This window comes from Bos javanicus, chromosome X (genome assembly GCF_032452875.1).
Source record: "Bos javanicus breed banteng chromosome X, ARS-OSU_banteng_1.0, whole genome shotgun sequence".
Taxonomy (NCBI): domain Eukaryota; kingdom Metazoa; phylum Chordata; class Mammalia; order Artiodactyla; family Bovidae; genus Bos; species Bos javanicus.
In genome coordinates, this window is record NC_083897.1 from 4,314,552 (window position 1) to 4,602,909 (window position 288,358).

The 288,358-nt window shown below is 42.4% G+C and overlaps 4 protein-coding genes across 6 annotated transcripts; 1 reads left to right on the forward strand and 3 right to left on the reverse strand.

The window, feature by feature from the left end:
- The first annotated feature begins 5,301 nt into the window (after window positions 1-5,301).
- Window positions 5,302-9,233, forward strand: LOC133242247 (RNA-binding motif protein, X-linked 2-like). The gene is made up of 4 exons (XM_061408354.1): window positions 5,302-5,321; window positions 6,739-6,868; window positions 8,472-8,649; window positions 9,104-9,233. The coding sequence occupies exons 1-4, from the start codon at window positions 5,302-5,304 to the stop codon at window positions 9,166-9,168; spliced, it is 393 nt and encodes a 130-aa protein (XP_061264338.1). The 3' UTR covers window positions 9,169-9,233.
- A 12,096-nt stretch (window positions 9,234-21,329) lies between these two features.
- On the reverse strand, window positions 21,330-54,108 carry LOC133242429 (fibrous sheath-interacting protein 2-like). The gene is made up of 9 exons (XM_061408587.1): window positions 54,052-54,108; window positions 49,501-49,537; window positions 44,779-44,812; window positions 32,083-32,574; window positions 29,555-29,652; window positions 28,098-28,144; window positions 25,985-26,028; window positions 23,862-23,928; window positions 21,330-21,542 (listed from the first exon to the last, which is right to left on the reverse strand). The coding sequence occupies exons 4-9, from the start codon at window positions 32,326-32,328 to the stop codon at window positions 21,397-21,399; spliced, it is 648 nt and encodes a 215-aa protein (XP_061264571.1). The 5' UTR covers window positions 32,329-32,574; window positions 44,779-44,812; window positions 49,501-49,537; window positions 54,052-54,108; the 3' UTR covers window positions 21,330-21,396.
- A 1,001-nt stretch (window positions 54,109-55,109) lies between these two features.
- Window positions 55,110-160,754, reverse strand: LOC133242428 (fibrous sheath-interacting protein 2-like). Of its 3 annotated transcripts, none has more exons than XM_061408583.1 (12): window positions 160,456-160,753; window positions 89,524-89,649; window positions 87,530-87,691; window positions 86,720-86,809; window positions 86,374-86,513; window positions 85,156-85,297; window positions 84,423-84,533; window positions 83,861-84,008; window positions 63,811-63,879; window positions 59,740-59,840; window positions 57,874-57,919; window positions 55,112-56,779 (listed from the first exon to the last, which is right to left on the reverse strand). In XM_061408583.1, the coding sequence occupies exons 1-12, from the start codon at window positions 160,720-160,722 to the stop codon at window positions 56,643-56,645; spliced, it is 1,539 nt and encodes a 512-aa protein (XP_061264567.1). In that variant the 5' UTR covers window positions 160,723-160,753; the 3' UTR covers window positions 55,112-56,642. The 3 variants fall into 3 exon arrangements, with proteins under 3 accessions (XP_061264569.1, XP_061264567.1, XP_061264570.1); XM_061408586.1 differs by lacking the exon at window positions 160,456-160,753 and adding an exon at window positions 90,030-90,943; XM_061408585.1 differs by lacking the exon at window positions 87,530-87,691 and having other exon boundaries at window positions 55,110-56,779; window positions 160,456-160,754.
- Window positions 160,755-173,161: 12,407 nt separating this feature from the next.
- LOC133242430 (rhox homeobox family member 2-like) lies at window positions 173,162-201,488 on the reverse strand. Its single transcript, XM_061408588.1, has 4 exons — window positions 201,148-201,488; window positions 200,593-200,983; window positions 176,949-176,994; window positions 173,162-173,702 (listed from the first exon to the last, which is right to left on the reverse strand). The coding sequence occupies exons 1-4, from the start codon at window positions 201,251-201,253 to the stop codon at window positions 173,331-173,333; spliced, it is 915 nt and encodes a 304-aa protein (XP_061264572.1). The 5' UTR covers window positions 201,254-201,488; the 3' UTR covers window positions 173,162-173,330.
- Window positions 201,489-288,358: the final 86,870 nt, after the last annotated feature.

Genomic DNA, 288,358 nt, shown 5'->3' on the forward strand with positions numbered 1-288,358 from the left:
TCCATTTATTTCTGCCCTAATTTTTAATATTTCTTTCCTTCTACTAACCCTGGGGTTTTTTCATTTCTTCCTTTTCTAGTTGCTTTAGGTGTAGAGTTAGGTTATTTATTTGACTTTTTTCTTCTTTCTTGAGGTATGCCTGTATTGCTATGAACTTTCCTCTTAGGACTGCTTTTACCGTGTCCCACAGGTTTTGGGTTGTTGTGTTTTCATTTTCATTCGTTTCTATGCAAATTTTGATTTCTTTTTTGATTTCTTCTGTGATTTGTTGGTTATTCAGCAGCGTGTTGTTCAGCCTCCATATGTTGGAATTTTTAATAGTTTTCCTCCTGTAATTGAGATCTAATCTTACTGCCTTGTGGTCAGAAAAGATGCTTGGAATGATTTCAATTTTTGTGAATTTGCCAAGGCTAGATTTATGGCCCAGGATGTGATCTATCCTGGAGAAGGTTCCGTGTGCACTTGAGAAAAAGGTGAAATTCATTGTTTTGGGGTGAAATGTCCTATAGATATCAATTAGGTCTAACTGGTCTATTGTATCGTTTAAAGTTTGTGTTTCCTTGTTAATTTTCTGTTTAGTTGATCTATCCATAGGTGTGAGTGGGGTATTAAAGATTCCCACTATTATTGTGTTATTGTTAATTTCTCCTTTCATACTTGTTAGCATTTGTCTTACATACTGCCGTGCTCCCGTGTTGGGTGCATATATATTTATAATTGTTATATCTTCTTCTTGGATTGATCCTTTGATCATTATGTAGTGACCGTCTTTGTCTCTTTTCACAGCCTTTGTTTTAAAGCCTATTTTATCTGATATGAGTATTGCTCCTCCTGCTTTCTTTTGGTCCCTATTTGCATGGAAAATCTTTTTCCAGCCCTTCACTTTCAGTCTGTATGTGTCCCCTGTTTTGAGGTGGGTCTCTTGTAGACAACATATGTAGGGGTCTTGTTTTTGTATCCATTCAGCCAGTCTTTGTCTTTTGGTTGGGGCATTCAACCCATTTACGTTTAAGGTAATCATTGATAAGTATGGTCCCGTTGCCATTTACTTTATTGTTTTGGGTTCGAATTTATACACCCTTTTTGTGTTTCCTGTCTAGACAATATCCTTTAGTATTTGTTGGAGAGCTGGTTTGGTGGTGCTGAATTCTCTCAGCTTTTGCTTGTCTGTAAAGCTTTTGATTTCTCCTTCATATTTGAATGAGATCCTTGCTGGGTACAATAATCTGGGCTGTAGGTTATTTTCTTTCATCACTTTAAGTATGTCTTGCCATTCCCTCCTGGCTTGGAGAGTTTCTATTGAAAGATCAGCTGTTATCCTTATGGGAATTCCCTTGTGTGTTATTTGTTGTTTTTCCCTTGCTGCTTTTAATATTTGTTCTTTGTGTTTGATCTTTGTTAATTTGATTAATATGTGTCTTGGGGTGTTTCTCCTTGGGTTTATCCTGTTTGGGACTCTCTGGGTTTCTTGGACTTGAGTGATTATTTCCTTCCCCATTTTAGGGAAGTTTTCAACTATTATCTCCTCAAGTATTTTCTCATGGTCTTTCTTTTTGTCTTCTTCTTCTGGAACCCCTATGATTCCAATGTTGGAGCGTTTAACACTGTCCCGGAGGTCTCTGAGATTGTCCTCATTTCTTTTAATTCGTTTTTCTTTTTTCCTCTCTGATTCATGTATTTCTACCATTCTATCTTCTAATTCACTAATCCTATCTTCTGCCTCTGTTATTCTACTATTTGTTGCCTCCAGAGTGTTTTTGATCTCATTTATTGCATTATTCATTATATATTGACTCTTTTTTATTTCTTCTAGGTCCTTGTTAAACCTTTCTTGCATCTTCTCAATCCTTGTCTCCAGGCTATTTATCTGTGATTCCATTTTGATTTCAAGATTTTGGATCAATTTCACTATCATTATTCAGAATTCTTAGTCAGGTAGATTCCCTATCTCTTCGTCTTTTGTTTGGTTTGGTGGGCATTTATCCTGTTCCTTTACCTGCTGGGTATTCCTCTGTCTCTTCATCTTGTTTAAATTGCTGAGTTTGGGGTGTCCTTTCTGTATTCTGGCAGTTTGTGGAGTTCTCTTTATTGTGACGTTTCCTCACTGTGTGTGGGTTTGTACAGGTGGCTTCTCAAGGTTTCTTGGTTAGGGAAGCTTGTGCTGGTGTTCTGGTGGGTGGAGCTGGATTTCTTCTCTCTCCTTTCGAAGACAATGGGCTGCTTTTCTGGGTGCCTGATGTCCTCTGCCGGCATTCAGAAGTTGTTTTGTGGAATTTTCTCAGCGTTTAAATGTTCTTTGGATGAATTTGTGGGGGAGAAAGTGTTCTCCCCGTCCTATCCCTCCGATATCTTAGCCTCCAGTTTCTTAAACACACAGATGAGCTCTTCGTCTTCCCTGAGCTCCAGTCCTCTTCATAGGTAGCCTGTAGTCTGGCTCCAGTAGCTGCTAAAAGTTCTCTTCTGGCAGGCCTACCCCCCTGTCCACAATCAGCTCTTAGTTTTGTTGAAATTCTGGGTACTCTCAGAGTAGAGTCAGTCCCTGTCACAACCTCAGCCCCTTTGAACCCTCACCCACTGGGAAAGTGCCACCTCCCCCACCAGAGGCACATTTACCCACAAAACAAGAACTCTGATCTCATCTTTCAGTTATTCAGGGCTCTACCATGCCCGGAGAATATTTATATACATAGTGCAGGAAGGCAGAGTGGATCTTATCCCCATTTCACAGATGAGGAACATTACCTCAAAAAGATCATGCGCACTAGTGCGGTCACATCAGTTCATTTAATGCTGAACTAATTCTAAGCCAAGTAGTACATAGCCATTGCCCCAAGACTCCTAGGTCTATTGTCTTCTTTTCAATGTTGGGCATTATTTCCAATATTTTGCTGTTATGAATTATACTGCAGTGTACATTGTGATATATACATCTTTGTATGCCTCCCTGATGGTTTCCTTCATGACATTAATTTATAAACATTGTCAAATTACTCTCTGAAAAGGTTGTATCAGTTTTCACTCTGACTGGAATGCTCATTTTCCTGAATCCTAATCAGTAACGGTTATTTTAAGAAAATATTGCCATATGATTTCTCATTATTATTTTACTTTGCCTTTATTTCATCATCCGGGAGGTAGAACATCTCTTCGTAGATTTATAGGCCCTTATTCCTTTTCTTTGTAAGTTGTCTATTAAGATCATTTGCCTATTTTTTCCCTGTTAGTGTGTTCCTCATTTTCTTACTGATTTTACAAGAGCCCTTCATGTATTAAGGATATTAACTTATTGTTTTTAACACTTTATCATGTATTGTATTGCTGTGGACTTATTTTTTTAATTTGATGTGTTATCCTACATTGCCATTATTATTATTTCTTGATGCTCAAACTGTCCCAGTTTGGTCTGTAGTTATCCTGTCAAGCCAGCTCCTGTATTCTTTTTTCTTTTACTTTTTCTTTTGAAATACTTGAAATAATTTCTGGGTTAAAACGGGAAAGTTATGAAATAGAATGAAGAATACCTATATCCCCTTTACTCAGAGTCCCCATATGTTAGCATTTTATCACATTTGCTTTATTATTTCTCTTCACCTATATGCATATTATTTTTTTTTTCTGAACCATTTGGGGGTCAATTGCAGACATGATGCACATTTACCCCTAAATTCTTCAGTGTGTATTTCCCAAAATACCTGGACATTTAACTTCAGGATAGTGATCAAATTCAGGAAATCAACACTGTTATGCTGTTATCTAATCTATAGACTTTATTTGACTTCCAGTTGTCCTGATAATGTCCTTTATAGCAAAAGGAAAAAGAAAAATGGCTTTCTAGCCTTAATCTGTGATGTAAATTGCAGACGTTTTCTCCTAGTTTGTCATTTGACTTTGTTTATTGTGATTTTTTTTTCTTTGCAAACTTATTATTTTTAAATTTTTATGTGTTCATTTATTCATGTGTTTAAATGATCTTATGGTAACATTGACTTTTTAGGGGATGTACAGTCCTATGAGATTTTTCTTTTTAATACTTGAATAGATTTGTGTAATCACCCTCACAATTAGGATGAAGGACAATTCCATCATCCCCCAAACTCCCTCATGCTGTCCCTGTATAGTCTGTCCTCTAATTGCTGGAGAAGGCAATGGCACCCCACTCCAGTACTCTTGCCCAGAGAATCCCATGGATGGAGGAGCCTGGTAGGCTGCAGTCCATGGGGTCGCTGAGAGCCAGACACGACTGAGCCACTTCACTTTCACGTTTCACTTTCATGCATTGGAGAAGGAAATGGCAACCCACTCCAGTGTTCTTGCCTGGAGAATCCCAGGGATGGTGGAGCCTGGTGGGCTGCCGTCTATGGGGTCGCTCAGAGTCGGACACGACTGAAGCACCTCAGCAGCAGCAGCAGCAGCAGTGGTCAAATTTATCAGTCTTTTATTGCTTCTGGATTTGAGTCATAATTAGAAAGTATTTCTTCCCACCCATTCACGTTCTCTTCTAATACTTGTATGGTTTCAATTTTATGCATTGAAATCTCTGATCCATTTAGAGTTATTCTGATGTGTAGTGTGAGATATGGACCCAATTTCATATTTTTTCAAATGGCTATCTAGTTGTCCCAACAGCATTTATTTAAAACTCCATATTTTCCCCCAGCAAATTGGAGTGTCACCCTTATACATAAGTATTAACTTGGGAGGTGATTTTGATATCTTTATAATGTTGAGTCATCTTATGCAAGAAAAAGAGGTGTCTTTATATTTATTGAAAACTGTGTTTGTGTCTTTCAGCAGTTTTTAAGAGTTTTCTCTGCATAGACCTTGTAGATTCCTTGTTGTTAGATTTATTTCTAAGTAGTTTATCTTTTTGCTGTTGCTGTTACAAATGGGGCTCCTCTTTCCTTATATCTTATGATTATTGTTTGTAAGAGGGTGGTTTATTTTTGTCGTCTTTATATCCTGTTATCCTACAGATTTGTTATATTGTTTGTTTTTAACATTGTTTATCATTGCTTCTCTTGGGTTTTCTATATATATCGTCATATATAATCTTCATACAGAGATAGCTTTACTTTTTCATTTTTAAATTAGTTTTTAAAATTAGAGTATAGTTGATTTACAGTGTTGTACTAGTTTCTGCTGTGCAGCAAAGTGTGTCAGTTATACATACACATATATTTACTCTTTTTTTATATCTGTTTTCTCCTGTCTAATTGCATGGGCCAATACCTACAATATTAAATAGTGTTAAATAGCTGAATACCATAGTTGAATCGTTTCTAGTGTTTTCTTTTAAGTAAGATGCTAGATCTGGGGCTGAGGTATAACATTTCCATCAGTTACTATTGTATTTTTATGACTGTAGTTTTAAGTTTATGAAGCTTTAACTTTTCTGGAATTAATTTTTATATAATGAGTAAGGCAGAATTTTTTCTATTTTTTTTCATTAAATTATGTCTTTATTAACTTCCACCTACCTTCCTAAGATTTACTATCCCCCGCTCCCCTGTGGCTTGTGGGATCTTAGTTCCCTGACCAGGGTTTGAACCTGAACCCTGGCAGTGAAACACCAAGTCCTGACCACTGTGACTGCCAGGGAATTCCCCTTTCCTTTTTAACAATAAAATTCTTTAATGTCACAGATTTTCCTGAGTGTGGTTTTAGCCACATCCTGTAAGTTTTGGTGGGCTCAGACGGTAAAGGTAAAGGTAAAGGTAAAGGTAGCTCAGACGGTAAAGCATCTGCCTGCAATGCAGGAGACCTGGTTCCGGAAGATCCCCTGGAGAAGGAGATGGCAACCCACTCCAGTGTTCTTGTCTGGAGAATTCCATGGACAGAGGAGCCTGGCGGACTATAGTGCTTGGGGTCGCAAAGAGTCGGACAAGACTGAGCGACTTAACACACACAGACACTAAGTTTTGGTATATATTCCCATTTTTGTTGTTTTCTAAATAGTCTACCATGATTTCTTTATTTTATTTCACTTTCTCTTTCATCCAGTAGTTAGCCTGGAGAACAGGTTTCAAGTTCTAGTTAGGGCATTTTTTGTTTTGAAATTACTGTTCCCAGCTGTTTCACATTATGATTGGAGAACATGGTCTGTGCTGTTTTTGGAGATGATTGAGGTTTACTTTGAGATCTAGTCTACAGTCAGTTTTAATATGTGTTTCATGGATTCTTGAGAAGAAACTCTTTGTACAGTCGAATATATCTGTATATCTACTAGTCTGATGTTAATATTTTTAACAATGTAATTGTTATATTATTAAGTATATGTTTATTTGTAGTTATATAATTTTATATTAATTCCTCGGACTTATTTTTCTCAATTTTATGTGTTGTGAACTCAAAGTGGTGTGTTAAAATCTCTAATAACTTTCACTCTTAGTTGCTCTTTGTATTTTTAATTAAAATTTTGGATGTGTTAATTTATGTATAAAATTTCATGACTTATGTATTAGGACGTTTTTCTGTGTAAAAGAGCCCTCTTAGTCACATTTAAATGCTTCTTTTGGTTGGCCTTGAATTCATCTTTGATCTTAATACTACCACCCATTTTTAAAATTAGGTGTTCTTGATATATCTTTTTCTAACTTTTAATTTTTAACCTTTCTTTGTCATCTTGTTCTCAGTGTGTCTCCTGTGCAGATTATATTATTTGAATTTTGTTTTGTCATCCAATCTGCAAGTTTTTACATTTTAAATCAGTAGTGTCTCACTCTTTTATAAATTAAATAGATACAGGGAGATTGTTAACATTAATCTGGTACCGGACAAGAAGACTGGGAAATCCAAAGGATTCTGTTTCCTCTGCTATGAAGACCAGAGGAGCACAATTCTGGCTGTTGACAGTTTTAATGGGATCAAGGTGAGTATGCTTACTGAGCAGAACTTTTCCATTGTGTACGGTTTCAGTTTCATTTCCCAGCTGATGACTGCAGGCTCAAGGGCAGTACTGGTCAGCTGGGTTGCAGAGGTGTGTGGGGACATACTGACTGGGAAATGACCCCAGGAAATAATTCCGCTGGCTCATGACCCTGTGAACACGCGTTTCTTTTCCCCACCACTTAGCAAGCTATGTCCTCAGGAGCATAGGTACCATGACCCCCCACTCCCCTTCATCTTGCACCCAACCAGGCATCTGTTTTTCACCTTTTCTTCCTCACACTCCACTCTCATTTCTGCTGTATTGGAGGGCAAAGAGACTAGCAAACACTGCTGTTTTATGCTGTCCTGTATCAGAGAATTTGGGGTTCTATCATGGTTTTGTGGCTGAGGACCTAGCCATGTATGTCTCTCATATGTCTCCATTGACTTAGCAGTACTGGGCCCTGAAAATTCTCTAGTTAAAATCTCATGACAAAGTCTATGAAAGTAACTCATTCTGAAGTTTTCTGCCCTCTATTCTCTCTCCTCCACCCTTGTAAGTGCGACGGTGAGTGATGACATGAGAGTGAGACATAAAAAGGGGACGGGGCAAGTCAGGGTTATCTATGCTCCACATGCTCCCAAACCACTGCCATTGAATGAGCATTGTCACGGGTTGGAGGGGTGACTCTTGACTTGGAGACTTTGTCACTGATTGCACCAGCAGTGATAGGAAGTCACCATAAAAGGTGACTTTATTCCACCTTTTATGGTGGAATGGGATAGGTGAAAGTACTCAGGCTTAGGGGTAAGAGTAAAAACTTGCTCTTGAATGGAACAGTAAAAGCCAGACATTTCACATTTCTGATGGCATTGCGTATAGAATAAGTCTGTATCTGCCCGAATGTTTTTGTTTTAAGTGAAGGTTTAATTTTTTGTTGTTCACCTGGAGAGTTGGGATTCGCAGTGATAGTATCAGCATGAGCCAGTGGTTCCAGTATGGTGGGGGTGGAGCAAGCAGTGAGGGCTTAAGAGAAAAGAAAGTAGTCCTTTCTAGATTCCTTACCCCCTCCCAGCTATTGTTCTGCTTTGGCCTCATCCATTTGTGTTGAGAAAGCAGCTGTAGCATTGAGCTGAATTTTAGGAATTCCTTTTGGCTTCCAGGCTTCTTAACAGTGTGTTTCACCGTAAATTAATGTTACAGATGGAAGGTAATTCATGTTTGTGCATCTAAACTCTTGCAGTTTTCCATGCTGCTTATGCTTTGGGGCAGTACTTCCCAGGCTCTTTTCACTTCATGGCACACTTATAACATGGAGATATTTATATAGAACTCTGGGATAAACTGATGAGGCTCCCAGGATCTCCAGCTGCCCCAGGCTCTACCTGACTGCCCCCAGGGTTGAGCAAATGTGTAGGGATGTGTGCTGTGACACATCACGTGAGCAGGTCTGCTTTTGAGATTTTCTGAGAAACAGAATTAGCAAGAGGATAATGGGAATGGTTCAAACCATGGATTTCTGCAGCTGGGTTCAAATAGATAGAAGGCTGTGTTTGGTAGCAAATAGTTAGCTATCTGCTAAAGCAGTGCCTGTCTGTCCTAGATCAAAGGAAGAACTATCCGAGTGGATCATGTATCTAACTATCGACTTCCTGAGGACTCAGAAGAAATGGATGAGGTGACCAGAGAGCTGCAGGAGAGGGGCTGTGGGACTCATACTCCTCCGCCAAGTTCATCTGAGGGCTCTGAAGATGACAAACCCACCAAAAAACACAAAAAAGGTAAATGGTTAAGGCGTATGAGAAGATTCTGGGTAGGCTTAATGTTTGCTCTTCTTAGCCTTCACTGAGAGTTGGTAGTCAGTTCTCAAGTGTGAAGGGGGCAGGTGTGGGGAACCTTACTTTAACTGGGAAAGAAGAAGTATCAGCAGAAGACTAATGCTGTGGGCTAAATTCTGGCCACCAAAATGTGTACATTGAAGTCCTAACCCTCTGGTACCTAACGTGACTGTTTGGAGGTAGGGTCTTTAGAGAGAGACTTAAGAGCTGGAGTTGCCTTATACAGCAACCTGACATATTAAGGGTGACAGACATCCAGATTGGATTCTTGGAGGCACTTTTCTAGAAGTAGAGACCGTGAGTGTTTCATGCTGCTGCCAAGCATGCTTTTCTTTTGTATATCCTCCATCTTTTCCATCTTCTTTTTCTTACTGATTGTGCCCCTCTTTTCCTCCAGACAAAAAGGAAGAAAAGAAAAAAAAAGAAAGACAGAAGACTGGCCGGGAGGTACAGGCAGAGTAGCCAGCCTCCTCTTCATTGCCCAGAAGCAAGATGATAAAGGAAAAGGATGACCCTGGCTCTAAAAAGCACAGTGGCAAGCACTCAGAGAAGGCAGAGAAGGGTCAGAAGTCAGAGTCCAGGGAGGTGCGGAAGTCCCACCCCAGTTCCGCTGAGGTCAGGACGACCTGCCGTGGTAGAATGGAGGACCGAGAGAGGGAGCCAAGAAAGGAGAAGTCCAAGCACGAACACAAGTCATCAAGCAGAAGGGAAGAGAGAGAAGACCGGCACAGGGAGAGAGACAGGGGTCGAAGCTCAGACATACATTCCCGATGGCATGACAGGCGCTCTGAGGGGCGGCATGACAGGTGCTCTGAGGGGCGTAGTCACAGGAGTAGAAGATAAATCCCAAGATAAATCCCACCGGCATAAAAGGTCCCGGCACTCCCGGGACCCAGAGTCCTCTAATCCCAGGGAGCTCAGGCATCACTGATGCCGCAGCCTGTTCAGCTATTCAGCACGGTAGAATTAAAAATGAACTGTATTTTTCAAATGCAATGAAATTCAGTTATTCTTTTACTATATTTACATGTAAAGTCTCTGAGAATGAATTCTTTTGATCCCTTGAGTATACTAATCATCAAGAGAGCTGTAGTTTTTAACAGCTAAATGTCCTGGATTTTTGAGCAGAATCCACTGTCCCTGGGAATATACTTGGTACTTTTGGTACTTACCAGAGCATGTACCTAACTCTGGGTTTATCAATATGGCCATTGAATTCATGACCCCAATTTATGATGAAATGGCCAGGAAGGAGAAATACCAGACAGTTCTAGAATTCCAGTCTTGGTGCTACACGTTAAGAACCTTTCCAGTTGGCAGCTATAACCACTTAGCAGAGAAGTGTGGCTTAACTAGGTTCAGACAGGTTGCTATGCATGTGATAAGGATTCTTAACATCAGCCTGCCCCTTCCTTATTTTTGCCTACCTGCCCCCTGTTTTTTGAAACTGTAGACATCTTTTTTTCAATTTTGCTGTTTTTGTTTTGGTTGATATGTCTACATTTTTTCCCTTATAACTTATTTATTTATTTGATTGAGAAGAAATTCACATGAAATTAGCCATTAAAAAAATTTTTTATTTATTTTTTTAAATTAATTTATTATTATTTTTTTTTACATTTCTTTCATTTTACTTATTTTTTTTAGTTAATTTTATTTTTTAACTTTACAATATTGTATTGGTTTTGCCATACATCAACATGAATCCGCCACAGGTATACCCGTGTTCCCCATCTGGAACCCTCCTCCCTCCTCCCTCCCCGTACCCTCCCTCTGGGTCGTCCCAAACTGGAGTTTATTTTTTAACTTAAGGATAATTGCTTTACAGAATTCTGTTTTCTGTCAAACATCAGCATGAATCAGCCATAGGTGTACATATGTCCCCTCCCTCTTGAGCCTCCCATCTCCCTCTCCATCCCAACCCTCTAGGTTGGTACAGAGCCCCTGTTTGAGTTCCCTGAGACATAACAATAAATTCCCATTGGCTGTCTATTTTACATATGTTATGGAAAGTTTCCATGTTACTCTCCGTACATCTCACCCTCTCCTCCCCTCTCGCTGTGTCCATAAGTCTGTTTTCTATGTTTCTCCATGTCTGCCTTGCAAATTCATCAGTACCATCTTTCGTATATCTGTGTTAGTATACGATATTTATCTTGAGATTAACCATTTTAAAGGGAATATTCAGTGCAGTTTGGTACATTGACAGTGTTATAAAACCACCAACCGTATCTAGTTCCAAAATATTTTCATCACCCCAAAATGAAACCCTGTATACCCATTAAGCAGCTCCTCCCCATCCCCTCCTCCTCCTCGTCCCTGGCAACTACCAGTCTGCTTTCAGTTCCTGTAGATTTACCTATTCTGGACATTTCATGTAAGTGGAATTGTACATGTGGCCTTTTGTGTTTGGGGCCTTTCACTTAGTATACTATTTTTGAGGTGCATCCGTATTGTATCAGTGAAAATGTTACTCAGTCGTGTCCACCTCTTTGTGATCCCATGGACTGTAGCCTTCCAGGCTCTTCTGTCCATGGAATTGTCCAGGCAAGAATATTGGAGTGGGTAGCCATTCCCTTCTCCAGACACCTCATTCGTTTTTATGGATAATGTCCCATTGTATAGATATTCCATGTTTTGTTTGCCACTCCTGAATGGATAGACATGTGGGTTGTTTCCACCTTTTGGCTAGCCAGGTATACCAACCTGCTTCTGTGCTTAGTCTGCTTTTTGAGTAGCTGCTCTTGGTGAGGTGGGAACACTTTGTCAGCTCCATTGCATATCTGTGTGGTCTGCTGGGTAGTTCTTTCTCATTTTGAGATTTCTTTTTATTTATTTATTTTATTCTACTTATTTATTTAATCAATCCTTTATGAATTTGATAGGAACAGTCCACAAAACCTTAATACCTCTGCTGAATTATTAAATGGAATTTCTGACACTGTAAAGCGGAGGACTAGAGCTTTAATAGTGAATGCGCTAAATCAACTGGCGTGTTTGTATGGGTCCTAGATGAGATGTGCACCTAGATTGGTGGTTGGGATGTCCATGAAGGAGAGTGGGGAGGGAGCTGGCGGAGACTGGGAAAGCTGTCAGACTATGATGTATGTCTAACTTCTGGAGAAGAAAGGGAGGGAGAGAAGGAAGTTACATAGGAAAAGTCTTAAGACTGCAGTGGAGTTCTAAGACTATTTCAGCAAGACCAGTGGTGAGCCCTTGAGCAAGAGTCACCTGTCAGAGGAGTCCCGGGAGATGAGCCTTGGTAAACAGGCGTCCTTGCTGCTGGACCTCCGTCAGCCATCGTGACCACTCTGCTCGTGTCCATCATGCCAGTTGTGTAGTAACTAACGAAGGCCCCTGCACCTGGCTGAGTCGTTGTGTCCGCCTGGTGGTTCAGTGCCTCTTCCATAACAGATGTTTTCTGGTGGTGGTGAACATACGATGCAGAAATCTGCACACTTTGCATGCTCCCATGTGTCAGTCCACGGCCTTTGCATCAGATCGCCTTGTCTCTGATCTTCCAGCCCTTTTCCTTTCAGGCTTCCAATTGGATGGTCAAGCCATTGGCCACTTCCAGGAGTCTTATGTATTCAATAAATGGTCTCACTTTGGGCCACTTTTTCCACACCAAGTCAAGTGCCCTGCTTTGTTGTTCCATCCACTGGAAAAATGTTCCTTCTCCCCCGTGAACGTATCTGCTGTTACATAGATACCACCCATCTTCGTTTTGTACTTAGATATTGAGTGCTGACCCATCTGTAAACCAGGCTCAAGCTGTTTCCTCCTTCAGCTGGTCATACAGGCATCCCCATATGGCCACAGGTGCAGAGTTACCATAGAGCCTACCACTGTCTGCATCATTCAGGTGTTTAACAGCAGCGCTGATCTACTGCATCTCCATGGAATATGTATTTGATTTATGTATCAATTAGGTTTTTTTCAGAGAAACAGGGTATAACATATATGAATGTGTATATAATATGTATGTATGTATATATATATATATATATCTACATACACCATATATATCTTGCATCCAGTATTCAGATGTCTGGCTATTCTTGCCCCAGTGTACATACACCGCTAGTGCTGGGAGAAGCATTACATGGCATTGTCCTTCCTTCTAGGGGCCCAGCTACCTCTTCTAGATCTGAGGATGGGCTGATGTCTGGAAATTGAGCAGGTAATTTGGACTTTTTATTGGGGAGAACCTCCCTCGGCCCCCTGTTTCCCCACTTTTGCCTTTTTCAGCTTGTAGATCTTGAGTGATAACCCTTGGTGGCTCTCTGTATTGCTTCTAGGGACTCTATGGTCCATTTGCGCTATTTCCATGAGTCCATGTGGGTGAAGCCCGCTTGGTTGCCCTTCTGACCTTGAGGTTCGCTTTAGTATTTGTGTCTTCCTGGCTTCTGGTGGATAAGCACCACTCAGTTCAGTTCAGTTCAGTTACTCAGTCATGTCCGACTCTTTGCAACCCCGTGGACTGAAGCACACCAGGCTTCCCTGTCTATCACCAACCGGAGCTTGCTCAAACTCATGTCCATCGAGTCAGTGATGCCATCCAACCATCTCATCCTCTGTTGCCCCCTTCTCCTCCCGCCGTCAATCCTTCCCAGCATCAAGGGGCTTTTCTGATGAGTCAGCTCTTTGCATCAGGTGGCCACAGTATTGGAGCCTCAGCTTCAGCATCAGTTCTTCCAATACTATTCAGAATTGATTTCCTTTAGGATTGACTGGTTTGATCTCCTTACAGTGCAGGGGACTCTCAAGAGTCTTCACCACCACAGTTCAAAAGTATCAATTCTTCGGCACTTCCTAGGTTTTTATTACTGTGGGGCCCCAGCTCTGTGATGATCTCTTACTGCCATCCCTGGCCTGCAGAGGAGGCCACCTCTGAACCTAATGAGCCTCTGTGAGTGGGATATCCTCTGGACCCTGCTATGGAATACTACCCTCTGGTGAGGTTTCTTAACCTCATGTAATCTCTCCAGGATACCTACTCCCCTTGGCCTCTTCATTCGTTCCTTGGTCCTTTGCCAGGACAGCTCAGGTGTTCCTGCTTTGCCTAGTGGTGGCCAGCACTTTCTCCAGTCCTCTGTGAGCCACCTCAGTGGAAGCTGCTCACCCCCTGCAGTTCTTGCCTGGGGGTTAAATTTTGTATGTATGTGTGTGCGTGTGCTCAGTCGCTACAGTCGTGTCTGAGTCTGCAGCCCTATAGACTGTAGCCCACCAGGCTCCTCTGACAGTGGACTTCTCCAGGCAAGAATACTGGAGTGGGTTGCTGTGCCCTCCTCCAGGGGATCTTCCCCACCCAGGGATTGAACCTGCATCTCCCATGTCTCCTGCATTGTAGCCGGATTCTTTTACCACTGAGCCACTTGGGAAGCCCTCTAAATCCTATATGCTGAGTTCTAAGTCTGAATTCCTGCTTTTCTGATTCTTGATACAGCACCCTTGAAAACCAAACCCAGTGTTCCCATGGCTCCTGTCAGTAGCTGCCAGTTAATTCTTGCAGCTTTTTGGTAGGCCCAGCACTTCCCTAGCCAGGTAATGCTGGAATTTAATCCTAGATAGCAGTTTGGTAACCAGGAAAGAGGCTGGACACAGCTCCTGGCTCGGGGCGGGGGGCACTGCGTGTCTGGTGAGGGGAGCAGCCTCTAGCATCTTCCAGCACAGGGTGTGCAAGCCCTTGTTTGGAAAGAATGGCCCCCTTGGCATATTGAGAGCTGGGTGGGGGTGTCTCCTAGCCACCGCCTTCAGGAGAGTCTAACCAGATGTTCCTACCCCACGTTTCAGGGTCCCAAGGATTTTCCAACCATATGAAGTCATGTGGCCCTGACTGCAGCAAAGCCGACCTGCCATATGTTAGATGTTGAGTATTTAATCTCCCTGGAGTTCTGCAACTCTTATGGCTTCTTTGTTGCTCTGCTGCATCCACTCCTCCACTGCAGGAACTGAGGGGCTCTTGGGAAGCTCGCTGGAGGCCCTCTGGCTCTCACACATACTCTTTACTTAACGGTCATCCATTTCTCATTGCCCTGCTGCAGGGCATCAGTACACTTAACAGTACCCAGCCATTTCCACTGTCTTTGTAGGCCTTCCTTATTCCTCCATTTTCAAAAGTCTGAATCACCACATCCGGCAGCCTGTTTTCTCAGTTTTCCCACATCATCTCCAGAGAAATCTGTAGCAGTTGGGTCCTCAAGGCCTGGGACTATCTGTGCCCCACATCCCCTCAGGACAGTGTCCATCCTGCCCACCAGGCAGTGACTGAAGCAGTCCCAGGCCCCACCTTACACAGCCTGTTCTCTTGGACCACTGCTGGCACCATCTGTGGTAATTCGGGTTCTCTGAGAAGCAGGGGCCAAGATGGGATTACACGCATAAGAGGTTTATCAGGGTAAGGGCCTATGAGGGAGAGTGGGGAGGGAGTCAGGGGAGAGCTGTGGGGCTAGATGCAGGTCTCTAACGCCGGTGGGGAGAGGGAGGGAAGGAAGGGTGGAGAGGAGAATTCTTAACCAGGTGGTGCGATTCTAAGGACATCTTGCGAAGCAAATGCGTCTTTCAGGACAGGCAGTCCACCATGGGCCCTGAGCATCTGCACATTCTTGCTGAGGTTCTTGAAAGCACAGTTTACCTGCTTCTTGATGCTGAACCATTTCTGTAGGGCAAAGTGACCATAGTATGACTACTGTTTAACCACTCGCTTCCCAGGGGAAGGAGCACTGCTTTGTTTGTTCTTTGCTCAGAAGGTCCTGGGCCCTTGACCCTGGGTTCCTCGGCAGTGATGCAACCCGCCACATAGGTAGCATGTCTCTGAGCCCATTGCATTGCCCTTGGGGGACTGGCAGAACTCTGCTGATACCCATGCTGTTTGCTGATAAAGTATTACTATCTTGTTCTGCCCCATGAAGTCTTTCTACTTTGCATCTGTAATGTGGGCTCAGGTCGACCTGCCATCCTTTGTGAGGATGGGCTGCTTCCCTGACAGCATCCCTGCCCAGTCACCTGTGGGGGAATGCTGGGAGCCGGCATATCGCATAGTGAGTGCATATTGCATATTGCATATTGAGTGCAGCACTTTCCACAGCATCATCTTTCAGGATCTGGAATAGCTCAACTGGAATTCTATCACTGCCGGGAGCCAGCGTGAGGAACTCCGCCCATGACAAAGGTCATGAGGAAGGAGGCTCGGCATACGCAAAGGTGGGATCGAGCCTCAGGAGTCTCCCTGGAAATTCTCGAGCATATACCCCCAAAACCAGAGTCTGCCTACTTTCTGCTTTGTGCTTTCACCTACACCTCTGGCTTTACGGGGGGCTGTCCCCCACTACCTCTCTCTGAAAAAAGAGTCAGCTTACAGCTCCAGTTAATAATTCCTGGGTGTGACAGTGTTTCAACCTACAAACTCCTTTGGAAATCCTCTAGCCTGCCTGAATAGGTTTTTCCGGCCACATGTGATTGCTCAGAGCCTCCCAACTGTGAGAGGCAGGAGATGTTCTAAACTGTCTAAATACAGATTCCTTTGAGCAGTTAAAAGATTGATTAGAAATTGTATTGGTGAAGGGATTTTCACTTGTTGGGCCAATGTTTGCTGCTAAGTCTCCATATCCCTTACCTGCTGTGTCCCTGGCAGTGTATTGATTAATATAATTGGTGTAAATAGTAGCTTTAATGTTTGTAACCTGGGACCCTTGAGTTAATTCTTTTTCTTGTTATAGCCCACCACACCTTTGCTCTGTAGGAATGCAACTTTATCTAATGCTTTTGGAGGGTGGCTCCTGACCAATCACCTTTAGAGAAAAATAAGTTTTCTGAAGAAAGGGTCTTAAAATGTTAACAGGCCTCCGGGCCAGAAGATGATGCAAATCACCTAAGCTTTTGCATATGATAAGTTTGCAGGAAGAAAGCCTGGCTTGCTGCATGACTCTACCCCTTCCCCCATTATCCTCTATGCATAACTTAAGGTATAAAAACTACTTTGGAAAATAAAGTGCGGGCCTTGTTCACCGAAACTTGGTCTCCCCATGTCGTTCTTTCTCTTACCTTCTGGCTGAATTATTCAGCCTCTTTTCTCCACTGAATTTTCCTACTGAGCTATCCTTATTTCAGCCTCTTTTCTCCACTGAATTTCCTCACTGAGCTATCCTCATTCTATTACTCTTTATATCCTTAATTAACGTTTAATTAAGCAGTTGTTTCCTGATCCTCGCCGACGCCGTCCCCGCTTCGAGTTCCCTGGATCCACCGGGGCTGGACCCCGGCAGGGGAAGTCCTGTGTCTTGAAGGAATAACCAATCTTAGCATCTCTGCTACACTCTGCCATTGGCTGAGAGCAGCCCATGAGAAATGTGGCCTTGGTGAAAATGCAGTGATGATGGAAAGTGCAGCAGCACTGCATTTCAGAGCTCAGTAGCTGTGGCAGTCAGTCACTTATGCTCCCTGGAGTCAGAGATCTGAGAGGGACAAATACACCCTGCACTATGCCCAGCTGAGAACAACCAGCTAGCTATTGGTTTTACTTGATCTTTGGCAACAACGAATGTTTACTGGTTCCTTTCATGGGTTCACTTCACAGAAGAGTTGCAATTCATTGGTGGACAAACTCGCAGTGACCTCAAAGCTGAACAGCCAGTGAATAAAGTGCTCATTAAGAACAATTTTTACTTCTTGGCATATCATTATTTCTTTCATGTGGCCTAATTAACACCCTAGTCTGTCTCTTTCCTTCCTCTAACCTACTGGAATGTGTACCTCCTAAGTATCTATCTTGGCAGCTAATGGACTCAGTGAACCCTAAGTTGGAAGTGATCCTTATCTAGTACAGATGTTCTGTAAACATGCTTCGAAGCTTTTTGAAAGGAATAGCCTGGTCATTGTCTAAATGGTAGTCTAGTGAAGTATAAAGTGCTGTGCACTATGCTGTTGAGACCAAACAATAAAGTCAAACATTTGCTGATATCTTTCATCTGAAAAGGTAAGCTTAGAAGACGTGTTTGGGTGTGACTATTTGTACTGAAAGGATTTAACCTAGTATCTTTCCTTTACTAAATAGGTGGCCCGTGATTTCTGCAAGTGTTACTGGGAACTCCATCATAAAATGAATGATAAGAGCACATCATTTTTTCCAGTTGGAAATAATAATTATATCTGTGATAAGCATTTGTTATTCTTTAAGTATGGGCTTCCCTGGTGGCTCAGTGGTACAGAGTCCGCCTGCAATGTACGAGGGGCAAGTTTGATCCCTGTATCAGGAAGATCCCCTGGATGAGGGCATGGAAACCCACTCCTGTATTCTTGCCTAGAGAATTCCATGGACAGAGGAGCCTAGCAGGCTACAGTCCATTGGGTTGTACAGAGTTGGACACAAATGAAGCAACTTAGCATGCATGCAAACTAAGTATGACCAATAGCGTGTCATCAAAGACACATTGGTCCCTAGATGAATCATTAAGAATACTGAAATTATGTGCTGGGTCCTAAAAAGGGGCAAAACCATATGACACAAGTTACTCTAAAATATATGCTTGTCACCTAGCTATATAGCTATTGTATATTTAATGCCAATATACTTTCTATAATGAACATCAGTCAAAAATTTGGTTACCTTTTGTCAGCTTAGAATTTAGAAGAGCACCTTGGGGTTGACTGAAGATGACCTACTATCTTTACAGAAGTTGTTCGAAAAAATCTGAACTAATGCTTGGTTTTTCTACGCCTCATAAGAAACTGAGGCATTTGGTATTATCCACCTTAGGCTAGGTTTAGAATTGGCGTAAGAATTGATGTTGGAGATGGTGGTGATGATGTTTCCTCAAGAGAAAGGCATTTGTTAGCAAGCAGCTAAAAAAAAGAAAAAAAAAAAAAGTCCTTCATGATTGTTTAGATCTCTTAAGTTCCTTGAATTTTTATTAGTATATCATATGGTTGCCAAATCATAAAGTATACTGTGTAATTGTTATCTGTGTGACATCTTGTTTTCTCCTCTAGCCTTCCCTGGTGGTTGTAGGAAACCCTGGGGTCTCCTTGGGTCTGTGGCCACATTCTGGCCCTTCCGGTTCATGTCCTGCTTGCTTGGCAGGCCCGGTTGGGCCCCTTGGAACACATCCACAGCACGAGGGGAACGGAGGGGCACTGACGCCTCCCCTCCCAGCGCCCCTGTGTGGGGAGGCCCGAACAGGGCCTTATTCTGTGCTCACATCTTATTTGTGTGCTGGTTTTACTTATTTCATATCTGCATTCCTTTGTGTATATATTTTCACTAGCGTTCTTTCCTGATAATACAGCACACCAGTGTCCCACTAGGATTGTTTTAATTTTTCTTCATAATTAATAGTAATGCTATGTACGTTTTTATATAGCCTTTAACATTTTTTTTCGCTTTATATTATTCCCTTGGACCAAATTTACCTAAATGTAGTTACCAGGTCCAAAAGTACAGCTGGAACCATAACTCATCTTATTGTTAGACTGCTTTTCAGAAAGATCAAATTTGTAGGATTGTCACCACTGTAGAGTTCAAATGTAATTCCCTACATCTGGGCAACACTGGATTTTTATCATTTCATTCCTGTTTTCTTCTCTAAAAGGTATATTGTGATACATTTGGGTTATTCTAATTTGCATTTTAGTTATTCTAATTTGCATTTTATTTCACTGCATTGTTACTTTTATTTTTTTTTATTTTTAAACTTTACAAATTGTATTAGTTTTGCCAAATATCAAAATGAATCCGCCACAGGTAAATATCTAAATGGTTCTGTCTCTAAGGACTGTAGTTACCAGCTCATACACTCTTAATGTATTTTGGCCAGCAGACTTTGAAGAGCTATGGTAAGCACCTTTCCTCCCATTCTGGTGCTCACCTTTTGACATTTAATTCATTAGACAAAAGAGCATTTGAAAAAATGACTGACTTTATTTGAGACTACGAATGCAGTGATATTAGGACATAGCAGCTGTCAGATAGCGTGCACGCATTCTCTCCTTCCATTCTCACCTCCCTCTTCCTCTCTGTTTTCTGCCTTGTTTGAGGGAGGAGACTAGACTTCTTGCTCAAGTCATATGACAATACACTTGTTATCCAAAGCCTAACTCTGAGAAGGATACTGCTCCCATTGGTAATAGAGATTGCTTTGGGAGAGGTGAACCAGGCCGACAGCTGGGAGAGGAGAGGGAAACTTTTCACTGTAGCTTTTATAACTTTTGATTTCCTAACTGGATTGCTATTACTTTAAAACAGTTTTATTTTTTGGCATTACTTTTTAATAAAAACAAAGGCTTATGTAAGATCAGTGCTCGTCATTATTGTAGATCTTTAAAAGCTAACTTTAAACTTATGCTGCCGCGTGCGATGAACTTCAGTGTGTAAGGGCAGAAATGAGATGAAGGCAGTGCAATTTAGGTATATGTGGTATTTGGGCAGAACTGCCTGCCATTCTATTTACTAAGCTTCACTTAACATTTCTGGACTATAGATACAGCATAAAGGAAATTTACTTTCATAGAAATATTTCCCTTGGGCATTAGTATAAGGCTGAGACCTTCCACTGACCTAAATTCCTGGATAAAGCTGGGGTATGAGAATGACTAGTGAGTGATCATCTTCATGTGTTTCTGTCTCATGGAAGCCGTTTCTAGCCAAGCACTGCTTGAGGCCAGCTGGCAGATGCAGGTTCCAATGTTCTATTTGTGATTCCCTGACTTTGGTGTTCTCCATGGGGCTTATCCTTTCTCCATCAATTGAGTTTTGACAAGTGCAGCGGCACAAATATGGCTGGAAACCACGAGCTCCTCTCTGGCCACACTGGTGGTTCATGTCTCTTAAAGGGACCAAGAGGATGCCTGGAGGCTTCAAAGCCCCCTGAGGAGTTAGATGTCTACACGTCTTTGTTTGAGGACAGACTTTGGAAATGACCTTTCAGGGACTCCTTCAACCTAATTGGAACTGGCTGCTGTCCCTGAGGCCTTGTACCGATTAGACTAGTGCTGTCTGATAAGGGAACCACTAGCTACATGTGGCTATTTAAACTGAAATAAAATGGAAAGACTGGGTTCCTCAGTCACGCCAGTGACAATAGCCACGTGGGGCTGGTGCCTCCTGTACCAAACTGAGCAGATACAGACCCTTTCCTTTATCGTGGAATGTCCTGTGGGCCAGAGCTAAATTGTTCAGGCGTGGCAGCAGTGTATGCAGGGGTGTGACCTGAGGGGATGGCCTTCCTGGTGCCGTCAAGGCCTCCCTAATCCTAACGGTCCTTTGAGGGTTCTCTGAATTCCAGTTCCTGCAGCAAATGTATCCTAACGACTCCAGCCCACAGCGATGACTCCCTTCTTTGAACACCCAGGGTGCCTGAAAGATGTGATGACACGTTGCTTTACTGGTATGACACGTTTGCTTTGGAGTTAGTTCTCATCTTCCCAGCAAGGCTGCAGGGCCCTCAAGAGCAGAGCTTCAACCCCACACTGCCTGCTAGATGGATCTATATGTGACACAGAGCTGCTCTTTTCATCCCAAAATGCTTGTCAGAAGCATTTATCAAAACCCTTCTTTTCTCCAACTGCCTCTTTATGCTTTCTTTGCTCTTATTTTCAATATAAGAATCAGTGTGTAGGACACAATGTCAGCTTTAACAACCGTTTATTTTTTGAGGAAGGTCAGCATGCTTACTGTTATTGGGTATTACAGTCTCAGTTTCTGTTCTGGTGAGGGGGTGAGGGTGAGGAAGGTTTCGGAACACTGGTGTTAGATCTTGAAAACACTTTGGAGAAAGTTGATGATATCGTCCTCATCATTTCAGACCCCCGTCTAGAGGAAGTATGGGGCTTTTCAAAGTCTGTGAACAACCAAAAGAGAAATGTGATCAGTTACCAGGCTTTCCAATTGCTGTCAGGGCCCGGGGAGTGATCATTTAGGATTCAGAAATAAGTAGTTATCTCGTAGCTTTTGTTTTTAAAAGTGCTTTCACAAAGAGTAGTTTGCTCCTTCTGACAGCCTTGGGAAGAAAGCAGGAGAAACCCAGTGAAGTCAGATGCCTTGTCTAAGGTCACATGGGTAGCCTGATGAGCTAATTCCACACAAGAAGGTAACTTTCAACTCTCAACAGTACTGGTGTCCATTTCAAAATGTCCAGGCAAAAGCAGCTGTGCACTACAAGAGGCTAGCATTTCTCACTCGGTTTGGGAACATTTTCAGTTGTCTGACCCAAGTGATCTGTTTGTTGTGTGAGCCATACAGGACTTGAGTGGCCAATAAAAGGCTCCATTTGGACTCATTGTTCTATACCACTTGTCTTGTGCAAAGGGCTCTTAGAGCATCTAATAGTTTATGTTAACAAAATGATTGTTGTATCTGTAAGGACAGAAATGCGCATTTACCTTTGTTGCTGATGAATTGTGACAAGATGTCATAAAAAGACACAGGGCAATAAAGAACATACCTTCTTATTTCTAGTAAAAGACAGGGTTCTCCTAGACCTCTTGCAAATCCTCAGTTTTTCTCTTTAGCAATATAACCTTAGGAACCCCAAGGATCTATGATTAAAACTAAGGTAGCAGATAGCAAATTTAACTGCAAATAAAGTGGGGGGTGGGAATAGTTTAGCTCTTCAGATCAATAATGCAGTACTGGAATGTGCTGATAAATTAAACTAAATAAGAACAACCAAGAAATTCAGAAGGAAAAAGCCAAAATGTGCAAAGGCAAAGCTAAAGGCTTGAATGGAGAGATCTCTTCTGAAAGAGTAAGACAAAGAGTTACCGAATTCAAGCATATACTGCAAGGCCACATTCTGAAAATCTTGAGGGGAAAAATAAAGCTTTGTTTTTGCAATTTGCGGGTCTTGTTAAAAATGTAGATGCCTGGCCACCATTTCCAGGTCTCCTTCAAGACACCCTGCTGCTGCTTTGATCTGCTTTGTGGGCAGCACCATGGACTTCACTTGGTTGGTACTGGTCACTCTGAAGAGAGAAATGTACCTGGGTGTTTATGGCCATGACACATGCCAAGGGCTAGGGAATGACACATCGTACCATGAACTGATTTTGATTCCCCCAAAATCCTATTCGTGAAAAATAAGCTGTAATGAGCCTGTGTTGGTCCAGAAGTCCCCTCTTTTTTGGGGGGGGGTTTCCTAAGCAGGTATCATTGTAATTTCAAATTCAATGTAAACTCTCCTCTGGGGGGAGCTTTTCTACTTTGAGCACCTTAGCACAGGGTGAGCCATTTCTGCATTCCTTCCTCCAAAAGCCCTTATCAGAGCAAAAATAGGTTATCTGAACTGCTTCTCAGTGAATTCCTCTAATGTGTAGAATGTAGGGGTTGGGAGGAGGTGTCCCCATCAAACTGAAGTCGCAGAAGAATGCGATTTTACTCTTTGACTGGACATGCTACTTGGAAACCTAGATGGGATCTTTTCGACTTATCACTGAACTCTGCAGGAAGTTCCTGGTCACCGCTTAGTTCTGAGATGTGACCCCTGTTTGGCAGGAAAAAGAGTATGGGATAGAGCCTCAAGACCTGTGATGTTTGAGCCCTGGCTCAGCCACCTGCTGGCTGTGCCACCTCAGGCAGGTCATTTGCCTCCATTTTCTCCTCTCTCAGAGAGAGCTTCAAGACTTTCAAGGAAGCATGGTGTGATAAGCTTTAGTGACTGTTACCTTGTCGATATAATGGAAATGATGCTTCACGGGGTGGATGTGAGAAAAGCACTTAGCAGAATGCCTGGTACATGGCCGGTCCCTAATAAATGTTACTCCCATGACCAGGAACTGCCTGCAGGTTTAAGTCAGAGAACTGCATAATAACCTGCAAACTGCAATCTACATACATACTAAGGGAGAAGGAAATGGCCACCCACTCCAGTATCCTTGCCTGGAGAATCCCATGGACATAGGAGCCTGGAGGGCTACAATCCACGGAGTCGCAAAGAGTCAGACACGACTGAGTGACTCACATACACACACACACACACACACACACACACACACATACATACTAAGTCATATTATCTCATCCTCGTACTGGTGGTGGGTGGGTGTGCTGCAAGGCAAGACCCATTCAATGTGATGGGCAAGGAGGGTGAATGATCAAAACTCCTCTATGTTCAAAATGACATAATTGAGAGCTTCATTCTAAAATGATACATTTGTTGTACCTGAAGTGCCATCGTTTGAGGAATATGGGCTGGTCCGGTCTCTTCTGCGTTGATAGAGGGTGAGAAACTGCCAAGACAAAGGTGAAATACCAGCTTAAGCCTCTGCCCTTTGATGGACAGCGAACACTAGAAACCCTGAAGGGAGCACAACCATGGTGGCATCATACACAGTAATCTCAGGGCCCCTCAGTCTCAAAGAATTATCTTCTGGGACTTTGGTTATTCCTAGGCATGACTTCTCATAATTCTTGCTAATTAGGACACCCAGGATTGGCGCCAGACTCAGACAAGGGCTGCCCCTGGCGGATAATTTCAAGGGCTCACCTGTCCCAGGTCACAGAACAATGTCAGCCATGCTGCCCCTCCCCTCCTGGAGCTTGGAACAAATAAAACCTTTTCGATCCTTCTCTGAGCAAAGCTTATGATAGTGGAGGTCTTAAGGGAAGGAGGAGGCAAGGGGAGGTCCATTTTACTACCCCAATCTTCTTTGAAATAATTCTTAACCATTGTGAGGTCTGGAGCAAGAAAGTGGCAGTGTGAGGTTGCAGCAGCCTGGAGGGGGCAGGGCGGAGATGGTGGCTCAGGCGCTGGCTCTGCTCTGTGGACCTTCCTCACCCCCTGGAATGCAGAAGCAGCAGGGTCCCAGAAGGGCCTGCAACAGGCTGGGGGAGGTGGCTGGGCTAGGTGTGCCATGGTGAGGGCGGTTAAAAAGGATGGGGCAAATCAATGAAGGCAAGATGAGAGAAGCATGAGAGATGAGAGAAGCTCTCCACACCAACACCTGTCGTTGGTATGGAGAGCAGAGTATTATGGTGAAATTTTGGATTTGAGGCAGTTTATGGATTAAGATACTGAGGATAGGATATATAAAGGGATAAACTGGGACAGAACAATCTAAGGGACTGGGTCTCAACGTTGGCTGCACAACACAACCATCTGGAGAAATATTACAAATAGGCATGCTTGGACCCCGCCCCAAACGAACAGGAATCCCTGAGGCTGGGGCAAGCATTGTTCTCTTTTCTAAGTTGCCTGGGTGACTCTAGCATGAAGTCAGGTTGAGAATGCCTTATCCAAAGGAAGGAGGGGAAGGGGCAGATGCTACTAAATGGCCAGACACAAGTCCGCTAACTCAGTGGTTCTCAACACTGCCTGTTCATCAGCATCACCCAGGGCCCAGGCTGCAACCCAGACCAACTGAATCCGAATCTCTGGGGATGGAACGCTGGGCGTCAGTTGTTACAGTTGATTCCAGGCTGCAGCCAGGGTTGAGAACCTCTGCTCTGTGTAACAGTTCCCACACAGGGCTGTCCATCAGCGTCATGGGGGCAGGAGTTGAGGCACTCCTGACTTAGTTGAAATTTGACTCTGATGGTGCTAAGGCAGTTATTCTGACAAGACAAGCCCTTGCTGTCATGAAGCTTATACTCAAGTGAATCCTGTGCCAGAGGATGAGGGCAGGAATATTTGACAGCTTTGTTTACTTCTGAATCTCTAGCCCTCGGCACATAGTAGGCACTTGATAAATGGTGAATAAATGACTAAATGGTGACCTAAGAGGTGTGAAGAGAATAACGCAGGATAAGGGGGATGACTTGTGTTTATGTGTGTGTACACGCGTGCTGGGGGATGGTTAAAGTGAACCAAGAGTAAAGCAAAAGTAATACAAAACAGAGAGGAGGATCTAGGAGGATCTGTAGTTTCAGTCTCCTCAGAGACTTCCTAAGAGGGCTTTAGGTGGAGGGAATTTCTTGGGATCACACTAAGGAGTGGGCCAGGTTTTTGGAAAGCTGCCTAGGAAGGGCACCCTGCAAAGCAGATGGAGCCAGCGTTCATTTCCCTCAGCCAGCGCCCCTTCCTCTTCGAAGCATCTGTTCCCTCGCTGCCCACACCGGGCCCTCCAGTTCCAGGGCCTCACTCCTTGCGTGCCATTGTTCTCAGGTGCTAAGGGGCTTACTCTGTGCACTTACTCGGGGACAATACCTTCAACCAGGGGTTGGCCCCAACTGGGAGTGCTTCCTGAGGCCCCTCAAGGCACGCCACACCCTTACTTTAAGGCACTCCCTCATTTCTGTCAGGGTTCCACTGGCTCACCATGAGGGGAACCAGTGAAAAATATTTACCTTAAGATTGCTCAAATTCTCCAGACATGGACATTCAAGACTTTCTGTGATCAAAACACAATATTGGAAAACAGTTATTTCTGAGACATATACACATTTTAGCACAAAAATAACCTCAGTAATTTCATCAGAGAATCGCAGAAACTAGGCAAGCAGAAGAAACCAAAAGAGGTGAGATCCTCAAATTCTGGGCACAGGTCGTGGGGAAGATGCCTCTAACATGCCAAACTCATCCCATCTAGGGTCCCTTGCACTTACTGAACTCTGTGTGTGGGACCCTCTGCTTCCAGATCTTCTTGTGGTCACTTCCTTCCCGTTATTAAGATCTGATGTTTCTAGACTTCTTGGACCAAACTAATCTAGCCAGTCAGTCTGTATCACTTGGGCTCTTCTTTATGTGTTTTTCATATTCATTCATGAATGTCACAAATATGTACTGAGTATCTACTCTGTGCTTCTTTTGTAGACATGTGGGGATACAGTGAACAGAGAAAAATCCCTGCCCTCATGGAACTAACATTCTAGGGAAGGGGGAGAGTCAATAAACAATTTTTTAAAAAAGCTTTCAGATGGTACAAATGCTAGGGATAAAATTAAAGCAGGGAGTGCTGGGGTGGCATTGGGGTTTCAGTTTTAAAGAAAAGTGTTCAGGGAATTTTTGACTTCAAATATAATACTTCAGCAAAGATCTGAAGAAGATAAATGTTCATGTGGCTGGAGTGGAGTGATTAAGAGGGATCATAAAGAGAGGTGGTCAGACAGGTTACCAGGAGGGGTGAGTGGAATCCAGACCATATGTGGCCTTGTAAGCCATTGTAAAGACCCTGGCCTTTATCTGGGTGAAATGGGAAGTACTTATTCCTATCTAGAATTATTGTGTTTATGTGCTGTACTCAGTCGCTCAGTCCTGGCCAACTCTTCACCACCCCAGATGAAGCCCTACTGTGTTTATATCCCCTTCCCAATTAGAAGGAGGTGAAGACTTTGTCTCTCATTCGCAGCTGTATCTCCACAACTTAGAACAGCGTCCAGCCCGAAGAAAGTGCTCAGTGACTCTGTTGAATGTGAATGAATGCATGAACTGGACAGGTGCAATATTAAATATTACCACAGGACACCTATATCTAAGTGTGACTCACTGCAGTGAAGTTGAAGAAAACAATGACATTGAGTTCAGATTTAGGAGACTTGGGATCCATATTCTGACTGACAGTATGACCTTGGACAAGTCACTTCCCTACCCTGAACCTCAGTCTCTTCAGCTGTAAAATAAGGTTATACTAGCTACTTTCTGGCTCTGACAGCCTATGATTCCATAATACAGGAAACACGCCAGTGACGTATCATCCTCTGACGATGACCTATTTATGGGATTCTGGCAACTTACCTCCATTCTATGATTCATCTTTTAATGAATGTTATTCCCACTCTCAAATGGAGAGGATATATTTCTTGAGTAGCTTCTTGAGTGGGTGCAGGCTTGAAACAACCAAGGCCAACTCCAGCTCTGTAGCTGGAGTTTTCAGGCCATCTTTACAGTAAACATGATACCCCTACCTCAGTGCTGTCCCACTGTTAGAGCCACATTGATCCTTTGAGCTTTAAAAGAATGGAGGACCAAACCCAACTCATAAATAAGGAGTCAGTTTTAACAGAGACAGAATTAAAGTGGGGTGCACCCTAGCCAAGATTTAATGCAAGCAAATAAATGTAGGTTTCATTTTTAGCTTTAAAAGCTTTTAAATATATTTTACTAGGGCTGACCTAGTTACATAAAGCAAGCATTCCTACTTAAAGAGATGATTAAATCCTAGCAGCATGGGCTGTAGTCTACATATAGATGTGATAAACCTTTATTTCCTGGATATTTCCCACAGGATCATGGTAACTGTAAACTTATAGTCACACTACACACTTTTCACCACAATTATTAATGGAATCTTACTAGCGTTTCAGAAAAAGCAAACTAGTTCATCACACTAGCTGGTTAACTGACTCAGTATTCCTCCAATTTAGATCAGCCTACTGGAAAACTCAGTATTCATCAACACGGTGAACAAACTCTCTGTTTAAATACAATCTAATTTAAAGTAAGAAAAGTAATCAATCCAACCTTCTGCAACCTTGGCACTTGGATCGGTGGAACTCTCATCATCAGAACTAAAGAAAAGATATAAGACATTTCATTTTCTTTGTATTTTATATGAAGGAATGAATAATTATTAATGAATAATAATGACTGTTAAAGAACCATCTGTTCAAGTCTTTATTTATACAGATGCAAACCTGGCATGGTATGTCTGTGAGTTCTCAAGATAAAAATGACAGCTACATTGACTTTGGTTTTATATATTCCCACTCGTGTTGTGCAATGATACCAACAGTTGAGATTTGCCTGCCATACTAATTATGTATGTTAAGACAAGCGTGAGTGGAGATAAAGCCAGTGGTGGGCCAGGAGTGGATGTCCTAAAATGGCATCGGGTCAAAAAGAAACCTTAATTTCATGGTGCCAGGTGGAAAAGGATATAGTTGGGACAGGGTGGATTTTCTTCCTTATGCCCTATTTCTCCCATGATACAAAGTGCTACTGTTCCGAGCTTATGGTTACCAGCGGGGAGGGTGGGGTGAAGGGGTGGTTAGGGAGTTTGGGATGGACATGTACACACTGCTGTATTTAAAACGGATAACCAACAAGGAAGCACTGTGTAGCACAGGGAACTCTGCTCAATGTTATGTGGCAGCCTGGATGGGAAGGGAGTTTGGGGGAGAATGGATACATGTATGTGTATGGCTGAATCCCTTTGCTGTCTACCTGAAACTATTACAACATTGTTCATCGGTGATACCCCAATATACAATAAAAAGTTTTAAAAAACAAAAACAGAGTGCTACCGTTCCCAGTTTGTGAATATTCTTATGAACACAGGGGCACTTTTAGACATGTTTTGGCTACTCTAGAAAAACTATTAAGACTTCAGTGTACTTTGTTCCTCCCTGTCCCTATAGATACCACATGGTCCAGCCTTTCTCTTATAGTCTTTTCCAACCTGGATGGCCTTATCTAAATCTTATCCATCATTTAAAGCCCAATTCCAACTCTAACACTTGTGAGAATTCTTCCCTGAGTGCTCTAATTTACATTGCCCCCTGTCTCCTTGGGGTTCTTCTGACAGTGCCACCCTGCTGAGCATTTAGGTACACACATGAACTAAGTGGGACTCCTTTAGGTGAGCCGTTAGGGTGGGGACTGCTGGCTCAGAGCCTGTCTCCCAGATTCAAGAACCTAACACATTAAAGACTCAAAGTAACTATACTATAGACCACTATACTAGAAAGCAGATCCCAGGAGAAGAAAGTAGAGACCAGATAAATAGGAATAGGAGAAAAGATGTGGAGGGAAGGCCCAGGAAGTAAACACAGAGGGGAGTTAGGGGAAGGAGTGAGGGGAGATTGACGGGCTAAACTGGCTTCCTCACAGGTTTACTTGAGGGGCCCATTCTTCCCATCAACGTAATCTTCATTTCAGATTTCTATTTCCTTAGCCAACTAGTATTACTTTGACTGTACCTAGAAAAGGAGGCCAGATCTGCATCATGTAAAGATACACTCATCATTCTATGGATGAAGTGATGTGTTGGTTCGGTGCTAGGTCTCATTTCTGTTTCCTGGAAAAATACAAGTAAGACACAAAAGAGTGTTTATAATAAATAAAATATACCACAACATTTCCTTAGTTATCTATATAGCCAGCATTTCTGACCAGGCACACTTTGTTTGCTCATGAGATTTCACATGGCTTTCCAGTAAATAAACAGATCCCAATACATAGAGTTTGTGCAAGGCTATTGACCTGATGAGCTCCTGAAGTGGCCAGAGTCATATTCCTGTGTTTTGTTTTCTCTGGTTCATTGCTGCTTCTGAGTTAATTGGAAAGAAGTGAAAGTCGCTCAGTCATGTATGACTCTTTGCAACTCCATAGACTGTAGTCCATGGAATTCTCCAGGCCAGAATACTGGAGTGGGTAGCCTTTCCCTTCTCCAGAGGATCTTCCCAACCCAAGGACTGAACCCAGGTTTCCTGCAAATGGATAATCCATGGGATTGTTTTACTAGGAAATTCTAAATCATGTGTAATCCCCACACATATGACTAAGGTACGATTTTTGGGGTAGGACTAACCCAAGAGGTCAGTGAGGCCCAGATCACCACTAGAAGGGTACAGAACCAGGGATAAGAGCTAGAGTTTATGGGCTGTTTACAGGGGGAATATTCAACACATTCAACTAACAAGCTGGATAAGTAATTTTTAAGAAGATAGTTGGTTAAATAACTTTCCCCAATGTCACATAGCTACTAAGTGACAAAGCCAGAATTCAAACCCAGATAGGCTGAATTTGCATGAATGTTTTTACTCCCCTTCAAGTCCATCTTCTGGTCCTGCCCACTGGAAAGGAGCTGGTACACACAAAACTTCCAATGAGTATTTACAGGGCAGTAAAGTGTACCAAAAACCCACACAACCTAGCATTTTAAATAATTAGCTTGTATTTCTCCTAACCAGTTTCTATTTTCTGTTTTTCTTGTCCTTCTAAATAGCCTAGGACTCTTTCCATGATCTGTTTTTCTTCAATCGAGGCTCCTGGCTGCCGGCAGCCAGCGTGAGGAACTCCGCCCGTGGCAGAGGTCACGAGGAAGGAGGCTCGGCATACACAAAGGCAGGATCGAGCCTCAGGGGTCCCCCTGGAAATTCTCGAGCATCTACCCCCATAACCAGAGTCTGCCCACTTTACTGCTTCGTGCTCTCACCTACACCTCTGACTTTACGGGGGGCTGTCCCCCACCACCACCTCTCTCTGAAAAAGAGTTAACTTACAGCTCCAGTCAATAAAGTTCCTGGGCGTGGCAAGAGTGTTTCAACCTACAAACTCCTTTGGAAGTCCTCTAGCCTGCCTGAACAGATTCTTCCGGCCACATGTGATTGTTCATAGCCTCCCAACTGTGAGAGGCAGGAGATGTTCTAAACTGTCTAAATACAGATTCCTTTGAGCAGTTAAAAGATTGATTAGAAATTGTATTGGTGAAGGGTTTTTCACTTGTTGGGCCAAGGTTTGCTGCTAAGTTTCCATATCCCTTACCTACTCTGTCCCTGGGAGTGTATTGCTGAATATAATTGGTGTATAGGAATGTAAGTAATAGCTTTAATGTTTGTAACCTTGGACCCTTGAGTTAATTCTTTTCTTGTTATAGCCCACCACACCTTTGCCCTATAGGAATGCAACTTTATCTAATGCTTTTGGAGGGTGGCGCCTGACTTTAGAATAATCACCTTTAGAGAAAAATAAGTTTCTGAAGAAAGGATCTTAAAATGTTAACAGGCCTCCTGGCCAGAAGATGATGTAAATCACCTAAACTTTTGCATATGATAAGTTTGCAGGAAGAAAGCCTGGCTTACTGCATGCCTCTACCCCTTCCCCCACTATCCTCTATGCACAACTTGAGGTATAAAAACTACTTTGGAAAATAAAGTGCGGGCCTTGTTCACCAAAGCTTGGTCTCCCCATGTCGTTCTTTCTCTCACCTTCTGGCTGAATTCCCATCTGTAGCGTGGAGGCTCGTCAAGCCTACTAATTTTGCCTGGGCTTCTAAGATCTGACCGGGGAGGCCTCAGTGTCTCCTCTCCTTCTGGAGAACGGGAGGACGCCTGCGGCCTACGTAGGTGATGCAAATTCCTTGTCCTGGAATTTTATTAGCTTTCCACGTAAACCAAGTTATTCAGCCTCTTTTCTTCACTGAATTTTCTCACTGAGCTATCCTTATTTAACCACTCTTTGTATCTTTGATTCTATTGTATCCTGATCACCGAAGCCGTCTCCCCTTCGAATTCTCTGGATCCACCAGGGCTGGACCCCGGCACCTGGCTTCATCTGTTAATCATTTCCCTTTTGTTGTAAATATCATCAGAACTGGGAGAGACTACTTGGGATCCAGTTGATGCCCTTATCTTCCTACCCAATGTGTATCACTTGGACTAAGTTTGTGAAACTCTCTACCCTTTCTATAGAAACCTGGTCACTGATAGTTACATTTCTCACTTACGCTTAGTTGTGTCTTCTTCTCCCAAGACGAGTTTGTGACAGTCACACATTCTGAGGTAGTTACATCAATGTTAGAATCAGTTCTTATTAGTGTCTGTTCAGATTCCGTCTGTTTTGCTGGTGACACTTCAGTCATTATAGTCACACTGGATTTGGGCTGACATTTTCCTACTGACAAAAATTTTTTCAGACTGCGATTGCTCATTGGTGGCTTAGGGTGAGCCACTGTGCTGGTAGTGAGCTTCATGTCTTCTTTTACTTGATCTTCAAGTGGGCTTTCTGGAAATTCTTCTTCTTCTTTTACAACCTCTTGTAAAACAACTTCATCTTCATCAGAAGCTAAGCTTTCTTCTTTATTTTCTAAATTTTCTTGACGAATATCATGAGTTAGCAACCAAATGATAAGATCTTTTTTGCTTTGAACATCTTTTAAAAGCTCCACTTCGGTGATGTCGGGCTTTATTAAACTCTGAAATGAATTTCTACTAGAAGTCTGGAATTAAAGAGACAATGAATGTTAAAAAACAATCAATTCAGTCATTTTTGCTGTGGCTCTACTGTATTGAATGGTAAGGCAACTTTCACATGGTTTCTATTTCAATTTAGTAAAATTACTTATCTTTAAGTGCCTTTCACTTACATATTAGTCATATGTTTAAAAGAAAAAATACATGAAAATCACAAGCAATATTTCCTCTTTTCGATAATTCTTTTTTGCATTCAAGATTAACAGTCCAGTTCAAAGAAGAGACCCTAAGGTTCCTCCTTTTGCTTCAAAGTTTACATTTTACTCATCAAGAAATGCAAAATGCATACATTAAGTACACTGTTTTCATCATTTGCTTTGAAAGTCTTATAACAGATTTAGACACGATAACTTGTTTTTCTCAACTTCTTACTAGGGAACTAATACACCACTCTAAATAAAGAAATTTTCATGGAAAAGACAAAGTGTTGGCTGACCGGGATTTTTAAAACTGATGAATAATGGCAACATTGTGAAGGACTTTGAATGTTCACTCCTCACCCCTCCAACACCCTAATCCTTGGAACATATTTTCCAAAGGAAGCTTCAAAGAGTAAATTTTCATTCTCCTCACTTCCCTAGTCAAATGTTACTTTCCATTTTGCAATGTTAAAGCCAGATTAAGGAAGAGACCATTACAGTTAAACAAATAACTTTTCCCATTTCTGTAGCCTTTTGATGATGCCACAGAACTTTTAAGTTAATTTGAGTTACCAATCTTAGATCCCTCTGTAACACTGCAAACCAGATTTTCAGATAAATGCTGCCTTAAAGGAATATCCTTTGTGCAAAACAAAATCTGGGTTAACAACTGGTTTGAGGGGCTCATAGTGAAGCACTCTTTGATTTTCACCCTCTTCCGTTTCTTTGAAAGACATGGGTGCTCTGGTGCTGCCTGTGCAGAGTCACTGGATTTCTGAGATGAAATTTGTAAGACAGTGCCTTCTGGGAGAGAGTAGTCTCCTTTCACAGCTTGATCAAAATGGCTGAAGGCTTGGGCTTCACTTGTAGAAGATGATGGTTTAAACTCTGATTCGAGCCCTTCCATTGGCTCTATGGTTTTAGTTGAATCTCCTGTAGAGTATCTGACATATGAAGGTACATCTAAGGAAGTCTTGTCCTTTATTTTCATATCTTCCTCTGAATAAGACAACAAGCTGGAGACTTGTGGAGGATCATCCCAGCAGCTAATTCCCTTTGACTTTGAAGTGGACATTTCTGGTCCAGTTGTAAATCAGGAGCAATTAACAGTGCAGGCATTTTTAGCTCCTTGGAGCAGATTTTCCTTTGGATGGCTTTTGATCATCAACTCATAGAAATAAGTGCACTGGTTTATCAGTGTGCTGATGATCTGACTTGCTACAATGTTTTCTTCAAATATGCTAGTTGAAGATGGTTCCTTGTGGCATTTTTCTTTGTCTAGTTTGTTCTTAATTATACTAAGCATGTCAGTAACAGTATTAACAGCATAAGTAAGCAATTCTGAATGGAAAAAATAAAGCTGTTGAAGGCATTGTTTATGTTTTCCTGGGAAATCATACTACTTGGTTTAGATTCATCAGGAAACGTAGTCAGTGTTTGTAACTTGGGAAATATTGTTTTCATTGGTGGTTTCTGTTGCACAGCAAAAACTTTTTCAGTAGGTGTTCTCACAACTTCAGAAAAAGCATATGTAGAGACATGTTTAAACTGTAGGTCTGCAAATGACTCTAAGGTGTTCAGAACCCCTTCCAAGATCTCTTGAGTGATTTGGTGGCCAGCGATCCCCAGTGTTTTGTCTTTCAACTTTGTGTTGTAAGTTGGTACATCGTTGAGATTGTTTGTTCATGAGGAACCACATTTTCTTCTAGCAGCAGTTTCTTTCTTGCTCTGTAGTGTTTCTTTACTATCCGTTGTGAACATCTGAGTCAAGAAGCACAGCTCTGATTTTTCAAACAGTTTTTTTAATGATTTCCTGGCCAAATATATTAATTTGTGCTTGAGAATCCTCAACTCTAGAAGCAGCTCTTTTAAAATGATGGTGACTGCTTTCACATGGCTCAAGAAGTGACAAACTTAAAAGTGAAACAGATTGTTTTAATTCTTTTGCTTTTGTTGAAATTTCATCCAAAACAGCCTCGCTATCATCGGTAGCTTATGCTTTTCGTTATCCAGGTTGCTTGATTCTGTTTGCCATTTGTCAAACATTTGTTTAAAAATATCTTCTTTGGGAAAGAGTTTGTCTAGTTGTGAAGAAACATTCTCCAAGGAGAAATGGGCTTCTGGATTTGCAGCAGAGGTTGTACTAAAATATCCCCCGTGGAAGTCTGAGATCATCTGAATGTGAGCCCTTTATTGGATTGGCCAAATTATTCTTCAGAGCACGTAGTCCTTGCAAAACTGCACTCACTATTCCACTTGCTCTCTCAGTCTGATCAGACAGTAAAGCGTTTACATTTGCCACTGCTCTATTTTGCCTCACCTCTTCAAATTCATTCACAGTTGTTTGCAGAATATTACGTAGTATATCCCGGGCATACATTTTTAGCTCTGCAGTGGGGAGTTTTGCTCTCGGTGAGGGACTTTTGGCCTCCCCTATTGACAGTAGGTGTGGGAGCCCAACGGAAGTCTTGGGCCAGCTACCTTTTAGGGTCTTCTCTCTAGGACCTAACTTGGTTTTGCTTTGGGCTTTAGCTCCACTAGGTCTGAGCTGTGTTTTTGTTCCAAATTTAGACAAAGAGGTAACTTTTGATTTTGTTTTAAAATTTGTCTTAACACTTGCCCTAGGGCTGCCCTTGGGACTAGCTTTAGAATTGCATGGCCTCAGAATTTCATCAGCTTGACCTTTAGGGGGTGAATTTTCTTCTAGATTCAGCAAAGCAAAATCTGTGATCTTTCTGAGAACCTTTTGAACCAAGTGTTTGCCCAGTCACAATGGAGAAAATTGCAATAAGGTGTTTTTCAATGAACTGACACTTCCAATGCCTGTGTAAGGATAAACTTGTGGTATCACAGGTTTAGGGGGAACACTGCCTTTTTCTGCTTGTTTCAGTTCTCTAAAGCATGATGAATTCATCAGTAATCCATCACTGCCAGAGGCTTCCATTTCTCCTCTGGTCTCACTGTTTTCATATAACGAGGTCAGAATTACTGAGAACATTTTTGTGTAAACACTTTCAATTATGTCTTTGCAACACTGCTTATATGTGACTGTAAGGCTTTTTTACATGCTGATGTTTTAATCTTAGAATCAGATGTAAAGTGGGGGAGTTCACTGAATGGAGAACAATATTCTGTGTTTTCCAATACCCTTTGATATGCCTTCTTTAAAATTTCCTTAACTACACTTAACAAAGAATTTGTTTTTTCCTGTCCAGATTCTCCATTTCTAAATATTTCTTCCAATGTCCTTCTCTGGTTTTCCACTTCTGGTGTTTTTTGGTTTTCACCTGAGTATTTTGAAAAGAGAGACAGTTTGGTGTTGTCTTCCATTTTTCTTTGACCTGGCACTATTTCATTTTGTACAGCTAGTTGGGTAAAAAGATCTGGGTCCTGCTTTGAGTAAAAGCCACTTGCCTTCAAAGATATTTTATTACATAAACTCTTGAAGATGTTGTTGACAGTTTCACTTGCAATGATGTTTTCTTGAAATGAAGTATTGTTTTGATATGTATACATCTTTTGGATTTCTAGGTCTATGTCATTTTTTATAAGCGTCAAAATGGTGTTGGCGATTAGGTCAGCATATTCCTTAAGACTAGCTTGTGATATATGAATTGCAGGTCTATGGTTTTCTCTGTAATTAGCTAATGTGTAATTTGTGACTTCTTGATTGAGAATGGTTCCAGCTGTTGACATTTTCGGGACAGTCACATCTAATGGCGTTTGGTTTGATTCAAGAAACACACTGTCATTTTGTTTACAATTTGTAAACTCTGAGCCAACATCCGGTTTTTCTCTAGTCTCAAGAATAAGTAGCAAATCTATTCTTTCTGTGGCGAAAGATTTTAATCTATTCAAAATAGTTTTAGTAATAAAGTAACAGTAAGCATTTTCCTTACATGGATCAGGAGTAGATTTCTTGGCATCTTGTTTCTTAAGTACAGTTGTCTGATTATCATCAGGAAGAGCTGATTTCAGCTGAATATCTCCTCCCTTTCTTGCAAAAGGAAATCTCTCCCTTTTCCTTTCATTCACTGAATCTATAACAGGAGGTTGCTTACGCTTTGCCCTTTCATTCACTGAGTCTGTAACAAGAGGTTGTTGACGCTCTGCCCTTCCATTCACTGAGCCTTTAATAGGAGATTGTTGATGCTCTGCTTTGGAAAATGCATCAGAAAATGCTGCAGACAATCTTGGAGAAATGGAATCATTTGCACTGATGTGCACCATGATAGCAGAAGTGAGATTTTGAAGAACAATATCCACCATATCATTGGAAATCATAGCAACGCACTCCTTAGGAACTAAAAGTGTAAGAATAGCCTTATTTGTATACCTAGGGTCCCTTTCAGAGTTTGTTTCTAAATGTCTCCCACTTACATTACATTTAAGAGTGGATACAGCAAGTGGGAGATTATTCTCATCTATTGTTTCCGCACAGATATCAATTAAGATACCTTCAATGGTATCTAGTATTTGAAATTGAAGTTTTTTACGATAATCACTTTTATTGAATAGCTTTTCAATAATATCTTCTGGTGCAACTGGATCAGTCTCTCTGTCAATTACATTTTTTTCATATTTGCCTTTAGTAGACACAATATCTAACACTGTGCTAACAACCTGACTTGGAATACTTTCAAAAGCCACAACACTCTGAGTTAAGAATGGACTTCTTATGTCTTGATCTAATTTATGTTTGATTCCTTGTAAAATTTGCCTAGCCACTTCTGTTGCATACATATTTAATTTAGAGGCACTCAGTTGACATATTGAGGTGGTCTTTCCTGATTTACTGTGATCCATTGAGCAACAAGAAAATTGGTCTTCAGAATATGAATCTTTGGTGGATAACCATGGTTGTTGTAAAGCAATCTCATCCTGCTGTGAAGGTAAAGCCACAGGAACTGGGAAACCACTGTGAGGACAAAAGAGCGCCTTTACTTTGGAAGTAGCAGATGCTTCTAAATTTGTTAATATTGACTGTATAGTATCTTCAACTACATTTATTTTGGTCAGTTTACCAATATTGAAAGTGGACTGAAATGTGCATGGATTTCTGTCCAGTATGGTAGAATAAACAGGGGACTTTCCTCCATGGGTAGGTTTAGGAAAAGAGATTATCTGCTGGAAAGGTGATAGTATTATACCTATTTTCACTTTCATCCCTATCTGTCATGGCAGCAGAATAAAGCTTTTGAAATATGGCTCTAACGACATCATCTGCAACAATGGTTACATCTGCTTTAGCTTCAGATACTAAAGGGCCCACTGTTTTATCCAGGGACTGAACAGATGTTTGAGCAAATGGTTCATCATCAGCATGAGGAATGTCACATAAATGGGACTGGGGAAGAGTAAACACCTTTAACTGACCAATTAAATCATTCTGAAAAATTTCATTCAAAATATTTCTTACAATGGGCACAACTGGGGACTTTTTTGGCTCTTTGAGTTCTACTTCAAAAGTTTTTAGTGTTTTTTTCTAGTTCCTGTTGCTTAAGAGAATCTGATTTAGTTTCATCTTCTGCTGGTCTTTCCTCCCCAGCACTTTCTTTCTCCGTATCTGCAGGATCTTCTAGATATGAATCTGGGTTAGCTCCTCCGGGAAGAAAATTTCCATAGATTGGCCTATATCTGTAATTTTCAATGCCTCTCTCTTCCGGTTCAGGTTCATTAAACATATCTGGAGAAACTGCATCTAAAATGAAATTGACTAAACTCTTAAGTATTTGTTTCTCTTGTAGTGGCTTACTTATACATGTTTCCAAATCTGGCAAGTTCATGTTTAATTCAGTTTGAAGCGCTTTCAAAATAGTACTTGACACTTTCTTTGCATGCCTGTATAAAGTCGACTGCAATCGTTTTTCATGTGTGTTACCACAAAGGTTGGTATTTTCACTTTCACGGTATGTCTTGTTCTTTTTATATCCACAGTTTATAGCACCAAGATTTTCTAAATTTCTATTGGCAAACCCTTCCAACTTAGCAAAAACCATTTCAAAGATGTCTGAGGCCAAGGTTTTCAGTTTATTCAGATGCTTTTCTTTTGTGGTTCCTATTTTGGGGGCACTAGTTTTCCCCTTGTTAGTTACCTCTGGGCTACCTGGCCAGGTCACATTGGATGCTATGCTTGAGATTATGTCATAGCATCTGCTCATTTCCTCAAGAAGCAAAGCAAGTGACAGGCTGTCAGTGTCAATACATAGCTTTAACTTCTGAATTTTTGAAAATGCCATTTGCCTCAACACCACATAGTTTTGAAACAATACCTTCTAGAATTGTACGAGAAATGAGCTTAATACTGGACTGCAGTGCACTGGTTGTTCTCAAATTCTTATTGATCCCCTCTGTATTTTGCTCATCAGATAAGGGAGAATGTGGGTGGTCTCCAGTGAGCTTGCATAACATATCATACAAGGCATCTCCAACTCTGTCTAACACTTGAAATCTAGTACATTGGTGAACTTCCTCCTGCATGTGAGGGCAACGAGAAGGCAAAAGTTTTTGTTGATCAATGCCATCAGTCCCATGTGAGATTTTAGACCTTAGCTTATCTGAAGGGAGTAAAATATTACTTTTGTGTTTCCACTTAACACCTCACAAATGCAAGTAGCTAATGAACTTGTCATAATGTCAATATTTAGCTTTGTGACAACAGAGTCTAATTCATTTTCAGCGTCAGCAAAAAATCCTGTATCTCTAAAGTTCTTGGGAGGGCTATTCTTCCTAACATTTAGATTTTTCTTATTGTGTCGTAGTTCTTTCTGGATAGCATCCAAAACAATTTTTACCACTTCAGTTGTGAAAGTACTAAGGTGAGATCGAAATGAAGATTTCTTGTCAGGAGCAGGCTTTGAATGGGCAGCATGGCTTTCTGGTTTGAAGCAGGTTTGTAATTTTGGACAAATAAATGAGTTCAAATTCTTAAAAATTGCACTAAAGATTTTATCATTAAAGTTATCTACAGATTCTGATGTTGAGCCACTTGTTCCAGATTCTACCCAGGAAAGTTTTGTAGGGTCCACGCTAAGTGCAGATAAAAATTTCATCTTCCTTTTACTGTCAAACCATATTTGTAATAACTCTTTGTTTGGTACATCAGCATTATCTAGAGGAGTTTGATGTACTGATGAAGAATGTTCGATAATATGACAAGAAGTTACGTGAAGTATTTTTAATATAGCATCTATAATATCTTGAGATACCGTATGGATTTCTGACACAGAGAACATCTGGTCCATCCATTCTTGATGTGATGGATCTTGTGGTTTTCTTGAGGTAAGAAGTGAAGCCTCTCTACCATCTTCATAATCTGAGTGATCAGACGGCCCAGAAGATAGATCTTTGAGCATCTTTGCTAAAATACTCCTAATTATATCTTCTGAGGCTTTTTGTATTTGATATGTCTCATCTTGACTGAAAAGCAAAATGTCTTTATTCCAACTTGGCTTGTCCTTTAAAGGGTCCTTATTAAAAGTTGGAAGGTCAGTATTTAATCCCTGATCATGAAATGCTACTTTGCGTCCATAAGCAGGCTTTGTAGGTACGTTCGTATTTCTTGTGCGTTTAAAATCATTGTTTTCCCCAGTTAACCAGTAGTCAGGAACCTGTTCTTGTAATTTTGCTTTTTCGTCTTTGATAGGTGAAATCAATACATTTTCTACAATTCTGTCTATTTCTTCATTTTTGTCTTCAGAATAAAGGGCCACACCAGGAACATTAACAGGTGGAAACAGGCTCCCACACCTAGGAGCACTAGCTACTCCAGTCCTGGTGAGTCTGTTCCTTTCTTCAGTGCCGGAGGGACTGCTCAGTCTGGAGTGTCTGCTCTTTCGGACATCTGTTTTCACTGGTTTCTGATGCAGCTGAGCCAAGAGAGCATCAAGTAGCTGTAGGATGATCACTGTTTCTTCAGTTGCAACTAGCCTTTCATTATGAAGTCCAACTTGTATATAACCTAGTATAGTGCTGACTGCTTCCTTTATATAACCAACCAGAGAGGGCTTGGAACAAATAGTTGACACTAAATTTTGTATTTCTTCTTTGCAATCAAACTGGCAGCATCAGTCTTAGCACCGGATTTCCCTTTGCTGGCTCTTTGAAGGAACGTATACGCTGGATCTTCTCTGTGTTGCTGATAAGCTGGGTCAGTAGTGATTTTAAGATGAGCCAATTCACTTTGCTTAGCAGATGCAAGGACCGTCAGCTTTTCTAAAATCACACGAACCATGTCCTCTGCAACATCATTCATGTTCTCCAAAGCATAAGGCAGTGAAACTTCTGAAGTTTTTTCTTGTGGAGAAATAAAATGTTCTCCACTGACTTAATCTGATTTAAAGTGAACTGATATACTTCCTGGTGAAAATTCCTCAGTACATGTTTTCTTAACTGCAGACTGTAACTTCTCAAGCACATTTTCCATAATTTCAGCAGCTGCTGAGGAAATATCAACATTGGAGAGCAAGTCTCCTTTGTCAGTGTCAGTTTGGGCAGGCAAAGGTTTGGTCGTAACAGAGGAAAGGGTGGGGATGGTCTGGGTTAGTTCAGACACCATTTCCTGAAAAATGTTTTTAAAATCAACTCAGCTTCCTCTTTTAGATGATGTTTAAAGTTAACAAAAACATTATTTAACTCCTGCATCTCACTGATAGCTTTTGCTTTTTCATCTGAAGACAGTGGGCATTCTAGGCTATCTGTTTCATCTTTACATTTCCTAGTGCCTGTTTCAATCCGTACAACAAGGTGACTATCGGATTTACAGGTTTTAAGGTTGGCGGATTCAGATGTCTCATTATATTCAGGTTTGGGGGCTTTAGATTTGTTTTCCAAGTGTTCTTTCCTGTGATGTGTTGTTTCTACATCTGTTCTTTCTTTACAGGCAAGAGATGATTTTGATGGTGCCACTGGCTGCTCTATTGACCTGTCAGCCGCCTCTGTACAGGGCTCTGCCTGAACCATCTTACTTGTTTCATATAGAAATGTCTCATAGCATGTGCTGCAGCAACTCTCACTATCAGAAGAGAGGGTGGAGTTATCAGGCATTGGGCATGTAATATTTTGCCATCTTTCTTCATATTTTGTGATGGCTGGGTATAATACACTGGTCACTGCAGCCACGACCCAGGTCATGACATTTTGAATTACACTGTTCAGTTCTTCAGAAGTTACCTGGAAAGGAAGTGAGTGGGGATAGAAGGGAAATCATGGATAAATTACTCGTTTTAGGGACAGCAACTAACTTTTAATTCCTTGTATCAAACAATGCATAGTTAGAATCCAGCCATGGTGTATAAAGAGAACATAGGAAATCTATTTAGAACACCAGATTAATTTCAAGTTGGTTTATTCTCTATGGCTGTGATCTATTTTTTGAATAAGATTTCCTTTGATTCAAAATCTCTTGGACGCTATACTTGTGCTCCTAAATGTATACTTATGTCATCCCCTGGATTGTCTAATTGTTGGATGTTTATTGTGCAGTGTAGCGCCCTTAAAGCTGTCTGTCCATTTTATCTTTATTTCAAAAATCTGAACATATGCCTAGCATATACTTGAGCTCACTGTTGGTGAAATTTAAATGTTAATAAAGTAGTACACCCATTGAAAAATAAAGCAGAAAAAAAACAAAACAAAAAAATCCCTTGGAACTATATAATAGTTTATTACTGAGGGTAAATGGCTTCTTGGTTAGAACAACATAGCAAGCTCGTAGAAAACAAATTCTCTAGCAAGAGGTAAGACTATATTATGATCCAAGCGATACTTAAAAAAAACCAGATTGCCGCTAACAAACTATTTCATGAAACAAATTTGCAGTTCAAACATGTATGTGCCTTTGTGGACAGAGTCTCCTTTTACTTAGGCATCTGTTTAGCTAGGAGATGAGGGTGAAAAGTAAAGCCTCACTGTGGAGAGGTCAGCCTGTGGGCTCCCTGGCTGGTCTGTTGCTGTCTTTCTCAGTCAACTGACTATGTTATATGCAAATCACTACAGCTACTTGTTTAAGTTTAATCAATGGGCAACAATTAGCACTGATGATTTAAGGGAAATGAACAGGCTTAGGTCCAATAAAAGATTATCACTGCAAACTGTCTTAGATTGGGAGGCAGAGGTCAGCTCAAGAAACAAATACATTAATCTCAGAAGGAAAAAAGGCTGAGCCCGAACTTGGCTCAAACAGCCAGAAGGTGGAGCACTTGAGGGAAGTCGGGGCCTCTTTCCGTAAGTGCTGAAGTTAGAAACCCAGGGCCTGGACTTGAACAGCCATTTCCTCATGTTTAATTGTGTTTATTGTTACAGCTTAGACAGGGGACCAGGGGCAGATGACAAGTGCACCTGCCAGACTCTATAACTGTTTGTGTACGTTTACTTATTGCAGATATATTTGGGGGTCATAAAAATCCTTTTGCCTATAATACAATAGCATTCTTTTTAAAGTTGTTACTATCCTCAAGACAGCCAGACCAAGCATGCGTACCTTCCACGGGAACTGTTTCTCAACGCTATGGCTACAAGCCAGTGGCAGCAAAGGCTGGATGCCTGGCATTTTAGCTGTGCATTGTTTGATATCCTGGCATTTGGGCACCGGATTCCCTATCATGTGGTTGTTAATTCACAATTATCTCTGAAGTTAGCCTCAGATTGTTCAAGGTTAGGCCAACATTCAGAGAAAAGTTAACACCTTGCTGAATGTAGCATATTCTCTCCTGGCCAGTTAGAGAAGGTTTGAAGGACACCTCCAGGAAAAGTCATGTTATTAGAATCCTTCCCAAATCTCTTAATGTATGTTTTATTGTGATAAAATGCACATAACATAAAATTGACCATTTTAAATTCTACAGTTGAGCAGCATTAAGCACACTCACAGTGTTATGCAAACATTACTACTATCTAGTTCTTGTAATGCACTTTTTGTCACCTACCGTGCAGACCAGAAAATGGCTACTGAGTTTGAAGAACATAGTAATAATTTGAAATGACAGCATACGGTTGAAAAACACTTGTTTTACATAAGCATGACCTAAATCAGACACTTCTAAGAATCACATTTAAACATTAATAAAAAAGTTACTCACCTTCTTGGTCTAAATTGATTGAAATCTGTTTCAATACATATGAGATAAGCATTTCAATACGTATTATTTTATTATTACCAGAGATAATGTACAGTAAGTAGATCTACATTATTACTCTTAGGGTAGCTGAGAAGAAGCATGTCCAACTTTGACATATAAAATTGGGACATTTGTCAAGTTTTTAATGAAGTGAAATGTGATAAGTAGGAATCTGATTTTTAGCTCATTTTTACTATACTAGTAAACCAAGAAATACCTTCCTGGTGCCAGTATGTCTCAGCCTCTGTGTTGGTTGGACGGTCTATGAAACTCTCACGTACGTGTGAAAAAGTATGTGAATGTGCTACTCCCCTGAACCCCTTTCTAGTTCATGTTTCCTCCGTCTAGCCCCAAAGTTGGGGCTTATCAGACTTACCTTATGCTCTCTGCCTGGTCCAAGTTGCAGCTCTCTTGAGACCCCCTTCTTTTGATGCAGTAGCCATCCTAAGATTCTTCTTACTCCCAGGAGAATTACAAGGTAGATCTAGGCATCTTGGTTCACTTACCTGAGGGGCAGGGTGCTCAGCCCTTCAGCCAGATCTGCAAGGGTCTGCAAAGGCATTTCCTGTAATGCCTTCCCATTATGGAGTGAGTGTGTGGTATTGGATGTTTTCTTTGTGATGATTAAACCTCCCAAAGCTCCCCCAGTCTACCCTCCTGAGGACCCGGGGCAAAATGGCGATAACAGTAACTTTGTACCCCCCATAACAATAAGTCTTTGAACAATAATTTTCGGACCTTGGCAAAATTCAAGATTAACAGAGAGTGAAAGTCAAGGAAGAGAAAAAGGCAAAGAGGAAAACTGACTAAAATCAATAGATGATTTTGCTGGTAGTCTGATTCACAGATTTTTCTCTAATGACATATCAGAAAATATCCTTAATTGCTCTATAGTGAATTTCATCATACATACTTTCTCTTGACAGCGATTTGGATGGTAGTCTTGTCTGAAAAAGTAAAAAGAGATTGATTTTATTACTTATGGTTAATCATTTATGTAAGTTTCCTCCAAATTCCTAATCATTGAATCAGATTACCTGTTTTGTGCTTGGGAGTTTTGTTTTCTCCCCAGCAAGTCACAAAGAAGAATAAGCTTTATTTTTTTTTACCTAATCCCCCCATTTATCCTCTTATTTAGATATTGGCCCCTGGGCATAGGACATGCTCTATTACCCAGAAGAATTATTATGCAGAATAATTGCGGCATAAACAGTAGAATAATAGGTGCTGTATAAACTAACACTTGATGTTGCCACTCTTGACCCACCTTAGCCACGCCTGTTCTGTAGTGAGTTGAGAAGAGCATGGGGTTGGAAAGACAGGGGATGGGCTAGTTCTTTCCACTTGCCCTGCTTGATCAGAGCTTTCTGATAATTCACTTTCTATTCACCCCCTCAAAATTCCTAACCTCCTCTCCTCACCCCACAGTAGAAGATCTATGTATGATTACTGACAATGACATTAAAACAGTGGGTTTCAGATGACATGCAAAGCCAAATTAGATGGAGCCCCTTTCTAGGTATCACAATATTCTCTTCTATGCTCTAATCAGGATTATTTATTCTGATCTACTACATGGAACCAAAATTATATTTTATTAAATTGTAGCAAGAGAACAACAAAATCATGTAGATTATAGGATAACACAAAGTTAAAAGAAAAAAACAAAGCCTAAGTCTGATTTACTTTCATATTTTACTGCCTCCATGGACCCCTTGCCATAACCTCTTGACCCTCTTAAAGGAAACATGGTGCTCTATTTTCATTTTTACTTGGCCTGCCCTTATGTTATCAAATTTACTTTTTTCTACCAAGGCCTAACAATCCAATATTGAGACATACAGTCAGACTGTGAAATGACAACTTTAACACTAGTAGGAAAAGGTCTCAGCTAGGGTTAGGCAGCAATAGCCCATCCTAGGATTAATACCTTTTTGCAATATGGAACCTAGAACATGAATGCTCACCATCAGTGACATAGTTCCTATCCTTGGCTTCATTAATTTTTCTGACACCCAGTTTCTCAGGCCATCTCCAGCACAATTTCCTCTCTGTAGATCCTCTGCAATCTAATGCACTCAGATTCTTTTTTTCCTGCTCTCCCTAACCTCATACCATAGGCAGCAAGTGGAGTCCTATGTATGTTTCTGTCTCCAGACTTTCTGTCCCAAAGGCATACTTTAAGATAAAAGGAAACAGCAAAGACCTAAGAACAAAACTAACCATATAGATTTAAAAAACCTTATATAAGACCACTAGAAACTAGTTGTAATATTGGATACAAATCTGCAGTTTGCCGCGAATGATCAGTTTCTCATTGGAGTCAATTGAGCAGAAACACGCAAATAAACTCATTGGTATGTGGGAAAGTTCCACCACATTCTAGGAGTGCCATGATATTACATCCACTTTTCTCTAGTCTGCAGTGGTTTTCCCTGATAGGTTGATACTACTAAAGTGTCAAAGGTTTAGGTTCGTTTGTACTGCCAACTCTACTTCTTAAAGAGGGCAGTGATATTAATGACAATTAGTTTAGAAGCCCCAAAGGCCCAGTTTTTCACAGTTTAATTTTCCATGTTATAAAACTATAAACATAACCTTTCTGTTCCTAACCTTTTCCTCCACACAACCTGACTTTAGTCCAGAAAATAACTGGCAAACCACCCCTTGAAGATTAATGTAACAAGACTAAATTTTAGTCTGTCTGCCTAATCCTTCTGAATATCTGTTTTAATCTAATTGTAATTGGTGAGCCTCTATTGGTACCTCAGGCCCCTAGCTTGGGATTATACCTGATACCTCCTGATCATACATACGTGTGGTCCATTCTATCACCAAATCTGTTTAATTATTACTACTGTTTACTCCCCATCACTATCTTATCACATTGGCATCCTCTTGTCCTGATTTTTTTGGTTCCTAATTCTATTTTATTAAGCTCACATGACTGCCTCTTGAGAAACCTGTATGCAGGTCAGGAAGCAACCGTTAGAACTGGACATGGAACAGCAGACTGGTTCCAAATAGGAAAAGGAATACATCAAGGCTGTATATTGTCACCCTGCTTATTTAACTTATATGCAGAGTACATCATGCAAAATGCTGGGCTGGATGAAGCACACGCTGGAATCAAGATTGCCGGGAGAAATATCAATAACCTCAGATATGCAGATGATACCACCCTTAGGGCAGAAAGTGAAGAAGAACTAAAGAGCCTCTTGATGAAAGTGAAAGAGGAGAGTGAAAAAATTGGGTTAAAGCTCAACATTCAGAAAACAAGGATCATGGCATCCAGTCCCATCACTTCATGGCAAATAGATGGGGAAAACAGTGGAAACAATGGCAGACTTTATTTTGGGGGGCTCCAAAATGACTGCAGATGGTGGCTGCAGCCATGAAATTAAAAGACACTTGCTCCTTGGAGGGAAAGTAATGACCAACCTAGACAGCATATTAAAAAGCAGAGATATTACTTTGCCAACAAAGGTCCGTCTAGTCAAGGCTATGGTTTTTCCAGTAGTCATGTATGGATGTGAGAGTTGGACTCTAAAGAAAGCTGAGTGCCGAAGAATTGATGCTTTTGAACTGTGGTGTTGGAGAAGACTCTTGAGAGTCCCTTGGACCGCAAGGAGATCCAACCAGTCCATCCTAAAGGAGATCAGTCCTGGGTGTTCATTGGAAGGACTGATGTTGAAGCTGAAACTCCAATACTTTGGCCACCTGATGCGAGGAGCTCACTCATTTGAAAAGACCCTGATGTTGGGAAAGATTGAGGGCAGGAGGAGAAGGGGATGACAGAGGATGAGATGGTTAGATGGCATCACCGACTCGATGGACATGGGTTGGGTGGACTTCGGGAGTTGGTGGTGGACAGGGAGGCCTGGCGTGCTGCGATTCATGGCGTCGCAAAGAGTCAGACACGACTGAGTGACTGAACTGAACTGAACTGAAGTTTACTGTGTATGTCTTTATGTTAGCATTAGAAAAAACAGAGAACTAAGGAGGTGGAGGAAGAGAAGAGAGATGAGGTATGTGATGGAATAGACATAATGCACCCACACTTGAGTCTCAGGGAGCAAGGAGCTGCAACAGATCAAGAGGACTAAGCCAGAGGCCTTGAACCTGTGTTCTTTCCTGTAAGGTAAAGAGGTGTGGCGTGGGTGGCAATGGGCAGAGCCATACCAGATGGTATTCTAGCTGTGTTTTCTTGTGTTCTGGCTTGGAATTGTCCTGCTGCTGCTGCTGCTGCTAAGTTGCTTCAGTCGTGTCCGACTCTGTGCGACCCTATAGACGGCAGGCCACCAGGCTCCCCCATCCCTGGGATTCTCCAGGCAAGAATACTGGAGTGGGTTGCCATTTCCTTCTCCAATGCATGAAAGTGAAAAGTGAAAGTGAAGTCGCTCAGTCGTGTCCGACTCTTCGAGACCCCATGGACTGCAGCCTACCAGGCCCCTCTGTCCATGGGATTTTCCAAGCAAGAGTACTGGAGTGGGGTGCCATTGCCTTCTCCATTGTGTTCTGGCTTGGAATTGTCCTAGGCTTAGCTAAAGGTATCTTAACTTGTGTATTTGTGAGGAATGAGATAGCAGCTCTGGGTCATGTGCATAGTTCTTCATCTTAGCTGATTTTTATAATAAAGGGCTATCCAGAACATTTGCTGTTGAAAAGACTCAAGTGATTCTGTAGTTCTGTAGTCTAGGATGATAGTGGGCACAGGAAGAAGAGGCAGGCAGGAATTTACACTCTATAATGCACACATTCTCTCACCTTTATTTCTTGAAACTACCTTGATACTGAACTAGTCAGTTTCTTTCCTTCAGCATCCTTGTACCCCACGAGCCCTCTGTAAATGAAACTGACTGCAATTACTCCTACCTCAAAATCCTTTTCTAAGAAGCCTGGTCTGAACATCAACACCATTTACCATCATACACTACTTCCCTTTACCTAACCAATTCATCAAAGTTTGGGATTTATAAAAATTATCCTGAACCTAATTTGGTTTGTTGAGGGTTTATAAAAGATGATAGGTATGTACGTTCCATCACGAGGTATTTTATATGCATGGATTATTATTCAAGTTTGAGGGGAACAGGACATCAGCAGAATGGATGGCCATCAATGTTTGAGAGCTGAAAGGCCCCAGGCCAAAAGAAAACTTCTCCACTGGCCTTTCTTTTAGATCATGAGAGATTGATTTACTTTGGATGAAAATGCAAATATCCTTAGGGAGTAACAGATTACATCATTAATACTATATGGTAAACTAATTTATCATCATTTGAAAACCAATAACCTCAAATGGTACAAGTAAAGCAGTTTTGAGGGGGGACAGGGGAAAAGAACAGATCTAGATCCTAGAAGGAGTAATGCTACGTGAAAGGGGAGTCAAAGTATTGCCTATGAGGAGAGCCCAGGACTAAAGTGAGATCAGAGGAGGAACTGGAAGAGCATGAATGATTAACTTTGCCTACTTTACAATTTTAGCTTAGTCCTGAGAGGTTGCAAAAGGTGAGACTTTTACTACAGACAAGTAAAACTACAAGAGTAGAGGATTCAAGCAGCACTCTAGTGTAATTATTTAAATATTAATTTAAAATAACACATTCCTTTATTAGCTTTCTTAGATACTTACCTAATGGGTGAGTCGGGAATGAAGGCGACTCCAGGACCTGCAGATGAATTTTTAGAGAGAAGAAGAAAATTACTATTTGTTGGTATCCTTCACAGGTACTTATAAAATTGTAATTAAGGCTGTGGTTTTTCCAGTGGTCATGTATGGATGTGAGAGTTGGACTGTGAAGAAAGCTGAGTGTAGAAGAATTGATGCTTTTGAACTGTGGTGTTGAAGAAGACTCTTGAGAGTCCCTTGGACTGCAAGGAGATCCAACCCGTCCATTCTGAAGGAGATCAGCCCTGGGATTTCTTTGGAAGGAATGATGCTAAAGCTGAAACTCCAGTACTTTGGCCACCTCATGTGAAGAGTTGACTCATTGGAAAAGACTCTGATGCTGGGAGGGATTGGGGGCAGGAGGAGCAGGGGACGACAGAGGATGAGATGGCTAGATGGCATCACTGACCCGATGGACGTGAGTCTGAGTGAACTCCGGGAGTTGGTGGTGGACAGGGAGGCCTGGCGTGCTGCGATTCATGGGGTCACAAAGAGTTGAACACGACTGAGAGACTGAACTGAACTGAACTGAATAGGTCTTTTTAAAAAAAAAAACTTTTATTTATTTATTTGGCTGTGCTGGGTCTTAGTTGCAGCCTCAGGATCTTCCATCTTCGTTGTGACATATGGGACTTTTTTACATCTTTTTTGGTTTTGTTTTTTTTTTTTACTTTTTTACTATGTTACAGCATGTGGGATCTCGTTCCCTGATCAGGGATTGAACCTGGACCTCCTGCATTAGGAGCTCAGAGTCTTACCCACTGGACCTCCATGGAAGTCCCTTAAGAGGTCTTTCATTCCCTGCTGTCAACACTCTTTTTAAATCCTCCAGGGACTACCAGACAGGCATCAAATACCTTAAGATTTGGGTGACTGCCTACCTCATCAGCCTCATCTATGGTCACCATTCTACATATATTCTCTGCTCCAGAAGTACTGAACAACACACAGTTCCTCTGCCTTCACTATTTCCCTTGTGACTCATGTCCCTTTTAAAAACTTCCCATCCTTTAGGAGTCATTCGGCTTGTGTCACCTCCTTCAGAGAGCCTTCCTTTATATCTGCCCAGATAGACAGGCGTTCTCTGTCAAGCTCCTGAAGCGCCCTATACATCCCTCTGTTATAGGACTTACTATGCTGTATTGTACTAGTTTACAGTGCCTGCCATATAGTAAGCACTCAAGAACATTTACTTGTTCAATTAATTCTTTAACATATGTGTTGGCTCACTGTTCATTCATTAGTCTTCCTGTCATTAATCTCTTCCCACTTAAATACTAACATGCTTTGTATGCCATCTAGCAAAGTTCCATAAGTGGATTTTAGTAACTATTTCTGGATAATGATACTAAAGCAAGTCTTCATGTAGAATATGTCCACAGGAATACTGGGATGGTGTATGTCAGTTATGCACGTGTGTGCGTGCTAAGTCGCTTCAGTCATGTCCAACTCTGTGCAACCCTAGGGACTGTAGCCCACCAGGCTCCTCTGTCCATGGGATTCTCCAGGCAAGAATACTGGAGTGGTTTGCCATGCCCTTCTCCAGGGGATCTTCCCAATTCAAGGATTGAACCTGTGTTCCCTGCATTGCAGGCTGATTCTTTACCTCTGAGCCACTGAGGAAGGCTGTCAGTTATGCACATACATGACTAAACAGTCTTAGACAATAAAAAGTAATGTTACCAATTAAAAGTCAGTTCAAAGTCAGGGTGAATAGCTATTGTTCTCCCAATAAATATAACGTGCATTTTGAATAATCAATGAATTCCAATGATCTGCATCAAAGTTAACTTCAATTCTGTGTACTTTCTTAAGTTTCTTTGTGTGTGAGTGTATGTTTGAGTGTGTACAGTTTTGAAAGGCAGGAGCTGGAATTAATAGTGCACATACATGAAAAAATAAGTGTGAAGATAATACTGTTGTCGTGTTGTTAAAATACGTCTACAAATTCTCTGATAATACTCTCTCCAAGTGGTGGAGGCTAATTCTTTTCCCCCTCGAGTGTGGGTTGTACTTAGAGACTTGCTTCCAATGAAGAGTGGAAGTGATGAGCGGAAGTCAGAGTGTGCTGACACTAGGCTATAAAATATGGTGTGGCTTCTGCCCCTCTCTCTTGGACCACCCACTCTGGGAGAAGCCAGATGCCATATCATGAGGATACTCAGAGATGTATGCAGATGCCCACATGGTGAGGAACTGAGACCTCCTGCCAACAGCCATGTGAGTAAGCCACCTTGGAAGTGACTTCTTCAGTCCCCATCAAGACTTTAGATGACTGAAGCAGCCCTGGGTGACATCTTGACTGTAACCTCATGAGAGCCCCTGAATCAGAGCCATCCAGCTAAGTCGTTTCTGTATTCCTAACCACAGAAACTGTGAGATGATGTTTTTTTATGCTGCCAGGTTTTAGGGTGATCTGTTATTCAGCAAATAGTAGACCAAAAAATCAGTAAAGACATATAACAGTTGAATAATATAATCAATAAATAGAATTTAAAATTCATTTAGAGCCTTACAGCCTTTAAATAGAGAATATATATTTTTTGTATATCTATGGAACACTTTCAAAATATCAATCACATATTTGGCCACAAATAAAATGTCAACAACTTCAATGTGTCGAATATTTACAGGCTACATTCTCTGAATCTAACTTTAAAAATGTGACTGAAAATATGAATTTCTTGATAATTAAGAGACATACTTAAGGATAACTCTTAGATCAAAGATGGAATAAAGAGGAGAAAGTATAACCTACCTTAAAAAGAACATTTATATCAAACCTATGGGAACGGCTTTCATTATTTCCCATAGGTTTTGACATAAGGCGTTCCTTTCATTTCTTCTCCCATGCATCTATAACTGCCCCCTTGACTGCTCCACTTAGATGTCCCACTTGGATGCCCTCAGGCACCTCAAACTCAATATATTCAAAGCTGAACTAAATATCTGTCTTCCAAACTTGTTCATCTTTCTGTATTGCCTATCTATTGAATGGCACCACAATCCATTAAGTTGCCTGTACTAGAAATACGGGCGTTGTCTTCAATTCATTCTTCTCCCTTATTCAATCAGTAGCCAGATCTCATCCATTTGCCTTTCTTAGTCTGAGTCAAATCTGTGCCCAGCTCTTCATCTTTACTGCCACTGACTTTGTTCAGGACTCATTTCTAGCTGTGACTATTATAATAGCCTCTTAATTGTAATAAGGGGCAGTGTGGTATTGTGGTTAGGATTGGTTGAGTAAGATAGACCTGGCTTTTAAAACCTTGGCTTTGCCACATGTTACGTGAAATCTTGGGCATGATAATTTACAACTCTGAGACTTAGTTTATTCATGTGTAAAATGGTAGGTAAAATAGTTTTGTTGTTCAGAGGGTTAAATGAAAGAATACGGTTTAGCATAGAACCTGGCACAAAGTGAGTGTTCAATATGCTATTATTTTTATTGTCTCATTGTCTCAAGTCTCCTCACCTCTAATTCTGCTTTCCTTTTTTAGAAAAGGCAAATTCTTTCTTTCTTTTTTGGGTCATTTTTTGAAGTATAATTAATTTACAATGTTGTGTTAGTCTCAGGTGTACAACAAAATAATTCAGTTATATATATATATATTATATATTTAATGCATATAATATATATACACATCCCTTTTCAGATTCTTTTCCATTATAGGTTATTACAAGATATTGAATATACTTCCCCCTGCTATGCAGTAGGTCCTTGTTGTATATCTACTTCATATATAGTAGTGTGTACCTGTTAATCCCAAACTCCTAATTTACTCATCCCCCCAACCCGCTTTCCCCTTTGGTAACCAGAAGTTCATTTTCTATCTCTGTGGGTAGAAAAGGCAAATTCTGACCATATTAGGTTCCTGTCAATATTCTTTGATAGTTGTACTTCGATAATAGGATAAAAGGTAGATCTCCTGGCACAGCTTACCAGAATCTTAACGATCAACTGATACCTACCAGTCAAGCTTCATCTTCTGTAATTCTCTGACTTGAACTTTTAGCTAAAACAATTCTGAAAAAAAATCTGCATTTCCACAAACCCACTAGGCTCTAATGTATATATCTTGGTAAATGTATCCTTTCTCCTGGAAGTTCTCTTTCCATTTGTCTGCTTAGAAAATTCTCTCTTTTTTTCCTTATAAATTTATTTATTTTAATTGGAGGCTAATTACTTTACAATATTGTATTGGTTTTGCCATACATCAACATCTCGTCCTTCATGTCTGAGCTCATGTGGCATCTTCTGTAGAAGCTTCCTTGTCTCCCCTATGCTTCCAGTGGACTTTGTATTTGCCTCCTTTATTGCACTTATTATATTGTGTTGTGATTACTGGCATGACTGTTTTATACTACACTGTAAAATCCAGGGTAGGAACCATGGCTTCTCTACTTTGTTCAATAATTAGTATAGTGCATGGTGTGTAGCAAAAGCTTAGTAAATGTTAGTTGAATGTATTAATGCATCGCAGGATTTCCTTAATAGCTGTTGATAATGTTTACCTGGCTCATAGTTTAAGCTTGATTTCTTGGCCTTTTCCCCATTCAAATCAGCACGTGTCACCTATACATGCCACAAGAAAAATGAAAACAAAAAAAAATCCTTAAAGGAGTTTTCAAAGAATCTGAACATCACCTATGTCTCACAGAAATTTAATATAGTGATTTTAGAAGTCTATTTATCATAAATATACATGTTTTATTTGGTTTCCATTACTTACATAATTCAAAGGCTTACAGAGTTCCTAGTATGCTAAAATTAATTAACTGAAGAGTGAACTGACCAGCATGGAAGGTAATCAGTTGAATAGCTTAAAAGAATATGTGTGGGTTTTAAAGAAAGTTAAGCACAGGGGGAATGCTGTGAGGGAGCTGGAAAGCAGAGAGCAGCTTTTCTGCATATGTGGGATGTGGCTCTGTCAGTTGGCCAAGAGCTCTACCTGCTTAGGTAATCATACAGGAAGAGAAATCCAACAGAGTAGACTTTGTTTTTTCCTAGGCCTGAGAACTGAACACAAGCCACCAGAAGTCCATTTCTTGACACTGATGGGATGGGTGAAATAAGCTGGAAAATAGTATTGGATTTTGTTGCGATAAAAGTGGTCATACTATTTCTCAAACCGAATTAGGTATTTGTGACAATTTGATTTACTCGTATTGTCCAATGTATTTTAAAGCCTTAAAAAACAGATGGTCTAAATTTGTGTATTGCTTATTTTTTGGGTAACATATGTATCGATAGTATTATGTTTGCCATCTATCAGTTCAGTTCAGTTCAGTCGCTCAGTCGTGTCCGACTCTTTGCGACCCCATGAATCGCAGCACGCCAGGCCTCCCTGTCCATCACCAACTCCCGGAGTTCACCCAGACTCACGTCCATCGAGTCGGTGATGCCATCCAGCTATCTCATCCTCTGTCGTCCCCTTCTCCTCCTGCCCCCAATCCCTCCCAGCATCAGAGTCTTTTCCAATGAGTCAACTCTTCGCATCAGGTGGCCAAAGGACTGGAGTTTCAGCTTTAGCATCATTCCTTCTAAAGAAATCCCAGGGCTGATCTCCTTCAGCATGCACTGGTTGGATCTCCTTGCAGTCCAAGGGACTCTCAAGAGTCTTCTCCAACACCACAGTTCAAAAGCATCAATTCTTCGGTGCTCAGCCTCCTTCACAGTCCAACTCTCACATCCATACATGACCACAGGAAAAACCATAGCCTTGACTAGATGAACCTTTGTTGGCAAAGTAATGTCTCTGCTTTTGAATATGCTATCTAGGTTGGTCTTAACTTTCCTTCAAAGGAGTAAGCGTCTTTTAACTTCATGGCTGCAGTCACCATCTGCAGTGATTTTGGAGCCCCAAAAAATAAAGTCTGACACTGTTTCCACTGTTTCCCCATCTATTTCCCATGAAGTGATGGGACCGGATGCCATGATCTTCGTTTTCTGAATGTTGAGCTTTAAGTCAACTTTTTCACTCTCCACTTTCACTTTCATCAAGAGGCTTTTGAGTTCCTCTTCACTTTCTGCCATAAGGGTGGTGTCATCTGCATATCTGAGGTTATTGATATTTCTCCCGGCAATCTTGATTCCAGCTTGTGCTTCTTCCAGTCCAGCATTTCTCATGATGTCACTCAGAAAATACTTTTTTTCTGACTCTATAGTGAGGCATGGAGAAGGAAATGCCAACCCACTCCAGTATTCTTGCCTAGAGACTCCTGCATACAGAGGAGCCTGGTGGGCTGCTGTCCATAGGGTCGCATAGAGTCGGACACGACTGAAGCGACTTAGCATACATGCATAGTGAGGCAAGTGAAAAAACTTATTAACTCCTGATGTGCAACTCGTATATTGTCTTAAGGTAGTTAAAATTCTTTCTTCAGATACTGAGAATACAGATTATGCATTTAACATAGGATAATGTGTTAACTTTTTAGAACAGGTGAGTCATTTAATACAGTGCTAACAGAGCCAAGGATGTGGGTTTGAGTCTGAAAGTGAATGACCAATTGGTGACCCACAGAGATGACAGATGCTGTGACCAGAGGCTGTACCCTAAATGTTTGTTGTCAATTTTTCCCACCATCGACTGAGTGATCACTGACCACAAAGGGGAGAGGGTGAGGCTGTATGTCTGTTTCTGTACAACCCATCAGCATGAGAAGAGAAATGATTCACGAAAGTCCAATATGTTGCTTCCTGTGTGAATGGGCTTGAAGCTTATCTTTTAAGAAGCCTACATACCTAAGAGCTAAGTGAGAACACTCACATTGTTTCTGGTAATTTCTATTAAGAATTGAGACAAGTATTCAAATTTTGGGTCTATTTAACACATTTAAAATCTCAGGCTCACCTGAGATTTTTCTTTTGTTAGCTTACTAGTTGTTACTGATATGTCCCTACACTTAGAGTATGGCAACATTAACACAACAGATAGCCATAAGCATTGGAAGTCTGAAGTAACAGGATTCTTACTGTGGATTCGCATTTCCATTTTTTTTAAATAAAATCTTACTATAAGATGGTTAATTTCAGGGAATAAGACTGTTCTGAATTGTCATTTAATGAATGAAATTGTGTTATGTCAGTCTTGATCCTCATTCTATACTTCATTGTTTCTGTGTGTATCTGGGACAAAAGAAAAGTTACTTGCCTGTTGCTTTGAAGTATCCTGTAGACAGTATCTACAGATACTTGGTGTTTTCGCAGAAACACCTAGACTCTGAAGTGTAGTAATTTCTAGGGGAAAAAAAGAGGTAACTTTAAATATGAAAAAAATCATATAGTTCTCCTTGCTGGGCTGCCATAAAGTCTAAAATTACCATAATCAAGAATGTATTTATCTATGGACATTAAGGCAGTATCTCTGAGTATAAGAACCCTTTTTGTGAAATCCCCTGCTTACCAGCTTCCAGGGGCCCACTGCTGCCATTAGGGACAAGCCTCAACTCCCTGGCTCTAAGTTACTTGGCCAGCTAAACTTCTCACCACTCCCCTGCCCTAGAACAAACTGTTCTGCACTTCATTCAGTAAGCAAAGGGAAACCACAGAGGACTTTTGGGTAGAGGAATTATATGTTCAAAGCTGTATTTCAGGAAGGTTACGTTCACAGCAAAATGTAGGACAGATCAACAAGAAAAAGAAATTGGAGACTAATTATTACAGTGCTTAATGGCACAGGAAGCATGCATGGAAAGGAAGGGAGTTATGAGAGGATTTAAGGAGGCAGACTGGACTGGAGCAAACAGCAAAGAGTCAAAAATGACTCAGGTTTTGTGCCTGAATAAAGTTAGGAGGAACAGAGCGCTGGTTTGGGGATGAATCTGGTTTTGCACATGTTGGATCTGAGGTACTCATGGGCCGCCCAGGTGAAGATGTCCCAGCGCTGCTAGTAAGTGTGGAGGTTACGCGTGGGAATCTTTTATGGAGATAAACAGAGACTTAGCTAATCTCTAGTCCAGCCCTGGGAGATGGGAAACAGGATGGATTTTTATGTCTGGGGAGAAAAGATGGTAAAAGAGACCTTCCTGGGGAGAATTCTCTTCACTGGGACTCTCTAATGGCTGCATTGTCAGGAACTTACAGAGGCCGTCACAGCAGAGACTCTAACTTCCTCACACCTTGTCGATTCCAGAAGGCCTATTCTCCCAGCAATCACTTAAAAATGTGATGCTTCTATTTACAACCATGAATAATTCTTCTATCTTCCTTTATCAAATTAATCATGGATTGTATAATCAGAGAAAAAAGCATAACTTGGAAGACTATATGACAAAATGAATTATTTAACCAAAACATATCAGAGCAATTATAAATACTGTTCATTTTCTTACCTCCATCATTTGAAGGATATGACATCCTAATGGTTTCTCTATCTTTCTGTATGGTTTAACATTCAAGAAAAAAATTAATTAGTAATTATTCTTCTAAAAGACCCTTCTGCTGATTCTAAAGCAATCAGAATAATACAGTATCTTATCTCCCCTTCCCCTCATCTCTACCTCTCTACTAGGTGCTGGTCTCAATGCTAATACATATTATTAACCTCTCACTGGATATCTTTTACAGGTACCTCACTTTAACTAGTTTAAAATGAAGCTTTTATTATACCCATGTATGCTATCTTTTCCTATCTTTTCAAACTTGCTACTTGTCTGTCTTCCACATTTTGGTTATAGGTATAATAGTCCTATAACCAATAATAATAATCCAGTGCTCCATTCCAGAAAGCATAGAATTTTTCTGTTTATTTCAGATAAAGCTAGTTTAATCCAGTCTAATGTTTATTGAGTACACTGCCTGGAACTAAGATACATAATTCCTGACCTCAAGAAGTTTATCACCCAGTAGAAAAGACAGACAAATATGATGGAGGATAATGAGTTCTGAGATAGAAGTAGCCCTCAGCATTATGAGAGCATACAAAACCTGCACACAAAAATTAAATCATCACCATTGTTGTCATCTCCTTTTCTCTGGGTCCACACATCTGTTGAGTCACCAAATCCTGACATACTCTGACTCTGAAATATCTTAAATCTGTGGCCTCTGGTCACCCTCATTGTCACAGCCTTAGTTCAGGCCTTTATCATTTTTATCTGGACTATCCCAGTAGACTCAAAACCATCTTGCCTCTAATCTCCTCTATGTAGCTATCTCACACTGCAACTAGAGTATCTTTTAAAACCCAAATCATTTTTATCTCACATCCTACTAAAAAACCGGCAATGGTTTTCTACTACTGAGAGAATAAATTCATACTTCAGCAAGGGATACAAAGTTCTGGCTTCAACCTACCATTTCAGTCTCTTCTGTTCCACTGCTCTGGTTTTGCTGGCTTGAGTTTTCATGCTTTCACTTAATACTGTAAGCCTGTCTGCAATACTGCCTCACTACATCCTCACATCTATTCATCTGCAAACTTCCCACTCATGTTTCAAGACCTAATTCAATGAAAGTGAAGTCGCTCAGTCGTGTCCGACTCTTTGCAATCCCATGGACTGTAGTCTACCAGGCTCCTCTGTCCATGGGATTTTCCAGGCAAGAGTACTGGAGTGGGGTGCCATTGCCTTCTCCAGGGGATCTTCCTGACCCGGGGATTGAACCCAGGTCTCCTGCATTGCAGGCAGACATCTGCTTTACCCTCTGAGCCACCAGGGAATACTACAATTCAATGAAGCCCTCCTTTTATAAAGCTTTTTTAGATTTCTCTAGGCAGGGCTATTTCTCCACACTTTCTGTGCTTCATATTTTATGCAAAGCAAAAGTCTCCTCGCATTTGACTGTAAGGACTTTCGTTTGTGTGTCTGATCCCTGGACAGTGCATCCCCAAGAGCAGGGGTGTCTTTTCTATCTTTGTGTCCTATGTCACCTACTTTCCCCTTTCCCCTTCCTTCTACGTTTCCCTACTTTCTACTAGGACCCGGCCCACAGCAGGTTGTCAATAAACATTAGCTAGCGTCATCATCATCATTATCATCATCAAATATTTGTTAGTTTCTGCTCAACTACCTGGTACATTTAGCATGAAGCTGACTCAGAACCTTCTCTACCAGGAAGACGGTTCAGATCTGTGTAGAACTCCATTATTTCTAACCAATCAGTACCATGCCCAGTGAATGGGGATATTCCCTAGAAAGAAAAATTAACCAGATAAATGAGTGGCCAACACAAAGCACCTGAGACATAAAGCTTTCTACCTTTTGTTCTGCTGTGTTACTCTGTACATCATGTGGAGAATGCAACAAGGTTGATCTTCTTCCGGGAGTCTTTATAGAACTATACAAATGCTGGGATGGTCCTATAGGCAAATGAAAGAGAAATCATTTAATTTTTAAATTTGATTGAACTGTAACTGAAGTACAATAAACTGAACATATTTAAAATGTACCATTTGGCTTTGGCATATATATATATATATATATATATATATATATGTATGTATATAAACCGTTGAAACCATCACCACAATCAAGGTAAACATTTACATCATCCCCAAAAGTTTCCTTGTGCCCCCTTATAGTTCATCCCTCTCTCCTCTCCTATCTCCCAGGCAATCACTGATCTGCTTTACTATAAATTAGTTTGCATTCTCTACAGTTTGCTATAAATGGAATCAAACAGGGGTTGTACCACCCTTTTTTTTGTTGGGGGAGGGTGGTGATCTGGCTTCCTTCGTTCAGCATATTTTGATATTCATCAATATTGTTGCCTGTATTAATACTTTATTCCTTTTTATTTCTGAGTAGTATCCCATGGTATGGATACACTAGTTTACCCATTTGCCTGCTGAAGGGCATTTAGGTTGTTTCCACTCTGACTATAATGCTGCTATGGACATTGATGTTGTCTTTATCTGAACATATATTTTCAGATCTTGTGGGCACCTACCTAGGAGTGAAATGACTGAATCACATGGCAGATGTAGTTTAACTTGAGCTGCCAAAATTTTTTCCACAGTGGTTGTACCATTTTACATTCCCACCTGCAATGTCAGACAGTTCTAGCTGCTTCAAATCCTTGCAAATACTTGGTATGGTCAGTTACTTCAATTCTACTAGACATTCTACTGGGTGTGTAGTGGTATCTCATTGTGGTTTGATTTCTATTTCCCTAAGGAATAAAGATATTAAACAGTGTTTTGTGTGCTTATTTGCCATCTGTGTATCTTCAGTAAAATGTTTGCTCATGCCTTTTGCCCAAGTTTATTACGTTGTCACATTACATGTACTACGTTTTTCTATATTTTACACTTTTTTTTACAGTGATCATGCCTTCTAGATGTAGGTCTGGAGACCACCTTTTGTTGTACTCACTTTTGGGGCTTGAGAAATGAGAAACAGCCATTATGCAACAGGGCTATTTTTTAAATTTTATATTACTTTTTCATTTCTGACTAAGTATAAGATCGCTACCCTCATCTTTCATAGGCTTTCACTTACCTGGGGGTGGAGCTAGGGAAGGAAGGGGAGGTTAGAATTTTTAACAGGACAAATGCCACGATGAACACCCAGGTAATAATATTCAATATCTGTCATCCCCCAAAATGATGACACAACCAAGACATTATGCCTTGCAAGCCATGCAGTTGTCTCAAGAATTTCGTTAAATTTTATCTTCCTTTTTGTGTAGAAACATCCTGGAATGCTTGAGAAAATTCTTCATAGTGTCATGGAGATACCCTTAGCTTACCAAATAAGAGTTATCTGGGCTCAGGAAGAAAAAGGATATGACTTTAGGAAAGTTAGAGGGAAAATGTCCACTCCTTTAGCAGCTCAGAGATGGTGGGAAAATGGGAAGGTGGTGAGAGTGACTGGGGACCAAAGACATCAGACAGGGCTTCACATTTTGCTTACGCTGGGCCTTGGTGCTTCAGATAACTGAGGCTAACAGAGAGAAAAGAAGAACTATTGCTCAGCTCTCTGTTTAAGACTCTAGAAAGAGATTTCCTTGGCTACCCCTACTTTGACTCTTCCTCCTCACTGGGGTCATGGACCCCAAACTTTGTAATACAGTGTGGTCAGGCAGAGCAAGGCTCTCGCCAAGGTTTTGCTTTCTTTTTCTTTCAGTTTTAAAACAGTTCAGCTTTACTGACATATATAATCAGTTCAGTTCAGTCGCTCAGTCATGTCCGACTCTTTGCGACCCCATGAATCGCAGCATGCCAACCTCCCTGTCCATCACTAACTCCCGGAGTTCACTCAGACTCATGTCCATTGAGTCAGTGATGCCATCCAGCCATCTCATCCTCTGTCGTACCCTTCTCCTCCTGCCCCCAATCCCTCCCACCATAAGAGTCTTTTCCAAAGAGTCAACTCTTCACATGAGGTGGCCAAAGTACTGGAGTTTCAGCTTCAGCATCATTCCCTCCAAAGAAATCCCACAGCTGATCTCCTTCAGCATGGACTGGTTGGATCTCCTTGCAGTCCAAGGGACTCTCAAGAGTCTTCTCCAACACCACAGTTCAAAAGCATCAACTCTTCGGTGCTCAGCCTTCTTCACAGTCCAACTCTCACATCCATACATGACCACTGGAAAAACCATAGCCTTGACTAGACGGACCTTTGTTGGCAAAGTAATGTCTCTGCTTTTGAATGTGCTATCTAGGTTGGTCATAACTTTTCTTCCAAGGAGTAAGCGTCTTTTAATTTCATGGCTGCAGTCACCATCTGCAGTGATTTTGGAGCCCCCCAAAATAAAGTCTGACACTGTTTCCCCATCTATTTCCCATGAAGTGATGGGACCAGATGCCATGATCTTCGTTTTCTGAATGTTGAACTTTAAGCCAACTTTTTCACTCTCCTCTTTCACTTTCATCAAGAGGCTTTTTAGTTCCTCTTCACTTTCTGCCATAAGGGTGGTGTCATCTGCATATCTGAGGTTGTTGGTATTTCTCCCAGCAATCTTGATTCCAGTTTGTGCTTCTTCCAGCCCAGCATTTCTCATGATGTACTCTGCATATAAGTTAAATAAGCAGGGTGACAATATACAGCCTTGACGAACCAGTCTGTTGTTCCATGTCCAGTTCTAACTGTTGCTTCCTGACATGCATATAGGTTTCTCAAGAGGCAGCTCAGGTGGTCTGGTATTCCCATCTCTTTCAGAATTTTCCACAGTTTATTGTGATCCACACAGTCAAAGGCTTTGGCATAGTCAATAAAGCAGAAATAGATGTTTTTCTGGAACTCTCCTGCTTTTTTGATGATCCAGCGGATGTTGTCAGTTTGATCTCTGGTTCCTCTGCCTTTTCTAAATCCAGCTTGAACACCTGGAAGTTCACAGTTCACGTATTGCTGAAGCCTGGCTTGGAGAATTTTGAGCATTACTTTAACTAGCCTGTGAGATGAGTGCAGTTGTCCGGTAGTTTGAGCATTCTTTGGCATTGCCTTTCTTTAGGACTTATATAATAGACACATAAAATTGTAAGATAGCTAAAGTGTACATTGTGGTGATTTGATAAATATGTGTACTGTGAAAGGATTTCTCCCCCCTTCCATTTAGTTAATTAACATCCATCACCTCACATATTTATCATGTTGTTCTTAGCAGATTTCAATTATACAATACTTTTTTTTCAACTATAGTCACCATGTTATACATCAGATCCTCAGACCTTATTCATCTTACAGCTGAAAATGTGTACCGTTTGATCAACCTCTCCCTATTTCCCCTTGAGGTTTTGCTTTCTTAAGCCACTCTTGATTCCCATGTGGTATACACATGGCCCAGGAAGGGCTGAGGGTCTAGCTGGGAAGCTCGTCAAGGGGAGTCACTGGGCTGGGGGTAAGAGGGCCCCTCCCAGAGTGTCATGGAGCAGGCAGTCAGGACTCAGGTGGAGTGGGAAACGCAGAGGGTTCTACTAAGCCCAGCGAGACCAGACCATGAGTCATTGCAGTGATGGCCAATTCAACTGTGAATGATGACAGGCCAAGCACTATCTCAGTGGAGATAAGGGCATGTCTCTGAAGACCAGAGGAGGCAGAGGACAGTCATCCAAGCAGCCTTACTTTATTCTGCCTCCATGGGGCTATGGAAGCCAGTGTTCTCCAAAAGTCAATGTGCGTGTCATGCACTGGGGTCTTGTGAAAATGCAGGTTCTGATTCAGTAGTGGGGCAGTGCCTGAGACTGCGCTTTTATAGTAAGTGCCTCAGTGGCCCATACTGCTGACACTTAGAGGAGTAAGAACATAAGCCACACCTCTTGCCCCAGACAACACCTTTGGGAAAGAAGCACAAATGACTATTTTAGTATTTCTAATTATTTCAATTACTTTTTTGTCCTTGGTGTGACTTCTGGCGACCGGCAGTGATACTCATTTTCTTGATCTTTAGATAAGAAGCTTAAAATAAAAAAAAAAAAAATTAATAGTGGTGATGACAAAGTTATTCAAGACAGATTCTATTTATCCTTTTATGCCCACTAGGGGGAGAACCATATCCTAATCTGTATATGGGGAGAAATTGGAGAGGGGGAGTAGTAGGTCTCAGTGGGAGGCAAATTTGTACCCCAGAGGACAATGGAATTGGGACATGTCTGGAGACATTTTTGGTTGTTACAAACCAGGGAGAGGGATTTCTCCTGGCATCTAGGGGATAGGGGCCACGTAGGATGCTACACATACTACAATGCACGGATGGTCCCCATAATAAGCAATTATCCAGTGCAACATGCCAAGTGGCAAGGTTAAGAAACCTTAGGATAGATGTGATGGGGAGGGAGGACAATCACTTTTATAATATTATCTTGTATAGTTAAAGCTCTCCTGGGCAGGGGGTAGAACTGTCTTCTGGCAAAAGGGAAAAAACTCCATCCCTCTGTCCTGCTCAAGAAGAGCATGGCTTTTTCTTTGTGTGGGGATGCAGACCAGCATAATACCTGTGCTAGAGACCCTGGAGGCCATGTGCTGGAGACCCCACAATGGCCATGACAATTCTTGGTTGTGCCTCAAAAATCTGGCTGAGGCAACCATACATATATACACCTGATTTGTGAAAAAGCTGACTGCCGTTCCTGTTTCTAATCATTTAGAAACAGACAAAAGGATTCTAAACTATATGTGTGCTAACTGGGTTTTCATTCGAGTTATGTGTATTCCTTGGTGTTGACGTGGTAGAACATGATGTCTTTGTTACAGTGATAAGTCAATTTCATATGTGAAATAGACATCTTCATTCTCCTGTCACCTCTGTAATACTGTGAACATCAAGTTCTTTTACGTTTTCTTTTTCAAAAAGCATTTGAGGTGGGCACTGTTTAAGATGCCTACCTGAAACTTTCCTCCTACTGGAAGGGGAAGTTAACAGTTGAAGATGGAGGGAGAAAGCTGGCTGCTAAAGTGATGTACTGTCACAGAGGCAGAAGGTTACACCCTCATCTCACTGAACTGAACTGTGAGCTTTAGTTACTCACTCTTCCTTCACAAACTTTTCATTCCTTCCTCCCTCTCACATTGTGTTTACTGACTGGTCCTTTTTAAAAGTTCTCTTGAACCCATGCTCTTGCTCATTTCTTAAAAAGTGAAGTCTTTTCTGCTTCCCTTTAAAACTTCTTTTTATCTGGTTCTTTTCCCTTCTTTCTCTTTTGTCCCCCCTCACACATCTTGTCTCCTGTCCTCTCTTTTCTTCCTTTTTATTATTTAGCGATCCACTTTTTTAAAGTTTTTCATTCCTTCTCTTTCCAACTCTCTACCTTTCGTGTATTGACTTTTCACTGGTTTCTCCTTTTCCACATCAGTTCTATGTGTGTATGTATGTATGCAGGGATGTATGTATGTATGTTTCTACCTATCATCCATCTACCTATCTGCGGTACCTACCTATCCCTCTACCTACCTAGCCATCTATCCATCTATCTTGTCTTCTTTTTTAAAAAACTGACTTCTACTTTTTAAACCCATCTCCCTCTATCACACACAATTGTACTTGGCTTTATTGGTTCTCCCCCTCATTCTCACATTGTCTTTTTCTGCTTTTTCTCACTTTCCCCTACTGACTCATCACTTATAAACCTCTTTTCTTTCTTCATTATTTCTTACTTCTGTTCCAGCATCCTTTCTTCCTATCTTTCTTCCTTCCTTCTTTATCTTTGCCCTTCCCACCCTCCTGTCTTCCTTCCTCCCATCCTCCTTTTACTCTCTTTCTGCTGGCTCCCCTTTTATTTTTTCCTATCTGCTCTAACTCTCTCATTCTCTTTTTCATGCATTCCTTCTTACTGGCTTCCACTTTTAAAATTATATACCTACCTACCTACTTACCTATCATCTGTACAACTGCCTACCTACCTATTCAGCTCTCAACCATTTATCTTTGTCTTTATTTTTGTCTTTGCTTTCCTGACTCCTACTTTTACAATCTGTCCCCTGCCACACAACTGTTTTAGGTTTTTTGTAGGAAAATGGTTCCTATATTTTCACTCTTACATTCTCTTCCCTTCTTTAGCTGTCTTCCCTACTGACTCATCCTTTATTTTTAAATCTTTATTTATTTTTGGTTGCGCTGGGTCTTTGTTTCTGCTTGCAGGCTTTCTCTAGCTGCAGCAAACAGGGCCTACTCTCTAGTTGCGGTGGGCAGGCTTCTCATTGCAGAGCCAGACTCTAGGGCATGAGAGCTTCAATAATTGCAGCTCACAGGCTCTAGAGTGTGGGCTCAGTAGTTGTGGCACATGAGCTTGGTTGCTCCACGGCATGTGGGATCTTCCCGGACCAGGGATCGAACCTGTGTCCCCTGTACTGGCAGGTGGATTCTTATCCACTGAGCCACCACGCAAGTTCCACCCTTTGTAAACTTATTGCCTGCCTGCCTTCCTCCTTCCCTCCCTATCTCCCCTACTTCCTGTCTTCCTGACCTCCTCCTTCCTTTCCTTCCTTCTCCTTTACTTCCTTCCCCCTCTCTTCCTCTTATATGCATTTTTTGGGGTTTCCTCTTTTAAACCTGTTTCTCTTCATATTGACTTTTAAGAACTAGATCTTCCACATAAAAATCCTGTCTACTTACCCATCTGTCCATCAACCTACCAAACTACCTAGCTGTTCTCCATTCATCTTTATTTGTTTTTAACTGAGTTCCTCTTTTTTAGAGCTTTCTCTCCTCACTCCCTACAGCCTCCCTTTCTTCTTCCCTCCCTCCTGCCTCCTCTCACTTTCTCCTCTTTGTCCGTCTTCTCCTCACTCCATTCCTTCCGTGGCCTCTGTCTCTCTTCTTTCCCCGCCTGCATGCATGTCTTCCCCCTCCCCTCTCTCGCTTCCTCCCTTCCGCCATCCCTTCCTCCCCTCTTACTGTGCACTGCCCCTTCGCCCTTCCCTCATGTCTTTCTTCCTTGCCCCTGCCTCCTCCTTTCCTTTCTCCATCCATCCATCCACCCACGCTCGCTCTCTCATCCTCTTTCATTTGCTTCTCTCTCCTTCTGTCCATTCCTGTCTCCTTCCTCTTCCCCCCCCTTTCTCTCTCATTTCCTTCTTTCTTCCCTTCCTCCTTCCTTCCATTCCTATTTTGCTTTGTTTATATTACTCCTTTTGCAAAACATTTTCTTTGTTTCCTTCTCCCTTTCTTTATACATTTTGCTATTATCTTTACTACTGCTTTCTCCTTTAAAAATCTGTTCTTTCTACCTATCTACCTACCTAGCTGGCTGGCTCTATATCCAGCTGTCAATCACTCTTAAATTGACTCCTACTTTTAAAACTTTTTGGCCCGTGAGACATTCTTCCTTTCTTTCTGTCTCTGACTCTCGTTTTTTCTTTCCTTTCTGTCTCCCATTCTCGTATTTTTCTCTATTTTACATTTTCTTATAATTTTATTCCATTTGAAACCTCTCCTCTTTTTGCTTTCATATGTCTTCCTTTCTTCCTTCGTTCTTTCCTTCTGTTATTCAATTTCTGTTCATCATTTTTTTGTTCCCTTTCTGTATTTCTTTCTTCTCTGTTAGCCTCCCTGCCTTCCTGTTTCCCTTTCCTACTTTACCCTACCCTATCCTGTCCTGTCCATCTTCCCTTTTTCTTTTATTCTCTGTGTACTGGCCCCTTTGAAAAATATTTTTTACCTTCTTTCCCTTTCTCTTTTTCTATCTTTTATGTACTGACTTTCATTTATTTATTTTTTAATATAAATTTATTTAGTTTAATTGGAGGCTAATTACTTAACAGTATTGTATTGGTTTTGCCATACATCAACATGAATCTGCCACGGGTGTACACGTGTTCCCCATCCTGAACCCCCCTCCCACCTCCCTCCCAGTACCATCCCTCTGGGTCATCCCAGTGCACCAGCCCCAAGCATCCTGTATCATGCATCAAACCTGGACTGGCAATTCATCTCACATATGATATTATACATGTTTCAATGCCATTCTCCCAAATCATCCCACCCTCGCCCTCTCCCACAGAGTCCAAAAGACTGTTCTATACATCTGTGTCTCTTTTGTTGTCTCGCATACAGGGTTATTGTTACCATCTTTCTGAATTCCATATATATGCATTAGTATACTATATTGGTGTTTTTCTTTCTGGCCTACTTTACTCTGTATAATAGGCTCCAGTTTCATCCACCTCATTAGAATTGATTCAAATGTATTCTTTTTAATGGCTGAGTAATACTCCATTGTGTATATGTATGTATTGACTTCTTACTGACTTTTAGAAACTCGGTTCTCTTTTTAAAAATAAGACCTACCTATCCATCCAACCATCAATCATCTATCACTCACCTATCTATGGTTCTATCTATTTATATTTTATATACTTTCCTACTTATCAATCTACTCTCCTGTCAATTCATCCATGAATCTTATATCACTGAAATATTTTAACTGGCTTCTTTTTAGATTTCTTTCCCCACTGTCCACAACTGTGCTTAATTTTCTTATTAATGCATCCTTTTCAAGCCCTTCACACTCTGTTTCATTTCTTTTATATTTTACACTTTCTACAGGCTCATCATTTTAAACTTCTCTTTCCTCCCACTTCCTCCTTTCGGTCTTGCCTCTTCTTTTTGTCCTTCTTTAAAAGCTTCTTTCTGTCCCTTCTAGCTCTGCGTCATTCATTGTCCTTTTCTCTTGGTCTTTCCTCCTCTATTTTTATCTCTCCCTTCTGTCATCCCTTTTCTCTCCTCTTTCCTTCTTCCATTCCTTCCCTACTTCCCTCTTTCCACTCTTCTTCCATTCTTTTCGCATTGTCTCCTATTTTTAGGAGATTTTAATCTTATTTTTAAAGATTTTTCTTTTCATCACTATTTCTTTTTAGTGTGAAATTAATTTTATTATCATTATTAAAATATTTGTGTATTTGGTTAGGCCCCCTGCGTTGGCAGTGCAGTGTCTTAGCCATTGGACCACCAAGGAATCCCTCTTCTTCCTTCTTAAGCTTTTATACTGGTTTCTTTTTAAACTTCTCTTTCTCCCCACCCCCCGCCCCCCATTCCTCTCGCCTTTCTTTACACTGTCTTAACTGGATTGTCCTTTTAAAGTTCTACCTACCTAGAGGGATGGAACCCAGGCGCCCTGCATTGGGAGCTCAGAGTCTTAGCCACTGGACCACTAGGGAAGCCCCTCCTCTCTCTTTCCTTCCTGTCCCTCCTCCCTTTCCTCGTGTCTTATTCCTTCCTCCTACCTCCTTTCATCATCCACCCTACCACCCTTCTCCCCTCTTGTCTTCCTTCATTTGTAGTCCCTCCTTCTCCTTTCCTTCCCCCCCCCACTCCCTTCTTCTATTACTACTCCTAAAACTTTTTTCTTTCCTTCCCTCTCTCTTTCTTTATACAGTCTTCTCCTTACAACTGCTTTCTCCTGTAAAAACTTTTTTCTACCTAAATTTCCTACCTATCTAGCTGGCTATCCACATAGGTATCAATCATTTAGCTTTATGTTACGTTTATTGTCTCCTACTTTTAACTATTTGCACATCATACGGTTGTACTTGGTTTTCCTACTTATCCTCCATCACACTCTCACATTCCTTCTCCTTCTGTATGCCATTCTCTTCCTTGACTCATCCTTTATAAAATTCGATTCTTCCTTTCTTCTTTTACTGTCTTCTTTGAAAAAAACTTTTTCTTCTCTCATTTTCTGTATTCTTTGTCCTGTCTTACTACTACTGGTTTCTCCTTTATGAATATCTATTATCAACCTGTCATCTGATTGTCATCAACCAATGTCTCATTATTTTATCATTTTAAACTGATTTCTTTCAGATCTCTCTCTCTCCATGCCTTCAATTATACTTAATTTTATCAACATCTCTTTTTAATCTCCTCAGAGTCTCTCACTCACATTTTGTTTTTTATTTCATATTTTTTCCTAGCCTCATCCCTTTTAAAAAATTTTTATGTATTGGAGTAGGGTTGATTTACAATGTGTTAGTGTTAAGCGTACAGCAAAGTGAATCAGTTATATATACATATATCCACTCTTTTTTTGTGTGTGATATTTGAACAAAGCCTATATTTAATAACTGTATCACATGTTAATTTTCTGGGGTTTTTTTCTTTAACAACATAGTATTTCTTTACATTCTCAGAATTGAACTAGAAGTTTCAAGCCTCATTCAAACTTTTAAAAAGTCACTAAGGTTATAAACTTTCTAGACTTTAAGCAGGAATAACAGACGCAAAATACATGGAACTATATCAGACTTCTGAGTGAATGTATAAATTAGAAATCTAGCATTCTATTCATACTGAGTCAAACAAGTGGAATGCCATAAATGTGATAAATTTTTTAGCTGGGCAAAAATTCATAAGCTTTCTAAAATATATATATATATATTATCCATACTATTTCTCTATCTATCTATATATATATGTATACAAAAGTTTTTCTACTACACTTGATAAAGCCTTGAGAAAGAACGTCAAAAAATAAAAAAGAGAAATTGGAAAACATAAACCTAATGACATGGGAGCACTAAACATGAAATAGAAAAAGTGAAACAAATTAGATAAAAGTAAAAAATCATCATATAGTCCAGTTGCTTTTAAATATAGCTGCTCATTAGAAACACACCTGGAGCTCTGGAGAAAAAAAGCAATACCTGGGCATTTGTATTTTTCAAAAAATTCCAAGGTAATTCTGATATGCATCTGGATTTTAAAAAGTGATTACAGGTTTTTCTATTAAATAGTAGTTTTAGTGATGTAGAACTTTATTATTTTCCATTGACCAATCATGATACAATGGTATTAAGTGAATAAGTTAGGTAACCAAGAAGCACAAGCTAGAATCAAGATTGCCGGGAGAATATCAATAACCTCTGATATGCTGATGACACCACCCTTATGGCAGAAAGTGAAGAGGAACTAAAAAGCCTCTTGATGAAAGTGAAAGAGGAGAGTGAAAAAGTTGGCTTAAAGCTCAACATTCAGAAAATGAAGATCATGGAATCTGGTCCCATCACTTCATGGGAAATAGATGGGGAAACAGTGGAAACAGTGTCAGACTTTATTTTGGGGGGCTCCAAAATCACTGCAGATGGTTATTGTAGCCACGAAATTAAAAGATGCTTACTCCTTGGAAGGAAAGTTATGACCAACCTAGATAGCATATTCAAAAGCAGAGATATTACTTTGCCAACAGAAGTCCGTCTAGTCAAGGCTATGGTTTTTCCAGTGGTCATGTATGGATGTGAGAGTTGGACTGTGGAGAAAGCTGAGCGCCAAAGAATTGATGCTTTTGAACTGTGGTGTTGAAGAAGACTCTTCAGAGTCCCTTGGACTACAAGGAGATCCAACCAGTCCATCCTAAAGGAGATCAGTCCTGGGTGTTCACTGGAAGGACTGATGCTGAGGCTGAAACTCCAATACTTTGGCCACCTCATGTGAAGAGTTGGCTCATTGGAAAATACCCTGATTCTGGGAGGGATTGGGGGCAGGAGGAGAAGGGGACGACAGAGGATGAGATGGCTGGATGGCATCACCGATTCGATGCACACGAGTTTGGTTGAACTCTGGGAGTTGGTGATGGACAGGGAGGCCTGGCGTGCTGTGATTCATGGGGTTGCAAAGAGTTGGACATGACTCAGCGACTGAACTGAACTGAACTCAACCACAATAATAAAAGATGTTCATCAGTTTTCACAATCAATAGTCAGACAAAAAATAAAAGATAATTACGATTGCAAGCCATAATGGAAACATGATTATCCTAACAATATAAGACAATTACATACAATTTGGGGGGGTTAAGTAGAGTGATACGGTCAGTGGAAGTGCATATATACACATGTTCTCATCCACCCGGCCAGTCTATGTCTTTTGTTTGGTGTACTTAATCCATTTACATTTAAGGTAATTATCAGTATACATGATACTATTGCCATTTCCTCAATTGTTTGGGGTTTATTTCGTGTAGGTCTTTTCCTTCTTGTGTGTTTTCCTGCCTAGAGAAGTTCCTTTAGCATTTGTTGTAAAGCTGGTTTTGTGGTGCTGAATTCTCATAACTTCGCTTGTCTGGATAGCTTTTGATTTCTCCATCAAATCTGAAGGAGAGTCTTGCTGGGTAGAGTTTTGGTTGTAGGTTCTTCCCTTTCATCACTTCAGTATCATGCTGTTCCCTTCTAGCTTGTAGAGTTTCTGTTGAGAAATCAGCTGATAACGTTATGGGAGCTCCCTTGTATGTTATTTGTCGTTTTTCCCTTGTTGCTTTTAATATTTTATCTGTCTTTAATTTTTGTCAGTTTCATTATTATATGTCTTGGTGTGTTCCTCCTTGGGTTTATCCTGCCTGGGACTCTGTGTGCTTCCTGGACTTGGTTGACTATTTCCTTTCCCACGTTTGAGGAGCTTTCAGCTATTATCTCTTCAAATATTTTCTCAGGTCCTTTCAGTCTGTCTTCTGGGACCCCTATAATGTGAATGTTGGTGTGTTTAATGTTGTTCCAGAGGTCTCTTAGGCTGTCTTCGTTTTTGGTTTTGGTTTTTTTCATTCTTTTTTCTATATTCTGTTTTGTGGCAGTGATTTCCACCATTCTGTCTTCCAGGTTACTTATCCATTCTGCCTCAATTATTCTGTTACTGATTGCTTCTAGTGTATTGTTCATCTGGTTTTTTGTTCTTTAGTTCTTCTATGTCTTCAGTAAACATTTCTTGCATCTTCTCCACTCTTTTTCTGAGATCCTGGATCATCTTCACTATCATTAGTCTGAATCCTTTATGTGGGAGGTTGCCTATCTCCACTTCAGGTTTTCTCTTGTCCCTTCATCTGGGACATAACTCTCTGCATTTTCATTTTGATTAACTTTCTGTGATGTGGTTTTCATTCTGGCAGCTGCAGGATTGTTCTCTTCTTGCTGCTTCTGTCTTCTGGTGGATGAGGCTAGGGGAGTTGTGTAAGTTTCCTGATGGGAGGGACTGGCAGTGGGGAAAACTGGGTCTTGCTCTGGTGGGCAGGGCCATGTTCAGTAAAGTTTTAATCCAATTATCTGCTGATGGATGGAGTTGCACTCCCTCCCTTCCTAGGGCTTCCCAGGTGGCCCTAGTGGTAAAGAACCTGCCTGCCAACGCAGGAGACATAAGAGATAGAGGTTCAGTCCCTGGGTCAGGAAGAGCCCCTAGAGGAGAGCATGGCAACCCACTTCAGTATTCTTGCCTAGAGAATCCCATGGACAGAGGAGTCTGGTGGGCTACAATCCATAGGGTCTCAAAGAGTTGGACACGACTGAAGTGACTTAGCATGCAAGACCCAGGCCTGGGGTCTACAGGCTCTGTGGTAGGGTTAATGGCGACTTATAAAGAAGACTTACGCCAAGGGGCACCTTCCAGGACTGCTGCTGCTAGTACAGCAGTGAATCACTGCGACCCATGCCTCCACAGGAGACTCTCAATACTAGCAGGTAGGTCTGGTTCAGTCTCCTGGGGGATCACTGTTCCTTTCTCTTGGGTCTTGGCGTGTGCAAGATTTTGTTCATGTCCTCCTAGAGTGCAGTCTCTGTTTCCCCCAGTCCTGTGGAAGTACTGTAATCAAATCCCACTGGCCTTCAAGGTTAGATTCCCTGGGGAGTCTCAGTCCCTTTGCGGGATCCCCAGGCTAGGAAGCCTGATGTGGGGCTCAGAACCTTCTCAACAGTGGGAGAACTTCTTTGGTATTATTGTTCTCCAGTTTGTGGGCTGCCCACTTGGCGGGTATGGGATTTGATTTTATCGTGATTGCGCCCCTACCGTGTCATTGCAGTTTCTTCTTGTCTTTGGAAGTAGGGTATCTTTTTTTGATAGGTTCCAGCATCCTCCTGTCAATGTCTGTTCAACAGCTAGTTGTGATTTTGGTGCTCTTGCAGGAGGAGATGAGCACATGTCCTCTACTCTGCCATCTTGAACTGGAAGCTCCCTCATCCTTTCAAAAGTCTTAATTTTCTTTTCTCCCTCTTTCCCTCCACTCTCTTTACTTCCATTATATTTTATTCTGTCGTTCTTGTTCTATGCATTCTTTATTGGGTCCTCCTTTTAGAACTTATTTTTTTTCTCTCTCTCAAATTTTTTGTAATGATATTTCTTATTTTCTTTTTTAAACAACTTCTTTCTCTCTCTTCCCCTTTCTTTTCTTCTCTCTCTTCAAAAAAACGTACGTATTTATTTTGGCTGTGCTGGGTCGTCACTGCTGTGTGGGCCTTTCTCTAGTTGTGGCAGGTGAAGGCTACTCTCGAGTTGTGGTGTGCAGGCTTCTCACTGTGGTGGCTTCTCTTATTGTGGAGCATGAGCTCTTGGGCACGCGGGCTTCAGCAGCTGCAGCTCGTGGGCTCTAGATCACAGGCTCAGTATTTGTGGCAAATAGGCTTAGTTGCTCCACAGCATGTGGGATCCTCCCAGATCAGGGGTTGAACCCATGTATCACTCTCATCTCACACTCACATTTTTTCGCTTTTGATTTTACTCTTTTTCCTAGGGACTCCATAACCTCTGTTTCTTTCCTGCCTCGGTCTTCTTTTTATCTGTCCCCTTCCCTTCTTTGATTCTTTCTTTCCTCCCCACTCTCTTGCCCCCTTCATATTTCCTTTCTTCTCTCATTTCTTTGTTATTCAATAATGTTCTTTTCCCATCCTCTCCCTCAGTGCTTCACCCTCTACCTTTCTTAATTCCTTCTTTCCTCTTTCCTCCTTCTTTCCTTTCCTCCTCTGTCTCTAACTTTTCCCCTTCCATTCTCCTTTTATTCTCTTTTAGTGTCCTCTTTTTAAATCATTCTTTCCATCCATTTCTAAGTTTTCCTTTCTTTTTTATTGGCTTCTGCCTATGAATGTCCTTTCTCTATGTGTGCATGTTTGGATGAATCTATCTCTGTCTTTTCTTTCTATCAATCATGTATTTGTCTTCCTTTGTACATACCTACATGCCTAGCTGTCCATCTAGCTATCAATCATCTATGTATGTTTACTGTCTCTTTACTGACTTGTACTTTTAAAATCTCTCCCATACCACACACAATTGTACTTGATATTCTTACTCACACAGTCTCTTTTTTAAGACTTTGCATATATTATGACAGTCATTAGTGACACAAGTTGTAAAATATTTTTCCATACTTTTGAGCTTTGCATGTGATGATTCTTCATCAGTCACTGCAGATAAATTATGTGCGTTTTGTTTTTGTTTTTTTTTTTAACATGCATTCAACTAGATATGATTCAGAATAGATTAAGATTCCCTTTGTTTAATTACAGATAGCTAAAAAATTGCCTGACAGCCCACCAAACAGGATTTGCTTTAAGACCAACCCACAGAGTCAATTGGAGACTGAGTGTGCTGGGACCTGCTGGGTCAGCCGTAGTAGCGTTTAGCTAATTGTCTAGAGCATTAACCCCTGGAGAAGCGAATGGCAACCCACTCCAGTATTCTTACTTGGAGAATCCCATGGACAGAGGAGCCTGGTCGGCTACAGTCCATGGGGCTGCAAAGAGTCGGACACGACTGAGTGACTAAGCATACATACTAGCGCACAAAGAAGAAAGTCCTGGTTGGAGACACGAGGCCTGCAGCACCGGCTGTGGAACCTCCATGATGTGACTACACAGCTGCATCTGCAAATGTCTGTGGGTGACCAGGGAGGGGGCGCATAGCTGTAGGCAGGCATTCTTGGGGCTGCATACACTGGCACACTGGTGGGGTGGGTGGGGGGGTGACAGGAGCTGGGGAGTGGGCAGTTAGCAGGGTACCTGTTTGGAAGGTAGGATGTGCTCCAGGATATATGTTGAGGGAAAAGGCTGGAGCTGCTGCTGTATAGCCCATGGGGAAACCAGCTAGATAACCATTCCTTTGGAATTTGCATGGGGAACCCCAGAAGAACCCAGGCTATAAACAGGATTGGTGACTTCAGGCCCCTGGGCTGGCGGTTGCGCTTGGCAAGGGCCTGCCACGGAGGCGTGCTCCCATGAGAGGCTGAGTCACAAGGTCTGTGCCCTGCCTTGCCTGGGCTCCCCGCGCACTCTCTCTTTCTTTTTCTTGCAGTCTCATCTCTAAACCTTTGCTTTTATCCCTCCTCTCCCTCCCTCCCCACTTATACTTTTAAATCCTTATTTATTTATGCTTTATTGCATATAGTTGTTAACAATGTTAACAATGTTGTGTTCGTTTTAGGTGTAAAGTGATTCAGTTTCTATGAATCACACTTTTCAGATTCTTTTCTTATATGTTATCACAATGTTGAGTATAGTTCTCTGTGCTATACAGTAGGTCCTTGTTGGTTATCTATTTTAATTTCTTATACTTTTTAAGTGACTCCCTTAAAATTTTTTCTTCTGTCTTCTGCACTTCTTTTATACTGCCATTCTTATTGGCTTCTATTTTTAAAATCTGTTTCTTACCTAGCTATCCAATCTTCCTATCTATTTTAATGTATTGTTAGATCTCTCTGTCCATGACTGTATTTTCTCACTAGTTTCTCCTTTTCAGCATTCTCTTGCTGCCTCTCATGATCACACTCTTTATGTTAGCCTTTTTCCCAGAGATTCTTCCCTTATAAACTTTCTTTCCTGCCCCTTTCTTCCTTTTATTCACCCCTCCCTCCTTCCATTCCTACCTCTCTCCCTTTCTTCTCTTTTCATATCCATACACCTACATACATACATACATACCTACTTACCTAGCTATCTATCCAGCTATTAATGATCTATGTTCGTTGCACTCTTTCTGTATTGACTTCTACCTTTTAGAACTCTCTCCCACCCTGCACAGTTGTACTTAATTTTCTTCCTGTATCTTCCTCTCTCATTCTCTCTGCTTATTCATGTAATTGTCTTCTGAAACATCCTCTCTAAACTGATTTTCTTCCTCCCTCCCTGCTTCCCTTCCCTGCCTTCCTTATTTCCTTCCCTCCCTCTCTCCCTTCTTCCATTTTTTAAAATAATGTTTTGACTTTTTTATTTGGCTGCACTGGATCCTACTTGTGGCATGTGGGATCTAGTTCCTTGACCAGGGATCAAACCCAGGAGTGCAGAGTCTTAGCCACTGGACCACCAGCAAAGTCCCTCTTCTTCCTTCTTAAGTTTTTCCTGGCTCCTTTTAAACTTCTCTTTCTCCCCGCCCGCCCCTTCTCTCCTTCCTGTGTACTGTCTTTACTGGATTGTCCTTTTAAAGTTCCACCTACCTAAACCTGTGCACTTATCTTCCTTGCTATGTACCTATCAATCATCTTCATTTTACTGTATTTTTATTGACTTAAAAAACCTGGCATTCTCCCCTTTCCCAACTGTACCTGAGTCTCTTCCTTTTAAACCTCTTCTTTCCTACTTCCTAATTCCTTTCTTTCCACTATTCCTGGCTGTGTCTCTCTAGCTCTCCCTTTCACTGTGTCTCTGTTCTTTGTCTGCTGGCTGCCTGCATCCCTCCTTTCCTTTGTCTCCCTCCCTGACCATATATCCCTCCCTTACCCCTTCTTCTCGCCTTCCTCCCTCCCTCTCTCCTTCCTTCTGCTTTTCCTGACTTGAGTTTTCTGACTTGCTTTTTTAATTTTAAAAATGTCTATTAATAATCTCTGTATATACATTTTTTTTAAATTTTCTTTTGTGACTGACTTTTTAAATTCTCACTGGGTCCTCTTTTTCAATCTCCTCTCCCCATTTCAATCATTCTTTTGTTCTCTTTGTCTCCTTTATTCTTCTAACTTACTCCTAGCATCTTAACTTCTTTATTTTCTTTTGTCCCCTCCTTTCTTTTTTTTTTATTTCCCATGTCTCTTTCTCATTCCCTTTCTTTCCCACTCTGTATTTGTTTCCTTTGCCTCCATGTATGGATGCTTTCTTTTCTCTTCTTTTTGCTTGATTTTACTGTTTTTTTACAGGGACCTGGTTTTACACTTTTTTGTTTTCTTCTCATCTTTCTCTTTTCAACACTATCTTTCTCTATTATCTTTTTTACTTGGCTTCTTTTAAAATTATACTCTATTTTCTATCTGTTTATATCTTTTACTGTCTTCTTCAATAACTTCTCTTTAAATCTCCCATCCCCACAGTCCTACGTGAGCTTCTTACTGACTCCATCTTTTCAAGCTTCTCTCACTTTCAAACTCTTTCTCCTTTTACTTTCTCCTACCAATTCATTCTATTTCAAGTTGCCTGCCTGCTCTCCTTCCCTCCATCCCATCTTCCCACTTTCTTTTACTGTTTTTCTTCCTGCCTGCTGTGTTTCATTTTTTGCTCAATTTTTCTTATGCTTTTTTTATACCTCTTTTTTTTTTTTTTTTACTGGTACTTCCTATTTATAGTCTGTTCTGTCCATCTGACTGCCTGCTACCAAACTATAAATCACCTATTTTTTAATCTATATATTAGGGTCTTTAAAAAATTGTTCCTTCTCATCTTTGAATCTCTTTCACTTGTACAGACCATTGTACTTGATTTTTTTCTTACTGGCTACTCCTTTTCAAACACTTGCATGCTCATCTTTCATCTCTTACCTTTTCCTTTTTGAGTGACTTGTGCTTTTCTTATTTTCCTCTCATTCATCCTCTTTTCCTTCCACTTTCCATCCTTTCCTCCCCCTCCCTTTCCTTCCTTCCTTTCCTCCTCTCTCCCTCCATTCCTTCTTTCCTTTCTGTGTATCTATTGCTCCCTTTTTTCACTGTGTCTTTCTTCTCTTTTCCTGTCTTCCTTCCCTCCCTCCCCCTTCTCTATACATCCTGATGGCTTTCTCTCCCTCTCTCTGGCTTTTCTGTCTTCTTTGCCTGCTGCCTGCAAGCCCTTTCCCCCCTCCTTCCCTCTCCTTCCTCTTTGCTTTTCCCCACTGCTTCTCTCCTCCTCTTTCTTCCTATATTCCCCTCACTTTCCCTCCACCCTCTTTTCCTTTGGTCTTCATTACTTTTCTCCTTCTTATCTTTCTCCCTCTAACAGCCTGTTCCCTCTGTCATAGCAGCCTCTCTACTCCTTCCCTTCCTTCCTCTTCTCTCAGTTCTCCAGTGTTTAAACACTCTTCTTTACTTCTTCTTGCTTTTCTTTTCTGTATTGTCTTTTTTTATTGGCTTCTTTTTACAGTCCTACCTATACCTATGTGTTTATCTAGGTATCAAATCATCTATCTTCATTTCACTGTATTTTTTATTGGTTTTTACACTTTAGCTGTACTTCAGCAACACACCACATAGAATTTTACTTGATTTTCTTACTGGCTTCATTTAAAAAACTGTTCTTTCTTCTCTTTTCCCCCCAAACGTTCCTTCTATTCTTTTTGCACTGTGGCTCAGATCATGAACTCCTTACTGCCAAATTCAGACTTAAATTGAAGATACTGGAGAAAACCACTAGACCATTCAGGTATAACCTAAATCAAATCACTTACGATTATACGGTGGCAGTGAGAAATAGATTTAAGGGACTAGATCTGATAGATAGAGTGCCTGATGAACTATGGACGGAGGTTCATGACATTGTACAGGAGGCAGTGATCAAGACCATCCCCAAGAAAAAGAATGCCAAAAAGCAAAATGGCTGTCTGAGGAGGCCTTACAAGTAGCTATGAAAAGAAGAGAAGCCAAAAGAAAAGGAGGAAAGGAAACACATACACATTTGAATGCAGAGTTCCAAAGAATAGCAAGAAGAGATAAGCAAGCCTTCTTTAGTGATCAGTGCTAAGAAATGGAGGAAAACAATAGAATGGGGAAGACTAGAGATCTCTTCAAGAAAATAAGAGATACCAAGGGAACATTTCATGCAAAGATGGGCTCAATAAAGGACAGAAATGGTATGGACCTAACAGAAGCAGAAGATATTAAGAAGAGGTGGCAAGACACAGAACTGTACAAAAAAGATCTTCATGACCCAGATAACGATGATAGTGTGATTGCTCACCTAGAGCCAGACATCCTGGAGTGCAAAGTCAAGTGGGCCTTAGGATGCATTACTACGAACAAAGCTAGTGGAGGTGATGGAATTCCAGCTGAGCTATTTCAAGTCCTAAAAGATGATGCTGTGAAAGTGCTGCACTCAATATGCCAGCAAATTTGGAAAACTCAGCAGTGGCCACAGGACTGGAACAGGTCAGTTTTCATTCCAATCCCAAAGAAAGGCAATGCCAAAGAATGCCCAAACTGCTGCACAATTGCACTCATCTCACACACTAGCAAAGTCATGCTCAAAATTCTCCAAGCCAGGCTTCTACAGTACAGGAACCGTGAACTTCCAGATGTTCAAGCTGGTTTTAGAAAAGGCAGAGGAACCAGAGATCAAATTGCCAACATCTGCTGGATCATCAAAAAAGCGAGAGAGTTCCAGAAAAACATCTATTTCTGCTTTATTGTCTATGCCAAAGCCTTTGACTGTGTGGATCACAATAAACTGTGGAAAATTCTGAAAGAGATGGGAATACCAGACCACCTGACCTGCCTCTTGAGAAATCTGTATGCAGGTCAGGACGCAACAGTTAGAACTGGACATGGAACAACAGACTGGTTCCAAATAGGAAAAGGAGTTCGTCAAGGCTGTATACTGTCATCCTGCTTACTTAACTTATATGCAGAGTACACCAGGAGAAACGCTGGGCTGGATGAAGCACAAGCTGGAATCAAGATTGCTGGGAGAAATATCAGTAACCTCAGATATGCAGATGACACCACCCTTAGGGCAGAAAGTGAAGAAGAACTAAAGAGCCTCTTGATGAAAGTGAAAGAGGAGTGTGAACAGTTGGCTTAAAGCTCAACATTCAGAAAACTAAGATCACGGCAATCTGGTCCCATCACTTCATGGGAAATAGATGGGGAAACAGTGGGAACAGTGTCAGACTTTATTTTTCTGGGCTCCAAAATCACTGTAGATGGTGATGGCAGCCATGAAATTAAAAGACTCTTACTCCTTGGAAGGAAAGTTATGACCAACCCAGACAGCATATTAAAAAGCAGAGACATGACTTTGCCAACAAAGGTCCGTCTAGTCAAGGCTATGGTTTTTCCAGGGGTCATGTATGGATGTGAGAGTTGGATTATAAAGAAAGCTGAGAACCCAAGAGTTGATGCTTTTGAACTGTGGTGTTGGAGAAGACTCTTGAGAGTCCCTTGGACTGCAAGGAGATCCAACCTGTCCATCCTAAAGGAAATCAGTCCTGGGTGTTCATTGGAGGGACTGATGTTGAAGCTGAAACTCCAATACTTTGGCCACCTGATGCGAAGAGCTGACTCATTTCAAAAGATCCTGATGCTGGGAAAGATTGAAGGCAGGAGCAGAAGGGGACAACAGAGGATGAGATGGTTGGATGGCATCACTGACTCAATGGAGATGAGTTTGAATAGACTCAGGGAGTTGGTGATGGACAGGGAGGCCTGGTGTGCTGCAGTCCGTGGGGTCACAAAGAGCTGGACACAACTGAGCGACGGAACTGAACTGAACTAAAGCCACCAGGGAAGCCCCCTCGGAAGTCTCCTTTTTAAACAGCCCTCTTCCCCAAATTGTACTTGAATTTTTTACTTACTCTTTCTTTTCAAGCCTCTTATACAATCACATTCCCTCTTTTTATTTTACTTTTTCCTACTGTCCCATCCTTTAAACACTTACCTTCTTTTTCTTTGTTTTCTGATTTAATTCTCTTTGTCTTTTACTTGCTGCCTTTGATCCTTTTGCTTTACATTTTTTGTCTTCCCTTCTCCCTCCTTCACCCTCCCCCGGCACTTTCCCCATCCCTCTCGCTCCTTTTAAACTCACTTTTGAGGGCTCCTCTTCTGAAACGTTTCTTTCTTTCTCTCATCTGCTGTCTTGTTTTGTACTTTCGTTTATTTCTGGGTTACTCTTTTAAAAAGTGTTTCTTTATTTGCCGTAGCAGGTCTTAGTTGTAGCCTGCGGTGTCTTTGGGCTTTGTTGGGCGTGTGAGATCTTTAGCTGTGGTGTGCAAACCCTTAGTTGGGGCATGTGCCTCTACTTCCCTGACCAGGGACTGAACTGGGCCCCCTGTATTTGAAGCACAGAGTCCTAACCACTGGACCACCAGGAAAGCCCTCTGGCTTATTCTTTTAAAAGTTGGTTCTACCTATCTATTATCTATCATGTTTATTTTACAGGTTTTTTTTTTAATTCCTCTGACTCCTTTTGAAGTCTCTCTCTCGCACAGTCACATTCTCTTTTCATTTTATTTTTTCCTATAACTTATTCATTAAAATTTTTTTCTTTCCTTCCTTCCTTTTCTCCTTTATTCCCATTTTTAATAGCTCCTTTTCATGCCTTTTCTTTTGCTTTCTCTTTTCTTTGCCTGCCTGCATGCCTGCCTTCTTCCCTTTCTTTCTTATTTTATTCTCTTTTTATAGGCTTCTCTTTTCAAACTGTCTGCTTTCCTTCTCCCTTTCTCTCTTCCTTCCTTCTATTTTTTTTTTGTCCTGCCTTTTTTACTGGCTCCTATTTTATAAACTCATCCTATTTACCTCTTTTCTATATTTCTTTTCTCTCTCTTTCTCTGTCCCTTCTCTCTTTCTTCCATGGTTTCTCTCTCTATGTTCCTGTATTGCTTTTCTTACTGGCTACTGGCTCTTCCTTTTTGAAGTATGTTCATATTTTCTGCCTTCCATCTATCCATCTTCCCTCCCTTCTACCTTCCCCTCCCCCCTTATTTAATGCTAGTCTTCTGTAACTTTTGAAATCCTTCTCTTTCCTTATTGTACTATACTTTTTCTCTCCCTTTTGCTCTGTGTCTCTGTTTCTCCTCTTTTCATTTCCTTCTTTGCCTTTTTTTTCATTTTTTGTTTTATTTTCTTTTACTGACTTTTTAACTTCCTCCTTTTTAATGTTAATATTTTCCTTTTCTCCTATTCTCCCTCTCCTACTGGATCCTTTTATTCCATTCAGTCTATCTTCAATGTACTGCTTTTTCATATTGGCATCTCCTTTTTAAGTCTCTCTCTTTTTCTTCTACTAACTTCTCATGTTTTCCCCTATTACTCCCTGCCCAAATTGTATTAGATTTTCCTACTGGCTTCTTTTCAAATTTTTTTCTCACTCTCACATTCTTTTTTTTTTTTTTTTTTTACTTTTTTCTGTTCACATATCCTTTTTAAACTTTATTCTCTCTCTTCCTCCTACTGCTTTGTTTCTCTAGTTTTGTCTGTGTGTCTTTTTCTTGCTCCCTTTCTTTCACTCTTTGTCTTCTTTGTTTGCTTTTCTTCCTCATACTCCTTGTCTTTTTTTCTTGTTTCTTTGCCTTTGTCTCCTTCCACTCCCTCATGGTGTGTGTGTGTGTGTGTGTGTATGTGTGCACACGTGCGCATGTGCATGTATATTTTCTTACTAGCTTCTTCTGCTTAATATTCTTCTTTTTCATTCATTCACTTTCCTCCTCTTTATATCTCCATTTCATTCTTTCTTTTTGTATCATATTTTCTCCTTCTCAACCTTTTTGTTCTTTCTATTTCTATTTCTTGTTTAGGATATTTTAAATGTCTCTTCCTTTTTTCTACTTAATTTTTTTTCTCTTTCTCTTTCTAGCTTACTGTTTTGTATAATCCTTTCTTAGTGGACCTCAGTTAAAATTTTCCTTCTATTTTTCATTCATTGTCTCCCTCTTTGTTTCAGTCTGTTTTGGGGGTAATGTTTTGTCTTACTGGCTCATTTTCTCTATCTATATATAACTGTCTCTTTCCCTTTTTGTTGTTGTTCTGTCTCCTCTACTGGCTCCTTTTTAAACTCCTAGTAAAGGCAGTCTTGTCTGCTGAGCCACTTTACAGAAGTGTGTAATTTGTTAAAATGTCTGTAACATAACAATATTGTGTGAATGTGTGTGGCTGTCTGTACATTCTCTACAACTTGACCTGTAAGTGGGAAGTGCCTGTAAGTGTGAGCTTCTAGAATTTCTCTTTGCAAGGGCTTTGTCACCTCACTATATTAGCACATAGACGGGTTTTTTACAAAGCCACTGATAATAAATATTTATGCATATTCTACTTACCTTTGTCTTTTACTGTTTCTCTCTCACCTTCTGTTTCATCTTGACTTCTGTTTTCAAATACATTTTCTTCTGATCCTTCTCTCTGAAGGTAATTCCTTTGCATTTTTGGTAAATAATAAGGGATTTTTTTCTCGAGTTGTGCTTTTTTCTAAATATTAAAAAATATATATTCAGTGTTTAAAATTTAATATCAACTTGCCACTGGAAATGTATAACAGATACTTCAAATATGATGGTACATTTGAAGGAAGCCCTCTTTCTTGAGATTTCTAAAATCAGAGTACAGAGCTAGGAAGGTAATAAAGGTAAGTTTCCTTTTGCTGTCCAGCTTGAAGAATGTATTTTAATAACAAGGTCCAACTGAACTCATTGCCTACTTTCTGGAGACTGGTCCCATTGTAGACCAGCACTTAAAGTTCAGGTTCAGACCAGACTGGCTCTTTCCATCAATAGCTATCCTTGTGAATTTAAGTCACTTCTGAAAATCCACACTTTAAAATATCAAAATTAGCAAAACCCTTTCCTCAAAACAGCCCAAGTTATTGTTCAAAGGTCACTCTACCTTACGGTGAGCATCTTTGTTGACTTTTTTACATTGTTCTTCATATCTTGCTTCTCTGTTTACTTCTTCTCCAATCTTTGACAGCAGTAACATTTCTTGTGTTTTCCGTTCCTAAAGAGCACAATGTCATGGTAGTCAGCAGGGCTTCTCTTTTATAATCTTTTTCTTTCTTTCTTTTTTTTTTTTGATCAATAAGCAAATTAGGTCAAATTAAGACCCTTATAGGAACTTGGACAACCATAATGAAAATCTTACACTGGCTTTAGAATGGGCTTATGCTTCAAAGGTAGATCTCAAAAGATGCTGGAAAGGTGATTTTCTCTTATAGATTTGAGGAATTATTATATGTAATATGTTGCCCTTAAATGTATTCTGACAGAGAGCCAGAACAAATAGCCTTGTCTGAGCATTGAGGAGTGAGAATACAGACATGATTATTTTTCACTAGTTAAATTCTAAAACTTTAAGAGCAGATGAAGTGTGTCTATACTATGATGGTATGTAATTTGTGGTATCAGTCTCACTATGTTAAGTAAAAGCTTGTCTGTTATAATGGTGATACAAGATTAATAGCAGTTTATTATTTTAAAATAATTATGATTTTTTAAAGCAGTGGTTTATTTCTTAGACCTGAAATAACTTCAGGTAATATGGTGGGACTGCTAAAAATGTTTATAAATAAAATAATCACACATAATTTCCCCATCAATATTTATAATTTGGTGTTTCTCACTTCTTCAGTTTGTCTCCAGAGACTAAGTTTTCTTCTAACGTGGTCCCGATGTCGTCTTTCTTCTTCCTTTATCCGGAGTACGTTCTGCTTTTCTGCCGTGTGTTCAAGCTTGTTTAATTCCAAGCTAATCATATCTAAATATCTAAGTAAAAGTGAAAATTTAAGGGAAGATAAACTGGGTGTTTCCCTTATGATGGTATTATCTACTCTGATATTCCCAAACCACCTTCTGGGTTGTTTTTTATTTCTTAAACTACAGGAATGTAGAGTTCTTTAAGCTAACGTGATCCACCAACTCACCATGATGTACTCATCAGACTGTTACTGTGGTCAGGACAATGGCAAAATGTAGAACAGACTGATTTAAAGCATTTTATACAGAGATTAGTCCTAGTTCAGGAGCTCTGTAACATGAGTTTCCAAAGACGGCTGAAGTCAACTTAAGGACTGACTTCAAAAAACAAGTATATTTGAATTTTCTTTAAAAAATAAGTGGCTATTGGCCTCTCTGTCATTGTCAAGTCCTTGAACAATCTCTCATGTGTAGACAGGCCTGAAGACTGCCAGTCTGCCACTTTGGTGAATCAGTATATATTCTGGCTTGACATGAATCCATGGAATATAAGAGGTAGGTGATGGGGAACTGGCCCTCACCCCTGATAAAGGAAAAAGAGAAGGAACTATAACTCATCCATTTGCCTCCTGGGGCATGGGCTCAGCCGCTGAATAATAAGATTGAATGTGTGTGAGTAATAGCTAAATGAACATACATGGTTGGTTGGGGAGGTAACACCTGTTTATATTAACATCAGATGAAGTTATAGCAACTCTCTCTGTTTTATCCAGCAGTAATTTCCTTAAACTTAAGTTAGAAATGTGCTAGTGACACCTTTCCCTCTACTACTATGAACTTGGGTTTCCCAAGCTCAGGGAGCTGTACTTCGGAATTGTTCTTCAAATATCAGTTTGTCTTACCTCTTGGGTTCCTCATGACTCCATTTTCTCAGGTAGAAACTCTTTCCTAGCTATGGTATCAAAGTTTCCAATCCCTGCTATCTCTTAATCTCCTTTCTTTTCAGTCCACATTGAAGACTATAGGAAGTTACATTGTGTCTAATACTTTTTAAATTATTCTGCTTTCAATTATTTCTAGTACTTTTACAGTTTTCTGGAGTCCACAATACGTCCACAAAAAATATGCATTAACTTTGGTCATACCTTTGCTTTATCAACAGCTCTTGGTCTGGAGTTGTTCGTTTATTTTCTTGTAACAGCCAACCTTGGAACTGTGTGCTGCCATGACGGTCACAGGCTCTCTTGGTTTCATACAATTTATTTACTTGTTTTTCAATCATTTCCTGGGAGGGGAAAAAAAAAGAAGTACAGTGTTTATATTGGCCAGAAATAACCTTGTCCTTTGATATGACTTCTCATGTTTTGGGCTTGGTAAACATCCTGTAGTTTACAAATGGTTAATTAACCTGCATTTAAGTCTTTCTTCCACAACCTACATAAAAACTTTCTTACGGGCCTCAAATAAAACCAATTCAAGTACTTAACTTACTTGTTCTCTTACATAGTTTCTTTCGGAGTCTAATTTCAAACGGGTGAGATACTGCCTGTACTTATTCAATTCCTTCAAGGTGCATACAACCTATAAAAACAAATATATAAATATTTGTTGTAACAATATGTTACAAAAAAGTTGTAACAATCATGAAACTTTCCAGAGAAAAGAGTCATAAGAACATTCATTTTAGTAACAATTTTGGGATCAAGGCTAGTGATAGCACATTTTGGTAACAGTTTAGAAGGCAATATCTCTCTACGGTGGCTGTATCACCAGGAAATGTCTACCTAAATAATATTACTTCAATAATATGGTTCACACAAAATAAATGTTATTAAAATATCAGTATAATAATGATGTTTAACTTTCAGAAGAATTTATTCTATCAAGCTGTATTCTGTTAGGTTTCCATTTTGTCTCTAGTCTTCTCAAAGGGTATTGAAAATATCCCTTGATGGGTATACAGTGCTATTAATACTTTTAGAGCCAAAGGAAAGGCACTAATAATACAGCTGAGAGAAAATGTATAAATAAATGTGTATGCATATGTCTTTACATATTCAAATCATTTGGCATTTATCTTTTGCTTTTATCAAAGAAAAATGATCAAGTGGGAACAATTTTATTTAGAAACAGCCATCTGATTTCTCTTTACTCAAATATTGAGTAATTCACTTAGTTTTCTGTCAGGTATTCTTTATTGCTCAATTAAAAGTTGACACAGGTTCCCAGTGAAGTACAGAAGCAAGCTTATATCAAGACCATGGGTTTATGCTGGTTAACTGGAAGCAAACTTCAACCCACCTTATTATTGCTGGTGATATAGCCACCTTTCTTTAATCTCCTCAAGATATCTTTTCGCCTATAGTATGATTTTAAATGTGGATCGTGCAGGCTGTTATAGCCAGTTTGTAAAAGCCGACAATAAGGATCAAACAGGTTAAAGTCAGAAGTAGGCGGATAAAGCTGCAAACACACAGATTGAAAAGTGTTACATATGTAAAATGAATGAAATCACACTTTTAAACCTCAATTTGTTAAGGTGATTAGGCTGTTCATTGAAAATAAAACATGCAAGAAGAATCTGAAGTGAGAGAATACTGACAACGGGCTGATCTGAAAAAAAGACAGTAGAATACTGTAATTTTCTTCCACTTGCATTTAAATCAATATGAAAGACCTTTAAATTCCGTTTCCATGGTACTCTGCTAAAGTGATTGTAGTTCACAAAGCAGCAAGGTCAGGTGAAGAAGCATGGCCTAAGAAATTGGGAGACTGTGGTTCTAGTCTAAACTCTGCTACCATCTACCTGTCATAGCTTCACCTTACAAGGTGGTCAAGGGTGCTGCTGCTGCTGCTAAGTCGCTTCAGTCATGTCCAATTCTGTGCGACCCCATAGACGGCAGCCCACCAGGCTCCCCCGTCCCTGGGATTCTCCAGGCAAGAACACTGGAGTGGGTTGCCATTTCCTTCTCCAATGCAGGGAAGTGAAAAGTGAAAGTGAAGTCGCTCAGTCGTGTCCGACTCTTAGTGACCCCATGGACTGCAGCCTTCTAGGCTCCTCCGTCCATGGGATTTTCCAAGCAAGAGTACTGGAGTGGGGTGCCATTGCCTTCTCCAGGTCAAGGGTAGAGTTAAAAAAAAAAAAAAAACCAACAACAACTAAATGTGCAAAATATAGTGTTACTTCCTTGAGGAGATATTGCTAAAAGATAAAGAAGGATCCCACTAAGTTAGTGGTTAGGGTAGTTGAATATAGTACCTGGTCATAATTAAATACATGTGTTTGGGGGGAATCAATATAATAAATTGTAGAGCGAATCAGTATAAGTATGGGGAAAAAATCAGGAAATAAGTAGCTAACAAGTGAATAAAAGAGTAACACAATGTAAATATGGGAAATAGAAGATAGTGGAGCAAGAAACCAATGAAGAGGGTTACATTTACAAACTGAAAAGGAGTGTTATCACTTTTTAGTCAAATAGGCTTTGAGTGTGTTTTAGGAATGTTAATTTGTGGGAAGGGGCAGAATGTATTGGTTTTGAACAGAGAAATTATATTGCTTTCCAGCAATAAAACTTAAAAAAATCACATATATTTGACAAGTATCAGAAATACCAGGGAGCCCCCTATGCATCCTTGATGACACCCTAGAGAGGAGAATGGTAAGGAAATAAGTAAAATCAGGAAATAAGTAGAAATAACGTGATGAAAGCACACACTCAGAGAGTTCCGAACCTCCTTCAGGCTTAGCCTACAGCTAAGGACAGGGTGGGGAGTGTTAGGCAGAGGACTTAAACAGTGCGTGCAGCACTCTGAACCAGAAAAACAGTACTTTGGTGCTCAGTGAGAGAATGCAGATCAAGGGCAATGTAAATTCTAAGGAAAGATGAAACCGTTGGGGTTTGGGACACTGGGGAAAGGCTTCATATAGTAGCTCTTGAAAGATGGCTCAAATTGAAGATCAGGAAGCAGAGGAGAGCATGCCAGGTGTCAGGACCCAGATGGACAAAGGCACAGAAGTAGAAATTATCATACCATGTGTGGACAGGGAGAAAAGACCCGGACCTTTCGGAGCTGAGGTCTGGGTCGGAGATAAGGCTGAATTGGGTGGCGGAGGCCTATCACGAAGCCTTCTATCATTAAGTTCAGACACTGAATACTTCAACTCATTTTAACTTCACTTGGTGTGTGAAACTGAAGTTGACTCAAAGCAAAATAATAGCAGTGTTTCGAGTTTAATAGCAAGCAGAAAACAGTCAAGAAAATCACTTAAGCACCATTAAAAGTTAGTTTACCTTTTCACCTAAATTTGTAGTATAGAAAACATTATTACTTCCTGGAACGACTGGAAGCTTCACCCCAAGAGGAAGATCTAATAGATCAGTGGCTCCGACCTCTGTGATGGGGTCTTTTTGTGAGGCCTGTCAGATATAAGTAGAAACCTTATTTTTGTTTCTAGTACTATTATTTTAGTTTAGACCAATCTACTTAAACTAATACCTCCAAATAAACCAAAGACACACACTCAGGGTTGAAAGAAACCGCCCTGTTGATAAACTGAAGGCCTCCCTGTTTACCCCTGTTACCAACCCAATCTCTGAGCTCCATTCAAAGCTAATCTCGACCAGAGGGAGCTCTAGTCACTGCAGAGGGTCTGGGAGCTGGAAACCCAGCTTCAAGGGCCCACACCCCTCTGCTGAGTCCTCCCCCATAGTCTTTCGTCTGCCCGCCCTCCTTCCCTCCCAAGACCCAGCCCTGGAGCCAGAAAGAGGAGGAAGATCACCGACTGGCCCCCACTCACGGAGCCACTCTGCTTCCTGTTGGCAGTTAGGCTGCGGGCGGCTGCCTTAGAGGCGGCGGCCTGAGCAGCCTTGTAGCAGTTATTGAGGTACCGGTCCATGGCCACCCATCAGCCCGCAGGGGGTGAGGGGCTGGGGTGCCACAAGCCGTCTTGGTTTCTTCTCTTCACGCACACCTTTCCCTCTCTACGCCCGTAGCTAGCCTGGGCAACCCAGACAGTGGTCACGAGGGTAACGGCTCCTCCAGGCCACGCCCCTCACAATGCTGGGTTCCAGGCTGCCGCGCTGACGTCCTAAAAGGGCGCCTCCCCAAAGCGTGTCGCCCTCAAGTGAGGGGATGGGGCATTGTGACCACACGAGCTGCCACCCGGGGCCTCCAGCGCATGCGCAGAGCCCAAGCCTCAAGGGCCAAGCGAGATGGGGAAGTGCTCGAAAAGACTTGGTGTAGGAGGACCACAGTTGACATTACCTTTCAACCTGAAACCAATAGCCCTAATTTAAATTAAGCCAGAAGTGTATCAGTTTTTGTCAGTGTATTGTTCTTGTTTATTCGTTAAACCGTGTCCGACTCTTTTGAGCCCACCAGGCTCCTCTGTCCGTGGGATTTCCCAGGCAGGAATACTGGCGTGGGTTGCCATTTCCTTCTCCAGGGGATCTTCCCGACTCAGGGATCGAACTCACATCTCCTGCATTGGCAGGCGGATTCTTTACCACTGAGCCACTAGGAAAGCCCTTGTCTCTGGATAGCTGCCTGTAATTCTTCTAATTCTTCCCGACCCCCAAAGAGCTATGATTCTGTTCAACACATGCCTCTGAGTAATTGTATAGTTTGCACTAAGACCAGACGACTGGCTTTATACATCTGCCCACTTTATAGATCCCGTGACCGACCACTTCCGCTAGGCATATCCTTCCCCTAGTCTCATTTAGAACATACTGGTTTTTCCAGGACTCAGTGCTGTCTTTCCTGTCTTGGGCTCTTCATCTCTCTATGCTCCTTGTCCTTCCTTTCTCGCTCTTCTATTTCTATCTTATAGTTTCTACCTTATCAGCGCTTCCCAGGTGGCGCTAGTGGTAAAGAACCCACCTGCCAATACAGGATATATACCGCAGGTGGTGCTCGTGGTAAAGAACCCGCCTACCAATATAGGAGACAGGAGGTGTGGGTTCGATCCTGGGTGGGGAAGATGCCCTGGAGGAGGGAATGGCAACCCATTCCAGTATTCTTGCCTGGAAAATCCCATGGACAGAGGAGCCTGGCAGGCTACAGTCCATGGGGTTGCAAAGAGTCAGACAGGACTGAAGCGACTTAGCACGTAGGCACCTTACATTAGATTAGCCAACATTTATTGAGTGCCTGCTCTGCCAGACACTGTGCTGGATGCTGAGGATACAACAGTGAGTAGAGCATAGTTCTTGCTGTCCAGGAACTCACTAGATGGTAAATATCTTAATAGCTGAGACTGCACTTGGTTTGTCGGGAATCTGTACTTTTGTCTCCATGTTCTTTCATGAATCTTTTTATTGTGCTAAAAATGCATAACATAAAATTTACCATCTTAACCATTTTTAAGTGTACAGTTCAATAATGTTACATATATTCAAATTGTTATGTAACAGATCTCCAGAATTTTTTCATTTTCCAAAACTGAGTCTGTACCCATTAAACAATTCTCCTTTCTTCCCTTGTCCCAGTTCCTGGTGAACTACCATTTTGCTTTCTGTTTCTAGGAATTGGACTACTACAGATACCTTATATAAGTGATATAAGTGAAATCAAGGAATATTTGTCTTTTGTGATTGGCTTATTTCACTTAGCATAATAACTTCAAAGTTCATACGTGTAGAAGCATGTGGTATGATTTCTTCCCTTTTAAAGGGTGAATAATAGTCTGTTAAGTGTATCTGTCTCTATCACATTTTCTTTATCCATTCAACCATTAGTGGACATTTAGCTTGCTTCCACTTCTTCAGTTCATTTCAGTCGCTCAGTTGTGTCTGACTCTTTGTGACCCCATGGACACCAGGCTTCCCTGTCCATCACCAACTCCCAGAGCTCAAACTCATGTCCATCGAGTCAGTGATGACATCCAACCATCTCAACTTCTGTCATCCCCTTCTCCCCCTGCCCCCAATCCCTCCCAGCATCAGGGTCTTTTCAAATGAGTCAGCTCTTCTCATCAGGTGTTTCAGCTTCAGCATTAGTCTTTCCAATGAATATTCAGGACTGATCTCATCTTGGATGGACTGGTTTGATCTCCTTGCAATCCAAGGGACTCTCAAGAGTCTTCTCCAACACCACAGTTCAAAAGCATCAATTCTCAAGTGCACAGCTTTCTTTATAGTTCAACTCTCATATTCATACATGACTACTGGAAAAACCATAGCTTTGACTAGATGGACCTTTGTTGGCAAAGTATTGTCTCTTCTTTTTAATATGCTGTCTAGGTTGGTCATAGCTTTTCTTCCAAGAGTAAGAGTCTTTTAATTTTATGGCTGCAGTCACCATCTGCAGTGATTTTGGAGCCCAAGAAAATAAAGTCTGACACTGTTTCCACTGTTTCTCCATCTATTTTCCATGAAGTGATGGGACCAGATGCCATGATCTTAGTTTTTTGAATGTTGTGTTTCAAGCCAGCTTTTTCACTTTCTTTTTTCACTTTCATCAAGAGGCTCTTCAGTTCCTATTCAATTTCTGCCATAAGGGTGGTGCATCTGCATATCTGAGGTTATTGATATTTCATCTGGCAATCTTGATTCCAGCCTGTGTTTCATCCAGCCTGGCATTTCACATAATGTACTCTGCATATAAGTTAAATAAGCAGGGTGACAATATACAAGCCTTGACGTACTCCTTTCCTGATTTGGAACCAGTCTGTTGTTCCATGTCCAGTTCTAACTGTTGCTTCCTGACCTGCATACAGATTTCTCAGGAGGCAGGTAAGGTGGTCTGGCATTCCCATCTCTTTCAGAATTTTCCACCGTTTGTTGTGATCCACACAGTCAAAGGCTTTGACATAGTCAATAAAGCAGAAGTAGATATATTTTCTGGAACTCTCTTGCTTTTTCTATGATCCACTGGATGTTGGTAATTTGAGCTCTGGTTCCTCTGCCTTTTCTAATCCAGCTTGAACATCTGGAAGTTCTCAGTTCACATACTGTTTTGTTTTTTAATGTGTCTTTTTTAAAAATAATCATTTTTTTTTTTAAATTGGAGGCTAATTACTTTACAATATTGTAGTGGTTTTTGCCATACATTGACATGAATCAGCCATGGGTGTACACGTGTTCCTCATTCTGAACCCCCACCCACCTTCCTCCCTATCCCATCCCTCAGGGTCATCCCAGTACACTGGCCCTGAGCACCCTGTCTCATGCATAGAACCTGGACTGGCAATCTATTTCACATATGGTAATATACATATTTCAATGTTATTCTCTCAAATCATCCCACCCTCGCCTTCTCCCACAAAGTGCAAAAGTCTGTTTTTTACATCTGTGTCTCTTTTGCTGTCTCGCACATAGGGTCATTGTTACCATCTTTCTAAATTCCATATACATGCATTAATATACTATATTGGTGTTTTTCTTTCTGACTTACTTCACTCTGTATAACAGGCTCCAGTTTCATCCACCTCATTAGAACTGATTCAAATACACTCTTTTTAATAGCTGAGTAATATTCCATTGTATATATGTACCACAGCTTTCTTATCTATTCGTCTGCTGATGGCTATTTAGGTTGCTTCCATGTCCTAGCTATCATAAACAGTGCTGCGATGAACATTGGGGTACACGTCAGTTCATGTAATGTTGAAGCCTGGCTTGGAGAATTTTGAGCATTACTTTACTAGTGTGTGAGATGAGTGCAATTGTGTGGTACTTGAACATTCTTTGGCATTGCCTTTCTTTGGGATTGGAGTGAAAACTGACCTTTTCCAGTCCTGTGGCCACTGCTGAGTTTTCCAGATTGGTGGCATATTGGGTGCAGCACTTTCACAGCATCATCTTTTAGGACTTGAAATAGCTCAGCTGGAATTCCATCACCTCCACTAGCTTTGTTTGTAGTGATGCTTCGTAAGGCCCACTTGACTTTGGACTCCAGGATGTCTGGCTCTAGGTGAGTGATCACACCATTGTGGTTATCTGGGTCATGAAGATCATTTTTGTACAGTTCTTCTGTGTATTCTTGCCACCTCTTCTTAATATCTTCTGCTTCTGTTAGGTCCATATGGTTTCTGTCCTTTATTGTGTCCATCTTTGCATGAAATGTTCCCTTGGTATCTCTAATTTTCTTGAAGAGATCTCTAGTCTTTCCCAGACTATTGTTTTCCTCTATTTCTTTGCATTGATCACTTAGAAAGGCTTTCTTTTCTCTCCTTGCTATTCGTTGGAACTCTGCCTTCAGATGGGTATAACTTTCCTTTTCTGCTTTGCCTTTTGCTTCCCTTCTTTTCTCAGCTATTTGCAAGGCCTCCTCAGACAACCTATTGTGACTAGTACTCCTATGAATATGGATGTGCAAATGTCTCTTTGAGATCCTATTTCAAAAATTTTTGGATATATACCTAGAAGTGGGATTGCTGGATCATATGGTGATTGTATTTTAAATTTCTTGAGGATCTTTACTGTTTTCCATGGGGGTTATTCTATTTTACCATCCCCCCAACAGTACATAAGAGTTTCAATTTCTCCACATTGTTGCCAACACTTGTTATTTCCTTCCTTCCTTCCTTTTTCTCTTCTTTTTCCCCTCTTTCCCTCCCTCCTTCTCTCTCTCTCTCTCTTTCTTCTAATACTAGCTCTCCTAATGGATGTGGGGTGCTATCTTATTGTACTTTTGATTTGCATTTCTCTGATGATTAGTGATGTTAAGCATCTTTTCAAGTGCCTTTCGGCCACTTCTTGGCTCCATGGTTTGGTCTACTTCTTTGTTATTTCTTGATCATTTAGTAACAATATCTGCCACTTATTGAGAATTCATTAATTTTAGATTCTTTGCTAAACCTTGCCTCGTTTAATCCTCACAACAACCTTTGTCTAGATTTACTCTGTCTCTGTAGATGAAGACATTTTTTTCTCAATGACTGTGGTTAATATGTGGTGGAGCTGAGATTTGAATCCAAGTTAAATGAGCCCAAAAGCTATACTCTTAATCGACATATTGTATGTGTTCTTGTTTTATTTTCACATATATGACTACAACTCCTGCATTTAAAACTCTAGCCTGGTTATATACATTACTGCCAGCCAAACATGTCTATATGGATGTCTGACAAACAACTGAAACTGACATACTCAAAACTCAACTCAGCCTCCCCTCACTAAAAAGAACTAAAAAAGGCCTTATCATTCTTCCTATAGTTCCTGCCTCAGTGACTGGTACCAGTTCTACTGAGCCAGACCCCAGACAATGCCCCTAGATGCCTCCCTTCCTCCACGACCTTGACATTCAATCCATCCTTAAGCCCTAGTGTATTTACCTCCTAAGGAAGAAAGAATGAAAACAAAGCATAAAACATTTTTGTGCCTCGGTTCCTGTCTACCTCTACAAGATCCTATTGCAATACTCCCTCTCAAACCTGACCTTACAGAAATATAGAACAGCACACAACCAGCCGGTTTGTGACTCTGTGCCTCTGCCTTGCATGAATATGCCCTGTCTTTGCCTGTCTAATTCTGGGGCCTCAACTGGAATGACCTGTATAATTGGGCTCTCACTCCATGAGTTTTTTAATCCTCTAGGAGCTAAGGCTATGCTGCTTCACATGGTGGTCTTAGGTTCCCCAGCAGTAAGAAAGGGCAAACCCCAAAGTACAACTAGTTTCAAGATTTCAAGATTTTGCTTTCATCATCTCGGCCAAAGCATGTCACACAGTCAAGCCCGTGGTCAATATAGCAGAGGATTAACCATTGTTGGTGATTAATATGACAGTATAGCACTGTCCTCTCTTTGGTACCTGTGATTTGTGTTCCTCCTACGTGCAAAATATATTTACTTTTCCTAAGACCTCAGATATTTCATCTAAATATAGCCTCAGCTCAATGTCCAGAATTTTGTCATCTACAGTCACACCCAGAGGTAGCTTCTCATAAAACACTTTGCATTCGTTATCTACTGCCACATAACAAGTTACCCCTATACTTCAGATCAGATCAGATCAGTCTCTCAGTCGTGTCCGACTCTTTGCGACCCCATGAATCGCAGCACGCCAGGTCTCCCTGTCCATCACCAACTCCCGGAGTTCACTGAGACTCGTCCATCGAGTCAGTGATGCCATCCAGCCATCTCATCCTCTGTTGTCCCCTTCTCCTCCTGCCCCTAATCCCTCCCAGCATCAGAGTCTTTTCCAATGAGTCAACTCTTCGCATGAGGTGGCCAAAGTACTGGAGTTTCAGCCTCAGCATCAGTCCTTCCAAAGAAATCCCAGGGCTGATCTCCTTCAGAATGGACTGGTTGGATCTCCTTGCAGTCCAAGGGACTCTCAAGAGTCTTCTCCAACACCACAGTTCAAAAGCATCAATTCTTGGGCGCTCAGCCTTCTTCACAGTCCAACTCTCACACCCATACATGACCACTGGAAAAACCATAGCCTTGACTAGACGAACCTTTGTTGGCAAAGTAATGTCTCTGCTTTTGAATATGCTATCTAGGTTGGTCATAACTTTCCTTCAAAGGAATGAGCGTCTTTTAATTTCATGGCTGCAGTCACCATCCGTAGTGATTTTGGAGCCCAGAAAAATAAAGTCTGACACTGTTTCCACTGTTTCCCCATCTATTTCCCATGAAGTGGTGGGACCGGATGTCATGATCTTCGTTTTCTGAATGTTGAGCTTTAAGCCAACTTTTTCACTCTCCTCTTTCACTTTCATCAAGAGGCTTTTGAGTTCCTCTTCACTTTCTGCCATAAGGGTGGTGTCATCTGCATATCTGAGGTTATTGATATTTCTCCCGGCAATCTTGATTCCAGCTTGTGATTCTTCCAGTCCAGCATTTCTCATGATGTACTCTGCATATAAGTTAAATAAACAGGGTGACAATATACAGCCTTGACGAACTCCTTTTCCTATTTGGAACCAGTCTGTTGTTGCATGTTCAGTTCTAACTGTTGCTTCCTGACCTGCATACAAATTTCTCAAGAGGCAGATCAGGTGGTCTGGTATTCCCATCTCTTTCAGAATTTTCCACAGTTAATTGTGATCCACACAGTCCAAGGCTTTGGCTTAGTCAATAAAGCAGAAATAGATGTTTTTCTGGAACTCTCTTGCTTTTTCCATGATCCAACGGATGTTGGCAATTTGATCTCCGGTTCCTCTGCCTTTTCTAAAACCAGCTTGAACATCAGGAAGTTCACGGTTCACATATTGCTGAAGCCTGGCTTGGAGAATTTTGAGCATTACTTTACTAGCGTGTGAGATGAGTGCAATTGTGTGGTAGTTTGAGCATTCTTTGGCATTGCCTTTCTTTGGGATTGGAATGAAAACTGACCTGTTCCAGTCCTGTGGCCACTGCTGAGTTTTCCAAATTTGCTGGCATATTGAGTGCAGCACTTTCACAGCATCATCTTTCAGGATTTGGAATAGCTCAACTGGAATTCTATCACCTCCACTAGCTTTGTTCGTAGTGATGCTTTCTAAGGCCCACTTGACTTCACATTCCAGGATGTCTGGCTGTAGGTCAGTGATCACACCATCGTGATTATCTGGGTTGTGAAGATCTTTTTTGTACAGTTCTTCTGTGTATTCTTGCCATCTCTTCTTAATATCTTCTGCTTCGGTTAGGTCCATACCGTTTCCGTCCTTTATCGAGCTCATCTTTGCATGAAATGTTCCTTTGGTATCTCTGATTTTCTTGAAGAGATCCCTAGTCTTTCCCATACTGTTATTTTCCTCTATTTCTTTGCATTGATCGCTGAAGAAGGCTTTCTTATCTCTTCTTGCTATTCTTTGGAATTCTGCATTCAGATGTTTATATCTTTCCTTTTCTCCTTTGCTTTTTGCTTCTCTTCTTTTCACAGCTATTTGTAAGGCCTCCCCAGACAGCCATTTTGCTTTTTTGCATTTCTTTTTCTTGGGGATGGTCTTGATCCCTGTCTCCTGTACAATGTCACGAACCTCATTCCATAGTTCATCAGGCACTCTATCTATCAGATCCAGGCCCTTAAATCTATTTCTCACTTCCACTGTATAAGCATAAGGGATTTGATTTAGGTCATACCTGAATGGTCTAGTGGTTTTCCCTACTTTCTTCAATTTAAGTCTGAATTCGGCAATAAGGAGTTCATGGTCTGAGCCACAGCCAGCTCCTGGTCTTGTTTTTGCTGACTGTATAGAGCTTCTGCATCTTTGGCTGCAGAGAATATAATCAGTCTGGTTTCGGTGTTGGCCATCTGGTGACGTCCATGTGTAGAGTCTTCTCTTGTGTTGTTGGAAGAGGGTGTTTTACCCCTATACTTAGTGGCTTAAAACAATGCAAAATAATTTATTACCTTCTTGGCTTCTCTTTCAGACAGGGCATCAGAGGGTATAGTTTGTCTCTGTTCCATGATGTCTGAGGCTTCGGTTGGAAGACCCTTTCAGTGAAGGCTAGCGTCATCTTAAGGCTCTGTTTACTCACATGTGTGGCTTGTAGCTGTTGGCTAGGAGCCTGTCTGTGGTTGTCAGCTAGAACAGCCACACTAATCTCTTCATATTGACTAGGCTTCCTCACAACACAGCACTGCGTTTCCAGGGCAAGGGGAGAGAGAGAGCGAGAGCAAGAGCAAGAGCATGTGAGAGAGGGTGCCAGGCAAAAGCTGTTACCTTTCGTGACCTAGCTTCGGAAGTCATACGGCATCACTTTCACCACATTTTATTTGGCTGAGGCAGTTACAAAAGTCCACCCAAGCTCAAAGGCAAGGAACATGGATGCCACCATCTTGAAGAGAGCTGTCAATGTCACATTGTGAGAACAGCATATAGGATAATCTATATATTAACGTGCCCATATTTGGAAAAATGCAATCTGCCACACAAGTTATCTAGTACTGCCCTCCAACCACAATGGTGACATGGGGACAAGATAACTACAGTAAACACTCCCACTTGAAAAGAGAGGTACAAAGGAGTCATTGACCCATAGCAACCATAGAACCACCTGGATATGTGCTGCCAGGTCCCCCTTTTCTTGGAGCAGAGAAATCCTTGACTCAATCCTCATTCTATTCCCTGGGAGTGGCTTCCTAGTTTACTGTTATTCATAGTTCTTATTTCCATCTTCTGGGCTCTTGACATGGCCCCATGGGTCATGCTTTTATTTAAAAGAAAGGTCTGTGTTTGCAGCTTAGTGGCTTTCTCAGCCTGCTCCCTCCCTACGCACAGAAAGTCGGGGGCCCAGTTGGGATTTGCAAATGGAGCAATCTCAAGCCTTCTTAGATCTATTTGAAGGGGTTTTGCTAGTTCAGTTCTCTTAAAAATGTGGGTTCGGTATTTGAGTCAGATCTAGTGAGGTGGTGAACCTAGAGCCTGTTATACAGAGTGAAGTAAGTCAGAAGGGGGAAAACAAATATTGTATATTAACACATACGTATGGAATCTAGGAAATGGTACTGATGAACCTATTTGCAGGGCAGGAATAGAGATGCAGACACAGAGAACAGACTTGTGGGCACAGCGGGGGAAGAAGAGGGTGGGATGAATTGAGACGGTAACATGGAAACATACACATTGAAAGTGAAAGTGAAGTTGCTCAGTCATGTCCGATTCTTTGGGACTGCATGGACCCCGTGGTCCAACTCTTTGGGACCCCTGCCAGGCTCCTCCGTCCATGGATTTCTCCAGGCCAGAGTACTGGAGTGGGTAGTGGTTCCCTTCTCCAGGGGATCTTCCCAACTCAGGGACTGAACCCAGGTCTCCTGCTTTGCAGCCAGATTCATTACCAGGGAAACCAGGTATCTGAGCTACCAGGGAAACCCTAACGAATACATTACCATGTGAGCACACGCACACACATACTTTTTTAAATTATTATGTTGTAATATATTTGTACAGAACTTATAGTGACTTTTAAAATTTATTTTTAATTGGATAATTGCTTTGCAATGTTGTATTAGTTTCTGCCGTACAACTACGTGAATCAGCCATGAGTATACATATGTTCCCTCCCTCTTCCAGTCCCCCCATCCCACCCCTGTAGGTTGTCACAGAGCACCGGGCTGAGCTCCCTGTGTTATATAGCAACTTCAGCTGGGGGCGCAGTAAGAGGGAGGGAACATATAGAACATTTATAGATTCAAAGGAATAAAGTATGGGGTTCATATGAATCTGAGTCCGTAGAATGCAATTATACCCACAACATTTTTTGAGATGGGCTTCTTTCTACTTTGGATGGCATGTTAAGGGCTGGGGACAATGCCTTTTTTCTTTTTAAGTTGAAGTGTAGTTGATTTGCAGTGTTTCGTTAGTTTCTGGTGTACAGCGTAGTGATTCAATATGTTTACAGATTATACTCCATTAAAATTATTATAAAATATTGGCTATATCCCCTGTGCTGTACAATATGTTCTTGTAGATTATTGTATGCATAATACTTTATACCTCTGTATTGCCCCTCTTCTCTTCCCTCTCCCCACTGGTAACCACTAGTTTGTTATCTATATTTGTAAGTCTGTTTCTGTTTTGTTATATTAGTCATTTGTTTTATTTTTTAGATTCTACGTATAAGTGATAACATATGTATTTGTCTTTCTGTATCTGACTTAAGATTCAGTAAGAATTACACCCTCTGGGTCCATCCATGCTGCTGCAAATGGAAAAATCTCATTCTATTTTTATAACTAATATTCCATTGCATCTTCTTTATCTGTTCATCTGTTGAATGGGCACTTGGATTGCTTCCACATAAGTGCTGCTATGAGCACTGAAGTGCATGTATCTTACTGAACTAGTATTTTTTATGTATTTATTTTTGGCTCTGCTGGGTTGCTGCTGAAGCTTTTCTCTAGTTGTAGGGGAGGTGGGGGTTACTCTCTAGTCGTGATGTGCAGGCTTCTCATTGTGGTGGCTTTTCTTGTGGAGCATAGGCTCAAGGGGGTGTGGGCTACAGTAGCTGTGTTACGAGGGCTCAGGAGTTGTGGCTCCCGGGCTCTAGAGCACGGGCTCAATAGCTGTGGTGCAGGGGCTTAGTTGCCCCGCAGCATGTGGGATCTTCCTGGATCAGGGATTGAACCCTTGTCTCCCGATTGGCAATCAGATTCTTTATCACTGAGCCACCAGGGAAGTCCTGAAACAGTGTTTTTTACTTCATTGGCTATGTATCCATGAGTGGAATTGCTGGATCACATGGTATTTCTATATTCAGGTTTTTTAAGAACCTCCATACTGTTTTCCATAGTAACTACACCAATTTACATTCCTACCAACAATGTACTAGGGTTCCCTTTGCTCCACATCCTTGTTAACATTGGTCATCTGTAGTCTTTTTTGATGATAACTATTCTGACAGGTGTGAGGGGATATCTCATTGTGCTTTTGACTCGCATTTCTCTGATGATTAGCTGTGTTGAGCATCTTTTCATTTGCCTGTTGGCCATCTGAATGTCTTCTTTGGGAAAAAGTCTATGCAGTTCTGCCCATTTTTAAATTGGATTTTTTTTATGTTGATTTGATGTTGATTTTGATTTTGATGTTGATGTATGAGCTGTTTATATATTTTGGATAGTAACCCCTTAACAGTCATATCGTTTGTAAGTATGTTCTCACATTTAGTATATTATCTTTCCATTTTGCTGATGGTTTCCTTTACTGCATAAAGCTTTTAAGTTTAATTAGGTCCCAATTGTTTATTTTTGCTTTTGTTTCTTTTCTCTTAGGAGACAGATCCAAAAAACCTACAGGTATGATTTATGTCAGTGTTCTGCCTATATACAATGCCTTTTTTTCTATTTGAAAAGGTTTCTTAAGCACCAACTTATATCTTTCTGGGGTCTTCACAAAGGATCTTACGTTACACTCTTAATCTTTGCTGGCTCGGAAAACTAGAAATGCAAAAGTTTTATTTTCTGACCCAGAAAATCCTGGCTCTTCTATATTTCCTCTAAAATTCCATTTGCAAATGCTGCTCGGCTCACCTCTCTCTTTGTGTACATTATCACATGCGGCTAGATGTTAAATGGCACTATCAGCATTCTGCTTGACTGGACGTTCTCCTTAGGTAGATACACAAGTTCATTAGGTACATATTTTCCATCTTCTGTTTACTGCAGATGACAGTTTTGCCAATTGTTTTTTTACCTATATGACATGAGATGTCATTTTCCAACCTTCTATTATAGTTTCCTCACTACTCTTAGAGATTCTACTTTGTTCACCCATTTCCCAACCTTTACTAACATTTTCCTAGCTGTTTTTCTAGCCTCTCCCCACAACTCAGTCCCAAAGTTAATACACCTGTTTTAGCTTTTTCCTTTCTTCTTCTTCTTCTTTTCTTTTTTGCAAAAGCACATTATTTTTAAGTACCAATTTCAGTGGTCTAAGATGGCTCTACTCGTGTATCTGGGGCCTTGGCTCTGAAGGTTGAAATAGCTGGACTGTCTTGGCCCTTCTCTGCACATGCCCTCTATTCTCTCTCAGGATTCAGTCAGGGGAGTGGCAGGGCCACTATATGTATTATGAAATAACATTGGACCTTACACAACTTTCAAAGAGTTGGGGAGAAAGAAGATCTGAGAAACTGTCACGAAGCATCTATGCTGAAGTGCTGGCTAGAGTGGACAAATAGGAGATTACAGGGCCATCTGAGAAGCGAAGCGTGTTTAGTCAGTGAAGTGAAACAGTGAAGGGGGAATTAGTGGAGACAGGAAAGCTGGGGCCTCATTATTACTCTTTTTGTGGCTTCACAGCTAAAAATATGTTGGGGGTCCTGGTTAACAAACAAAAGCCTGGTGGAACCTAAAAATAAATCAAGATGGAATCCTAAAATCATGTGCAGGTAACCCAAAGAAAGGCAAAAAAAAAAAAAAAAGAGAAAGAAATGAAGTAACAAGAAACAGAGCCTTAAAATACATGAAGCAGAAACTGATAACACAGGAGAAAAGCAATAGATAGATTATTCCCTGGTGGCTCAGTGGTAAAGAATATGCTTTCCAATGCAAGAGATGCAGGTTCAATCCCTGGGTCAGGAAGATCCCCTGGAGAAGGAAATGGCAACTCACTCCAGTATTTTTGCCTGGGCAATCCCATGGACAGAGGATCCTGGCAGGTTACAGTCCATGGAGTCGCAAAATAGTCAGACACGACTGAGTGACTAAACAACAACAACAACGTGGAAATAGCTCAACACTCCTGTCTCAGTAACTGATGATCAAATAGACAGAAAACCAGTAAAGGACCTCGGAGACCTGAACTGAACTGTCAACAAGCACATCCCAAGTGACATTTATACCACACTTCACCCAAGAACCCCAAACACACATTCTTTTCAAGTGCCAAGACAGACAGGACATATTCTGGGCCATAAAACAAGTCTTAAGTTCAAAAGCATTTAAATGATGAAAGTATAGTCTTTGATAATGTTTTTGGTTAAATTGTATTCTCCCAAGACATATATTGTAGTCATACCTTAGAATGTGACAGAATTTGGAAATAGGATCATTGCAGATGTAATTAGTTAAGATGAGGTCATCCTGGAGTCCGGTGCCCTTAATCAAATATGACTGGTGTCCCTCTAAGGAGACACATGAAGGTAGAATGCCATGTGACAACAGAGGCTGAGACTGAAGTGCTGCAGCTGCAAACCAAGGAATGGCAAGGATTAGTAGCAATCACCAGGAGCTAGGAGGAAGAAAGGAAGCATTTTCCCCTACAAGTTTACAAGGAGCATGGCCCTGCTGGCACCTTGATTTCAGGCTTCAAGCCTCCAGAACTGTGATATGATAAATTTCTGTTGTTTTAAACCACCCAGTTTTGGGTACATTGTTATGGCAGCCCTGGGGACCTAATACAGACCAATTACATACTTTCTTGAAATAAAAAATAGAAAAATCTCAGCAAAGAAATAGAAGCTTAAAAAAGGACGAAGTGGAAATTATAGTACTGACTGAAAAATATGATAACAGGAAATTAAAAAAACCCCACTCATTGGATGGGCTCAATAGCAGAGTAAAAAAGACAAAGGATAAACTCAGTGAGTTTAAAGAGAGATTAATAGAATTCGCCCGATCTGAACCATAGAGAGAAAAGAAATTAGAAGACTTAGAACTTCAGAAAGGAAAGAAGAACATCAAAATGGGTAAAAATAGGGATAAGAATAATGGACTATCTTATTTTTGTGTGTGTTTCTTAAATCATATTTTATGGTTAAAGCAAAAATTGTAACACCATCTGATGTGGTGTTTGTATATGTAAAGGAAATATTTAAGACAATTATATTTTAAAAATGGGCAGTGTAAAGGGATATAAACGGAAGTAAGTTTCCTATGTGTCACTCAAAGTAGACTTTGGTAAGTTACCTATGTATATTGCAGTTCCTAGAGCAATCATTAAAAACATTATTCAAAATGCCTTTAAAAACATGATACATGAATCAAGATGGATTCCTGAAATTTTTCAAGTAACCCACAAGAAGGCAATAAAAGAGTAACGAGAAACAGAGGAAACAAACAGAAAACAAATAAAAAATAGCAGACTTAAAACCTAACCTAGCAATGATTACCTTAAATGTAAATAATCTAAACACAGTCATTAGTGGGAAAAACAGTCTCCTCAATAGGTGGTGTTAAGAAAACCAGACAGCTGTAAAAAATGAAACTAGACCACTGTCTACATCATTACACAAAAATAAACCCAAAATGAATTAAAGATTTAAATGTAACACCTGAAACCATAAAATTCTTAGAGAAAAACACAGGCAGTATAGTATGCCCTTTGACACTGGTCTTAGCAATATTTCTTTGGAAATGTCTCGTCAGGCAAGGGAAATAAAAAGCAAAAATAGACAAATGGATTACATTTTAAAAATCTTTTTCATAGTGAAGCAAACCATCAGCAAAATGAATAGGCAACCTCTTGAATGGGGGAAGATATTTGCAAGTGAAATACCTGATAAGAGGTTAATATCCAAAATATGTAAAGAATCACACAACTAAATATTTTAAAAATCCAGTCATATTAAAAAAATGGGCAGAGGACCTGAATACACATTTTCCTGAGAAAGACAGAGAGCCAAAAGACACACGAAAAGATGCTCAACATCGGTAATCGTCAAGGAAATGCAAATCAAAACCACAATGAGTTATCATTTCACACCCGTCAGAGTGACTGTCACCACGATAACAAGATCAAGTGTTCAAGAGGGTGTGCAGAAAAGGAGACCTTCATGCACTGTTGGAGGAAATGTAAAATTGGTACAGCCACTATGAAAAACAATTAGGAGGTTTCCTCAGAACATTAAAACTGGAACTACCATGTGTGTGTGCTAAGTTTCAGTCATGTCCGACTCTTTGCGACCCCATGGACTGGAGCCCACCAGGCTCCTCTGTCCATGGAGATTCTCCAGGGAAGAATTCTGGAGTGGTTGCCATGCCCTCCCCCAGGCGATCTTCCCAACCCAGGGCTCGAATCCAGGTCTCCCGCATTGCAGGTGAATTCTTTACTGTCTGAGCTACCAGGGAAGCCCATAATGGAATATTACTCAACCATAAAAAAAGAATGAAATCTTGCCATCTGTGACAATATGCATGGACCTAGAAGGTGTTATGCAAATTGAAATGTTAGAGAAAGCTAAATACTGTGTGATATATATATACTGTGAAACCTATAAAATGAAACAAATGAACAAATGAAACAAAACAGAAACAGACTCATAGATAGCAGAGAACAAACCAGTGGTCTCCTGAGGGGAGGGGAGTAGGAGGTTGGGTGAAATAGGTTAATGGGATTAAGAGGCACAAACTTCCAATCGTGAAATAATCACAGGGATGTAATATACAGCACAATAATATCGCAATAACTTTGTATGCTGAGAGATGGTTACTAGAATTATTGTGGTAATCAATTTTTACTGTATATAATGTTGAATCACTATGTGGTACACCTGAAACTAATATATCAACTATACTTTAGTAAAAAAAGAAAACTAAAAAAAAAAAACCCAAACCTATCAAAAGACAGAGATTAGCAGAGTGGATTAAAAATATTCTCCAACTATGTATGTCTATAAGAGATGCACTCACTTCATACATAATGACATACATAAGTTGAATGTAATATAATGGAACAAAGTATTCAAAGCAAATATTAATTTTAAAAGAAAGCAAGACCAACCATATTTATATCAGATGTAGTAGACTTTACTTGGTAGACACAAAGAGGCACATTACATAATGCTAAAAGGATCAATCCACCAGGAAACCAAATGATTCTAAAATATACATGCACCAAAACACAGAGCCTCTAAACACATGAAACAAAAATGATATAGAGAATGTAAAATATGACAAATCCACGGTTATAATGTGGGACTTACTAAATGCCCATCAACAGGAGATTCAGTAAATAAAAATTACGCTACACTCATGCTTATGCAGTAACTTAAGTGAAAGACTTGGAGCTATGTATTAACAACGTGTACTTTAAAAGCATAATATTGAGCAAAACCCAGTAAGCTGCAGAATGATATAATTTATTTGAAGTTTGAATCATGTTTATGGGTAACCATTTATGTAGTAGTAGCAGTATAAAATCCTGCATGAAAGAGAAAAACATTTAGGATAGTAGTACCCCTGTGGGGAAAGGGAGGTGAATGAGACCATGAAAGAATATGAAAGAGACTTTGACTTCATATTTCATATTTTATTTCTTAAAACCAAGTCTGACTCTTCTTTTACCCCTTCCTTTCCTTCGCTTCCCATCTCTTCTATAAAAATTTAGTCCTAAAGTCAATAGATGGGACAGAGCAAGATAGCTGTCCAAGCAGAGGAGTGGTGCTGGGTCGGGCTGCTCAGTTGTGGTAAGGGGGAAAACCATAGATGAAGGCAGCCTGGGGTGGAGTCAGAGCCTGAGAAGGATGTTTTTCTAGGGGGTTGATATGGAGAAGGAAACGGCAACCCACTCCAGTATTCTTGCCTAGAAAATCCCATAGATGGAGGAGCCTGGCGGGCTACAGTCCACGGGGTCAAAAAGAGTTGGACATGACTGAGCGACTTCACTTTCTTTCTTTGATTTGGTGTAAAGAATCAGAATCCAGGAGGAGAGAGGAAGGCATTACATTGATGAGCAGTTTATGAGCAGCTCAGTGTGGAGTGTCAGAGCCCAAGCTGGTCAATGAGGGTATTGTCACGGAAGGGTGGTCTAGCATGGGGATTCAGAGCGTGAGTAGGATGGAGGATTAGCAATGTGTGGGACAGCTAGGAGTATCAGAGTCTGTATTAGTTTTCTTGGGCTGCTGTAACAAAGCATCACAAACTGGACGGTTGAAAACGACAGAAATTTGCTGTCTCAGAGTCTTGGGGGCTACAAGCCTAAAAGCTTGGTGTTCGTGGGGCCATGGTCCCACAGTTCAGTTCAGTTCAGTCGCTCAGTTGTGTCCGACTCTTTGCGACCCCATGAATCACAGCACGCCAGGCCTCCCTGTCCATCACCAACTCCCAGAGTCACTCAAACTCACGTCCGTTGAGTTGGTGATGCCATCCAGCCATCTCATCCTCCGTCGTCCCCTTCTCCTCCTGCCCCCAATCCCTCCCAGCACCAGAGTCTTTTCCAATGAGTCAAATCTTCACATGAGGTGGCCAAAGTACTGGAGTTTCAGCTTTAGCATCATTCCTTCCAAAGAAATCCCAGGGCTGATCTCCTTCTGAATGGACTGGTTGGATCTCCTTGCAGTCCCAGGGACTCTCAAGAGTCCTCTCCAACACCACAGTTCAAAAGCATCAATTCTTTGGCGCTCAGCTTTCTTCACAGTCCAACTCATATCCATACATGACCACAGGAAAAACCATAGCCTTGACTAGATGGACCTTTTTGGGCAAAGTAATGTCTCTGCTTTTGAATATGCTATCTAGGTTGGTCATAACTTTCCTTCCAAGGAGTAAGCGTCTTTTAATTTCATGGCTGCAATCACCATCTGCAGTGATTTTGGCACCCCCCAAAATAAAGTCTGACACTGTTTCCACTGTTTCCCCATCTATTTCCCATGAAGTGATGCCAAAACTAAGACCAGATGCCATGATCTTCGTTTTCTGAATGTTGAGCTTTAAGCCAACTTTTTCACTCTCCTCTTTCACTTTCATCAAGAGGCTTTTGAGTTCCTCTTCACTTTCTGCCATAAGGGTGGTGTCATCTGCATATCTGAGGTTGTTGATATTTCTCCCGGCAATCTTGATTCCAGCTTGTGATTCTTCCAGCCCAGCATTTCTCATGATGTACTCTGCATATAAGTTAAATAAGCAGGGTGACAGTATACAGCTTTGACGTACTCCTTTTCCTATTTGGAGCCAATCTGTTGTTCCATGTCCAGTTCTAACTGTTGCTTTCTGACCTGCATATAGGTTTCTCAAGAGGCAGGTCAGGTGGTCTGGTATTCCCATCTCTTTCAGAATTTTCCACAGTTTATTGTGATCCCCACAGTCAAAGGCTTTGGCATAGTCAATAAAGCAGAAATAGTTGTTTTTCTGGAACTCTCTCGCTTTTTTGATGATCCAGAGGATGTTGACAATTTGATCTCTGGTTCCTCTGCCTTTTCTAAAACCAGCTTGAACATCTGGAAGTTCACAGTTCACGTATTGCTGAAGCCTGGCTTTGAGAATTTTGAGCATTACTTTACTAGTGTGTGAGGCGAGTGCAATTGTGCGGTAGTTTGAGCATTCTTTGGCATTGCCTTTATTAGGAATGGGAATGAAAACTGACCTTTTCCAGTCCTGTGGCCACTGCTGAGTTTTCCAAATTTGCTGGCATATTGAGCGCAGCACTTTCACAGCATCATCTTTCAGGATTTGAAATAGCTCAACTGGAATTCCATCACCTCCTCTAGCTTTGTTCATAGTGGGCTTTCTAAGGCCCACTTGACTTCACATTCCAGGATGTCTGGCTCTAGGTCAGTGATCACACCATCGTGATTATCTGGGTCATGAAGATCTTTTTTGTACAGTTCTTCTGTGTATTCTTGCCGTCTCTTCTTAATATCTTCTGCTTCTGTTAAGTCCATACCATTTCTGTCCTTTACCGAGCCCATCTTCGCATGAAATGTTCCCTTGGTGTCTCTAATTTTCTTGAAGAGATCTCTAGTCTTTCCCATTCTGTTGTTATTTTAACTAATTATATCTGGAATGACTCTATTTCCACATAAGGTCACATCCTGAGACACTGGGGGTGAAGACTTCAATATATCCTTTCCTGGGGACACAATCCAACCGATAACACTCTGCCCTTTGCCTCCCCCCCAAAACTCATGTCTTCTCCACGTGAAAAATACATTCATCACATTCTAATCGCCCCCCAAGTCTTAACGCATTTTAGGATCAACTCAAGTCCAAAATCACATCTAAATATCATCTAAATGAGGTATGGGTCGATCCTGGGGTAAAGTTTCTCTCCAGCTGTGAATCTGTGAAACCTAGAAAACAGTTACCTGCTTTCAAGATATAACAGTGGGACAGGCATAGGACAAACATTTCCATTCCAAAACAGGGAAACTGGAAGGAAAAAAAGCTGTTGCTGCTTTAAAACAGTTTGTAACACAACAGGGCAAATCCCATTAGGAATAACGGGTTTAGAAGAATTCTCTGTGGCTCTATCCACTGGCCCACCTCAGCTCTAGGTGGCAGCCCACCATCTGGAAAGAAGAGGTGGCCAGGCCCCCTGGCTCTCGGTGGTGTCCCCAAGCCCTGCGTGGAGGCTCTGCCCCTCAGACCCGAGCAGCTATGCTGCCCTCTGCTGCTGAGGACTTAGCCCCGCCCTCTGTAACCGGGAGGAAGCCCTGCCCTCAGGAAAGGAGGAAGTCTGAACCCTGAGCCCTGTGCAGAGACTCCAACCGCTGGACCCAGGAGGGAGCCCCACTCTCTGGAACCCAGAACATGGACAGTCCCCGGTGGCCACCTGCCTCCATCATGGGCAGGAGGCCTGCCCTCTGCAACCGAAGGAGCAGCTCTGCCTTCAGAGAAACAGGAGGCAGCCTGGCCCTCTGCACCCTGGGTGGTAACTTTGTCCTCTGATCTTTGTGCAGTGACCCCACTGTCTGATCTCTGGGCAGTGACACATCCTCTGATCTTTAGACAGAGATCCCACAATATCAGTCACTGGACAGTGACCCCACCCTCTGATCATTAGGCAGTGACCTCGCCCTCTGTTCTCTTTGGAGTGACCACACTCTCAGGCCTGGACTGCGGCCTCACCCTTTGATCTCTGGGCAGTGACCCTACCCTCTGATCTTTGGGCAGTGACTACCCTCTCAGGCCTGGGCAGTGACCCCAACTCTGATTATTGGGCGGTGGCACCACACTTCAGGTCTGGGGAGTGATACTACCCTGTTATCTCTGGACAGTGACCTCACCTTCTGGTATCTGGGCAGTGGCCTTGCCCTCTGTTCTCTTTGGAGTGACCACACTCTCAGGCCTGGACTGCGGCCTCACCCTTTGATCTCTGGGCAATGACCCCACCCTCTGATCTGTGTATAGTGACCCTGCCCTCTCAGGCCTGGACAGTGACCATACCCTCTGATCTCTGGGCACTGACCCCACCCTCTGATCTCTGGACAGTGACCACATCCTTTCAGGCCTGGACCAGCCCCACTATAGAGTTCAGGAGTGACCCGAACTCTCAGGCTTGGACCGTGAACCCACTCTCTGATCTGTGTGCAGTAACCCCACCTTCTCAGGCCTGCCCAGTGACCTCACCCTCTCTCTCTCTGGTTAGTTACACCTCCCCTTTGGCCTGGAGACTGACCACACCCTCCGATCTTTGGGAATTGACCTTTCCCTCTCATATCAAGGTGCTGACCTTCCCCACCCTCTGATCTCAGGGCAATGACCTCATCCTCTGATCTCTGTGCACTGACTTCACTCTGATCTCTGGGCAGAGATCCCACCCTCTGATCTCTGGGTATTGACATTACCATCTGATCTCTGGGTAGTGACTCCACCATCTCAGGCCTGGACAATGACTCCACCTACTCAGGCCAGGGCAGTGACGCCATCTCTGATCTCTCATTAGTGACCGCACCCTCTCAGAACAGGAGAATGACCATACCCTTTGATCACTGGACATCCCACCTTCTGATCTCTGGGCAGTGACCCTACACCTTGATCTCTGGTCAGTGATCCCACCCTCTAATATCTGGACAGTGACGACCCTCTGATCTCTGGGCAGAGATCCCACCCTCTGATCTCTAGACAGTGACCCTACCCTCTCAGGCCTGCACTGTGTCCTCACCCTCTGATGTTTTAGCAGTGATTCCCATAATCTCAGGACTAGACAGTCACCCCACCCTTTGATCTCTGGGCAGAGACTGATTTCTGGGCAGTGACCCCTCCCTCTAGACCTGCAGAGTGACCCCACTCTCTGATCTCTGGACAGTGACCCCACCCTCTCAGGCCTGTGCAGTGACCACACCCTCTGACTTCTGGGTAGTAATCCCACCCTCTGGACTCTGGGCAGTGACCTTATACTCTGATCTCTGGTCAATGACCCTACTCTGTTATCTCTGGGCAGTGACCCTACCTGCTGATCTCTGGGCACTGATCCTACCCTCTGATCTGTGAACAGTGACATCACCTTCTGATCTCTGGACAGTGACTGTACCCTCTGATCTCTGGGCAGATCCCACCTCTGATCTCTCAGCAGTGAACCCATGCTCTGATTTCTGAGTACTGACATCACCCTCTGATCTCTGGGCAGTGACCTCACTCTCTGATCTCTGGACAGTGACCCTCCCTCTGATCTCTAGGGTAAGATCACACCCTCTGATCTCAGGGCAGTAACCCAACCCTCTCAGGTCTGTGCAATGACCTCAGATTCTGACTTTGGTTAGCAACCCTCACACTGCCTGCCTGGAGAGTGACCACACCCCCTAATATCAAGGCACTGACCCCACGCTCTGATCTCTGGGCAATGACCTCACCCTCTGATCTCTGGGCAGAGATCCCACCCTCTGATCTCTGGATATTGACATCACCGACTGATCTCCAGGTAGTGACTCCACCATCTCAGGCCTGGACAATGACCCCACCTACTCAGGCCAGGGCAGTGACCCCATCTCTGATCTCTCATTAGTGACTGCACCCTCTCAGGGCTAGAGAGTGAACATATCCTCTGATCACTGGACAGTGACCCCACCTTCTGATCTCTGGGCAGTGACCCTACCCTCTGATCTCTGGTCAGTAATCCCACCCTCTAATCTCTGGACAGTGACGACTCTCTGGTCTCTGGGCAGAGATCCCACCCCCTGATCTCTAGACAGTGACCCCACCCTCTCAGGCCTGGACAGTGTCCTCACCCTCTGATGTTTCAGCAGTGATCCCATACTCTCAGGACTAGACCGTGACCCCACCCTCTGATCTTTGGGCAGACAGCTCATCCTCTGATCTCTGTGCAGTGACCTCACCTTCTCATCTATCTCTGATGTCTCGGCAGTAACTCCACCCTCTCATGCCTGGGCAGTGACCTCACGCTCTGTTCTCTGCGGAGTGACCTCACACTGTCAGGCCTGATCTGTGACCTCACCATCTGATCTCTGGGCAGACACCTCACACTCTCATCTCTGGACAGTGACCCCACACTCTGATCTCTGAACAGTAACCCAAGCCTCTGATCTCTGGGCACAGATCCTACCCTCTGATATATGGACAGTGACCCCACCCTCTCAGGCCTGGCCAGGGACCCGACCCTCTCAGGCCACGACAGTGACCCCATGTCTGATCTCTGGGGAGTAGCCCCACCCTCTCAGGCCTATACAAGTGACAACACCCTCTGATTTCTGGGCAGGAATCCCACACTCTGGTGTCTGGGCAGTGACACTACACTCTGAACTGTGGGCAGTGACCCCACTGTCTGATCTCTGGGCAGTGACCTTAGCCTCTGATCTCTGGGCTCTGACCCTAACCTCTGATCTGTGGACAGTGACATCACCAGCTGATCTCTGGACAGTGACTCTACCCTCTGATCTCCGGGCAGATCCCACCTCTGATCTCTCGGCAGTGAACCCATGCTCTGATTTCTGGATACTGACATCACCCTCTGATCTCTGGGCAGTGACCCCACCCTATGATATCTGCGAAGTGACCCCACCCTCTGGTTTCGGGGCAGTGACACCCCCCTCTGATCTCTCGGCACTGACCCCACCCTCTCACCTCTGGCCAGTGACCCCTCACCCTCTCAGACATGGACAGTGGCCTTACCCTCCAATGTTTTAACAGAGATCCCACACTCTCGGGACAAGACAGTGACCCAACCCTCTGATACCTAGATAGTGACATCACCCTCTGATCTCTGTGCAGTGACCTCGCCCTCTCAGACATGGACAGTGACCCCAGCCTCGGATCTCTGGGCAGTGACCCCACCTCTCAGACCTGGACAGTGACCCCACCGTCCCAGGCCTGGAGAGTGACCCCAGTAGTGACCTCACACTTTGTCTCTGATTAGTGACCTCTCCTCTCTGGCTCGTAGAGTAACCACACCCTTTGATGTTTGGGAAGTGACATCACCCTCTCATATCAAGTCACTGTCCTTACCCTGTGGTTTCTGGGCAGTGACCCCAACATCTGATCTCTGGGCAGTGACCTCAGCCTCTGATCTGAGCATTGACCCCACCCTCTGATCTAAGGATACTGACCCAACCCTCTGATCCCTGGGTAGTGACATCACCCTCTGATCTCTGGGCAGTTACCTCACCCTCTCAAGGCTGAACATGACTTCACCCTGTGATATCTGGGCACTGATCTCAGTTTCTCAGTCATGGAATTGACCCCACCCTCTCAGGCCTCTGCAGTGACCACACCCTCTGATTTCGGGGCAGGTATTCCACCCTCTGGTCTCTGGGCAGTGACATCACACTCTGATCTCTGTGCAGTGACCCCACCCTCTCAGGCCTGGACAGTGACCCCACCTTCACAGGCCTGGTCATTGACCACAGCAGTGACCTCACCCTTGGTCTCTGGTTAGTGACCCCTCCTCTCTGGCTTGGAGAGTGACCTCACCCTCTCAGATCAAGGCACTGATCTTACAATGTGGTCTCTGAGCATGGACCCACCCTCTGATCTCTGAGCAATGACCCCACCCTCTGATCTAAGGATAGTGACCCCAGCATCTGATCTCTGGATAGTGACCTCACCCTCTGATCTCTTGATATTGACCTAAACCTCTGATCTCTGGGCAGTTACCTCACCCTCTCAAGGCTGGACAAGACTTCACCCTGTGATCTCTGGGCACTGACCTCAGTCTCTCAGTCCTGGAAGTGACCCCACCCCCTCAGGCCTGTGTAGTGACCTCACCATCTGATCTGTTTGCATAGATGCCACCCTATTTTCTCTGGCAGTGACCCTACCATCTGAACTCTGGGCAGTGACCCCACTTTCTGGTCTCTGGGCAGTGACCCCACCCTCTGATCTATGGATAGTGAACCTGCCCTCTGAGACCTGGACACTCACCCCAGCTTCTGATCTCTGGGCAGAGATCCCATCCTCTGATATCTGGACAGTGACCCTCCCTCTGATCTCTGGCGAAAGATCCAACCCTCTGATCTCTGGGCAGTAACCCCACCCTCTCAAGTCTGTGCAGTGACCTCACCCTCTGACTTTGGTTAGCAACCCCTGCACTGCATGTCTGGAGAGTGACCACACCTTCTAATATCAAGGCACTGACCTTACCCTCTGGTCTTTTTGCAGTGACCCCACCCTCTGATCTCTGGGCACTGACCCCCACTCTGATCTCTGGGCAGAGATCCCACCCTCTGATCTCTGGATATTGACATCACTGTCTGATCTCCAAGTAGTGACTCCACAATCTCAGGCCTGGACAATGAACCCACCTACTCAGGCCAGGGCAGTGACCACATCTCTGATCTCTCATTAGTGACCACACCCTCTCAGGACTGGAGAGTGACCATACCCTCTGATCACTGGACCGTGACCCCACCTTCTGATCTCTGGGCAGTGATCCCACCCTCTAATCTCTGGATAGTGAGGACTCTCTGATCTCTGGGCAGAGTCCCACCCCCTGATCTCTAGACAGCGACCCCACCCTCTCAAGCCTGGACACTGTCCTCACCCTCTGATGTTTTAGCAGTGATTCCCATACTCTCAGGACTAGACAGTGACCCCACCCTTTGATCTCTGGGCAGACAGCTCATCCTCTGATCTCTGTGCAGTGACCTCACCTTCTCATCTATCTCTGATGTCTCGGCAGTAGCCCCACCCTCTCATGCTCAGCAGTGATCTCACGCTCTGTTCTCTGTGGAGTGACCTCATGCTCTCAGGCCCGATCTGTGACCTCACCATCTGAGCTCTGGGCAGTGACTTCACCCTCTCAGGCTTGGACAGTGTCGTCACCCTCTGATGTTTTAGCAGTGACCTATGCTCTCAGGACTAGACCATGACCCCACCCTCTGATCTTTGGGCAGACACCTCACACTCTCATCTCTGGACAGTGACCCCACACTCTGATCAGTGAACAATGACCCCAGCCTCTGATCTCTGGGCACAGATCCCACTCTCTGATCTATGGACAGTGATCCCACCCTCTCAGGCCTGACAGTGACCCCACACTCTCAGGCCAGGACAGTGATCCTATCTCTGATCTCTAGGGAGTAACCCCACCCTCTCAGGCCTGTACAGTGGCCACACCCTCTGATTTTGGGGCAGGAATCCCACCTTCTGGTCTCTGGGGAGTGACACTACCCTCTGATCTCTGGGCAGATCCCACCTCTCATCTCTGGGCAGTGAACCCATGCTCTGATCTCTGGGCACTGACCCCACCCTCTCATCTCTGGACAGTGACCTCATACTCAGAACTCTGAGTAGTGAATTCAGCCTCTGATCTCTGTGCAGTGACCCCGTCCTCTCAGATCTAGACAGTGGTCTTAACCTCCAATGTTTTAACAGTGAACCGGAGACCAGACAAGACAGTGACCCAACCCTCTGATCTCTTGAAAGTGACCCCAGCCTCTGATCTCTGGGCATTGACCCCGCCCTCTCAGGTCTGGACAGTGACCTCACCATCCCAGGCCTGGACAGTGACCCCAGCAGTGACCTCATCCTTTGTCTCTGGTTAGTGACCCCTCCCATATGGCTTGGAGAGTGACCATACCCTCTGATCTTTGGGAAGTGACCTCACCCTCTCATATCAAGGCACTGATCTTACCCTGTGGTCTCTGGGTAGTAACCCCACCCTTTGATCTCGGCTCAATGACCTCAGCCTCTGATCTCTGAGCATTGACCCCACCCTCTGATCTAAGGATACTGACCCAAGCCTCTGATCCCTGGGTAGTGACATCACCCTCTGATCTCTGTGCAGTGACCCCATCCTCTCAGACATGGACAGAGACCCCAGCTGCTGATCTCTAGGCAGTGACCTCACCCTGTCAAAGTTGGACATGACTTCACCCTGTGATCTCTGGGAACTGACCTCAGTCACTCAGTCTTGGAAGTGACCCCACTGCCTCAGACCTGTGCAGTTGACCTCACCTGATCTGTGTGCAGAGATCCCACCCTCTGATCTCTGGACAGTGACCCTGCCCTCTCTGACCTGGACACTCACCCCACCTTCTGATCTGTGGGCAGAGATCCCACCCAATGATCTCTGCACATTGACCCCACCCTCTCAGACATGGACAGTGACCTCATTCTGTGATCTCTGGACAGTGACCCTCCCTCTGATCTCTGGGAAAAGAACCCACCCTCTGATCTCTGGGCAGTAACCCCACCCTCTGAGGTCTGTGCAGTGTCCTCACCGTCTGACTTCGGTTAGCAAACCGCCCCACCCCACCCCAATGCATGCTTGGAGAGTGACCACACCCTCTAATATCAAGGCACTGTCCTTACCTTCTGATCTCTTCGCAGTGACCCCACACTCTGATCTCTGTGCACTGACCCCTCTCTGATCTCTGGGCAGAGATCCCACCCTCTGATCTCTGGATATTGATATCACCAACTGATCTCCAGGTAGTGACTCCACCATCTCATGCCTGGACAGCGACCCCACCTACTCAGGCCAGGGCAGTGACCCCATCTCTGATCACTCAGTAGTGACTGCACCCTCTCAGGACTAGAGAGTGAACATACCTTCTGATCACTGGACAGTGACCCTACCCTCTGATCTCTAGTCAGTGATCCCACTCTCTAATCTTGGGCCAGTGACGACCCTCTGATCTCTAGACACTGACCCCACCTTCTCAGGCCTGGACAGTGTCCTCACCCTCTGATGTTTTAGCAGTGATCCCATACTCTCAGGACTAGACAGTGACCCCATCCTTTGATCTCTGGGCAGACAGCTCATCCTCTGATCTCTGTGCAGTGACCTCACCTTCTCATCTATCTCTGACGTCTGGGCAGTAACCCCACCCTTTCATGCCTGGCCAGTGACCTCACACTCTGTTCTCTGTGGAGTGACCTCACACTGTCAGGCCTGATCTGTGACCTCACCATCTGATCTCTGGGCAGCGACCTCACCCTCTGATGTTTCACAGTCACCCATACTCTCAGGACTAGACTGTGACCCCACCCTCTGATCTTTGGGCAGACACCTCACCCTCTGATCTCTGGACAGTGACCCCACACTCTCAGGCCAGGACAGTGACCCCATCTCTGACCTCTGGGGAGTAACCCCACACATTCAGGCCTGTGCAGTGACCACACCCTCTGATTTCTGGGAAGGAATCCCACCCTCTGCTCTCTGGGCAGTGACATTACCCTCTGAACTCTGGGCAGTGACCCCGCTTTCTGATCTCTGGGCAGTGACCCTAGCCTCTGATCTCTGGGCTCTGATGCTAGCCTCTGATCTGTGGAAAGTGACATCACCATCTGATCTCTGGAAAGTGACTCTAGCCTCTGATCTCTGGGAAGATCCCATCTCTGATCTCCAGGCAGTGAACCCATGCTCTGATCTCTGGGTACTGACATCACCCTCTGATCTCTGGGCAGTGACCTCGCCCTATATTTCTGGGCAGTGAACCCCCTCCAGTCTCTGGGCAGTGACCCCAGCCTCTGATCTCTGGGCACTGACCCCCACCCTCTCATCTCTGGACAGTGACGTCATCTCAGAACTCTGAGTAGTGACCGCACCCTCTGATCTCTGTGCAGTGACCCCACCTTCTCAGACCTGGACAGTGGCCTTACCCTCCGATACTTTAAAAGTGATTCGGAGACGAGACAGTGACCCAACCCTCTGATCTTTGGATAGTGACTCCAGCCTCTGATCTCTGGGCAGTGACACCACCCTCTCAGGCCTGGACAGTGACCCCAGCAATGACCTCACTCTCTGTCTCTGGTTAGTGACCCCTCCCCTCTGGCTTGGAGAGTGACCACACCCTCTCGTCTTTGGGAATTGACCTCACCTTCTGATCTGTGTGCAGAGATCCCACCCTCTGATCTCTGCACAGTGAACCTGCCCTCTCAGACCTGGACTCTGACCCCACCTTCTGAGCTCTGGGCAGAGATCCCACCCTCTGATATCTGGACAATGATCCTACCCTCTCAGAGCTGGACAGTGACCTCATACTCTGATCTCTGGGCACTGACCCTCCCTCTGATCTCTGGGGAAAGATCCCACCCTCTGAACTCTGGACAGTATCCCCACCTTCTCAGGTCTGTGCAGTGACCTCACCCTCTGACTTTTGTTAGGAACCTCCACACTGCATGCCTGGAGAGTGACCACACCCTCTAATATCAAGGGACTGACCTTACCCTCTGATCTCTGGGCAATGACCTCACCTTCTGATCTCTGTGCACTGACCCCTACTCTGATCTCTGGGCAGAGATCCCACCCTCTGATCTCTGGATATTGACATCACCATCTGATCTCTGGGTAGTGACTCCACCATCTCATGCCTGGACAGCGACCCCACCTACTCAGGCCAGGGCAGTGACCCCATCTCTGATCACTCATTAGTGACCGCGCCCTCTCAGGACTAGAGAGTGACCCTACCCTCTGATCTCTAGTCAGTGATCCCACCCTCTAATCTCGGGCCAGTGACGACCCTCTGATCTCTGAGCAGAAATCCCACCCTCTGATCTCTAGACAGTGACCCCACCCTCTCAGGCCTGGACAGTGTCTTCACCCTCTGATGTTTTAGCAGTGACCCATACTCTCAGGAGTAGACTGTGATCCCACCCTCTGATCTTTGGGCAGACACCTCACCCTCTGATCTCTAGACAGTGACCCTGCACTCTGAACTCTGAACAGTGACCCCAGCCTCTTATCTCTGGGCACAGATCCTACCCTCTGATTTATGGACAGTGATCCCACCCTCTCAGGCCTGGACAGTGACCCCACCATCCCAGGCCTGGACAGTGACCCCAGCAGTGAACTCACTCTCTGTCTCTGTTTAGTGACCCCCTCCCCTCTGGCTTGGAGAGTGACCATACACTGTGATCTTTGGGAAGTAACCTCACCCTCTCATATCAAGGCACTGACCTTACCCTGTGGTCTGGGGCAGTCACCCCACCCTCTGATCTCTGGGCAATGACCTCAGTCTCTGATCTCTGGGCAATTACCTCACCCTGTCATGGCTGGACGTGACTTGACCCTCTGGTCTCTTTTCAGTGACCTCAGTCACTCAGGTCTGGCAATGACCCCACCCTCTGATCTCTTGATAGTGACATCACCCTCCGATCTCTGAACAGTGACATCACCCGATGATTTCTGGGCAGAGACTGATCTCTGGGCAGATATCCCGCCCTCTGATCTCTGGATAATGACACACCATCTGATCTCAAGGCAGTGACCTCACCAACTCAGGCCTGGACAATAAGCCACCTACTTGGGCCAGGGAGGTGACCCAGTCTCTGACCTCTGGACAATGACCCTACTCTGTTATCTCTGGGCAGTGACCAACCCTCTGATCTGTGAACAGGGACATCACCTTCTGATCTCTGGACAGTGACTCTACCCTCTGATCTCTGGGCAGATCCCACCTCTGATCTCTGAGCAGTGACCCCACCCTCTGAACTCTGGGAAATGACCTCACCCTCTGATCTCTAAGCATTGACCCCACCCTCTGATCTAAGGATAGTGACATCACCTTCTGATCTCTGAACAGTGACTTCACCCGATGATTTCTGGGCAGAGACAGATCTCTGGGCAGATATCCCGCCCTCTGATCTCTGGATAATGACACACCATCTCATCTCAAGGCAGTGACCTCACCAACTCAGGCCTGGACAATAAGCCACCTACTCGGGCCAGGGAGGTGACCCAGTCTCTGATCTCTGGGCAGTAACCCTACCCTCTCAGACCTGGGCAGTGACCTCACCCTCTCAGGCCAGGACAGTGACCCCACCTCTTATCTCTGGTTAGTGACTGCACCCTCTCAGGACTGGAGAGTGACCACACCCTCTGATCTCTGGGTGCTGACCTCAGTCTCTCAGTCCTGGAAGTGACCTCACCCCCTCAGACCTGTGCAGTGACCTCACCTTCTGATCTGTATGCAGAGATCCCACCGTCTGATCTCTGGACAGTGACCCTGCCCTCTCAGACCTGGACAGTGACCCCACCTTCTCGTCTCTGGGCAGAGATCCCACCCTCTCACGGCTGGACGTGACTTCACCCTCACTCTATCAGATCTGGCCATGATCCCACCCCTCAGGCCTGTGCAGTAACCTCACCCTCTGATCTCTGGGGAAAGATCCCACCCTCTGATCTCTGGACAGTGACCACATCCTCTCAGGCCTGGACTCTGCCCCCACACTCTGGTCTTTTGGAAGTCACCCTGAACTCTCAGGCTTGAACTGTGACCCCACCCTCTGATATCTGGGCAGGTATCTCATCCTCTGATCTCCAGATAGTGACAGCATTCTGTGATCTGGGCTCTGACCTTACCCTTTCAGGCCTGGAGAGTGACCTCACCCTCTGATATCTGGGCACTGACCTCAGCCTCTGATCTCTGGGCAGTGACCCCACCCTCTCAGGCTTGGGCAGTGACCCCACCCTCTGATCTCTGGGCAGAGATCATACCCTCTGTTCTCTGGATGGTTACCCTGCCCTCTAGGCCTGGACAGTGCCCCACCCTCTGATCTTTGAGCAGTCACACCACCCTCTCAAGCCTGGGATTTATCCACATGCTCTAGGCCTGGGCTATGACTCTACCCTCTGATCTTTGGGCAGAGACTGATTTCTGGGCAGTGGCCCCTCCCTCTCAGACCTGGACAGTGACCCCAGCCTCTGATCTCTGGGCAGTTACCTCAATCTCCGATCTCTGGGCACAGATCCCACCCTCTGATCTCCGCACAGTGACCCCACCTTCTCAGGCCAGGGCAGTGACCCCATCTGTGATCTCTTGGCAGTAACCCCACTCTCTCTGGCCTGTGCCGTGACCTCACCCTCTGACTTTGGTTAGCAACCCCCCACCCCATGCCTGGAGAGGACCACACCCTCTGGTCTTTGGGAAGTGACCTCACCCTCTGATACCTAGGCACTGACCTTACCCTCTGATCTCTGGGCAGAGAGCCCATCCTCTGATCTCTGGATATTGACATCACAGTCTGATCTCTGGGCAGTGACTCCACCATCTCAGGCCTAGATAATGACCCCACCTACTCGGGCCAGGGCAGTGACCCCATCTCTGATCTTTCGTTAGTGAGCACACTCTCAGGACTGGACAGTGACCCTACCCTCTGATCTCTGGGCAATGACCTCACCCTCTGATCTCTGGGCAGTTACCTCACTCTCTAAAGGCTGGACATGACTTCACCCTGTGATCTCTGGGCACTGACCTCAGTCTCTCTGTCCTGGAAGTGACCTCCCCCCTCAGGCCTGTGCAGTGACCTCACCCTCTGATCTCTGGGGAAAGATCCCACCCTCTGATCTCTGGACAGTGACCGCATCCTCTCAGGCCTGGACTATGCTCCCACACTCTGGTCTTTTGGAAGTCACCCTGAACTCTCAGGCTTGAACTGTGACCCCACCCTCTGATATCTGGGCAGGTATCTCATCCTCTGATCTCCAGATAGTGACAGCATTCTGTGATCTGGGCTCTGACCTCACCCTCTCAGGCCTGGAGAGTGACCTCACCCTCTGATATCTGGGCACTGACCTCAGCCTCTGATCTCTGGGAAGTGACCCCACCCTCTCAGGCTTGGGCAGTGACCCCACCCTCTGATCTCTGGGTAGAGATCCCACGCTCTCAGGCCTGGGAAGTGACCCTGTTCTGAATCCCTGATGCCTGCCCCAGTCTCATGGACTCTGGTGGCGGCCCCATCCACTAGCCCTGACTAGCAGCCCCATACCCTCCTTCACTAACTTTGAGCCCACCTGCTCACACCTGGTCAGTGGCACTGCCCACTAAAACCACATCTTTGGCTCTGGTGTCTGCATCCATGGCTCTTCCAGTTATTCTTCCTTCATGTGTTCCTCTCTATTCCTTCGAGGCCAGATTGAGCTGTAAAATTCTCAAAAACTCTGTCAGCCTCCCTGCAATTCACAGAACTCCATGCCATTGGTAAAGGGGTTTATCCACAGAGCTCAACTAGACAACTACATCTCTATTCCTAGCTTCTGCTGGTGTGGTTGATTGGATCCTAAAGTCATACTCATAACCTCTTATTAAAGATTGTCCAGCCACACCTTTGTTGTTCTCTTCAGAGTGACCTTTCTCATTTTTTGCAATGTGGTTAGGCTGAGAATGTTTCAAATCTTCAAATTCTGATTCCTTTCTGCTTAACAGTGTGTTCCTTAATTTATCTCTATCCTCTCTCTTCGTCTTATAAGCATTAAGGAGAAACTATACTACAACCTTTTACACCTTGCAAGGAAATTTCCTTAGCTAAATGGGGTCGCTAAGAGTTGGACACGACTGAGAGACTTCACTTTCACTTTTCACTTTCATGCATTAGAGAAGGAAATGGCAACCCACTCCAGTATTCTTGCCTGGAGAATCCCAGGGATGGGGGAGCCTGGTGGGCTTCCGTCTATGGAGTCATACAGAGTCGGACACGACTAAAGTGACTTAGCAGCAGCAGCAGCAGCAGTACCAGTCACTTTAGTCATGTTTAACTCTTGGTGACCCTGTGGACTGTAGCCCACCAGGCTCCTTTGTCCATGGGATTCTCCAGGAAAGAATACTGGAGTGGGTTGCCATCCCCTTCTGCAGGGGATCTTCCTGATCCACGGATTGAACTTGGGTATCTTATATTACAGGCAGATTGTTTACCGTCTGAGCCACCAGGCAAGAACCTCTCGAAAAGCACCTTTAATATTAATATTTCAAGCAAAATTCTCTTTGAGGCAATTTAGGCTTCTTCTATCACGAACCTCAAAATTCTTCTAGCATCTACCCATTTGTGTTTGTAGTCAGTCGCTAAGTCATGTCCAACTCTTTGTGACCCCATGAATTGCAGTCCACCAGGCTCCTCTGTCCGTAGAGTTTTCCAGGCAATAATACTGGATAAGTTTGTGCCATTTGGGGATAAAGGAATGGCAAATTACTTAAGTATTCTTGCCTTGAGAACCCCACGAACAGTATGAAAAGGCAAAAAGATAAGACACTGAATGATGAACTCCCCAGTCGGTAGGTGCCCAATATGTTACAGGAGATCAGTGGAGAAAGAACTCCAGAAAGAATGAAGATATGGAGCCAAAGCAAAAACAACAGCCAGCTGTGGATGTGACTGGTGATGGAAGTAAAGTCCAATGCTGTAAAGAGCAATACTGCATAGGAACCTGGAATGTTAGGTCCATGAATCAAGGAAAATTGGAAGTGATCAAACAGGAGATGGCAAGAGTGAACATTGACATTTTAAGAATCAGCAAACTAAAATGGACTGGAATGGGTGAATTTAACTCAGATAACTTTTATATCTACTACAGTGGGCAAGAATCCCTTAGAAGAAATGGAGTAGCCATCATGGTCAACAAAAGAGTCTGAAATGCAGTACTTGGATGCAATCACAAAACTGACAGAATGATCTCTGTTCGTTTCCAAGGCAAACCATTCAATATCACAGTAATCCAAGTCTATGCCCCAACCAGTAATACAGAAGAAGTTGAAGTGGAATGATTCTATGAAGATCTATAAGAACTTCCAGAACTAACACCCAAAAAAGATGTCCATTACATTATAGGGGACTGGAATGCAAAAGTGGGAAGTCAAGAAATACCTGGAGTAACAGGCAAATTTGGCCTTGGAGTACAGAATGAAGCAGGGCAAAGGCTAATAGAGTTTTGTCAAGAGAACACACTGGTCATAGCAAACACCCTCTTCCAACAACACAAGAGAAGACTCTACACATGGACATCACCACATGGTCAATACCAAAATCAGATTGATTATATTCTTTGCAGCCAAAGATGGAGAAGCTCTATACAGTCAGCAAAAACAAGACTGGGAGCTGACTGTGGCTCAGATCATGAATTCCTTGTTGCCAAATTCAGACTTCAATTGAAGAAAGTAGGGAAAACCACTAGACCATTCAGGTATGACCTAAATCAAATCCCTTATGATTATACAGTGGAAGTGACAAATAGATTCAAGGGATTAGGTCTGATAGAGTGCCTGAAGAACTATGGATGGAGGTTCATGACATTGTACAGGAGGCAGTGATCAGGACCATTACCAAAAAAAAAAAAGAAATGCAAAAAGGAAAAATGGCTGTCTGAGGAGGCCTTACAAGTAGCTGTGAAAAGCCAAGAAGTGAAAGACAAAGGAGAAAAGGAAAGATACACCCATTTGAATGCAGAGTTCTAAAGAATAGCAAGGAGAGATAAGAAAGCCTTCCTCAGTGATCAATGCAAAGAAATAGAGGAAAACAATAGAATGGGAAAGACTAGAGATCTCTTCAAGAAAATTAGAAATACCAAGGGGACATGTCATGAAAAGATGGGCACAATAAAGGACACATATGGTATGGACCTAATAGAAGCAGAAGATATTAAGAAGACATGGCAAGAATACACAGAAGAAGTATGCAAAAAAATCTTATGACCCAGATAACCACGATGGTGTGATCACCTAGAGCCAGACATCCTGGAATGTGAAGTCAAGTGGGCCTTAGGAAGCATCACTATGAACAAAGCTAGTGGAAGTGATGGAATTCCAGTTGAGCTATTTCAAATCCTCAAAGATGATGCTGTGAAAGTGCTGCACTCAATATGCCAGCAAATTTGGAAAACTCAGCAGTGGCCACAGGACTGGAAAAGGTCAGTTTTCATTCCAATCCCAAAGAAAGGCAATGCCAAAGAATGCTCAAACTACCGCACAATTGAAACTCATCTCACACACTAGCAAAGTAATGTTCAAAATTCTCCAAGCCAGGCTTCAACAGTACATGAATCATGAACTTCCAGATGTTCAAGCTGGATTTTAAAAAAGGCAGAGGAACCAGAGATCAAATTGCCAACATCCTCTGGATCATCAAAAAAGCGAGAGAGTTCCAGAAAAACATCTATTTCTGCTTTATTGACTATGCCAAAGCCTTTGACTGTGTGGATCACAATAAACTGTGGAAAATTCTGAAAGAGATGGGAATACCAGACCACCAGACCTGCCTCTTGAGAAACCTATATGCATGTCAGGAAGCAACAGTTAGAACTGGACATGGAACAACAGACTGGTTCCAAATAGGAAAAGGAGTACATCAAGGCTGTATATTGTCACCCTGCTTATTTAACTTATATGCAGAGTACATCATGAGAAATGCTGGGCTGGAAGGAGCACAAGCTGGAATCAAGATTGCCGGGAGAAATGTCAATAACCTCAGATATGCAGATGACACCACCCCTATGGCAGAAAGTGAAGAGGAACTAAAAAGCCTCTTGATGAAAGTGAAAGAGGAGAGTGAAAAAGTTGGCTTAAAGCTCAACATTCAGAAAACGAAGATCATGGCATCCGGTCCCACCACTTCATGGGAAATAGATGGGGAAACAGTGGAAACAGTGTCAGACTTTATTTTGGGGGGCTCCAAAATCACTGCAGATGGTGACTGCAGCCATGAAATTAAAAGTCACTTACTCCTTGGAAGGAAAGTTATGACCAACCTAGATAGCATATTCAAAAGCAGAGACATTACTTTGCCCACAAAGGTCTGTCTAGTCAAGGCTATAGTTCTTCCAGTGGTCATGTATGGATGTGAGAGTTGGACTGTGAAGAAAGCTGAGTGCCGAAGAATTGATGCTTTTGAACTGTGGTGTTGGAGAAGACTCTTGAGAGTCCCTTGGACTGCAAGGAGATCCAACCACTCCATTCTAAAGGAGATCAGTCCTCGGTGTTCTCTGGAAGGAATGATGCTAAAGCTGAAACTCCAGTACTTTGGCCACCTCATGTGAAGAGTTGACTCATTGGAAAAGACTCTGATATTGGGAGGGATTGGGGGCAGGAGGAGAAGGGGACGACAGAGGATGAGATGCCTGGATGGCATCACCGACTCAGTGGACATGAGTCTGAGTGAACTCCGGGAGTTGGTGATGAACAAGGAGGCCTGGCGTGCTGCAATTCATGGGGTCACGAAGAGCCGGACACGACTGAGCGACTGAACTGAACTGAGCTGAACTAGGTGCCTATTCACTTGCAAGTCATTGCTAGAGTCACTAGAGGGCGCACTCCTACCAATGACCACACAAAGTTCTGAAAACAATACTGTCACATTTTCTGAAATCTTAAAAAAAAAAAAAACAAATATATTTTCATCCATTTTTAAACACCAGCATGATATCCTGGTATCCTTTCCATTATCTTATGTCTGCTTACTTTACTTTTAGAATTAGAAGATGTCTCTGTCATGACTGTCAAGATAATGGCTTTTCTATTTAAGACTAATTCTGCCTCTTTGCCCTAGGTAGTAGTGTGAACCCTCTGAGGGTCTGTTGTTTCTCACTACAGTTTTCTCACACTTCCACCGAGGTGAGATTGTCACAGCTACCTTGTCAGTGGTCCTGCCATGCTCTCTTTGGAGTTTTGAGACCAGCTTTTGTTTTTATAGATTAAAAATTTTGTGAGTTTGATGGCTTTGAGAGAAAAGCAAAGGATTTTTTTTTTCCTTGTTTGAAGGCCAAATAAATCCTGATATTGGAGTGTTTGGGGAGCAGGAACTGGGTTTATTTGAGGAGGCGTTTGGAGGTGGCAGTACTTGCTAGGGGAACTTTTCTCTTGAAGCAAGCCCATTGCCAAACTCAAGACTGTGTCAGTTCACTGTTGCTATGAGGCATACAACACTGAGACGCAGAGAGTGTCAGTGTGAGAGAGACCTCAACAAACAGCGTCATTTCCTGACTGTATTTGGTGAAATCCTAGGGCTGTAGAAATGTTTGATGTGAAGTTTGTTAAGAAGTTTTAAAGCCCAAATTTGTACTAAAGCAAAGTTTGTCCACTCAAATACCAGGCTACCTTCTTCTGGGTTATACCTCAAAATAATTACTCTTGGAATTTCAGTACTTAAACTTCTTTTACATTTTATTGATTAACAATAATAATATCTGATATTTACTAAATGCTTGCTATGCAGCAAGCACTTTGCATGCATCATATGATTTAGTAATGTGGTTGATATGGTTATTTTCACACTTTGCAGATGAGAAAACAGAGGCCTGGGCAGGGGATGAATACTGATTTTAAAAAATCAGATGGGTCATTTTTGTTTCTTTAAGTTATTCGATCACTTAGGTCTGCCGGACTCTAATTAAAGTCTTATTCACTTAACCATAAATTATATTGCCTTCCCATATAGGTAGTATGTGACACTATGCTTCCCTCCCCCTCTTTTTTTTTTATATAAACAGTTTGTATGCATCTGTTTGTATAAAGTGGTGTAAACAAGTAAACCAAAAGGCACATATGAGCCACCCTCAGCGTAACTTGCACTGGGTGTGAGCTCTCAATGCAACAGAGAACACTAAGTGAAGAGACCTGATGGAGGCCGATATGGAAGTTTGAGTGGCAGCAAAGTAGCGCCCATGTGGCTTAAGTGCGTGTACGAGAGGGAGAGTAATGGAAGGGACCAGATTAATAGAAGGGGGCCAGATTTTAAAGGGACTTGCAGACCTTTTACTTACAGGCTTTTACCCTGAATTAAAAGTGCAGCCATTGCAGAGTTCTGAAAATGTGAGAGACATGATCTGACTCCCAGGTTTAGCAGGACTGTTATAGCTGCCGGGTTGAAACTAGACAGCTGCTAGCTTTATGCTGAGTGTGGCCCATATGTGCCTCTGTTTAAATATAAATTTATTTATTTTAATTGGAGGCTAATTGCTTTACAATATTGTATTGGTTTTGCCATACATAGACAAGAATCTGCCACGGCTGTCCTTGTGTTCCCCATCCTGAACCCTGCTCCCACCTTCCTCCCTATCCCATCCCTCAGGGTCATTCCAGTGCACCAGCCCTGAGCACCTTGTCTCATGCATGGAACCTGGACTGGCGATCCATTTCACATATGATAATATACATGTTTCAATGCCATTCTCCCAAATCATCCTAGCCTCACCCTCTCCCAGAGTCCAAAAGACTGTTCTATACATCTGTGTCTCTTTTGCTGTCTTGCATATAGGGTCATCTTACCATCTTTCTAAATTCCATATATATGCGTTAGTATACTGTATTTGCATTTTTTTTTTTCTGGCTTACTTCACTCTGTATAATAGGCTCCAGTTTCATCCACCTCATTAGAACTGATTCAAATGTACTCTTTTTAATGGCTGAGTAATATTCCATTGTGTATATGTACCACAGCTTTCTTATCCATTCTTCTGCTGATGAACATCTAGGTTGCTTCCATGTCCTATCTATTATAAACAGTGCTGTGATGAACGTTGGGGTACATGTGTCTCTTTCAATTCTGGTTTCCTTGGTGTGTATGCCCAGCACTGGGATTGCTGGATCATAAGACAGTTCTATTTCCAGTATTTTAAGGAATCTCCACACTGTTCTCCATAGTGGTTGTACTAGTTTGCATTCCCACCAGCAGTGTAAGAGGGTTCCCTTTTCTCCACACCCTCTCCAGCATTTATTGCTTGTAGACTTTTTGATAGCAGCCATTCTCACTGGCATGAAATGGTACCTCATTGTGGTTTTGATTTGCATTTCTCTGATAATGAGTGATGTTGAGCATCTTTTCATGTGTTTGTTAGCCATCTGCATGTCTTCTTTGGAGAAATGTCTGTTTAGTTCTTTGGCCCATTTTTTGATTGGGTCGTTTATTTTTCTGGAATTGAGCTGCAGGAGTTGCTTGTATATCTTTGAGATTAATTCTTTGTCCATTGCTTCATTGGCTACTATTTTCTCCCATTCTGAAGGCTGTCTTTTCACCTTGCTTAGACTTTCCTTTGTTGTGCAAAAGCTTTTCATTTTAATTAGGTCCTGTTTGTTTAGTTTTGCTTTTATTTCCATTACTCTAGGAGGTGGGTCATAGAGGATCCTGCTGTGACGTATGTCAGAGAGTGTTTTGCCTATGTTTTCCTCTAGGAGTTTTGTAGTTTCTGGTCTTACATTTAGATCTTTAATCTATTTTGAGTTTATTTTTGTGTATGGTGTTAGACAGTGTTTTAGTTTCATTCTTTTACACGTGGTTGACCAGTTTTCCCAGCACCACTGGTTAAAGAGATTGTCTTTTCTCCATTGTATATTCTTACTTCCTTTGTCAAAGATGAGGTGTCCATAGGTGTGTGGATTTATCTCTGGGCTTTCTATTTTGTTCCATTGATCTATATTTCTGTCTTTGTGCCAGTACCATACTGTCTTGATAACTGTGGCTTTGTAGTAGAGCCTGAAGTCAGGTAGATTGATTCCTCCAGTTCCATTCTTCTTTCTCAAGATCGCTTTGGCTATTCAGGTTTTTTGTATTTCCATACAAATTGTGAAATTATTTGTTCTAGTTCTGTGAAAAATACTGTTGGTAGCTTGATAGGGATTGCATTGAATCTATAGATTGCTTTGGGTAGTATACTCACTTTCACTATATTGATTCTTTGAATCCATGAACATGGTATATTTCTCCATCTATTTGTGTCCTCTTTGATTTCTTTCACCAGTGTTTTATAGTTTTCTATATATAGGCCTTTGGTTTCTTTAGGTAGATATATTCCTAAGTATTTTATTCTTTTCGTTGCTATGGTGAATGGAATTCTTTCCTTAATTTCTCTTTCTGTTTTCTCATTTTTAGTGTATAGGAATGCAAGGGATTTCTACATGTCAATTTTATATCCTGCAACTTTACTATATTCATTGATTAGCTTTAGTTAGGCTTCAACAGTATGTGAACTGAGAACCTCCAGGTATTCAAGCTGGATTTAGAAAAGGCAGAGGAACTAGAGATCAAATTGCCGACATCTGTGGGATCATAGAAAAAGCAAGAGGATTCCAGACAAACATCTACTTCTGCTTTATTGGCTATGCCAAAGCCTTTGACTGTGTGGATCACATCAAACTGTGGGAAATTCTTCAAGGGATGGGAATATCAGACCACCTTACCTGCTTCCTGACACATCTGTAGGCAGATCAAGAAGCAACAGTTAGAACCAGACATGGAACAATGAACTGGTTCCAAATTGGGAAACGAGTAGATGGTCACTGTGTTTACTTCACTTATATGCAGAGTACATCATGCGAAATGCCAGGCTGCATGAATCACAAGCTGGAAACAAGATTGCCAGGAGAAATATCAATAACCTCAGAAATGCAGATGACACCACCACTATGGCTGAAAGTGAAGAGGAGCTAAAGACCACTTGATGAAAATGAAAGAGGAGAGTGAAAAAGCGGGCTTAAAACTCAACAATCAAAAAAGGAAGAGCATGCCATCACTTCATGGCACATAGATGGGGAAACAATGAAAACAGTAACAAACTTATCTTTTGGGGCTCCAGAATCACTGCAGATGGTGACTTCAGCCATGAAATTAAAAGACGCTTTCTCCTTGGAAGAAAAGCTATGACCAACCTAGACAGCATATTAAAAAGCAGAGACATTACTTTGCTGCCAAAGACCTATCTAGTCAAAGCTCTGGTTTTTCCAGCAGTCATATGTGGATGTGACAGTTGGCCTGTAAAGAAAGCTGAGTACTGAAGAATTGATGCTTTTGAACTGTGGTGTTGAAGAAGACTCTTGAGAATCCCTTGGAGAGCAAAGAGACCAAACCAGTCAATCTTAAAGGAAATCAGTCCTCAATATTCATTGGAAGGACTGATGCTGAAGCTGAAGCTCCAATACTTTGGCCACCCGATGGGAAGAATTGACTCATTGGAAAGACCCTGATGCTGGGAAAGATTGAAGGCAGGAGGAGAAGGGGACATCACCGACTTGATGGACATGAATTTGAGCAAGCCCCAGGAGTTCTTGATGGACAGGGAAGCCCGGTTACGGCAGTCCATGAATTGCAACGAGTCCGACTCGACTGAGCAATTAAACAGAACTGATGGCAACAGCAGTATCAATCAATGGGAAGTAAAACTCCTCTGCTTCAGTTCATTCAAGGAGGGGAAACTGGAGACAGCTGAGGACTGGAAGAAACACAAACTGGAATCAAGATTGCCGGAAGAAATATCAATAACCTCAGATATGCAGATGACACCACCCTTATGGCAGAAAGCGAAGAGGAACTCAAAAGCCTCTTGATGAAAGTGAAAGAGGAGACTGAAAAAGTTGGCTTAAAGCTCAACATTCAGAAAACGAAGATCATGGCATCTGGTCCCACCACTTCATGGGAAATAGATGGAGAAACAGTGGAAACAGTGTCAGACTTTATTTTTCTGGGCTCCGAAATCACTGCAGATGGTGACTGCAGCCATGAAATTAAAAGACGCTTACTCCTTGGAAGGAAAGTTATGACCAACCTAGATAGCATATTCAAAAGCAGAGACATTACTTTGCCAACAAAGGTTCGACTAATCAAGGCTATGGTTTTTCCTGTGGTCATGTATGGATGTGAGAGTTGGACTGTGAAGAAGGCTGAGCACCGAAGAATTGATGCTTTTGAACTGTGGTGTTGGAGAAGACTCTTGAGAGTCCCTTGGACTGCAAGGAGATCCAACCAGTCCATTCTGAAGGAGATCAGCCGTGGGATTTCTTTGGAAGGAATGATGCTAAAGCTGAAACTCCAGTACTTTGGCCACCTCATGCGAAGAGTTGACTCATTGGAAAAGACTCTGATGCTGGGAGAGATTGGGGGCAGGAGGAGAAGGGGACGACAGAGGATGAGATGGCTGGATGGCATCACTGACTCAATGGACGTGAGTCTGGGTGAACTCCGGGAGTTGGTGATGGACAGGGAGGCCTGGCGTGCTGCGATTCATGGGGTCGCAAAGAGTCGGACAAGACTGAGCAACTGATCTGATCTGAGGGAAGGAGGGTGTCGTCAATTACAGAAACTTACCTGACCTCAGTAACAGGAAGAGTCTAGACTTGCCTTGCTCAGTTTCCTCCCAGCAAGAGGCTAGTTTGCAGGGTTGTGGCATAAGGAATTACAATGATAAATGTCGCAGCTGGTAGGTACTGTATACTTATGTGCCAGTCACTGGGTTAAAGTCTCAGTATTTATCTAGACGTTTACTTCTCAAAGCACATATTAGTACTTTCACATTAAACTGCAAAAAGAGAGAGAGAGAGAGAAAGAGAGAGAGACAGCATTTGCTTTTCCCAAGACAAACCCTGAACCATCTGTGCTTTTAGTTGGTTATTCCTAAATTCTGAGATCAGGGCCTCTGGCTGTGCTTGATGGTTAATTTTTTTTCTTTTATTATTATTATTTTTTTTTGCCATACCCTGTGGCACTCAGGATCTTAGCTCCCCAACCAGGAATTGAACCCATGCCCCCTGCAGTGGAAGTGCAGAGTCTTAACCATTGGACCACCAGGGAAGTCCTTTGATGGTTTCTTTTAAAAATATCTTTTATCAAACACACATGAGAGACCATATACTATAATGGTTTTCAGCAGAGTCAGGAGTAAGTTACAAAACGTTTCTTTTTGTCAATTTCCTTGCCTCCAAAATGGGGAAAACGACAATGCCTACTGAATATGATTTTTGTGAGGATAATATCAGGTAATTCATTGAAAGATTGAGAATAGTATATGGTACATGGTAATCTTTCTCTATAAGCTTTAGATATTATTTCTCTATTAATATTAGTAGGAAGAGGAGAATGACAAGGTCTTAATTGGTAAAATGAAAAGATTATGACTTCTGTCCAAACCCAGTTTTATTTTACTAATATTACTAGTCTATGAAATCTCCAAGGTTTGGAGCCCCTGCCCTTAACCATGGTGCTTGTATATGGAGTGGTTGGTTTCTCCTGTTAAGACAATGCCTCCGTCCCAACAAAGAAAGGGAAGTGCTAGGCTAAGTGCCATCTCTGAGCTCACTGCCTGGAGGCCAGCACGCAAACCCAGGACCCACACAGAGACTATGCCGCTGAGACGACCTGGAGAGGGAGAGGCATGTGGGTGGGGAGGAGGAAGTGTGAGAGGCAGCTGGCTTCATAGGAAGAAGACAAACTGTGGACTCAGAATCAAATCAGAGCTCTGCAATGGACTGGCTCTGTGACTTTGAACAGATTGGTTCAGCTTTCTGAACCTCATCCGTACAATGGGATCTTAATTGTAGTTAGTTCACAGAGCTGAAAAGGAGATGAAGAGATTCACGTGGAGCACTCAGAAGAAAACCTGGCAAGCTGTAGGTGTTCAATAAACATTTGCTACCACGAAGATGATGAAGACACTAATACAGCAGACAGAACAAAGAAGTAGAGGGATAAAAAGAGCCCACTGCTTCCCAGAAGCGGGGAGAATTTTCTCAGTGCCACAAGGACCGATGTGTCTTGAGCTCTCCCTCACTAGGGTCAATGCCAGGCAGCCAAGAAAGAAGGAGGATTTGCATGGCCCCTCACTGATGAGCACACGCACTCCAGAGCTATGAATACTGCTGATGCTGGAGACGGGCCTCAGTTCTGCTCACTTGTCTGAATCCCACAGAGCCCATCAGATCCACTGCTATGAACCTCTGGTGCCACAGCAGGCCCCAAACCAGAATTTTCCCCTCTTCCTGGCCACAGAAGGGAAAAAAAATAGTTACTGAAGAAGTGGCAAAAGTTGGGGCTTCCCTGGTAGCTCAGTTGGTAAAAAAAAATCCACCTGCAGTGCAGGAGACCCAAGACCGATTTCTAGGTCAGGAAGATAACCTAGAGAAGGGATAGGCCGCCCATACCAACATTCACGGGCCTCCCTGGTGGCTCAGATGGTAAAGAATCCGTCTGCAATATGGGAGACTGGGTTCGATCCCTGGTTGGGAAGATCCCCTGGAGGAGGGCATGGCAACCCACTCCAGTATTCTAGCCTGGAGAATCCCCATGGACAGAGGAGCCTGGGGGGCTCGGAAAGGGCCGGACTGAGCAACTCAGCACAGCACAGACCAACGGAAAGAATAACACACAAATGGTATTCAGGTGCCCTCTTCTGGACCATCTGGGCAAGGGCTTTCCCAAAGACATCTCTGGGTCTACTCACTCAATCCCAGGGCCTCAAGGGAGATTCATGGGCTATCCCCGCTAAGGAACTCTAATCTGGGGTCAGGAAGCAGATTATGAGGAACCTGGCAGAGTCCCACTAGAGTCTGCATGGTTATGGCCCTGGATTTCACCTTTGCTGGTGAATCTGCAGATGACCCAGGGAGCCCCAGTGTCTTAGTCAGCTCAGGACAGTTACTGGCCTCTTATTGGCCCTTGGTGGATACAGTGCACATGATTCATGGCTGTGAAGTAATCTTTTAAAAAATATTCATTTATTCATTTGGCTATGTCAGGTCTTAGTTGCAGCATGTGGGATAATTCATTAAGGCACACGGGCTCTGTAGTTGTGGCCACATGTGCTAAGTAGCTCCGAGCCATGTAGGATTTTAGTTCCCTGACCAAAGATCAAACCTGCATCCCCTGCATTGGAAAGTGGATTCCTAACCACCGGACCACCAGAGAAGCCCCTAAGTAATCTTAAGACCATAGATTTTCTTTGTCCTTACTGATTCTTGTTTTTCATTAAATGAAACAGAGCATGTAAAATACGCAGGACATGCTTAGTAGAGTTATGTAACATACTTAATTTTTTTAAGATAATTGAAATTGAGTTCTTTTCCCCCAAAATCTAACAGACAATGCCCTTGTCAACAAAGTTTATTAAGTATAGATAAATAGGCTCACCGATACATCATCTTTCACCTACTAATTACTTGCTTAAAGCCTCTGTGCCTCAGTTTCCTCATATATAAAATGGGAATGTTGATAACACTTTACTCGTAGATTTTCTTTTTGATTAAATGAAGAGAAGCATGCAAAACAACCAGGACATTGCTTAGAAGATCTAAGCAACTCAAATTTGTTTTTTAATACAGACAGTTGAAATTGTGTTTTTCTTCCAACAACACTTTCCTACACAGTTTACTAAATAGATGAACACGCTCAACAAAAAGCATGTATTTCTCTAACTAGTAACGACAGTAATGTCTCTGTGTCTCAATTTCCTCATCTATAAAATGTGAATGTTGATAATACCTTCCTCGTGCATTTTCTTTCTACTGAAATTAAGGCGAGCTTGTAAAACCCTGAGGACATGCTTAGGAGAGTAACATACTTAATTTGGTTTTTTTTTTTTTTTTTAATAGAATAGAAATCAAGTTTTTCCCCCAAACATTCTATATCGACGATGCTGTTTCCCACAAGTTTACTAAAGATAGATAAATACGGTTAGAAAAAGCATCTCTCTCACTTACTAACAATTTCATTAATGCCTCAGCTTCCTGAAGTATAAATGGAATATTGAAAATTTTCTCGTAGATTTTGTTTTCAATTAAATGAAGCAGACGATCTAAAACACCGAGGACATTGCTTAGCAGTCTAAGTAACATACTTAACTTTGTTTTGTTTTTTTTTTTCTTTCAGAAGAATGGATTGAAATCGAGATTTTTCTCCAATATTCTGGACCGACAATGCACTTTCCCACAAAGTTTCCTAAGTATAGATCTCTACACTCAGCAAAAAGCATCTCTTTCACTTTCTAGTTACTTCATCAATACCTCTGGGCCTCAGTTTCCTCATCTATAAAATGGGAACGTTGATTACACCTTCTGTGTAGTTTTTCTTTTGAATTAAATGCAGGCAAGCAGTAAAACAAGACAGACTTTGCTTGGTAGATCCAAGTATCATACCTAATTTTGGTTTTTTTTTTTCTAATAGATGGAGTTGACATTGAGCTTTTTTCACCAACAATCTACAGAAAGTGCCATTTCTGCAAATTTTACTGTGTGCATAAATACGCTCACCATAAAGCATCTCTTTCCCTTATTACTAACTTCCTTAATGCCTCTGTGCCTCAGTTTACTCATCTATAAAATGGGATTGCTCTTTGTCTTTAAATAAATGAAACAGAGCATATGACACATCCAGGATGTTACTTAGTAGATCTAAGTAAAATATTTCATTTCTGTTTTTTAGAAGAGAGAGTTGAAATTGAGGGTTTTTTCTCCAACAATCTAGATAGACAATGCCCTTTTCCACAAAGTCTATTGAATGTAGATAAATACACTCTCAAAAACATCATCCGTTTCACTTCTTGTAACTGCTTTACTGCCTCTGTGCCTCAGTTTTCTCGTCTGTGAAATGGCAATATTGACAACCCCTTCCTCGTAGTTTTTCTTTTGAATTAAATGAAGCTTAACATGTAAAATAGCCTCCACTGCTTAGATCTAACTGACATACATAATTTTTTTTTCTTTTAAGAGTGTTCAAATCTTTATTTTTACCCCACAGCCTTGTAGATTTTCTTTTACCTTACTGATTCTTGTTTTTCATTAAATGAAACAGAGCATGTAAAATATGCGGGACATGCTTAGTAGAGTTAAGTGACATACTTAATTTTTTACGTGAATTGAAATTGAATTTTTTTCCCAAAAATCTACAGACAATGCCCTTATCAACAAAGTTTATTAAGTATAGATAAATAGGGTCACCAATACATCATCTTTCACCTACTAATTACTTGCTTAAAGCCTCTGCGCCTCAGTTTCCTCATATATAAAATGGGAATGTTGATAACACTTTACTCGTAGATTTTCTTTTTGAGCAAATGAAGAGGAGCATGCAAAACAACCAGGACATTGCTTAGAAGATCTAAGCAACCCACTTAATTTTTTTTTTAATACAGAGGATTGAAATTGAGTTTTTCCCCCAACATTCTAGCCAGACATTGCCCCTTCCCACACAGTTTACTAAATAGATTAACACGCTCAACAAAAAGCATGTATTTCCCTAACTAGTAATGACAGTAATGTCTCTGTGTCTCAGTTTCCTCATCTATAAAATGGGAATGTTGATAACACCTTTCTCGTGCATTTTCTTTGTAATTAGCTTCAAATCAAAATAAATAAATTTAAATTAAAAAATAAATGAAGCAGAGAATGTAAAACACTGAGGACATGTTTAGTACAATTAAATAACATATTTAATTTGGGTTTTTTTTTTAATAGAATTAAAATCAAGTTTTTCCCCTAAACATTCTAGGTAGATGAGGCCTTACCCTTTTTTAATAGAATTAAAATCAAGTTTCTCCCCTAAACATTCTAGATAGATGAGGCCTTACCCACAAAGTTTACTAGATATAGATAAGTACTGTTAGCAAAAGCTTCTCTCTCACTTACTAACAATTTCATTAATGCCTCAGCTTCCTGAAGTATAAATGGGAATATTGACAACAATTTCTTTGTAGATTTTGTTTTCATTTAAATGAAGCAGACCGTCTAAACACTGAGGACATTGCTTAGCATTGGAAGTAACATACTTAATTTTGTTTTTGTTTAGAAGAATGAGTGGAAATTGAGTTTTTTCCCAGATAATCTGGACTGACAATTCACTTTCCCACAAAGTTTCCTAAGTACAGATCTGTGCACTCACCAAAAATCATCTCCTTCACTTTCTAGTAACTTCATTAATACCTCTGGGCCTCAGTTTCGTCATCTATAAAATGGGAACGTTGATTACACCTTCTGTGTAGTTTTTCTTTTGAATTAAATGCAGGCAAGCAGGTAAAAGAAGACAGACTTTGCTTGGTAGATCTAAGTATCATACCTAATTTTTTTTTTTTTCCTGATAGATGGAGTTGACATTGAGCTTTTTTCACCAACAATCTATGGACAGTGCCATTTCTGCAAATTTAGTCTGCATAAATACGATTACCATGAAGCATCTCGTTCACTTATTAGTCACTTCCTTAATGCTTCTGTGCCTCTGTTTACTCATGTATAAAATGGGAGAGCTCTTTTTCTTTTTAATTAAATGAAACAGAGCATATGACACATCCAGGATGTTACTTAGTAGATCTAAGTAAAATACTTCATTTCTTTTTTTAGAAGAGAGAGTTGAAATTGAGTTTTTTTCCCCAAAACTCTAACAGACAATGCCCTTATCAACAAAGTTTATTAAGTACAGATAAATCGGCTCACTGATACATCTTTTACCTACTAATTACTTTCTTAAAGCCTCTGCGCCTCAGTTTCCTCATATATAAAATGGGAATGTTGATAATACTTTACTCCTCGATTTTCTTTTTGATTAAATGAAGAGAAGCGTGCAAAACAACCAGGACATTGATTAGAAGATCTAAGCAATCCACTTAAATTTTTTTTTAATACAGAGAATCGAAATGGGTTTTTTCCCCAACAGTCTAACCAGACAATGCCCTTTCCGACTGAGTTTACTAAAGAGATATACACGCTCAACAAAAAGCATGTATTTCCCTAACCTGTAACGACAGTAATGTCTCTGTGTCTCAGTTTCCTCATCTATAAAATGGGAATGTTGATAACACCTTCCTCGTGCATTTAATTTGTAATTACATGAAGCAGAGCATATAAAACTCTGAGCACATGCTTAGTAGAGTTAAGTAACTTACTTAATTTGGGTTTTTTTCAATGGAATTGAAATCAATTTGCCCCCCAAATATTCTAGATAGACGATGCCCTTTCCCACAAAGTTTACTAAATATAGATAAATATGGTTAGCAAAAGTATCTGTCTCACTTATTAGCAATTTCATTAATGCCTCAGCTTCCTGAAGTATAAATGGGAATATTGACAACAATTTACTGAGTGTAGATAGATATGCTCTCCAAAAAAGGGATCTCTTTCACTCACTAGTAACTTCATTGATGCCTCTGGACCTCAGTTTCCTCATCTATAAAATGGGAATGTTGATACCATATTCCTCGTAGATTTTCTCTTTAATTAAGTCAAGAAGAGCGTGTAAAAAACCCAGGACATTGCTTAGTAGATCTAAGTAACATACTTAATTTTGTGGTTTTTTTTTAAGAGAGAGAATTGAAATCTAGATTGATTTCCTCACAATCTAGATAGCCAAAACCCATTCTCATGAATTTTGCAAAGTGTCAATAAATACCTCACCAAAACGCATCTCTTCCACTCACTAATAACTTCATTCATGCCTCCAGCCTGTTTCCCCATCTGTGAAAAGGGAATGCTGCTAACACCTTCCTTGTAGATTTTATTTTTAATTAAATGAAGCACAGCATGTAAAACCCTGAGGACATGCTTAGTAGAGTTAAGTAACAGACTTAATTTTTTTAAGAGAATTGAAATTGAGGTTTTTTTCCCCCAAAATCTAAGAGACAATGCCCTTATCAACAAAGTTTTTTAAGTATAAATAGGCTCACAAATATATCACCTTTCACCTACTAATTACTTGCTTAAAGCCTCTGCACCTCAGTTTCCTCATATATAAAATGGGAATGTTGATAACACTTTACTCATCGATTTTCTTTTTGATTAAATGAAGAGGAGCATGCAAAACAACCAGGACATTGCTTAGAAGATCTAAGCAACCCACTTAATTTTTTTTTAATACAGAGTATTGAAATGGGTTTTTCCCCCAACATTCTAGCCAGACAATGCCCTTTCCCACACAGTTTAATAAATAGACAAACGCGCCCAACAAAAAGCATGTATTTCCCTAACTAGTAATGACAGTAATGTCTCTGTGTCTCAGTTTCCTCATCTATAAAATGGGAATGTTGATAACACCTTCCTCATGCATTTGATTTGTAATTACACGAAGCAGAGCATGTAAAACACTGAAGACATGCTTAGTAAAGTAACATACTTAATTTGGGTTTTTTTTTTTAATAGAATTCAAATCAAGTTTTTCCCCCGAACATTCTAGATAGATGGGGCCTTACCCACAAAGTTTAGTAAATATAGATAGATACCATCAGCAAAAGCATTTCTCTCACTTACTAGCAATTTCATTAATGCCTCAGCTTCCTGAAGTATAAATGGGAATATTGACAACAATTTCCTGGTAGTATTTGTTTTCAATTAAATGAAGCAGACCTTCTAAACACCGAGGACATTGCTTAGCAGTCAAAGTAACACACTTAATTTTGGTTTTGTTTTTTTTTTTTAGAAGAATGAGTTGCAGTCGAGATTTTTCCCCAATAATCTGGACCAACAATGCACTTTACAACAAAGTTTCCTAAGTATAGATCTCTACACTCCCCAAAAAGCATCTCTTTCACTTTCTAGTTACTTCATTAATACCTCTGGGCCTCAGTTTCCTCGTCTATAAAATGGGAACGTTGATTACACCTTCTGTGTAGTTTTTCTTTTGAATTAAACGCAGGCAAGCAGGTAAAACACGACAGACTTTGCTTGGTAGATCCAAGTATCATACCTAATTTTGTTTTTTTTCCTAATAGACGGAGTTGACATTGAGCTGTTTTCCGAGCATTGCTTAGGAGATGTAACTAACATACATAATATTGGTTTTTTTTTTCTTTTAAGAGTGTTAAAAACTTTATTTTTAACCCACAGCCTTGTAGATTTTCTTATCTTACGGATTCTTATTTTTCATTAAATGAAACACAGCATGAAAAATACGCAGGACATGCTTAGTAGAGTTAAGTAACAACATACTTAGTTTTTTTAAGAGAATTGAAATTGAATTTTTTCCCCAAATATCTAACAGACAATGCCCTTATCAACAAAGTTTATTACATATAGATAAAAAGGCTCAGCGATACATCATCTTTCACCTACTACTTTCTTAGAGCCGATTTTCTTTTTGATTAAATGAAGAAGAACGTGCAAGACAAGCAGGACATTGTTTAGAAGATCTAAGCAACTCACTTCATGTTTTTTTTTTAATACAGAGAATTGAAATTGGGTTTTTTCCCCAACAATCTAGCCAGACAATGCCCTTTCCCACACAGTTTAATAAATAGACAAACGCGCCCAACAAAAAGCATGTATTTCCCTAACTAGTAACGACAGTAATGTCTGTCTGTCTCAGTTTCCTCATCTATAAAATGGGAATGTTGATAACACCTTCCTTGTGCATTTTCTTTGTAAAGTAATTAGTCTCAAATCAAAATAAATACATTTAAATCAAAAAATAAATGAAGTAGAGCATGTAAAACACTGAGGATATGCTTAGTAGAGATAAGTAACATACTTAATTTGGGTTTTTTTTTTTTAATAGAATTAAAATCAAGATTTTCCCCTAAACATTCTAGATAGATGAGGCCTTACCCACAAAGTTTACTAAATACAGATAAATATGGTTAGCAAAAACATCTACTAACAATTTCATTAATGCCTCAGCTTCCTGAAGTATAAATGGGAATATTGACAACAATTTCCTTGTAGATTTTGTTTTCAATTAAATGAAGCAGACCGTCTAAAACACCGAGGACATTGCTTAGCAGTCGAAGTAACATGCTTAATTTTGTTTTCTTTTTTAGAAGAATGAGTTGCAGTCGAGAATTTTCCCCAATAATCTGGACTGACAATGTATTTTCCCACAAAGTTTCCTAAGTATAGATCTGTACACTCACCAAAAATCATCTCTTTCACTTTCTAGTTACTTCATTAATACCTCTGGGCCTCAGTTTCCTCGTCTATAAAATGGGAACTTTGATTACACCTTCTGTGTAGTTTTTCTTTTGAATTAAATGCAGACAAGCAGGTAAAAGAAGACAGACGTTGCTAGGTAGATCTAAGTATCATACCTAATTTTGTTTTTTTCCTAATAGATGGAGTTGACATTGAGCTTTTTTCACCAACAATCTACAGACAGGGCCATTTCTCCAAATTTTACTGTGTCCATAAATATGCTCACCAGAAAGCATCTCTTTCACTTAATAGTCACTTCCTTAATGTCTCTGTGCCTCAGTTTACTCAGCTATAAAATGGGAGTGCTCTTTTTTTTTTTTTTTTAATTAAATGAAACAGAGCATATGACACATCCAGGATGTTACTTAGTAGATCTAAGGGAAAAACTTCATTTCTTTTTTTTTTTAGAAGAGAGAGTTGAAGTTGAGTGTTTTTCTCCAACAATCTAGATAGACAATGCCCCTTTCCACAAAGTTTATTGAGTGTAGATAAATACACTCTCAAAGACATTATCCGTTTCACTTCTTGTAACTTCATTACTGCTCCTGTGCCTCAGTTTCCTCATCTGTAAAATGGAAATACTGAGAACACGTTCCTCGTCGATTTTCTTTTGAATTAGATGAAGCTTAACGTGAAAAACACCTACCATTGCTTAGGAGATCTAACTAACATATATAATATTGTTTTTTTTCTTTTAAGAGTGTTAAAATCTTTATTTTTACCCCACAGCCTGGTACACTTTCTTTTACCTTACTGATTCTAATTTTTCATTAAATGAAACAGAGGTTGTAAAATACACAGGACATGCTTAGTAGAGTTAAGTAACATACTTAATTTTTTTAAGAGAATTTAAATTGAGTTTTTTTCCCAAATAGCTAACAGAAAATGCCCTTATCAACAAAGTTTATTAAGTATAGACAAATAGGCTCACCAATACATCATCTTTAACCTACTAATTACTTTCTTAAAGCCTCTGCGCCTCAGTTTCCTCATATATAAAATGGGAATGTTGATAACACTTTACTCGTCGATTTTCTTTTTGATTAAATGAAGAAGAGTGTGCAAAACAACCAAGACATTGCTTAGAAGATCTAAGCAACTCACTTATTTTTTTTTTAATACTGAGAATTGAAATCGGGTGTTTTCCCTAGAAGTCCAGGCTCGTGCCTGAACTCGTCATCATGAATGGAGCTCGGCCACATTTTGAGGCACACCGTTCTGTCACTGAGACTTTCCCCACCGCATCTTTCACCTGTATATGCCTGAGAAGTGCAGGGCCCAGCGAATGTGACTCAGGGATGTCATCTCATGAAAAGGGACCAGCTTGACATTCCTTACCAATTCTTTGTTTTTTGTTTTTTTTTTTTTTTTTTTTTTTTGACAACAGTTTTATTTATTTACTTTTGGCGGGGCTTGGTCTTCATCACTTCCCATGGACTTTCTCTAGGTGCAGCAGGCAGGGGCTGCTCTCTTGTTGTGGTGTGGAGGCTTCTCATATGGTGGCTTCTAACTGTGGCACACGGGCTCTCGGGCATGCAGGCTGCAGTAGTTGCAGCCCTCAGGCTCGGTCGTTGCAGCACATGGGACTTGTTACTCTGCGGCACGTGGGATCTTCCCAGACGAGGGATCGAACCCATGTACCCTGCAATGGCAGGCCAATTCTTAACCACTGGGCCACCAGGGAAGCCCTCAGCAATTCTTATCCATAGAGTACTAATCCCATTTCACATATAAAAACAAGTATACAAGAGAATTCACATGTTTCCTGGAAATACCCCCCAAAAGCCCTATAAAAACACAGTGTTTTCACTTTTTCAGTTCATCCATCAGGCATTCACTGAAGTGCTCTTGCTGAGGTGCTATGAAAAATTTGAAACTGGCAGAAAAACACCTTAGAAAAACTGTCATAGGAAACAGGTCTTACAAGACAGGAGCCACAAAATGAATGCTGTAGACAGGGGCCTTGCCAGGCCAAACGAAGCTCACACAGAGGAGGGCACAGGTGGAGGAGGCAAGGGTGGCATGGGGGGCCTGGGTGTTTGGGGCTGCAGTGGCAGCAGAGGCACCCAGCTCCAGCTGGGCCCGAAAACAATGTGGCCCTTTGGGGTCCATACAGGATTATGACGAGAGGGTGACCCAAGGCCACAGGGGACATTTGTCTGAGAATTACAGCCCTCTGATATCGCCAACACTTGGCCCTCCCACTCGTAAGCCTTGGGCAGTTAAGGTCTTGAGAGAAAAACACAACATGCAAATCTATATGCCACTGACGAAATGGAAGGAACTATTTCATTGCCAAAATACTGTAGGAAGGTTAAGGCTGCATCCCTCCCTCCAGCCCACCCTTAGGGATGGTAGACTGTATGTGCCAAGCTCTGGTCTAGGCTTACTGCTTTGCTCCTGTCCTCTCACTTTTAGTATTCTTGGATTATTTTCCACGTCCTACATGTAAGCCCGCTCGCAAACAGTGCCGTGTCCCTGCTGTCAGTGCTTTGCCTGGTAACAGGATAAAGAAATGTTAGTGCTCTACCAGCAGTCCAGCTGCTCTGCCCCTCCTCACTAGGGACAGTGTCACCCTGGTCTTTGGGGGGGCTGGGCATGATAAACACTCAACCCCTTTCAAAGTCATAACGAGGGAAACAGAACCAATTTAAAGGCCATCTTCAGTCTGAACTAAATAGTTACTAGGAAGGAACATGCTGGCTTTCTAGACAGAACGATGACTGAGGGGGTCTAACCTCTTGAGAGTTAGAAAGGTGGTCTGGCAAGGGGGCTCAGGGGGCTTGTGACTTGTCTTACTGGGACATGAGAGTTGCTGAAGCTCTGGATACTGCCTTAATATTTTAGTCTTGAATGCTAAGGCAAGTTCACCTAACTAGGTTCAAGTCCATTCTAACTCAGTTTCTGCCCAGCCAATAATTGGAGGGAAAGAGGCAGACCACCGTCATTTCTGCATACGCCAACCTGTCCCCACCCTCCAGCTTTTGTGGGCTCAGGACACTGTCAGCTGATTCGGTTCTACCCTCAGGTTCAGAATTCTAGATGGTGGTGATGTTGCCTGAGTGGTCAAACACCATGGTCCTACCAGCCCTTCGCCTCACCTAGGAGAGTCCAACACCATCAAGAGATCTAAGGCAGGAGAGTGGAACTAGGCATTTTAGAACAAGGTCAGCCACAGTGTGGCACCCCCGTGTTCACTGCAGCATCACGTGCAACAGCCAGATAAGCAAACAACCTCACTGTCTATCCACGGATGCATGGACAAAGAACACGTGTATACAGGCATGGCTCGGAGATACCGTGGGTTTGGCTCCAGACCACAGTAATGAGGCAAATAGCACTACAACGTCATCCACACAAATTTCTTGTTTTCCCAATACATATAAATGTCATTTTTACACTGTATTTGTATTCTATTCAGTGTGCAATAGCATTATGTCTTAGACAATAGCATAAATACCCTAATTGAAAAATACTGCTAAAAAATGTTAACCATCTTCTGAGCCTTCAGCAAGTTCGAATACTTTTGCAACAGTAACAGATCACTGATCACAGATCAGCATTACAAATATAACAATGATGAAAAAGCTTGAAATATTGCCAAAAGGACCGAAATGTGACAGAGGCAAGAAGTGAGCAAATGCTTTTGGATGAATGGCACCACTGGACTTGGAGATGCAAGGTGGCCACAAAGCTCAATGTGTAAACACGATATCTGCAAAGTGCATTAAAGTCAAGCACAAGAAATGAGGCATACCTGTATATACAATGGAACATTATTCACCCACAAAAAGGAAACTTTGAATTGGCTACATGGATGAACCTTGAGAGCACTATGCTAAGTGAAATAAATCATAAAGATAGATATTGTATGATATCATTTTTACATGCTGCTGCTGCTGCTAGGTCACTTCAGTCGTGTCTGACTCTGTGCGACCCCACAGACGGCAGCCCACCAGGCTCCTCTGTCCAGGGGATTCTCTAGGCAAGAATACTGGAGTCGGTTGCCATTTTCTTCTCCTTTTACATGGAGGACTCTCAAAACAAGCAACAATCTGCCAAAAAAAAATTTTTTTTAATGCTCACACAACAGAACAGATTGGTGGTCCCCAGAGGTTCAAAAAATGGTGAAGGGATTCAAAGGTACAAACACGTCATAGGGGGATGTGCAATATACAGGGTGGTAATTATAGTTAATAATATTTGTATTGTCCATTTGAAAGTTGTTGACCAAGTAGCTGTTAAAAGTTCTCATTATAAGAAAAACTGTGGTGTGGTAATGATGTTAACTAGATTTATTGTGGTCATTTCACCGTGTATAAGATAACTGAATCACTGTGTTATACACCTGAAACTAATATAATGTATGTCAGTTCAGTTCATTACAGTCACTCAGGCGTGTCTGACTTTTGTGACCCATGGACTGCAGCACGCCAGGCTTCCCTGTCTATCACCAACTCCTGAAGCTTGCTCAAACTCATATCTATCGAGTCAGTGATGCCATCCAACCATCTCATCCTCTGTTGTCTAGTTCTCCTCCTGCCTTCCATCTTTCCCATCATCAGGGTCTTTTCCAATGAGTCAGTTCTTCCCATCAGGTGGCCAAAGTATTGGAGTTTCAGCTTCAGCATCAGTCCTTCCAATGAATATTCAGGACTGATTTCCTTAGGATGGACTGGTTTGATCTCCTTGCACTCCAAGGGACTCTCAAGAGTCTTCTCGAACACCACAGTTCAAAAGCATCAGTTTTTCAGCACTCAGCTTTCTTTATGGCCCAACTCTCACGTCCACACATGACTACTGGAAAAACCATAGCTGAGACTAGACTGATCTTTGTTGGCAAAGTAATGTCCCTGCTTTTTAATATGCTGTCTAGGTTGGTCATAGTTTATCTTCCAAGGAGCAAGTGTCCTTTCATTTCATGGCTGCAGTCACCATCTGCAGTGATTTTGGAGCCTAAGAAAATAATGTATGTCAATTGTACCTCAATAAAAAAAATTTTTTTTTAATTGTGGAGGTGGGGTCACACAAAGTCTTTTCCCAGGATGTCTGGCAACTATTAACAAAACCATGTCAATGAAACCACACCTTCCACTCAGCATCTTAGTTAATGGTTTTTACATGGCATTTAATCATTTTGGAAGTTCCCAGACTACAAATTGTGACACTGGAAGCCTCCTCCCCTTGCCTGACTCCTCATTTTTGCTCTGTAATTTTAGGATTTAGGATCCTTCCTCTACATGAGTACATCAAGAAGACGAGTGTAATAGAGCTCATTGTTAAAGTGAAAGTGTTAGTCACTCAGTCATGTCCAAATCTTTGCAATGCCGTGGACTGTAGCCCACCAGGGTCTTCTGTCCATGGAATTTTTTAGGCAAGAATATTGAGTGGGATGCCATTTCATCCTCCAGGGGATCTTCCTAACCCAGGGATAGAACCCAGGACTCCTGCATTGCAGGCAGAGTCTTTATCATCTGAGCCAATAAGAAAGCGCAATAGGGCTCATTTTGGGAGGATTCAAATGGACCAGTGGTACCAACCAAAATGTACCTCCCTAAACAACCAGAGCCCACACTGGGGTATGTGGGCCAGCATTAGGTCTCTATTCCCAATAATGATTACAGAAAGCAAGTCTGTTATATTTGCAAAAGAGAAAAGGAAAAACATATTAAGAGTTTCTTCTTGGGAGTTCCCTTGGGATCTAGCGGTGGGGATTCTGAGCTTTCACTTCCATGACCAAAGTTCAATCCCTGGTCAGGGAACTGATCCTGAAAGGTACGAGTCGTGGACAAAAAAAAAAAAAAAAATAGCACTAACAAAAATGAGTTTCTTCTCATCACTAGAAATAATCATCTGTAACTGTATGGTGATGGACCTTAACTACACTTGTGGTAATCATTTTGTAATGTATGCGAACAACAAATATTATGTTTCACACCTGAAACTAGTGTATGTCAAATATACCTGAATGAAAAAAAAGCAAGAGAAAAGGATATTCTTGGGTATTCATGCTGTAGTCTGGACACAGATGAGAACATTTTCTCTTTACCCTTGTTTCTTCTTGCTCTTTCGCCCTTGAGAACTCCTCTAAGAGATCACTATGTAAAGCCAGGAGAAGCAAGTCACCAAAACGTCAGGTTTTCTTTCCCTGTGAGTTTTCTTTGCCTGTGTGACAGAGCAGAGGCCTGGGCCTCCCAAGCCCTGGCCAGACTGGCTGTGAGCCCAGCCCCTGGCCTTAGGCTCCCAGCCCAGGTCTCCAGACCCGTCACTCCAACCCCTGTCAGGTCTGCAGCCCAGGTCCATCACAACCCTCACACAGGGCTCTGCAGCAAAGCTAATAATAAAACTTTCCTGATTTTTCCTCCTACCAGTGCTTCTTTGATACAACTTAAGGTTTTCTATGGTCTCAAGTATTCACCTGCTGATCTCATGACCTAGAAATAACTCATCACTACTTGAGGAAATGAAAAAGTACTTCAGATTAACACAGGTCCAAATCTACCCTGAATTGACCCCACCAACACCAAACAAATTCCACAAAACCCACTTGTTCCTAATTGTACCACAAAAAGTGGTTTAAAAAAGTCCTGAGACTAGAAATTCCTCAAGAGAATATTCACTTATGTATTTGATAGTTTCATAACATTGAATCTGTGTGATATCTTCAAGGCATAAGTAGACTATATATTACAATTCTATTTTTTACCCTTTATGGGTCACTAGAATTTTGTCTGCAATTGTTCAGTTTTGGTTTTGTTTTCATTGATAGATTTAGTGCTGCCACTCCCTACCTTGCATTACCAAACACTGAAAAACAACAGCGGGAGAACATGGACTTTAAGCTTTCCACCCCATCCATCTCGGTGCAACTAAACAGATGCTAGTTACTCCTATAGTGTGTTCTCTGAACCAATTACTCCCTTGTGCCAGCACTGAAATATTCACAAAATCACTCATTTTACCTCAGATTAGGCTTGGTTTTGAATATTTCAAGTAGTTCAATTGAACTCTCTTATAACCCAGCTCCTCAGTGCATTAAGTACTTTCAGGTCACATTGAGTCCCAATATGAACTACTCATAAGATGGAAGGATTGAGTTTAGGAGGGCTAATTTCCTCCCTAAAGGATATTTGTGTTAGGAGGACCTGAACTTTACAGGAAGAGATTGTATCTGTATATATTCAGATAGATAGATGGCAGATAGGTAGGTACCACAGGTGTAGGAAAAGTGGCTCTATTTTTTTCCTTTGGGAACTATGTTCTCACTGGTAATGGGCTATTTCCGTGAGCTTGAATTTACTGATCCCATTTGTTACCCCTTAGAGCTCCTAAGGGCTTCCCTGGTGGCTCAGCTGGTAAAGAATCTGCCTGCAATGCAGGAGCCCTGGATTTGATCCCTGGGTTGGGAAGATCCCCGAGAGAAGGGAACGGCTACCCAGTCCAGTGTTCTGGCCTGGAGAATTCTGTGGACTATATAGTCCATGGGGTGTCAAAGAGTCAGACAGGACTGAGCAACTGTCACTTTCAGAGTCTGCAGATGGTGATTGCAGCCATGAAATTAAAAGACGCTCGTTGCTTGGAAGGAAAGTTATGCCCAACCTAAACAGCATATTCAAAAGCAGAGACATTACTTTGCCAACAAAGGTCCGTCTAGTCAAGCCTATGGTTTTTCCAGTGGTCATGTATGGATGTTAGAGTTGGACTTTAAAGAAAGCTGACCGCAGAATAATTGATGATTTTGAAATTTGGTGTTGGAGAAGACTCTTGAGACTCCCTTGGACTGCAAGGAGATCCAACCAGTCCATTCTAAAGGAGATCAGTCCTGGGTGTTCATTGGAAGGACTGATGGTGAAGATGAAACACCAATACTTTGGCCACCTGATGCGAAGAGCTGACCCATTAGAAAAAACCCTGATTCTGGGAAAGACTGAGGGCAGGAGGAGGAGGGGACGACAGAGGATGAGATGGTTGGATGGCATCACCGACTCAATGGACATGGGTTTGAGTGGACTCCAGGAGTTGGCAATGGACAGGGAGGCCTGGCGTGCTGCTGTTCATGGGGTCGCAAAGAGTTGGACACAACTGAGCGACTGAACTGAACTGAGAGTTCAAATCTTATTTTCCAATCATGGAAATGGCCATAAGCACAAATCAACGTGAGAATGTCCAGGACAAAAGTGTCCAAGCCCAGAAGCAGGTTTTAGGATGGCTCATCTGCCAAATTTTTTTCAGGTTTACTCATGTGCAATCTGAATGCAGTCTCATCCATGTGTCTTGCAAGCTCCTTCCTTAGAGAATGAAATCAAAATGTTCAGAATTTGGAGATGTGGATGAAATTAAATATGTGGATGTTATTTCATGCTTGGGTTTAAAGTTTCCATCCCCTTCACGCCCCCTACCCCAGTACACGTTTCTGTAATACTCAGCTCCAGACTTGCTTTAGGAGGTGGTTTTCCCTCCTGTGCAAAACGTCATTGTGGCATCAAATAAAATTAGTATTCAAGACAAAAATATTTTAATGCAGTATTTAATAAATATCAAAATTAGTGCAAAAATAGCACATGATGAAAATATTACTAAATTTGAAACATAGGTAATTGTGACCCTGCACTTGCTCCACTGTACTTCCTGTGCAGTTCCAACAAAACATTATTAACAACCAGGTCAGTGGCCAAACTTTCCCTACTTGATGGATTTAAATACCACAGGATGCCACTAGGTACCGCCTCCACCACAGAGTCCTGAGGGAGGTGTCCCTGTTGGCCTTGGGCCATCCAGGTAGCTTTTGGCTCTGAAGATGGACTGCAGAAGAGAACCAGAGGCACCCAGGGGCAACCGAGCCCCCTGGAGAACTAGGCAGCTCCAGGGTTAGCTGTATACTCAGGAACCAGGCGAGGTATCTGGTGCAGTGGAAAAGGCTCTCCGTCCATTGGCTCAAAGGGTGAATGTGATGTGGTGGAGGCCCCTCTGCAGGTTCCCTCGTTTCCCCACCTGCACCCCCGCCTCAATTCCGGGCCCCAGGTGGTCAGCTTCAGCTGCTGCTGCTACTGCTTCCTCCTGGGCTCCTGGGTACCTCGTGGACCTCCCCCAGTGCCAGTTCAGACCGCACTTAGCCCTCTTCTCCTCCCACTACCATCGCTCATACCAACGGAGGCTTCATATCTGGAAAAGGCGCAAGGCCGAGAGAGAGGCTATAGGGAGACCAAGGGCTGTGACTGTGTGGCAGCTGAGTCCGGTCCACTGGCCTCTCCCAGGGAAAGGGCGTTTTCTGGGCTTCGCCAAAGCACCTGACCTGGCCCGGCCTCTGACCAAGCAATTCTTCCCGGTCTCCCAGGCTGCAATAGCATCATCCAGGCTGTGCCCCCACCTCACCTGCCCCCAGCGGAGGCTCCAGTCTTGAGTGCTGTGAATGAATCAGCCTCTATTCCCGGATCTGTGCAGATGTCCTAGGCCGGGATAGTCCTGGGGCTAAGTGCTAGGTCAGTTTTCTGGGCGCCTGGTCCAAGTTGTAGCTTCTGTTGCTGGTCCAATGTGTACCTGCTCCTGCTTAGGCGCCCTCCCTCCCTCGACCCCCCTCCCTCCCTGGTCCCCCACTCCCTCCGGCCCTGCCCCTTGACTGAGGTAGGTGGGACCCTCTGCGAGCCCTTGAAGCCAGGGTATGGCCATAAAGTGGAGGTGTGCTAACTTGGGGTGCGGACGGGCAGGGAAATGAGACCTCACTGGCCCCTGGAGCCAGAGCCCTGGAGAAACATTAGGAGAACATCTCTCCAGGGATTTGGGCTCCTAGCCCATAGTTCCCCTGGAGCAAGAGATGCAAAGATGGGGCTGGAGAAGGCCACAGCCCAGTGGTCCCCTTTGTCCTATGTGCTCTGAGCACGTCTCCTCCCCACCCCCACCCCCCCCACCGCTCCAACTCTGTAACTAATGGATGGGGCTCTGGTTCTGTTTCACTCACCCGCAAAGTCCAGGAATGGGGCTAGTGATTCAGATGAAATGATTAGCTAGGGGGCTGCTTGCTCTGGCTCCTGGGGCCTCTATTTCAGGGCACACAGTGTGCTCAGAAGCTGGCTGCAAGAAACCCAACCCGCCCCTTATGAAGCAACAAGTACTACCGATTTGTGCTAACCCACGTCAGAGTGCACGCATAGACCCTGGCCAGTGCTTGGTGCTCTCAGAAAGCTTACAGTGCAAGGGGCCCTTCCTTCGGGGCCCTTCCTTCAACTTGGCAGGTAACTGTGGAGCTCTGCATACAGGGCTGGACTCAGCTCCCCAGCGCTGGCTGCAGGCACCCTACAACACTTGCGCCCGTGTTCTAGATCAGGAAGTGTTTGTTTCCATCTTCCTCATTGCTGCTCTTCTCTCCTGCACCTCAGTTCCCTTCTTCCCCTCCACCCTCACCCCTCCCCAACCCACCCTTCCACTCCGCTCCCCTCCCTCTCTGTCCCTCCTCTAAGTTCCAGAATTCTGTTTCTGCAGTGAGAAGTGCAAATGAAAGCCAGGCCAGGCTGAGGGTTTTATGCTTGTTCAAGAGGTATTTACAGGTGTCCTGGGGCATGGGAATATCCCAAATATGAAGAATAGCTTCTAACCATGAGTCTCATGCTTGACGTTGTACTTGATTTATCCTGTTTCTACCTGCTCCCTCATCACAATCATCATCCCCCTTTTAAAAGAAATGAAACCAGAGTGTTACTGCTCAGTGTCACTCACCGACAAGCTCTGTGCTGCCCTGATTCACTCACTGCACTTTCATCTGTGGCCCCTCTTCTACCACTGGGTTGGAACAGAGAAGGAGGAGCAGGTAGACAGAGCTGGGGCTGCTGTATTAGGCAACCTGCCTTTGAGAGGAACGGGGATTTGATCAGACAGCCTCTTAGGCACCTTTATCCTGGAGGACATTAATCATTTTTATCATTAATTAATTGTGTTGGTAAATTCTTTAAACCTCTCTTTCTCTCTTTTTTCCCATGTCCCATGGCATATGGGATCTTAGTTTTCCCCACCAGGGATTGAACTGGTCTTCCCTACAGTGGAATCACAGAGTCTTAACCATTGGACTGCCAAGGAAGTCCCTCAAGTATGTCATTCTTAATGACACTTTAGTGCAGGTGTGGAGGAGAGGAGGTGACATTTGTGCGCCCATCACTAATGTGCCTTTTGGAAGCTTGTATTTGGGACGAATAGTTCTTTACATCCTGGGCAATAACACTTTGGCATTTAAGATTTCCAATAAAACTTTACAGAGGACCACACCACACCGCTTCATGTTTACCACTTCAGTCACTTTCTCTTTATTCATTTATTCATGAGGTTCTGTGAGAAGGGAGATATCTACCCTCTGACGATTCCCAATGAGGACAGAATGGTTTCCTGTGAAAATGACATCTGTCCTGCATGTTTTTGTACCTGTGAGCATCACTAAGCCTATGTTGGCTGTGGTATAGAGGCCCTGTGCTGGGCGGTGTGGGAATGTCACAATACCCGACCCATCCATTGTGCTGTGGGTTCTCAGTGTCTCCAGAGGCAGATCAGCCCACACCAGAGAAAGAAGCCACAGATTATGGAGGCGGATTGCAGAGCCCCACCACTTCCTCGCTCTGTGACACTGGGCAAGTTGGCTGACCTCTCTCTGTGCCTCAACTGTCCCATCTATAGAATGGATCTCATGATGGTATGTGCCTTACACTGTTCTTAGGTTTAAATAAAGGAATAAAGTTAAGTCCCATGGTGAGCACTCAACCAGCATCAACTGGTGCTGGAGTAAAGGGAACAAGAGTGTGGTCAGTCTGTATCCTCGTCCACACTGACCTTGAAGATGTCGGGTGAGGAGTTATTGGGAAGAACAGAAAAATTTATATGTTGAAAACACGTAGAGCAGTGCCTGGCACAATAGATAAGGGCTTGATCCATGTGAGTTATTGGTAGTACTTGTATTGCTATTGCTATTATTTATATTGTTACTTTGGTGTTATTGATGAAAACTATTTCTAATTCAGAGACTATGCCCTAAGTCATTAGCTGGGCGTGAGAACTGAACATGGAAAGAGGAGATGGTTAGGGATCCAACAGAGTTCAGAGCTCAAGCAGAAAAGGCTTGAGCCAAGGGCCTAGGTTAGGAGCACGCAGGAGATGGAGGAATTTCCAGGGATCCATAGACAGGGCATGTTGGAAGGGAATCTGCAGTATCACAGGACATAGCGTTGAAAGGGAGGAAATCAAGATTTGGAAAAAACTGTGCAAAACTGTTTTTGTTCTATATGTAAGGGGGAACTAGGCTTCCGCGGGGGCTCTGTGGAAAAGAATCGGCTTGCCAGGCTGTAAAATCTGGGAAGCACAACTACTGAGCCCACGAGCTGCAACTACTGAAGCGCAAGCACCCTAGAGTCCGTGCTCCACAGCAAGAGAAGCCGCTGCAATAAGAAGCCCGTGCAGTACAGCTAGAGAGCAGCCCCCACTCACCACAACTAGAGAAAGCTCACACGAAGCAACCAAGACCCAGCACAGTCAAAAATAAATCAATAGATACTTCTTAAAAAGAAAGCAAGGGTGGGACTTCTCTGGCAGTTCAATGGCTAAGACTCTGTACTCTCACTACAGGGGACCCGGGTTCAATGCCTGGTCAGGGAACTAAGATCCCACATGCCACACCAAAGACCCAGTGCAGCCAAAGAGAGTAATAAAGAAAAATATTAAAAAAAGAAATAATCTACAATTAACACTAAAAAGAGAAAGCAAGGGTAATAGAGCCTTAGTAAATTGTCATGTACATATCTTTTCATTTTTTTGAGAAACGAAAAATTCTTTTGTCAGCCACAGTAATCAAACCACCATGGTATTGGAACAAACACAGACATATAGATCAAAGGAACAGAACAGAGACCCCCAAAATAAACCCGCACTCCTACTGTCAATTAATCCATGACAAAAGAGGCAAAACTATGCATTGGATAAGACAGTCTCTTCAGCAAGCGGCACTGGGAAGACTGGATGCTACACATGAAAGAGTGAAATTAGCACATTTCTTCACACCATACACAAAAATAAACTCAAAATGGTTAAAAACTTAAATGTAAAACAAGACACCGTTCAACTCCTAGAAAAAGCATAGGTGAAACTTTCTGTGACATAAATCATAGCGACATTTTCTTACATCAATCACCCAAGGCAAAAGAAATATCAATCAAAGCAGAAGGAAACAAATGGGCCCTAATGAAACTGAAAAGCTTATTATGCACAGCAAAAGAAATCATCAAAAAAACTAACAGAAAACCTACTGAATAGGAGAAAATATTTTCAAAGGGTGCAACTGAGAAGGGGTTAATATCCAAAATATAGGGAATTCCTGGCAGTACGGTGGTTAGCACCCCTCACTCACTGCTGAGGGCACGAGTTCAATCCCTAATTTGGAGTTAAGATCCCACAAGCCATGCAGCATGGCCCCCAAAACACTGTAAAACAATTAAAGATGAAATTGAAAAAGTAAACCTAAGAAATCTAAACCACACAAACAGTTCATAATGACTCAATGCAGAAAAGATAAACAACCTAATCAAAAAATGGGCAGAAGACCTAAATAGACATGCTCTAAAGCAGACATAGAGGGCCAAGAGGCACGTGACAAGATGACGAACGTGGCTAAGCAACAGAGAAATGCAAATCAAAACCACAATGAGGTAACACCTCACACAGGTCAGGATGGCTATCATCAAAAATTTACAAATAAATGGTAGACAGGGTGTGGAGAAAAAGAAACCCTCCTATACTGTTGGTGGGAGTGTAAATTGGTACAGGCACAATGGAAAATGGTATGCAGGTTCTTCAAAAACTATAAACAGAATTACCATTTGATCCAGAAATTCCATTCCTGGATCCAGAAAAAAAAATGAAAACTCTAATTTGAAAAGACACAGGCACCATAATGTTCATAGCAGCGCTATTTACAACAGCCAAGGCATGGGAACGACCCAAGTCACCATCAGGAGATGACTGGCTTAAAACAATCTGAAATACACACACACACACACACACACACACACAATTGGCTTCCTTGGTGGCACAGTGGTACAGAATCCACCTGCCAAGCAGGAGACTCAGGTTTGATCCCTGGATCAGGAAGATCACCTGGAGAAGGAATTGGCCATCTACTCCAGTATACTTGCCCAGAGAAATCCATGGACACAGGAGCCAGGCGGGCTACAGTCAATGGGATTGCAAGGAGTGAGACACGACTGAGCGACTAAACAATACAACAAAACCCAGTTGTAGGGTTTGATGAGAGAAGCAGAGTGAAAGGCCATGAGGGATATATTATAGAGACTAGATCTCACGCACTGGTGGGAGCCGAGATGAAGTCTATGAAAGGCTATTGCATTCACATTTGATGGTGGCCTGAAGTCACTGGAGATATTCAAGGCTAACAGCTGGGCAGACAGGTGTATATGAACTGGGGAGAGCAAAGACCAAGTGGAAGCTGCAAGGATTCCCTTGAACCCACAAGGACAAGCTAAAACCCATGAAGGCATAAAATCCTGTGATCCATACATCTGCCTCTTACCGTCTCCATTCTGGAGAAGGAGCCGGCATCCTTTGACACAGAGCTGCACGTGCACACGGCCCAGGGTCTGGAGCTGTTGTAGGAGATCACCCTGTGGGTGAGTCGCTGCAGGCCCCCTGCTGGCCCACGGCAACAAGGGTGCCAGGGCGTCAGTGCCAATGCATACAAGTGGCAATCGCACCTGCCCTTACACCCAACTTCAGAACATAATGGCCGTGGCTTCACTCCCACCTGCCAAATCTTGCCCCAGCTTTTCCAGCCAACCTCCACTCAGGACAGGGAAGGCAATCCCAGGAAAAGAAGCTCTAGCCTAGCTCAGTTGACAAAGCCATGACAACAAGCGGAGACAGACACCATAGTAGAGTGGACCTGGTCATTACTGGAGGGAAGGATGACACAGCATGGCAAATGACACACGGGGGGCATTCGGGCCTCAGTTACAGACAAGGATGTCCCAGCATTTGGTGCTCAGATTCCACAAACTTTGTGTCCACAAAGGATTCATGTAACCACCACATTTATGCCACCCATCCTGTTGAGTGTCTCTATCCACAGTGCTCAGTGGAGAAGAGGAGGAAGCTACCGTAAGTAAGCATGGAGCTACTGGCAGCATTTTGGAAAACTGGTCACCATGACTTTTGGTCACTGACCAATGACTTCTGAGCTAGGCCATAAACCTCTGGATATTCCACCAGCTTCTCAAAGAGGGTGAGTATTCTTAGGGAGATATCCCCCCCTAAAAAGGAAAGACTAATTTGGAAAGATACATGCACCACAGCATTCATTGCAGTACTATTTACAATAACCAAGATATGGAATCTACCCAGGTGTCCATCAACAGAGGAATAGATAAAGAGGATGTGGTGTATATGTATAGACACACAGTGGAATACTACTCAGCCATAAAATGAAGGAAATTTTGTCATTTGCAACAACATGGATGGACTTGGAGAGTATTACGCTTAGTGAAATAAGTCAGAGAAAGACAAACACTGTATGATATCACTTGTATGTGGAACCTAAAAAGTAAAGCAAGCTTGTGACTATGACCCAAAGAAAGAAACTAAACTCACCAATATAGAGAACAAACTACTGACTATCAGTGGGGGAGAAAAAGTCGGGAAGGACAAGATCCAAGTAACGGATGCCTAGGTACAAACTACTGTATATGAAATAAATAAGCTTCAAGGACATATTGTGCAGCACATGGAATATAGCAATATGTCATAAGAACTATAAACGGACTATAACTTTTAAAGACTGTGAATCACTATGTTGTATCCCTGAACTTCATAATATTGCACATCAACTATAACTCAATTAAAAATATGTAAATACAAAGAAACAAAATCAACCAATAAAACAGAGTGACTGATTCCTTAATTTTTTAAGTGTTTTTTTAATTTAATTTTATTTTTAAGCTTTACAAATTGTATTAGTTTTGCCAAATATCAAAATGAATCCGCCACAGGTATACATGTGTTCCCCATCCTGAACCCTCCTGCCTCCTCCCTCCCCACACCGTCCCTCTGAGTTGTCCCAGTGCACTAGCCCCAAGCATCCAAGACAAATAAGGGTGACACAGTACAGGCTTTGGTCGGAATAGTGACTAGTTTCCAAAGCTTCAGGTGGGAATATGAACCTGAAATCTGTCCCAGTGTGACTCTTGGATAGCTTCCCAGATTAAAAATACAAGATTGAGAGACAACAACCTCTGTTTCTGTGCTCTTTCCCACATCTATTGAGAATAAGAAATAGTGGGCCCACGGATACAAGAGAAACTCACAGGAGAACAGCTTGAAGATACGGGGAAGTTGCAAAGACGATAGCACAGATATTCTGCTGATTTTATGGCATAAGATGGGCTTGAAGCATTTTCCAAAGGAGGAAGAATCAGAAGTGGCTTTATTCATCGCAAATTAGTTGATTTTTACATAAGAACATCCAACGAATAGCTCTGCTTTCCTGGTTTGACTGGCAGAAAGCTATACAAGCACAGCACGGTAAATAGCTCCACAGCCCACGCTTCATTTATACTTATTATTTATCCTCTGGATAAACAAAGTTAGAAATAGAAAATATTAATTCAGCTTCTAAAGTTGTGCACCTAAGAATTTCCTCAGGAAATTCTGATTACTCTCTTTTAAAGAGTAATAGAAACTATGGGTGTTATTTTGAAGAACCAGTTTTCTTCAGGGGTCATGGTGGTAATGACAACAGTAACAACAATAATGACTAATACTGATTTAGGACTTGCTATGTGCTAGGCACTAACCAAATATTTTACATGTATTATCTCATTTAATCCTCCCCATACCTGTAAACAATCAGTAGCCTGATTGCTTCCACTTAAAGATGAGGAAATTGGAGCCTAGAAAGGTTGTGATCTGTGTAGACACACAGTAAGCTCCAGGGCCAGATTCCAAACCCAGCTGCCCTACCTTCCTACAAAACTTCACACTGGGGACTTTCCTGGTGGTCCAGTGGCTAAGATTCCAAGTTCCCAGTGCAGAGGGCCTGGGTCAATCCCTGATCAGGGAACTAGATCCCACAGGTCACACCTAAGAGTTCACATGCAGCAACTAAGACCCAGGGCAGCCAAATAAACTAATTAAAATAGTTTTTAAATTGAGATTTAAAAAAATTCACACTGATCAACAGGTAGACAATACTTTGGCAAAAGATGTATAAACAGGAATGTTGAGTGCAGCATCTTTTAAAAGAATTTAACATTTGAAAAAAGCTTGTTCATCATAAGCAACTGATTAAATTAATGAAGGTCCCTCCATCCAACAGGTTTACGCATCTGGTAGGAACTATATTGCAAAAAGCATGGATAATATGATCCAATTTTAGTTGAAACAGCATTTTACCAGTATTTACATATATGAAAATATCTGGAAAATTACACAGAAGACAACAACGATCATTTTGAAGTGATAGGATCCAAGGTAAATGAAAACATGAATTTCCAACTTTTCCTACAACAATTACCTAATAAAGAATAGAATAAAATCTTTAAACATCACACTACTCCTTTTCCCTGAAAGATCCTGCTTCCAGCTTGAGCTCCAGACTGGAAACCGACTGCACTCAGGTGCTCTGTCATTATCCTCTCTGGGCTTCCTATTCCGCATATGTAACAACAAGAGGGCGGTTTAATTTCAAAAACTCCTTCCAGCTCTAGCATTCTTTGACTTGGTCCATATCATTCCTAGGGAAGTTCTTTACCAAAAAAGGAAACACAAAAAGGGCTGTGGGGATTTAATGTCCATAAAACGTCTTGTCACACCTTCCCTGTTGTCAACTAACAATGTTGTGATAATTTCAGGAGAACAGCCAAAGGGCCTCAGCCATACATACACATGTCCATTCTCCCCCAAATCGCCCTCCCATCCAGGCTGCCACATAACATTCACCAGTCTCCACTCTTTTTTAAGATTCTTTCCTCAGTACAGAGTACTGAGTTCCCTCTGCTACACAGTAGGTCCTTCTTTGTCATCTATTATGTATATATTAGAGTGTGTAAGACAACCCCAGTCTCCCGAGAAAGACGATTTTTAACCTACACATTAACAGACAAACAAAACACACTGGACGCCGAAACAACACACCCGGCAACTGGAGCCAAAAAAGAAACAAAACCAATACAGTATTGTAATTAGCCTCCAATTAAAATAAATAAATTTAAATTAAAAAAAAAAAAAGAAAAGCAAACTGGCTAAACACAGTCCCCGGTCCCGTTCTCAGTCCATAGATTCTTGGTTTCTTTCTTAAGATCACCTGTTACTTATTACATCAGAAAATGATATTAATAATAATAATAATAACTAACCTTTATTTCTCGGCTATCCATAAGGCCATTTAGGGCTGCCCTGGTAGCTCCGCGGTAAAGAATCTGCTTGCCAATGCTGGAGACAGAAGAGACATGGGTTCGATCCCTGGGCCACAAAGATCCCCTCGGGTAGGAAATGGCAACCCACTCCGGTATTCTTGCCCGGAAAATTCCGTGGCTAGAGAAGCCTGCCGGGGTACAGTCCATGGACTCGCCAAGAGTCGGACACGACTTAGCCACTGAGCACACAGGAATAGGCGAACTCATGCGGGGCAAAGGAGAGAGTCTGTTTCTTAGAAAGGCGGGGTCTGGCGGTGGCGGCCTTGACTCTCCCGCGCCCTCTGCTGGGGAGTTGGCTCCACGCTGACTCTCCGCACTTGCGCCTTCCCTAGAAGCTTCTTGCACTTCGTGCGTTGATGTGAGACCGCTAGGTGACATGGGGGGAACTGGAGGTTACTAGGGGCTGCAGTGGGGACGTGTGGAGTCTGAGAAGTGAGGTGCAGACTGAGGGCGGTGTGGGAGTCTGTGGGGCGGAGAGCGATGTGCAGCCTGCGGGATGCAGGGTCACCAAGATCTACTTTCCACTATGCGAGTGTGGTCCTGGCATCACCGGTGGCGTCTCCCGCGCCCCGCAGCCCTTTGCTCTGCTTAGGAAAATGGTAGAAGGCGGGGGCGAGGGCCAGTTTCCCTGGAGCCTTTTAAGCCTGCCTCCTTCCCATAAACTGTAAAACGTGCCCTTACAGGGAAGGCGCTGTGTTTTCTATTAGCCTTCCCGCAGGGCCGTTTATCAGCAATCTGTATTATGAAAACGGAGGACGTTTTTCAACAATTGTAAATCCTGAAACTATGTCTTGCAGGTCCTTGGCCAGGGGCCAGTTTCCCGAGAGTCACTGCTCAGGAATCTTCCAAACTGACTTGCTCCACACCCCACTTCTCCCCCACCCCTACTTTCCATCCACTTAGCAAATACTTTCCAAGATGCCTATTCACCTAACAACTGTAATTCTGAGATCTCACCCATTCATGTCCACTTGCTAGTTGTGTGGCATCAGGTACGTCACTACTCAGATAACAGCATCAACCTCTACAGAATGGGTGAGTAAACCTCCTTTATTCACTCATTCCACCTGTGTCAACTGAGCACCTATTCCATTTGGGCCCTGGGCTAGGTGCTGGGAAGACCTCAGGGAGAAAGACAGATGCTTTCCTTCCTGTCATGGAATTTGCCTCCCAACCAGGGACCCAGACAGTAAACCAATAAATACACAAATGGTGATGTGTCCATGTAAGGAACGTGGTACAAGGAGAGAGAATACATGGATTCTGACTTGGGTTGTAAGGTCAAGGAAGGCCACTCAGGAAGGGACACAAAAGCGTAACCTGAAGGATACCTAAGCTGGATGAAAGTTGCTGGGCCAAAATGCTGAATCTAAGAAAGGTGCAGGAGTCGCTAGATATCAGGAGTGAGGAAAGAGGCTCCAAAGGAGTTTGCAGAAGTAACCAGGGGACCCTTGGTGTTGTACCTTCTATGGATTTGGACAAATGTATTAAGGACGTCTATCCATCATTATACTGTCAAACAGAGTATTTTCACTGCCCTGCAAACCCTCTGTGTTCTTCCTACTCCTCCCTCCTCCCTCCTCCTGGCAACCACTGATCTTTTTTCTGTTTTTTGTCTGTCTCCATACTTCTGCCTTTTCCCCAAATGGCATATAAATGGACTCATTCAGCATGTACCCTTTTGAAACGGGCTTCTTTCACTAGTAATAATGCATTTAAGGTTCTTCCATAACTTTAATGGACTTTTTTCAGATATTTTAATGTATCCAAGTGTGGGGAAATGAAAGTCACTCAATCGTGTCCGAGTCTTTGCTACCACATGGACTATACAGTCCATGAAATTATCCAGGATAGAATACTGGAGTGGGTGGCCTTTTCCTTCTCCAGGGGACCTTTCCAACCCAGGGATCAAACCCAGGTCTCCAGCACTGCAGGTGGATTCTTTACCAGCTGCGCCACAAGGGAAGCCCTGATGTATCCAAAGAGCTAAACAAAACAATGTCTAAAATCTAAAGGAAAGATTCCACTCCAATAAGAGCTTGCAAGTCATCATTCCCACCCTCAGAAGAAAAAATATGAACAGATTAAAAATCAATGACCATTCTTGGCCACATCACAGAATTGAGGTCATGGGACAAACTGTAATCCCTGAACTGGAGAAAGAGCTGATTCTCGAGATTACAGATTATAGTGAACACAGATCAGCACACCTGAGGCAGAAAATGCTGAAATCTAAAACCTGGAACTTCAAAGGTAGCTTCAATGAATTGCTGGTGACTGAGTGTGGACTAACTTGAGAATTAAAAATTCCTAGGGACCTAATCAAAGCAACCCCCACCCCCACAATCATGGTGTTTACTCCTAGGATCCTCAACACGTTTTCTTGGTAAAGATCAGAGAAATATTGCCTCCTGTTTGACCAAGAAAGAGGGGAGAAGTAACCATCTGGAAACAAGCCAAGAGCATTCTTCGTAACAATGGCCTACCCAGCAAGGGAGAAGACTTCACCAGAGCCTTCTTGGACTTGGGGTAAGGGAAATTACCAAACTTCAAACCCCCTAGACATTCACCTTCACAGAAGAGAAGAAAAAAGCTGAGGACTACTTGTGAAGGTCATAGTCCAGGGGGTCAGGGACACTAAACAACTGAGCCCAAATGATGAGATTATAGAACGTGTCTCCTCAACCCAGACCTGACCAAACATCAACAAGGTCTCCTTATAATGCAGTGGGTCACAGATGAAAGAACGGAAGGCTCAGACTCTATTTAAGAAGCGGTCTATGGGAAACGAAAGACGCCAGCAGGCAAAAACAAAACACTAGTGGAAATTGAATCCTCTGATACTACAGATACAGAAAACTGTAAACACAGCATATCTCTTGGCCAGACAAAAATAAGATGTCATACAAAGGCCTGTGTACTTCCAAATACCTGATCATTATTGGCTTTCAACGACAACTAAAAGATGCATAGCCTGATAAAAGGAAAGAAGAAATAGTCTGAAGAGACAAAGCAAGTGTCAGAAGCAGATTCAGGTATAGCAGAGATATGAAATTATCTGACTGAGAATTTAAAATAGATCAATATGCTAGGGCTCCAGTGGAAAAGGTGGACAACTTGCAAGAACAGATGGATAATGTAAACAGAGAGATAGAAACCCTTAGAAAGAATATAAAGGAAATAGTAGAATAAAAAACTGCAAAGAAATAAAGAATATATTTAATGGATGCATCAGATGATTGGAAAGGGCTGGGATTAGAATCAGAGAGTTTGAAGATTTATCAGTAGAACCCCCCTCAAACTGAAATGTAGAGAAAAAATTAATAAAACATAGAATAGAATATCTTCCAATCACTGTGGGACAATTACAAAAGGTATAACAGGTATAATGGGACTACACAAAGCAAAGAAAGAGAAAAGAAAGAGAGGAAGTATTTGAAGTAATAATAGCTGGGATTTTTCTAAAATTAGTGAGAGGTCAACACATCTAGGAAGTTCAGAGAACACCAAGCAATATAAACGTCAAAAGGAAAAAAAAAAAACACACCTAGGCATATCATATTCAAATTGCAGAAAACCAAACACAGAGAAAATCTTGAAAAAAGCAGAGAATAAAAACACCTTACGTAACATGTATATTCGGAGAAGGCAATGGCACCCCACTCCAGTACTCTTGCCTGGAAAATCCCATGGACAGAGGAGCCTGGTAGGCTGCAGTCCATGGGGTCGCTAAGAGTCGGACACGACTGAGCAACTTCACTTTCACTTTTCACTTTCATGCATTGGAGAAGGAAATGGCAACCCACTCGTGTTCTTGCCTGGCGAATCCCAGGGATGGCGGAGCCTGCTGGGCTGCTGTCTATGGGGTCGCACAGAGTCGGACACGACTGAAGTGACTTAGCACCAATATGTATATTATCATATGTGAAACGGATTGCCAGTCCAGGCTTGATGCATGATACAGGGTGCTCGGGCTGGTGCACTGGGATTACCCAGAGGGATGGGATGGGGAGGGAGGTGGGAGGGGGGTTCAGGATGGGGAACACATGTACACCCGTGGCATATTCATGTCAATATATGGCAAAACCAGTACAATATTATAAAGTAATTAGCCTCCAAAAATTTAATTAATTAATTAATTAATTAAAAAGAAAACACACACCTTACCTAGAGAGGAACACAGGTGGTCCCTGCAGGGAGTCTTGCTCTATATGCCAGTCTGAGTCTTGCCAGAAGCCTGACCGAATGGCAAGGCCATTAGCCACATCCACGGTTCAGTGAAGATACAGCAAGCCTTCTTGTTGAAGTGACCTGGACAGACATCCACACTGCATGAGGCTCTGCCCGTTGCAATGAGCATCCCTCGCCACACTCAGTAAGGGAAAGGGCGGTCTCAGATTCAATGGCAGCTGTGCCCCATTCCTGCTTGTTTGTAGTTGACTGGGAGGAGCCATCAGGTGTGCTGATCAGGCCCACTTATGGTCCAGGACAGGGGTCCCCAATCCCCGGGATCTAATGCCTGATGATCTAAGTGGAGTTGATGTCATGATAATAAAAACGAAGTGCACAATAAATGTAACCTGCTTGAATCGTCCTGAAACCACCATGACCCCACCCCGTCCATGGAAAATTCTCTTCCACGAAACTGGTTCTGGTGCTAAAAAAAGATTGGGATTGGTGATCCAGGAGGTCTTTGTACCTGGACCCTCACAGGGCCAGTGGAAGCAGTGGCTCTTTGGGCAATGTGCCAGGGAGCCAAAGAGACACCCCTGAGAACCTTTCAGGGAGTTGTGAGACCCCATCTGCTCTGCATTTTGCTCATTCCTGTATGTACCATTTCTATATAAGATTCCTGAACCACCTCCATCAGGTGAGTTGAGACATCTGCTTGGATCCATGCCATGACTAGAATTTATGATCTTAAGATTACTAAGGGGCTTCTCTGGTGGTCCAGTGGTTAAGAATCCACTTTCCAGTGCAGGGGATGCAGCTTTGATCTCTGGTCAGGGAACTAACATCCTACATGGCTCGGAGCTACTTAGCCACATGCGCCCACAACTACAGAGCCCGTGTGCCTTTATGAATTATCCCACATGCCGCAACTAAGACCTGACATAGCCAAATAAATAAGTAAATATTTTTTAAAAGATTACTTCACAGCCATGAATCATGTGCACAGTATCCTCCAAGGGCTAATAAGAGGCCAGTAACTGTCCTGAGCTGACTAAGACACTGGGCCTCTCTGGTTCATCTCCAGATTCACCAGCAAAGGTGAAATCCAGGGCCATCACCATGCAGACTCTAGTGGGACTCTGTCAGGTTCTTCATAATCTGCTTCCTGACCCCAGATTAGAGTTCCTTAGCGGGGATAGCCCATGAATCTCCCTTGAAGCCCTGGGATTGAGTGAGTGGACACAGAGATGTCTTTGGGAAAGCCCTTGCCCAGATGGTCCAGAAGAGGGTACCTGAATACCATTTGTATGTTGTTCTTTCCATTGGTCTGTGCTGTGCTGAGTTGCTCAGTCCGGCCCTTTCTGAGCTCCCCAAGCTCCTCTGTCCATGGGGATCCTCCAGGCTAGAATACTGGAGTGGGTTGCCATGCCCTCCTCCAGGGGATCTTCCCAACCAGGGACTGAACCCAGGTCTCCCACATTGCAGATGGATTGTTTACCATCTGAGCCACCAGAGAAGCCCATGAATATTGGCATGGGTGGCCTATGCCTTCTCCAGGTTATCTTCCTGACCTAGACATTGGTCTTGGGTCTCTTGCACTGCAGGTGGATTTTTTTGCCAACTGAGCTACCAGGAAAGCCCCAACTTTTGCTACTTCTTCAGTAACTATTTTTTTCCCTTCTGTGGCCAGGAAGAGGGGAGAATTCTGATTTGGGTCCTGCTATGGCACCAGAAGTTCATAGCAGTTGATCTGATGGGTTTTGTGGGATTCAGGTAAGAGAGCAGAACGGTGGCCAGTCTCCAGCATCAGTAGTATTCATAGCTCTGGAGTGCGTGTGCTCATCAGTGAGGGGCCATGCAAATCCTCCTTCTTTCTTGGCTGCCTGGCATTGACCTTAGTGAGGGAGAGCTCAAGACACATCGGACCTTGTGGCACTGAGAAAATTCTCCCCGCTTCTGGGAAGCAGTGGGCTCTTTTTATCCCTCTACTTCTTTGTTCTGTCTGCTGTATTAGTGTCTTCATCATCTTCGTGGTAGCAAATGTTTATTGAACACCTATAGCTTGCCAGGTTTTCTTGAGTGCTCCACGTGAATCTCTTCATTTTCTTTTCAGCTCTATGAACTAACTACTATTAAGATCCCGTTGTACGGATGAGGTTCAGAAAGCTGTAACAGTTTGTTCAAAGTCACAGAGCCAGTCTGTGGCAGAGCTCTGATTTGAATCCGAGTCCACAGTTTGTTTTCTTCCTATGAAGCCAGCTGCCTCTCACATTTCCTCCTCCCCACCCACATGCCTCTCCCTCTCCAGGTCGTCTCAGTGGCATAGTCTCCGTGTGGGTCCTGGGTTTGTGTGCTGTCCTCCAGGCAGTGAGCTCAGAGATGGCACTTAGCCAAGCACTTCCCTTTCTTTGTTGGGACGGAGGCATTGTCTTAACAGGAGAAATCAACCACTCCGTATACAAGCACCATGGTTAAGGGCAGGGGCTCCAAACCTTGGAGATCTCATAGACTAGTAATATTAGTATTGATCATGGAATCTAGTCCCATCACCTCATGGGAAATAGATGGAGAAACAGTGGAAACAGTGTCAGACTTTATTTTGGGGGACTCCAAAATCACTGCAGATGGTGATTGCAGCGATGAAATTAAAAGACGCTTACTCTTTGGAAGGAAAGTTATGACCAACCTAGATAGCATATTCAAAAGCAGAGACATTACTTTGCCAACAAAGGTCCATCTAGTCAAGGCTATGGTTTTTGCAGTGGTTATGTATGGATGTGAGAGTTGGACTGTGAAGAAAGCTGAGCACAGAAGAATTGATGCTTTTGAACTGTGGTGTTGGAAAAGACTCTTGAGAGTCCCTTGGACTGCAAGGAGATCCAACCTGTCAATCCTAAAGGAGATCAGTCCTGGGTGTTCATTGGAAGGACTGATGCTGAAGCTGAAACTCCAATACTTTGGCCACCTCATGCGAAGAGTTGACTCATTGGAAAAGACTCTGATGCTGGGAAGGATTGGGGGCAGGAGGAGAAGGGGATGACAGAGGATGAGATGGCTGGATGGCATCACTGACTCGATGGACGTGAGTCTGAGTGAACTCCAGGAGTTGGTGGTGGACAGGGAGGCCTGGCGTGCTGCGATTCGTGGGGTCACAAAGAGTCGGACACAACTGAGCAACTCAACTGAACTGAATATTAGTAAAATAAAACTGGGTTTGGACAGAGGTCATAATCTTTTCATTTTACCAATTAAGACCTTGTCATTCTCCTCCTACTACTAATATTAATAATAGAAATAATATCTAAAGCTTATAGAGAAAGATTACCACGTACCATATACTATTCTCAGTCTTTCAATGAATTACCTGATTTAATCCTCACAAAAATCATATTTAGTAGGCATTATTGTTTTCCCCATTTTGGAGACAAGGAAATTGACAAAAGAAAGGTATTGTAAATTACTCCTGACTCTGCTGAAAACCATTATAGTATATTGTCTCTCATCTGTGTTTAATAAAAGATATTTTTTAAAGAAACCATCAAAGGACTTCCCTGGTGGCCCAATGGTTAAGACTCTGCACTTCCACTGCAGGGGGCATGGGTTCAATTCCTGGTTGGGGAGCAAAGATCCTGACTGCCACAGTGTGTGGCAAAAAAAAAACAGATAAGAAAAGAAAAAAATAAACCATCAAGCACAGCCAGAGGCCCTGATCTCAGAATTTAGGAATAACCAACTAATAGCACGGACAGTTCTGGGTTTGTCTTGGGCAAAGCAAATACTGTCTCTCTCTCTCCCTTTTTGCAGTTTAATGTGAAAGTACTAATATATGCTTTGAGAAGTAAACGTCTAGATAAATACTGAGACCTTGACCCAGTGACTGGCACATAAGAATACAGTACATACCAGCTGCGACATTTATCATTGTAATTCCTTGTGGCACAACCCTGCAAACTAACCTCTTGCTGGGAGGAAACTGAGTAAGGCAACTATGGACTCTTGCTGTTACTGAGGTCAGGTAAGTTTCTGTAACTGACGACACCCTCCTTCCCTCAGCTGCCTCCAATTTCTCCTCCTTGAATGAACTGAAGCAGAGGAGTTTTACTTCCAATTGGTTGATATTGTTGTTGCCATCAGTTCTGTTCAGTTGCTCAGTCATGTCGGACTCGTTGCAATTCATGGACTGCAGTAACTGGGCTTCCCTGTCCATAAACAACTCTCAGGGCTTGCTCTAATTCATATCCATCAAGTAGGTGATGTCCCCTTCTCCTCCTGCCTTCAATCTTTCCCAGCATCAGGGTCTTTCCAATGAGTAAATTCTTTCCATCAGGTAGCCAAAGTAATTGGAGCTTCAGCTTCAGCATTAGTCCTTCCAAAGAATATTCAGGACTGATTTCCTTTAAGATTGACTGGTTTGATCTCTTTGCTGTCCAAGGGATTCTCAACAGTCTTCTCCAACACCACAGTTCAAAAGCATCAATTCTTCGGCGCTCAGCTTTCTTTATAGGCCAACTCTCACATCCACATATGACTACTGGAAAAACCAGAGCTTTGAGTAGACGGGCCTTTGCCAGTGAAGTCATGTCTCTGCTTTTCAATATGCTGTCTAGGTTGGTCACAGCTTTTCTTCCAAGGAGCAAGTGTCTTAATTTCATGGCTGCAGTCACCATCTTCAGTGATTTGGAGCCCCAAAAGATAAGTCTGTTATTGTTTCCATTGTTTCCCCATCTATTTGCCATGAAGTGATGGCATGGTGTTCCTTTTTTGAGTGTGGAGTTTTAAGCCAGCTTTTTCACTCTCCTCTTTCACTTTCATCAAGAATCTCTTTAGTTCCTCTTCACTTTCAGCCATAGGGGTGGTGTCATCTGTATATCTGAGGTTATTGATATTTCTCCTGGCAATCTTGATTCCAGCTTGTGATTCATCCAGCCTGGCATTTTGCATGATGTACTCTGCATATAAGTTAAATAAACAGGGTGACAATCTACTCGTTTCCCAATTTGGAACCAGTTCACTGTTCCATGTCTGGTTCTAACTGTTGTTTCTTGATCCGCCTTCAGATTTCTCAGGAGGCAGGTAAGGTGGCCTGATATCCCCATCTCTTGAAGAATTTCCCAGAGTTTGATGTGATCCACACAGTCAAAGGCTTTGGCATAGCCAATAAAGCAGAAGTAGATGTTTGTCTGGAATCCTCTTGCTTTTTCTATGATCCCACAGATGTCAGCAATTTGATCTCTAGTTCCTCTGCCTTTTCTAAATCCAGCGTAAACATCTGGAGGTTCTCAGTTCACATACGGTTGAAGCCTAACTTGGGGAATTTTGAGAAATACATTGCTAGCATGTGAGATGAGTGCAACCAAGTGGTAGTTGGAACATTCTTTTGCGTTGCCTTTCTTTGAGATTGGAATGAAAACTGACCTGTTCCAGTCCTGTGGCCACTGCTGAGTTTTCCAAATTTGCTGGCACATTGAGTGCAGCACTTTCACAGCATCATCTTCAGGATTTGAAATAGCTCAGCTGTTGCCATAGCAGCACTCAAACTTTCCATCTGAAAACCCTAGGGAACAGGGAGTCATAAACTTCTTCTGAGGCTTCTGCTGCAGCTGCTTGCAGGTTGGATGGCCACTCAGGTATTTATTTATTTATTTTTCACTGAAGGATAATTGCTTTACAGGATTCTGTTGGTTTCTGCCCAACATCAACATGAATCAGCCATAGGTGTACATATGTCCCCTCCCTCTTGAATCTCCCTCCCACTTCCCTCCCCATCCCACCCCTCTAGGTTGTTACAATGCCCCTGTTTGAGTTCCCTAAGTCATACAGCAAATTCCCAATGGCTATCTATTTTACATATGGTAATATATGGTTCCATGTTCCTCTCTGTATGCATCATGCCTTCACTAAGGTATTGAGGGTTAGTAAGGGAGGGCTCCTCAAAAGTCATCGGCAGTGGTTCTCCCCATTCATCACCCAGACCCCAAACTTGACCATGCTCTTGACCTCTCACACCCATTCTGCCAAATAGCCTCTCATCAGGAAGGTAAAGGGAGAAAAGGAACTAGGAAAGGACAGGGCGTGCTGCTGTGCTAAGTCGATTCAGTCGTGTCCAACTCTCTGTGACGCCATGGACTGTAGCCCAGCAGGCTCCTCTGTCCGTGGGATTCTCCAGGCAAGAACACTGGAGTGGGTTGCCATGCCTTCCTCCAGGGGATCTTCCTGAGCCAGGGATAGAACCCCAGTCTCTTATGTCTCTGGGAGTGTTCTTTACCCCTAGCACCCCCTGGGAAAGGCCCTTAGGAGAGAGGATCAAGAATGATATCTCTCACTCATATGTGAGAATAAAATCCCATCCTTTTCCTTCTCATGTTGGAGCACAGGGCTCCACGAGGGGGTTCTAAATAGGACCTTTCCATAAATAAACACCCTGCTTCATTGGCTTGGCCTTAGACGTCTTGGATTTGGTTCCAAGTCAATTCATCAAAAGCCATCATTTTACCAAAAGTCAAGACACAATGACCAAATGAACAAGTGGGTCATTCTTTGAAGGATTAAGTTACTATATGACTAATGTGCCAGAGCTTACCAAACTTACTGACTTACCAAAAACTTTATTGTTGTTTTATGTATTTATTTCAACTTGTTACTTAACATACAATAATGCACATATTTAATGTATATAGTTTGACGAGTTTGGATATATATATAAAACCATGATACCATCACAATGTTATTTAAGAGAAGAAATAGTCTGTTTTTTTAAAATATTCTACTTATTTATTTTTCCGTGCTGGGTCTTTGCTGTGACAGGAGAGATCTTCCATTTCATTGCAGTGTGTGGGCTCTTTAGTTGCAGCATGTGAACTCTTAGTTGCTGTGTGTGGCATCCAGCTCCTTGACCAGTGTTCCAACCCGGGCCCCCAGCATTGGGAGTGCAGAGTCCCAGCCACTGAACCACCAGAGAAGTCCCAATGCTGTTATTTTTAAATCTAGAGTTTAATGTGGTTTCCTTTGGGAATTGGCATGGCCAAGTGCCGGTGCCAGCCGGCAAAGTCGATCAGGTCCCGAGAACGTGCACGGCGCGGCTGAGAAAGAAAACTACAGCAAAGGAATACTACAACAAAGATGGGGTCGAGAGGTTCAGACACATCTCCACAAAGGGAAGCGGTCTGACACCGACTTTATTCAGCATCTTATATTTATACAGGAGAGCGTGAGAAAGACAAGACAGTTAACTTTTTTCTTGGTTGACCTATACATCTTACAAACAGTTACAAGAAATCTTGAGAGCATGGGAATGGCACCCTGTTATTATTTCTTACACCAGATAACATTTCCCTGTGCGTAAGAAGTTTGTCCAGAACTCCAGGTGTCTGCAGTAAATAACCACCTAATCTCTGGGGTGGTGGGACAGAGAGCTATGTTTGCAAGCAAACCCTCAAGGACTGAGGCAGCTCCCAGAGCTGTGTCCTTCAGACAAAGGACCCCGTTCTCACGGGCAGCTCCCCGCAGCCAAGGGCTGGAGAGAGCCAGTTCCATAAGGTTCTAGGCCTGGACACTCCCCCTCCCCATTCTTTAGTCCCTCCTTCCTCTGGGATAGGCAACTGGAGAAGACTCTCTTCCTCTGCCAGCAAATGATCCCCTCCTCAATCCCAACCCCCAGCTACAAGGGGAATTTGGCTGATGGCCTTCTCCTTCTTCCTCACATACCCTTTCCTGGGCGGTTTCCACCTGGGAATTCCATTTGAAGAAGAAAGGCAAGGTCTTCCTGCTTCTCTTAAATAATGTGATTATACTGCATCAGTGCTCAGGGACCACTCCTCCTGGCTTGAGGCAGCACTCAACCAAGAGCCTTCTTTGCAGTGTTAAATTAGCTGGAACCCAGGTTCTCCCCAGGATGTTGAAGGTGACAAAATATATCTGGAGGCCACATGATCAACTCTGAGCTGGGGAAGGAGGGCTAAGCTTTCCACCTCTGGGAGAAGGGAGGGAGACTGGAAAGTCTCACACTGGCCTAGACAGAGTTTCCTCTTGCATTTCCTCTACAGAGCCAGGAACTCCCCCTCCTGCTAGAGTGGTTTCTATCTGTGCCCCCACCCCACCCCGCATATCCTCCGCAAAAGGGAAGGTGGTGAACAGCACTGGGAGAGAACCAGATGAACACCCAGCTCCCTCTCCTCCATAAAGCCCTATGAGCAGCCCCTGTAAAAGTGGCCCTTGGGGTCCTTGCCTCTGGGAACACACTCTCCTTCCTTGGAGACTCAAGCGACCCGTCTTGCACATCTAGGTGCTCCCAATGGTGCAGGGTGGGGGAAGGACGGGTGTTGGAGATGAGGGTGGAAGCGAATGGATGGGTCTCGGTACACCCCTCCTGGGCACGTGGGAAACTTCAGAGATGTGTGTGGCTTACTGATGGTGACTGTGGAGCAGCAGTTTCCATCAGATGCACTAACCCCATGTGACACACAGAACAAATATGCAGAGAATTCACTACTTTATTGAAAACACAGAAAACGGGCCCTAAAATAGTGGGTCAGTGACTTGGCACGTGTATGTAAGACACTTGGCAGGCACTTGGCGGGCCCTGTGTGCTTGATGCTGAGGTATCGGAACTTCAATCTGGCTCAAAGGCACTTTCGACAAAGCTGTCATGGAGACCATTCAAGAGGAAACGGGGCTACAGAAAGGCCACCGGTGGTAGGGGACCAGGCAAGGCCGTGAGGGCAGCCGGAGTGAATGGAGGGTGGTAGAATCCAGGGCAGAGGAGGCAGAAACAGCGGGGGTAAGGGCAGCATGGGCATCAAGGGCGGCCTGGGGGGCACGGGCGGCAAGGGCATCACGTCCAGGGGCATCGGCTCCAGAGGGACCCAGACCCAATCCGGGTCCTGAACGAGGACGGTGTTGCAGGGTCCACCCCTGTTGCTGACCACACGGTGGGCCGGGAGCAGGGGCGGCGCATCTCTGAACCTCAGTGCTCTCTGACATTTCCTCCACCTGGTCCTTCTGTGCTTAAACCACACCTCCAGTCAGAGAGAAAAAGGGGGCTGGGTTAGTACATGGACCAGTTAATGTCAGACAGGAAAAAACGGAGCAGGGAAATCTTGGTGACTTGAAGATGGGAAACTACACCAGGAGAAGAACCTATTTCCTTCTGGTTAAAATTTTTTAGGACATTTACTTAAAGGCCGTGCCATCAGCCCCCCCACCCCCCACCCCCAGCAAGTGAGCACTGATGATGTGCCTGGCTCTGGACTGGCTTCTCGCCTTGTCTCTCCTCCCACCTATTACTATTCCTGCCGCTAACGCCACTCACTAGGCAGGCGCACCTTCGTGATGGGGGAAGTTGAGCACATGATAAAGTGGGTGCCTTTTAAAATCATACTGAGAGGAACGGGACCCATTTTGAATGACCCATCTTTGGTGCACAGTAAATAATCAATAGGCATGGGCTGGGTTTGTAAATAAAAGCTGTCCTCAGGGACTGCTGCGACGGTTATAGAGACGGAGCTGGTGTTGCCATTGAGGTTTGGTCGTGGGGGCCCAGGGACTCTGTGGCTCGTCTGCTGACACCAGTGGAGTGGAAGCCCTGGACACAGCCTCAGTACCAGACTGCAGATCAGAGAGGTTTAGACTGCTGCTGCTTAGTGGCTTCAGTCCGTCCGACTCTGGGCGACCCTATGGACTGCAGCCTGCCAGGCTCCTCTGTCTGTGAAACAAAGTCGGCCCAAAGTGACTAACATTCTTAAAATCTCGGCCGGCCAAGAGATGGCGGGGAGGACGCAACCACTGTTGCCTTTCTCAGCTCTGCACTCTCCACCCTGCCCCGCCCTCGAAATTTGCCCAGGCTCAGGACCCAGTCAGCTCCTTCTGCTCTGCGTGCGGCTGCAGGACCTTGGACCAGAGTCTCTCGTGCCCAGCACAGCCCTGCTCTCTAGGCGCTGCCTCTCAACCAGGAGAGCCTCATTGTCCCCTCATGATTAAGGCAAGAGCATGCAACCTGCATATTAGGAAGAGAATTGACAAACACGTGGGTCAGGATTCACAAAATGGCTCCTTCCGAAATATGAGCCAACTTTCAACAAGTAAAAGAAAAACCTGTGCTGTGGGTGCCACTGCTCCCTCAGCATCCCACTTGTTGGAATTACATCATATTTAATGTTTTTGGATGTTTTCACTCTGCAAGTTTTACATGAAACCAAAGGCCTCCTCTCTCTATTGCCTCATTTTTCCTCTCCCATCTTAGTATCTGGGCCCTTCTGATGCATGAATAGGTAGTCTTAAGGAGCCACATTAATAGAGCTCATTTTGGAGGGGGGGATAGAGTGTACCAGGGATCAAATCTGCATAAAGATAAGCAAAATGCAAAACTGGCTAACTGAAGTGCTGGTGGCTACTACTTCCATATTCCCTGTATTGCTTTCATAGAGTAACTCTTGCTGTATGTGAAAACAAGGGGAGGTGTGCATTAAATATTTCTTTGGGAAATTCGTGCCATAGAATTTGGAAATAGATGGGAACATTCTCTCTTTTCCCTTATTTGTTTCCTGTGGGTCCTTTTCCCCTTCAGAATTCCACTAAGAGACCAGTATGTAAACCCCGGAGAAGCATGTCACCAAAACTTCAGGTTTTCTTTCCCAGTGAACTTGCTTTGTCTTCATGAGAGAGCAGACGCCTGGGCCTCCCAAGCCCTGGCCAGACCTGACTGTGAGCCCAGCCCCTGGCCTCGGGCTCCCAGCCTTGCTTTGCAGACCCCCACCCGCACCCCCACCCCGACCAGGTCTGCAGCCCGCATCCTTCACTGCCCTCACACAGGGACTCTGCAGCAAAGCAAATAATAAAACCTTCCTGATTTTTCTTCCTTCCTTTCTTAATTTTATACTTTAAAAAAATATTCCCTTGATACAACTTACTCTGTTCTAAGAACAAATATTCAGTTTCTGTGCCTGGAGGTACCAAGTAGTCATTACCATCTAGGTAAATGGGCAAGTACTTCAAATTAACACAAGTAATGTTAACACAAATTAACACAAGTCCATGGTTGAGAGCCATGGACCATGGGCCATCAGAGAGAAATTCTTCAAAACCAATCCCTGAAAATAGTATGAAAAGGGCAGAAAAAAATCCTTACACATTAGAAATTGCTCAAAATAATATTCACTCATACATCGGGTAGTTTCATAATGTTGCATATATGCAGTATCTCCAATAAATATAGTAATAGTGTCCAATTTTCTCAAACTCACCTTTCTAGGTCAGTGGAAATTTACTCAACTTTTTAAAATATATATATTTAGAGAAATTCCTAAGGGTTGCAAACCTTTCCTTCATCTCCAACATAATGCACAACCTACTTTGTTAGCAATGTTTTCAGGCTGCACTTCAAACAATTTGAGAAAATTAAAATTTACAGCTGAAACTCTACACTGTTGTGAGTGTGAGTATGTGTGTGCTCAGTTGTGTCTGACTCTTTGCAACCCCACAGAGCCTGCCAGGCTCCTCTGTCCACGGTATTTTCCAGGCAAGAATACTGAAGCAGGTTGCCATTTCCTACTCCAGGAGGTCTTCCTAAAATAGGGATGGACCCCACGTCTCTTGTGTCTCCTGCGTTGCTCTACCAAACACACAAAAACAACAGCAGGAGGATCCGGCACTTGGGATTTTAAATCATGACCCTCCCCATCAGTCTCAGCTAAACTAAACGTACATTTGTTGCTCATATGTTGCGTCCTGAGGTGAATTATTCCCTTATCGAAATGCCTAAATATTTGAAAATTCACTCCTTGCAGAAAGAGCTCATGCCTGGCTTAAATATTTTAAATAATTTACTATACATGGACCCCCTTGCATGCTTACTCGCTCAGTCGTGTCTGACGCTTTGTGACCCCATGGACTGTAGCCCACCAGGCTCCTCTGTCCATGGGGATTCTCCAGGCAAGAATATTGGAGTGAGTTGCCACTCAAGGGGTGGACCCCCTTAAAACCCAGCTATTTGGTGCATTAATTTAAATAATTCCCAAGTCAGACTCAGTCCCAGCATGAGTCCACAGAGAATTGCCCCCTAAAGGAAATCAGTGTTAGAAGGAGTTTACTTTACTGAAGAGGTATCTATTCTGGCCCCAAAGTCCCAGAAGTTCCAATCTTATTTCCCAAACATAATGCAGGCTACAAACACAAACCAAAGTGAGAATGTCCAGGATAAGGTATCCAGTTCCTGAAGTGGGTTTTAGAATGGCTGTTACGCCAAAGTGCTTTTTTTGTTTACTCACCAGTATTCTATGTTCAGTCACTCCCATGCATCTTGCAAGCTCCTGTCTGAGGGGGAATAATTACAAATATTCAGCATTTGACATTATGCATGAAATGAAATATATGTTGTACATTTCTCACTATTTAAGATATTTACTCAGAGAGTAGCCAAGATAACAGCATAAGAAAACTCTGAGCTTACTTCCTCCCTTGGGCACACCAAAATTACAACTATATACAGAGAGGCTATTGATGAGAATGACCTGAAAGATGACCAGACAAGATCTTCCACAGCTACAGATATAAAGAAGGAGACACAATAAGATGGACAGGAAGGGTGGAGAAGGGGTATAGTCAAGACTCACACCCACAGGTCGGCAACTCATATGTCCTGGGCTTAGTCACTCAGCTGTGTCCTACTCTTTGGGACGCCATGGACTGGATCCCACCAGGCTCCTCTGTCCATGGGGATTCTCCAGGCAAGAAAACTGGATTGGATTGCCAAGCCCTCCTCCAGGGGATCTTCCCAACCCAGGAGTCAAACCCAGGTCTCCTGCATTGCAGGTGGATTCTTAACCATCTGAGCCACCAGGCAACCAATACACAGGAGGACAATTATAATTGAAGAGATTCACCACAAGAAGCAAGGGGTCTGAGCACACTAGATTTCCTAGCCTGGGGTCCTGTGCTGGGAAGATAAGCTCTCAGAACATTTGGCTTTGAAGACCAGCAGGGCTTCCTTTCAGGAGACCTGGAGCTGTGAGAAATTGAGACTCCACTCTGAAAGGGTGAACCCAAAGTCTCACATGCTCTGGGACCCAGGGCAGAAGCAGTGATTTGAAAGGAGCCTCGGTCAGACCTACCTGTTGATCTGGAGAATCTCCTAAAGAGGCAGGAAACAACTACAGCTCACCCTGGGGACACAGATGCTGGCAGCAGCCATTTTAAGGTGCTCGTTGGACCGTGAGCACTCTGCTGCTGGCAAGGGCCAGTTTGAAATCCTCCCTCTAGATTATTAGTACTGTGACCCAGCCCTCCCCCCAGTCTATTGGCACTAATCCTGGCACACCCCAAACCAAGCCGCTAGCCAGGCAGGGTCACAGCCTCACTCAGCAACAAGTCATTTGCCATAGGAGCTTCTGAGTCCCCAGTCACCCAAGAACCACGCTTGCCCACCAGAGGTCCCAGGACCCAGCCCCAAACACCGGTGGGCCAGCAGCCTATGCACTAGGCAATGCCTGGTAACCACCAGACCAGGGGTCCACCCATGGTACTCAGCCCACCACAACGGAAGGGCTCATACAGCCCATATAGAAAGCACTCCTGGAGCATATAGCTCTGATGACCAGAGGAAGTGACAGAGTGTATTTAATGGGACCAAAGGGGGAAAATCTACAGCAAAGAATACTCTACCTGGAAAAGCTATCATTCAGAGTTGAAGAAGAGATAAAGACTTTTAGAGACAAGTAAAGCTAAGTGTTCAACACCACTAAACATGATTTACAAGAAATATTAAAGGAACTTCTCTAAGCAAAAAAGAAAAGGCTATTAACACAAATAAGAAAAGAATAAAAAGTAAAGTTATAAGCTTTTACACAGCAAAGGAAGCCATAAAGAAAACGAAAGTCCATAGGTTTATGAAACAGAAGAAAGTATTCGCGAATGATGCAATTGACAAGAGCTTAATTTTCAAAATATGCAAACAGCTCATACAACTCAATAACAATGACAAAACAACTCAATCAAAAAATGAGACGACCTAAATTGACATTTCTCCAAAGAAGACGTGTGTGTGTGTGGGCACATATGTGCTCTATCGTGTCCAACTCATTGTGAATGTATGGGACTGTAGCCTGTCAGGCTTCTCTGTGCATGGAATTTCCAAGACAAGAATTCATGGGGTCACAAAGAGTTAGACACAAAGGTGCACACACACACACGTGTCTTCTTTGGAGAAATCTCTGTTTTGGTCTTCTGCCCCTTTTTTGATTGGCTTGGGTTTTTGTTGCTGTTGTTATTAAGTTGTATGAGCTATTTCTGTATTTTTTAAATTAAGCCCAGATATTTCTTCAAAGAAGACATATAGACAGCCATCAAGCACATGAAAAGATTCTCAACACTGCTTATCAAACATCTGGGCATATATCTAGAAAAGAGCAAAATTCTAAGTAGAAAAGATACACATACACCAATGTTCATAATGGCACTGTTTACAACAGCTAAAACATGGAAGCACTCTAAGTGTTCATCAACAGATGAATGGATAAAGATGAATGGATAAAGATACAAAGATTCCATTGTATGTGTACACAATGGAATATTACTCAGCCATAAAAAGAAGGAAATTCTGCCATTTGTAACCATGTGGGTGGACCTGGATAGTATTAGGCAAAGTGAATTAATTCCAACAAAGACAAACATTATAAGATATCACTTTACATGCAGAATCACAAAACAGTACAAATGAACTTTTTTATAAAACAGAAACAGATTCACAGAGGTAGAAAACAAATTTATGGTTTCTGAGGAGGGGGAATAAGTTGGGAGTATGGGATTAACAGATGCACACTACCATATATAAAATAGATTAAAAAAAAACAAGGATTTACTGTATAGCACAGGGAAGGCTATTCATTATCATATAATAAACTATAATGGAAAGAATCTGAAAAAGAATACATATACAAACATATGTATATGTAAGCATAACCGAATACACTAGCTATATAAACCTCATGGTAACCACAAACCAAAAATCTATAATGGACACACATACAACAAAAGAGAAAGGAATCCAAACATAACACTAAAGAAAGCCATCAAATCACAAAGGAAGAGAGCAAAGAAGAAGAAAAGAACAAAAAGAAAAGAATTAACAAAATGGCAGTAAATATGTACCTACCAATAATTACGTAAATATACATGGAATAAATGCTTCAATTAAAAGACACAGAGTGGCTGACTGGACACAGAAACAAATCCCACATACACGCTGCCTACAGGAGTCTCCCTGCTGATCTAAATACTCAGACAAAAAGTGAGAGGATGCAAAAAGGTATCCCATGCAAATGTAAATCAAAAGAAAGCTGGGATAGGAACACTTGTATCAGATAAACTTAGTCTTTCAAACAGAGACCGTAACAAGAGACAGACATTACATAATTAACATAGAATCAACTCAAGAAGATGTAACAACTATAAATATATAGACACCCAACATAAGAGCACCTAAAATACATACAGTAGGTACTAACAAACATAAAGGAGAAACTGACAGTAAACATGATATTCAGGACTGTGACACCCCACTTACATCACCGGACAGATCATCCAGACAGAAAATCAATAAGGAAACACTGATCTCAAATGACATATTAGACTTAATGGACTGATAGAGCATCCCATCCAAAAGCAGCAGAATACACGTTGACATTTTAGGAATGTCGACATTTTAGGAATCAATAAACTAAGGTGGACTGGAATGGGTGAATTTAGCTTGGATGACCATTATATCTACTACTGTGGGCAGGAATCCCTTAAAAGAAATGGAGTAGCCATCATAGTCAACAAAGGAGTCCGAAAGGAAGTACGTGGATGAAATCTCAAAAACGACAGAATGATCTCCGTCTGTTTCCAAGGCAAACCATTCAATATCACAGTAATCCAAGTCTATGCCCCAACCAGTAATGCTGAAGAAGCTGAAGTTGAACAGTTCTATGAAGAACTACAAGACCTTCTACAACTAACACCCAAAAAAAGATGTCCTTTTCATTATAAGGGACTGGAATGCAAAAGTGGAAAGTCAAGAAATACCTGGAGTAACAGGCAAATTTGGCCTTGGAGTACAGAATGAAGCAGGGCAAAGGCTAACAGAGTTTTGCCAAGACAATGCACTGGTCATAGCAAACACCCTCTTCCAACAACACAAAAGAAGACTCTACACATGGACATCACCAGATGGGCAATACCGAAATCAGACTGATTATATTCTTTGCAGCAGAGGAGTTCTATACAGTCAGCAGAAACAAGACTGGGAGCTGACTGTGGCACAGACCATAAACTCCTTATTGGCACATTCAGACTTAAATTGAAGAGAGTAGGGAAAAGCACTACACCATTCAGATATGACCTAAATTAAATCCCTTACAATTATACAGTGGAAGTGACAAATAGATTCAAGGGATTAGATCTGATAGACAGAGTGCCTGAAGATCTATGGACAGAGGTTCATGATATTGTACAGGAGGGAGGGATCAAGACCATCCCCAAGGGAAAAAAAATGAAAAAGGCAAAGTGGTTGTCTGAGGAGGCCTTAGAAACAGCTATGAAAAGAAGAGAAGTGAAAGGCAAAGGAGAAAAGGAAAGATATACCCATTTGAATGCAGAGTTCTAAAGAATAGCAAGGAGAGATAAGAAAGACTTCCTCAGCAATCAATGCAAAGAAATAGAGGAAAACAATAGAATGGGAAAAACTAGAGCTCTCTTCAAGAAAATTAGAGGGGGCGGTCCTAAGATGGTGGAGGAATAGGACTGGGAGACCACTTTCTCCCCCACAAATTCATTGAAATAACATTCGAGCGCCGAGCAAATTCCACAGAACAACTTCTGAATGCTGGCAGAGGACATCAGGCACCCAGAAAAGCAGACCATTGTCTTCAAAAGGAGGTAGGACAAAATATAAAAGATAAAAAGAGAGACAAAAGAGGTAGGGACGTAGATCCGTCAAGGGAAGGGAGTCTTAAAAAAGAGAGAAGTTTCCAAACATCAGGAAATACTCTCTCTGGTGGGTCTGTGGGGAGCCTTGGAATCTCAGAGGGCAAAATAACAGGGAGAAAAAATAAATAATTAAAACCCACAGATTACGTGCCCAACAGCAACTCCCAGTGGTGCGACAGCCCAGAGGCTCGCATCCCCCACCAGCAAGCAGCGGAGGGACAGGGAGAGGTGGATGGCATTGCTTAGGATAAGGACCAGGCCTGAATGCCCTGAGGGCAATCTGAGGGAACTAGCTTGAGATAGCAACCCAGACTGTGGGATAGTTATCCTGTGATCCTGCAAAAAGCCCTAACCACCTCTAGGCAAGCTCACAGAACAAAGGACTGAGCAGAGCTAGCTGGCTGCGGACCAGTCCATACCCCACTGGAGACAGGCAGGTGAGGGCAGCCAGAGCTGGAAGGGGGCAATCGCAGCCTCAGAGAGGCATCCTATACCAAACTGCAAGCAGATTTCATTGCTAACCAAGACTTCTTGGGATTGTGGATGGTCGACATGCACCGGGAGGGTCGCAGCCAGAGATCAGCTTCCCAGAAGAGAGAAGGCGCGCCCGTTGTACACCCAAAAAACCGAGCGGCTGGGACAGAGGAGGGGATAAGTCACAGCCTTCAACTGGGGGCGACTACGCGCGCCAAGGACCTGGTCACCTGAGCTGCTCGGACCTGGGACGGGCGCAAAACGCAGGCCCAACCAAGTCTGCGCCTTTGCAGAGTACCCGAGAACCTGAACCTGAGCAGCTTAGACCTGGGAAGTGCATGCAAACCAGGGCCCGCATCAGACAGTTCCTGGCAAAGAAACCTAGAGTCTGAACAGTGTAGACTGGGAAAGCACACACGCCGTGAGCGGAGCAAACCCAGTGTGGCTTAATAACTGAACACACGCAGTGATATTTGTTTGCAGTGTTCCTCCCTCCCCAAAGCACGACTGAACAAGCGAGCCTAAAAAAAAGTGACCACCACTGCACCCCTTGTATCAGGGCGGAAATTAGACACTGAAGAGACCAGCAAACAGAAGAAGCTAACATAAACAGAGGGAACCACTTTGGAAGTGGCAGGTGCAATAGATTAAAATCCTGTAGTTAGCACCGATACATAGGAAGGGGCCTATCCATAGACAGTGAGAAGTACAAGCCAGACCAAGAAACTATCTGAAAATGAACTGACCCCACACTGTCCACAACAGCTCCAGGGAAAGTCTTAGATATATTTTTACTTTTATCATTTTTAAATTAAAAAAATTTTTTTGTTTCATTTTATTTTAATTTTATTATTTTACTTTTTTTGTTATTTTTAAGTCCCCATTACTCGTTTAATTTTCATTTTTATAACCTACTATTACCTTAGGGGAAAAAAAAAAGAAAGGCCCTATTTTTAAAGCAAACTTCATATATATATATTATAATTTCTGTGACTTTGTGTTTTGCTTTTGTTTTGTTTCATTTTTGTTTTTGTTTTTTTTTAATATTGTATTTTTGAGAATATAACCACTAATCAAAATTTTTAATCTTTGCTTTTTGGTATTTGTTATCAACTTTGTAACTTTAAGAACCCAATCTTCAGTACCCATTTTTACTTGGGAGCGAAATCACTGGCCTGACTGCTCTCTCCCCCTTTGGACTCTCCTTTTTCTCCACCAGGTCGCCTCTATCTCCCCCCTCCCCCTTTCCTTCTCTACCCAACTAGGTGAATCTCTTTGTGTGTTCTGGGCTGTGGAGAACACTTAGGGAACTGATTACTGGCTGGATCTGTCTCTCTCCTTTTAATTCCCCCTTTTATCATCCTGGCCACCTCTGTCTCCTTCCCCCCTCTTCTCTTCTCTGTGTAACTCCATGAACATCTCTGAGGGGTCCAGACTGTGGACAGCACATAGGGAACTGATTACTGGCTAGCTTGCTCTCTCCCCTTTTGATTCCCCCTCTTCTCCTCCTGGTCACTTCTATCTCCCTCCTCCCTCTTCTCTTCTCCATGTAACTCTGTGTAACTCTCCAGGTGTCCCTCACTGTGGAGAAACGTTTCATCATTAACTTAGATGTTTTATCATCAGTGCTCTATAGATGGAGAAGTCTTGAGGCTACTGTAAGAATAATACTGAAAACCAGAGGCAGGAGGCTTAAGTCCAAATCCTGAGAACACCAGAAAACTCCTGAATCCAGGGAACATTAATCAATAGGAGCTTATCAAACGCCTCCACACCTACACTGAAACCAAGCACCACCCAAGGGCAGACAAGTTCCAGAGCAAGACATACCATGCAAATTCTCCAGCAACACAGGAACATAACCCTGAGCCTCAATATACAGGCTGCCCAAAGTCACACCAAACCCACTGACATCTCAAAACTCATTACTGGACACTTCACTGCACTCCAGAGAGAAGAAATCCAGCTCGACCCATCAGAACACTGACATATGCTTTCCTAACCAGGAAACCTTGACAAGCCATGCGTCCAGCCCCACCCACAGTCAGGAACCTCCACAATAAAGAGGAACCACCAACTGCCACAAAAGCCACCCCAAACACAGCAATATAAACAAGATGAAAAGACAGAGAAATACCCAGCAGGTAAAGGAACAGGATAAATGCCCACCAAATCAAACAAAAGAGGAAGAGATAGGGAATCTACCTGATGAAGAATTCCAAATAATGATAGCAAAAATGATCCAAAATATTGAAAACAAATTGGAGTTACAGATAAATAGCCTGGAGACAAGGATTGAGAAGATGCAAGAAAGGTTTAACAAGGACCTAGAAGAAATAAAAAAGAGTCAATATATAATGAATAATGCAATAAATTAGATCAAAACACTCTGGAGGGAACCAACAGTAGAATAACAGAGGCAGAAAATACAATAAGTGAGGTAGAAGATACAATGGTAGAAATAAATGAATCAGAGGAAAAAAGAAAAACGAATTAAAAGAAATGAAGACAACCTCAGAGACCTCTGGGACAATGTTAAACGCCCCAATATTCGAGTCATAGGAGTCACAGAAGAAGAAGACAAAAAGAAAGACCATGAGAAAATACTTGAGGAGATAATAGCTGAAAACTTCCCTAAAATGGGGACGGAAATAATCACTCAAGTCCAAGAAACCCAGAGAGTCCCAAACAGGATAAACCCAAGGCAAAACACCCCAAGACACATATTAATCAAATTAACAAAGATCAAACACAAAGAACAAATATTAAAAGCAGCAAGGGAACAACAACAAATAACACACAAGGGGATCCCCATAAGGATAACAGCTGATCGTTCAATAGAAACTCTTCAGGCAGGAGGGAATGGCAGGGAATACTTAAAGTGATGAAAGAAAATAACCTACAGCCCACATCACTGTACCCAGCAAGGATCTCATTCAAATATGAAGGAGAAATCAAAAGCTTTACAGACATGCAAAAGCTGAGAGAATTCAGCACCACCAAACCAGCTCTCCAACAAATGCTAAAGGATCTTCTCTAGGCAGGAAACACAAAAAGGGTGTATAAACTTGAACCCAAAACAATAAAGTAAATGGCAATGGGATCATATTTATCAGTAATTACCTTAAATGTAAATGGGTTGAATGCCCCAACCAAAAGACAAAGACTGGCTTAATGGATACAAAAACAAGACCCCTATATATGTTGTCTACAAGAGACCCACTTCAAGACAAGGGACACATACAGACTGAAAGTGAAGGGTTGGAAAAAGATATTCTGTGCAAATAGAGACCAAAAGAAAGCAGGAGGAGCAATACTCATATCAGATAAAATAGACTTTAAAACAAAGGCTGTGTAAAGAGACAAAGAAAGACACTGCATAATGATCAAAGGATCAATTGAAGAAGACATAACAATCATAAATATATATGCACCCAGCATAAGAGCCGGAGAAGGCAATGGCACCACATTCCAGTACTCTTGCCTGGAAAATCCCATGGACGGAGGAGCCTGGTACACTGGGGTCCATGAGGTCGCTAAGAGTTGGACACGACTGAGAAACTTCACTTTCACTTTTCACTTTCATGCATTGGAGAAGGAAATGGCAACCCACTCCAGTGTTCTTGCCTGGAGAATCCCAGGAACAGAGGAGCCTGGTAGGAGGCCATCTATGGGGTCGCACAGAGTCGGACATGACTGAAGCGACTTAGCAGCAGCAGCAGCAGCAGCAGCAACATAGAAGCACCACAATATGTAAGACAAATGCTAACAAGTATGAAAGGGGAAATTAACAATAACACAATAATAGTGGGAGACTTTAATACCCCACTCACACCTATGGATAGATGAACTAAATAGAAAATTAACAAAGAAACACAAACTTTAAATGATACAATAGATAGTTAGACCTAATTGATATCTATAGGACATTTCATCCCAAAACAATGAATTTCACCTTTTTCTCAAGTACACACGGAACTTTCTCCAGGATAGACCACATCTTGGGCCATAAATCTAGCCTTGGTAAATTAAAAAAAAAATTGAAATCATTCCACGCATCTTTTCTGACCACAATGCAGTAAGATTAGATCTCAATTACAGGAGAAAAAACTATTAAAAATCCCAACATATGGAGGCTGAACAACATGCTGCTGATCAACTAAAAAATCACAGAAGAAATCAAAAAAGAAATCAAAATATGCATAGAAACAAATGAAAATGAAAACACAACAACCCAAAACCTACAGGACACTGTAAAAGCAGTACTAAGGGGATGGTTCATAGCAATACAGGCTTACCTCAAGAAACAAGAAAAAAGTCAAATAAATAACCTAACTCTACACCTAAAGCAACTTGAAAAGAAAGAAATTATGAAACCCAGGGTTAGGAGAAGGAAAGAAATCTTAAAAATTAGGGCAGAAATTAATGCAAAAGAAACAAAAGACACCATAGCAAAAATCAACAAAACCAAAAGGTGGTTCTTTGAGAGGATAAATAAAATTGACAAACCATTAGCCAGACTCATCAAGAAACAAAGGGAGAAAAATCAAATCAACAAAATTAGAAATGAAAATGGAGAGATCACAACAGACAACACAGAAATACAAAGGATCATAAGAGACTATTATCAGCAACTATATGCCAATAAAATGGACAACTTGGAAGAAATGGACAAATTCTTAGAAAAGTACAACTTTCCAAAACTGAACCAGGAAGAAACAGAAAATCTTAACAGACCCATCACAAGCACAGAAATTGAAACTGTAACAAGATATCTTCCAACAAACAAACCCCAAGACCAGCCGGCTTCACAGCTGAATTCTATGAAAATTTAAAGAAGAACTAACACCTATCCTACTCAAACTCTTCCAGAAAATTGCAGAGGAAGGTAAACTTCCAAACTCATTCTATGAGGCCACCATCACCCTAATACCAAAACCTGACAAAGATGCAACAAAAAAAGAAAACTACAGGACAATATCACTGATGAACGTAGATGCAAAAATCCTTAACAAAATTCTAGCAAATAGAATCCAACAACATATTAAAAAGATTATACATCATGACTAAGTGGGCTTTATCCCAGGGATGCAAGGATTCTTCAATATCCACAAATCAGTCAATGTAATACACCACATTAACATGTTGAAAAATAAAAACCATATGATTATCTCAATAGATGCAGAGAAAGCCTTTGACAAAATTCAACATCCATTCATGATAAAAACCCTCCAGAAAGCAGCAATAGAAGGAACATACCTCAACATAATAAAAGCTATATATGACAAACCCACAGCAAACATTATCCTCAATGGTGAAACATTGAAAGGATTTCCCCTAAAGTCAGGAACAAGACAAGGGTGCCCACTCTCACCACTACTATTCAACAGTTTTGGAAGTTTTGGCCTCAGCAATCAGAGCAGAAAAAGAAATAAAATGAATCCAGATTAGAAAAGAAGAAGTAAAACTCTCACTGTTTGCAGATTATATGATCCTCTACATAGAAAACCCTAAAGACTCCACCAGAAAATTACTAGAGCTAATCAATGAATATAGTAAAGTTGCAGGATATAAAATTAACACACAGAAATCCCTTGCATTCCTATAGACTAACAATGATAAAACAGAAATTAAGGAAACAATTCCATTCACCATTTCAATGAAAAGAATAAAATACTTAGGAATATATCTACCTAAAGAAACAAAAGACCCATACATAGAAAGCTATAAAACACTGGTGAAAGAAATCAAAGAGGACACTAATAGATGGAGAAATATACCGAGTGCTTGGATTGGAAGAATCAATATAGTGAAAATGAGTATACTACCCAAAGCAATCTATAGATTCAGTGCAATCCCTATCAAGCTACCAATGATATTTTTCAGAGAACTAGAACAAATAATTTCACAATTTGTATGGAAATACAAAAAACTTTTAATAGCCAAAGAAATCTTGAGAAAGAAGGACAGAACTGAAGGAATGAACCTGCCTGACTTCAGGCTCTACTATGAAGCCACAGTCATCAAGACAGTATGGTACTGGTACAAAGACAGAAATATAGATTCATGGAAAAAAATAGAAAGCCCAGAGATAAATCCACGCACCTATGAACATCTTATCTTGACAAAGGAAGAAAGAATATACAATGGAGAAAAGATAATCTCTTTAACAAGTGGTGCTGGGAAAACTGGTCAACCACATGTAAAAGAATGAAACTAGAACACTTTCTAACACCATACACAAAAATAAACTCAAAATGGATTAAAGATCTAAATGTAAGACCAGAAACTATAAAACTCCTAGAGGAAAACATAGGCAAAACACTCTCTGACATAAATCACAGCAGGATCCTCTATGACCCACTTTTCAGAATATGGGAAATAAAAGCAAAAATAAACAAATGGGACCTAATTAAAATTAAAAGCTTCTGCACAACAAAGGAAACTCGAAGCAAGGTGAAAAGACAGCCTTCAGAATGGGAGAAAATAATAGCAAACAAAGCAACGGACAAAGAACTAATCTCAAAAATATACAAACAACTCCTGCAGCACATTTCCAGAAAAATAAAAGACCCAATCAAAAAGTGGGCCAAATAACTAAACAGACATTTCTCCAAAGAAGACATACAGATGGCTAACAAACACATGAAAAGATGCTCAACATCACTCATTATCAGAGAAATGCAAATCAAAACCACAATGAGGTACCATTTCATGCCAGTCAGAATGGCTGCTATCCAAAAGTCTACAATCAATAAATGCTGGAGACGGTGTGGAGAAAAGGGAACCCTCTTTCACTGTTGGTGAGAATGCAAACTACTACAGCCACTAGGGATAACAGTGTGGAGATTCCTTAAAAAACTGAAAATAGAACTGCCACATGACCCAGCAAACCCACTGCTGGGCATACACACTGAGGAAACCAGAATCAAAGAGACACGTGAACCCCAATGTTCATCACAGCATTATTTATAATAGCCAGGACATGGAAGCAACCTAGATGTCCATCAGCAGATGAATGGATAAGAAAGCTTATCCATATACAAAATGGAATATTATTCCGTCATTAAAAAGAATACATTTGAATCAGTTCTATGAGGTGGATGACTGGAGCCTATTATACAGAGTGAAGTAAGCCAGAAAGAAAAACACAAATACAGTATCAGTTCAGTTCAGTTCAGCAACTCAGTCGTGTCCGACTCTGCAACCCCATGAACTGCAGCACGCCAGGCCTCCCTGTCCATCATGAACTCCCGGAGTTCACTCAAACTCATGTCCATCAAGTTGGTGATGCCATCCAGCCATCTCATCCTCTGTCGTCCCCTTCTCCTCCTCCCCCAATCCCTCCCAGCATCAGAGTCTTTTCCAATGACTCAACTCTTCTCAGGAGGTGGCTAAACTACTGGAGTTTCAGCTTTAGCATCATTCCTTCCAAAGAACACCCAGGACTGATCTCCTTTAGAATGGACTGGTTGGATCTCCTTGCAGTCCAAGGGACTCTCAAGAGTCTTCTCCAACACCACAGTTCAAAAGCATCAATTCTTTGGCGCTCAGCTTTCTTCACAGTCCAACTCTCACATCCATACATGACCACAGGAAAAACCATAGCCTTGACTAGATGGACCTTTGTTGGCAAAGTAATGTCTCTGCTTTTGAATATGCTATCTAGGTTGGTCATAACTTTCCTTCCAAGGAGTAAGCGTCTTTTAATTTCATGGCTGCAATCACCATGTGTAGTGATTTTGGAGCCCAAAAAAATAAAGTCTGACACTGTATCCACTGTTTCCCCATCTATTTCCCATGAAGTGGTGGGACCAGATGCCATGATCTTTGTTTTCTGAATGTTGAGCTTTAAGCCAACTTTTTCACTCTCCTCTTTCACTTTCATCAAGAGGCTCTTTAGTTCCTCTTCACTTTCTGCCATAAGGGTGGTATCATCTGCGTATCTGAGGTTATTGATATTTCTCCTGGCAATCTTGATTCCAGCTTGTGCTTCTTCCAGCCCAGCATTTCTCATGATGTACTCTGCATATAAGTTAAATAAACACAGTGACAATATACAGCCTTGACGTACTCCTTTTCCTATTTGGAACCAGTCTGTTGTTGCATGTTCAGTTCTAACTGTTGCTTCCTGACCTGCATATAAGTTTCTCAAGAGGCAGGTCAGGTGCAGTATACTAACACATATATATGGAATTTAGAAAGAAGGTAACGATAACCCTGTATGCAAGACAGCAAGAGACACAGATGTATTGAACAGTCTTTTGGACTCTGTGGGAGAGGCCGAGGGTGGTATGATACGAGATATGAGAATGGCATTGAAACATGTAAAATATCGTATGTGAAACAAATCTTCAGGCCAGGTTTGATGCATGATACAGGGTGCTCGGGGCTGTTGCACTGGGATGACCCAGAGGGATGAGATGGGGAGGGAGGTGTGAGGGAGGTTCAGGATGGGGAACACATGTACACTCACAGAGGATTCAATTCAATGTATGGCAAAAACCAATACAATATTGTAAAGAAAAATAAATAAATTAATTAAAAAAAACATGTCATGGGGATGTAATATACAGCACAGGTATTGTAGTTAATATTATTGTATTACCTTGTATGGTGGCACAGGATAACTAAACTTATTGTTGTAATCCCTGCACAATGTATACAAATGATGCATCATGAGTTGTACACCTAAAACCAGTATAATATTATACAACTATACATCAATAACATTACAAATAAAAATAACAAAATTTTAAAAAGAAAATTAGAGATACCGAGGGAACGTTTCATGCAAAGATGGGCACAATAAAGGACAGAGATGGTAATGACCTAATAGAAGCAGAAGATATTAAGAAGAGGTGGCAAGAATACACGGAAGAACTAAACAAAAACGTTCTTCATGACCCAGATGAAGATGATGGTGTGATCACTCACCTCGAGCCAGGCATCCTGGAATGTGAAGTCAAGTGGGACTTAGGAAGCATCACTACAAACAAAGCTAGTGGAGGTGATGGAATTCCAGTTGAGCTATTTCAAATCCTGAAATATGATGCTGTGAAAGTGCTGCACTTATATGCCAGCAAATTTGGAAAACTCAGCAGTGGCCACAGGACTGGAAAAGGTCAGTTTTCATTCCAATCCCAAAGAAAAGCAATGCCAAAGAATGCTCAAACTACCGCACAATTGCTCTCATCTCACACGCTAGCAAAGTAATGCTCAAAATTCTCCAAGCCAGCCTTCAACAGTGCGTGAACCATGAACTTTCAACCAGAGATCAAATAGCCAATATCCATTGGATCATCAAAAAAGCAAGGGAGTTCCAGATAAACATCTATTTCTGCTTTAATGACTATGCCAAAGCCTTTGACTGTGTGGATCACAATAACTGTGGAAGATTGTTAAAGAGATGGGAATACCAGACCACCTGATCTGCTTCCTGGGAAATCTGTATGCAGATCAGGAAGCAACAGTTAGAACTGGACACGGAACAACAGACTGGTTTCAAATCGGGAAAGGAGTTTGTCAATGCTATATATTGTCACCCTGCTTATTTAACTTATACGCAGAGTACATCATGAGAAACATCGGGCTGGATGAAGCACAAGCTGGAATCAAGATTGCCAGGAGAAATATCAATAACCTCAGATATGCAGATGACACCACCCTTATGGCAGAAAGTGAAGAAGAAATAAAGAGCCTCTTGATGAAAGTGAAACAGGAGAGTGAAAAAGTTGGCTTAAAGCTCAACATTCAGAAAACTAAGATCATGGCATCTGGTCCCATCACTTCATGGCAAATAGATGGGGAAACAGTGGAGACGGTGGCAGACTTTATTTTGGGGGGGTCCAAAATCACTGCAGATGGCGATTGCAGCCATGAAATTAAAAGGCGCTTGTTCCTTGGAAGAAAAGTTATGACCAATCTAAACAGCATATTCAAAAGCAGAGACATTACTTTGCCAACAAAGGGTTGTCTAGTCAAAACTCTGGTTTTTCCAGTAGTCATGTAAGGACCTGAGAGTTGGATTATAAAAGCTGAGTGCAGAAGAATCAATGCTTTTGAACTGTGGTGTTGGAGAAGACTCTTGAGAGTCCCTTGGACTACAAGGAGATCCAAGCAGTCCATCCTAAAGGAAATCAGTCCTGAATATTCATTGGAAGGACTGATGCTGAAGCTGAAACTCCAATACTTTGGCCACCTGATGGGAAGAACTGACTCATTGGAAAAGACCCTGATGCTCAGAAAGATTGAAGGCAGGAGGTGACGGGAATGAAAGAGGATGAAATGGTTGGATGGCATCACCAACTCAATGGACATTAGTTTGAGTAAACTCCGGGAGTTGGCAATGGACAGGGAGGCCTGGCGTACTGCAGTCCATGGGATTGCAAAGTATCAAACACGACTGAGCAACTGAAGTGAACTGAACACATTCTCTTGTGCACGTGGAACATTCTCTACAAAACAAGTGTCAATAAATTTAAGAAAACTGAAATGGTATCAAGCATCTTTTCCAACTACAATGCTGTGAGACTAGAAATCAACTGCAAGGAAAAAAGCTTCAAAAAAACACAAGTACATGGAGGCTAGACAAAATGCTACCAAACAGTGAATGAGTCATTGAAGAAATCAAAGATGAAAAACAAACAAACAAACAAACAAACCCGGCAACAAACAAAAATGAAAACACAATAATCCAAAATCTATGGGATGTACTAAAAGCAGTTTTCAGAGGGAGGTTTGTAGTAATTCAAGCTTTCCTCAGGAAATAAGAAAAATCTCACATAAGCAACCTAACTGCACACCTAAAGGAACTAGAAAAAAGAGAACTAACAAAACCCAAAGTTAGTACAAGGGAGAAATCACAAAAATCAGAGAAGAAATAAATGAAATATATTTTAAAATATATAAAATAGCAATGCAAATAAGAGTTGATTCTTTGAAAAAGTAAATAAAATATATAAATCTTTAGCCAGACTCATCAAGAAAAAGAGGGTCCAAATCGATAAAATCAGAAATGAAAAAGAAGTTACAATCAACACCACAGAAATACAAAGGATCATAAGAGACTACTATGAACAATTAATTAGACATCAATAAAATGGATAACCTAGAAGAAATTAACAGATTTCTAGAAATGTACAGTCTACCAAGACTGAAGCAAGAAGAAATAGAAAATTTGAACAGATCAATTACTAGTAATGAAACTGAATGGGAAAATTAAAAAGGATGTATTTATTTTACAGCAGCAGGAATACAGCCAATATCTTATAATAACTTTAAATGAAGAATAATCTATAAAAATTTTCAGTCAGTATGTTGCACATCTGAAACTAATAGAATATTTGAAATCAACTACACCTCAATAAAACAGACATCACTAATCACAAGAGAAATGCAAACCAAAACTACAATGAGATATCACCTCACACATGTCAGAATGGCTATCATCAAAAAGACTACAAATAACAAATGATGGTAAGCTTGTGGAGAAAAGAGAACACTTGCACACTGTTGGTGGGAATGTAAGTTGGTGCAGCCACTGCAGAAAAGAGTATGGAGGTTTCTCAAAAACTTAAAAACTGAACTACCATAAGACCCCGAAATTTCAATCCCAGGTATATATTTAAAAAAAAGAAAAACTAATCCCAAAAGATACATGCACCCCAATGTTCATACCAGCATTATTCACAATAGCCAAGATATGGAAGGAACGTTAAGTGTCCATCAACATAGGCATGGATAAAGAAGATATGGTATATACATACAACAGAATACTACTCAACATTAAAAAGAATGAAATTTTGCCATCTGCAACAACATGGATGGACTTGGAGGGTATTATGTTCAGTGAAATAAATAAGTAGGACAGAGAAAGGCAGATAGTGTATGATGCCACTTATATGTGGAATCTAAAAATGAAAACAAACTATTGAATATAACCAAAAAAGAAGCCTCACAGATATAGACAATAACCTAGTGGTTATCCGTGAGGAGAGACAAGAGAGAGGGACAAGATAGGGGTAGTGGATTAACAAGTACAAACTACTATGTATAAAATAAATAAGCTACAAGGATACATTGTACAGCACAGGGAATACAGCCAATATTTCATAAGAACTATAGTGGAGTACAACCTTTAAAAATTGTGAATCACTATGTTGTACACCTAAAACATATAATATTGTGTATCAACTACTCCTCAATTTTTTAAAAAAGATAACTTTAAAGTCTCCACCAAAAATCTATTAGAACTAATAAATGAATTCAGTACAGTTTCAGGATTCAAGATTAATATATAGAAATGTCTTTCTTTTCTATACACTTAATAATAAGCTATCAGAGAAAGCAAGAAAACAATCCCATTTAAAATAGCATTAAAAAGAATAAAATTTGAAATAGCATTAAAAAGAATACCTAAGAATAATCTTAACCAAGGAGGTTTGGTTTCACCAAAGGAAGTGAAATAAGCTTTCATCAAGTGAAAGACCTATACTCTGAAAACTATAAAACACTGCTGAAGGAATTTAAAAATTATACAAAGAAATGGAAAGATAATCTATGTTCTTGGATTGGAAGAATTAATATCACTAAAATATCCATACAACCCAAAGCAATCTACAGATTTAATGCAAGCTCTATCAAAATACATGACAGGGAAAGAAATAAAAAAAAAAAGAGGGGCTATGTGTATATAGCTCATTCGTTTTGCTGTACTGGAGAAACCAATACAACACTGTAAAGCAATTATACTCCAATAAAAATTAATTAAAAAAAAAAAAACTAAAAGAACCTACAAAAAAGTGAAATATATGACATTGTTTACCCAACAATAAATTCACCCAAAGAATAAATAATCCTGAAATTTACGTGAAACCACAAAAGACCAAAGTAATCTTGAGGAAAAAAAAATAAAAAACAAAGCTAGAGGTTTCACACTCCCTGGCTTCAGACTATACCACAAAGCTATAGTCATCAATGCACTTCCCTGGCAGTCCAGTGGTTAAGACACCTGATACCGCCCTTTCACTACAGGGGGCTTGGGTTCGATCCCTGGTCAGAGAAGATTCTGAATGCCATCAGTTCAGTTCAGTTCTTCCAGCCCAGCGTTTCTCATGATGTACTATGCATATAGGTTAAATAAGCAGGGTGACAATATACAGCCTTGACATACTCCTTTTCCAGCCATGGGGTGTAGCAAAAAAAAAAAAAAAACACAAAAAAACTCAATATGGTACTGGCATTAAGAACAGACACATGGATCACTAGAACAGACGAGAAAGTCCAGAAATAAACCCAAGTACTTATCGTCCATCTATGACAAAGCAAGTAAGAATATACAACAGAGAAAACAGTCTCTTTAATAAGTGGTACTAGGAATACTGGACAGCTGCATGTCAAAGAAATTAGAACATTTTCTCACAGAACATTAAAAAATAAGCCCAAAATGGATTAATGACCTAAATGTAAGACTGCTAAGTCACTTCAGTTGTGTCCAACTCTGGACAACCTCATAGACGGCAGCCCACCAGGCACCCCCGTCCCTGGGATTCTCCAGGTAAGAACACTGGAGTGGGTTGCCATTTCCTTCTCCAGTGCATGAAAGTGAAAAGTGAAAGTGAAGTCGCTCAGTCATGTCCAACTCTTAGTGACCCCATGGACTGCAGCCTACTAGGCTCCTCTGTCCATGGGATCTTCCAGGCAAGAGTACTGGAGTGGGGTGCCATCGCCTTCTCCATAAGGCAATGTAAGACTAGATACTATAAAACTCCTAGAGGAAAACAGGCAGAACACTCTTTGACATGAATCACAGCAATACTTTTTGGGATCTGTCTCCTAAGACAAAAAAATAAAAGCAAAAACAAGCAAATGAGACCTAATTGAACTTAAAAGCTTTTGCACAGCAAAGGAAACCATATACAAAACAAAAGAACAACCTACTGGATCAGAGAAAATTTTTGCAAAGGATATTACTGACAAGGACTTAATATCCAATATTTATAAAAACAAGTCGGGCTTCTTTCATAGCTCAGTTGGTAAAGAATCCGCCTGCAATGCAGGCGACCCTGGTTCTACTCCTGGGTTGGGAAGATCGGCTGGAGAAGGGATAGGCTACCCACTTCAGTATTCTTGGGCTTCCCTTGTGTGGCTCAGCTGGTAAAGAATCCACCTGCAATGCAGAAGACCTGGGTTCGAGCCCTGGATTGGGAAGATCCCCTGTAGAAGGCAAAGGCTACCCACTCTAGTATTCTGGCCTGGAGAATTCCATGGACTGTATAGCCCATGGGGTCACAGAGTTGGACACGACTGAGTGACTTTCACTCCACTTCATACAACTCAGTATCAAAAAATGAAGAACCTAATGCAAAAATGGGCAGAAGACCTGAACAGACATTTTGCCAAAGAAGATACACAGATGGCCAACAGACATATGAAAAAATATGCTCAACACTGTTAATCATCAGAGAAACGCAAATCAAGACCATAATGAGATCACCTCATACCTGTCAAATGGCTATCATCAAAAGGATAACAAATGTTGGCAAGGATGTGGAGAAAAGGGAATCCTACACTGTGGGAATGTAAACTGGTGCAGCCATTATGGAAAACAGTATGGAGGTTTCTCCAAAAAACTAAAAATAGAACTATCCTACGATCCAGCAATTCCACTCTTGGGTAAATATCAAAGAAAATGAAAACAGTAATTCAAAATGATATTTGCACCTCAATGTTCACAGCAGCATTATTTACAACAGCCAAAATATGAAAGCAACCTAAGTGCCCAGTAACAGATACATGGATAAAGAAGATGTGGTATATATATACAATGGAATACTTCTCAGTCATACAAATGAATGAAATTATGCTATTTGTAACAATGTGGATGGACCTAGAGAGTATTATGTTTAGTGAAATAAGTCAGACACAGAAAGACACTGTATGATTTCACTTACATGTGGAATCTAATAAATGAAACAAATGAACAAATGTAACTAAACAGAGACAAAATTATACACACAGAGAAAAAAAAAAACAGGTGGTTGTCTGAAAGGAGGGGTGGGGGGAGGAGAGAAATAGGTGAAGGAGATTAAGAGGTAAAAACTTCCAGTTGAAAAATAAATGAATAACTGGTATGAAATGTACAGTGTGGGGAATATAGTCAATAATTATAGAATATATTTTATGGTGACAGACTCATGGTGACCATTTTTACATGTATAGAGATAATGAATCACTATGTTGTACAACATCAGGAAGTTCACGGTTCATGTATTGCTGAAGCCTGGCTTGGAGAATTTTGAGCATTACTTTACTAGCGTGTGAGATGAGTGCAATTGTGCAGTAGTTTGGGCATTCTTTGGCATTCCCTTTCTTTGGGATTGGAATGAAAACTGACCTTTTCCAGTCCTGTGGCCACTGCTGAGTTTTCCAAATTTGCTGTCATATTGAGTGCAGCACTTTCACAGCATCATCTTTCAGGATTTGGAATAGCCAATTGCACTCATCTCACACGCTAGTAAAGTAATGCTCAAAATTCTCCAAGCCAGGCTTCAGCAATATGTGAACCGTGAAATTCTTGATGTTCAAGCTGGTTTTAGAAAAGGCAGAGGAACCAGAGATCAAATTGCCAACATCCGCTGGATCGTGTAAAAAGCAAGAGAGTTCAAAAAAAACATCTATTTCTGCTTTATTGACTATGCCAAAGCCATTGACTGTGTGGATCACAATAAACCGTGGAAAATTCTGAAAGAGATGGGAATACCAGAACACCTGATCTGCCTCTTGAGAAATTTGTATGCAGGTCAGGAAGCAACAGTTAGAACTGGACATGGAACAACAGACTGGTTCCAAATAGGAAAAGGAGTACGTCGAGGCTGTATATTGTCACCCTGTTTATTTAACTTATATGCAGAGTACATCATGAGAAACGCTGGACTGGAAGAAACACAGCTGGAATCAAGATTGCCGAGAGAAATATCAATAACCTCAGATATGCAGATGACACCACCCTTATGGCAGAAAGTGAAGAGGAACTAAAAAGCCTCTTGATGAAAGTGAAAGTGGAGAGTGAAAAAGTTGGCTTAAAGCTCAACATTCAGAAAACGAAGATCATGACATCCGGTCCCACCACTTCATGGGAAATAGATGGGGAAACAGTGGATACAGTGTCAGACTTTATTTTTCTGGGCTCCAAAATCACGACAGATGGTGACTGCAGCCATGAAATTAAAAGACACTTACTCCTTGGAAGGAAAGTTATGACCAACCTAGATAGCATATTCAAAAGCAGAGACATTACTTTGCCAACAAAGGTCCGTCTAGTCAAGGCTATGGTTTTTCCTGTGGTCATGTATGGATGTGAGAGTTGGACTGTGAAGAAGGCTGAGCACCGAAGAATTGATGCTTTTGAACTGTGGTGTTGGAGAAGACTCTTGAGACTCCCTTGGACTGCAAGGAGATCCAACCAGTCCATTCAGAAGGAGATCAGCCCTGGGATTTCTTTGGAAGGAATGATGCTAAAGCTCAAACTCCAGTACTTTGGCCACCTGATGTGAAGAGTTGACTCATTGGAAAAGACTCTGACGCTGGGAGGGATTGGGGGCAGGAGGAGAAGGGGACGACAGAGGATGAGATGGCTGGATGGCATCACTGACTTGTTGGATGTGAGTCTGAGTGAACTCTGGGAGTTGGTGATGGACAGGGAGGCCTGGCGTGCTGCGATTCATGGGGTCGCAAAGAGTCGGACACGACTGAGCGACTGATCTGATCTGATCTGATGTTGTAGAACAGGAACTAACATATTGTTGTAGGTCAATTATACTTCAAAAGGAAACAAACTAAAAAAAGAGAGATTAGATTGGTGGTTACCGGAGGGAGTCAGGTGGGGGAACTGGGTGAAGGCAGTCAAAAGGTATAAATGAGATATAGGCAGTTCTAGACACCCAAATCAAGGGGCATCTTGAGTTTGACACTTGAGAAAGGGAGAAATTGGGCTGATTCTTAGAATTATCACACAGCAAAAGCCAACCGAACTTGGAGTAATCAAACTGAACAGAAAATACTGAGCCAAAGTTGATGCTATTTACCATCCCTTCTCATTAAATCATCTACCACCATGGAGGTTTCCATGATATGGTTTGCCTACAGCCTCTCCAATCAGTCCTTCTCTGTCTCTTGCAAACTTCTGTCACTCTTTCAATATTGCCTAGCTCAGTGAGTATACCACCCGCCATTCAGTTGGGCAAATCAGAAATTCAGATCTTTTTCTTAATCATTTCCTTTTACTCCTATGTCCAAACTACCATGAATTGCCATCAATTTTACCTTATAAATACCTCTTTAATCTCTTCACTTCTATTACCACTACCTGGACCAACACACCATCACCTCTGGCCTTGCCTATTGAACAGCCACATCCCTGCTGTGTGGATCTTGGGCAAGTCTCTTCACGTCTCTGGGCTTCAGTTTTTTAACAGGTGAAGCGGGGATAAAAAACAGTAGCTACCACATTCACATAGGGTTGTGAAGATTCGATGACAATCTGTAGAAAACCCTTTAGGGCAAGTGCATAACACAGTAAGTGCAATGTAAATGATAGCTTTTAAAATTTTACCTGCATTCACAGACACTCAGCAATCCATTCATTCTCCACCCTGTAGCTTGCTTTAGGTACAATTCTACCTCAGGCACAAACTTTAAGGATAACTAAAAATTCAGTAATTAAGATAAAGGATCTTTTAATGCAGTATTCCCTGGTGGCTCAGAGGGTAAAGCGTCTGCCTGCAATGCAGGAGACCTGGGGTCGATCCCTGGGTCAGGAAGATCCCCTGGAGAAGGAAATGGCAACCCACTCCAGTACTCTTGCCTGGAAAATCCCATGGACAGAGAAGCCTGGTAGACTACAGTCCATGGGATCGCAAAGAGTCGGACACGACTGAGCGACTTCACTTTCACTTTTCTTTCAGTGTAGTATTTGGGCTTCCCTGGTGGCTCAGCTGGTGAAGCATCCTCTTGCAATGCGGGAGACGTGGGTTCGATCCCTGGGTTGGGAAGATTCCCTGGAGATTGGAACTGCTACCCACTCCAGTATTCTGGCCTAGAGAATTCCATGGACTATACAGTCCATGGGGTCCCAAAGAGTCTGACACGACTGAGTGACTTTCACTTTCACGTTCAATGTAGTCTTTACGTTAATGCAAATATAATCCATGAATAACTGATGACGAATATTTCAAATCAAAGTAGAATCCAACCGCGCACGTACTCCACCATGCCTCAGGCGACTCATTTGTTAACTGTGGGCCGACAGTTTCCCCACGTGACTTATTCAAACTCCCCACCGTAATACTGCCTCGATCCCCACCGGGCAGAGGAGCCCCCGCCCCCGCCCCAGGCCCCGGGGGGTTTTCAACTCCGGAGCTGAGGACAGGGACCCGCTCGCCTCAGCCGACGCCCCCAGAGCTGCCCGCTTACTGCATGGCCGCATCGAGATACGGAGTGCGGTGGAAAACTCCCTCCAGCTCCCGCAGCTGCTCCAGCGTGAAGGTGTGCCGGGAGACTCGGTGGCGCCTGTCTGCCGCCTTCCGAACCTCGACGGCGGCTCCCGGGCGCTGCTCCTCCCCGCCCTTCTCTCCGTCTTCGCCGCCGCCCGCGCCCGCCTCAGCCTCTACCTCAGCCTTGGCCTCGCGGCTTTCCCCATCCGGGGGGCCCGCATCTCCCGCGCCCACATCGCCGCCTTCCTTTTCTTCTCCTTCTTCATATCCCGCCTCTTTCCCCTCCGCGGCTGCTCCCTGCTCAGGTTCGGACTGAGCCTTCGGCTCCTCTCCCCTCTCTCCAGGAAGCGAGACCTTCGCGGGCTCGGCCTCTGCAAGACAAGAAACCCAAAGCCAAAGATCAGGCCGTCGAGCGAGCCCGCTGAGGAAGAGGCAGGAACCCGCCGCGTCTGAGGAGGAATCCTCCCGCTCGCCCCTCCCTAGGGAAATTCGTTTCCAGGAACCCTGTGAACCGAGCGCCCAGCCTGCCACTGACCGTGAGCTTCTTCCCGATTCTCCTTGACCCCCAGCCTGAGGAAGCCCGCGACGGCCGCGTCGGTGTTGGCATCGGCATTGTGGCCACGCTGCGGCTGAGGCTTCATGTTCCGACCGCTGTCGAGGAGGCTGTGCCTGCAGCGGAGGCTGTCCTGGATCTCCCGAGACCCCGGCTCTGGACTCAGGGCTAGAAGCGGCGGCCCGCGATGTGGCACCGTTAGGGCTACTCTGGCGTCGGGTCAGGACTAGAGTCCGGATACACGCTCCCTGGGGGTTTATCATCGGTTGCTGGGGGTTGGGTCAGCTGAGGTGTGCATGCGGCAGGAGCTGGGCTGTCCTGGGGGCCGGGGCGGGGTGGGCAGGAGGTGCGGGGGCGGGGGAGACTCCAGGTGCGCACCACGGGGGGCGCTGGTAGGGAGCGTGAGTGAGAGCAGAACTCAGGCAAACTTAGTTGCAACTTAGCTGACCAAGGACTGCGCACTTGGTCTGGCGTCTTCCCAGACCAAGGGCCTGTGCCTGATTTGTGGACGGGAAAAGCAGGCCCTCACCCTAGCTCCGTAGACCTTGGAGAAACGTTTGGGGACTATCTCCTGGCTCAGCCCGCCATATCCAGCAGCCAGTACTAAGTAAGGAGAAGCAATCAAACTAATACGTTCACCCCTTGGTGTCGCCGGGGATTGGTTCCAGGACCCTCAGGGGATACAAAAATCTGCGAATGCTCAAGTTCCAAAGCGGGCCCTCCGCATCTGCGGATGTGAAACCCACAGATATGGAGGGCCATCTGTTTGTTTACAGGAAAATAAACCCCGTGTATAATTGGACCAGCTAGGCCTTTGCTTGCTCTGAGTTTTTGCAGTGAGGCTGAAGTCCGAGTCTGCCATACAAAACAAAACCCAGCCCACCCCCTTAAGAAAGGCCGTTAGCCTATTTTAGTAACGAATCCACATCAAATTGCAAGTGTAGAAACTTGCACAGTGTTTAGAACACTCAAGAATGCTTATGGGGTACAGAGAGAGCCCCTTCCTTTTGTTTTTGCCTTTGTTGCAACTATGTATTGAGCTACATCTTTATAAACAGTTCCTATTCCTTCTGGCTGTAAATGCTCTATAGAGGTATACATGTCTCCTGTGGTGAACCCCTGTGGACATGGCTGAATTACCTGGTTTCTTGTAGCTGCCCCCCACCCCCTTATCTCCCCTCATCATGTTTTCTAGAAACCTTCCTGAGCCCTTGCTGAAGAATAAATACATTTTATTTATTGTCAAATAAGAGAGAGCCAGGCCAGATTGCAGGCTCTATGATTTTTCCTTGAAGAAGTGTTTTATGGATGCCCCAAGACTTGTTGCCTGGAGAATCCCAGGGACGGTGGAGCCTGATTGGGTGCCGTCTATGGGGTCGGACAGAGTCGGACACGACTGAAACGACTTAGCAGCAAATGTATCATGGGACCGGGTCATCTCACCTACAGTGCCTAAGGCATAATGCCTTCTGCTTCAAGTTTCTGGAGAGTGGGTAAGAAATTAACTAAAAAAGGGTTTGGTGACCAATTCTTTTTCAAAAAGATGGTAAGAGATGGCAGTCTGATACCTCTTCCTGATTTTAACCAAGACGTTTCCTCCTCATGTTGGCCCTGATTGAGTTCATCAGGCCTCTGCTTCGCTTGGCTTGATAGCCTATGCACAATTTTGGCTTAATATTAGTTATCTCATGAGAGACCTATTAGAGTTTTCATCATGATTTGCATTAGACTGCCTGAGAATTCTATGACAGCTCAGGAAGTGTGTCCCTTCACAGCTCAGATTTCCACAGTGAATGTGTGTTTTCCCAACTGTAGTAACCCATGTGACCCTTGACAAACGTTGCCTTACTTTGGCATCAGGCCATGGTAGTGTTTTTCTTTAAATTTTACTTAACTTCACACTTTTAAAACCTTAAATACTGAATGGAGCCTCAAGTAATAACCACAAATCATGGTTTGATGCATTAGGTTTATGGGAGTGAGGGGCCCTGGATCCCGATTGTTGGCATCTAAATCCTGGCTGTGCTAACCATTTGCTAGCTGGCTAAACTGTTAGGTTTACTTATTCTCACTTAATCTTGGTCTCTACATCTGTGAAATGAGGACAGCAATAGGAACTACGTCACCAGGGTATTGTGAGAATTAACTGAGATGATAAAGACAAAACACTAGCAATGGCCATACTATGCTGTCCTACGTTTCTTACTTTAGTCAATTGTGTGGTTTATTTATTTATTCACAGTTCAGTTCAGTTCAGTTGCTCAGTCATGTCTGACTCTGTGACCCCATGAATCGCAGCACGCCAGACCTCCCTGTCCATCACCAACTCCTGGAGTTCCCTCAGACTCACATCCATAGAGTCAGTGATGCATCCAGCCATCTCATCCTCTGTTGTCCCCTTCTCCTCCTGCCTCCAATCCCTCCCAATATCAGAGTCTTTTCCAGTGAGTCAACTCTTCGCATCAGGTGGCCAAAGTACTGGAGTTTCAGCTTTAGCATCATTCCTTCCATAGAACACCCAGGGCTGATCTCCTTTAGAATGGACTGGTTGGATCTCCTTGCAGTCCAAGGGACTCTCAAGAGTCTTCTCCAACACCACAGTTCAAAAGCATCAATTCTTTGGCACTCAGCTTTCTTCACAGTCCAACTCTCACATCCATACATGACCACAGGAAAAACCATAGCCTTGACTAGACGGACCTTTATAGGCAAAGTAATGTCTCTGCTTTTGAATATGCTATCTAGGTTGGTCATAACTTTTCTTCCAAGGAGTAAGCGTCTTTTAATTTCATGGCTGCAGTCACCATCTGTCGTGATTTTGGAGCCCAGAAAAATAAAGTCTGACACTGTTTCCCCATCTATTTCCCATGAATTGATAGGACCAGATGCCATGATCTTTGTTTTCTGAATGTTGAGCTTTAAGCCAACTTTTTCATTCTCCTATTTTAGTTTCATCAAGAGGCTTTTTAGTTCCTCTTCACTTTCTGCCATAAGGGTGGTGTCATCTGCATATCTGAGGTTATTGATATTTCTCCTGGCAATCTTGATTCCAGCTTGTGCTTCTTCCAGCCCAGCATTTCTCATGATGTACTCTGCATATAAGTTAAATAAGCAGGGTGACAATACACAGCCTTGACGTACTCCTTTTCCTATTTGGAACCAGTCTGTTGTCCCATGTCCAGTTCTAACTGTTGTTTCCTGACCTGCACGCAGATTTCTCAAGAGGCAGGTCAGGTGGTCTGGTATTCCCATCACTTTCAGAATATTCCACAGTTTGTTGTGATCCACACAAAGTTATTGGCATAGTCAATAAAGCTGAAGTAGATGTTTTTCTGGAACTCTCTTGCTTTTTCAATGATCCAACGGATGTTGGCAATTTGATCTCTGGTTCCTCTGCCTTTTCTACATCCATCTTGAACATCTGGCAGTTCATGGTTCACATACTGTTGAAGCCTGGCTTGGAGAATTTTGAGCATTACACTACTAGTGTGTGAGATGAGTGCAACTGTGTGGTAGTTTGAGCATTCTTTGACATTGCCTTTCTTTGTGATTGGAATTAAAACTGACCCTTTCCTATCCTGTGGCCACTGCTGAGTTTTCCAAATTTGCTGGCATATTGAGTGCAGCACTTTCACAGCATCATCTTTTAGGATTTGAAATATCTCAACTGGAATTCCATCACCTCTACTAGCTTTGTTCGTAGTGATGTTTCCTAAGGCCCACTTGACTTCACATTCCAGGATGTCTGGCTCTAGGTGACTGCACACCATCATGGTTATCTGGATCATCAACATCGTTTTTGTATAGTTCTGTGTATTCTTGCCACCTTTTCTTTGTAGGTAGTCTCATGAAAAAAAGGAGGGACTCTTCATTAAAGACATTTGCTTTGCAATTACCCTAGGAGAGCAATCTATTTCTGATAGTTTTGCTTCAGGACCCAGTATTTTCACCTATAATTTTGGTTTTGCATTTTTTTGAACAGTTGGCAATCATAGTTAAATTCATTGTGTATTTGCTAGAATTATTACCAGATACTATAAAAATATTGCACTGTTCATCCTCTCTCTCCCTCCCTCCCCTACCTATTATTTAAGATCTCACTCCAAACATAAATATACTCTAAATATTAAGGATGCTAAAATCCCACAGCCCCATCTAGTTTTCTCTATCTTGGCTAAGCCACGTATCTTGTGCTCAACCTTGTTGGCTCCATTTAATCACTTCCCTATTACTCCTCAATGCATATTGGCTTCTGCCTCCATCATGCTATTAAAAGTGTTCTTAAAATCATCAATGATTTTCAGGTCCTTAAATTCAATTGAAACTTTCTGTCCTTATTTTACACAATCTCCAACATTACTGAAGAGTCTAAATAACTCCCTCATTTTGGGATCATTGATTGTTTTTTATTTACATTTGCCTCATGAAAACTCACACTCCCGACTTCCCTCATTTTACCTCTCCAGTTATGACAACACTGTCTCCTTTGTTCAGTTCAGTTCAGTGGCTCAGTCGTGTCCAACTCTTTGTGACCTCATGAACCGCAGCTCACCAGGACTCCCTGTCTATCACCAACTCCTGCAGTCCACCCAAATCATGTCCATTGAGTCGGTGACACCCTCCAACCATCTCATCCTCTGTCGTCCCCTTCTCCTCCTGCATTCAATCTTTCCCAGCATCAGGGTCTTTTCCAGTGAGTCACTTCTTCGCATCAGGTGGCCAAAGTATTGGAGTTTCAGCTTCAGTATCAGTCCTTCCAATGAATATTCAGGGTTGATTTCATTTAGGATTGACTGGTTTGATCTTGCAGTCCAAGGGAATCTCAAGAGTCTTCTCCAACACCACAGTTCAAAAGCATCAATTCTTTGGCACTCAGCTTTCTTTATAGTCCAACTCTCACATTCATACATGACTACTGGAAAAACCATAGTTTTGATTGGATGGACATTTGTTGGCAAAGTAATGTCTCTGCTTTTTAATATGCTGTCTAGGTTGGTCATAACTTTTCTTCCAAGGAGCAAGCATCTTTTAATTTCATTGCTGCAGTCACCATCTGCAGTGATTTTGGAGCCCAAGAAAATAGTCTCTCCCTATTTCCATTGTTTCCCTATTTATTTGACATGAAGTGATGGGACTGAATGCCATGATCTTGGTTTTAAGAATGTTGAGTTTTAAGACAGCTTTTTCACTCTCTTCTTTCACTTTCATCAAGAGGCTCTTCAGTTCCTCTTCTCTTTCTGCCATAATGATGGTGTCATCTGCATAGTTGGGGTTATTTATATTTCTTCCAGCAATCTTGATTTCATCTGTGCTTCATCCAGCCCAGAATTTCACACGATGTACTCTGCATATGAGTTTAGTAAGCATGGTGACAATATACAGCCTTGATGTATTCCTTTCCCAATTTGGAACAAGTTCACTGTTCCATGTCCGGTTCTAACTGTTGCCTCTTGACCTGTGTACAGACTTCTCAGGAGGCAGGTAAGGTGGTCTGGTATTCCCATCTCTTTAAGAATGTTCCACAGTTTGTTATGATCCATACAATCAAAAGCTTTAGCATAGTCAATAAAACAGAAGTAGATGTTTTTCTGGAACTCTTTTGCTTTTTCTATGATCCAACGGATGTCTGGTTGTGCTGCCTTTTCTAAATCCAGCTTGAACATCTGGAAGTTCTTTGTTCATGTACTGTTGAAGCCTCGCTTGGAGAATTTTGAGCATCACTTTGAGATCATGGGAGATGAGTACAATTGTGTGGTAGTTTGAACATTCTTTGGCGTTGCCTTTCTTTGGGATTGGAATGAAAACTTACCTTCTCCAGTCCTGTGGCCACTGCTGAGTCACCCAAATTTGCTGACATATTGAGTGCAGCACTTTTACAACATCATCTTTTAGGATTTGAAATAGCTCAACTGGAATTCCATCACCTCCACTAGCTTTGTTCATAATGATGTTTCCTAAGGCCCATTTGACTTTGCACTCCAGGATGTCTGGCTCTAGGTGAGTGGTCATACCATCGTGGTTATCTGAGCCATTAACATTTTTTATATAGTTCTGCGTATTCTCACCAGCTCTTCTTAATATCTGCTGCTTCTTTTAGGTCCATATCAGTTCTGTCCTTTATTGTGCCCATTTTTACATGATGTATTCCCTTGGTATCTCTAATTTTCTTGAAGAGATCTCTAGTCTTTTCCATTCTATTGTTTTCCTCTATTTCTTTGCACTGATCACTTAGAAAGGCTTTCTTATCTCTCCTTGCTATTCTTTCGAATTCTGAACACAGATGGGTATATCTTTCCTTTTTTCCTTGCCTTTAGTTTCTCTTCTTTTCTCAGCTATTTGTAAGGCCTCATCAGACAACCGTTTTCCTTTTTACATTTCTTTTTCTTGGGGAGGGTCTTGATCATTGCCTCTTGTACAATGTCATGAACCTCTGTCCATAGTTCTTCAGGCACTCTGTCTGTCAGATCTGATCCCTGGAATCTATTTGTCACTTCCACTGTATAATCATAAGGGATTTGATTTAGGTAATACCTGGCTGGATGGCATCACTGACTCGATGGACATGAGTTTGGGTGAACTCCAGGAGTTGGTGATGGACAGGGAGGCCTGGCGTGCTGTGATTCATGGGGTTGCAAAGAGTCAGACACGATTGAGCAACTGAACTGAATGGTTAGTATTTTTCCCTACTTTCTTCAATTTAAGTTTGAGTTTTGCAATAAGGAGTTCATGATCTGAGCCACAGTCAACTCCTGGTCTTGTTTTTTGCTGACTATATAGAGCTTCTCCATCTTTGGCTGCAAAGAATATAATCAATCTGATTTCCATTACTGACCATCTGGTGATGTCCATGTGTAGTCATCTCTTGTGTTGTTGGAAGAGGGTGTTTGCTATGACCAGTGCGTTCTCTTGGCAAAACGCTGTTAGCCTTTGCCCTGCTTCATTCTGTACCCCAAGGCCAAATTTGCCTGTTACTCCAGGTGTCTCTTGACTTCCTACTTTTCCAGTCCAGTTCCCTATGATGAAAAGGACATCTGTTTTTGGTGTTAGTTCTAGAAGGTCTTGTAGGTCTTCATAGAACTGTTCAACTTCAGCTTCTTCAGCATTATTGGTTGGAGTATAGATTTGCATTACTGTGATATTGAAATGTTTGCCTTAGAAATGAACAGAGATCATTCTGTTGTTTTTGAGATTGCACCCAAGTACTGTATTTCAGATTCTTTTGTTGACTATGAGGGTTACTCCATTTCTTTGAAGGGATTCTTGCCCAGTAGTAGATATAATGACCATCTGAATTAAATTCACCCATTCAAGTCCATTTTAGTTCACCGATTCCTAAAATGTCGATGTTCACTCTTGCCATCTGCTGTTTGACCACTTCCAATTTACCTTGATTCATGGACCTGACATTCCAGGTTCCTATGCAGTATTGTTCTTTAAAGTATCAGACTTTACTTCCATCACCAGTCACATCCACAACTGGATGTTGTTTTTGCTTTGGGTCCATCTCTTCATTCTTTCTGGAGTTATTTCTCTACTCCTCTCCAGTAGCACATTGGGCCCCTACCAACATGGGAGGTCGCCTTTCAGTGTCATATCTTTTTGCCTTTTCATACTGTTCATGGGGTTCTCAAGGCAAGCATACTGAAGTGGTTTTCCATTCCCTTCTCCAGTGGACCACATTTTGTCAGAACTCTCCACTATGACCTGTCTGTCTTGGATGGCCCTACACGGCATGCCTCATAGTTTCATTGAGTTAGACAAGGCTGTGGTCCATGTGATCAGTTTGGTTAGTTTTCTGTGATTCTGGTTTTCATTCTGTCTACCCTCTGATGGATAAGGATAAGAGGCTTATGAGAGCTTGCTGATGGGAAAGACTGACTGTGGGGGAAACTGGGTCTTGTTCTGATGGGTATGGCATGCTCAGTAAATCTTTAATCCTGTTTTCTGATGATGGGCAGGGTTATGTTCCCTCCCTGTTGTTTGGCCTGAGGCAAAACTATGGTAGGGGTAATGAAGGTGACGGTGACCTCCTTCAAAAGGACTTGTGCTGGCACTATTGTATTCAGTGCTCCTGACCTAGCATAATGGCAGAGTAGAAGGATGTGTGCTCATCTTCTCCTGAGAGAACTCCAAAATTGCAACTCACTGCTGAAAAACCATCAACAGGAGAACATTGTATCCCACCAAAATGATACCCCACATCCAAGGGCAAAGGAGAATCCCCAACAAGATGGTAGGAGGGGCAAAATCACATTTAGAATCAAACCCCATACCACCAGAGATGCTCAGAGGGCTCAAACAAAGCCTTGTGTGCACCAGGACCCAGAGACCCCACAGAGACTGAGCCAGACCTGCCTTGAGTGTCTCAAGTGTCTCAAGTGTTTGAGTGTCTCCTGTGGAGGCACGGGTCAGCAGTGACCTGCTATGGGGACTGGGGCTTTGGCTGCACCAGGTCTGGGTCACACAGCATGTGGGATAAGCCCTCTTGAAGGAGGTCACCATTAGCCCCACCATACAGAAAACTAGCAGATGACCAACAAATTGCAGAACAATTATACCAAAGAAATTATCTCACTGTTAAGAAAGTTCTAGGGACCACAACAGATTTCCCAACTTGGGGATCCAGCAAAGGGCCTGAGAACCCTCAGGGAATTTGACTTTGGAGGCCAGTGGGATTTGACTACAGAACGTCCACAGGACTGGGGAAACAGACTCTTGGAGGGTGCAGACAAAACCTCATGTGCACCAGGAGCCAGGAGAAAGGAAGAGTATCCCCACAAGAGACTGAGCCAGACTTGCCTGTGAGTGTCCAGGAGTCTCCAGCGGAGGTGTGGGTCCACAGTGCCCTGCGTATTCGAAAGCCAGTCTATTTTCATTTCCATCCTAACTCTTCTCTCTTGCATATTCCAGTTCACAGTTACTTCTCCCTTCTTTGCCCTCCTTTAATACTTTTTGTACTTAATCTCTGATACATCATCTTTCATTTTATTCACTACATCAGTCTCTTACTGTTTCCTTAGTAATATTTTTTTTTTCTTGTACTCCACCATCACAGTAAGAATGCAGTGGATGCTCATCTGCTTGTTAACTTCATATGATCTTATAAATCTGGGCTTCCTAAATTCCACAGGCATACAAATTATGATCATGTCAAAGTTCTCCTTAACTAACCAGGAAATATTTTTTTGCTCCATTCTTGAAGAGAGAAACTCTGTTGTGCTCACATTCTGAACAGCCGCCAGCACATTGCTGAATCTCAATAAATGTTAAACAAGAAAAGCTGAGATATATTAAACATTGCCCTACAGTTTATTCCATCTGCAGATGTCAGTATTTATTCTAACCAAAGCTTTCTCTGGCCTACAGTTGATTTTCATAAAGGGATTCATCTGTTCATCTGTCCCTTCATTTTAAGTCAAATGTGTTCACAGGCAGGGGTGGAGCCAGAGGCATAAATATAAATAGTTCAATATTCCTAATCCTTTTATTTTTTCATTAACAAATAGAAAGAACAAATCCTTTTATTTGTTCATTAACAAATAGACATAGTCTTATACTAAATTTTCAACAGTTGATGAGTTTCTCAATACATTCTCATTCACTTGTGCTACTAAACTTTAAGATATATGGAGTACTTAATAAACTTAGTATAGAAGATATATTTTTTAACATCTTCCTGCAGCATTCTCCTTTCCCTACCAAAAAGAATGATCTCAGGTATGAAGTTTTCTGTTCTGAAAAATGCTTCCACATTGCTTCCTTGTTTATGCTACACTAAACTCTGTTTTATTAATATTCTTGTGATTTCCTTATTCAGATAGCTGTATAACAGAATCTCTCTGCTGCAAGTGAGGGGTAAGTATTTCCTGCCAGAAGAATTTGGTTTTGAATGTACAATCTCAACAACAATGCCAAATGTATCCATGATTCCCTCCCTGGTTATGCATATTAAAGGCTTCTGACAGGATAAACTAAAAAACTAGAAATGTAGTTTTATTCCAAACATCCTTTTTTTAAAAATGACATAGGTAGGAGTTCTGAACAAAGATATCTCATGCAAATACAGGCAGCACAAACAGGTCTAAGGAATGGTTCAAATTTGTGATTGAACATGAAAATATAGCACCCAGATAGTTTTTGCTGAGGTGTAGACTAAAGGTCGGGCTTCCCTGGTGGCTCAGATGGTAAAGAATCTGCCTGCAATGCAGGAGACCTGGGTTCAATCCCTGGGTTGGGAAGATCCCCTGGCGGAGGGCACTGCAAGCCACTCCAGTATTCTTGCCTGGAGAATCCCCATGGACAGAGGAGCCTGGCGAGCTACAGTCCATGTGGTCACAAAGAGTCAGACATGACTGAGCGACTAAGCACAGCACACAGAGTAAAGGTTGGGCTTCCCTGGTAGCTCAGCTGGTAAAGAATCCACCTGCAATGCAGGAGACCCTGGCTTGATTCTTGGGTTGGGAAGATACCCTGGAGAAGGGATAGGCTATCCACACAAGTATTCTTGGGCTTCCCTGGTGGCTCAGACGTTAAGGAATCCACCTGCAATGTGGGAGACATGGCTTCTATCCCTGGGTTGGGAACATCCTCTGGAGGAGGGCATGGCAACCCACTCCAGTATTCTTGCCTGGAGAATCCCCATGGACAGAAGAGCCAGCGGGCTACAGCCCATGGGGTCGCAAAGAAGGCTACAGCCCATTGGGTCGCAAAGAGGGCTACAGCCCATGGGGTCGCAAAGAGTCAGGCATGGCTGAGCGACAAAGCACAGCACAGTGCAGACTAGAAGTCTTGTAAGAAAAGGATTTACCAATTGACACAAACAGGAGCCTTCATGGCCAGTTGTGTATGCACCTATATTTCTAGAAGAGAGCTTTGAAATCCTTCATACTGAAAATATATTTGCAATAAATGCCAGTGCAGGGTGATTGTTATGTTCCTCTGGCTGAGCTAAGATGTAAATTACCATAGTGAGATTTCAAACTGAGTCTTAGTATACAAAGCCCTCTAGGTCAGAGTCCCTCCAGCAAGCACCTCCAATCTTACTCTACAACTGTGAAGCATGTTAAAAACAGAACATATCATGCTCTGTATAGTACCTGTTTCTTGCATGTTCTACAAGCACATCAGATGAGCCAGCAATATTTTCTCTGGTAGTCTTGTTGGGATTGTGAAGAGAAAATGCACCCATTGATGACATTAGAGGGATATTGTTGTTGTTTAGTTGCTAAGTCATGTCTGACTCTTTGCAACTTCATGAACTGTATCCTGCCAGGCTCCTCTGTCCATGGGATTCTCCAGGCAAAAATACTCTAGTGGATAGCCATTCCCTTCTCCATGGGATCTTCCTGACCCAGGGATCGAACCTGTGTCTCCTGCATTGGCAGGCACATTCTTTAGCACTGAGCCACCCAGTAAGCCTATTTAGAGGGATATAGATCCTTTAAATTTAGATAAAACATAAAGCACATTAAAAGTCAGATAGAAGTGGATTCACCTCAATATTTTTCAGTTTTCTAAGATTTACATTTATTCTTTAAAAAAAATACAAACTGAGCGACAAAATACTTGCTCTACAAAAGGGGAGAATAAAGATGGTGACTTGTGGTTAACCATGGCACTAAGACTTCCAGATCTACTCTCCATTCCAACATAAAATGGGGAGGATTGAAACAAGAGGATTCTAGACCTGTGGATCAATAAGAATGAGAATGCCACAATTTAAGCCAGGAGATTATCTTGGAATCTACATCCTGAGTGATGGAATGCTCTCAGCTCTTTCTGTGTCTGTCAATTTCCAGAGCACTGACAACCAAGATTAAAATCCCAAGAAAGGGTTTGGAAGGTGGCTTCTGCCTGGGCTGGTTGACCCAGGAAAGATAATACACATATACACACTGCAATCAGCTGTACAGGGCCTCATTCCTAAATATTAAAACTCCTAAAATGAAAACTTCTAAAATGAGAAATAGACCAAAGCAAACAAACAAAAAAGGGAGTTAGAGGAAACAGATAATACAGGAAGCAAAACAGAACATCATCATCATCACCATCATGAACAGAACAATGAAAAACATCAATGAATGGTTGGAAGAAGTTGATGAAACTGCACAGAAAGCAGGTAAACTGTCAGGCCTTGGAAACAACAGAAAAGATGAAAAACCAGATCAGTTCTGGAGATCCTACTTCATAACAGAATTGCCACAAAAGCCTGAAAAGTAATCATGGGGCAGGAAGTTATTAATAAAACAATGAAATGGAATTTCCCATAAATGAAGGACAAGAGTTTCCAGAATGAAGGTGCCCACAAAATATAATAAATGAAAGGAAACACAGAGAAACTCAAATTACTGTGAAATTTCAGAGAACTGAGGTGCTGAGAAGATCCTAAAAGCTTCCCTAAAAGAAATAAAACAAAAAGAAAAGAAAGTAACATACAGAGGCTCTGAAACAAGAATACATTTTCTCAACAGGAACTCTGGATGATGGATGATATTGGGGAAATATTTTGAAAATCCAAAAGAAAAATAATTTTCAATCTAAGAATTACATCTCATTAAAGCCTCAAACAAGTGAAAAGCGATGCTTAAGATGATGCTTAAGAGAATTCTTCAAATCCCAACTAAGCCAAGATATAATATCTAAAACTAAAAATTAAAAACTGCAAGTATTAGCATGCTATTCAGAAATAGCAAGATAAGTGTCAAAAGAAACATCTAAAAGAGTTGAAAGCTATTAGTCTGGGGAATGGTACTTGAGGGTGGAGTTGGGGTGTGGAGGTAGACTGCTGTTTTTCTTTTTTTGACTTTTCAAGGCATGGTCATGTATTATTTATAAAAAAAATAAGAACTATATAAAAAAGAAATATGATGATTTCAAATTTATATTTGAGCCTCAACATCAACTCATCCAAGTCTTAAGGTAACTATATGATTGATAAGAAGAACCTAGCCACCTTTTATTAATATAAACTCTTCCAGAAATAATCCAGCAGGTTTTTAATGCTTTACTCACTAAAATGAGATTTTATGCTAGTTGAATACCGGTGATATAGAAAGCTCCTAAATAATTTTAGCTGCAAAAGTAAGCACTGAACTTTTAGCTTCAGAAATGCCCTTTTAAGACATCTTTCTATTGTTCCTCCCATAAAAATTTCTGCGCTCTTGTTGGCCTAAAGTAGATGTGTGACACCTCTATCACTGAAAATTTCTCACTACTCTTCCTAAGAATGACATTATTCCAATAAAAAAGGTATTAACTATAAGCCAGCTCTGATTAAAACTTTATACAGAGAAGGGAGTTAGGGTCTCTTATGTGTGATAATTTGAGTACTCTTTGCGTATAGCCTGTGGGAAAGGATCGTATAAAAAAACAGCCTGGAGTGAAGAAACTCTGGCATCCTTTTGAGATTAATGTAGCACTCCTGTATCCATTTCAATAAACCTGCTTTTGTAGTTTCAGCAGCAAATGTAGTAGACATAGTATACTCTGGTCACTAAATAATTCTATAACTTGGATAAGATTATAGAATTAACTGAGGATGGAATATTGCCTACATTATGAAGTTAGTATAAGGATTACATGAGATAATATTTGTAAGGTGTTCAATGCACACCATGACACATTAGAGTACATTCAATGTTGTTTCTTGCTGCTGCTGCTGCATCGCTTCAGTCATGTCCGACTCTGTGCGACCCCATAGACAGCAGCCCACTAGGCTCCTCTGTCCCTGGGATTCTCCAGGCAAGAATACTGGAGTGGGTTGCCATTTCCTTCTCCAATGCATGAAAGTGAAAAGTGAAAGTGAAGTCGCTCAGTGGTGCCCAACTCTTAGAGACCCCATGGACTGCAGCCTACCAGGCTCCTCCAACCATGGGATTGGAGTGGGGTGCCATCGCCTTCTCCGATGTTGTTTCTTAGTTCCTTCTTAAAATCCTTTCAACTTGAAATTTATTCTTATGAGTGATGTATTTTCTATAATTTATTTAGCCTGTGGTCACTATGCTATTTCCTAAATCCTTATTTCTCCCCTTAAAAATAGGAAAATGCTGCTGATACTATTTTGCATTTAAATAGCCCCTTTCCTAGAGAGTATACAGGAGGAAAATACAGTGATTGAAATTGTCATTTTTAACATTTCCAAACATCATATAGGAAAATAAAATACATAAAAACAGATGATCAGCATTTCTAGACACATATTCATTATTTATAGGAACCTACCATAATACTTTTTATATGGTTAAAAAAATAGGCTGCATACAAGCTTCTTATCTAAGTTTGGTCTTTTTTCAAAGCGAGTCTTAATATCTGAAACCCTCCAGTTGAGAGTCCCTCCTTCAAGTCTCTCCCATCTTACTCTTCAACTGTGATGTGTTTAAAAGTCATTGTGTCTAGAGTTTTTATGCTGCTTTTAAACACTTTGAAGAAAAGTGCAGCTGCAATGTAAAATCCTTACATTTGTCAAACCTTCCTTTCATCCACCTGCAATATTGCATCCTTTACCCATGTAGACAGAGTCTCTTGTGTGCTTTCTTACTTCTACTTTAGGACCTTCTCTGATGCTTTTACTGTCTTCTCTCTTCTCTTGTATATGAGGTTTGTATTTGGTAAGGTCCCTGATGATCCAATCCAATCTTTATTTATTGCTCATGTACTTGGTACCTAGACTCGTATAAGATAACAAAGCAAAGGGCTTCCTTTAAAGGACCTACACAAAAAGAAGAGCTGGCTTAGAGCCACTGCTGTCAGTTTGAATCCTTGAAAAGGCTTGTTTCGAACTATATAAGAGATTGGGAAGATAACAGTATAGCTCAGTGCCTAGCCTATAGTATGTGCTCAATAAATTTGAGCTATTATTCCTTCCCAGAATAATTAACTACATATTCTTTCATCTATTTACTGTTATCTATTATTTGTATTTAGTTTTTTTTATTATTTGGATTACTGTTTGCTTCCACTACCATTTAAAAAGTTTGTTAGGACCACAACCCCTAAAAGAACTAATCCCAGTGCCACTCTGCAGAGCACTATGTACAGTACACTTCCCACACCAAGTCCTCAGGCAGTGCTGCTGTGGGTTATGGTCAAAGAATGTTTAAGAACCTCTCTGCCTATGGTATAATAACATCTGGGTTCTCTTCCTGGATTTCCAATTCATTCAACCTCACCTCTAGTAGTCCATATTTTTTTTCCATATGAGTGCCGCCAGAGCAAGCAGAGTGAATGACCATATATGTGGAATATTTGAGGATCTCAGAAAGGTGTCTGTCTCTCTTATATACCATCCTTCTTCTCTTCTGATTATTTCTTTTTAGTTCAAACAGAAGTATCATGCCCACTGATTACTTTAAAATAGATTCTCCTTTGACAAATGAGAAAATGTAGCTGCAGAAACTCAGTTAATAAATGGAGCTGGAATTAAAGCTCCAAAACCCAAGCAGGTTCCTTGCTCTTGGTATACTGTAATTTTACAAATACAGCTATCACTCAAAAGAAGAGATCATCTATTTCCTCAACTTCCTTTTGAAATGAAAAATTATAGAGATGATAACTACATATAGGGCCTATTACTACCAAATCTTTAAAAGGCTTGAGCTTCTGTTTTTCTGAAAATTTTCCAGCTGGCTCAGGATGCTACATCCTTGATTCATGTTAGGGATTTAAATATGGACCAGAACCTTGAGCACAAAAGTATTATGAATTTATATATAAAAGTACAGGACCCCTGTCCTATAGCACACTTCCTGACGCTAATATCAAGGTAAAGACTAGGGCCTCTAAAGTACTACATTGAGCCCTCCTCCTTCATGACTGAGAAGAGATTTTCCTTATCTATACTTCTTTTTCTGGCTATGATGCCATTTTCCCCCAACCTCTCCCAATTCCATTCTTCCTCTCATTTCTCAGGCCAACTTGCTTTGGTCAACTGCATTAAATTTCTTATTTGTTCTCAAAGGGAAAACAAATCAGGAAGGGGAACAGGGAAGAAGAAAGTGACTAGACCTAAATGGCTGAAATCTTTATACTCCATTTTCCATTTCAAACACAGAAAGGGTGAAAGCTTCTCTATTAAGGGTTATTGTTGCTGTTCACTTGCTAAGTCGTGTCCAACCATTTGTGACTCTTGGACTGCAGCATGCCAGGCTTCCCAGTCCTTCACTATCTCCTGGAGTTTGCTCAAACTCACTTCCATTGAGTCGGTGATGCCATACAATTATCTCATCCTCGGTCACTCCTTTCTTCTGCCCTCAATCTTTCTTAGCATCAGGGTTTTTTCCAGTGAGTTGGCTCTTCACATCAGATGGCCAAAGATTTGGGGCTTCAACTTCAGCATCAGTACTTCCAATGAATATTCAGGACTGATTTCCTTTAGGGTTGACTGATTTGATCTCCATGCAGTCCAAGGGACTCTCAAGAATCTTCTCCAGCACCACAATTCAAAGGCATTAATTCTTCAGCTCTCAGCCTTCATTATGGTCCATCTCTAACATCCATACATAACTACTGGAAAAAACATAGCTTTGACTAGATGGACTTTCGTCGGCAAAGTCATGTCTCTGCTTTTTAACACACTATGGTGGTTATAACTTTCCTTCCAGGAGCAAGTGTCTTTTAATTTCATGGCTGCAGTCACCATCTGCAGTGACTTTTGGAGCCCAAGAAAATAAAATCTGTCACTGTTTCCAATTTTTCCCCATCTATTTGCCATGAAGTGATGGGACCAGATGCCATGATCTTAGTTTTAAGAATGTTGAGTTTTAAGACAGCTTTTTCAATCTCCTCTTTCACTTTCATCAAGAGGCTCTTTAGTTCTTCTTCGCTTTCTGCCATAAGGGTGGTGTCATCTGCATATCTCAGGTTATTGATATTTCTCCTGGAAACCTTGATTCCAGCTTGTGCTTCATCTAGCCCAGCATTTCACATGATGTATCTACAAATAAGTTAAATAAGCAGGGTGACAAAATAGAGCCTTGACATACTCCTTTCCCAATTTGGAACCAGTCCATTGTTCCATGTCCTGTTCTAACTGTTGCTTCTTGACCTGCATACAGGTTTCTAGGAGACAGGTCTGGTATTCCCATCTCTTTCAGAATTTTCCACAGTTTGTTGTGATCCACACAGTCAAAGGCTTTGGTGTAGTCAATAAAACAGAAGTAGATGTTTTTCTGGAATTCCCTTGCTTTCTCTATGATCTCTATGGACAATTTGATCTCTGGTTCCTTTGCCTTTTCTAAGTTAAGCTTCTACATCTGGAATTTCTCAGTTCACATACTATTAAAAGTACAACATAGCTAACAGAAGCAGAAGATATTAAGAAAAGGTGGCAAGAATACACAGAAAAACTGTACAAAAAAACAACCCAGATAATCACGATGGTGTGATCACTCACACTTAGCTAGAGCCAGACATCCTGGAATGTGAAGTCAAGTGGGCCTTAGGAAGCATGACTACAAACAAAGCTAGTGGAGATGATGGAATTCCAGTTGAGCTATTTCAAATCCTAAAAGATGATGCTGTGAAACTGTTGCACTTGATACGTCAGCAAATTTGGAAAACTCAGCAGTGGCCACAGGACTGGAAAAGGTCAGTTTTCATTCCAACCCCAAAGAAAGGCAATGCCAAAGAATGCTCAAAGTACCGCACAATTGCACTCATCTGACATGCTAGTAAAGTAATGCTCAAAATTCTCCAAGCCAGGCTTCAGCAATACATGAACCATGAACTTCCAGATGTTCAAGCTGGTTTTAGAAAGGCAGAGGAACCAGAGATCAAATTGCCAACATCCGCTGGATCATGGAAAAAGCAAGAGAGTTCCAAGAAAAATATCTACTTCAGCTTTATTGACTATGCCAAAAATTTTGACTGTGTGGATCACAATAAACTGTGGAATATTCTGAAAGTGATGGGAATACCAGATGTGCCTCTTGAGAAATCTGTATGCAGGTCAGGAAACAACAGTTAGAACTGGGCATGGAACAACAGACTGGTTCCAAATAGGAAAAGGAGTACGTCAAGGCTGTATATTGTCACCCTGCTTATTTAACTTATATGCAGAGTACATCATGAGAAATGCTGGGCTGGAGGAAGCAAAAGCTGGAATCAAGATTGCTGGGAGAAATATCAATAACCTCAGATATGCAGATGACACCACCCTTATGGCAGAAAGTGAAGAAGAACTAAAGAGCCTCTTGGTGAAAGTGAAAGAGGAGAGTGAAAAAGTTGGCTTAAAGCTCAGAAAACTAAGATCATGGCATCCGGTCCTATCACTTCATGGCAAATAGATGGGAAAACAGTGGCTGACTTTATTTTTCTGGACTCCAAAATCACTGCGGATGGTGATTTCAGCCATGAAATTAAAAGTCACTTACTCCTTGGAAGGAAAGTTATGACCAACCTAGAAAGCATATTTAAAAGCAGAGACATTACTTTGCCAACAAGGGTCCGTCTAGCCAAGGCTACGGTTTTTCCAGTGGTCATGTATAGATGTCAGAGTTGGACCATAAAGAAAGCTGAGCACGGAAGAATTGATGCTTTTGAACTGTGGTGTTGGAGAAGACTCTTGAGAGTCCCTTGGACTGCAAAGAGATCCAACCAGTCCATCCTAAAGGAGATCAGTTCTGGGTGTTCATTGGAGGGACTGATGTTGAAGCTGAAACTCCAATACTTTGGCTACCTGATGCAGAGAGCTGACTCATTTGAAAAGACCCTGACGCTGGGAAAGACTGAGGGCAGGAGGAGAAGGGGACAACAGAGGATGAGATGGTTGAATGGCATCGCCGACACAATGGACATGGGTTTGGGTGGACTCTGGGAGTTAGTGATGGACAGGGAGGCCTGGCGTGCTGCAGTCCAGGGTCACAAAGAGTTGGACAGGACTGAGTGACTGAACTGAACTGAACTGAAGCAATGTCCTGGGTGATTTACATGCTCTGCTTCATTTAATTTTAAAAAATCAACTAGGAAAGTGTTATCAACATTCCCGTTTTATAGATGAGGAAACTGAGTCAAAGGGGCATTAGTGAAGTTACTAGTAAGTGAAAGAGATGCTATTTGGTGAGCAGTTTTATGGACATTCAGTATAATTGTCACAAAAGGTCATTGACTATCTAGATTGTGGAGAAAAACACAATTTCAATTTTATCTAAAAAAAAAAAAAAGTATGTTACTTATATTTACTATGCACTGTCCTTGGTGCTTTACATGAATGGGGTCCATTTAATTAAAAACAAAATCTCCTAGGAATGTGTTATAAACATTCCCATTTTGTAGATGAGGAAACTGAGGCACAGAGGGATTAAAAAGTTAATAATAAATGAAAGACACTCTCGTTGGTCAGCGAATTTATGTATACTTAGTAAAGTTTGGGAAAAGGGCATTGTCTATCTAGCATGCTGGGGGGAAATTTTGATTTCTAGTCAATTTTTAAAAAACAGAATTAAATATGTTACTGTGATGTATGAAGCAATGTCCAGGGTGTTTTACATGCTTTGCTTAATTTAGTTTAAAAGAAACTATGAGGAATGTGTTATCAACATTCCCATTTTACAGATGAGGAAACTGAGGCATAAATGCTTGAATGAAGTTACTAACAAGTGAAAGAGATACGGTTTGGTGAGCATATTCATATATACAACTAAACATTGTGGGGAAAGCATTATCTGTCTAGATAGATAGATAGTTCGGGGTGGGGCGGAATAGACTTCTCTACTCTCTATTAAAAGAAAAAGAAAATTAAGCATGTTACTTTGTTCTACTAATCAATATCCTGGGTGTTTTACAGGTTCTGCTTCACTTAATGAAAAAGAAAATCTAAGAGAAAGGTGTTATCAAGTTTCCCATTTTGTAGATGAGGAAACTCAGGCTAGAAGCATTAATGAAGTTACTAGTAAGTGAAAGAGATGCTTTTTGGTGAGCGTGTTCATCGACACTTGTTAAAACTCGTGGGAAAGGGCATTGACTATCTAGATAGTGAGCAAAATAAGTCTTGATTTCAATTTTCTCTATGAAAATAAATTATGTATGTTAGTCAGACTCACTAAGCTATGTCCTTGGTGTTTCACATGCTTTGCTTCATTTAATCGAACAGAAAATAAAGGAAGAATACATTATCAACATTCCCATTGTAAAGTTCAGAAAAATGGAGGCAAATAGGCATTAATCAATGTACGTAATTGAAAGACATGCGTTTTGGTGAGCATATTTATCTATAGTTAGTAAACTTTTGGGGAAAGGGCACTGTGCATCTTTCGTTGGAGAAAAATACTCAATTTCAGTTATATATTTAAAAAAAATCAAAACTAAGTATGTTACTTAGATTGACTAAACTTGTCCCACGTTTTTATATGCTCTGCTTCGTTTAATATTAAAAAATCTACTTGAAGGTGTTATGAACATTCTGATTTTATAGATGAGGAAACTGAGGCACTGAGGCATTAATGAATTTTGGTAAGTGACAGACATGCTTCTTTGTGAGTGCATTTATCTATACTTAGTAAACTTTGTAGGAAAGAGTACAGTTCATCTAGATTGTTGGGGGGAAAAACAATTTCAATTCTATATAATATAAAAAATTGAAAAGAAAGCAATTCAGTTAGATCTAGTAAGTAGTGTCCTGGATGTTTTACATGCTTTGCTGTATTTAATTTTTAAAAATCTATGCAGAATGTGTTATCAACATTTCCATTTTATAGATGAGAAAACTGAGGCACAGAGGCATTCATGAATTGACTAATAAGTGACAGAGATGCTTCTTCGTGAGTGCATTTATCTATATACTTAATAAATTTTGTTTTAAAGAGCATTGTCCAACTAGATGTGGGAAAATATACTTGATTTCAATTCTATATTTTAAAAAAAAATTCAGATGGTAATTAGATCTAGGAATCAGTGTCCTGTGTGTTTTACATAATCTGGTTCACTTAATTAAATAAATATCAATGGGGACGGTTCTATCAACTTTCCCATTTCATAGAAAAGTAAACTGAAGCACAGTCATTAATGAAGTTACCAAAGTGAATGAGAAGCTTTAAGGTGAGTGTATTTATTGAAACTTTGTAAACTTTGTGGTAAAGGGTACTGGCTATCTAGTTTGTGGATGATATAAAACTGGATTTCAATTTTCTCTATTAATAAAAAATTAAGCATGATAGTCAGATCCACTAAGCAATGTTCTTGTTGTTTTACATGCTTTGCTTCATTTAATCAAACAGAAAATAAATGAGGAAGCTTTTATCAACATTTCATTTTAAAGATGAGGAAACTGAGGCACAGAGGCATTAATGAAGTTATGAATAATTGAAAGAGATGCATTTTGGTGAGCATATTTATCTATACAAGTAAACGTTGTCGGAAGGGAACTGTCCAAAAAAACAGACTTCTATTCTCTCTATTGAAAAAAAAAAAAAACAAATTAAGTGTGTTGCTGCTGCAGCTAAGTTGCTTCAGTCGTGTCCGACTCTGTGTGACCCCATAGACGGCAGCCCACCAGGCTTCCCTGTCCCTGGGATTCTCCAGGCAAGAACACTGGAGTGGGTTGCCATTTCCTTCTCCAATGCACGAAAGTGAAAAGTGAAAGTGAAGTCCCTCTGTTGCAACTCTTAGCGACCCCATGGCCTGGAGCCTACCAACCTCCTCCGCCCATGGGATTTTCCAGGCAAGAGTACTGGAGTGGGTTGCCATTGCCTTCTCCGATTAAGTGTGTTACTTAGTTCTAATAAGCAATGTCCTGGGTGTTTACCGTGCTCTGCTTTAATTAATTAAACAGAAAATCTACAAGAAGGTGTTATCAACATTCCCAATTTATAGATGTGGAAACTGAGGCATTGAAGCATTAACAAAGTGACCAGTAAGTGAAAGAGATGCTTTTTGGTGAGCATTTTTATCTATCCCAGTAAACTTTGTGGGAAATGGCATTATGTATCTAGATTTCTGGGGAATTTTATGCGATTTCAATTCTATATTAAAAGAAAATCAAAATTAAGTCTCATCTTTAAAATGGAATTGTTCCTGTTTTCTAGCTACAATATCCTTCTTTCAGTGACTCTAGAACCCTATGCACTTCGCTGTCTCAGGGCATTTGCATATACAGTTTACTCTGTCAGTAACACTTTCCCCGATGTGTGGACCACTGTTCTAGATCCTTCAGGACTCAACTTTATTGTCATTTTCTCACTAAGAGAACTTGTCCAAATTCCTTACCTAAATTATTCTCCTTCCACTTTCCGAACAGAAGACACAAGTTCGATCTCTGGTCTGGGAAGATTCCTCACACCAGGGAGCGACTAAGCCTGTGAGCTGCAACTCCCGAGGCCACCTGGCTAGAGCCAGTGCCCTGCATGAAGAGAAGCCACCACCACAAGAATTCTGAGCACCACAACTAGAGACACCCAGCATGTAGCAATAAGATCCAGTGCAGCCAAAAATTAATAATAAATAAAATTAAAAAAAAAGAATTATGGCATTGAAAATGCAATAACTGAATTAAAAGTTGAGTAGATGGATTCAACAGCAGATTTAAAGGAGCATAAGAAAGAATCAGTAAACTTGAGAATAGGATAATTGAAATTGTTGAGTCTGAGAACCAAAAAGAAAAAAGAAAGGGGGGAACTTGTGGGATACCATTATGTAGTACAATATACAAATAAAAAGAATCCCAGAAAAAGAAAAGAAATTATCTAAATAATGGCCAAAAGCTTGTCAAATTTGATGAAACACATGAACCCACAAATCCTGGAAGCTTAACAAATTCTAAGAAGGATAGAGCCAAAGGGACTCACACCAAGACACATTATAATCAAATTATCTAAAGCTAAAAACAAAGAGAATACTAATATTGAAGACAATAAGAAAAAAGCAACTAACCATGTAAAAGGGATGATAATAAGATTACTAGCCAATTTCTTAGCAAAAACTGCAGGAGCCAGAAGACAATGAGATGCTATATTTAAAGTACTGAACGCAAAATGGAAAAGGCATCTTGGAAGATAGCTTGGCAATTTCTCACACACACAAAACACCAAACAAACAAACAAAAAGACTGTTATCGTATGATGTAGCAATCATGCTGCAGGATATTTACCCAAAGGAGATAAAATATGTCCATGAAAAAACGTGTGCAGGGATATTTACAGCAGCTTGATTCATAACTGCCAGAATGTGGAAGCAACTGAGATGCCCTTTAGAAGGTGAATGGATAAACAAACTATGGTATATACAGACAATACAATGTTATTAAGTTCTAAAAAGAAATTAGCTCTAAATCCATGATAAGGCATGTAGTAAAGTTAAATGCATGTTACCAAGGTAAAGAAGACAATCTGTCATGGCTACAGACCTCACATTTCAACTATGTGACATTCTCAAAAAGGCAAAATTATCGAGATAGTAAAAAGATCAAAGGTTACTAGATGTTTCGAGTATGCTGCTACTGCTGCTACTAAGTCACTTCAGTCATGTCCGACTCTGTGCGATCCCATAGACGGGAGCCCACCAGGCTCCCCCATCCCTGGAATTCTCCAGGCAAGAACACTGGAGTGGGTTGCCATTTCCTTCTCCAATGCATGAAAGTGAAAAGTGACCGTGAAGTAGCTCAGTTGTGTCCGACTCTGAGCGACCCCATGGACTCCTCCATCCATGGGATGAATCCCAGGCACCTCTGTCCATGGGATTCTCCAGGCAAGAGTACTGGAGTGAGTTGCAATTTCCTTCTCTGTTATGAGTATGAGAATGATGAATAAAAATTACTCAGAAACTAAAAAAAATAAAATAAAATGGGAATGTTGATGATACCTTCCTCGTTTATTTTCTGTTTGATTAAATGAAGCAAAGCATGTAAAACACCATGGATATTACTTAGTGGATATGACTAACATACTTAATATTTTTTTACTTAGTTTATTTTAATTGGAGGCTAATTACTTTACAATATTGTGGTGGTTTTTGCCATACATTGACATGAATCAGCCACAGGTGTCCATGTGTCGCCCCTTCCCAAACCCCCTCCCACCTCCCTGCCCATCCCATCTCTCTGGGTCCTCCCAGTGCACTGGGTTTGAATGCTCTGTTTCATGCATAGAACTTGGACTGGTCATCTGTTTCACATATGATAATATACATGTTTCAATGTTATTCTCTCAAATCATCCCACCCTCACCTTCTCCCACAGCATCCAAAAGTCTGTTCTTTGTATCTGTGTCTCTTTTGCTGTCTTGCACATAGGGTTGTCATTACGATCCTTCTAAATTCCATATATATGTGTTAATATACCGTATTAGTGTTTTTCTTTCTGACTTACTTCATTCTGTATAATAGGCTCCAGTTTCATCCACCTCATTAGAACTGACTCAAATATGTTCTTTTTAATAGCTGAGTAATACTCCATTGTGTATATGTACCACAGCTTTCTTATCCATTCGTCCACCGATGGACATCTAGGTTGATTCCATGTCCTAGCTATTGTGAACAGTGCTGCAATGAACATTGAGGTACACATGTCTCTTTCAATTCTTGTTTCCTTAGTGTGTATGCCCAGCAGTGGGATTGCTGGGTCATATGGCAGTTCTATTTCCAGTTTTTTAAGAAATCTCTACACTGTTCTCCGTAGTGGCTGTACTAGTCTGCATTCCCACCAACAGTGTAAGAGGGTTCCCTTTTCTCCACACCCTCTCCAGCATTTATTGTTTCTAGACTTTTTGATGGCAGCCATTCTGACCTGTGTGAGATGGTACCTCATTGTGGTTTTGATTTGCATTTCTCTGATAATGAGTGATGTTGCGAATCTTTTCATGTGCTTATTTGCCATCTGTCTTCTTTAGAGAAATGTTTGTTTAGTTCTTTGGCCCATTTTTTGGACTGGGTCATTTATTTTTCTGGTATTGAGCTGCATGAGCTGCTTGTGTATTTTGGAGATTAATTCTTTGTCAGTTGTTTAATTCGCTATTATTTTCTCCCATTTGGAAGGCTGTCTTTTAACCTTGCTTAGAGTTTCCCTCATTGTGCAAAAGCTTTTAAGTTTAATTAGGTCCCATCTGTTTATTTTTGCTTTTATTTCCTTTACTCTGGGTGGTGAGTCATAGAGGATCTTGCTGTGATTGATGTCATTGAGTCTTCTGCCTATATTTTCCTCTAGGAGTTTTATAGTTTCCGGTCTTATATTTAGATCTTTAATCCATTTTGAGTTTATTTTTGTGTATGGTGTTAGAAAGTGTTCCAGTTTCATTCTTTTACAGGTGGTTGACCAGTTTTCCCAGCACCATTTGTTAAAAAGATTGTCTTTTCTACATTGTATATTTTTGCCTCCTTTGTCAAAGATAAGGTGTCTTGTGGGTGTGTGGATTCATCTCTGGGCTTTCTATTTTGTTTCATTCATCTATATTTCTGTCTTTGTGCCAGTACCATACTGTCTTGAGGACTGTAGCTTTCTAGTATAGTCTGAAGTCAGGCAGGTTAATTCCTCCAGTTCTTCTTTCTCAAGATTGTTAAGGCTATCTGAGGGTTTTTGTGTTTCCATACAATTTGTGAAAATATTTGTTCTAGTTCTGTGAAAAATACCATTGGTAGCTTGATAGGGATTGCACTGAATGTATAGATTGCTTTGGGTAGTATACTCATTTTCTCTATATTGATTCTTCCAATCCACGAGTATGGTATATTTCTCCATCTATTTGTGTCATCTTTGATTTCTTTCATCAGTGTTTTATAGTTTCCTATATATAAGTCTTTTGTTACTTTAGGTAAATTTATTCCTAAGTAAATACGCTCACCAAAAACCATCTCTTTCACTTACTATTAACTTCACTAATGCCTTTGTGCCTCAGTTGCCTCATCTTTAAAATGGAATGTTGAAAACACCTTACTCATAGTTTGTTTTTTTTTTTTTTCCAGTTAAATGAAGCAGAGCATGTAAAACAGCCAGGACATTGCTTAGTAGACCTAAGTAATATATGTAATTTAGTTTTTTTTCCATAGAGAAAATTGAAATCAAGTTTTATATCACCAACAATCTACATAGTTTATGCCCTTTCCCACAAACTTTACGAAGTTTCGATAAATATACTCACCAAAAAGCATCTCATTCACTTTGGTAACTTCATTAATACTGCTGTGCTTCAGTTTCCTCATCTATGAAATGGGAATGGGAATGTTGATAACACCTCCCTCGTCTATTTTTTCTTTAACTGACTGAACCAGAGCATGTAAAACACACAGGTCATTGCTTAGTAGATCTAAATAGCATACTTAATTTTGATTTTTTTATATATAGAATTGAAATTGAATAACTTTCCCCCAATATTTAGATACAAAATGCCCTTTCCCACAAAGTTTACTAAGGATAGATAAACGCTCACCAAAAAGCATCTCTTTCACTTACTGGTAACTACATTAATGCCTCAGTGCCTGTTTCCTCACCTATAAACTGGGAATGTTGATAACACCTTATTCTAGATTTTTATGTAATTAATTAAAGCAGAACATGTTAAACACCCAGGGCAGTGCATATTAGAACTAGGTAACATACTCAATTTTTTTTTTTTTAGTACAGAGAATAGACGTTGGCATATATATATATATATATATATATATATATATATAGTATAGATAAATATGCTCACCAAAACGCATCTCTTTCAATTACTTTTAACTTCATTAATGCTTCTGTGCCTCTGTTTCCTCATCTTTAAAATGGGAATGTTGGTAACACCTTCCTCATTTATTTTCTGTTTGATTATATGAAGCAAAGCATGTAAAACACCAAGGGCATTCATTGCTTAGTGGATCTAACATACTTAATTTTTATTAATAGAGAAAATTCAAATCAAGACTTATTTTGCTCACTATCTAGATAATCAATGCTCTTTCACACCAATTTTAACAAGTGTCGATGAATACGCTCCCCAAAAAGCATCTCTTTCACTTCATTAATGCCTCTAGCCTGAGTTTCATCGTCTATCAAATGAGAAAGTTGATAACACCTTACTAGAACATTTTTCTTTCAATTAAATGAAGCAGAGCATGTAGAACAACCAGGACATTGCTTAATAGATCCAAGTAACATACTTAGTGTTGTTGTTGTTGTTGTTTAATAGAATTGAAGTCGAGTGTTTTTTCCCCATCAATCTAGGTAGACAATGACCTTTCCCACAAAGTTTACTATGTATACATGGATATGCTCACCAAAATGCATCTGTTTCACTTACTAGTAGTTTCATTAAGGCCTGTGCCTCAGAATCCTCATATATAAAGTGGGAATCTTGATAACACCTTCCTCGTAGATTGTCTTTTTAATTAAATGAAGCAAAGCATGTAAAACACCCAGGACATTGGTTAGTAGATCTAACTAATATAATTAATTTCTATTTTAAAAACATAATTGAAATCAAGATTTATTTTGCTCACAATCTAGATAGTCAAAGCCCTTTCCCACGCATTTTACTAAGTGTCGGTAAATACGCTCACCACAAACCTTTCTTTCACTTACTAGTAACTTCATTAAGGCCTCTAGCTTCAGTTTCCCCCTCTATAAAATGGGAATGCTGATAACACCTTCTTCATAGATTTCCTTTTCAATTATATGAAGCAGAGCATGTAAAACACCCAGAACATTGCTTAGTAGATCTAAGTAGCATGTTTCATATTGGGGTTTTGTAAAAATAGAATTGAAATCAAGTTTTATATTGCCCTCAGTCTAGATCCACCTCATTAGAATTGATTCAAATGTATCCTTTTTTATGGCTGAGTAATACTCCATTGTGTATATGTACCACAGCTTTCTTATCCATTCATCTGCTGATGGACATCTAGGTTGCTTCCATGTCCTGGCTATTATAAACAGTGCTGCGATGAACATTGGGGTACACGTGTCTCTTTCAATTCTGCTTTCTTCAGTGTGTATGCCCATCAGTGGGATTGCTGATAAGTATGCTCACCAAAATGCATCTCTTTCATTACTAGTAACTTCATTAAGGCCTCTGTGCCTGTTTCCTCATCTATAAAATGGGAATGTTGATAATGCATTCCTTGGAGATATTTTTTTTAATTAAATGAAATGAGACATGTAATACATCCAGGACATTGCTTAGTAGATCTAACACACCTAATTTGGGTTTTGCTTTTAAATAGAGGGAATCAAAATCGAGAATTATCTTGCTCATAATCTAGATCGTCGAAGCCCTTTCCCATGATTTTACTAAGAAGTATCCATAAATATGCTCACCAAAAATAATCTTTCACTTACTATTAACTTCATTAATGCCTCTGTGCCTCAGTTTCCTCATCCTTAAAATGGGAAGGTTGAAAACATCTTACTCATAGATTTTTTTTAATTAAATGGATCAAATCATGTAAAATACCCTGGACAATGCTTAATCTAAGTAACATACTTAATTTTGTTTTTTTTTTAATATACAACATGGAAAATGAGTTTTCCCCCACGAATCTAGATAGATACTGCCCTTTCCCACAAAGTTTACTAAGTATAGACAAATATGCTGTCCAAAAAGCATCTCTTTCACCTAACCAGTAACTTTATTAATCACTCTGTACCTCAGTTTCCAATCTATAAAATTGGAATCTTGATAACATGTTCCTCATAGGTTTTTCTTTAATTAAATGAAGCTGAGTATGTAAAACACCCAAGACATTGCTTCATAGATCTAAGTAACATACATAGTTCTGCTTTTTTTAACAGACAGATTGGAAATCGAGTTTTATTTCCCTGACAATCTACGTACCAATGCCCTTTCCACAAACTTTAAAATGTGTACATAAATTCGCTGACCAAAAAGAATCTCTTTCACTTATTAGCTTTTTAATCCCTCTGTGCCTCAGTTTCCTCATATATAAAATGGGAATATTGATAACACCTTCCTCGTATATACTTTTTAATTAAATGGACCCAATCATGTGAAACACTAAAGACATTGAATAGTATATCTAAGTAACAGACTTAATTTTTTTTTATATTGAATTGAAATTGAGTTTCTTTCACAAACAATCTAGATAGTCAATAACCTTTTGTGAAAATTTTACTAAATGTCCATAAATATGTTCATCAAATAGCATCTCTTTCACTTATTAGTAAATTCATTAATGCCCCTTTGCCTCAAATTCCTCATTTATAATTTGGGAATGTTGATAACACCCTCCTAAGTGATTTTTTAATTAAATGAAACAGCATGTAAAACACTGAGATTATTGTTTAGTAGATCTAAGTAACATACTTAATTTTGGGTTTTTTTAAATAGAGGGAATTCAGATTGAGTTTTATATAGCCCACAATCTAGACAGTTACTGCCCTTTACCACAAAGTTTCCAAAGTTCCAATAAGTACACTCATCAAAAGCATCTCATTCACTTTGGTAACTTCATTAATGCCTCTGTGCCTCAGTTTCCTCATCTATGAAATGGGAATTTTTATATACCTTCCTTGTCTATTTTTATTTAATTGACTGAACAGAGCATGTAAAATACACAGGACATTGCTTAGTAGATCTAAATAGCATACTTAATTTGATTTTTTTTAGTATGGAATTGAAATCGAGTAACTTTCCCCAGAAATCTAGATACACAATGCCATTTCCCACAAAGTTTAATAAATATAGATAAAATACGTTCACCAAAAAGCATCTCTTTCACTTACAGGTAACTTCATTAATGCCTCAGTGCCTCAATTTCTTCATCTATAAATTGGGAATTGTTGATAACAGCTTCTTGTAGATTTTCTATTTAAGTAATTAAAGCAGAGCATGTTAAAGACTCAGGACATTGCTTGTTAGAACTAAGGAACAGACTTAATTTTGTTTTTTTTCAAGAGAGAGAATAGAAGTCAATTTTTTTCCCCAAAGATCTAGGTGGACAAACCACTTCCGACAATGTTTACTTGTATAGATAAATACACTTACCAAAACACATCTCTTTCAATTACTAGTAACATCATTAATGCCTTTGTGCCTCAGTTTCCTTATCTATAAAATGGGAATATTGTTAACACTTTCAAGTAATTTTTTTAATGAAGTAGAGCATATAAAACACCCAGGAAAAGCTTAGCAGATCTAAGTAACATACTTAGTTTTGATTTTTTTTTTTAAATATAGAACTGAAATCGAGTCTTTTTCCCCAACAAACGTGATAACAATTCCCTTTCCGACCAAGTTTAATAGAGAGTATAGATGTCGATTTTTTCCCCAACAATCTAGATAGAAAATGCCTGTTCCCACAAAGTTTACTAAGTATGCATGAACATGCTCACCCAAGAGCATCTCTTTCACTTAGTAGTTACTTCATTAATGCCTCTGTGCCTCTGTTTCCTCATCTGTAATATGGGAATGTTGATAACACTTTCCCCATAGATTTTTTAAACTAAATTAAGCAGAGCATGTAAAACACTGAGTACACTGCTTCATAGATCTAAGCAACATATTTAGTTCTGTTTTTTTAATAGATAGGAAATCGAGTTTTATTTCCCTGACAATCTATGTAATAATGCCCTTTACACAAAGTTTATTAAGTATACATAAATTTACTGACCAAAAAGTATCTCCTTCACTTACTATTAACTTCTTTAATACCTCTGTGCCTCAGTTTCCTCATCTATAAAATGGGAATGTTGATAACATCTTCATAGATTTTCTTTTCTATTAAATGGAGCCAATCATGTAAAACACTAAGGACGTGGCTTTGATCTAAGTAACATACTTAATTGTGTTGTTTTATTCAATACAGAATATTGAAAACAAGTTTTCCCCCAAGAATCTAGATAGATAATGCCCTTTCCCACAATGTTTACTAAGGATAGATTAATACGCTTTCCAAAAAGCATCTCTTTCACCAGCTTGTAACTTTAATAATGCCTGTTTCTCAGTTTCCTCATTTGTAAAATGGGAATGTTGATAACACCTTCCTCGTAGATTTTCTTTTTTTTAATTAAATGAAGCAGATCATGTAAAACACCCATGACATTGCTTAGTAGAGCTAAGTGAAATACTTAATTCTTTTATAATAGATAGAATTCAAATCGAGTTGATATCCCCCAAAATCTAGATAGGCAAGTCAAGCTTGAAGAGTGGGGCAAGGGGCCATTCCTTTGACTGTGAAGGTAACTGTGGACCTCTGCATACGGGGCTGGACTCAGCTCCCCACCTCTGGCTGCAGGCACTCTGCAGTGGGGCATGCTTGCCCTTTATTGGGCCTGTGTTGTAGATCAGGAAGTTTCCATCTTCCCCTATCGCTGCCCTTTTCTCCTACACCTCATCTCCCTCCCCTCCCTTCTCCCTACTCCATCCTTCCCCTCCCCTCCCCTCCCCTCTGTCTCACCTCTAACTTCTGGAATTCCCTTTCTCCACTGAGAAGTGCAAAATGAAAGGCAGGCCAGACTGAGGGTTTTATGGTTGTACAAGAGGTGTTTACAGGTGTCTTAGGGCATGTGAATATCCTGGATATTAAGAATAGCTCCTAACTATGAGTGCTGTGCTTGATGTTGTACTTGATTTATCCTATTTCTACCTGCCCCCTCATCATTATCATCATCCACCCCACCTTTAAAAGAAGTCAAACCAGGGTGGAATTGCTCAATGTCACTAACTGACAAGCTATGTGCTGCCCTGAGGATGAAGTGGTTCCACTCACTGTGCTTTCACATGTGGCCCCTCTTCTACCAGTGGGCTGGAATAGAGAAGCAGGAGTAGGTAGACAGAGTCCGGGCTGCTCTATCAGTCAGCCTGCCTTTGAGGGTGACAGGGATTTGATCAGACAGCCTCTTAGGTACCTTTATCCTGGAGGACATTAATCATTGTTGTCATTTATCAACATTAATTCTGTTGATAAATTCTTTAAACCTCTCTCTTTTTTTTTCTTCTGCCATGCTGCATGGCATGTGAGATCTTAGTTTTCCCCACCAGGGATTGAACCAGTGTTCCCTGCAGTGGAAGTGCAGAGCTTAACCACTGGATTGCCAAGGAAGTCCCTCAACTATTTCATTCTTAATGACAGGTGCAGGTGTGGAGGAGAGGAGGTGACATTTGTGTGCCCATCACTAAGGTGCTCTTTGGAAGCTTGTCTTTGGGAGGAGTAGTTCCTTATATTGTGGGCAGTAACACTTTGGCATTGAAGATTTCCAATAAAACTTTATTTATATTTTATGTAGAAGAAAACAAGAAAAAAGAAGTCTGGTCATTCAAAAGAACGATCCAAAGAAAGGAGGAAGAAAAAGTCATCTAAAAGAAAACACAAGAAGCATTGTGCCGACAGTGACAGCGACTCTGATTCTGACACAGACTCCAGTGGTAAGAAAGCCAATATCATTAGCCCGCCTTGCTTTCAAGTTTTACTTCTTGAAAGCTGATATTAGAAAAAGGTACTTAATAATAGCCAAGACTTTTTTTTTTAATAGCCAAGAGTTTGGAACACTCACTGACTTAGTGTCAGGGACCCTGCTGGGTGCCGGATATGCACTATTGCTCTTTAATCCACACAGGCACTGTAGGACGCATCTTTGAGGTGGGGAGACAGAGGACCCGAGCAGGTTATAAGTCCCGCCTGCACTCAAGGTCACACAGCTGGGACTCAGAGCCAAGCGATGTGACTCCAGGGTGGTTGTGTGTAGCTGCACAAGGCCTGTGGCAGAGAACCAAGTTGGGGTCAGTCTGTGAGACATGAGGTGCCAAACCAGGCCATAGGCGGCTGCATCAGCCCAGTGGAGCGGCTCTTCTGTGAGATTCTCACACTCAGTGGGCAGCTTTGTGCGATCCTCAAAGAGGCACAACATAGGGGGCCCTTCAGGCCAGCAGCTGATTTCTGGAAGACACTTCCTGTGGGGCTGCATCACAACAAAGCCCCCTTTTATGCCCTCCCCTGGCGGGTGATTGACAGAGGTGCCTCCTCTGGGGACACATTACAGGCAGGCCCCCTTCCTCTGACGTCACCTTCCTTCCTCCCTGCTGGAAGACAGATGTCCTGAAGCACAGAGCTGAGCGTGGCAGTCCCTGCTTAAAATCCTTCCAGAGCTCTCCTTGGCTTCAGGGTAAAGTCAGACCCCAGTTGATCAGTGGCTCTCTCATCGCATGTACACCATCACTCTCCTGCAGCGTCCTCTGTGGCCTCAGAGTGAGTTTCATCTCCTCATATTGCACGTCCTTTCTCCTGACTCTGCCATGTGGTACAGAGTCCGGCTGCCTACAGTCCAATCTCTCCTTGCATGTGGCTTGGCCTACTGGCTGCATAGATGGACGTGCATTACTCTTGTAATAAAGCTGACTTTAGGAAGAACTGGCTTAAGAGTCACCTTTTCATGGTCAACCATTCCTCACCCACCCTCGCGAAAACAGCCTGATGGTGAGACTCCTCTGTGTGCCTAGATCACCTCCTCCCTCCCCACTTCCCTGTCACTCAGATTCTACTGACCCCCTTCCCTCTGTCTCCTCCACTAGACTGAGCTCCTGGAAAGCATCCCCGCAAACACACACATCACGAAGATACTCAAACATCCAGAAAAGTGAAGGGAGTAGTGTCATTAATGCCATATACAGTGCTCGTCACTCACTCAGGTGTAACATCTGTTAGCCCTTTGACATTTGCTTCAGATACGGATGTTTTGTTGTCATTGAGCTGTTCCAGGTAAAATACGCTAAGTATTTCATTATGCACCTCATTGAAAAAAGGACATTTTCTTAAATACAATACCATTATCTCACCCAATTAAGTTAATAATTCCTCATATAATCTAATACCCAGTGTAACTTTAATGTCTGTGCTTCTAATGCCTAGCATGGTTCATGACATAGATGTTAAATGAATAAATCTCTGTGATACAACAAATGGGACAGCAAAAGCATGTCTACCTGGTCAAAGATATTAATGTTTTAGGGCTAAACATTTTATCAATTTTAATGTGTTTTTCTTTTCATATGAAGATAACAAAAGGAAGACAAAAAACAAGCCCAGCAAAAGGAAAGGAAACACAAATGACCAGGTGTTTTCCTATAATTATTATTATGGAAAAGGTCAAATATTTACACAAGTATACCAACTTGAAGAACCATCAACTTATGGGAAGTTGCTACCACCCCTATTTATTTTGAAACAAAACCCAGATGTCAATTCATGTATAAACAAATCAGCATGTTTCTCTAAAAGAGAGACATTCTTTTTTCAACATAACCGTATGACCATTACTGTGCCCCAAAATTTGACAGTAATGCCTCAGTTCATTTTTCTTTTTGTTTGTAGCCTGACAGTTGCACATGAGGAAGACAGCATGAAGAAAGCCAAGGTCTCATTGCTTCTTTTCAATGATCCATTCATGTGGAATATTAAGCAAGGCCTCCCTCTTGCTTCCAGCAGCACTCAACTGAAAGGTTTCCTTTTAGTGTTTAGTCCTCAGGAACTGGGGTCCTCTCAAGGATTCTGAATGAGACAGAGTACATTTGAAGGCATGATTGTCACTCCTGAGCCGGGGATGACAATAATATGATCCTGTGGTGGGGGCAGGGGAGAAATGGGAGAAGAGCCTTTCTGGACTTGATGGAGTCTCCTGTGTTTCCTTTGGGCCAGAATGGATTGTTCCCCTCTATCCAGAAAAAGGGAGAGCATGAACAGAATGTGGAGCATCTAGAACAAAAGTAGGGGAATGTTTGGATGCTGCCTTCCCAGAAAGGCCTATGAACAGTAGTTTCTTAGGAAGATTCCTTTAGAGTCCAGGCTCGTGCCTGAACTCGTCATCATGAATGGAGCTCGGCCACATTTTGAGGCACACCGTTCTGTCACTGAGACTTTCCCCACCGCATCTTTCACCTGTATATGCCTGAGAAGTGCAGGGCCCAGCGAATGTGACTCAGGGATGTCACCTCGTGAAAAGGGACCGGCTTGACATTCCTTACCAATTCTCTCTCTCTCTTTTTTTTTTTTTTTTGACAACAGTTTGATTTATTTACTTTTGGCTGGGCTTGGTCTTCATTACTTCCCAGGGACTTTCTCTAGGTATAGCAGGCAGGGCTGCTCTCTCGTTGTGGTGTGGAGGCTTCTCATATGGTGGCTTCTAACTGTGGCGCATGGGCTCTCGGGCATGCAGGCTTCAGCAGTTGCAGCCCTCAGGCTTGTTCGTTGCAGCACATGGGACTTGTTACCCTGCGGCACGTGGGGTCTTCCCAGACGGGGGATCGAACCCATGTACCCTGCGTTGGCAGGCCAATTCTTAACCACTGGGCCACCAGGGAAGCCCTCAGCAATTCTTATCCATACAGTACTAACCCCATTTAGCATATAAAACTAGTATACAAGAGAATTCACATCTTTCCTGAAAATACCCCTAAAACACCCTATAAAAACACAGTGTTCTGTTTTCATTTATTCAGTTCATCCATCAAGCATTTGGTGAAGTGTTCCTGAGGTGCTATGAAAAATTTGAATCTGGCAGAAAAACACTTTTAGAATAAATGTCACAGAAAACAGGTCTTACAAGACAGGAGCCACAAAATGAATGCTGTAGACAGGGGCCCTTGCCAGGCCAAACCAAGCTCACACAAAGGAGGGCACAGGTGGAGGAGGCAAGGGTGGCATTGGGGGGCCTGGGTGTTTGGGGCTGCAGTGGCAGCAGAGGCACCCAGCTCCAGCTGGGCCCGAAAACAATGTGGCCCTTTGGGGTCCATACAGGATTATGACGAGAGGGTGACCCAAGGCCACAGGGGACATTTGTCTGAGAATTACAGCCCTCTGATATCGCCAACACTTGGCCCTCCCACTCGTAAGCCTTGGGCAGTTAAGGTCTTGAGAGTAAAACACAACATGCAAATCTATATGCCACTGACGAAATGGAAGAAACTATTTCATTGCCAAAATACTGTAGGAAGGTTAAGGCTGCATCCCTCCCTCCAGCCCACCCTTAGGGATGGTAGACTGTATGTGCCAAGCTCTGGTCTAGGCTTACTGCTTTGCTCCTGTCCTCTCACTTTTAGTATTCTTGGATTATTTTCCACGTCCTACATGTAAGCCCGCTCGCAAACAGTGCCGTGTCCCTGCTGTCAGTGCTTTGCCTGGTAACAGGATAAAGAAATGTTAGTGCTCTACCAGCAGTCCAGCTGCTCTGCCCCTCCTCACTAGGGACAGTGTCACCCTGGTCTTTGGGTGGGGGGGCTGGGCATGATAAACACTCAACCCCTTTCAAAGTCATAACGAGGGAAACAGAACCAATTTAAAGGCCATCTTCAGTCTGAACTAAATAGTTACTAGGAAGGAACATGCTGGCTTTCTAGACAGAACGATGACTGAGGGGGTCTAACCTCTTGAGAGTTAGAAAGGTGGTCTGGCAAGGGGGCTCAGGGGGCTTGTGACTTGTCTTACTGGGACATGAGAGTTGCTGAAGCTCTGGATACTGCCTTAATATTTTAGTCTTGAATGCTAAGGCAAGTTCACCTAACTAGGTTCAAGTCCATTCTAACTCAGTTTCTGCCCAGCCAATAATTGGAGGGAAAGGGGCAGACCACCGTCATTTCTGCATACGCCAACCTGTCCCCACCCTTCAGCTTTTGTGGGCTCAGGACACTGTCAGCTGATTCGGTTCTACCCTCAGGTTCAGAATTCTAGATGGTGGTGATGTTGCCTGAGTGGTCAAACACCATGGTCCTACCAGCCCTTCGCCTCACCTAGGAGAGTCCAACACCATCAAGAGATCTAAGGCAGGAGAGTGGAACTAGGCATTTTAGAACAAGGTCAGCCACAGTGTGGCACCCCCGTGTTCACTGCAGCATCACGTGCAACAGCCAGATAAGCAAACAACCTCACTGTCTATCCACGGATGCATGGACAAAGAACACGTGTATACAGGCATGGCTCGGAGATACCGTGGGTTTGGCTCCAGACCACAGTAATGAGGCAAATAGCACTACAACATCATCCACACGAATTTCTTGTTTTCCCAATACATATAAACATCATTTTACACTGTATTTGTAGTCTATTCAGTGTGCAATACCATTAAGTCTTAGAAAACAGCATAAATACCCTACTTGAAAAATACTGCTAAAAAATGTTAACCATCTTCTGAGCCTTCAGCAAGTTCAAATACTTTTGCAATAGTAACAGATCACTGATCACAGATCAGCATAACAAGTATAACAATGATGAAAAAGCTTGAAATATTGCCAAAAGGACCGAAATGTGACAGAGGCAAGAAGTGAGCAAATGCTTTTGGATGAATGGCACCACTGGACTTGGAGATGCAAGGTGGCCACAAAGCTCAATGTGTAAACACGATATCTGCAAAGTGCATTAAAGTCAAGCACAAGAAATGAGGCATACCTGTATATACAATGGAACATTATTCACCCACAAAAAGGAAACTTTGAATTGGCTACATGGATGAACCTTGAGGTTCATAGCCAAAGCAATCTTGAGAAAGAAGAATGGAACTGGAGGAATACTTCAGGTTATACTACAAAGCTTCAGTCACCAAGACAGTATGGTACTGGCACAAAGACAGAAATATAGATCCATGGAACAAAATAGAAAGCCCAGAGATAAATCCATGCACATATAGACAACTTATCTTTGACAAAGGAGGCAAGAATATACAATGGAGAAAAGACAATCTCTTTAACAAGTGGTGCTGGGAAAATTGGTCAACCACTTGTAAAAGAATGAAACTAGAACACTTTCTAACACCATACACAAAAATAAACTCAAAATGGATTAAAGATCTAAATGTAAGACCAAAAACTATAAAACTCCTAGAGGAAAACAGTCAAAACACTCTCTGACATAAATCACAGCAGGATCCTCTCTGACGCACCTCCCAGAGTAATGGAAATAAAAGCAAAAATAAACAAATGGGACCTAACTAAACTTAAAAGCTTTTGCACAAGGAAGGAAACTATAAGCAAGGTGAAAAGACAGCCTTCAGAATGGGAGAAAATAATAGCAAATGAAGCAACTGACAAACAACTAATCTCAAAAATATACAAGCAACTCCTGCAGCACAATTCCAGAAAAATAAATGACCCAATCAAAAAATGGGCCAAAGAACTAAACAGACATTTCTCCAAAGAAGACATACAGATGGCTAGCAAACATATGAAAAGATGCTCAACATCATTTATTATCAGAGAAATGCAAATCAAAACAACAATGAGGTACCATTTCACGCCAGTCAGAATGGCTGCTATCCAAAAGTCTACAAGCAATAAATGCTGGAGAGGGTGTGGAGAAAAGGGAACCCTCCTACACTATTGGTAGGGATGCAATCTAGTACAGCCACTATGGAAAAGAGTGTGGAGATTCCTTAAAAAACTGGAAATAGAACTGCCATGCTGCTGCTGCTGCTGCTAAGTCGCTTCAGTCGTGTCCAACTCTGTGCAACCCCATAGATGGCAGCCCACCAGGCTCCCCCATCCCTGGGATTCTCCAGGCAAGAACACAGGAGTGGGCTGCCATTTCCTGACCCAGCAATCCCACTGCTTGGCATACACACCGAGGAATCAAGAATTGAAAGAGACACGTGTACCCCAATGTTCATCGCAGCACTGTTTATAATAGCCAGGACATCTAGGAAGCAACCTAGATGTCCATTGGCAGATGAGTGGATAAGAAAGCTGTGGTACATATACACAATGGAATATTACTCAGTCATTAAAAAGAATACATTTGAATCAGTTCTAATGAGGTGGATGAAACTGGAGCCTATTATACAGAGTGAAAGAAGTCAAAACGAAAAACACCAATACACTATACTAATGCATATATATGGAATTTAGAAAGATGACAACGATGACCCTATATGCGAGACAGCAAAGAGACACAGATGTATAGAACAATCTTTTGGACTCTGTGGGAGAAGGCGAGGGTGGGATGATCTGAGAGAACAGCATTGAAACATGTATATTGGCATATGTGAAACAGATCGCCAGTCCAGCTTCGATGCATGAGACAGGGTGCTCAGGGCTGGTGCACTGGGATGACCCTGAGGGATGGGATGAGAGGGAGGTGGGAGGGGGTTCAGGACGGGGAACACATGTACACCCATGGCTGATTTATGTCAATGTATGGCAGAAACCACTACAATATTGTAAAGTAATTAGCCTCCAATTAAAACAAATAAATTTTTAAAAAAATAAAAACATAGGAAAGTAAAAGGGACAATTACTGTTTGAGGGCTAGTTTATTTGAAGCCAGCAGCAGCTCAGGTTTAGGATGAATTTTAAAGAATAGATAAGAACAATATGATACTTTGTTGACATGGGGAAGCGTTTAGAGTATATTTCATCTAGTTTTAAAAAGCAGCTTAAAGAATAAAGTGAGAGTCTGGCATGGAAACAAATTTAAAAATGTAACTCAATACTGCATGATTCATGAAAGGTCAATTTGTACAACTGATAAGCACATTTGGAATGCTGAACAGTAAGAGTCTTTTGCCAAGTGTCTGAATAGGTTGATTATAACCCCAACATAGAGGTTGCAGTTCTGCCAGGCTTGTGGCTTGGTAAAACTGCTTTTCAATACACCTATGGAAACTTCATCAGATTTATCCACCAAGCCAATATATTGGCTACTATATATGACAAATTTGGTCCCATCTCAGGTTCTACCTCCCAAGCAATGGCTCCAGGTGACCCAGTTTTATTGAATGCAACAGTTGTTTCAATGACCATTGGAGTGTTTGAAGTGCAGCTGCATTTTAGGATGTTGCTGCTGTTGTTTAGTTGCAAAGTCACATCTGACTCTTTGTGACCACATGAACTGTAGCAGGCCAGGCTCCCTTGTACTTCACCAACCTCCTGGAGTTTGCTCAAACTCATGTCCATTGAGTTGTTGATGTCATCCAACCATCTCATCCTCTGTCATCCCCTTCTCCTCCTGCCCTCAATCATTCCTAGCATCAGGATCTTTTCAAATGAGTCGACTGTTTGCATCAGGTGAAAAAAGTATTGGAGCTTTAGCTTCATCATCAGTCCTTAGATGAATGATACAGGCTGCGGATTCAGGGCAAGGCAGCAGTAGTCCTCATAGGAGGTGGCAGCTTCATGGGCTGTGGCAGAGGCACAGACTCAATTGTGCAGCAAGCAACTCTGGAAAGCTCATTTTTAAAAATTCATTGTATGGGAAGAGTAACATGGAAAATTACATTACAATATGTTAAATAGATAGCCAATAAGAATTTGCTGTATGGCTCAGGAAACTCAAACAGGGGCTCTGTATCAACCTAGAGGGGTGGGATGTAGAGGGAGATGGGAGGGAGTTTCAAAAGGGAGGGGAGATATATGTATACCTATGGCTGATTCATGTTGAGGTTTGACAGAAAACAGCAAAATTCTGTAAAGCAATTATCCTTCAATAAAAAATAAATTGATTAAAAAAAAGAAAAGAAATGGTGAAGGGGTTCAAAGGTACAAACAAGTCATAGGGGGATGTGTAATGTACAGGGTAGTAACTACAGTTAATAATATTCGTATTGTCAATTTGAACGTTGTGGAGTGGGTGGCTATTAAAAGTTCTCATTATTAGAAACATTTTGGTGTGGTGATGATGTTAACTGGATTCATTGTGGTCATTTCAGTGTATAAGATAACTGAATCACTGTGTTATACACCTGAACTAATACAATGTATCTCAGTTCAGTTCATTACAGTGCTCAGGCGTGTCTGACTTTTGCGACCCATGGCCTGCAGCACACCAGGTTTCCCTGTCCATCAACAACTCCCGTAGCTTGCTCAAACTCATGTCCATCGAGTCGGTGATGCCATCCATTTCATCCTCTTGTCTACTTCGCCTCCTGCCTTCAATCTTTCCCATCATCAGGGTCTTTTCCAATGAGTCAGTTCTTCCCATCAGGTGGCCAAAGTATTGGAGTTTCAGCTTCAGCATCAGTCCTTCCAATGACTATTCAGTACTGATTTCCTTAGGATTGACTGGCTTGATCTCCTTGCACTCCAAGGGACTCTCAAGAATCCTCTCCAACACCACAATTCAAAAGCATCATTTTTTCAGAGCTCAGCTTTCTTTGCGGCCCAACTCTCACATCCACACATGACTACTGGAAAAACCATAGCTTTGACTAGACAGATCTTTGTCGGCAAAGTAATGTCAATGCTTTCTAATATGCTGTCTAGGTTGGTCATAGCTTTTCTTCCAAGGAGCAAGTGTCTTTTCATTTCATGGCTACAGTGATTTTCCAGCCCAAGAAAATAATGTATGTCAATTGTACCTCAATAAAAAAAAATTTTTTTAAGTGAAGATGGGGTCACACAAAGGCTTTTCCCAGGATGTCTGGCAACTATTAACAAAACCATGTCAATTAAACCACAATGTCCACTGAGGATCATGGACATTTACATTGCATTTAATTATTTTGGAAGTTCCCAGACTACAAGTTGTGACAGTGTAGGCCTCCTATCATTGCCTGACTCCTCATTTTTTCTCTGTAATTTTAGGATTTAGGATCCTTCCTCTACATCAGTACATAAAGAAGACCAGTGTAATAGAGCTCATTTTAAAATGAAAGTGTTAGCCACTCAGTCATGTCCAAATCTTTGCAATGCCGTGGACCGTAGCCCACCAGGGTCCTCCGTACATGAAATTTTTAAGGCAAGAATACTGGAGTGGGGTGCCATTTCCTCCTCCAGGGGATCTTCCCAACCCAGGGATAGAACCCAGGACTCCTGCATTGCAGGCAGATTCTTTATCATCTGAGCCAATAAGAAAGTGTAATAGAGCTCATTTTGAGAGGATTCAAATGGACCAGTGGTACCAACCAAAATGTACCTCCTTAAACAACCAGAGCCCACACTGGGGTATGTGGGCCAGCATTAGGTCTCTATTCCCAACAGTGGTTACAGAAAGCAAGTCTGTTATATTTGCAAAAGAGAAAGGGAAAAACATATTACGAGTTTCTTCTTGGGAGTTCCCTGGAGGTCTAGCAGCGGGGATTCTGAGCTTTCACTACCATGACCCAAGTTCAATCCCTCATCAGCGAACTGAAATCCTGAAAAGCACAAGGTGAGGGCAAAAAAAAAAGAAAAAGAAAAACAACGGCAGTAACAAAAATGAGTTTCTTCTCATCACTAGAAATAATCATCTGTAACTGTATGGTGATGGACCTTAACTACACTTGTGGTAATCATTTTGCAATCTATGCAAACAGCAAATATTATGTTACACACCTGAAACTAGTGGATGTCAGTTATACCTCATTCAAAAAAAAAAGAAATAGAAAAGGAGGTTCTTGGGTATTCATGCTGTAGTTTGGACATTGATGAGAACATTTTCTCTTTTCCCTTTTTTCTTGTTGCTCTTTCACCCTTGAGAACTCCTCTAAGAGATCACTATGTAAAGCCAGGAGAAGCAAGTCACCAAAACGTCAGGTTTTCTTTCCCTGTGAGTTTTCTTTGCCTGTGTGACAGAGCAGAGGCCTGGGCCTCCCAAGCCCTGGCCAGACTGGCTGTGAGCCCAGCCCCTGGCCTTAGGCTCCCAGCCCAGGTCTCCAGACCCGTCACTCCAACCCCTGTCAGGTCTGCAGCCCAGGTCCATCACAACCCTCACACAGGGCTCTGCAGCAAAGCTAATAATAAAACTTTCCTGATTTTTCCTCCTACCAGTGCTTCTTTGATACAACTTAAGGTTTTCTATGGTCTCAAGTATTCACCTGCTGATCTCATGACCTAGAAATAACTCATCACTACTTGAGGAAATGAAAAAGTACTTCAGATTAACACAGGTCCAAATCTACCCTGAATTGACCCCACCAACACCAAACAAATTCCACAAAACCCACTTGTTCCTAATTGTACCACAAAAAGTGGTTTAAAAACATCCTGAGATTAGAAATTCCTCAAGAGAATATTCATTTATGCATTTGATAGTTTCATAACATTGAATCTGTGTGATATCTTCAAGGCATAAGTAGACTATATATTAGAATTATATTTTTTACCCTTTTTGGGTCACTGGAATTTTGTCCGTAATTGTTCATTTTCGGTTTTGTTTTCATTGACAAATTTAGCGTGCCACTCCCTACCTTGCATTACCAAACTCTGAAAAACAACAGCGGGAGAACGTGGACTTTAAGCTTTCCACCCCATCCATCTTGGTGCAACTAAACAGATGCTAGTTACTCCTATAGTGCGTTCTCTGAACCAATTACTCCCTTGTGCCAGCACTGAAATATTCACAAAATCACTCATTTTACCTCAGAGATTATGCTTGGTTTTGAATATTTCAAATAGTACAATTGAACCCTCTTATAACCCAGCTCCTCAGTGCATTAAGTACTTTCAGGCCATATTGAGTCCCAATATGAACCACTCATAAGACGGAAGGATTGCGTTTAGGAGGGCTAACTTCCTCCCTAAAGGATATTTGTGTTAGGAGGACCTGAACTTTATAGGAAGAGACTGTATCCATATATATTCAGATAGATAGATGGCAGATAGGTAGGTACCACAGGTGTAGGAAAAGTGGCTCTATTTTTTTCCTTTGGGAACTATGTTCTCACTGGTAGTGGGCTATTTCCGTGAGCTTGAATTTACTGATCCCATTTGTTACCCCTTAGAGCCCCTAAGGGCTTCCCTGGTGGCTCAGCTGGTAAAGAGTCCGCCTGCAATGCAGGAGCCTTGGATTCGATCCCTGGGTTGGGAAGATCCCCGAGAGAAGGGAACGGCTACCCAGTCCAGTGTTTTGGCCTGGAGAATTTTATGGACTATATAGTCCATGGGGTGTCAAAGAGTCAGACAGGACTGAACAACTTTCACTGTCACTTTCAGAGTCCCAAAAGTTCCAATCTTATTTTCCAATCATGGAAATGGCCATAAGAACAAATCAATGTGAGAATGTCCAGGACAAAAGTGTCCAAGCCTGGAAGCAGGTTTTAGGGTGGCTGACATGCTAAATTTTTTTCATGTTTACTCACGTGCACCCTGACTGCAGCCTCATCCATGTGCCTTGCAAGCTCCTTCCTTGGAGAATTAAATCAAAATGTTCAGTATTTGGAAATGTGGATGAAATTAAATATATGGATGTTATTTCATGCTTGATTTTAAAATTTCCATCCCCTTCATGCCCTCTACCCTAGTACACGTTTCTGTAATACTCAGCTCCAGGCTCACCTTAGGGGGTGGTTTTCCCTCCTGTGCAAAATGTTATTGTGGCATCAAATAAAATCAGTATTCAAGACAGAAGTTTTTAATGCAGTATTTAACAAATATCAAAATTAGTACAAAAATAGCACATGATGAAAATATTACTGAAATTTAAACATAGGTAATTGTGACCCTGCACTTGGTCCACTGTATCTCCTATGAGGTTCCAACAAAACATTATTAACAAACCAGGTCAGTTGCCAGTTTCCCTACTTGATGGATTTAAATACCACAGGATGCTCAGTAGGTAACACCTCTACCAGAGTCCTGTGGGAGGTCTGGATGGCCTTGGGCCATCCAGGTAGCTTATGGATCTGAAGAGGGACTGCAGAAGAGACCAGAGGAACCCAGGGACAACCAAGCCCCCTGGAGAACTAGGCAGCTCCTGGTTAGCTGTGTACTCGGGAACCAGGCGAGGTATCTGGTGTGGTGGAAAAGGCTCTCTATCTATTGGCTCAAAGGGTGAATGTGATGTGGTGGAGGCGCCTCTGCAGGTTCCCTCGTTCCCCACCCGCACCCCCACCTCAACTCCGGGCCCCAGGCATTCAGCTCCAGCTGCTACTGCTACTGCTTCCTCCTGGGCTCCTGGCCACCTTCTACACCTTCCCCAGCTCCAGTTCAGACCACACTAGGCCTCTTCTCCTCCCACTACCATCACTGATACCACGGGAGGCTTCATATCTGGAAAAGGTGCAAGGCCGAGAGAGAGGCTATAGGGAGACCAAGGGCTGTGACTGTGCAGCAGCTGAGTTCGGTCCACTGGCCTCTCCCAGGGAAAGGGCGTTTCCTGGGCTTCGCCAAAGCACGTGGCCCGGCCCGGCCTCTGACCACGCAGTTCTTCCCGGTCTTCCAGGCTGCAATAGCATCATCCAGGCTGTGCCCCCACCTCACCTGCCCCCAGTGGAGGCTCCAGCCTGAGTGCTGTGAATGAATCAGCCTCTATTCCCGGATCTGTGCAGATGTCCTAGTCCGGGATAGTCCTGGGGCTAACCGCTGGGTCAGTTCTCTTCTGGATGCCTGGTCCCAGTTGTAGCATGTGTTCCTGGTCCAATGTGTACCTGCTCCTGCTTAGGTGCCCTCCCTCCATCGACCCCCTCCCTCCATGGTCCCCCACTCCCTCGGGCCCTGGCCCTTGACTGAGGTAGGTGGGACCCTCTAGGGTCCCTTGAGGCCAGGGCATGGCCATAAAGTGGAGGCGTGCCAACCTGGGGTGGGGAGGGGCAAGGAAATGAGACCTCACTGGCCCCTGGAGCCAGAGCCCTGGAGAAACGTTAGGAGAACATCTCTCCAGGGATGCAGGCTCCTAGCCCATAGTTCCCCTGGAGCAACAGATGGAAAGATGGGGCTGGAGAAGGCCACAGCCCAGTGGTCCCCCTTGTCCTGTGGGCTCTGAGCACATCTCCTCCCTGCCCCTCCACTGCTCCAACTCTGTAACTAATGGATGGGGCTCTGGTTCTGTTTCACTCACCCGCAAAGTCCAGGAATGGGGCTAGTGATTCAGATGAAATGATTAGCTAGGGGGCTGCTTGCTCTGGCTCCTGGGGCCTCTATTTCAGGGCACACAGTGTGCTCAGAAGCTGGCTGCAAGAAACCCAACCCGCCCCTTATGAAGCAACAAGTACTACCGATTTGTGCTAACCCACGTCAGAGTGCACGCATAGACCCTGGCCAGTGCTTGGTGCTCTCAGAAAGCTTACAGTGCAAGGGGCCCTTCCTTCAGGGCCCTTCCTTCAACTTGGCAGGTAACTGTGGAGCTCTGCATACAGGGCTGGACTCAGCTCCCCACCGCTGGCTGCAGGCACCCTACAACACTTGCGCCCGTGTTCTAGATCAGGAAGTGTTTGTTTCCATCTTCCCCATTGCTGCCCCTCTCTCCTGCACCTCAGTTCCTTCCTTCCCCTCCACCCTCCCCCTCCCCAACCCACCCTTCCACTCCGCTCCCCTCCCTCTCTGTCCCTCCTCTAACTTCCAGAATTCTGTTTCTGCAGTGAGAAGTGCAAATGAAAGCCAGGCCAGGCTGAGGGTTTTATGCTTGTTCAAGAGGTATTTACAGGTGTCCTGGGGCATGGGAATATCCCAAATATGAAGAATAGCTTCTAACCATGAGTCTCATGCTTGACGTTGTACTTGATTTATCCTGTTTCTACCTGCTCCCTCATCACAATCATCATCCCCCTTTTAAAAGAAATCAAACCAGAGTGTTACTGCTCAGTGTCACTCACCAACAAGCTCTGTGCTGCCCTGATCCACTCACTGCACTTTCACCTGTGGCCCCTCTTCTACCACTGGGTTGGAACAGAGAAGGAGGAGCAGGTAGACAGAGCTGGGGCTGCTGTATTAGGCAACCTGCCTTTGAGGGGCACGAGATTTGATCAGACAGCCTCTTAGGCACCTTTATCCTGGAGACATTAATCATTTTTATCATTAATTAATTGTGTTGGTAAATTCTTTAAACCTCTCTTTCTCTCTTTTTTCCCATGCCCCATGGCATATGGGATCTTAGTTTTCCCCACCAGGGATTGAACCGCTGTTCCGTGCAGTGGAAGCACAGAGTCAACTACTAAACTGCCAAGGAAGTCCCTCAAGGATCTCATTCTTAATGACATTTTATTGCAGGTGTGGAAAAGAGGTGGCGACATTTGTGTGCCATCACTAATGTGCTCTTTGGAAGCTTGTATTTAGGATGTTCCTTACATTGTGGGCAGTAACACTTTGGCATTGAAGATTTCCAATAAAACTTTACAGATGACCACATCACATTGCTTTATATTTACCACTTCAGTCACTTTCTCTTTATTCATTTATTCATGAGGGTCTGTGAGAAGGGAGATATTTATCCTCTGCTGATTCCCAATGAGGACAGGATGGTTTCCTGTGAAAATGACATCTGTCCTGCACATTTTTGTACCTGTGAGTGTCAGTAAGCCTATGTTGGGTGCGGTATACAGGCCCTGTGCTGGGCGGTGGGGGAATGTCACAATACCCGACCCAGCCAATGTGCTGTGGGTTCTCAGTGTCTCCAGAGGAAGATCAGCCCACACCAGAGAAAGAAGCCACAGATTATGGAGGCGGATTGCAGAGCCCCACCACTTCCTTGCTCTGTGACCCTGGGCAAGTTGGCTGACCTCTCTCTGTGCCTCAACTGTCCTCTCTATAGAATGGATCTCATGATGGTATGTGCCTTATACAGTTCTGAGGTTTAAATAAAGGAATAAAGTTAAGTCCCGTGGTGAGCACTCAACCAGCATCAACTGGTGCTGGAGTGAAGGGATCAAGACTGTGGTCAGTCTGTATCCTCGTCCACACTGACATTGATGATATCAGGTGAGGAGTTATTGGGAAGAACAGAAGAATTTATATGTTGAAAACACATAGAACAGTGCCTGGCACAGTAGATAAGGGCTTGATCTGTGTGATTTGTTAGTATTATTTATATTGCTATTGCTATTATTTATATTGTTACTTTATGTTATTGATGAAAATTACTAATTCCGAGACTATAACCTAAGTCATTAGCTGGGTGTGAGAACTGAGCTTGGAAAAAGGGGATGGTTAGGGATCCAATAGAATAAAGAGCTCAAGCAGAAAAGGCTTGAGACAAAAGCCTAGGTTAGGAGCATGCAGGTATGTCCAGGAGATGGAGGAATTTCCAGGGATCCATAGACAGTGCATGTTGGACGGGAATCTGGGGTATCACATGACATAATGTTGAAAGGGAGGAAATCAAGATGTGGCAAAAAAAAAAAAAAAAACTGAGCAAAACTGTTTGTATTCTATATGTAAGGGGGAACTAGGCTTCCGAGGTGGCTCTGTTGTAAAGAATTGGCCTGCCAGGCAGGAGCCGTGGGTCCAAACCCTGGGTTGGGAAGATCCCCTAGAGAAGGAAATGGCAACCCAGTCCAGTCTTCTTGCCTGGGGAATCCCATGAACAGAGGAGCCTGACAGGCTATGGTCCATGGGGACACAAAGAGTCAGACATGACTGAGCAACAAGGGGGAACCAGGAGATATTTCCAGCAAATAAGTTACATAAGCCTATTCATATTTTGAGAAAGTAACAGAGGCTGCAGGAAGTAGGAAAGGAGAGATGGAGAAGCTACAGTTAGGCATCAAGTAGGAGTTTGTTGTTAAAGTAAGCCAAATGAGGGCCTGGTAACAGGAATGGGAAAAGGGAAGAATCAGAGAACTCAGGGATTTGGAGATAATTAGGGGGAAGAGCGTTGCATGGCTCTGAAACTTTGAGCAAGATGACCAGAGGGTGGTGATGTCATTATGCAATTTAGGGAACACTGCCTGTGGTGGTAAAGCAACAGTGAGGGTTACACACCTTGAATCTGAGATTCATGTGCAACTCCATGAACTGTTAGAAACAATCCTGGCACTCAGGATAGAGAGCAGAGCTAAAGGCATATATTTATACGAGCAAATCATGACAATGAAGGGACGATGGTTGAATCCAAGAGAGTAGAGGAGATCGTAAAGGGAAAAGTGAGAATTCAAGAGTGCTAAGAACTGGGCTTTGGGTGACAACTGAACCTTGAGGAGTGGGGAGAAGAAAAGTCAGCAAACAAGACAGAACAGGAGCAACTGGAGAGACAGGATAAAATCCCAAAGAGAGCAGGTCACAGAAACCAAGAGAGGAGAGAAATTCAAGAAAGAGAAAGTAGCCAACTGTGGAGAGACCTACACAGAAATAAAGGAGATGGTGACCTGGATGTGCTGTTTGGTAAGTCCCCACTGAACTAAAAAAGTGTTTCATAAGGCAGGAGTCATATTCAAGGGATTGCAGAGAAAATGAGAGGAAGAAAAATAAGTTGGCAAGAAAAGTAGAGTACAGTTTAAAAGAGTTTGACATAAAAAAGAAAGAAAGGAGGCTTCCCTGGTGGTTCAGGGGTTAAGAACCTGCCTTGCAGGGCTTCCCAGGTGGCTCAGTGGTAAAAAATCCACCTGCCATTGCAGGAGACACAGGTTCGATCCCTGGTACAGGAAGTTCCCAAACACCATGGAGCAGCTAAGATTGTGTGCCACAACTATTGAGCTTGTGCTCTAAATCCTGGGAAGCACAACTACTGAGCCCACGAGCTGCAACTACTGAAGCGCAAGCACCCTAGAGTCCGTGCTCCACAGCAAGAGAAGCCGCTGCAATAAGAAGCCCGTGCAGTACAGCTAGAGAGCAGCCCCCACTCACCACAACTAGAGAAAGCTCACACGAAGCAACCAAGACCCAGCACAGTCAAAAATAAATCAATAGATACTTCTTAAAAAGAAAGCAAGGGTGGGACTTCTCTGGCAGTTCAATGGCTAAGACTCTGTACTCTCACTACAGGGGACCTGGGTTCAGTGCCTGGTCAGGGAACTAAGATCCCACATGCCACACCAAAGACCCAGTGCAGCCAAAGAGAGTAATAAAGAAAAATATTAAAAAAAGAAATAATCTACAATTAACACTAAAAAGAGAAAGCAAGGGTAATAGAGCCTTAGTAAATTGTCATGTACATATCTTTTCATTTTCTTGAGAAATGAAAAATTCTTTTGTCAGCCACAGTAATCAAACCACCATGGTATTGGAACAAACACAGACATATAGATCAAAGGAACAGAACAGAGACCCCCAAAATAAACCCGCACTCCTACTGTCAATTAATCCATGACAAAAGAGGCAAAACTATGCATTGGATAAGACAGTCTCTTCAGCAAGCGGCACTGGGAAGACTGGATGCTACACATGTAAGAGTGAAATTAGCACATTTCTTCACACCATACACAAAAATAAACTCAAAATGGTTAAAAAACTTAAATGTAAAACAAGACACCGTTCAACTCCTAGAAAAAGCATAGGTGAAACATTCTGTGACATAAATCATAGCGACATTTTCTTACATCAATCACCCAAGGCAAAAGAAATATCAATCAAAGCAGAAGGAAACAAATGGGCCCTAATGAAACTGAAAAGCTTATTATGCACAGCAAAAGAAATCATCAAAAAAACTAACAGAAAACCTACTGAATAGGAGAAAATATTTTCAAAGGGTGCAACTGAGAAGGGGTTATTATCCAAAATATAGAGAATTGCCTGGCAGTACAGTGTTTAGCACTCCTCACTCACGGCTAAGGGCCCGAGTTCTTTTTTAAAAAAAAAATTTTTTTTGTATTGCAGTATAGTTGATTAACAATGTTGTATTTGTCTCAGGTGTACAGCAAAGTGATTCAGTTATACATACACATGTATTTTTTTTTTCCAAAAATATTCCCATTTAGATTATTACAGAATATTGAGCAGAACTTTTCTGGTGGCTCAGCGGTAAAGAATCTGCCTGCAATGTAGGAGATGCAGGTTCAATCCCTGGGTCAGGAAGATCCCCTGGAGAAGTGCATGGCAACCCACTCCAGTATTCTTGCCTGGAGAATCCCATGAATAGAGGGGCTTGGTGGGCTACAGTCCATAGGGTTGCAGAGTCCAACACAACTTAAGTGACTGAGCATGCACTCACATTGAGCAGAGTTCCCTGTGCTATACAGTAGGTCCTTGCTGGGTATCTATTTCATTTTATTTTTAATTAATTTATTTATTTTAATTGGAGTCTAATTACTGTACAATATTGTAGTGGTTTTTGCCATCCATTGACATGAATCACCCATGGGTGTACATGTGTTCCCCATCCTGAACCCACCTCCCACCTCCCACCCCCATGCCATCCCTCAGGATCACCCCAGTGCACCAGCCCTGAGCACCCTGTCTCATGCATCAATCCTGGACTGGTGATCTAGTTCACATATGATAATATACATGTTTCAATGCTATTCTCTCAAATCATCCCACCCTCGCCTTCTCCCACAGAGAGCCAAAGTTCTAACCCTAATTCAGAACTAAGATCCCACAAGCCATGCAGCATGGCCCCAAAAACACTGCAGAAAAAAAAAATGAAAGATTAAATTAAAAAAGTAAACCTAAGAAATCTAAAATACACAAGCAGGTCATACAACTCAATGCAGAAAAGATAAACAACCTAATCAAAAAATGGGCAGAAGACCTAAACAGATATTCTCTAAAGCAGACATACAGAGGGCCAAGAGGCACATGAAAAGATGACCAACATGGCTAATCATCAGAGAAATGCAAATCAAAACCACAATGAGGTAACACCTCACACAGGTCAGAATGGCTATCATCAAAAAGTCTACAAATAAATGGTAGACAGGGTGTGGAGAAAAAGAAACCCTCCTATACTGTTGGTGGGAATATAAATTGGTGCAGGCACTATGGAAAATGGTATGGGGGTTCTTCAAAATATTAAAAAAAGAATTACTATTTGATCCATCAATTCCATTCCTAGATCCAGAAAAAAAATGAAAACTCTAATTTGAAAAGACACATTCACCTTAATGTTTATAGCAGCCAAGTGCTCTTGGCTGAAAATAATCTGAGGTACACACACACACACAAACACACACACACACACTCAGCTTCCCTGGTGGCTCAGTGGTAAAGAATTCACCTGCCAACCAAGAGACTTGGGTTCGATCCCTGGGTCAGGAAGATCCCCTGGAGAAGGAATTGGCAACCCGTTCCAGTACTCTTGCCTGGAGAATTCCATGGACAGAGGAGCCTGGAGGTCTACAGTCCATGGGATGGCAAAGAGTTGGAAATGACTTAGCAACTAAACAAGAAAACAAAAGGCAGTTGTAGAGTTTGATGAGAGAAGCAGAGTGAAAGGCCATGAGGGATATATTATAGAGACTAGATCTCACGCACTGGTGGGAGCCGAGATGAAGTCTATGAAAGGCTATTGCCTTCACATTTGATGGTGGCCTGAAGTCACTGGAGATATTCAAGGCTAACAGCTGGGCAGACAGGTGTATATGAACTGGGGAGAGCAAAGACCAAGTGGAAGCTGCAAGGATTCCCTTGAACCCACAAGGACAAGCTAAAACCCATGAAGGCATAAAATCCTGTGATCCATACATCTGCCTCTTACCGTCTCCATTCTGGAGAAGGAGCCGGCATCCTTTGACACAGAGCTGCACGTGCACACGGCCCAGGGTCTGGAGCTGTTGTAGGAGATCACCCTGTGGGTGAGTCGCTGCAGGCCCCCTGCTGGCCCACGGCAACAAGGGGTGCCAGGGCGTCAGTGCCAATGCATACAAGCGGCAATCGCACCTGCCCTTACACCCAACTTCAGAACATAATGGCCGTGGCTTCACTCCCACCTGCCAAATCTTGCCCCAGCTTTTCTTCCGGCCAACCTTCACTCAGGACAGGGAAGGCAATCCCAGGAAAAGAAGCTCTAGCCTAGCTCAGTTGACAAAGCCATGACAACAAGCGGAGACAGACACCATAGTAGAGTGGACCTGGTCATTACTGGAGGGAAGGATGACACAGCATGGCAAATGACACACGGGGGGCATTCGGGCCTCAGTTACACACAAGGATGTCCCAGCATTTGGTGCTCAGAGTCCACAAACATTGTGTCCACAAAGGATTCATGTAACCACCACATTTATGCCACCCATCCTGTTGAGTGTCTCTGTCCACAATGCTCGGTAGAGCAGAAGAGGAAGCTACCATAAGTAAGCATGGAGCTACTGGCAGCATTTCGGGAAACTGGTCACCATGACTTTTGGTCACTGACCACTGATTTCTGAGCTAGGCCATCGACCTCTGAATATTCCACCCAGCTTCTCAAACAGGGTGAGTGTTCCTGGGGAGATATCAAAAAAAAAAAAAAAGAAAGAAAGAAAGAAAACACTACTTTGAAACATACATGCACCACAGCATTCATTGCATTACTATTTATAATAACCAAGATATGGAAGGTACCCAAGTGTCCATCAACAGAGGAATGCATAAAGAAGATGTGGTATGTGTGTGTATATATTCACACACAGTGGAATACTGCTGCTCTGCTGCTGCTAAGTTGCTTCAGTCGTGTCCGACTCTGTGTGACCCCATAGACGGCAGCCCACCAGGCTCCCCCATCCCTGGGATCCTCCAGGCAAGAATATTGGAGTGAGTTGCCATTTCTTTCTCCAGTGCATGAAAGTGAAAAGTGAAAGTGAAGTTGCTCAGTCGTGTCCGACTCTTAGCGACCCCATGGACTGCAGCCTACCAGGCTCCTCCGTCCATGGGATTTTCCAGGCAAGAGTACTGGAGCAGGGTGCCATTGCCTTCTCCGCAGTGGAATGCTACTGAGCCATAAAATGAAGGAAATTTTGTCATTTGCAACAACATGGATGGACTTGGAGAGTATTATGCTTAGTGAAATAAGTCAGAGAAACACAAACACTGTATGATATCACTTACATGTGGAACCTAAAAAATAAAACAAGCTAGTGAATATGACCAAAAAAAAAAAAAAGAAACTAGACTCACAGACATAGAGAATACACTAGTGGTTACCAGTGGGGAGACAAAGTGGGGAAGGACAAGATAAGAGAATGGGATTGATAGGTACCAACTACTATGTATAAAATAAATAACCTACAAGGACATATTGTACAGCACAGGGAATATAGCCAGTATTTTATAATAACTATAAATGGAGTATAACCTTTAAAAATTGTGAATCACTATCTTGTACACATGAAACTTGCATAATATTGTACATCAACTATAAGTCAATTAAAAATATGTAAATACAAACAAACACATTCAATCAGTAAAACACTCTGAGCATTTCCCTGTTTTTTGATGACCCTTAAACAAATAAGGGTGAGACTGTACAGGCTTTGGTCGGAATAGTGACTAGTTTCCAAAGCTTCAGGTGGGAATATGAACCTGAAATCTGTCCCAGTGTGACTCTTGGATATCCTCCCAGATTAAAAGCAATGTTTGAGAGGCAACAACTCTGATTCTGTGCTCTCTCCCATACCTGTTAGGAATAAGAAATAGTGGGCCCAGGGATACAAGAGAAAAATTAGAGGAGAACAGCTTGAAGACACTGGGAAGCTGCATACATGATAGCACAGATATTCTGCTGATTTCATGGGATAAGATGGGCTTTGAGCATTTTCCATAGGAGAAAGAATCGGAAGTGGCTTTATTCATCACAAAACAGTTAATTCTTACATAAGAACATCCAACAAAACACTCTGCTTTTCTGGTTTGACTGGCAGAAAGCTACACAAGCAAAGCATGGTAAATAGCTCCACAGCACACACTTCATTTAAATTTATTATTTATCGTCTGGGTAAACAAAGTTAGAAATAGAAAATATTAAATAGCTACTAAAGTTTTACACCTAAAGACTTCCTCCTGAAATTCTGATTACTCTCTTTTAAAGAGTAGTAGAAACTACGGGAGTTATTTTGAAGAACCAGTTTTCTTCACGGGTCATGGTGGTATTAACAACAATAGTAACAGTAACAGTGGCGAATATTGATTTAGGACTTGCTATGTGCTAGGCACTAACCAAATATTTTACATGTATTATCTCATTTAGTCCTCCCCATACCTGTAAACAATCAGTAGCCTGATTGCTTCCACTTAAAGATGAGGAAATTGGAGCCTAGAAAGGTTGTGATTTGTGTAGACACACAGTAAGCTCCAGGGCCAGATTCCAAACCCAGCTGCCCTACCTTCCTACAAAACTTCACACTGGGGACTTTCCTGGTGGTCCAGTGGCTAAGATTCCAAGTTCCCAGTGCAGGGGGCCTGGGTCAATCCCCGATGAGGGAACTAGATCCCACAGGTCACACCTAAGAGTTCACATGCAGCAACTAAGACCCAGGGCAGCCAAATAAACTAATTAAAATAGTTTTTAAATTGAGATTTAAAAAAATTCACACTGATCAACAGGTAGACAATACTTTGGCAAAGATGTATAAACAGAAATGTTGAGTGTAGCATCTTTTATAAAAGTTTAACATTTGAAGAAAGCTTGTTTATCATAAGGAACTGATTAAATTAATGAAGGTCCCTCCATCCAACAGGTTTACGCATCTGGTAGGATCTGTATTGCAAAGAAGTATGGATAATATGATTCAGTTTTAGTTGAGATAGCATTTTACCAGTATTTACGTATACAAAAATGCTGGAAAATTATACAGAAGAATACAACAATCATTTTGAATTGGTAAGATCCAAGGTAAATGAACATATGAATTTCCAACTTTTCCTACAATAATTATCTAATAAACAATAGAATAAAATCTTTAAACATCACACTACTCCCTTTCCCTGAGAGATATTGCTTCCAGCTTAAGCTCCAGACTGGAAACCGACTGTCCTGGGCATATCACTTTGTTGTTCCCATCATTGCCTTCCCTACAGTCCTTGGTAAAGGGAATGTTAATGCATTTCCTGAGAAATGTGTTAAATCACTCTAGAAAAATAAGTTTTTCCCCAAAAAACCCATATTTTAAATTAATTGTTATTGACATACAGTTGATATACAATGTTGTATAGCAAAGTGAATCAGTTAGACATACATATATCCCCTCTATTTTTTAAAATGTTCTGCAAACACTTTTAAAATACTTTATTCCAAATAACGTATTTTATAATTTTCTCTTGGCTTAAACTTTTTTTTTTATTTTGTATTGAGGTGTGGCCAATTAACAATGTTGTGACAGTTTCAGGTGGACAGCCAAAGGGCCTCAGCCATACATACACATGTGTCCATTCTCCCCCAAATTGCCCTCCCATCCAGCCTGCCACATAACATTCAGCAGTATCCACTCTGTTTTTAAGATTATTTCCCCAATACAGAATATTGAGTGCCCTTGCTACACAGTAGGTCCTTCTCTGCTATCTATTTTATATAGTAGTGTGTATATGTCAACCCCAGTCTCCCAAGAAAGACGATTTTTAACCTACACATTAACAGACAAAACACACTGGATGCCAAAACAACACACCCGGCAACCCAAGCCAAAAAAGAAACAAAAATCAAACTGACCAAACACCATCCCCGGTCCCATTCTTAACCCACAGACCTTGGTATCCTTCTTAAGATCACCTGTTATATATACATCAGATCAATGATAATAATAATAATAATAACTAACCTTTATTTCTCGGCTATCCATATGGCCATTTAGGGCTGCCCAGGTAGCTCAGCGGTAAAGAATCTGCCTGCCAATGCTGGACGGAGAAGGCAATGGCACCCCACTCCAGTACTCTTGCCTGGAAAATCCCATGGATGGAGGAGCCTGGAGGGCTGCAGTCCATGGGGTCGCTGAGGGTTGGACACGACTGAGCGACTTCACTTTCACTTTTCACTTTCCTGCATTGGAGAAGGAAATGGCAGCCCACTCCAGTGTTCTTGCCTGGAGAATCCCAGGGACGGGGAGCCTGGTGGGCTGCCGTCTATGGGGTCACACAGAGTTGGACACGACTGAAGTGACTTAGCAGCAGCCAATGCTGGAGACAGAACAGACACGTGTTCGATCCCTGGGCCCGAAAGATCCCCGGGAGTAGGAAATAGCAACCCACTCCAGTATTCTTGCTGGAAAATTCCGTGGTTAGAGAAGCCTGGCGGGGTACAGTCCATGGACTCGCAAAGAATCGGACACGACTTAGCCACTGAGCACACAGGCATAGGCAAACTCATGCGGGGCAAAGGAGGAAGAGTCTGTTTCTTAGAAAGGCGGCGGCGGCGGTGGCGGCCTTGACTTAAAACCTGCCAGGGAGGTACCCGGCCTGGAGATGGCCTGGCGCGCGCGTGTTCCCCAGGCGCAGGGAGACTCTCCCGCGCCCTCTGCTGGGGACTTGGCTCCATGCTGCCTCTCCGCACTTGGCGCCTTCTCTACGAGCTTCTCGCCCTTCGTGCGGTGATGTGAGACCGCTAGGTGACAAGGGGGGAACTGGAGGTTACTAGGGGCTGCAGTGGGGACGTGTGGAGTCTGAGAAGTGAGGTGCAGACTGAGGGCGGTGTGGGAGTCTGTGGGGCGGAGAGCGATGTGCAGCCTGCGGGATGCAGGGTCACCAAGATCTACTTTCCGCTATGTGAGTGTGGTCCTGGCATCACCGGTGGCGTCTCCCGTGCCCCGCAGCCCTTTGCTCTGCTTAGGAAAATGGTAGAAGGCGGGGGCGAGGGCCAGTTTCCCTGGAGCCTTTTAAGCCTGCCTCCTTCCCATAAACTGCAAAACCTGCCCTTACAGGGAAAGCGCTGTGTTTTCTATTAGCCTTCCCGCAGGGCCTTTTATCAGCAATCTGTATTATGAAAACGGAGGACGTTTTTCAACAATTGTAAATCCTGAAACTATGTCTTGCAGGTCCTTGGCCAGGGGCCATTTCCCCGAGAGTCACTGGTCAGGAATCTTCCAAACTGACTTGCTCCACACCCCACATCTCCCCCACCCCTACTTTCCATCCCCTTAGCAAATACTTTCCAAGATGCCTATTCACCTAAGAACTGTAATTCTGAGATCTCACCCATTCATGTCCACTTGCTAGTTGTGTGGCATCAGGTACGTCACTACTCAGAGATAACAGCATCAACCTCTACAGAATGGATGAATGCTGCTGCTGCTAAGTGGCTTCAGTTGTGTCCGACTCTCTGCGACCCCATAGACAGCAGCCCACCAGGCTCCCCCGTCCCTGGGATTCTCCAGGCAAGAACACTGGAGTGGGTTGCCATTGCCTTCTCCAGGATGGATGAATCAGATCAGATCAGATCAGTCACTCAGTCGTGTCCGACTCTTTGCGACCCCATGAATCACAGCACGCCAGGCCTCCCTGTCCATCACCAACTCCCGGAGTTCACTCAGACTCACGTCCATCGAGTCGGTGATGCCGCCCAGCCATCTCATCCTCTGTCGTCCCCTTCTCCTCCTGCCCCCAATCCCTCCCAGCATCAGAGTCTTTTCCAATGAGTCAACTCTTCGCATGAGGTGGCCAAAGTACTGGAGTTTCAGCTTTAGCATCATTCCTTCCAAAGAAATCCCAGGGCTGATCTCCTTCTGAATGGACTGGTTGGATCTCCTTGCAGTCCAAGGGACTCTCAAGAGTCTTCTCCAACACCACAGTTCAAAAGCATCAATTCTTCAGCGCTCAGCCTTCTTCACAGTCCAACTCTCACATCCATACATGACCACAGGAAAAACCATAGCCTTGACTAGCCAGACCTTTATTGGCAAAGTGATGTCTCTGCTTTTGGATATGCTATCTAGGTTGGTCATAACTTTCCTTCCAAGGAGTAAGCGTCTTTTAATTTCATGGCTGCAGTCACCATCTGCAGTGATTTTGGATCCCAGAAAAATAAAGTCTGACACTGTTTCCACTGTTTCCCCATCTATTTCCCATGAAGTGGTGGGACGGGATGCCATGATCTTCGTTTTCTGAATGTTGAGCTTTAAGCCAACTTTTTCACTCTCCACTTTCACTTTCATCAAGAGGCTTTTGAGTTCCTCTTCACTTTCTGCCATAAGGGTGGTGTCATCTGCATATCTGAAGTTATTGATATTTCTCCCGGCAATCTTGATTCCAGCTTGTGTCTCTTCCAGTCCAGCGTTTCTCATGATGTACTCTGCATATAAGTTAAATAAACAGGGTGACAATATACAGCCTTGACGAACTCCTTTTCCTATTTGGAACCAGTCTGTTGTTCCATGTCCAGTTCTAACTGTTGCTTCCTGACCTGCATACAAATTTCTCAAGAAGCAGATCAGGTGTTCTGGTATTCCCATCTCTTTCAGAATTTTCCACAGTTTATTGTGATCCACACAGTCAAAACCTCCTTTATTCACTCATTCCACCTGTGTCAACCGAGCACCTATTCCATTTGGGCCCTGGGCTAGGTGCTGGGAAGACCTCAGGGAGAAAGACAGATGCTTTCCTTCCTGTCATGGAATTTGCCTCCCAACCAGGGACCCAGACAGTAAACCAATAAATACACAAATGGTGATGTGTCCATGTAAGGAATGTGGTACAAGGAGAGAATACATGGATTCTGACTTGGGTTGTCAGGTCAAGGAAGGCCACTCAGGAAGGGACACAAAAGCGTAACCTGAAGGATATCTAAGCCGGATTAAGGTCGTTGGGGAAAAATCTTGAATTGGGAAGGTTTCATATGTTTTGGAAAGGCCCAGGAGTGGCTAGATATCAGGAATGAGGAGGAGAGGGGCTCCAAAGGAGTTTGGAGAAGTAACCAGGGGCCCCTTCCTGTTGTACATTCTATGGATTTGGACAAATGTATTAAGGACGTGTATCCATCATTATCCTGTCAAACAGAGTATTTTCACTGCCCCGCAAACCCTCTGTGTTCTTCCTACTCCTCTCTCCTCTTGACTCCTCGCAACCACTGATCTTTTTTCTGTTTTTTATCCATCTCCATACTTCTGCCTTTTCCACAAGGGCATATAAATGGACTCATACAGCATGTAGCCTTTTGAAACTGGCTTCTTTCACTTAGTAATAATGCATTTAAGATTCTTCCATGTCTTTTAGTGGACTTTTTTCAGATATTTTAATGTATTCAAGTGTGCAGAAGTGAAAGTTACTCAGTCGTGTCCAACTCTTTGCGACCCCATGGACTATACAGTCCATGGAATTATCCAGGCCAGAATACTGGAGTGGGTAGCCTTTTCCTTCTCCAGGGGATCTTTCCAACCCAGGGATCGAACCCAGGTCTCCCGCACTGCAAGTGGATTCTTTACCAGCTGAGCCACAAGGGAAGCCCTGATGTATCCAAAGAGCTAAAGAAAACAATGTCTAAAATCTAAAGGAAAGATTCCACTCCAATAAGAGCTTGCAAGTCATCATTCCCACCCTCAGAAGAAAAAATATGAACAGATTAAAAATCAATGACCATTCTTGGCCACATCACAGAATTGAGGTCATGGGACAAACTGTAATCCCTGAACTGGAGAAAGAGCTGATTCTCGAGATTACAGATTATAGTGAACACAGATCAGCACACCTGAGGCAGAAAATGCTGAAATCTAAAACCTGGAACTTCAAAGGTAGCTTCAATGAATTGCTGGTGACTGAGTGTGGACTAACTTGAGAATTAAAAATTCCTAGGGACCTAATCAAAGCAACCCCCACCCCCACAATCATGGTGTTTACTCCTAGGATCCTCAACACGTTTTCTTGGTAAAGATCAGAGAAATATTGCCTCCTGTTTGACCAAGAAAGAGGGGAGAAGTAACCATCTGGAAACAAGCCAAGAGCATTCTTCGTAACAATGGCCTACCCAGCAAGGTAAAGCCTTCTTGGACTTGGGGTAAGGGAAATTACCTTACCCCAGAGCCTTCTTGGACTTGGGGTAAGGGAAATTACCAAACTTCAAACCCCCTAGACATTCACCTTCACAGAAGAGAAGAAAAAAGCTGAGGACTACTTGTGAAGATCATAGTCCAGGGGGTCAGGGACACTAAACAACTGAGCCCAAACCATAAGATTATAGAACATGTCTCCTCAACCCAGACCTGACCAAACATCAACAAGGTCTCCTTATAATGCAGTGGGTCACAGCTGAAAGAACAGAAGGCTCAGACTCTATTTAAGAAGTGGTTTCTACATGTATAATATCATATATGAAACGAATCGCCAGTCCAGGTTCGATGCAGGATGCAGGATGCTCGGGGATGGTGCACTGAGATGACCCAGAGGGATGGTACGGGGAGGGAGGTGGGAGGGGGGTTCAGGATGGGGAACACGTGTACACCCGTGGTGGATTCATGTTGATGTATGGCAAAACCAATACAATATTGTAAAGTAATTAGCCTCCAATTAAAATAAATAAATTTATATTTAAAAAAGGATAATGCATTTTACACATATAAATTTTATGCTTTAAAAAAAAAAAAAGAAGAAGAAGAAGCAGTTTCTATGGGAAACGAAAGACTCCAGCAGACAAAAACAAAACACTTGTGGAAATTTAATCCTCTGATACAAAAGATACAGAAAACTGTAAACACAGCATATCTCTTGGCCAGATAAAAATAAGATGTCATACAAAGGCCTGTGTACTTCCAAATACCTGATCATTACTGGCTTTCAGCAAAAAAAATTACATAGCCTGATAAAAGGAAAGAAGAAATAGTCTGAAGAGACAAAGCAAGTGTCAGAAGCAGATTCAGGTATATCAGAGATTATGAAACTATCAGACTCAGAATTTAAAATAAATATGATCGATATGCTAAGGGCTCTAGTGGAAAAGCTGGACAGCTTTCAAGAACAGATGGATAATGAAAACAGAGAGATAGAAACCCTTAGAAAGAATATACAGGAAATAGTAGAATAAATACCTGTAAAGAAATAAAGAATACATTTAATGGACCCTTCACATGATTGGAAACGGCTGGGATTAGAATCAGAGAGTTTGAAGGCATATCAATAGAAACCCCCCAACTGAAATGTAAAGACAAAAAGATTAATAAAACATGGAATAGAATGTCTTCCAATCACTGTGGGACAATTACAAAAGGTATAACTTGTATAATGGGACTACTCAAAGCAGAAGAAAGAGAAAAGGAACAGAGGAAATATTTGAAGTAATAATAGCTGGGATTTTTCTAAAATTAATGACAGGATGACATGTCTAGGAAGTTCAGAGAATACCAAGCAGTATAAATGTCAAAAAACAACAACAACAAACCACACCTAGGAATATCATATTCAAATTGCAGAAAACCAGAGAAAATCTTGAAAAAAGTACAGAATTAAAACATCTTACCTAGAGAGGAACACAGGTGGTCCCTGCAGAGAGTCTTGCTCTATATGCCAGTCTGAGTCTTGCCAGAAGCCTGACCGAATGGCAAGGCCATTAGCCACATCCACGGTTCAGTGAAGATACAGCAAGCCTTCTTGTTGGAGTGACCTGGACAGACATCCACACTGCATGAGGCTCTGCCCGTTGCAATGAGCATCCCTCGCCACACTCAGTAAGGGAAAGGGCGGTCTCAGATTCAATGGCAGCTGTGCCCCATTCCTGCTTGTTTGTAGTTGACCGGGAGGAGCCATCAGGTGTGCTGATCAGGCCCAGTTATGGTCCAGGACAGGGGTCCCCAACCCCCGGGATCTAATGCCTGATGATCTAAGTGGAACTGATGTCATGATAATAAAAACAAAGGCACAATAAATGTAATGTGCTTTAATCGTCAGGAAAGCACCACGACCCCCGCCCCATCTGTGGAGAAATTGTCTTCCACGAAACTGGTTCTGGTGCTAAAAAGGTTGGGGACTGGTGATCCAGGAAGTCCCTGTACCTGGACCCTCACAGGGCCAGTGGAAGCAGTGACTCTTTGGGCAATATGCCAGGGAGCCAAAACACCCCTGAGAACCTTTCAGGGAGTTGTGAGACCCCATCTGTTCTGCGTTTTGCTCATTCCTGTATGTACCATTTCTATGAAAGATTCCTGAGCCAATTCCACCAAGTGACTTGAGACATCTGCTTGGATCCATGCCATGATTGGGAATGTATGGTCTTAAGATTGCTTCAGGGACTTCTCTGGTGGTCAGGTGGTTAAGAATCCACTTTCCAATGCGGGGAATGCAGGTTTGATCTCTGGTCAGGGAACTAAGACCCTACATGGCTCAGAGCAACTTAGCCACTCGCACCCACAACTACAGAGCCTGTGCGCCAAAATGAAATATCCCACATGAAGCATCGGAGATACCATGTGTCACAACTAAGACCTGACATAGCCAAAGAAATTAATAAATATTTTTAAAAGGTTACTTCACAGCCATGAATCATGTGCTCAATATGCACCAAGGGCCAATAACAGGCCAATAATTGTGTCCTGAGCTGAGTAAGACACTGGGGCTGCCCGATTCATCTCCAGATTCGCCAAGAAAGGTACAGGGCCATCACCATGCAAATGCTAGTGGGACCCCCTGTCAGGTTGCTCATGATCTGATTCCTGGCCCAGATTAGAGTTCCTTAGGTGGGAAAGCCCATGAATCTCCCTTGAGGCCCCAGGATTGAGTGAGAAGACCCAGGGATGTCTTCAGGAAAACCCTTGCCCAGAAGGTCCAGAAGAGGGCACCTGAATACCATTTTTACATTATTCTTAGCCTTGGTTTGTGCTGTGCTGAGTTGCTCAGTCCGACTCTGCGAGCCCACCAGACTCTTCTGTCCATGGGGATTCTCCAGGCTAGAATACTGGAGTGGGTTGCCATGCCCTCCTCCAGGGGATCTTCCCAACCCAGGTCTCCCACATTGCAGACGGATTCTTTACCATCTGAGCCACCAGGGAAGCCCATGAATACTGGCATGGATAACCTATCCCTTCTCCAGGGGATCTTCCCAATCTAGGAATCGAACCTGAGTCTCCTGCATTGCAGGTGGATTTTTTACCAACTGAGCTACCAGGGAAGCTCCAATTTTTGCTATTTTTGCAGTAACTATTTTTTTCCTTCTTTGGCCAGGAAGAGGGGAGAATTCTGGTTTGAGGCCTGCTGCGGCACCAGAGGTTCATAGCAGTTGATCTGATGGGCTTTGTGGGATTCAAGCATGAGAAGAACTGAGGCCAGTCTCCAGCATCAGCAGTATTCATAGCTCTGGAGTGCGTGTGCTCATCAGTGAGGGGCCATGCAAATCCTCCTTCTTTCTTGGCTGCCTGGCATTGACCCTAGTGAGGGAGAGCTCAAGACACATCGGTCCTTGTGGCACTGAGAAAATTCTCCTCGCTTCTGGGAAGCAGTGGGCTCTTTTTATCCCTCTACTTCTTTGTTCTGTCTGCTGTATTAGTGTCTTCATCATCTTCGTTGTAGCAAATGTTTATTGAACACCTACAGCTTGCCATGTTTTCTTCTGAGTGCTCCACGTGAATCTCTTCATCTTATTTTCAGCTCTATGAACTAACTACTATTAAGATCTGGTTGTATACAACCGGAGGCTCAGAAAGCTGAAACAGTCTGTTCAAAGTCACAGAGCCAGTCCATTGCAGAGCTCTGATTTGATTCTGAGTCCACAGTTTGTCTTCTTCCTATGAAGCCAGCTGCCTCTCACACTTCCTCCTCCCCACCCACATGCCTCTCCCTCTCCAGGTCGGCTCAGCGGCATAGTCTCTGTGTGGGTCCTGGGTTTGTGTGCTGTCCTCCAGGCAGTGAGCTCAGAGCTGGCACTTAGCCAAGCACTTCCCTTTCTTTGTTGGGACTGAGGCATTGTCTTAACAGGAGAAACCAGCCACTCCATATACAAGCACCATGGTTAAGGGCAGGGGCTCCAAACCCTGGAGATTTCATAGACTAGTAATATTAGTAAAATAAAACTGGGTGTGTACAGAGGTCATAATCTTTTCATTTTACCAATTAAGACCTTGTCATTCTCCTCTGCCTACTAATATTAATAAGAGAAATAATTTCTAAAGCTTATAGAGAAAGATTACCATGTACCATATACTATTCTCAAACTTTCAATGAATTACCTGATTTAATCCTCACAAAAATCATATGCAGTAGGCATTGTCATTTTCCGCATTTTGGAGGCAAGGAAATTAACAAAAAATAAATGTTTTGTAAATTACTCCTGACTCTGCTGAAAACCATTACAGTATATTGTCTCTCATCTGTGTTTGATAAAAGATATTTTTTAAAAGAAACTGTCAAAGGTCTTTCCTGGTGGTCCAGTGGTTAAGACTCTGCACTTCCACTGCAGGGGGCACAGGTTCATTCCTGGTTGGGGAGCTAAGATCCTGAGTGCCATGTGTGGCCAAAGAAAGATAAGAAAAGGAAAAAAAATAAACCATCAAGCACAACCAGAGGCCCTGATCTCAGAATTTAGGAATAACCAATGGATGTCGGAAATTTGATCTCTAGTTCCTCTGCCTTTTCTAAATCCGGTTTGAAGGTCTGGAGGTTCTTGGTTCACATACTGTTGAAGCCTAGCTTGGAGAATTTTGAGCATTACTTTGCTAGCATGTGAGATGAGTGCAATTGTGTGGTATTGGAATGAAACCTGACCCTTTCCAGTCCTGTGGCCAGTGCTCAATTTTCCAAATTTGCTGGCGTATTGAGTGCACACTTTCATGGCATCATCTTCAGGATTTGAAATAGCTCAGCTGTTGCCATAGCAGCACTCAAACTTTCCTTCTAAAAATCCTGGGGAACAGGGAGTCATAAACTCCTTCTGAGGCTTCTGCCACAGCTGCTTGCAGGTTGGATGGCCACTCAGGTATTTATTTATTTATTTTTCACTGAAGGATAATTGCTTTACAGGATTCTGTTGGTTTCTGCCCAACATCTACATGAATCAGCCATAGGTGTACATATGTCCCCTCCCTCTGAATCTCCCTTCCACCTCCCTCCCCATCCCACCCCTCTAGGTTGTTACAATGCCCCTGTTTGAATTCCCTGAGTCATACAGCAATTTCCCATTGGCTATCTATTTTATATATGGTATTACCTCTCTCCATACATCCTACTTTCACTAAGGTATTGAGGGTTAGTAAGGGAGGGCTCCTCAAAAGTCATCTGCAGTGGGTCTCCCCATTCATCACCCAGACCCCAAACTTGACCATGCTCTTGACCTTTCACACCCATTCTTCCAAATAGCCTCTCATCGGGAAGGTAAAGGGAGAAAAGGAACTAGGAAAGGACAGGGCGTGCTGCTGTGCTAAGTTGATTCAGTCGTGTCCAACTCTCTGTGACGCCATGGACTGTAGCCCAGCAGGCTCCTCTGTCCATGGGATTCTCCAGGCAAGAATACTGGAGTGGGTTGCCATGCGTTCCTCCAGGGGATCTTCCTGAGCCATGGATAGAACCCCAGTCTCTTATGTCTCCAGAATTCTTTGCCACTAGCACCACCTGGGAAAGGCCCTTAGGAGAGAGGATAAAGAATGATTTTCCTCACTCATATGTGAGAATAAAATCCCATCCTTTTCCTTTTCATGTTGAAGCACGGGGCTCCACGAGGGGGTTCTAAATAGGACCTTTCCATAAACAAACACCCTGCCTCATTGGCTTGGCCTTAGACGTCTTGGATTTGGCTCCAAGTCAATTCATCAAAAGCCATCCTTTTACCAAAAGTCAAGACACAATGACCAAATGAACAAGTGGGTCATTCTTTGAAGGAGTAAGATACTATATGAGTAATGTGCCAGAGCTTACCAAACTTACCGACTGACCAAAAACTTTATTGTTTTTCTATGTATTTCAGCTTCTTGTTACTTAACATACAAAAATGCACATATTTAATGTATACATTTTGATGAGTTTGGACATATATACAAACCCATGATACCATCACAGTGTTGTTACTTGTTTTAAGAGAAGAAATAATCTGTTTTGGCTTCTTAAAAATATTTTATTTGTTTTTCCCCACTGGGTCTTTGTTGCGGCAGGAGAGATCTTCCATCTCCGTTGCGGTATGTGGGGTCTTTAGTTGCAGCATGTGAACTCTTAGCTGCTGCATGTGAGATCCAGCTCCTTGACCAGGGTTAGAACCCAGGCCCCAGCACTGGGAGTGCAGAGTCCCAGCCACTGAACTACGAGGGAATCCCAATGCTCTTATTTTTAGAGCCAGAATTTACTGCAGTTCTCTTTGGACAAATCAGCTTGGCCAAGGGCTGGGGAGAGCCAGTTCCCTAAGGTTTTGTGCCTGGATGCATTCCCTACCAATTCTTCAGTCCCTCCCTCTGGGATAGACAACCCAAGAAGACTGTTCCTCTGCTAGCAAATGAAGCCCTCCTCCACCCCAACCACCAGCTACAACAGGAACTTGGCTGAGGGCCTTCTTTTCCTCACACAGCCTTTCCTAGAGGTTTTCTACCTGGGAATTCCATTTGAAGAAGGCAACACAAACAAAGGCAAAGTCTTCCTGTTTCTTTTAAATAACATGATTATCCAGCAAAAACAAGACCAGGAGCAGACTGTGGCTCAGATCATGAACTCCTTATTGCAAAATTCAGACTTAAATTGAACAAAGTGGGGAAAACCACTAGACCATTCAGGTATGACCTAAATCAAACCCCTTACAATTATACGGTGGAAGTGACAAGTAGATTCAAGGAATTAGATCTGATAGACACAGTGCCTGATGAACTATGGACAGAGGTTCATGACATTGTACAGGAGGCAGTGATCAAGACCATCCCCAAGAAAAAGAAATGCAGAAAGGCAAAATGGTTGTCTGAGGAGGCCTTACAAATAGCTGAGAAAAGAAGAGAAGCAAAAGGCAAAGGAGAAAAGGAAAGATATATCCATCTGAATGCAGAGTTCCAAAGAATAGCAAGGAGAGATAAGAAAGCCTTCCTCAGTGATCAATGCAAAGAAATAGAGGAAAACAACAGAATGGGAAAGACTAAAGATCTCTTCAAGAAAATTAGAGATACCAAGCAACATTTCATGCAAAGATGGGCTCAATAAAGGACAGAAATGGTATGGACTTAACAGAAGCAGAAGATATTAAGAAGAGGTGGCAAGAATACACAGAAGAACTGTACAAAAAGATCTTCACAATCCAGATAATCATGATGGTGTGATCACTGATCTAGAGCCAGACACCCTGGAATGTGAAATCAAGTGGGCCTTAGAAAGCATCACTATGAACAAAGCTAGTGGAGGTGATGGAATTCCAGTTGAGCTATTTCAAATCTTAAAAGATGGTGCTGTGAAAGGGTTGCACTCAGTATGCCAGCAAATTTGGAAAACTCAGCAGTGGCCACAGGACTGGAAAAAGCCAGTTTTCATTCCAATTCCAAAGAAAAGTAATGCCAAAGAATGTTCAAACTACTGCACAATTGCACTCATCTCATGCAATAGCAAAGTAATGCTCAAAATTCTCCAAACTAGGCTTCAACAGTACATCAACAATAAACTCCCAGATGTTGAAGCTGGATTTAGAAAAGGCAGAGGAACCAGGGATTAAATTGCCAACATCCGCTGGATCATCAAAAAAGCAAGTGAGTTCCAGAAAAACATCTACTTCTGCTTTATTGACTAAGCCAAAGCCTTTGACTGTGTCGATCACACAAAGTGTGGAAAATTCTTAAAGAGATTAGAATACCAGACTACCAGACCTGCCTCCTGAGAAATCTGTATGCAGGTCAAGAAGCAACAATTGGAACCGGACATGGAACAACAGGCTGGTTCCAAATCAGGAAAGGAGTGTGTCAAGGCTGTATATTGTCACCCTGCTTATTTAACTTATATGCATAGTATATGATGTAAAATGCTGGGCTGGATGAAGCACAAGCTGGAATCAAGATTTTGGGCAAAATTATCAATAACCTCAGATATGCAGATGACACCACCCTTTATGGCAGAAATCAAAGAAGAACTAAAGAGCCTCTTGATGCAAGTGAAAGAGGAGAGTGAAAAACCTGCCTTAAAACTCAACATTCAGAAAACTAAGCTCATGGCATCTGGTCCCATCACTTCATGGCAATTAGATGGGGAAACAGTGGAAACAGTGACAGACATATTTTGGGGGGCTCCAAAATCACTGCAGATGGTGATTGCTGCCATAAAATTAAAAGACGCTTGCTCCGTGGAAGAAAAGCTATGACCAACTTAGACAGCATGTTAAAAAGCATAGACATTATTTTGCCAACAAAGGTCTATCTAGGCAAATAGATATGAAAAGCTATGCTTTTTCAGTAGTCATGTATGGATGTGAGAGTTGGACACATCCATAAAGAAAGCTGAGTGCTGAAGAATTGATGCTTTTGAACTGTGGTGTTGGAGAAGACTCTTGAGAGTTCCTTGGGCTGCAAGGAGAACAAATCAGTCCATCCTAAAGGAAATCAGTCCTGAATATTCATTGGAAGGACTAATGCTGAAGCTGAAACTCCAATACTTTGGCCAACTGATGTGAAGAAGTGACTCATTTGAAAAGACCCAGATGCTGAGAAAGATTGAAGGCAGGTGGGGAAGGGGACGACAGAGGATGAGATGGTTAGATGGCATCAGCAAATCAGTGGACAGGAGTTTGAGCAAGCTCTGGGAGTTGGTGATGAACAGGGAAGCCTGGCATGCTCCAGTCCCTGGGGTCAAAAAGAGTCAGACACTGAGCGACTGAACTGAACTGATCCTGCATCAGTGCTCACAAACCACTCCTCATGTCTTCAGGCAGCACTCAACCAAAAGCCTCCTTTGCAGTGCTGAATTAGCAGAAACCAGGTTCTCCCCAGGAGGCTGTAGGTGACAAAATACATCTGAAGGCCTCTGAGCTGAGGAAGGAGGGCTATGGTTTCCACCTCTTTGAGAAGGGAAGGGGAGGAAGGGAAAAGGTTCTCACATTGGCCTACACAGAGTCTCCTCTTACGTTTCCTCTGAAGAGCCAGGACTCTCACCCCCACCCCGCATCCCCTCCACAAAAGGGAAAGTGGTGAGCAGAACTATAAGAGAATCAGTTGAACGCCCAGCTCCCTCTCCTCCATAAAGCCTTGGAGACTCTCCTCCCTTGGAGACTCACGCCACTTGTCTTCCATATCTCGGTGGTCCCAGTGGGGCAGGGTAGGGGGAGGATGAGGGTGGAAGAGAATGGATGGGTCTCTGTACACCCCTCCTGGGCACCTGGGAAACTTTGGAGATGTGCATGGCCTACTGATGGTGACTGTGGCTCAGCAGTTTCCATCAGAAGTACTAACCCCATGTGACACACAGAACAAATATGCAGAGAATTCACAACTTTATTGGAAATACAGAAAACGTGCCCTAAAATAGTGGGACAACGTCTTGGCTCTTGTATTTAACACACTTGACAGGCACTGGGGGAAGTGTGCTTGGTGGTGAGGTATCAGAACTTCAATCTGGCTCAAAGGCACTTTGGAAGAAGCTGTCACGGAGACCATTCAAGAGGAAACGGGGCTACAGAAAGGCCACCGGTGGTAGGGGGCCAGGCCAGGCCACGTGAGCACAGCTAGAGTGAATGAAGGGTGGAAGAATCCAGGGCAGAGGAGGCAGAAACGGAGGGGGAAGGCAGCATGGCAGCAAGGGCAGCATTGGCATCAGCTCCAGGGGCTTCGGCTCCAGGGGCATCAGCTCCAGGAGCTTCAGCTCCAGAAGGATCCAGACCCAATCCGGTTCCTGAATGAGGATGGTGTTGCAGGGTCCACCCCAGTTGCTGACCACATGGTGGGCCAGGAGCAGAGGTGGCGCATCCCTGGACCTCTGACATTTCCTCCACTTGGCCCTTCTATGATTAAACCACACCTCCAGTCAGAGAGAAAAAGGGGGCTGGGTTAGTACATGGACCAGTTAATGTCAGACAGGAAAAAACGGAGCAGGGAAATCTTGGTGACTTGAAGATGGGAAGCTACACCAGGAGAAGAAGCTATTTCCTTCTAGTTAAAATTTTTTAGGACATTTACTTAAAGGCCGTCCCATCGGCCCCCCGACCCCCCACCCCCAGCAAGTGAGCACTGATGATGTGCCTGGCTCTGGACTGGCTTCTCGCCTTGTCTCTCCTCCCACCTATTACTATTCCTGCCACTAACGCCACTCACTAGGCAGGCGCACCTTCGTGATGGGGGAAGTTGAGCACATGATAAAGTGGGTGCCTTTTAAAATCATACTGAGAGGAACGGGACCCATTTTGAATGACCCATCTTTGGTGCACAGTAAATAATCAATAGGCATGGGCTGGGTTTGTAAATAAAAGCTGTCCTCAGGGACTGCTGCGATGGTTATAGAGACGGGGCTGGTGTTGCCAGTGAGGTTTGGTCGTGGGGGCCCAGGGACTCTGTGGCTCGTCTGCTGACACCAGTGGAGTGGAAGCCCTGGACACAGCCTCAGTACCAGACTGCAGATCAGAGAGGTTTAGACTGCTGCTGCTTAGTGGCTTCAGTCCGTCCGACTCTGGGCGACCCTATGGACTGCAGCCTGCCAGGCTCCTCTCTCCACGGTGTTTTCCAGGCAAGAATACTCAAGCAGGTTGCCATTTCCTACTCCAGGAGATATTCCCAACAGGGATCAAACCCACATCTCTTGCATCTTCTGCATTGCTCTACCAAACACATAAAAACAGCAGGAAGATCGGGCACTTGGAACTTTAAGCTATCCCCCTCCCCATCAGTCTCAGCTAAACTAAACACACATTAGTTGCTCATATGCTGTGTTCTGAGGTGAATTATTCCCTTATGCAAATGACTGAATACTTGTAAATTCACTCCTTGCAGAAAGAGCTGATGCCTGGATTTAAATATTTTAAATAATTTAGTATACTTGGATCCCCTTGTGTGCTTAGTCACTCAGTTGTGTCCAACTCTTTGTGTCCCCATGGACTGTAGTCCACCAGGCTCCTCTGTCCATGGGGATTATCCAGGCAGGAATACTGGAGTGGGTTGCCATGCCCTCCTCCAGGGGTGGACCCCCTTATAACCCTGAAAGGGTGCACCCAAAATCTCACATGCACCGGGACCCAGGGCAGAAGAAATGATTTGCAAGGAGCCTTAAGCAGATTGATCTGGAGAATCTCCTCAAAAGGCAGGAAACAACTACAGCTCACCCTGCGGACAACGACGCTGGCAGCAGCCATTTTAGGGTGCTTGTTCTACTGTGAGGACTCTGCTGCTGGCAAGCGCCATTTCAGAATCCTCCCTCCAGCTTATTAGTACCCAGCCCTGCCCACCAGTCTACTGGCACCAGTCCTGGCACACTCCAAGCCAAGCAGCTAGCCAACATGGGACACAGCCTCACTCAGCAACAAGTCATTTGCCATAGGAGCTTCTGAGTCCCCAGTCACCCAAGAACCACGCTTGCCCACCAGAGGTCCCAGGACCCAGCCCCAAACACCAGTGGGCCAGCAGCCTATGCAATGCCTGGTAACCACCAGACCAGGGGTCCACCCATGGTACTCAGCCCACCACAATGGAAGGGCTCATGCAGCCCATATAGAAAGCACTCCTGGAGCATATAGCTCTGATGACCAGAGGAAGTGACACAGTATATTTAATGTGACCAAAGGGGGAAAATCTACAACAAAGAATACTCTACCTGGAAAAGCTATCATTCAGAGTTGAAGAAGAGATAAAGACTTTTAGAGACAAGTAAAAGCTAAGTGTTCAACACCACAACACATGCTTTACAAGAAACGTTAAAAGAACTTGTCTAAACAAAAAATAAAAGGTATTAACACAAACAAGAAAAGAATAAAAAGCAAAGTTATAAGCTTTTGCACAGAAAAAGAAACCATAAAGAAAATGAAAAGTTCATAGGTTTACAACCTGGAAGAAAATATTTACAAAGGATGCAATCGACATGAGCTGAATTTTTAAAATATGCAAATAGCTCATACAAATCAATAACAACATCAACAACAAAAGCAACCCAATCAAAAAATGAAAAGATCTAAATAGACATTTCTCTAAAGAAGATGTGTGTGTTTGTGTGTGTGTGCATATGTGTGCTCAGTTGTGTCCGACTCTTTGTGAATGTGTGGGCTGTAGCCCATCAGGCTTCTCTGTCCATGGAATTTCCCAGCCAAAAATCCATGGGGTCACAAAGAGTTGGACACGACTGAGCATGTGCATGCACGTACACACACACACACACACACACACGTCTTCTTTGGAGAAATCTCTGTTTTGGTCTTCTGCCCATGTTTTGATTGGGTTGGGTTTTTATTGCTGCTGTTGTTGTTAATTTGTATGAGGCATTTTGGAAATTAAGCCCAGACATTTCTTCAAAGAAGACATGTAGATGGCCAACAGGCCCATGAAAAGATTCTCAACACTGCTCATCTCACATCTGGACATATATCCAGAAAAGAGCAAAATTCTAATTAGAAAAGATACACATACACCAATGTTCATAGTGGCACTGTTTACAACAGCTAAAACATGGAAGCAACCTTAGGGTCCACCAACAGATGAATGGATAAAGATGTGGTGTGTATATACAATGCAATATTACTCAGCCATAAAAAGAATGGAATTCTGCCGTTTGTAACCATGTGGATGGACCAGGAGAGTATTACACTAAGTGAATTAATTCCGACAAAGACAAACTTTATATGATATCAGTTATATGTGGAATCAAAAAAACAGTACAAATGAACATTTTTACAAAGCAGAAACAGATACACAGATGTAGATAACAAATTTATGGTTACCGAGGAGGGGGAATAAATTGGGAGTATGAGATTAAAAGATGCACACTACCATATATAAAATAGGTAAACAACAAGGATTTACTGTATAGCACACGGAAGTTTATTTAATATCTTTTAATAAACCATAATGGAAAGAATCTGAAAAAGAATACATATACAAACATATGTATATGTAAGCATAACCAAATACACTGCTATCTATACAAACCTCATGGTAACCACAAACCAAAAATCTATAATGGACACACATACAACAAAAGAGAAAGGAATCCAAACATAACACTAAAGAAAGCCATCACATCACAAAGGAAGAGAGCAAAGAAGAAGAAAAGAACAAAAAGAAAAGAATTAACAAAATGGCAGTAAACATACACCTACCAGTAATTACTTTAAATATAAATGGAATATATGCTTCAATTGAAAGAAACAGTGGCTGACTGTACACAGAAACAAAGCCCGCATACATGCTGCCTACAGGAATCTCCCTTCGGATCTAAAGACTCAGAAAGTGAGAGGAGAGAAAAAGGTATCCAACGCAAACGTAAATCAAAAGAAAGCTGGGGTAGCAACACTTGTATCAGATAAACTAGTCTTTAAAAACAGAGGCCATAACAAGAGACAAAGAAAGACATTACATAATGAACATGGAATCAACTCAAGAAGATGTAACATCTGTAAATATATAGGCAGCCAACATAAGACCACCTAAAATACACACAGTACGTACTAACAAACATAAAGGAGAAACTGACAGTAAGCATCATATTCAGAACTTTGACACCCCACTTACATCAACGGACAGATCATCCAGACAGAAAATCAATAAGGAAACACTGACCTCCAGTGACATATTAGACTTAATGGACTGATACAGCATCCCATCCAAAAGCAGCAGAATACACATTCCCAAGGGCACATGGAATATTCTCCACAAAACAAGTCTCAATAAACTTAAGAAAATTGGAATCACATCAAGCATCTTTTCCAACTACAATGCTGTGAGACTAGAAATCAACTACAAGAAAAAAAAAAAAACTTCAAAAAATCACATACACGTGGAGGCTAAACCAAATACTACTGAACAACCAGTGAGTCATCGAAGAAATCAAAGATGAAATAAATAAATACCTGGAGACAGTGAAAATGAAAACACAATAATCCAAAATCTATGGGATGCAGTCAAAGCAGTTTTAAGAGGAAGGTTTGTAGTAATTCAAGCTTACCTCAGGAAAAAGAAAAATCTCACATAAGCAACCTAACCGCACACCTAAAGGAAGTAGAAAAAGGAGAACAAACAAAACCCCAAGTTAGTACAAGGGAAGAAATCATAAAGATCAGAGAAGAAATAAATGAAATACATTCTAAAATATATAAAATAGCAATGCAAATAAGAGTTGATTCTTTGAAAAGGTAAATAAAATAGATAAAACCTTTAGCCAGACTCATTGAGGAAAAGAGGGTACAAATCAATAAAACCAGAAATGAAAAAGTTACAATCAAAACCACAGAAATACAAAGGATCATAAGAGATGACCATGAACAATTAGACATCAATAAAATGGATAACCTAGAAAAAACTAACAAATTCCTAGAAATGTACAATCTTCCAAGACTGAAGCAAGAAGAAATGGAAAATTTGAACAGACCAATGACTAGTAATAAAACTGAACTGGAAAATTTTAAAGGATATATTTTACAGGAGCAGGAATATAGTCAATATTTTATAATAACTTTAAATGGAGAATAATCTATAAAACCTTTGAATCAGTATGTTGCACATCTGAAACTAATAGAATATTTGAAATCATCTACACCTCAATAAAAACAGACATCACTAATTACAAGAGAAATGCAAACCAAAACTACAATGAGATATCACCTCACACAGGTCAGAATGGCTATCAAGAAAAAGACTACAAGTAACAAATGTTGGTGAGCATGCGGAGAAAAGAGAACACTTGCACACTGTTGGTGGGAATGTAAATTGGTGCAGCCACTGAGGAAAACAGTATGGAGGTTTCTCAAAAAATTAAAAACAGAACTACTATATGACCCAAAATTTTTAATCCTGGGCATATATCAAGGAAAAAAAAAACACTAACTCAAAAAGATACACACACCCCAATGTTCAAACCAGCATTATTCACAATACCAAGATATGGAAGAAACGTAAGTGTCCATCAACATAGAAACAGATAAAGAAGATATGGTATATACATACAATATAATACTGCTGCTGCTGCTGCTGCTAAGTCACTTCAGTCATGTCCAACTCTGTGCGACCCCATAGACGGCAGCCCACCAGGCTCCGCCATCCCTGAGATTCTCCAGGCAAGAACACTGGAGTGGGTTGCCATTTCCTTCTCCAGTGCATGAAAGTGAAAAGTGAAAGTGAAGTCGCTCAATCATCTCCGACTCTTTGCGACCCCATGGACTGCTGCCTACCAGGCTCCTCCGTCCATGGGATTTTTCCAGGCAAGAGTACTGGAGTGGGTTGCTATTGCCTTCCCCGACAGAGAGGAACATGGAACCATATATTACCATATGTAAAATAGATAGCCATTGGGAATTTGCTGTATGACTCAGGGAATTCAAACAGGGGCATTGTAACAACCTAGAGGGGTGGGATGGGGAGGGAGGTGGGAGGGAGATTCAAGAGGGAGGGGACATATGTACACCTATGGCTGATTCATGTTGATGTTGGGCAGAAACCAACAGAATCCTGTTAAGCAATTATCCTTCAATGAAAAATAAATAAATAAATACCTGAGTGGCCATCCAACCTGCAAGCAGCTGCAGCAGAAGCCTCAGAAGGAGTTTATGACTCCCTGTTCCCCAGGGTTTTCAGATGGAAAGTTTGAGTGCTGCTATGGCAACAGCTGAGCTATTTCAAATCCTGAAGATGATGCTGTGAAAGTGCTGCACTCAATGCACCAGCAAATTAGGAAAACTCAGCAGTGGCCACAGGACTGGAACAGGTCAGTTTTCATTCCAATCTCAAAGAAAGGCAATGCAAAAGAATGTTCCAACTGCCACTCAATTGCACTCATCTCAAATGCTAGCAATGTATTTCTCAAAATTCCCCAAGTTAGTCTTCAACAGTATGTGAACTGAGAACCTCCAGATGTTCATGCTGGATTTAGAAAAGGCAGAGGAATGAGAGATCAAATTGCCGACATCCGTGGGATCATAGAAAAAGCAAGAGGATTCCAGACAAACATCTACTTCTGCTTTATTGGCTATGCCAAAGCTTTTGACTGTGTGGATCACATCAAACTCTGGAAAATTCTTCAAGAGATGGAAATATCAGGCCACCTTACCTGCCTCCTGAGACATCTGTAGGCAGATCAAGAAGCAACAGTTAGAACCAGACATGGAACAGTGAACTGGTTCCAAATTGGGAAACGAGTAGATTGTCACCCTGTTTATTTAACTTATATGCAGAGTACATCATGCGAAATGCCAGGCTGGATGAATCACAAGCTGGAATCAAGATTGCCGGGACAAATATCAACAACCTCAAATATGCAGATGACCACCCCTATGGCTGAAAGTGAAGAGGAACTAAAGAGCCTCTTGATGAAAGTGAAAGAGGAGAGTGAAAATGCTGGCTTAAAACTCCACACTCAAAAAAGGAAGAGCATGCCATCACTTCATGGTAAATAGATGGGGAAACAATGGAAACAGTAACAGACTTATCTTTGGGGGCTCCAAAATCACTGCAGATGGTGACTTCAGCCATGAAATTAAAAGACGCTTACTCCTTGGAAGGAAAGTTATGACCAACCTAGACAGCATATTAAAAAGCAGAGACATTACTTTGCTGGCAAAGGCCCATTTAGTCAAAGTTCTGGTTTTTCCAGTAGTCATATGTGTATGTGAGAGTTGGACTGTAAAGAGAGCTGAGCACTGAAGAATTGATGCTTTTGAACTGTGGTGTTGGGAGAAGACTCTTGAGAATCCCTTGGAGAGCAAAGAGACCAAACCAGTCAATCTTAAAGGAAATCAGTCCTGAATATTCATTGGAAGGAATGATGCTGAAGCTGAAGCTCCAATACTTTGGCCACCCGATGGGAAGAATTGACTCATTGGAAAGACCCTGATGCTGGGAAAGATTGAAGGCAGGAGGAGAAGGGGACATCACTGACTTGATGGACATGAATTTGAGCAAGCCCCAGGAGTTCTTGATGGACAGGGAAGCCCGGTTACGGCAGTCCATGAATTGCAACGAGTCGCACACGACTGAGCAACTGAACAAAACTGATGGCAACAACAATATCAACCAATGGGAAGTAAAACTCCTCTGCTTTATTTCATTTCAAGGAGGGGAAATTGGAGACAGCTGAGGGAAGGAGGGTGTCGTCAGTTACAGAAACTTACCTGACCTCAGTAACAGGAAGAGTCTAGAGTTGCCTTGGTCAGTTTCCTCCCAGCAAGAGGTTCGTTTGCAGGGTTGTGCCACAAGGAATTACAATGATAAATGTCGCAGCTGGTATGTACTGTATTCTTATGTGCCAGTCACTGGGTTAAGGTCTCAGTATTTATCTAGACGTTTACTTCTCAAAGCACATATTAGTACTTTCACATTAAACTGCAAAAAGAGAGAGAGAGAGAAAGAGAGAGAGAGAGAGAGAGCATTTGCTTTGCCCAAGACAAACCCTGAACCGTCCGTGCTTTTCGTTGGTTATTCCTAAATTCTGAGATCAGGGAATCTGGCTATGCTTGATGGTTTATTTTTTTTTCTTTTCTTATCTTTTTTTGGCCACACCGTGTGGCACTCAGGATCTTTGCTCTCCAACCAGGATTCGAACCCAGGCCCCCTGCAGTGGAAGTGCAGAGTCTTAACCATTGGACCACCAGGGAAGTCCTTTAATGGTTTCTTTTAAAAATATCTTTTATCAAACACACATGAGAGACAATAAACTATAATGGTTTTCAGCAGAGTCAGGAGTAATTTATGAAGCGTTTATTTTTGTCAGTTTTCTTGCCTCCAAAATGGGGAAAACGACAATGCCTACTGAATATGATTTTTGTGAGGATAATATCAGGTAATTCATTGAAAGATTGAGAATAGTATATGGTACATGGTAATCTTTCTCTATAAGCTTTAGATATTATTTCTCTATTAATATTAGTAGGAAGAGGAGAATGACAAGGTCTTAATTGGTAAAATGAAAAGATTATGACTTCTGTCCAAACCCAGTTTTATTTTACTAATATTACTAGTCTATGAAATCTCCAAGGTTTGGAGCCCCTGCCCTTAACCATGGTGCTTGTATATGGAGTGGTTGGTTTCTCCTGTTAAGACAATGCCTCCGTCCCAACAAAGAAAGGGAAGTGCTTGGCTAAGTGCCATCTCTGAGCTCACTGCCTGGAGGACAGCACACAAACCCAGGACCCACACAGAGACTATGCCGCTGAGCCGACCTGGCGAGGGAGAGGCATGTGGGTGGGGAGGAGGAAGTGTGAGAGACAGCTGGCTTCATAGGAAGAAGACCAACTCTGGACTCAGAATCAAATCAGAGCTCTGCAATGGACTGGCTCTGTGACTTTGAACAGATTGGTTCAGCTTTCTGAACCTCATCCGTACAATGGGATCTTAATTGTAGTTAGTTCATAGAGCTGAAAAGAAGATGAAGAGATTCACGTGGAGCACTCAGAAGAAAACCTGGCAAGCTGTAGGTGTTCAATAAACATTTGCTACCACGAAGATGATGAAGACACTAATACAGCAGACAGAACAAAGAAGTAGAGGGATAAAAAGAGCCCACTGCTTCCCAGAAGCGGGGAGAATTTTCTCAGTGCCACAAGGACCGATGTGTCTTGAGCGCTCCCTCACTAGGGTCAATGCCAGGCAGCCAAGAAAGAAGGAGGATTTGCATGGCCCCTCACTGATGAGCACACGCACTCCAGAGCTATGAATACTGCTGATGCTGGAGACTGGCCTCAGTTCTGCTCACTTGCCTGAATCCCACAAAGCAAAAATTGGGGCTTCCCTGGTAGCTCAGTTGGTGAAAAATCCACCTGTAATGCAGGACATCCTGGTTCAATTCCTGGGTTGGGAAGATTCCCTAGAGAAGGGATAGGCTGCCCACGCTAGTATTCATGGGCTTCCCTGGTGGCTCAGATGGTAAAGAATCTGTCTGCAATGTGAGAGATCTGGGTTCGATCCCAGATCGATCTGGCTTGGGAAGATCCCCTGGAAGAAGGTATGGCAACCCACTCCAGTATTCTTGCCTGGAGAATCCGGTTAGACAGAGGAGCCTGGCAGGCTAGCAAAGAGTCAGAGTGCACAGCACAAAGACAGAACAGCGCAGACCAACGGAAAGAAAAATGTAAAAATGGTATTCAGGTGCCCTCTTCTGGACAATCTGGGCAAGGGCTTTCCCAAAGACACTCTGTGTCTATTCACTCAGTCCTGGGGCCTCAAGGGAGATTCATGGGCTTTCCCAGCTAAGGAACTCTAACATGGGGCCAGGAACCAGATTATGAGGAACCTGCCAGGGGGTCCCACTGGAGCCTCCATGGTGATGACCCTGGATTTCACCTTTCTTGGTGAATCTGGAAATGAATCAGAAAGTCCCAGTGTCTTAGCTCGGAACACAATTATTGGCCTGTTATTGGCCTTTGGTGGATGCTGAGCACATGATTCATGGTGTGAGGTAATCTTTTAAAAAAAATAGTTTATTTATTCGGCCACGTCAGGTCTTACTTGCAGCACGTGGGATCTCCAATGCTTCAGGTGGGATATTTCATTATGGTTCACGGGCTCTGTAGATGTGGGTGCAGGTGGCTAAGTTGCTCCAAGCCATGTAGGATCTTAGTTCCATAAACAGAGATCAAACCTGAGTCCCTTCCACAACTCTCAGTCCGGACTTCACTTCTCAGACTCCACACGTCCCCGCTGCAAACCGCCCCCCCATCTCCCTTTCACCCCCTTGTCACGTAGCAGTCTCCTATCACCACATGAAGGGTGTGAAGCTTGTAGCAAAGGCCAAGAATGCAGAGAGTCTGCGTGGAGCCAAGTCCCCAGCAGAGGGCGCGGGAGAGCCTCCCTGCGCCCGCGGGACACGAGCCTGCCCGGCACGTCAGGCAGGTAGTTAAGTCAAGGCCTCCGCCAGCCCCAGCCTTTCTAAGATACAGACTCTACTGACTTCCTCTGCACCACAGGGTGTTCGCCTATGCCTGTGTGCTCAGTCGCTAAGTCGTGTCCGACTCTTTGGGAGTCCATAGACTACCCCGCCAGGCTTTTGTGACCACGAAATCTTCCAGGCAAGAGTACTGGAGTGGGTTGCCATTTCCTACTCTAGGGGATCTTCCCGACCCAGGGATCGAACCCGTGTCTCTTCGATCTCCAGCACTGGCAGGCAGATTCTCTGCTGCTGAGGTAACTGGGCAGCCCTAAATGGTCCTATGGATAGCTGAGAAATAAAGGTTATTATTAATATTATTATCATCATTTTCTGATGTAATAGGTAACAGGTGATCTTAAGAAAGAAACCAAGAGTCTATGGACTGAGAACGGGACCGGGGATTGTGTTTGGCCAGTTTGCTTTTGTTTCTTTTTTGGCTCCAGACCCTGGGCCATGTGCACATGCAGCTCTGTGTCAAAGGATGCCAGCTCCTTCTCTAGATTGGAGACAGTAAGAGGCAGATGTATGGTCTACAGGACTTTATGCCTTCATGGGTTTTAGTTTGTCGTTGTGGGTTCAAGGGAAGCCTTGTAGCTTCCACTTGGTCTTTGCTCTCCCCCAGTTCATATACACCTGTCTGCCCAGCTGTTGGCCTTGAATATCTTCAGTGACTTCAGGCCACCATGAAATGTGAAGGCAATAGCCTTTCACAGACTTCATCTCAGCTCCCACCAGTGCATGAGATCTAGTCTCTATAATATATCCCTCATGGCCTTTCACTCTGCTTCTCTCATCAAACCCTACAACTGGGTTTTGTTGTGTTGTTTAGTTGGTCAGTCGTGTCTGACTCCTTGCAATCCCATGGACTGTAGCCCGCCTGGCTCCTCTGTCCATCGAATTCTCCAGGCAATAATACTGGAGTAGATGGCCAATTCCTTCTCCAGGGGATCTTCCTGTTCCAGGGATCAAACCTGAGTCTTCTGCCTGGCAGGTGGATTCGTTACCACTGAGCCACCAGGGAAGCCAATTGTGTGTTTCTATGTGTGTTTGTGTGGGGTGTGTGTGTGGGTGTGTGTGTGTGTATTTCAGATTGTTTTAAGCCAATCGTCTGCTGAAGGCCACTTACTGGGGTTGTTCCCATGCCTTGGCTGTTGTAAATAGCGCTGCTATGAACATTATGGTGCCTGTGTCTTTTCAAATTAGAGTTTTCATTTTATTTTCTGGATCCAGGAATGGAATTGCTGGATCAAATGGAAATTCTATTTTTAGTTTTTTGAAGAACCTGCATACCATTTCCATAGTGCCTGCACCAATGTACACTCCCAGCACCAGCTGATGCTGCTTGAGTGGTCACCACGGGCCTATCTTTATTACTTTATTTAAACCTCGAAACAGTATAAGGCAGGTACCATCATGAGATCCATTCTATAGACGTGACAGTTGAAGCACGGAGAGAGGTCAGCCAACTTGCCCAGGGTCACAGAGCGAGGAAATGGTGGGGCTCTGCAATCCGCCTCCATAATCTGTGGCTTCTTTCTCTGGTGTGGGCTGATCTGCCTCTGGAGACACTGAGAACCCACAGCACAATGGCTGGGTCGGGTATTGTGACATTCCCCCACTGCCCAGCACAGGGCCTGTATACCACAGCCAACATAGGCTTACTGACGCTCACAGGTACAAAAATGTGCAGGACAGATGTCATTTTCACAGGAAACCATCCTGTCCTCATTGGGAATCGTCAGAGGATAAGTATCTCCCTTCTCACAGACCCTCATGAATAAATGAATAAAGAGAAAGTGACTGAAGTGGTGGATATAAAGCAATGTGATGTGGTCATCTGTAAAGTTTTATTGGAAATCTTCAATGCCAAAGTGTTACTGCCAACTTTGTAATGTCGGAACTACTCCTCCTAAATACAAGCTTCCAAAGAGCACGTTAGTGATGGGCACACAAATGTCACCACCTCTTTTCCACACCTGCACTAAAGTGTCATTAAGAATGAGATCCTTGAGGGACTTCCTTGGCAGTCCAGGAGTTGACTCTGTGCTTCCACTGCAGGGAACAGCGGTTCAATCCCTGGTGGGGAAAACTAAGATCCCACGTGCCATGGGGCATAGAAAAAGAGAGAGAAAAAGAGGTTTAAAGAATTTACCAACACAATTAATTAATGATAAAAATGATTAATGTCCTCCAGGATAAAGGTGCCTAAGAGGCTGTCTGATCAAATCCCCGTTCCCCTCAAAGTCAGGTTGCCTAATACAGCAGCCCCAGCTCTGTCTACCTGCTCCTCCTTCTCTGTTCCAACCCAGTGGTAGAAGAGGGGCCACAGGTGAAAGTGCAGTGAGTGGATCAGGGCAGCACAGAGCTTGTCGGTGAGTGACACTGAGCAGTAACACTCTGGTTTCATTTCTTTTAAAAGGGGGATGATGATTGTGATGAGGGAGCAGGTAGAAACAGGATAAATCAAGTACAACGTCAAGCACGGGACTCATGGTTAGAAGCTATTCTTGATATTCAGGATATTCCCATGCCCCAGGACACCTGTAAATGCCTCTTGAACAAGCATAAAACCCTCAGCCTGGCCTGGCTTTCATTTGCACTTCTCACTGCAGAAACAGAATTCTGGAAGTTAGAGGAGGGACAGAGAGGGAGGGGAGTGGAAGGGTGGGTTGGGGAGGGGTGAGGGTGGAGGGGAAGGAAAGAACTGAGGTGCAGGAGAGAGGGGCAGCAATGGGGAAGATGGAAACAAACACTTCCTGATCTAGAACACGGGCGCAAGTGTTGTAGGGTGCCTGCAGCCAGCGGTGGGGAGCTGAGTCCAGCCCTGTATGCAGAGCTCCACAGTTACCTGCCAAGTTGAAGGAAGGGCCCCGAAGGAAGGGCCCCTTGCACTGTAAGCTTTCTGAGAGCACCAAGCACTGGCCAGGGTCTATGCGTGCACTCTGACGTGGGTTAGCACAAATCGGTAGTACTTGTTGCTTCATAAGGGGCGGGTTGGGTTTCTTGCAGCCAGCTTCTGAGCACACTGTGTGCCCTGAAATAGACCCCCCAGGAGCCAGAGCAAGCAGCCCCCTAGCTAATCATTTCATCTGAATCACTAGCCCCATTTGTGGGCTTTGCGGGTGAGTGAAACAGAACCAGAGCCCCATCCATTAGTTACAGAGTTGGAGCAGTGGAGGGGCAGGGAGGAGACGTGCTCAGAGCCCACAGGACAAGGGGGACCACTGGGCTGTGGCTTTCTCCAGCCCCATCTTTCCATCTGTTGCTCCAGGGGAACTATGGGCTAGGAGCCTGCAGCCCTGGAGAGATGTTATCCTAACTTTTCTCCAGGGCTCTGGCTCCAGGGGCCAGTGAGGTCTCATTTCCTTGCCCCTCCCCACCCCAAGTTGGCATGCCTCCACTTTATGGCTATGCCCTGGCCTCAAGGGCCCCCAGAGGGTCCCACCTACGTCAGTCAAGGGGCAGGGCTGGAGGGAGTGGGGGACCAGGGAGGGAAGGGGTTGAGGGAGGGAGGGAGCCTAAGCCGGAGCAGGTACACATTGGACCAGCAACACATGCTACAACTGGGACCAGGCACCCAGAAGAGAACTGACCCGGCGGTTAGCCCCAAGGCTAACTGTCCTGGACTAGGACATCTGCACAGATCCGGGCATAGAGGCTGATTCATTCACAGCGCTCAAGACTGGAGCCTCCACTGGGGGCAGGTGAGGTGGGGGGGGCACAGCCTGGATGATGCTATTGCAGCCTGGAAAACCGGGAAGAACCACATGGTCAGAGGCCAAGCCGGGTCAGGTGCTTTGGCGAAGCCCAGAAAACGCCCTTTCCCTTGGAGAGGCCAGTGGACCAGACTCAGCTGACGCACAGTCACAGCCCTCGGTCTCCCTATAGCCTCTCTCTCAGCCGTGCACCTTTTCCAGATATGAAGCCTCCCTTGGTATCAGCAATGGTAGTGGGAGGAGAAGAGGGCTAAGTGCGGTCTGAACTGGCACTGGGGGAGGTCGAGGAGGCGGCCAGGAGCCCAGGAGGAAGCAGTAGCAGCAGCAGCTGGAGCTGAACGCCTGGGGCCCGGAGTTGAGGCGGGGGTGCAGGTGGGGAACGAGGGAACCTGCAGAGGCGCCTCCACCACATCACATTCACCCTCTGAACCCATGGATGGAGAGCCTTTTCCACCGCACCAGATACCTCGCCTGGTTCCCGAGTACACAGCTAACCTGGAGCTGCCTAGTTCTCCAGGGGGCTTGGTTGCTCCTGGGTACCTCTGGTTCTCTTCTGCAGTCCCTCTTCAGAGCCAAAAGCTACTTGGATGGCTCAAGGACAACAGGGACACCTCCCTCAGGACTCTGTGGTGGAGGCGGTACCTAGTGGCATCCTGCGGTATTTAAATCCATCAAGTAGGGAAACTTTGGCCACTGACCTGATTTGTTAATGTTTTGTTGGAACCACACATGAGGTACAGTGGAGCAACTGCAGGGTCACAATTACCTATGTTTAGATTTTAATAATAGTTTCATCATGTGCTATTTTTGCACTAATTTTGATATTTGTTAAATACTGCATTAAAATATATTTTGATTACCGATTTTATTTGATACCACAATAACATTTTGCACAGGAGGGAAAACCACCTTCTAAAGCAAGCCTGGACCTGACTATTACAGAAATGTGTACTTGGGTAGGGGGCATGAAGGGGATGGAAATTTTACAATCAAGCACGAAATAACATCCATATATTTAATTTCATCCACATTTCCAAATACTGAACATTTTGATTTCATTCTCTAAGGAAGGAGCTTGCAAGGCACATGGATGAGGCTGCAGTCAGGGTGCCTGTGAATAAACCTGGAAAAAATTTGGCAGATCAGCCACCCTAAAACCTGCTTCCGGGCTTGGACACTTTTGTTCTGGACATTCTCACATTGATTTGTGCTTATGGCCGTTTCTATGATTGGAAAATAAAATTGGAACTTTCAGTTCAGTTCAGTCACTCAGTCGTGTCCGACACTTTGTAACCCCATGAACTGCAGCACACCAGGCCTCCCTGTCCATTACCAACTCCTGGAGTCCCCCCAAACCCATGTTCATTAAGTCGGTGATGCCATCCAACCATCTCATCCTCTGTTGTCCCCTACTCCTCCTGCCGTCAATCTTTTCCAGCATCAGGGTCTTTTCCAATGAGTCAGCCCTTTGAATCAGGTGGCCAAAGTATTGGAGTTTCCGCTTCACCAGCTGTCCTTCCAATGAACACCCAGGACTGATCTCCTTTAGGATGGAATGGTTGGATCTCCTTGCAGTCCAAGGGACTCTCAAGAGTCTCTCAAACACCACAGTTCAAAAGCATCAATTCTTCTGCACTCAGCTTTCTTTATAGTCCAACTCTCACATCCATACATGACCACTGGAAAAACCATAGCCTTGACTAGATGGACCAGACAAAGTAATCTCTCTGCTTTTTAATATGCTATCTAGGTTGGTCATAACTTTCCTTCCAAGGAGTGTCTTTTAATTTCATGGCTGCAGTCACCATCTGCAGACTCTGAAAGTGACAGTCGTTCAGTCCTGTCTGACTCTTTGACACCCCATTGACTATATAGTCCATAGAATTCTCCAGGCCAAAACACTGAACTGAGTAGTTGTTCCCTTCTCTGGGGGATCTTCCCAACCCAGGGATCGAACCCAGGGCTCCTTCATTGGAGGCGGATTCTTTACCAGCTGAGCCACCAGGGAAGCCCTTAGGGGCTCTAAAGGGTAGTAAATGGGATCAGTAAATTCAAGCTCATGGAAATAGCCCATTACCAGTGAGAACATAGTTCCCAAAGGAAAAAAATAGAGCCACTTTTCCTACACCTGTGGTACCTACCTATCTGCCATCTATCTATCTGAATATATATAGATACAGTCTCTTCCTATAAAGTTCAGGTCCTCCGAACACAAATATCCTTTAGGGAGGAAGTCAGCCCTCCTAAACGCAATACTTCCGTCTTATGAGTAGTTCATATTGGGACTCAATGTGACCTGAAAGTACTTAATGCACTGAGGAGCTGGGTTATAAGAGGGTTCAATTGTGCTATTCGAAATATTCAAAACCAAGCATAATCTCTGAGGTAAAATGAGTGATTTTGTGAATATTTCAGTGCTGGCACAAGGGAGTAATTGGTTCAGAGAACACACTATAGGAGTAACTAGCATCTGTTTAGTTGCACCGAGATGGATGGGGTGGAAAGCTTAAAGTCCACGTTCTCCCGCTGTTGTTTTTCAGAGTTTGGTAATGCAAGGTAGGGAGTGGCACGCTAAATTTGTCAATGAAAACAAAACCGAAAATGAACAATTACAGACAAATTTCCAGTGACCCAAAAAGGGTAAAAAATATAATTTTAATATGTAGTCTACTTATGCCTTGAAGATATCACACAGATTCAATGTTATGAAACTATCAAATGCATAAATGAATATTCTCTTGAGGTATTTCTAATCTAAGGATTTTTTAAAATCACTTTTTGTGGTACAATTAGGAACAAGTGGGTTTTGTGGAATTTGGTGATGGTGGGGTAGCTGTCAGTTCAGGGTAGATTTGGACCTGTGTTAATCTGAAGTACTTTTTCATTTCCTCAAGTAGTGATGAGTTATTTCTAGGTCATGGGATCAAGAGGTGAATACTTGAGACCATAGAAAACCTCAAGTTGTATCAAAGAAGCACTGGTAGGAGGAAAAATCAGGAAAGTTTTATTATTAGCTTTGCTGCAGAGCCCCTGTGTGAGGGTTGTGACGGACCTGGGCAGCAGACCTGGTGGGGCTTCGGGTGATGCATCAGCAAACCTGGGCTGGGAGCCTAAGGCCAGGGGCTGGGCTCACAGTCAGTCTGGCCAGGGCTTGGGAGGCCCAGGCCTCTGCTCTGTCACACAAGCAAAGAAAACTCACAGGCAAAGAAAACCTGATGTTTTGGTGACGTGCTTCTCCTGGCTTTACACAGTGGCCTCTTAAAGGTGTTCTGAAGGGCGAAAGGGCAA

Excerpts from the sequence above, each read along its gene's own strand:
- LOC133242247 (XM_061408354.1), top strand. The coding sequence starts at position 5,302 with ATGCTAGATCTGGGGCTGAG. Across the intron at positions 5,322-6,738 it reads ATGCTAGATCTGGGGCTGAG|ATACAGGGAGATTGTTAACA; the intron begins GTATAACATTTC and ends TAAATTAAATAG. Across the intron at positions 8,650-9,103 it reads CACCAAAAAACACAAAAAAG|ACAAAAAGGAAGAAAAGAAA; the intron begins GTAAATGGTTAA and ends CTTTTCCTCCAG.
- LOC133242430 (XM_061408588.1), bottom strand. The coding sequence starts at position 201,253 with ATGAAGCCTCAGCCGCAGCGTGGCCACAATGCCGATGCCAACACCGAC. Across the intron at positions 176,995-200,592 it reads TATCTCGATGCGGCCATGCA|ACAGGAGCTTGCAAGATGCA; the intron begins GTAAGCGGGCAG and ends ATTCCCCCTCAG. Across the intron at positions 173,703-176,948 it reads TGACTGAACATAGAATACTG|GTGTGGTTTAAGCACAGAAG; the intron begins GTGAGTAAACAA and ends CTCTGACTGGAG.
- LOC133242429 (XM_061408587.1), bottom strand. The coding sequence starts at position 32,328 with ATGAAGCTCACTACCAGCACAGTGGCTCACCCTAAGCCACCAATGAGC. Across the intron at positions 26,029-28,097 it reads AAGTGCCAAGGTTGCAGAAG|AAAGTCTTGAATGTCCATGT; the intron begins GTTGGATTGATT and ends TTTTGATCACAG. Across the intron at positions 23,929-25,984 it reads AGAATTTGAGCAATCTTAAG|TTTCTCACCCTCTATCAACG; the intron begins GTAAATATTTTT and ends TTGTCTTGGCAG.
- LOC133242428 (XM_061408583.1), bottom strand. The coding sequence starts at position 160,722 with ATGAGTTCGCCTATTCCTGTGTGCTCAGTGGCTAAGTCGTGTCCGACT. Across the intron at positions 84,009-84,422 it reads ACAAAGATGCTCACCGTAAG|AAAAAAGCACAACTCGAGAA; the intron begins GTAGAGTGACCT and ends TTTAATATTTAG. Across the intron at positions 57,920-59,739 it reads GTAACACAGCAGAACAAAAG|AAAGATAGAGAAACCATTAG; the intron begins GTAGAAAGCTTT and ends TAAACCATACAG.